Source organism: Curcuma longa, chromosome 2, assembly GCF_044706935.1.
Source record: "Curcuma longa cultivar G26 ecotype Majalengka, Jawa Barat chromosome 2, ITB_CL_G26_1.1, whole genome shotgun sequence".
NCBI classification, from domain to species: domain Eukaryota; kingdom Viridiplantae; phylum Streptophyta; class Magnoliopsida; order Zingiberales; family Zingiberaceae; genus Curcuma; species Curcuma longa.
Window position 1 is genome coordinate 9,360,122 of NC_133862.1, and position 220,896 is coordinate 9,581,017.

The window sequence follows — 220,896 nt, forward strand, 5'->3', positions numbered from 1 at the left end:
TTTTAAAAGTTTGTTTGGATTTTTATATTTTACAAATAAGGTTAGGGATTTTAGAAAAGTCTATTAGAGTTTTTATTTGAATAATTAGAGTTTTTATTGGGATAAACTGAGAATTTATTTTATGAAGATTAAGTCATGTTATCAATTTATAGAAAGCATTATCATCCCATGCATTTTACAATTTTGAGTTAATACAATCTTCAATTTTCTTTTCTTTGAGTAAGAAGCTAACTTTTCTCTAGTGAGAAGTGTTCGTCTGTTGTGCTACATCAAATAAACTAGTACACTGGATGTTATTTTGCTATTGGACTTCTTTCCAAAAAGTATAAACAATTTATATTTTGATCATCTTGAGCTTCTTATTTGGAAAATTTGGACATGTTTTCAAAATAAAAGTTTCCCAAATTACTTCTAAAAACAAGGAAGAAGAGTTCATTGGAAGCTCATATGGGAACTTTAGTTGCACATCTAATTTAACTAAAAAAAGTTGGAGGCATTTACATGTAACTATGCCCATACAGTAAGGTCATGTAAAAAGCGATTTTGGAGGAGACAATATGGTGGAAGCATGTTCAAAGAACATGATGAGTTAGCACATCACAACACACACATGACAAGTATAAATAAATAGGTGTTGACATGGCCACCCATATGACAAACAAAGTTTATGTGGCATAAGTGAGGCGCTTCATTGGCGAACTTAACACACATGCATGTTGAGATGTGTATTTATTATTATGACAGCATGCTTCATACATGTGTGATGATTGGTCCATTGGATTACCTACCAATGATTGAGGTATGGTTAAAATGGTGCAGCCCAACAGTTTTGGGTGAACTAGTGTGATGTAACCAGAGGTCTATGTAAGGGATAAGAGTAGGCTTGACAAATTCATTCAAATTCAATTAGGAGTTTATAGCAAGTAACCTCCTCCTTCCTGCAGTAGCAATGCCTTCTTCATCCCTGTAGACATCTCCAGTCATTAGATTGCATATTGCGACAAGTGGCATAAGGGCACTAAATCATCAGTGCTTTTGGATTTAAACTCAATCACAACTCACCAAGAGGAAAAAGTTCTTAAGTTGAAGATATCTCAATACATGAGATCCTAATATCTTTTATACATTCAAAATAAGATTTGTTCTAGGACTTATTTATCTTAAAAATTCTAATAAACAACCATTTTATTTAATAAAAAAAAATACTTGTCACCTTTTTTTCTATTTATCTTAAAAAAGAGTGAGCATGAAGAGAGTGAACAAATGTTTGAGAGTGGTTTGAAGCAGATTGGTTTCCTCATTTTGGTGGATGGTCCTTAAATTTGATGGCCAATAAATTTGCTGCATTGAATTTTTATTACTACTCTTGTAGAAGGGTTGAATATTTTTACTTGTGTAGGTGGTGTGACAAAATTTACATACACAGCAAGGAGCATGCTTTGGATTTTTCTTTATATATGGATTTTTCCATTGATATGTTTAAAAAAATGGTAATACTGCTTCCTGTTCCTGCAGCAAGCTTTGGTGGGTGAAGAAACCAGGGAGGAAAAACTAATTTCTAAGGTTAGCATGTCAAAGGATAATATAACCACTGAACTTAGTGGATACCTGCAAAAGCTCAAGGTGATGTCATCTCAACTTGAACCTCCGATTTAGTGGACCTCAGCAATTTTAAAGATTTGTTTGGTTATTAATTTCTTCTTGTTTGTTTACTTAAATGCTTCTCAGTGTCTCTAGTTGGTACCATGATATATTGCATTCTTTGCTGATGGTATTTTATATTTCTATTCCTCTGGGAGATGTTTCTATGAAAGATGTTACTGGATTAGATGGGTGTCAATGCCAGTATTTTTTTCTGGTGGAGCAGTCGTTCAATGCGTAGTAGTTCTATTCCTACTTCAATATGTTGAAACAATTTAATAGTTTGTTTATTCATGATAGCTAAATTAGACTTGTATTCTACTTTAGAGAACACTTAGCTAAAGAAGCACAGGTGGAACTGCATTGAATGAACTCTTTGAAGGATCTGTACTTCTATGGTTTGCAATGCATATACTGTTGATAGACTTTGTGCTTGTGTTATATGACTGCTTTGTAATCCCACTGAGATACCTCCAGTCCAATCCAAACATTTGTTGTATCAGGTTCCTTTTTATCCACCAGGTGTTATAAGATGTGAAGGCAAATATTTGGTTGAGTTTTCAACTCCAGATACCCTCCCTCCCTCTCTCTCTCTCTCTCTCTCTCTCTCTCTCTCTCTCTCTCTCTCTCTCTCACACACACACACACACACACACACACGAGTACATGCACACACATTGCAATAATTAAGTACCTACAATATCCCTCCTATATAACTATACAATATTACAATATATTGATTGTATTGGTTTTAGCTTGCTTTGAGATGATCATCTTGAACCATCAGGATGAAGTTAATATGCACTCTGCTGCATCATTTACTAAGGCTTTAAACTACTTGCAGAATTTGTGATATTTTATTTGTTTAGCTTCTCAGGATAAATATGGTTGCCATCCCAAAAGTGAAATAAATTCAAAAATACATACATATCAGGTATACTATATCTCTTGCTTTCCTTCTGCTTTCCTCTTATGTTTCATTGGGTTATACTTATTAGTTATTACTTACCTTTCCTGCTGCCTTTTCTTGAATAACTATGATTATTTGCTAATTTCATGTCTAAAGATATTTATTGAACTAACTGTGCAATGTACAACTAGTAATCTTCCAGGATCAGCCATCTAGCAATAACTATTCTAGTTTGGATTGAGAATGAAAGTTGAATGATTTAACCAGGCCAATGGATGGAAACACTCTTCATTTAATTAAGGGAAGGGAGGGTAGAATTTGGAAATCTACTTGCTAATGTATTGCTATAAATAATTACACCACAGTATGTATACTACACATTTATAGTTTCAGATGTGCACAAAGAGGCAGGATGATAGTTAGCAGTATTATTTCACAACTGATGATGTATGGATCACCCAATTGAAGAACTTTCTTAGTCAAATTCCGTCTTTTGAAAAAAATAGAACTCAGACAAAATTGTTTTGAGTACTGTTTATAATTGGTTCCTTAAATATGATTTTAGTTTGTTTAATTAAGAATGATTACTGTTAATTTTGTTGATATCATTGTTGTAGGTGTTCAATGCATTGCTACATCTTCTCTGCAGGACCAACATATCTGCAGATATATTATGGCTTGGTGGTTGGATTATGAAACAGCTCCTTCCTTATCATGAGGAAGATTGTTCTCCATTTGATCTTCAACAACTAGAGGTACAACTGATCTTTTGTTTTTTCTTTGAGTCATTTTATTTGAAATTCCATGTTGCAAGATGAAATCTTAATACTGTCTATTGAGATAATGCATGAACTTTTATAGGATCTCTTCCCAAATTTACTTGGTGACTAGAAAGTATAATTGACTTATTTATTGCATCTTTCTTGGTTGCTGTTGCTAGGTCCTAGTAGCATGAACATATGTTTTGATTGCCAATCAAAATAGATATTGTATCAGCATGCATAAATGCCACTGTGCCACCCGTATCAGCAGAATTTTAGTGGTACTGAAAATGGATTAAAAAATCATTCTCCTACCGGCATACAAAATCTGTTTGAGACGATGAAACACACTCAACGTTAGGAGAACCTGCCTGAACAGCACGATGAGGTCAACTTTTGTGATGTTCATGACTTTGGAAACTACAACAACGATTTCGAATAGTTCATGCAAGGTTTCCATGCACCTGTGCCAATTACATTGGTGCTAGAGAGTCCGCACGAGGGCCTGAAACCCTTGTTCTAAATGAGAATTCAAACCTTAGTATTGATTGAGATAAGGCCTGTCTTGGTTGGTATTGCTTGAAGATGTGGAGAAATTAATTTCAATGCTAGATATCTTGGGAGTACTATTTAATATTTGCTTTGGAAGATTATTGTTTAATGTTAGTAGGATGCTACAAGAATCAATGCTCTCATTCGATGCATGTTATTCATTTTGGTATTGGCAAGGTAGTATCATTAGTTGAGAGGCTTTATATATTTTCGTTATTTATTACTGGTAAATTTTATTTCAGTAGAATTTATAATTGCTATAGACATATAGTTGGGCTGCTAGATAAATAGATGGACATTATAGGATAAAATTCATTCAAGTTAATCACGAAATGCTTTGAAGCATTGCCGAAACGCATTGAGTGTCAACATGATATGGCACTAAAATTATACCCTTTAGGCCGGAGACTAGAACTCTTTCATGGAATAATATTTTAAACCTTCATAATAGTGGTTTCATATATCACAAGTAGTACTAAACGAGTATCTTACCATGATGCATAAGAGTCAGTGAAGGTATGGGATGAATCATCTTTGTTTCATGTTTCATTTTCACCTACTGGTTTATTTTGTATAAGGTTGGTATTTGAAATATTGCTGCTTTGGACTTAAGATGTCAGAATATGTGTAAGTCCTTTTGCAAGTTGCTGTCTAAGATTCGTAATTCTGCATGAAATCTGTTTTAGGACAGTTGTCTTAGAATGCTAACTAAAGTTGTTTTCCCTTTCCTCAGAAAAAATTTGGATTTCTTTTCTTATTTGGTCTGTCTGTTCTTTTATCTCTTCATACATAAAGTTGCTGCCTTTTCTCCAAGGACTAGATCCACCATTCCTAATCAATTTGTTAAGATAGATTATTAGAGTATCTTACTCATTTTCTACTGTAGCTGATTTGCAGATCTGTGCTCATGTAGTTGTGCAACTCATTTGTATTTTCATCATAAAATTCAATATCCTGTCTATAGGACTCACACAAGTTATCTGCTGGCAACCTTTTGGAGGAAATCAATGGATATTGGTGTGATGTCCTGATACCTCTTCTTAAAGACAAATGGAATATCTGCAAGAAAGGTAATTGTGGATCATGTTGAGCGTTAGGCATTATTTTCAGGTTACAAATTGCAAGTTTGATACTTCACTTTATCGTCATTCTAATCAGTGATTGAGGCTTCATCACCTGCAAAAGATTCCAAGTCCATTTTATTTCCTTCTCATGCATTCTCTTCTGGAGGTTAGATTTACAAAGCATGCCTTTCAGTAGTATATATATAGTGATATACTATTCTATTATGAATAGCAAACCTCTTGTTCATTTTGAAGTTTACTTCAAAAAGATTTTCATTATGGTTATTAATATCAACGTAACATGTCAGGTGAATCCTCTTTTGCTGCTGCAGGAAAAATGTGTGAGACTATCAAGGTTGGTTTTTTTTCTCAATAATATCGGGCAGTATCTGATTGTTGGTTGTGAGCCTTGTGACCGTGAGAATCCAATAATGAAAACACTATAATAATGAGATGCATGCCTCTAAATAATTATTTGCTACTTTTTTCAGTTATTCAGTGTTAAACGCTTGTGAGTTTTTTCCATGTCTAGTCAACTGTAATTGGTAAAATATTTATCCTAAAAAAGTTATAAGATATGTTGGAAGTGTAATCTTCAATACTTTTTGAGGAAATACTAGTTATTTTGTTTTTGCCGATTCCATGACCTTTTGCTCAGATATCCTATCTAGTTTTCCTTGTGAATAGACTACGTTGTTAGTGATGGTTATTCATTGTTAAATGTTTGGTTGTAAAGGGATTTAGAAAGTAATAGGCACCACTCTAGAATCTTAGCGATAGAATTTTCTGAAACCTGAAACTCGAAACTCTCGAAACTTTAAAGCATTCTAAGGTATCGTACATACTGTTCATGCTATATTAATGGTTTTCCATATCTATTTCTCACCCTAACCCATTCATATTGCTATTCTAGGTTTTTGTTCTTCAGCGCCAACTACTTTTGGCATTAGGAGTAAACTTACCTGATCTACCCTATCTTTATACTCCAGTCAATTCTCCTGTTGTCTCCAGAACTAAAACCTCCTTCTTGGATGCTACTATGCCAAAACCTGGTTCTAAAATTAGCTTAGGTATGACATGGCCACTTCTCTTTTTCTTCATAGTTTTGATTATCACATGTATTTAACTTGTAATACTCAATATATTGCACTGAAGTGGCTTCAAATCTTATAGCATTATCCTTTTGATTGTCGCAGTCAATGCAATACCTTGTAGAATATCATTTGAAGTCGGCAAGGAGAACAATTACAGTTTTTTGGCAACATCTAGAGGCACATCTGGGTGGGTTATTCTAGCTGAAGAATTGCCTCAAGAGCAGCAACGCGGAGTTGTTCAGGCCATCGCACCATTGGCTGCTTCTAATGTATGTACATATACAAACTCTTTTCAGCTCAATTCTTTAATTCATACGGCATGCCGAAACCTGTTTAATTTACAAATTCAGCAACCTGGTTTCTCAACACTTCATCTTAAAAGGGTTTAGTCAAAAAATTTTGATTTTGCAAGTTGCATTTTGATTTTTTTTTCTCAAGGGAAGAAAAATGTAAATAACTATTGTATGTGTTACTTGGACCAGCCATTCATAGATGAAAAGCATCCTGCATGGTTACATTTACGCATTCGCTCATCGACTTTGCCGTTCATCGATCCCTCCAAGTTCGATATGTTCAACCAAGCGAAGGACTTCAGTGATGGGCGATGGACATTAGCTTTCCAGGATGAGCAAGCTTGCAAAGCGGCCGAGTCTGCACTAATTGAAGAGCTCAAGATGCAACGCAGTGAGGTGGAACAAAGATTAAAGCCTTTGCTTCAACTTGATGGAGCTGGTGTGAGTGCGGCTCCAGAACTCTGCACCCTTCATACGACTAATGATTGATTGATTGTTCTTTTACTTTGTTATTGCTTTCAAAGTTGAGTGTTTGTAATTGTGTAGATTTGGTTCTCAATTGTCTTTTTATAAGCAAAAGAAAAAGGTTTAGAGATGAATCTACCTACATTTTTTTGCTCTTTGATTTCTACGGTTGTTATTAGTGGATAAGTTGAGAATTATGCTTTGATAAATATTGACGTGGAAAGGGATTAAAAATAAAAGGAGAAAATGTGAAAGGACGTAATTATCCCTGTGAAATCGATCTCCCTTTGGTAAGTTTTGTTGTGATTTCTCACTATATATTAAAGATGTTTATTTAGCGATAAGAATTTTATTAATGAAAATGATTCATGAATATCATTCATAAATGTTAACATTCATTAATATTATTCAATATTAACTAGTTGAATATATATTATGCGTTTAATTTAATAAATTATATAAATTTATTTATTTAATTGATTGGTATGTAATGAAAGAATATAAATAAGTTGTATGTAATTAAAAAAATATAAATAAGTTCTATCATGAACATCAAATTTATTTATGAATGTTTGATTTATTCATAATTCTAACGACCATTGAATCAGGAAAGGTTTGGTCTTTTAGAGATCGTGTTTACTTCAATAAAAAGTGAAATTCGTTATCCCAGTAGTTCGGCTCCACAATTATCTGCTAGGAGATAAATCAGAAAGCTACAGTTGGTCGCTACATTTGAGAAGGACATTGTCTCGGCTTCATCGAGATTCGATCCTTGCCCACTTCAACAAGTCTGTCTCGTACTAACCAATTTAATAATACTCCAGGGGCTACTCATGACCATACAAATCAACCCTATTAAACTGATATTAGCCTTAATTACTTCTAAAACATTATAGCTGTATTTTTAGCATTATTGAAACATATAAAATGTTAAGAAAACAACAAATTTGTTCAAGATTAAGAGTACTTATTCTATTTGTTTAATATTAAAATATGTGATAGTTTATTTTAAAAAATTAAAGTTCGTAAGACAATTAATTAATTAATCCTTTTGAAATAAGAGTAATTTTCAAAATGTCCTTACCACTTATTAACTTTTTAAAATGCCCCTATTTAAAATGCTCCAAGATTTATATTTTGTTGTTAAAATTCCCCCTATTTAAAATCAAAATACCTATTTTTACCCTTTCAAATTGCCATCTAAATTTCTAAATTACCACTTAATTGACTTATTTATTGATGAAGAGGGATACTCGACAACAAAATAAAAATCTTAAAAAGGAATTTAACATTAATTAAACCTGAAAAGTTATGCTCATATCAAATGGTGAAACACACAAGGGCTTGAGAATTTCATTATCATCTCCCCTTTTAAGATACTAATGAACAAAAGTATGGAAGAATAAGCAAAAGAAAAGAAAAAAATGACCATAATAAACTGAAAAGACATGGATTATTATTTTAATTGAGCAAAATACGATACAAATCGATCAAATTCATCGTTTGGATATCTGTCTGTTTCTTTCAGTAAGATCTTAATCCTTGTCAATTCTTCTCAGCAGAAATGCCACATTAGCTCTCAATGACTTGTATCTTCCCTGGCCGCGTATATTTCGTCATGTAACAATCTTGATGATCATACAAATACAGATTTCTCGATAAGATGATTTAGGTGTTAACCACATCAGGCAAGGTCATGTCATGATTTCTCCCTTACTTCAGCAACTGGAACATAGATCACATTCTGTTCTAGGACACAGTTCTTGGTGGTCATTTCTTTCTCATCCAAGTATGACATCAATGCCTTCTTCAAGTCTTGAAGTTTATCCTGCAGTCTGCATAGCCTCTCAACCTCAGTTAAGTTCAGATGCTCAATGTTCTTCTTCTTGCCAATCTTGCGATCAGCTCCGCTCTTGCTGCCTGCCTTCTCTCGTCTCACCCTTTTTTGACCGCTCGGCTGTGCTAATGATTTCCTCATCTTCAAAAGAGAGACATGAAAACAGTCACAACCGTGAGATAATGGCAGTCAGGCTACGCTTGTATCCTGCAAAGTTTGTCTTACCTGATGATCTGGTAGGCCAAATGCCTTTGACAGGTTCTCATTCATGGACTCAGACGAACACTGATTCCCAACAGGATTGTTTATCAGATTCTGCAGCAACACCAGAACAGAAAGCAGTTGATGGTATTAGTGCTTGTATCTCTTGCTCTCCCGTTAAATGCAAGCATCATACTACGGTTCTCTTCAGTTTATTCATTACAACATGAAGGAAAGGTCCGATACAGCATGAGGATTCACAATGGAAGCCCTTGGAATGAAATATCCTTCTGCTGAGAAGCAGTGAATGACAAATGTCCCATGACAACTGTTTAATCCTTTGACACCAACAGTTTTTCTTTCTATACTAAACTTTGTCAGAAATACATATTTTGATTAGCCAAAGATTGAATATAATATAGTTGTTATCATTTGTGCAAGCAATCAATAGCTTGCACAATGATGTTCTTTGCATTTGTCACCCGTCCATCTTCATAAAAGGTCAACAGGGATACATATGAAAGTGTAAGAAAAAGTTTCTAGAATTACCAAATAAGAATAAAGAACCATCCCATGAATAATCAAGCATGTAGCATTTTCCAGGGGAAAAAAAATTCTTGCATTCTGATCAAGGTTTCACTAATTAGGTTAAATGAAGTAATTTTTAATTAGCAGATGCGAGATATTCAAAGCTATGTAGTAAAAAAGAGAGCAAAGTGACCTTTCTCATTTTAAGAGCAGCATATCTTGCATTCTTAAACCACTTGCTGACCTGCAAATGGAAGTTAAAAAGTTGGTTTAGATTAATCAAGATACTAAGTCTCCTAAAACGTAGTTTCAAGTTCCTATACGGCATGTTAGCATAATATAGGACACTATACTTACCTTTATCTAGTGTAAGATAGTGACGAGCTCTTGTGCCACACTAAGATGAGGCACTCTGAAAGAAAACTTAAGCCTTATGCAAAGTTCGTTTTGATGTGAGAAGAGACAGTGGACAGTGTGGATAATTTTAGATCAAAGGGAATAATTCTTCCCGGACCTTTTAAGACATGAAACTATAACACAAGGTCAAAGAATTGGCAAAGAGAAAAAAACTTTTTGCAGTAGAAAAGAGAGTAAACAGTGGCAAATGATCACTTGCAAAACCACAAACATAGATCCACAGGCTCATAGATATAGGCACACACATTTAATAACATAGAATCACGAATATGCATATACAAAAGCCACAAACATGGATCCACCCGGGACATATATATAGGCATGAATATTTAAATACACAGAAATACAATATATATCTATACAAAAAAAATTTATGCTCATGGGAACACCCATCTAAGGAGCATGGTAAGAGGCTGTGGTTTCCCAAATTAGTTTGTAACAAAGATGCAACTTTTAATAAAAATTCAGCCAGTGACTCAAAAATCTAACACATTATCAGGCTGTGACGTCCCAAATTACTTGGCTGGACCTTAAACATGCCTTTTTTCTCCTCTTTTTTGAACTAGAGACAAGTTGAATAGCATGCCGAGACATGCATCACAAGCCTAGAAAAGGAAAGGCTGAATATCATGTAAAGTTCGAGCAAAGATAAATTACAGAATTTGCAGTGTATGGATATGAAGAAATTCAAATATTCTCAAAGGGATCCTTTGGGAGCAATGCTCAATTCTTAGGGGTATATATTATTATAGAATGACTTGATTGTCCCATTCAAAAGATAGATATAACAAGGACAATGAAATACTGTACCTTTTCAGACGAAATGCCCAATTGTTTAGACAGGCTCTCTTTCACAGATCTTGAAGGAAGTTCATTTTCAGAAAAAGCTATGCGAAGTTTCTGTTGTAGCAAATAGAAAAATAATTATGCATGAAGCAAACAGAGTCTACTTTAGAGCAAATCTTAAAAATTTATCAATGAACATAAATTGAAATAAATTTATTAATGAAAATAAATTGGAAATACATGAACACTATGGCACCAGCAGCAGTCTTCACATTCTTGATGCTCTTCCCTCATCTTTTTTTTTATGGGTTTTTTGTAGTCTCTCAAATTGTAACCCCCCTTCAGTCCTACCTTATGCCATTCTCCAACAAACTATTTTGAAGCTGCCAATTTTGGTTCATGTCTCTAGGCTAATCCAAGTAGACAATTAGAAACTAATATTGTCATGGATAGTAAATAGTCAAAATTATACCTACTATTGAGTGTCTATGTCTACCAATACTAGTTTCCATACTTAACCACAGGACAAAAAATAAAACACAGGAGGTTACTTTAGATGCCAAGGCAAAATGATAATAAGTACCAACAAAGTGTGAATGAAAAAAGCAGTCAAACAAGGATAGACTTTTAACTGCATTTGTATTGTCAGAGTGGGACTCTAATTTTCCTGAATCAAGAAAATTCAGTCAATGTCTGATGCATCTTGGACTCTTAAAGCTAATTGCCACTTGACAATCAAATTTATGTTTCTACAACCATATATAGCTCCATTCTTCATTAGTCATCTATCTTCCTTGCCTTGTAAGACACTTTAATCCTTAAAGAATATTAATAGGGGCTTGAAGTGTGCAAGTTGCACCTGCATGAGAGAGCATTCTAAAACCAGTAAACAGAGATGTTTCCCCACTAGTTCCTTTCTTCCTTAGCATCTATCTTCCTTTCATTGCAAATCATTTTAATCCATAAAGAAGATTCATAGGGGCTTAAAATGTGCAAATTGCACCTACATGAGTGATCATTCCAATGCTCCCCCTGTTGTGCTTGTGTGGGATCAGAAAAGCACACACAACATGTTGGCAGATCTGAGGCATAGACTTCAATATTAGAGTAAGACATTTGAAGAGCTTGATCGTGATGATTCATCCTACGATAGTTAATGATTATGGGAATCATCAGCTGCTGACAAGAGCAAACACCCTACAATTATTTGCACCTAATTGTTTAGGTAACTGTCATTTGAGTGCATATCAAACTTAAGATAACAATAGAATAGGAAAAAAGTGATTATAGTTAGAAGCAACAGGAAATGCATCATTGTAATGCATAACATAGGTTTTAAGGTTTTATGTTTATCTCAAAATTTCACCATTCTCCTCAGTGATGATTGTTTCATGATAGATGAAGATTAAGGCAGTCAGATAAGGATGATGCTGAAACCACAGAATCACATAAATGCAATAGTGCATGAAACAACTGAAATTCTTGGGTATGAGATGCACATAGATTGAAGAAGTGCATCCATAATTGCTGTATACGAAATAAGATAGTCTTGTACCAAAGAAACATCTTCACTGTTGAACACCAGAAGCACCTTGCTTATATTTCCTATAGAACCTTTTGTCTTGGGACATGTAATACCAATATCAAACATCTTCATCAATGCAGCATTAAGAGTTGGAATAGCTACATATATCTAAGAAAAGTCTTCCTTTACAATACAAATCTATATTTATTTGCACCTTATTTTGTTTTATTGGTTTTAGGTCTCATTGTCTATAATGTTGGAGTCCATGGTTCATCTTATTACTTGAGGCAGTAACACCTACAAGGAATAATTCTTAGGTTTTTTTTATAGAAATAATTATTATGTTGGTATAATAGCATTTATTTCCAAAAAGATCCAGACTTGCAAAAGGAACAAAATACAAAATAAAAGATTTTTTTAAAAGCAATGCTGGTTACCTCAACTGCCTCGGGAGGTATCCGGAAAATTTGTCTCTTCTTGTTGCTTGATAATCTATTTATTGGCCCTAGATGTGAACACACATCCTCAGTCACAGAGTTGGTCATGCAGATGTCAGTTGATGTGTCAACCCTTCTCTTTCTCATCTTAGGGCCCCAGTCTTCGTCTTCACTTTGTGTCTCATCTTCAGGTGGTTCCCTCCCAAACATTTCCTGCAAATAGCAGCAGAGTAATGATGTGCAGTGACTTCAAATATCATCGCTAGAAGCTGTAACGAAGATATTCAATAAAGGAAAAATGTTTAGTAGATAGCGACAGAGGAAATGCCTGTATGTATTTGGTTTAATAAAAATCAGTATTTTTGCAAAAAAAAAAAAAAAGGACCAAAATATTGCAAATTTTTGAAAGAAATTTTAAACTCATAAAGCAGTAAAATACATTTTCAATATGGATTCCATGACTTCTTGCCTACAAATGTAATTTCCGAAGCAATCTAAAGGTCAAAACAAGAACTTTTTATACCTCATCGACAAGATGGTTCCAATTTATAGGAAAAGAACATTAGATAAATGCATATTTCAGTAAGCAAGTGAAAGGCACATATTAGTTCTGAATGTTAGTTATAGAACATAACATCTTATAAAGCAATTAACTCCTAAGGCCATTGTATTAGTAGAAAGCAGTAATGAATCAGATGATAGCTGAATAGAAACAACAATTATTTTATTCAAGAAAAAATTGTTGATGCTTGAAGTTCTCAATCTAAAAGTTGATAGGTGTATCTGTTTATTAGTGTTTCATCATGCATACAAGTATTTTCCCATGAGTGTCATTTAATTTCCTTGTTCCAGTCATGAAAGCTAGATCGCACGAAATGTGCTTCACATAGAATTCTACTAGGTCGTTCTACAAACAAAAATGTTAGCCAAATTAGATGTTGCAAAATAATTGCCTACTAGATTACTACTATAGGCAACTGAAAATCATGGTACGCACATCATGAAGCTTTATGTAGTCAACGTCTCTCCGCTGCCGACGGTAGTTGGCAATAATATCACACTCATTGCTTTGACCAGAATCAAAGTTGTCCAAGGAATCAAGTTGGTCAGCCTTGCTCTTGCTTCTCATTGCATAAAAAGGTTCTTCATGACAACTGTAGTATTCTAAATCAGAATGTGAAATAGCTCTATCAGACGAACAGAATAGGCTACTAAGAGAATCAGAATCATCAGAAGCATTTTCTTCAATGCCTGATCTGCTGTTACTATTTTCATTTATGTCAGGATTGTAGTCTTCATCTCCTGAATCATCTGAAGGCCACTCATGGCCAGGACTTGGACATATATTTTCAGCATCAGAGTATGCTGCTGCTTCCTTGAAAATGTCCTGTTATAGAATCAAAACATTACCCCTGCACTCTTAGTTTCTTAAAGTAGATTTTCATGAACACAACTTGAAAATATCATCACTGCTAGGCACCAACCTCCCAGCTACTGTTCACACTGAAGCAGGTATCAAGATGTGCATTAATAGCTTCTAGAATTTCCAGTTTACACGTGCAGAATTTGCAAAGCCATGCTTGATCTCCAGGAGGAACTGAAAGAAAGTAAAGTGAGTTAGACTATCAATTTGAAACTTGGGGTACAATGAAAAAGAAGTTGCTGCAAAACATGTGAGCTAGTCACAACGTGTAACCAACATGTGGTACAGTTCTAGTCAAATATCTTCTGAAAGAAACAATTCCTTTGGCAAAAGCACAACCATTTTTACAACTGTTTTTAACTAAACCAAACATGTGGAATTTGAGGATTACTCATTAATATTCTCAATTATACCATGAAAGACTACATCAATAAAAATCAGTATGTCACTAGTATAATTGGCCATAGCACTCGTGCAAAAAAATAGTTAAATTGTGTAGAATTTGAGATATAAATGAGATATAAGGCCTCTATGATTTATCAACTGTATAAGTAATGCCTTTATAAGTGAAAAATCATGATCCAAGATTGTCAAGCACGCAAATCTCTGAGAGGCCATTACCATCTCCTAACTCTATTTCTTAAAGTACATAATGAATCTTAGTTTATTAATCAACATTAGTGGTTCCATACAACTAGCACCTTCAGCTTATATCCTACATTTCTGTCACTACCAATAACTCAAATCATTTTTTACACAACTCCAACTCTTATCTCAAATTCTGACACATTTCTTTAACCAACAGTGAGATAAATCGAACTTGAAAATGAACACATCTTGATGAGCCCTCTCTAATTTCAGTATCGTAATAATTGACATCAATGACACGCTAAACCAACCATGATCTAAAATTATAGTATTAACTTTGATCTCAGATGGTCAAATTTGTTTTCTCCTATCAAATATGCATATTTACTCTCAAACCTGTGGTAGTCATGAGACAACACAAAATTGAGATTTCACAAGCAAATTGCCGTTATCATTAAGCAGTGTATGTTCCAACATTTTGGGGTTGGCATGGATTTTATACCTCTATTGAACTCAATGCAAGACTGTATCACTAGTAATAGAGTTAATTAAATCTCTTGTTATTACAGATTTCTTAAATAATCAACAAAATTAACTTGGAGAGAAGAAATTTAACGATATAACTTCATGACCAAAATAGGGCACAATCTAGAGCTAGGCTGCAGAAGAAGATTGCTGTAAATTGTCAAACTTGAATAAGGAGGATGTTTATGCAGTTATGTAATCATATTTGATTGCTTAGATAGGAAACAAATTCAAAAAGTTCACAAGCAGAAAATATAGTATAACATTTAACAGCTGGCTGAAGAAGCAAGAAAACATATAGTGTTGGGTTGCAAAGGTGCAAACATAGTCCCACATTTAAAACACATGGAAAAGATCATGGGTTTAAAAGGATGAAAGATATCTCTATTGGCATGAGGCCTTTTGGGGAGAGCCCAAGAGCAAAGCCATGAGGACTTAGGCCCAAAGTGAACAATATCATGCCATTGTGGAGATACGAACATCCTTTTAGACCCTACAATTGGTATCAGAGCGAAGCCGCTCTTCACCGGACTAACCGCTGGATGAGCCATGATCCGGATCTAACCATGTGGGTGAACCTTAAAAACAAAGGAAGTAGGGGCTCCCGTGTTTGAATCAAGAGGACCAGACACCGAGCAGGAAGTCCTAGTAGGTCGGGTAGACCGAGGGGCATGAAGTCCTGGTTACGGCTGGGCAGGAAGTCCTAGTAGGTCGGGTAGACCGAGGGGCATGAAGTCCTGGTTGCGGCTGGACAGGAAGTCCTAGAAGGTCGGGTAGACCGAGGGGCATGAAGTCCTGGTTGCGGCTGGGCAGGAAGTCCTAGTAGGTCGGGTGGACCGAGGGGCAGGAAGTCCTGGTTGCGACTGGGCAGGAAGTCCTAGTAGGTCAGGGTGGACCGAGGGGCAGGAAGTCCTGATGGGTCAAGGATTCAGACATCAAACAGAAGCTTTCCGTTTGAGGGGGGGTCTGTGGTCCTTTGTTTGAGGGGGGGATTGTTGGGTTGCAAAGGTGCAAACATAGTCCCATATCTAAAACACATGGAAAAGATCATGGGTTTAAAAGGATGAAAGATATCTCCATTGGCATGAGGCCTTTTGGGGAGAGCCCAAGAGCAAAGTCATGAGAGCTTAGGCCCAAAGTGGACAATATCATGCCATTGTGGAGATACGAACATCCTTTTAGACCCTACATATAGACAAAACTTAAGCTAAGTAAGGATGGACTACCATAAATTCTATGTCTGAGTTATTTGCATGGGCTGATAATATATCTACAAATTACAAGAGCTATAAAGATTAGAGATAGAGACAAACTTTTTACTAAAGGAGGCTCCAAGCATTTTTGGTGAAAACCGCAATTGCATGTTCCATCACAAAGAACGATGTCATTATCTCGAAAAGCTTCACTTGATCTGCATTTTGCACAGAAGATCTAGTGGAAAAACACAAATCTTTCAATATAAAATACCTTGGAATGTATTCAGTAACCAATATATTATGTTGTTGAGACATACAAAAACAAATTGATACTGCTTTTGCAAAGTACATACATGTTCATGAAAAACGGATCCATCTGGATGCATCAAAGAATTTGCAATGCTTCCTTCACAGCTAAGTGAATCCAGCTGGCGAATAGCTTCACGAATACCAAGTTTACACTTCACTATCTGCTTCTGAGCTCTTTGCAATTCCTTTTTGGGTTTAATTTTTTCTCGACTGCAAAATGATACCATGGAATCAAGGAAGAATTAAGTTACTGTGATTTGGATATTCATAGAAAATATTTTAAGAGAAAAAATGTTGCACAATAATTCATAAATCTACACTCTTATTGGTAAATCTAGGGTGACTATAGAATATGGCAACCTCTATGTCCCTACACCCGTAGGTATCCAAAGTATGAACGTGACCCTTGACATGACATTTTGCATGAGTATGGAACATAAGCAAAGAGCAGATGAAAATTCATTATTGACTCAAAAGGCTCAAAAAAATAATTACTACTCCAAAGATAGGGGGAGTTAACAAGTATTATGCTGGTTCAAGTAGAATACTATTGAAGCTGCAATTTGCTACGTGTTTATATAACTAAATACCAGGAAGTTTGAACCTAACAAATAAAAACCAACTTGAATTCAGTAGATGAGTTCTATTCATCTCATATAAGCATCTGACATGTTGAAAGTAGAATACGGTTTGATTCATCCATAAGTTTGCATGGGGCATGCTATTCACGAGGACAAGAATTTGAAAGACAATGACTATTTTATAGAAAATGTCTAATTGGGATGTCATGAAGGAAAACTCTATGGTTTGAGGCAAAATAATTTCAATAACAAACTGAAAGTCTAATGGTAAGTTTACATAGGATATCATCATCAACATTCTACATACCTCTGGCCGTTCCAACCATCTCCAGAATATGCATCAATAAGATTCTGCTCCAGTTTTATTTTAATTAGCAGATACTTTGTCCTTCTTTGGAGCCGAGAGGCTTCATCATGGTCTACATTTTTTCTCTTCCGTTTACGCCTCTTCCTTTTACATAATTTAATTGTTCCCTTGTTAGCTGCAACCTCCAGAGCCCCTTTATTATGAGCACAAAAAGATTCATCTGTTGACAGTTTTGAGGTACCTTGGTCTGAACCAGAGATATGATGAGTGATTCTCTGCATAGTTTTCGGGTATTTGCTGCTCAACTGTTTCCTCCTTATTCTTCTTTGCTTAGAAATCTTATTTGGCTTGGTTCTGCATCTTTTCTTGCAGGTAACTCTGTGAAAATTCTTCTTTACGGATTCTGAGTCCATCTTAGAATAGGCCTCCTTCTCAAGGACGGAAGACTTCCTAGATTGATAGCAAATCAGTTTCTTTCCAGGAGACTTCATTTCTTCCCCTAAATCCTCTTGATTAAAGCCCTATACATTTAAAAATACAAGAAAGATCAGAATCTGATTAGCGGACTGAACAGCAACGGGATCTTGTTTCTCAAAGTAATGTTCAATCGATAAAAACAATTGTAAATATAAAGTAATAATTTCAACAATCTGTCTTTGCTATGCTTCATAATTGCAAGTCCTAATCCCGATACATCATTGTAGCAGTTCAGACAATAAGAAAAATTATAGAACATTCTCAAGTATGTTAAAAAGACCATAAAACTGGAGCAATCGCTCTGAAAATGGAATTTATCAAAAGACGATTTAATGAAGAAAGACACGAAAAGTTTGGTGTAAAAGAGCACAAATATCCGAACCAAGTTTCCAATAAATCAAACCATCCTAATTCGTACACAAGGATCCGTTTTCTGATCAATAGTAAAGCACCGGATCGAGGAGCCCGATAAAACTTCGTCATTGTCCAACACGATCAGAAAACCGATCGAATTAGTCCTAATCAAAGAACGCACATTGGACGCCGATCATCCGTGTTTAGATTGCAAAGGAGGCGCCTTCGTACCTCTAGGAGACCCGACGAAGCAGCCCCACTCTCTCCGCCACCGCATCATCCCCCCAAATCCTTCCTTTAAAACTTCCAAGAAAACGATCTCGGCAAAAGAAATCTCTTGGACTTCTCCCCTTTAGCTCAAACACTCGAAACACACCGTGAATTCTTCTTTCCCCGTGGGATCACGATCTCGCGTAGCCGCTGACAAAATCGCGTCTGGAAGGGAATCTGAAGGTGGCGTGCCTGCCGGTGGGATTTAGGAATGAAGTAGGAACAGGAGAGAGAGAGAGAGAGAGAGAGAGAGAGACGGCAAAATGTTTGTATACTTCCAATGGCATAAACAAAAAGCCTCAAAATATTTCTTCTCAGAAAAGAAAATTCTAAAATATTTATAAAAAAATTTTAAAAATACTTGGATGAGATAGCAAAGATGTTGATTAGGACTCCTTAAAATATCATCTAATTAATACTTATCATTGTTAATTAATATTGGTAGATGTCATTTGTTAAAAATGAGATTTTTGTATTGTGTGCACATATTGTGATATTCTTTATCACAATATGAAATATAAGATTATGATGATTTCCATCATATTCATTCAATTATAATTCAACTAGTTAGGAAATAGCCCTCGAAGCATTGTTGCAACGGGCAGGCACTCCGACTATCTAGAAATTCATGATTTGATTCTCAACTAAGTCACACTATAAAAATTTTCTTTCAATGGGAAGACAAACTTAGGATGTTGAGGTTGTTATTGTAGCGGATCCAATCATTCCGTGTGGAAATGCACTATTTACTAAGCAACTAGCAATCGCTAGTTTCGTCTCTATAAGCAACTAGGGTTCAATTCTCATGTGGGACACACTTATAACAATTGAACTATTAGTGAAGCTGAGGTGCTACATCAAGAGTCATTGTGCTTTTTGGACTTAGTTGGTGGACAGAATGTTATAGGTCGAACATTTACCCTAGGATTAGTCAATTGTAAGATATGGATATCTAATATTTACAAAATGATAATTAGTAAATAACGCCCCCAAGGTATGGTATGGTGGTAAGAAGCCTCCCAAACAACTAAGATTCGAAATTCACGCAACGCATGTGGCATTCGAACAACTAGTGATGTTGTAACCGTACATCTCAAGATTAGTTGGCTCGTAAGATTTAGATACCTGATATAAAAAATAGTTAGTAAATAGTAATTGGGCAATAAAAATTGTGTTATGCTTATATGGTATGATTTTTTTATAATTCAAGTATCCAGTTCTTCAAACTATTAATCATAGAGGTGATTGATCCGATCCTATTAAAAAATTTTATCGATTATCAAGGTAAATCTGAAAGTGCAAACTACATGTTACTCCGTAGTCAATATTCCAGAATTATCTTCCCACTAGATGAATCGACCCCTAGATGTTTAATTAACTTTGTCGTCATGATTGTCGATATAAACATAGTAAACCACTTTGAATCTTCAATAGATTCGAATCTATCATACGTTGCTCGAGCATCAAGAGTTGTGCTGTGCTACAAGCAATCGAACCACTAAATATACACTTCTATAACTTGCAAATTAAAGAAGAATGAAGAATGTAATTACAATCGATCTTAATTACAAAATTTTCTTACATCTCTTGGAGCAAGTTGCTTATCTTCCGCAGTTCTTTCAAAGCTACGATAGCTCTTCCCTGACCTTTCACGATGTTGTTCGACAAGCTATCCAGCGAATCGAGTCTGCCTTTGTCTTGCTGGAAGACTGTCTCGATCACCTGCACGAGATAGCGAGATCATCATGCATGATTGCCAACTAAATTCAAGCTTTTTCTTTCAGAAAGTTGGGAGCAAGCTAAGCATAGTTTACCTGAATGTTGTCGAGCATGGACTGACCGAGATTTCGCAAACTGTCTATTACCTTTTTATCTCTGGCTTCTGAAATCTCAGAGTGTTGTGATTCTTGATTTCCTTCGCCATGGCCTCTACCGAAGCTCCAAAGCCACTTGAACTTACCGGGAGCTGGTTTCCGGCCCTCTGCACCGCCGGATGAAGCGGCTTCATCCATGGAAATTGTTTCTTCGCTGTTGTCGCCGGAGAATGAATTCGAAGTCACGCTGCTTTTCATTGATTCGTTTTCATGGTCATTATCGAGTTCATGAGGATTGGTAGAGCTGTCCCCATTTGAAAGCGTTTCTTCAGCCATGGAATTCTCTGCCAGTATTGCCGGAGAAGACGTCTCACTGTTCGCGTCGGATGAAATCGTAGAACTGTCATCAAAAAGTCTTCGTCTAACGGAAGACTTCTTTAGGCTTCCGCTTGCATTTGAGATGCTATTTTTTCGATCGAGTTCTTCATCCTTATTCAACACTCTCCATTGCTGTTCCCAGTAATTATCCGGCCTCAGATATGGCGATCTCTTAGACAAACTCGAAGTAGATTCAAGAGCAAGCACCTGCAACGATTTGGCCTTGTCTATGATCTTCTTCATGTCGGGATGCGCAGGAAAGTTCAGTAACCGCTGCAAGCAAGATGTTGTGATTTCTGCAGAGAGAAGCGAAGATCTCAGATAAAGAAGCATCGACACTGCGAAAGCGGCGATAAACGCCCCTCGAGCTGAGCGTAGAATATAAAATCTGCACTCTTCATCGTTTTCCATGCAACTATCATTCGAAGAAGAGAACAGTTCGTCCCAGATGATCAGAAGATTACTGAGGCAGAACTCTCTTCCGAACAGAACACGCAGCCATCGGAGAGCAAAGTACTGTGGTTCGACCCCGAGCTCGAGAAGGTGACTATGGAGAGACGAATCCACAATGGACAGCAAATGATACAATGCCAATGAAGCTTCAATGGTGGGAGAGACGGTTGTGTTCGATCCTACTACAGTCGAGTAGAAACTTGCGATGGCGACCACACCTCGAGCTCCATCCATCAGATTATCAAACATGCAATATGCATCATGTTCCATGAACCTTTCAGACAAGATGGCGCCCAACTCCCCTTCTGCTCCATAAGAATCACTCAGTAAAAGCATTTCTTTTGTATCAGGATCGAGTTTGCGAAGATTACTCTCTACCTCAATACCAGAGTCCCAATTTCTGACTCTTCGAATCCTGTCAGAAGAATGCAACTCACTTTCTGGCAGCGAGATCCCATTGAATTCATCAGTAAAGCAATCTTCATTGAGTTTTCTTATCCGAGATAGATTTTCCAAGTCGACATGAAGCACGTATAACAGGGGAGCCAATAACTCATGCATTCCTGCAACAAAAACGCAGAAGCAATGACAAATACTGAGAAAGTATAAGATCAACCAAGAAGTTAGCTTCAGCAATTCCAGAAAAGAAAATCAAACTAGGATAAATTTGTTAGAATTAGCCCTTAGTGTCAATTCGGATTGAGTTGGACTCGAATTGGACTCAAGTCAACTCAGATTGTGTAAGACTTGAGTTGGACTCAAGTCACACAAGTCAATTCGAATTTATCAAAAGATTATCATGCATGAGATGCATGATCTTCCTTAAAAGAAGAGAAAGATTATCATGCATGAGATGCATGATCTTTATTAAAAGAGGAGAAAATCTTCATGCATGAGATGCATGAGAGTTAATAAAATATTAATTCTTTATATCACTAAAAGTCAAAAAATCTTTCATCCTTCATATCCCATGGTGGGATATAAAAAGGGGTGAAAGGCTCTTGATGAAGGGTTGTTGGATGCTCTTGCTCTCTCTCTTCTTCTTCTCTTCCACCTTTGGTCGAACCTTCTCTTGTGGCTAGCACCACAGTTTGATTCTTCTCCATCTCAGTATTCGTGTGGATACCGTGAAGGCACGAACACACTGATCGTGCTGAGATCCGTGAACCTTTAAAGACAAGAGTTGCTGTCGGGATTGCGAAGGGCTCGCATCAAAGGTAACCTTGATTCTAGTAAGTAGAATCGTCAAACGAGTATGTTTTTCGCATGGATCTTCTGGAGGAATTCTGTTTTCCGCTGCGTATATGCTATTAAAATTGTTTGATGATGCATAAAGATCCCTACAAAATTGACATGAGATCAGCATGAACTTGCCTTGTCTATAACCATACTCTGGGTGTTGCAGACACCATAAGACCAGTACTTTCCTTAGCGTAGCCTGGCAACTGGGTGAGTGAAAGTAGTCACCATGCTCGGGGTACAACCTGCATAAATCTTGGTCGACCATCTTCCCTAACTCTGCATAACTGAAGAAGCGACCCCATGTGCTATCTGTTTGCAGTAAATTATCAAGATGTTATACAAGTCGATAGTTCATTGAACTCAAACCGAAGATTCTCAACCAAATACCACGATCATCTGATAACATCGTGGCTCTGGAAGCTAACGAGTGAAGAAAAGAAAGCATATGAAGCAACAAAGACCATGTGGACCATAGACATACCTGGATTTTGTGAAAGAGGATCATCGATGAAACGATTAGCAGATGCATCGCCTTCTTTTCGGGCATGATGACCTATCATAAGACGACGCCTCAGATTTACATATCTGTGAGCAAAGAAAACAGCTAGATTAAAGTCATAGACATGCAAACTTACAATTTAAAGCACGGCGATCAAATCTTCCTATAGCTACCTGAACATAACTAAAGCATAGAACTAGATCCAACAGCATCAAGAATTGAGCTAAACAAAGAAGGATTGCTAAACAAATACAGAATTATTGCCGTGAATCATCAGTTGCAACGTCACACATTCAGCTAAACAAGAAGGAATATAGACAATTCAAGATGGTCCAAATAATAAACTATCGTTATGTTCTAGAAAAGACAAATTATCAATCCAGCACTCAGATGGCGAGATCCGAAATTCTTTGAAGATCATCAATTCTTCATGATCAAAAGACAAAAAAAAATACACCTTTTCCTCTCCGAATGCAAATAATACTACAAGTAGTATATTAAATTAGCACGTATAGAAGAGAAGCAAAACGAATGAATTACCCATTGTTGCAGACAACAATCTTAACCTAGCAGTTACTATCGGATCTAATCTCACCTCCTTCGGGCATCCGCGGCGGCGCGCCGGAGATCGTCAATAGTGGCCAACGGCGAACTTGGCAGCACACGGAGATCGATTCTCCACCGGACGCTCCGCAGATTAGAGAATCTCTTCTGGGGCTTCGACTCGGCCACCGAAGCCGACGCTTCGAGCGGCTCAGACCTCATGCTAGAAAGCTGTCGCCTTTGGGTCGAAACAATACTTTACCTTATCAACAAACAAAAATTGCAGAACTGTGTCAACAAACAAGAAAAAAAAAAGGTTGAACTTTTGCAGCAAGACAGGATACAGAAACCGATACCTGGCTCCGACGGCGATGAAAGGCGAGACCTTGGACGAGATCAGGACGAGGAGAAGGGCAGCAATTGAAGCTTCGTCTTCATCATCCAGGGGAGGAAGAGGAGTGCGGTCGTCGATAAGAGAGCAGAGGAAGAGAAGAAAGAGGAGAGGAAAGGAAGATGAGACGTAAAATAAATATTCTAATAAAAATAAATTAATTTATTTTTTCCTCATAAAATAAAATAAAATAAAATAAATACGAGTTTAATTGCTTTAGTCTGAAGTCTGTGGCCGTCGCCATCGAAATTAGCTGTAATTTTTTGTTTCTTCCTGTGACATCATTAACCGAGCCAAAAAGAGAAGGGAGATGGGAGAAATTAATTTATTATTATTATTATTATTATTATTATTAAATTAGTGAATAATAAAAATAAATATATATATATATATATATATATTAGTTTCTAGAAAAACGTTTTACTTTATATTATTGTTAAGTATCTCTTTTGGAAAATTTTTAAAATTTATTAAAAATTGTTTTTTAAGGGCAGTTGCCTAAGAAGGCAAAATGAAATAATAAAATAAAACCGCCTTAAATGGATAAAAATAAAGATTACAATATTTTTGAAAAATATTGAAGGATGCAAGCAATAAAGTAACTTAATTCTTTAATATTTAAAATTCTAGAACAATTCTAATAGTTTTATTTGTTTATTGTTCAAACGTAGAGATTGGGCATCATTGACTTTGGTTTACTTGTCAACGTGGTTGTTTGAAACTTATGGGGATGTTCTACTCTTCCTTGATCCATTCGAGCTTTATTTTGTTTGTGATAAAATAAAATAAATTATATATAATTTTATAAATTAAAAATGTTTTGAGTAAATGAATTGAGAAAATAGATTAAATAAAAAGATAGATAGATAGCTTTGGTAAGAAATGAATTGATAGACGAAAAGACACAAAAAAGAAAGATGCAAACCTCGATCTTTAAAAATGAAAACTAAAAAAAATAGATTTAATTTGATCAAAATAGTGATAGGTAACTCTAATGCAAGATTTTTAAACAGGTTTATGAAATCAAAAAAGTTAACAAAAAAATTTCAAAATCATTATGGGCATAAGATTTGAGATTTTTATTTTAAGAGTGGTAGTGAAATTTTAAAATTTTCTTTTTATCTCTTCAGCATTTTCTTTTAAAGGTGAAATTTGACACAGTCTCATACGGTCGACCTCACGGTCGATCCCACATTACTCACTTTCTGTGAGGAGGTATTACGGAGGAGGATTTTCTTTTAAAGGTGAAATTTAACCCTCACGACCACCTGTGAGGAGGTAAATCGAGAAATTGCAGACCACACCCCGCCACCTTAACGGCCCCACACGGTCGTCCTCACGACCATCTGTGAGGAGGTAAATCGAGAAATTACAGTTAGTCACGACGGTGTTGTTGCCTGGCTTCGTCAGGATTTCGAACTCTTGTCCTCTTTTGCAACTCTATTACGTCATAACCAACTCAGCTATGCTCCGGGGCATAAAAAGATATTAAATTAAAAAATAATAAATAAAAATGTATGATTTAATAGTGTATGATCTAAAAAAGAGTATTAAGAGATTTTTTTTTGATAGCGAAGAAAGTAATAGATTTTTATACTTTTAATGTGCTATTAATGTAGGGTATTGTGGACCACAAGAAAGTTCATTTAGTAATTTACAACATATGGAATACATGTAAGATTTTTCCTCGACCCTAAAATAGCTCAAGGGACAGTTGGGCCAACCTCACGATGCCGGTTCCTTTTTTTAGGCCGAATTCCTTTGAAAAAACAAGCGAACAAATCGGTGCGCTAATTCTTTAATTCCCAACACGACAAAAAACACAGCCTACGCCACTGCGAACGCACACCGAACGGCGACAAAACTGACGGCGCAGTCACGCCAATAATTTTTTTGAAAGATCTCCGCCCCTCATATTGCGACGCTACGTGGCCCAATAAGATCCAAAGGGCATAAATTTCTAGAGGTCGGAGTGGCCCCACCGCAACGAGACGTGTCGCCGCCGTTGCTTTTTGGCCAGGATAAGACCGGTGACAAGGACTCCGTGAGGCGTGTTCGTGGAAATGGAGGAATTGGAAAATAAAAATAACAATAATAATAATAATAGTAAATAATTGATTTCCACTCGAATAATTAATAGCAGTTTTTTTAATAATTAATTTATTAAAAAATTTCAGCATTTTATCAAGGGCTCACATAAATCTTGATAATTAAAGAGCATTTATAAAATATATTTTCATTAAAAAATAAAAAAAATGGTTGATCGTAACCAGCGACCTAATCATGCAGTTAAGGCGATCGCCCCTTTGACAACTACTGAGTCATGCACTATATGCAGGGGCGGAGCCAGGATTTTTGTCGAGGGAGGGCCATTTTTAACATCGCATTATCACACTAATAAAATAAATTTTGAATTAACTAAGAAATAAGTTACATTCAACACAATCTAAGTTGCGCTCTTTGCTTTTTCATAAACTCAAATTCATCTATGACAGAATTGACATCAAAATTGTGCATCTAGTGCAGATGATCAAAATTCATTAAGATCAATATTACAATCTTCCTTCCTATTTTATAATTCATACTTTTGGTTGAAAACATTCTATTAAAGTAGGAACTAAATTTCCTTTAAGGATTTTTTGATTAAGGATCTGTATATGTACTAATTGACACCAAGAAAATGCCGGATTTGGAACGTCTGGAGTAGTACAAAGAACAACAAAATGATGTCGATTTGCCAAAAAAAAAAAAAAAGGAAGAAAAGAGAAATCTCTGAACAAAAAATTGCTTTTTGTTTCTGAAAACTGAGTAATTAAGATAGAGATTGCTAATTATTATTATTATTATTAAGGGTTTTATTGATTTCATCATAGATCAGCTTTTAAAATTAAGGAGCCTACCAGCTTACCTGGAGAAGACGCGGCCGCAGTCGCAGGAGTGGCCGCGGGTGCCGCAGGTCTTGAGGTGGGCCTTGTAGTCGGAGTGGACGGCGTAGGCCTTGCTGCACCGGGCGCAGGCCCACTGCCGGTGGCTGCTGTGCTTCCGCCGGAAGTGCTTCTTGATGCCGATGAGGTCGCCCAGCGCGTGACGCGGGTCGTGGTGCAGGCAGCTCACCTCAGGATACACAAGCACCCACTTGTTATTCCTCCCCGCATCCGCTCCCTGCTGCCGCCGCACTAGCTTCCACGGCACCTTGTGCCGCCGCCGGTGCATCTGCAGGTTCTGCTCCCGCTGGAAGTCAGGGGGGCGACCGCCCCCAGGCGCCCCCCCTGTAGCTAGGGATGGCAATTAGACCCGGACCCGATGGGGAATCCGTTCCCCGAACCCATTTTGACCGGGGAATCCCCGAATCCGAGAAAGCGGGGATGGGGATGGGGAATCCCCGAATCTCGGAAAACGGGGATGGGTCGGGGATGGTATTTCAAATATTCCCCGTCCCCATCCCCGAATCCGACCCATCTTATAGTTAACTCTTTTTATTTTTTTTTTCTTTTGTAGGATAAGTGGTGTCAAAATTTTGAAAAATTGAAGAATGGAAGAACTTCAAACTTATTGTATCGATTATGCATTAGTTGGATGTTGTTTTAGAGATAATGTTTTGTTTTAGAGTTTAATATTTGGTTTTATAATGTTATTTTGTAAGGATTTTATAATATATATATATATATATTTATTTATTTAAATTAATATTTAAAAAAAATAAGACGGGGATGGGGATGGGTATGGGGATACCCATGAAAATATCCGCGGGGAAAACCAACCCCGAAACCCGCGGGGATCCCCGAAACCCGCTGGATACCCGAAACCCGACGGGGATGGGGATGGTATTTAAATTATGATACCCGACGGGGATGGGGACGGGGATGGTATATGGGTTTGGGTTTCGGGGACGGGGATGGAGAAGGCTTCCCCGCGAATCCCCGAACCCGTTGCCATCCCTACCTGTAGCTCCGCCCCTGACTATATGATCGATTTAGCCAAACCGTAGATAGCATCAATGATATTTTTTTGGAAGCAATAATCGAAAGAGTGTCTATTTTTATTTAGAATCATTAAAAAAAAATTTTTATTTTTTATTATCAAAATGACGCCCCATTTTATCAGTTTTATGTAAAACTACATAATTATCCTCAGATACATTATTCAATATTATTATTTTTTTATCATACATATTAAATTTTGAACGGATCGGATAATTATATAAATATTATAAGTCTGCGTTGTAATAACTACGAAATCGTAACTACTATGATTTTATAATTATTATATGTTTAACTTGTTAAAAAATATTCACGTTTTAATAGTTACAATTTTATAACTATTATGATATAAATTTGACATATTACCTAACATTTACATTATAATAGTTACAAACTCTACATGTTACAATTTAGATCTTATTATAGTAGCTATTACAATTTGAATATATAATGTTCAATAATGTTTACATAGTAGTAGTTACAATTTATAATATTTATAATAGTTAAAATTTTATAATTATTACAATATAAACTTATCCTATTTATACAACTAGTAAATTGATTTAAGATTTAATAGAAGATAATAATATCAAATACTGTACTCGGGACAACTGTGTCATTTCAAAGGGAGCTAATGGCATAAGATGCCTTTTGATTAAAAAAAAATCTAAAAAGGAATGCTCATGTGATAATTTAAAAAAATTAGAACACTCTTTTGATTTTTATTCAAATTTTTTAATAGTCTTTCGTAAATACCAAAAATATGGTGTGCCTTTTTGATAATTTTCAAAACCTCCGCCCAGCGAATGTCATTAATCGCTGAGACGTCACATCACGAATATGATTTTTGTCATGTGTTTTTTATTGTGTGTTTTCTTTGGTTGATTCGTGATTACGCATGTTTCATGTCTCTTTGAAAATTTCAAGGATAAGAACAAAGTTTGATGCCGAGTCGGCGTGGACGACTCGCTTTGTAGAGAATCAATTAAGAGGCATCATCTTCTTGTCATTATTAAGTCATTTTGTCTCTCCAACATAAAAAATAAAATTTGCTATTCAACAAGATTAATCTTACAATTATATTGAGAAGATAAATTGAGAAATTATAATTGACTATTACAGAAAGAATATTACCTTAACTTCATCGAGATTCAATAATTATTCACTTTAATAAATCTATTTTTTAATAATCAACTTAATTATGTTCCAAAAAATAATCATTTTGTCCCCACTTATAGTAAGACTTGTTCACTACACAAAAGGGCAAATGGGCAATTTAACACAAAAGATAACCTTATGGTTTCTTTGATTAACTAAAAAAAATATTTTGCAAAAATAATAAACTCTATGATTTTTTTTCACTAGATTAAAATTTCATACGAATTTTTTTATATTAAATTTACCACATCATTGTCCACGTCTGCATCTAACAGCATAATTCCCCTACGACTAGATTCTTCTCCACACTAACACAGTTTAATTAGAGGCCGTTTCTCTATCACTGCATAATTTAATACATAAATTAGTCCATCACTAATTTAATTAGCGGTCGGTGCTCTTATCACCGCGTGATTTCATTACGTCATCCTAAATGAATAGGACAAAAATATGTTTCTTTTTTTAAAATAAATAAAAAATAAAAAATAAAAAAGCGTTGTTCTTGTGAAGTCACTGACATCGGTCGTCAGAAAGCATTGGTCGGTGTGCCTTAATTTGTTTTTTTTATTTGATAAAATATTTATTTCGTTATCAATTTTTAACACTGTAATATAATATTAAAAAATATTTTAAAAAACTATATTCTAATTTTTATTTATTTATTTAAAAAAACTTATAAGAAAAATCCTCGAGGCCCGCGGTACTCACCGACTAAGCCCACTACTCCCCAGCCCGTCAAGCCGCTTCCCTCGTCTTCTCCGAGCTCGCGATCGCCTCGATCCCCCGGCGTCCGCCCGTCTCCTCCAGCCTGATCGCGCGGAGGTCGCCTCCGAGCAGAACCTCTGCTCCATCTCCTCCGTCACTAGAGCTTGCTCCAGCCGAGATGCTGCCGTCGAGACAGATCTCACCATCGCCTGAGAGGACGAGGTAGCAATGACAATAACTAGAATTTATCTCATTTTCGCTGCTTTTATTTTGGTAGATCGGATTGTGAAAAAGAAAAACAGATCGCCTGCGAAGAGGATTTCGATTCCTCTCGGGATAATCAAACCAAAAAGAGCTCGCCATTAGAGCTTTCCTTTCTTTAGAAGAACCATCGAAAAGTTCCTTCGGCCAGCACCCAATGCCTTGCCTATCTCGCCTAGAATCAACCACCAGTTTCCAGTGTTGACGTCCTAAACACAGATAATCATCATTTTGGAAAAGAATATTGATAGTGGATCGAACAGAACCCAAAGATACATCGAATTAAACACCTTGTGCAGGAGCACAACCAAGTATTCTTGCTTGCCGCCGTACTGAGAAAGATTAGCGATGATACTGCCAGGAGCAAAGCTAGGCGAATGCTGCGCAAATCCTCAGCCAAGCAGGTTCAAGCAGCCTGAATCATGACGGCTCTGCACAATGTAGGTGATGATCGATTAACTCGCATTGATTAAGATACATATGCAGTGCATGAATGAATGTAAACAATCTTGTAGCAGAGCAGTGTCTCCGTATAGATCAGGGGAAACCTTCAACAGTTGACAAGATATTCCTCCTACTTTTGTCTCCTTCGTGGTTTTATAATTGCGAGTCATATTAATGACGTTTTCCATACACTTATTTAGGCTGATTTGTATGGGGCAAGTTGTTTGGGCTTACGTATTAATGGGCCGGTGAATAGCGGTTTTGAGGGATTTTAGGGTTTTTGACTGAGTCCTGGTTTGGTTGGCGGCGGAAAGTTGACCAGGTTCACATTGACAATGTCCAGTTGAGTCTTTTGGTTCGCTATTTAATCGAAGGCAGTGGTAGAAGAGGTTTAGGGTTTAAGGTAGAGTTTGCGGCGGCTTCCTTTCGTTTTTAGGGCTGCGATGTTTTACGGCAGAGGACGGCGGATCATGATTTCTTCTCAGGTTTTCTGGTTTCCAATCCAAATATGTTAGTGCTGTTAAATTTTGTATCTGTCTGCTATATGATCTTCTCCTTCTTCTTTTCCCTTATTTTGGTCTCTCTCTCGATTTTCTTTGTTGATTTTGGTTTAGCTTTTTGGGTTTCGCTGCTGCATCTCATCACCCTAAAGTTCAAATAACGTTCTATCACCATCTTCTTACCTGTTGAATCGTAGAAATTTGATTGTATATTTTATCTATTGATGAGCCTAATTTTAATAATAGTCCATTCGTGTAAGCTTTCCTTTTTAAATTGAGCTGTTAAATTTATACTTGTCATTTGAAAGATTTTTCTTCATCATCTTTAGATATTTGGGGCACATCCCATCATTAGTTTTCCTTTATTGTCTTTACTGATCTTCCTGCGATGGTCTTGTTTCTCAACACATTCGCAGTGGCCACCTAAGAGCTTTCCCCTTGCCAGGTTTGAGAGCTTGTGCTGCTCAATTCTTCCTTTGATGTATCAGAAAGTTGTGTTTCATTTTTAATAATCTTAATTCTGTGTTTGATCAATTCGGTGTTTGAAATTTTATGGCTTTATTGCCATTTATGTTTTTTTTCCAATGATGACAATTTCTAAGGCTTGTTTCTCAAAACATTCGCAGTAGCTGCCTGAGAGCTTTTGCCTTGCCAGGCTTGAGAGTTTGTGCTGCTCAATTTGGATCCCTGAGAAAGATGTATTTCATTTTTATGATCCTAATTGTGAGTTTGATCAATTGAATTTGTAAGATTTGGAATTCTATGGCTTTATTCCTATTTATTCTAATTTCCAATGATGACAAATCCTAAGGCCTGTTTCTCAAAACATTCGCAGTGGCCGCCTAAGAGCTTTCGCCTTGCCAGGCTTGAGAGCTTATGCTGCTCAATTCTTCCTTGGATGTCTGAGGATGGAAGTTGTATTTTATCCTAAATGTTATTGTGAACAATTGAAATGATTGGGATTGGAATTTATCGCTTTGTTGTTATTTTTGCTTATTTCCTATGATAACAAATTCTAGGCTTGTTTCTCAAAACATTTGCAGTTGCCACCTGAGAGCTTTTGCCTTGCCATGCTTGAGTGCTTGTGCTGCTCAATTCTTCCTTGGATTTCTGAGCAAGATGTATTTCATTTTTTATGATCCTAATTGTGAGTCACTTGAATTGTGAGATTTGGAAATCTATGGCTTTACTCCTATTTGTTCTTGTTTCTAATAATGACAAATCCTAAGGCCTGTTTCTCAAAACATTCGCAGTGGCTGCCTGAGAGCTTTTGCCTAGCCAGGCTTGAGAGATTGTGCTGCTCAATTCTTCCTTGAATGTCTGAGCAAGGAAGTTATATTTTATCCTAATCGTGATTTTGAACAATGAATTGATTGGGTTTGGAATTTCTATCTTTGATGTTATTTTTGCTTATTTCCTATGATGACAAACTCTAGGCTTGTTTCTCAAAACGTTTGCAGTTGCCACCTGAGAGCTTTTGCCTTGACAGGCTTGAGAGCTTGTGCTGCTCAATTCTTCCTTGGATGTCCAGAAAGGTGTATTTCATTTTTATGATCCTAATTGTGAGTCACTTGAATTGTGAAATTTGGAAATCTATGGCTTTATTTCTATTTGTTCTTGTTTCCAATGATGATAAATCCTAAGGCCTGTTTCTCAAAAACATTCGCAGTGGCTGCCTGAGAGCTTTCGCCTTGCCAGGCTTGAGAGCTTGTGTTGCTCAATTCTTCCTTGGATGTCTGAGGAAGAAAGTTATATTTTATCATAATTGTGATTTTGAACGATTGAATTCATTGGGTTTGGAATTTATAGCTTTGTTGTTATTTTTGCTTATTTTCTATGATGACAAATTCTAGGCTTGTTTCTCAAAACATTCGCAGTTGCCACCTGAGAGCTTTCGCCTTGCCAGGCTTGAGAGCTTGTGCTGCTCAATTCTTCCTTGGATGTCTGAGAAAGGTGTATTTCATTTTTTTATGATCCTAATTGTGAGTCAATTGACTTGTGAGATTTGGAAATCTATGGCTTTATTCCTATTTGTTCTTGTTTCCAATGATGACAAATCCTAAGGCCTGTTTCTCAAAACATTCGCAGTGGCCGCCTGAGAGCTTTCGCCTCGCCAGGCTTGAGAGCTTGTGCTGCACAATTCTTCCTTGGATGTCTGAGGAAAGAAGTTGTATTTTATCCTAATTGTGATTTTGAACAATAGAAATGATTTGGTTTGGAATTTATATCTTTGTTTTTATTTTTGCTTATTTCCTATGATGTCAAATTCTAGGCTTGTTTCTCAAAACATTTGCAGTTGCCACCTGAGAGCTTTTGCCTTGCCTTTCTTGAGAGCTTGTGCTGCTCAATTCTTCCTTGGATGTCCGAGAAAGGTGTATTTCATTTTTTATGATTTTAATTGTGAGTCAATTGAATTGTGAGATTTGGAAATCTATGGCTATATTCCTATTTGTTCTTGTTTCCAATGATGACAAATCCTAAGGCCTGTTTCTCAAAACATTCGCAGTGGCCGCCTGAGAGCCAGGCTCTGAGAGCTTGTGCTGCTCAATTCTTCCTTGGATGTCTGAGGAAAGAAGTTGTATTTTATCCTAATTGTGATTTTGAACAATAGAAATGATTGGGTTTGGAATTTATATTTTGTTATGTTTGCTTATTTCTTTTGATGTCAAATTCTAGGCTTGTTTCTCAAAACATTCGCAGTTGCTGCCTGAGAGCTTTCGCCTTGCCCGTCTTGAGAGGTTGTGCTGCTCAATTCTTCCTTGGATGTCCGAGAAAGGTGTATTTCATTTTTTATGATTTTAATTGTGAGTCAATTGAATTGTGAGATTTGGAAATCTATGGCTTTATTCCTATTTGTTCTTGTTTCCAATGATGACAAATCCTAAGGCCTGTTTCTCAAAACATTCGCAGTGGCCGCCTGAGAAGCCAGGCTTGAGAGCTTGTGCTGCTCAATTCTTCCTTGGATGTCTGAGGAAAGAAGTTGTATTTTATCCTAATTGTGATTTTGAACAATAGAAATGATTGGGTTTGGAATTTATATCTTTTTGTTATGTTTGCTTATTTCTTATGATGTCAAATTCTAGGTTTGTTTCTCAAAACATTCGCAGTTGCCACCTGAGAGCTTTTGCCTTGCCCGTCTTGAGAGGTTGTGCTGCTCAATTCTTCCTTGGATGTCCGAGAAAGGTGTATTTCATTTTTTATGATTTTAATTGTGAGTCAATTGAATTGTGAGATTTGGAAATCTATGGCTTTATTCCTATTTGTTCTTGTTTCCAATGATGACAAATCCTAAGGCCTGTTTCTCAAAACATTCGCAGTGGCCGCCTGAGAGCCAGGCTTGAGAGCTTGTGCTGCTCAATTCTTCCTTGGATGTCTGAGGAAAGAAGTTGTATTTTATCCTAATTGTGATTTTGAACAATAGAAATGATTGGGTTTGGAATTTATATCTTTGTTGTTATTTTTGCTTATTTCCTATGATGTCAAATTCTAGGCTTGTTTCTCAAAACATTCGCAGTTGCCACCTGAGAGCTTTCGCCTTGCCCGTCTTGAGAGCTTGTGCTGCTCAATTCTTCCTTGGATGTCCGAGAAAGGTGTATTTCATTTTTTATGATTTTAATTGTGAGTCAATTGAATTGTGAGATTTGGAAATCTATGGCTTTATTCCTATTTGTTCTTGTTTCCAATGATGACAAATCCTAAGGCCTGTTTCTCAAAACATTCGCAGTGGCCGCCTGAGAGCCAGGCTCTGAGAGCTTGTGCTGCTCAATTCTTCCTTGGATGTCTGAGGAAAGAAGTTGTATTTTATCCTAATTGTGATTTTGAACAATAGAAATGATTGGGTTTGGAATTTATATCTTTGTTGTTATTTTTGCTTATTTCCTATGATGTCAAATTCTAGGCTTGTTTCTCAAAACATTCGCAGTTGCCACCTGAGAGCTTTCGCCTTGCCCGTCTTGAGAGCTTGTGCTGCTCAATTCTTCCTTGGATGTCCGAGAAAGGTGTATTTCATTTTTTATGATTTTAATTGTGAGTCAATTGAATTGTGAGATTTGGAAATCTATGGCTTTATTCCTATTTGTTCTTGTTTCCAATGATGACAAATCCTAAGGCCTGTTTCTCAAAACATTCGCAGTGGCCGCCTGAGAGCTTTCGCCTTGCCAGGCTCTGAGAGCTTGTGCTGCTCAATTCTTCCTTGGATGTCTGAGGAAAGAAGTTGTATTTTATCCTAATTGTGATTTTGAACAATAGAAATGATTGGGTTTGGAATTTATATTTTTGTTGTTATTTTTGCTTATTTCTTTATGATGTCAAATTCTAGGCTTGTTTCTCAAAACATTCGCAGTTGCCACCTGAGAGCTTTCGCCTTGCCCGTCTTGAGAGCTTGTGCTGCTCAATTCTTCCTTGGATGTCCAAGAAAGGTGTATTTCGTTTTTTATGATTTTAATTGTGAGTCAATTGAATTGTGAGATTTGGAAATCTATGGCTTTATTCCTATTTGTTCTTGTTTCCAATGATGACAAATCCTAAGGCCTGTTTCTCAAAACATTCGCAGTGGCCGCCTAGAGCTTTCGCCTTGCCAGGCTCTGAGAGCTTGTGCTGCTCAATTCTTCCTTGGATGTCTGAGGAAAGAAGTTGTATTTTATCCTAATTGTGATTTTGAACAATAGAAATGATTGGGTTTGGAATTTCTATCTTTGTTGTTATTTTTGCTTATTTCCTATGATGTCAAATTCTAGGCTTGTTTCTCAAAACATTCGCAGTTGCTGCCTGAGAGCTTTTGCCTTGCCCGTCTTGAGAACTTGTGCTGCTCAATTCTTCCTTGGATGTCCGAGAAAGGTGTATTTCATTTTTTATGATTTTAATTGTGAGTCAATTGAATTGTGAGATTTGGAAATCTATGGCTATATTCCTATTTGTTCTTGATTCCAATTATGACAAATCCTAAGGCCTGTTTCTCAAAACATTTGCAGTGGCCGCCTGAGAACTTTCACCTAGCCAGGCTAGAGAGCTTGTGCTGCTTAATTCTTCCTTGGATGTCTGAGGAAGAAAGTTATATTTTATGATAATTGTGATTTTTGATCGATTATGTCAGAAATTATATGGGGTTGTTGCTATTTGTGCTTGTTTTCATATATGTCAAGATCTTTTGGCTTTCCAGGCTTTAGAGCTGGCGCTGAAAGTTGTTTCTCATAATATTTCCAGTGCATAAAGAACTTTTGATTTGCCTTTCTTGATGTTTTATGCTGTTAACTCTTTCTTGGATTTTCTAACTTAGTTATTTTGTTTTGTTGATTTTTTTTTGTTTTTAGATATTTTTGGTTATTGCTTATGTTCTTACTGATCCATGTCAATTATGGAGTTTTATGTGGGACTACACGTCTGCCTCTCTGGTATTTTCCCTTACCTTAGGGATGAAGTAGTCCCTAATATTTACTCTCCTTTTGCTTCACTAGTTGGCATTGCACTTCTTGTGCTAACAGTTTTTTTGAGGGGTATATTATTCTTCAATATCATTCTGCCTTTTATAAATATGTTTTCAGTTGATCTTTTGAACTGTGTGATTTACTTTTTTTTGTTTATCTTACAGGTACCTGAGTTGTTCCTAGTTGTACTTTGTTGATGCATCAAATATGTCGAATTCATTTAAAAGAATATATCCTGAAAAGTAATAGGTTGTTTTTATTTTGTTTATTTATACTTTGATCCATTTTATCGTCCATGTTGAATTCTATATAACTTGTTTTGCAGTTTTGTATATAAAGCCTCTTCCCTTTTGGACGACTTGGGTCTTGACTGCAATAATACTGCATTATTTGTGCTACGTGATACGTTCCCATCTGACATTGCAAAATCATCTTAACGTACCTGAAGTTGAAGTTTATGGTCTTTAAGCAGAGGATTGCCAAGTGCAGTTTGTGCATATATCAACACAATCAAAGGGTTCACCATGTCTCCTGACTGCATGAAATAGTAGTGGCATTTATTAACAAATCTAAGTGTTTGATCAATTGAATTGATTTGGCTTGAAATTTAATGGCTTTGTTGCTATTTGTGCTTCTTTCCGATGATGACAATTCCTAAGGCTTGTTTCTCAAAACATTCGCAGTAGCCGCCTGAGAGTTTTCGCCTTGCCAGGCTTGAGAGCTTGTGCTGCTCAATTCTTCCTTGGATGTCTGAGAAAGATGTATTTCGTTTTTGATGATCTTAATTTTGATTTTGATGAATTTTAGTATTTGAATTTAAATTTGTTGCTATATATGCTCAACTCTTCCTTGGATGCCCGAGGAAGATGCATTTCATCTTAATGGAAATTATGAACGATTGAATTGTTTTGAAATTTATGGCTCAGTTAGTTTGTGCTTGATTCCATTGATGTCCTTGGATTAGCCACAATATGCTGCTTACGATTTCTTGGATCTTCTAAGTGCCTTTGTTGTATATTTTTTAGTTTTATACATTTTTTGTTATTGCATCTTGCGGATCCATGCAAAAATTATGGAGTTTTTATGTGGGACTACACGTCTGCCTCTCTGGTATTTTTCATTACCTTAGGGATGAAGTAGTTCCTAATATTTACTTTCCCTGTTGCTTCACTAGTTGGCATTGCACTTCTTGTGCTAACAGTTTTTATAAGGGATATATTATTCTTGTAGATATGGTTGTTAAGTTGATCTTTTGTACTGTGGTTTTTCTTGTTTGTTTAATTTTGCAGGTACCGGAGTTGACACCAAGTTGTATTATGTTGGATTCACTTTAAAGAAAATACTTAGATTGTTGGCATCTTATTGTTTTTGTCAAATTCTAGATCAACATTTTGATAATTATTACTGATTTATCAAAGAAAAATTTTCTATTAGCTCCTCTTTGATTTGTGGGAGAATAATGCTTACGAAGAAAGCATAATGTCTGTGATTATCCATTAAAATAAGATGAAGATTGACCATGATCATGTCTCTACATCTCAATTAAAGATTTCAGATAATCTTTTTTTTCTTTAAATTTGTGCTTGTAAATCCAGGTTAAAGAACTCTGATGTGAATCAGTTAAAAAAGTTACCTTTCTCCTTCCAATTTGGAGCTCAAGAACATGAACTGAGCAATCGGTAGAGAACAACTTGTGATCAAAGCAGCTCAGTAATGAAAGCAGAGCCAGGCTCAGTGGAGCTGAAGCATTTCAGAGAGGATCTTTGATCCCTAGCTGATTTAATTCATTTTGATTCAGCAAGATTGTAATTTGTACAAGAATGGATTGGATAGGGAATTGTTCAGATTAATTGTTCTAAGTACGATAAAATTTGTTATATTTTGTTACTAGGAACTCAGATGCTTTTATTTCTAAAGTTGATCTATTTTATTCTATGAATTTTTACGGAATAAATACTCTCACATTTAGCAGAAAATTGATCTAGAATATCAATCCTTATCTTTTTATAATTTAAAAGAAATACAAAAGATTTTTAATTTAGAATATTAGTTATTTTAAAAATTGTTTTTATGAGACAAAGAAACATAAAAGAATTTATTAATGCAAATATTACCCCTATTTATTTTTCTCATCACATCTTTTATAATAAATTAAGAAAAAAAATTTTATATTTTTTAGATACCGTTAAAAAAATTTAAAAACAACTTTTTAATGTTATTAAAAATTATTAAAACATAAATATCGGCTTTCGAAATCCGCGCCCATCTTCCTTTGTAAACAATATCAAAAGGGAAACCCTCCGGCGATTAATCGGCGACGTATCCAAAGCGTACGGTCGTTGGTCCTCCCCGCCGCCTGCCGGAGAGGCTCGCCATTTCATCTCCCTCCTCCTGCTTCTCCTTCCTTGCCGTGGATCTGGAATTCGTAGTGCTCCTTGCTCTCGACCTCTCTGCTTGAGGAGCCGCTCTCTGATCTCCCCGCGGATCTTGCCGTCGCGGGCGACTACCGCCTTTCTCTCTGCGGTTGTTGTGGCTCCTCCTTCTCCTAGATTCTCCACTTCCTTAGTGCGTCTGCTATTTTGAAGCTGCGAGGTGTTTTGGGGAGAAAAAGAGGGGATCTTGTTGACGATCAGTCCGTCTTCTTGAGCGGATTCAATGGAATTCCTTAAATCAGTCACATTTTCCATTCTCGGTAAGCTTAAGGGGAGGAAAGATCCGGATCACGAGCGTGATCAGTCGTCGGGGCCCAAGGAAGAGACCTTGGACGCAACGAGGAAGCCCGCTGCTTCTGATCGCGTTTCCGAAGGGGGCGAGGATGAGGATGACGATGATTTCATCACGAATGAGGTGAAGAGGCGGCTGGAGCAGCTGAGGAAGAACAGCTTCTTGGTCCTTATACCGGAAGAAGAGTTCCTGGAGGGCGAGGAAGAAGAGGAGGAGAGTAGCTCGAGCGGGTCGAAGGAGTCGGACATGGGTGGTGCTTATCCAAGCTATGGGTTCGAAAAGATGTACGACGAGTACACTCAGAGGATGCTGTTCTTTGACCGGTGCATCACCAAACATCTCATAGAGCCTGGTATGGCATTCCCTAATGCTGAATTTACTTTGAATTCTTGCATTTTCTTGAGTAAACTTCGATGTTATTTTGAAGTATTTCCTTCTATCTCAGTAGTTGATCATGTAATGGCTAACTGTTAATTTCATTGCTCTTGTTCCAACAGCCATATTCACTGTTAGCATTCAATGTGGCACTTGATAAAACTTCGAATCTTAAACTCAGTTTTTCTATCAATCTTTCTTTTTTGCTATCAATTTTTGTGCACATACTTCATCTGATTGATCTTTTTAATAGTTCTTATTATTTTTATGTCACTTTGCCTTCAATGTAATCCCATATCATGATGGCACTTTGATGTTGTTGTGAATTGCTTCACATTTTTATTTGCCTAGAATTGCATGTTCTTCCAGCATGGTTGGGTACGCCAAGCCAGTCACTAAGACCTACGCCAAAGAAAATGGCTCTGGGCCTCAGCAACATCTCTTTAAAGAGACAAGATGAACACACCAAGGAATATGAGCACCTGCAGCAACTGGACCAAGATGATCCATGCCAAAATCTAGAAGTTGCTTATGTGGCACAAGTTTCTTTAACTTGGGAAGCACTTCATTGCCAGTATATGCAGCTGAACCAGAGGATTCTATCGCATCCTGAGCATTGCGGCTCCTATGGCTATGCTGCAGAAGCATTCCAGCAATTCCAGGTATTGTTGCAGAGATTTATTGAGAATGAGCCTTTTGACCAAGGATCCAGGGTGGAGATTTATGCCCATAGTCGGGGTTTGCACTCTAAGTTTCTTCAAGTCCCAAATTTTCTAGGTAACGCCTAACAGCTGAGTAAAGATTTTGTCTTTTTTCTATTGTAGTTATCATTTAGATTATTTGCTTTGGCTGTTCAGTGACAAATTGTAAGGTTTTTTTTGTTCTGCCATGCTTAGTTCAGTCAGGAAATGTAGATTGTCCTAAATTTATAATCATGCCACTGATTTGTGAGATTTAAGAATAATTCTAAGATACATCTGACTTGTTGGTTGTCATACAACTACTTTCCTTAGATTATAATTTACAGTTCTTTGTGACTAATGCAATTACTATTTCAATATTTGACTAATTTACAGTTCTTTGTGACTAATTCTAAGAAATCACTTACCAAACTGTAATTTTTTTTTTTTTGTATTTAGTGGTTTGTTCTTTCTTTTCTCGTTTCAGATTTGGAAAAGAAAGAAAGTTTGGATGATTATTTGGACGAGCCAGTTCCTGCTACTGAACTCATTAAGATAATGGGGGATTGTATCTTAACATTCCTCCATTTTCTGGAGATGGATAAGAAAAAACCCAGTAGTTTCTTCCGGACGCAAAGCGCCCGAGGCTCCCTTCAACAAGTTCAAGCCTCACTTGTGAAGGTATGCCAGGCATAGAAGATTTCATATGCCGTGCCCCCATCGTTAACAATAATTCGAGCTCGAGAATTTAGTATGAACCTGGGAATGATAGACTAGGAACCTGGTAATCAACTCTTTTGTCAATGCAGGATATGAAAGTGAAGGAACAGTTTAAGAAGAGGAAGAAAGCATGGAAGAAGAAAGCTTGGCCCTCGACCATGGAAGAAGTGGATTTTCTATTTGCACTAATCGACATCAGAGTCGTATCAAGGGTTCTGAGGATGGCCAATCTCAGCCAGGAGCAGCTGTTGTGGTGCGAAGAAAAGATGAGCAAGATCGATCATTCGAACAGCAAATTATGCAGGGATGGTTCCCCACTCTTATTCCCATGTTGATGCTGAACATTTCGACTCTTTTTCTTCTTCTTCTGTTGATCTCTTAAGAAGAGTATCCACGATTGCTACCTGATCTTTGTTTTGTACAGGTAGATGATTCTACTGCTGCAGTAACATCACATTCAATCGTCGATACTATACACGATATCTTGTTCATTCCTTTGTACTTGCTGACCCTGTATAAGATTAGCTCTTGACTGGAATTAGACTTGCTTCGATTTTTCTTCTATTATCCATGTCGATTAAATATATTTCCATGTTCTAAAACCCCTATTTTCTATTCTCATATATATCTTCTTCATTCCTATGTATTTTCTTCAATTATACCTGGGGCACAATTCATCGTATTTATTATTTCGTATTTATTATTGATAATTTAAATATTTAATTCTTATTATCTGATTAATTTTAAAAATAAATAATCCTAAATTGCTCACCAAACAAGTCAAAAACACATACTCCTTTCCTAATAATTAACATTTCAGATTTTTTTATATTAAATAAAATTATTTACAAGATATGAATTAATTATTTACAATCTCATATTCCACACATCAAATAAATTCAAAAAAATAAAATGACTCCTAATATAACATCCCAGTGCCACTAAAATCTCACACTCCACACATCCAATAAATTCAAAAAATAAAATGACTCTTAATATAACATCCCAATGCCACTAATTGTTTAAACACCGCATGTAATACTTACTGTGTGAATTTTAAATTTTGATTCGTTAAATAAAAAAAACTCGGTTCACTTACCATCACCACTTATCTTTTTCTTCTGCAAGGTGAAATCGGCTCTCACACGGTCAGTTCCACGACCATCTATGAAAAGGCAAAGAATATTGTCCACAATTCACCAGAATTCAAACTCTTATTCTCTTCTGCAACTCTGTTGCGTCATAACCATCTCAATCTATGCCCCGGGGCACCATCACCACTTATCTTGATTATTACACATGTTGCTAATGAGACAATCTCATTAAGTTCCATAGAAGTGAACCCAAGAAAATGAAACTAACAGTGAATTCGAACCTTTATTCTCTTCTGCAACTCTGTTGCGTCATAACCATCTCATCTATGCCCCGGGGCACCATCACCACTTATCTTGATTATTACACATGTTGCTAATGAGACAATCTCATTAAGTTCCATAGAAGTGAACCAAGAAAATGAAACTAACAGTTCTGCTGCAATTCTAATTTAGATTTTAACTTTACACAGGCGGTACCTGACGCAAAGTTAGTGTGTGCAACAACGTAGACATGGAACATGTCCTTCGCATACATGTTTACTCCATTAAAATTGCTGATTTAACAAACATACAGTAACCCGAAATAGTCCGACTAGATATTGTTGCTCGGTGTTCTTGAAAGAGTTTCCTCCACGAATCACAAGCAAATGGTGCCAGGTTAAAGAACCCTACAAAATTGTAAATTAGGATGTTAGTATAATCTCCAAAACACTATGGAGGCACAGGAAAGGGAAATTACAATGAGACAATGTGTAAACCCCATTGCACTATATGACTTCTCTGGCGAAAAGTAAAAACACTAAGGAGGCATAGAACACATGCAAGAGCAAATACTCTAATTGAACATGATCATATCAAAAGCAAAGAAGTACATGAAAATGAAATAGCATGTGGAAAAGCACCAGAAACAGAGATGCTGCATAAGATAACATTAACATCACTTAGCACATAATCATGAATAAATTGTTCAACAACAATCTGAGATGATAAAGAGAATCTACAAAAGCTCTTTTTAGGAGGCTCACCTGATTTTCAAGGTTAGTTTGAGCCTTGTGTAGGAGGTGCACACAATGCTTTCAGTTATTATGACAACTCCAAGCATACAGAGAGACGAACGTTCTCAGCTATACCAATATAATTTGAACATTTAACTTTGAACCATACAGTTGGCCAAGGAAGAAATAAAAAGAAATCTGTAGTTAGTCGACAAGAACAAATAATTTTTCCAAATCAGAGCATTGCAGGCACCTTAGCAAATATCAGGAGGCATCAAAGCTGAAAATATATCCAAAGCAAGTATGCCTGCTGTGCACAAAACATGTCTTTACTTGGAAATGAACCAATAACAATAACCAAATGAACACCCTAACAATTCTGAAAATGGTTTTAACATAAACGAAAAGGTAATTAGCCCAATCAATAATTATATCAATAAAAAAGTAAACAAATAAGTTTTCCATAGAGGAAAAAACTACAAATATTACTAATTAATATGACCAAATATAGAATGTACATAAACTATATGAGCACCTAATGCATAAAGTTTAAGGATTCATAAATATTATTGTCTATAATTATTAGGAAAGGCCAACTGAGAAAACAAGTTACAAACCTATACGACTACAAATCAGCAGCAACAAAGGCATATGCAAACTGGTCTAGGTATCATTCAGACAAACATTGCAAGCTCTGGTCGGCTATATAAATTGTTTCCATCATCTTCTAGTGTGGGATAACCAGCTACTAAAGCATCTTGGGATCCAATGTAAAGAGAATTGTAAATTTTCCAGTAGACCTCCCTAACTTTCCTTGCAGGGTGAAAAAGACCCTGAAGGCAGTAATTTAGAATGACAGCTGCACCAAGTGCAACCCTCATTCCTTCAATAGCTTCCATCACAGCATTAATAACATGAGGAGAAGTCTCGAAAATGTTGGGCCAGACATAATTAAGCAAGTGGACAAGTGCATCCTCACAACCTAAACCAGCAACTCCAAGAGCCATGTGCTTAACAGCAGAAGCAGCAGTCTGCCGATGAACCAGATCCCTGTCCATCAAAGCATCCTCCAACAGTGGGGTAACAGCATATATGTAGTCTTTACCCATCTCGCCAATGTACTCAAAGAGGAAAGACAGTGATTTAAGAACTCCATTCTGCACATTCAGCTCAGGAACACGATACTCATTCATGAGAGCCGGAAGAACAGTGAAAGGCGAGCATGTTTCAGCAACTATAGCAATAGCCACAGTAGTACAGACACGGTTTTGACGCTCTTGAACTTTCAAATTGTTCAAAAGTGTTGCAAGAACATCTTGTGGCCCGATTGCCTTTGCAATATAACCAAAAGTGTTGACTGTAGCTCTTCGGATCCCCTTCTTGTGAGCCTTCAACATCTCAAGAAGCTCAAAACAAATCCTCATCCACTCCCTAGCTGGCACAAATTCAGCTCCACGATCTGCAATTCTACCAACAAGATCAATGCAATTCTCCTGCACCTTCTCATGTCTGTTTTTCAAGATTGGTGTCAAACGAGGAAGTAGATCCTTAATAGGTGGTGTCATCTTAGTCATACCAATGACATTGACTATAGCTTTAAGTGCTCCCAAGATGGAACCTAAGACTTCAGGGTATTCTTCTCCCAGATACTCATACAGGACAACACCCAGATGGCCCATCAGCTGTTCTTCCTTGCACTGCTTCATGATGATGGCAATCCGTGAAATCAGGTCTGCAGCTTGCTGCCTAACTTTGGCACTCTTGTTGTTCAAACGCCACTTTATGGTACCACAAATCTGAGGAAGATAAGGCTTGACCTTCTGGCCTAAAGCATTCACCACTGCACCAAATCCATTAAGCATAACATTTGCATCATCACTTGTCTGCTCCTGGAAGGCATACAAAATCCCATCTATAAGAAGTTCTTCTAATCTAGCATCGATGTCTGATGCTCCCAAGTTAGCCACCACCTTCTCAATTGTCTCCATCACCATACGCCTATAAGGTTCACTCTCATCTTTGAGATCCTCCACTATTCTCCCTACAATATCTGCCACACCAACCTTATTTGCAATTTCTACAGTTGTCTCCACAAGCTGCTTGTAGTTTCTACGGTCCAGTGCCATCCTCCTAACCCAGAAATTCCTGAAAAACTCAGGAAGAATATCATTGCGGATGTAGTCAGCCTCAACCCCTTCTGTACTTACACACTGCTTGACAACTTTTAGCACAATCTTCTTCATTTCTTCATCAGGTGACTGGAACTCACGGATAAGGATAATCATAACTTCTTTAGTATAGTAACTTGCATAAACAGCATCCATCAGAGGGATAATAAAACCAATCGCCTTCAGGAAGGCAGCAAGAACCTTTCCACGATGAGACCTGATACCCTTCCAAAGAGGCTTCAACACTGAATCAAAGCTTTCAATTCCATAAGGAGCAGCTGCTTCTGCAAGTGCTGCAAGAGACAACGCAGTAATTGTTCTCACCTTTTGGTTCTCATCACTAAGACCATGCTCTATAATTTCCACCAGAGACCTAAGATGTGGCAGCACAGCACATCCCATGAGAATAGCAATCTGCTGGACAATCTTAATCCCAGTGTGCCGTGCTTGCCAAGATTTCTTACTCTGACAAACAGCCTTCAGAAATGGTAACAAAGCAGGAATACCCAAAGCAGAAGCCACAACACTGAAAGCTCGTGCTGTTGTATTCCTCACGTACTCATCTATATTATCAATATCTGGCCTCATGGCAGCAATCATAGTTGCAAGACCAGCTGCTTTGCTGAGGTTGGAGATTATCTCTCTTCCTTCGACACGGGCATAGTAATCCTCATCAATTAGAAGAGGCTCTATAACCACAAGGATCTTATGAACAAAAGGCCTGACCAACTCATCCAACTTATATAGAACCCTGTCGATAACTTTTACCAGAAGATGACGCTCTTGATCTTCAAGTGTCGGCTGCATGAGCAAAGGCAGAATTTTGTTGAACAGTGGGCCAGCTCCAAACTCTCTGGACTTATCTGTAAGTTGTCGCAGGGCTGTTTTCCTCTGTGGAGGAGTACCATTCTTCACCTTCAGCAATAGCTTCATGATCTTTCTTTCCTTCTGCTCTTCAGGAGACAGCTGTTCCTCCTCTTCTTCATTCAGTAGAGCTCCAAAGTATTGGTAGTCCTCTTGTTTCATGAACGGCAAGCCCCCAGGTGCCTCCTTTGGGACATCAAACTGTTGCCCACGGTTTTCCTCTGGTATTGAATAAAGTGGCGTACCCATTGGAGTAGGTGTAGCCAAGAGTTTCCTTGCAGGAGTCCTGATGGGAACATAGGATGCGGGAGGATTCAATATCTTGTACCCTTCCTGTGGGAACATAGCATCGAGCTCCTCATCTGTCAATGGCCTATTCCTCTCTTCAATGTCCCTCTCCCACCGCAACAGATTAAACTGTTCCGGAGTCATAGCACCTCGAAGGTTTATTGCACCAGGAGTCGGAGTCGCAAGATCAACACCACCAACAGGAGTGACACCAGGAGTGAATGCTGCAGCAGGAGTCACAGCGCCAGGTAATGGCGTGGCACTGCCCATGGTTGCAGGAGTCTCATCCCACCTTGATCTTTGGCGCTTAGGCGTTGGTGTTGCAAGCCCAGCAAGCTTGGGCGTAGCATCCCATGTCATACCAGCTGGCGTAGCACCAGGGGTGACACCACCTGCGGCAGGAGTAGCATCGGCGTCGGCAAGTCTCCCAGGGGTAGGAGTTTCATCCCATCTGTTTCTGCGTGAGACAGAGGGCGTCGCATCCGCAACCCTCCCCGGAGTCGGTGTTGCATCCCACCGCCCAATCCCAGGGGTGGAATCGGGAGCATCCCAGTCCGACGACACCGAGCTTGGCTTTGCCTTCTTGGCAGCACCTCCATCAGCCTCCTGGGATTGGTCCCACCTGTTCCTCCTCTTCTGCGCCGTAGGGGCTGGCTCAGCAGCAGCCTTCTCCTTCTCCTCCTCTTTCTTCTTAGCGATCTCCTTCAAAATGTCCTCTTTCTGTCGCTGCAAGGCCTGCTCCCTCATCACATCTGCATACGTCCTAACTGCGGGGTCTGGCGTAGCTTCCCCGGAGGCAAATGGATCGTTCCTATCAGGCGAAATGATCCTCTGAAGCCTCCGGCGCCGGTAGTCATCCTCCCGGTCGATGATCCGCTGCGGCTTCTTGAACCCCGAATCCTCGTCGCCATCCGACACCCTGGGGATCTCCTTGAGAGACTTAGGGCCGGTGTAGGAGGCCATCCGGCGGGCCAGCTCGCGGCTGTCCCCGTCCTGCTCCTCCTCCTCGTCGTTGACGGCGATGGAGCGCTCGTAGCCCTCGAAACGGTCGGGGCCCCCGCCGTAAAGGTCGGCGTCGAAGGTGACGGAGGTGAGCATAGCAACATCTTCCATCTTCCGTCGCTCCTCCTGCGCCTTGGCGATCTCCGCGTCCAAATTATCCATCGGCGTCGATCGATCGAAGACTGACACAGAGAAGAAGCTCGAAATCAAGATCGATATCGAGAGGAATCGAGGATTTGGGAAGCCATAGACGCACCTTTCTAGGGTTTTGGATAGATTAAAGCCAAGATTTTTTAAATTTCTTATTCAATTATTAAAATATTTTTTAAATATAATTTAATAGTATTTAAAAATTAAAAAATATCTTTAAAAGGTATTTTTTAATAACACACGAATGGATTTTGTGAAGCCCAAATCGTAGCCTTTAGGCCCATTTCAATAGCCCAAATCATCGGCGCTGTTCTGGAGAGTTCCAGAGAAGGCTCGAAGGACACGCGACAGATTCCCACCGTCGCGCTTATAAATCCATCAATGGCGTGGAGGCCGCAGCGCCACAACTCTCGTGGGCTTGAACAGAGGAGTAGGGTTCCAGTGGGATCTTGATTCGGTTGGATTTCGTTCCGGAAGATTACGAGATCGACGGAGACCGGTGGCATGGCGCAGCTCTGCCGCATGAAGATGAAGCGGAAGGACTTGGAGGAGGCGTGCGACGAGTTCATGGAGTTCTCGCTCTCGTCCCCGGCGAGAAAGATACGTAGATTGGTAGGCAACTCATCTTGAAATCGAATTTCGTGACTTATTTTTTTCATAGTCGAGCGTCGACGCTTGTTCCTTGATTTAGTACTTGAAATCTTCGCGATCTTTTGAGTTTGGGATGGTTGGAAGAATTTTGATGGGGATTTCGAAGAACCTTTGTGTGTTAAAGTCTCTATTTCCAGATTTGGTTTATTCGAAACAACGAAAGTTTGGAATAGAAGATAAAACATTGAAAATCAATTTCGATCCGTCCTAAGCTTTCCACGTTTTGTGTTGGGAGGAAAAACAGGAAGCAATTTCTCCGTAGCGCTGACGGCTCGATCAAATTACGAGCTAGATGGTGCCTTTTGCATAGTTTCTTTAACAGTTGATCCTGAAATCTTCGAAAATAACTGCGGATCTCAAGTTCGTGTTCTTATTTTGTTCTGAAGGATCCCGATGAGTTTTCACCGATCATGGAAGAGGTTGAAACAGCATCCGCTATGGCATGTGATGGCTCTGTTTCTGGTGTAAGCGACAATTTCCTGCCGAGTTCGGAATCCTTGCACAAGGAGGGCTCGCCTCCGTATCCTTCCAACGACGAGAGAGCCATCGTTCTCTACAAGCCCGTGGAGTCACCAATATTCTTGTCCCCTGGTTCATCTAATCCGTCTCTTCGCGTTACCTCGGACTTGATCCATGCTCTCAAGAGTAAGTGCTCCTTGCGATGGGGATTCCCTGCGATGCGTTTCCACATTTGATTCTTAACCGTGGTGGCATTCTTGCTTGCAGATCATGTTTCCAAGCCCGGGGATCAGAGGCTTCACGCGAAGGATGAGACGGAAGCCAACTCCAGCTCTTTGGCTCTTGTTCCATGGGAGGAGCCATCCGAAGCTTCCATGGTCATCAGTGGGGAGACAGCGGAGGCTGAAGAAGCTGAAGCTACATCCATGGAAGTTGAGGTGAGTCAAGTGGCCGGATATGGCGCAGGAGGTGAAGGACTCCGGCAGCTGCCTCAGCACTGCAAGATCTCTCAGTTCCTTCCAAAGGCCTCCTTCGATCCCATAATGTGGTCGTGGGTGAGGAAGGAGAAGAGATGCAGAGAGATAGTTTGAGTCTCAATTTGCAATGCCATTCTACTTCAAATTTGCTCTGGGTATTGCTCGTCGCTCATGAACAGAGGCCTAGATCTGTCGATTAGAGCTTTATCGGTCGCCTGCTTCACTTTCATAATATATAAATCTTATATTTCTGGAATGTTCCTTCACTCTCCTCTTTTTTATTTTTTTTGTGAAAATTTTATTAATGGATTTATGTTTTTGGATTCGAATTGGTAAATTAAGAATAGTTAATTTTTAAATTCTGGGATAATCATTTTTATTAATTAACATCATTAATGTTTTTTAAGATTTTTTTATTTAAAAAAATATTAAAATTTTGAATGGTGTAGAGTTATTGGTTAGTTTTAGAGAATTTTAAATTAAAATTAATGTATTTTTGGAAATTTTTTTAATATAAAGTTAATATATTTATGTTTGTTGATGTGAATTTAATAGTATAAATTGAGTTTTTAAGATAATAATATTCAATAATTAATATTATTAATGGATTTTAGGATTTTAAATATAAAAAAAATATCATTATTATTTCATGAATAAAAGAGGAGAGAAGACGTGATGTTTTAATAGGCAGAGTAAAAATATTGAAAAATATAGTGATTGTTTTCACAAATGAAAAGAGGGAGAGAGGCATGTTTTAAGAAAATATCGTATAAATATTTTTATAAATTTATTGTTTTTAATAGTTTAAATATATAATATATTATTATTTTATTTATAATTTATTTTAATAATTTAACGAGTTGATCGGGAGCTGAGTGGAGGTGGAATGTGACCGGCCTATACCTGACCGTTTCATCCAGCATGGCGGGATGAAGAAGGTGAGGCCGTGAGGGCATACATGCAATTTATAAATGGTATTTTTTTTTAAGTGGGTTGCAACACTATTTATAAAAATAAGAAATTTTATTTGACTCACTAGTGTTTGTGTAATATTTTGTAAAAAAAAATAGAAAATCCCCAAACAATATAAATATAGTATATCATTAATCACTGAAACAAAAGTCCTTTAAATTAATATAGAAGATCAACTAAATAAGTAATAGTTCTACTTCATTTTGGAAAATGAAAATTTGTAAATAAAATTTTAATTTATTGAGGAATACATGGAATGAAAACCTCCATCATTTAAAGAGATTCTATGTTGACTATTAATGATAAATCTCAATTAATCTTATTGACTATCCTTGAGGTGACTAGTCTAGTCCATAAAGTTTTTCATCGACTATCGAAGTAAATTGGGAAGTGCACGCAGCGGTCAGTTCAGACGTCCAATATTCTTTGATTGTGCTCCCCATTTGAAAGAAAAATTTATGCAAATACGCGTAGCTGAGGATCAAACCGCGGGTGTCTGAGTCATAATCTGAATGTCCTACCGTGGCACATGCCCTGGGGACTCCATGTTGACTATTAATGGTTAGCGGAATAGTTGCCTTCTTAAGTTGTTGTTTGGTCATAATTTCTAAAAAAGCTATTAATGTATGTCGACATAATTAAATACATATATGATCTACTCTTATAGTATGCTGCTAATTTACTTATTTACTTCTAAGGTATGCCTAACAATTACATAATCAATTAAAAATAAGCTAAAAAAAAACATTACACTTGAATTCTGCAGAGACATGTCAGGGTTTGATGATACTTTTCAGCACAAGCAACACTATTGAGATTATAGCCATCCTGATTATTATTTTATTTCGGTAATTACTAGAATAATTTTCAAAAAAACTTATTGTATATGTGATTTGAACTTACATATACAATAAACAATAACAGGCCAAATGCTATAGTGGTAACTGGTTTTTAATTTTATTTATTTCCTCATTATCTCCCTCACTCTTTCCTCTCTTCTATTGTTCTTTCATCTCATCTTCATGTTCTGTGACTTGCCTTATATGGAATTTTTTGGTATTTTTGCCCATATCCATATTGGTAGAGGCTTACCAAATGTGTAGTGTAGGCATTTTAACTTTGCTAAAAACAAAAACAAAAAAATGAATGAAAGAAAACAGTCATGGTGGTGTATGTGGTTAGCAGTATCAAATTCCAGATGGAATGGAGAAATATTTTTCAATTCTTTTGAAACCCTATTGATGGCATGTATGCTTTCATGTTCTCTATGGTACTTCAATTCTATGGTTCATTTTTACCTTCTCATTTTCAGAATTCTTGAGATTGTGGCAAGTAATCTCAGATACTACATTATGGTCTTTTTTCTGCAGTTAAGCCCTTGTCTTGTGCTGCTGCACCAGCTTCACCAAATACATTTCCTGAAAAACCATTTCCTTCTCCTCCAAGTGAATCAGAACCATCGACTGCCATGTCTCAGTCTGAACAAATGAAGCTGAAAGATGAGCATGCTGCTACAAATGCATCTTGTAATGCTTCAGTCCTGTGTTTTTGCTTTTATTTTCCCTTTACTTGCATGTCATGCACACAATGAGGGATACGGATAGTGTTCTTCATCTTTTACTTTGAAACACACTGACATGACATCAGCATATAAGATTTGAAGTAAGAAAATGATACAAAAGGAAAAAAAAACTATTGTTCATCCTTGCTTTTTCCCTTTTACACTATGGCAGATGCAAGAGAATTATAGTAGCCATAATGATGCTTGTTCTTTCTCATGTTAGATCCAAGTGGATGATTAGCATTATAACAGATACCTTTTTATGGCTTCCCAACTTTGAAATTGAATTGAGAAGTATCAAATGTTATGTTACTACACTGATTAGGTCTTCCTTATGCAGTTAATCCCTTTACATGGACTACTCTTCCTGCAAATAAAGAGCTAATTTTAGGTGGTGCACCAGCTCCACTAAATGCTTATTCTGAAAAACCAGTTAATTTCTTTTCCTGCAAACGAATCAACATTACCAACTTCTTTGCCTCCAGAAGAGTTTAATTGTTGTAAACATATATCAGATGCACATTTTCACACATGATTTGGGTCTTCTTCCTGCAGTTAGCCCCTGGTCTTGGGTTCATCTTCCTACATATAAAGAGCTAACTATAGGTGCACCTTCATCGCAAAGTATAACTCCTGAAGAACCAGTTTCTCCTCCAAATGAATCAACTCTACCAGTTTCCATGAAGCATCTTGCAAATGCATCTTCTTGCGAGTTGTGATGCTTTAGCTTGTTATCGCTATTTCATTTACTTGTACTTCATGCTCAGTGACAGTGAGATAGGAAAGATCAAATGCAGACACAAGGATGACTTTTCTTGAACTTTTATCTGTCTTCCCATTCTTCTTCCATTTATGCTAGTTCACATGCAAGAAGGTAATAGCCAAAGCAATTACTATTTTTGTAAGAAAAACAAATAAATTACTTTGGGGAATTGTTGTATTAAGTCCCTTAGTTTTATAAACACCTTAGAGAATGGAGATATTTCTTTTTGAGGGAAAAAAACTCATTTTATGTTATCTATATATTTTGGCTTATAACTTTGATGTAACGATAAAGTTATTATCGTGTGATCGTATGGTTATATGAATTTGAGTTGTAGAAATAATCTTTCCAATATTGTATAAAATTTGATTAAATTTTCAATTGTCAATATTTATTACTTCTAGTTTGCATCAAATTTATTTGTTTATAACTTTTACTAACTTTATAAATAGTAAAAATCTAACATAACCAATATAGATTCTATCAAATCTAACCTAAGATAAGAGGAGGAAGTTAAAGGAGAAGCAAATAATTATTCTAGTATTTTGAATACAATAAAAAATCTTTAATTATATAATTGTGACTGTTCCTGTTTGAGATTGTTTTCCGGATGAGTCGCTAGTCACTTGGCTTGTATGTTACGGTCAAAGCGACACTCACTAACAGCGGGGGAGTGAGATACTGGATCGGATCCTCTGCAAAAGAAAAGAAGAAGGTGAAAATAGAGGCCAAGGGTGCACTGGCTCAATCGCTCCAATGCTCAAGTCAAGTTGCTACCTCCTGATAGAAGAAGAAGTGCGGGAATGTAGAGAGAAGGATCTTCGTTGGTTCTATGTGTATACCTGCATCCGCGAGAGGCGAGGGAGTAATATAGACTTATGAAAAAGAAAAATATCTTATCTTAATTAAAGAGAATATCCCATCAATAAAGATTTTGTCAGAGGAGATGTCCTATCGTTGATAAGGAGAACATCCATCATCGTCGTAGTAGTAAGAGTTTTATCACCCATGCCATGATACGACATCAGATTGTGCTATCATGCCGCATTAATGGGGTAGATGAGCTATCTAATATCACCTTATTGCACGTGTTCTTCTAGCAATGGTCTGCTAAGCTAAATAAGGGAATGAAGATAGTAGAGTCAGTTGAGTGCGGCGTAGGGCACTGAGTAGGCAGAGCACGGGCGACAAAGAGAGCTCGGGCCGAGGTCAGTTGAGACGAGCCTTGAGGTTGAGACGTGGTTTGATACGGTCGGGAGGAGACTCGATGGGGTAGCTTGGACTCGGAGATCAGAGTCGAGTGTCGGGCTAGAGTTGAGCATTGAGAGAGGTTTAGTGTGGGATCCTAAGCTGAGCTGAATGCCAAGTCAGGTGTTGGATCCCGAGTGAATTCGAACTCGACATTTTTAATTAGGGTAAGGAGTTTAATTGTGGAGTTCAGTTGCGGAGGTAGGACGTGGGCCCTAGCTAGTTAACCCTAAAATCTAATCGTAAATCCAACACATCATCTTAATCTTAATCGGTCAGATTTTGACTTTCTTAACCTAGATAGATTAACCCATAATAGTGACTAATGTTTAAATGTTAATGCTCTTAGTAGATTATATTAAAAGTAATTTTTTGATATTTAATTAATCATCATATATATTTTTCTTCTTATAATCTAGATGTTGAGACTTTGCTGGATCTATTAGCACAATTTATATACACAATTGTTTTTAGAATATATGTTTCTATTGGGATACTTAAACATCACGTCTCTTATATAAAGAATAAGAAATATTAAAAATCATTGGAAAATAGTGAAATATAAGATTAAAGAAATTATCCTAATAAATTAGTCTTATTTATTTATGACTAATTTCTAAATATTAATGCTGTGAGTAAATTATATTAAAAGTAACTTTTTGGTATTTAATTACTCATCACGTCTCCAATATATAAATGAAAGTATTAACAAATATTGGAAAAAAAGTAAAAAATATATTATTAAAGAGATTATTATCTCAATAATTAGTCTTATTTATTTACTATTTTTTTATTTTATTAACAAATCGTGATTAAAATGGAGGCAAAAAAAAAAAATGAAGGGAAGCCCTTTCATCACTGCCAACCGCTCACCGCATTGAAGAACCTGCGACGTGTTTTGACCACACGACTCGACCTGCGACGACGACTCGGTCAACTCGGCAGTCGCCACCGTAACTCGCCCTCCTATTCTCGGCCTTCCACCGCCTGCTTCGGCGTCACCACCACCTCAAAAAACGCCTCCCCCTCAAAAAACTCCACCGGCCCCTCGTCAAATCTCTCGCGGCTTACGTCTCTCTCGATCAATCGCATCTCGTCCGCCTGCCCGACGCCCCGTCGGACGGTCGCCGAGCAGCATGGATGGTCGGCGGCCGCTCCCGCTACTCGTCGCCCTCCTACTCCTACTCGCCCGCCGCTCCGTCACTTCGCCGGACGCCGACGTCCTCTTCGCCTTCAAGGCCACCATCACCGACCACTCGGGCGCCCTCAGGAGCTGGGACCCGGAGTCCGAGCCCTGCGTCGGCAACGTCACCAAGTGGGCCGGCGTCCTCTGCGACGCCGACGGCAGCGTCTCCGGCCTCAGGCTCGCAAACATGGACCTCGCCGGCGTCATCGACGTCGGGCCGCTCGCCGCCCTGCCGCGCCTCCGCTCCTTCAGCATCGTGAACAACGGCTTCGACGGGATGATGCCGGAGTTCGGGAAGCTGAAGAGCATGAAGGCCGTGTACCTGTCGAGGAACAAATTCTCCGGCGAGCTTCCCGACTCGGCGTTCGCCGGCATGGGCTGGCTGAAGAAGCTGTACCTGTCGAACAACCAATTCACGGGCGCGATTCCGGCCTCCGTCGCCGCGCTTCCGAGATTGCTTGAGCTGGGGCTCGACGGCAACGGGTTCACCGGCCCGATCCCGGAGCTCCGATCCAAGGACCTGAAGATGGTGAACTTCTCCAACAACCACTTGGAGGGAAGCATTCCGGCGAGCCTCAACAAGATGGATGCCAATCTTTTTGCAGGTTTTTTTTGTTCAATTTCAAAATCTGATGCAAGTTTCGAAATTTTCAATCCTGTTTAACTTCTATAGCGAATTTGTTACAGGTAACAAAGGACTCTGCGGCGAACCTCTTCAAGTGTCATGTTCATCGTCGCCGCCGTCGCCGCCACCATCTTCCCCACCCAACCAAACCCTTCTCCACCTCATAGTAGCTCTGACTCTGTTCCTAGCCATCGTCGCCGTTCTGCTCTCACTTCGTCGCCGACCATCCGAGAACGATGCCAATCCTCCCCCTGCAATGATGAAATCGAAAGGCGCGCCGACCAAGGAAGAAGCGATGGAAGAGGGAACCGCCAAGTCCGACGCCGGAAGCACCGCCAGCAAGAAATCCGCCAAGGAGTCTGACCAGGGAAGACTGATCTTCGTGAAGGAGGGCATGGGGCGGTTCGAGCTGAAAGACTTGCTCAAGTCCTCCGCCGAGGTGCTGGCGACCAGCAACTTCGTCTCCTCGTACAAGGCCTCCTTGCCCGACGGCACGGCCATGGTGGTCAAGAGGTTCAGGAACATGAACAGAGTGGGGAAGGAGGACTTCGACGAGCACATGAGACGGCTGGGGAGGTTGTCCCACCCCAATCTGTTGCCGTTGGTGGCTTACTATTACAGGAAAGACGAGAAGCTGCTGGTCACCGGCTACGCCGCCAAGCGAAGCTTGGCCAACATTCTCCATGATCCTCAATCGTCAAAGCTCGACTGGTGCACTCGATTGAAGATCGTGAAAGGAGTCGCCAAAGCGCTGAATTACCTCTACGAAGAGCTCCAGATGCTAAGCGTGCCCCACGGCCACCTGAAATCCACCAACGTCCTTCTCGACGAGTCCTTCCAGCCACTGCTGACCGACTTCGCCTTGATCCCGGTGACGAACCCGGCGCACGCCGCCCAGTTCATGGCGGCGTTCCAGTGCCCGGAGTACAAGAAACAGGAGAGAACGAGCAAGAAGAGCGACGTCTGGAATCTGGGCATGCTGATCCTCGAAATCCTGACCGGCAAAGCGCCGGCGACGGAGAAGGGAGGCGCGGACTTGCTCGGTCTGGTGAGCTCCACCCCTCGGGGAGAGTGGGCCAGCAAGGTGCTCGACGGCGAGATGAAGGTGAAGGCGACGGCGACGGCGCAGGAAGAAATGCTCAAGCTGCTGCAGGTCGGATTGGATTGCTGCGAGGAAGATGTAGAGAAGAGGTGCGAGCTGGAAGAAGCCCTCGACAGGATCGAAGTGCTGAGGGAAGAGGGAGGAGCTGGAGGATCGACTCATTGACATCGATCTATCGATCGATCATAAACAAGTTTGGTGAGTTTCATATTCGAGGAGAGATGATGCATGGATTTGTAACGAACGCAGTAATGCAAGAGGCATGGCTGAAGAAATTTTCCTTGGTCGATCTTTCTCATGATGTTCTAGGATCCACAAACATATTACATTACATGTTTTTTTCCCTATAATATATTTAGCTATTTTCAAACAATAATAACATTTGATGAGATTTTAAAACGATTTAAATTTGTAAGCTTTGTGTTTAAAATTGGATGGTCATGTCATTGTACATGTGTGTGTATAATGTATATTGATATTTCGATTTAAAAATATATAATTCTATTATTGTCATTGTTTCATCTATGTATATGTATATTTTTGGATGTTTTAGTATGGATAAGTAAAACATTTGATTAAATTGAATAAATCAATCAATTGATCAAATTTAAAATTCGTTAAATTTTAAATATATAATTACAACAACAACACTGAAAGTAAGGATATTTTTGAAATAAATATATAAAAATTCGTATATTTCATAAACGTACGTAACGAAAATAAAATAATAATAATTAATATTAATTATTACAACACACGCATGCATAGTTAGAAAACAGCAAGTACAAGACATGGTAGGAATTTAAAATTGTACAGAATAAATTATTCTACGCGTACTTGACGTATGACGCTAAGCAGGAAGGGCATCAATCGCATGATCCTCGTCGGAGTCCCACCTCTGTTAGTGATCCATGCGAAGTGATCTTCAAGACGACTTCCAAAGTCTCAAGTCACGGGAATTAAATTTTGGACAATACAAAAATAAGAAAAAGGGACCAAAATAGTTTTCGAAGAATGGAAAACACCATAGGCACACGGCGAAACCCTAATGGCTACCCGTGATCTCGAAGACCACAACTCCTTTGTCCAACAAAGAACTCCGCGAAAGCTCCTTTGACGAACAATTCGGCGGCAGCAACAAGGCTGAACAAGGACTCCGGCAGTGGCAGAACGTATCCCTGGCGGAACCCTAATCCGGCGGTGGCAAAGGGGCAGTCCGGCAGTGGCGGTGGCAAAAGGAATCCAGCGGCAATCAGAAAGAAAGGGAAGAGAGAAATACCGATACTCGGCTTCTTCTCCGACAGATGACTTCTCCAGCGATCGACAGAGGGTGATTAAGCTCCGGCAGGCTTAATGGCGATGAGGAACAAAGGAGAGAAAACTTAGGGTTTCTGCTTCTATTCGCTTGGCTTCTGCTCGTGCCTTAGCCCTCCACCCCTTCTTATACTTGCGGTCGACGCGAGGAAGGCGGCAGCTGAGGCGGAATCGTAGTAAACTCATCTCTGTTCTGTTGGACACGGGCGCCGCACAAGAAGACGGAGTCACACGCGAGGGAATCACACGCGTGGCCCGGGCCGTGAGAAAAATTAGGTTTAGGGTTGAACCGGGTTTTAGCTGAACTGGGTTTGGGTTGAACCAGACTTGGCTACTGAACCAGACTGATTCGAGTTTGGTTCTCTTGGTTCAATGACCAAACTACTTCTAATTTGACTCAAATAAGTTTTGTTCGATTCATCTTCACAAGATAAATCTTCACATCCCTTTTATTTTTCCAAAATAATTTTTATTTTCAACCAAACCAAGATAGTTCAATTTGGTTCAACATTGAATTACTTGGTTCAATAACCAAGCCTTCTCTGATTTGAACCAAACTAATTTTTCTTGTTGTTTGGTCCAACCAAACTAACATTCTCTCGATCTGAGAATCAAATTGTCAAACTCATTTTAAATTCTTCAGAAAACTTTTAGTGCATGTGACCCAACAGGTTCTCAGTTATGTTGGTCATCTGTAATTAACCATTAATTTTGGAACGATCATGAGTGACACCTAGTAATACATCATAATCCCTAATTGACCAAAAATCAACGATTGATTTCAGAATGATTTCTAAACCTTTCAGCAGCTTTAATGAACATGCCTAGTTCCTTTCACTATCTTTATATCTTCTTAGTTCAGGACATGGTCTATTTGTGTCAGCCCCCACTAGGCTGACTATGTCACATCTAGCCCAAGCTCTTTTCTTGTCCTATGAATCTAAGTTACTTGTATATGTATCCAAGAGTGTCATACTCTTGACATGTGATGCTTTGGCCAAAAAGTTCCAATAACAATCTTAACAAGCGGTCGCAGGGTATAGTCTCTTTTTTACAAAGAGCGATGAATCTCTTGTGGGCTATTCAAACACCTTCGGACACTTCGACTTATACCCAATCTTCCCGGGTTACACCTCATCAGAGATGTCTGCTTCAGATGTCAAAGTATAGGTCTCCATGACCAATGTGACTTGAATACCGCAAGTCCAAGGAAACTCGCACTTAAGCTGCATTGAGATTTTCGTTGACATATTTATAAGAACCATATGAAGTCTCAAGGCAGGTCACTCCAATAAATTAATTACCTTTAACCAATATCCACGTTTAACTCTCAACATCCAATGTCTCCAGCTTGTGAGAACAACTGCTTGTTAAATTAAGGAGTTTAAACGTGATAATCTCGACAGAATCAATGATATTCGTGCTCATCAATTCCTCGACTAAGGATAATTTTAAAACATTCATAATTACACATGTAGAGATACTCACAAGTTGTGATATAATCACAAATTCTCTCATATTATGATCGTATTGCGGACATTCAATAGATAATTTTAAAATCCAATCAAACATAAAAAAATATGCACTTAAATAGTAAATTTTATTTATTATTAAATAAATTAATAATACAACTATAAAGCGATTATCTTAGGATACCTCTCAAACATAACAGTAACTACCTACTATCTTCTACATATTGTAAAAGAGTAAGGGTAATTTGAACAGATCAGGTTAGATAGGGCATCTGTTTCACCTTAATTGAAAATGAAACATTCATCTTACTTTAATTGAAAATTTGTAGAGTCATCTTAATTTTTGCCCTTATTTTTTTAAGTCTTGCATTTTGTAGCTTTTTTTTTTTTATAAATATCAAGTTTGATCCTATTTACCCTTTCTGGTTGCATCTCTAATTGGACGTAAAGGATTCAAATTTAAAAAAATAAATATGGATCAATTCTTCATATAAAATCTGTCACCTCAATGATTTCACATGATCGATCCCATCTGTAAGAAGGTAAATCAGGAAATTGTAATTGACCATGACGGAGGAAGGCATTATCTCGATTTCATCAAGATTCGATCCTTGCCCACTTCAACAACCTGTTATGTCGTAAGCAACTCAACTATATCTCAGAAACAATATGCACCAACTCAACAAGTCCTAAGAGTTTAATAATGCCAATTTGACATTAATTCAAAGCTTTAAGATTCATCAAACACTTTTGACTAAAAGTGCTCAACCATCCTATAAGATTTAAAATTAAGAAGAAAAAAAAATCAAGAGAACACATTAGGAGTGTAATAGTATCCCTTCAACATGAATTCAATATTTTTATCTTCATGAAATACTTTGTAAAGGATGTTTTGACGATAACTAATCAATTGAAACCATTTCTAATCAATTAGCCACTTGATCGATAATTTATATTTTGTAAAAGTGTTTGATGACACTGTATGACTCAAATTCAAAAATAAATAAATAAATAAATATGAATAGCCTCGACTCAGAAGTATAATGGTGTCGAATTCGAGACATCTATAATTGTCAAATACTTTTGAACAAACTATCAATTAGAATCACATCAAGTAATTAAAGTCACTTTTAATTGATTAACATCACTTTCAATTTACTGATGATTGTGAAAGAAGGATATTTTAGAAAACTGTCCCTTTGGATAACTTTCAAAAATATGACGCACTCTTTGAAAACTGTCCGTAGGGCACGGCTGGAAGCCCATGTAACGATGCATCTGCCCAGAAGCCCATGTAGCATTGTTTAATGAACAGCTCAGCCATCTCTATATAAATAAAAGGTTCCAGTACTTGTAAACCCTTATTTCATAATGGCCGGAAGCTTGATGAAGGCCACCGTGAGCGTGAGCTGATGGCGGCGCCTTCTTCTGATCCAGTAGTCATTTTTCTCTTTGATTCTACTTTGCATCTCTCCGATCTTTTACGACAGTCCATTGCTAACTTCACCCGTCGTTTAGCATTGCTTTTTTTGTTTTTCATGCATGTCTCTGGCAGCCTTTTCCGCTTGGGCGTGGGAGATAAGTAGAATCATCCTATGGTCCATAACTACATTGTTTCTTAAACACAGAATCATCCTGTCAACAGCATCATGTTCTAAATCACTTATTGTTCTTGCCTTTAGCTACTCTTTTTTTTTTTCAATTGTTCAAAAAGGGGATAGAAAGTGAGACATCTGATATCACATAAGTTGCATCAGGTGCAGTCACATGATATTTTGATTTCTTTCCCCATATCAAAAATAGAATTTTAATGCTTGCTTGCATCAAAATCATAATCGCTTGTGAGTTTAGCTGTTCTATTACATTCAATGCTAGTTGAGCAGAGAGCTTGTCCTAGAGGATTGTTTTTTTGTGATTTATTCCTTGCTAGACTATATTTGTTCTACCTTGCAAAGAAGGGAAAGAAAGTGAGGCATCTGATCTTTGGTAAGGTGTGTCAGATGTATTCACTTGATGTTCTGAATTTTAATGCTTGCTTGCCAGATGTCACAGTGGTTTCTGCGTTTAACTGTTCTGGAATAATCCAATGCTAATCCAGCATAGCGCGTGTTATTGAATATCACTCTTGTATGTTTCTTGGCTTTTGTTTTCTTTGATAGATAATAGAATGGTTACTGTCTTACCTGGTACTGTGACTTGTACTTTCTCCATGTTTGATTACCATTGGAATTGTCAAGTGTGATGTACTGTCATGTTTTGTTTAACTTATTTCGTGGTATTGCATAGTTTCATTCTTTGCAAGAATCTAAACACTGAATTAGATGACTGGCTCAATTACAAGATTTTAGGTAACTTCAAATTGCTTCTAGAGGCACAGCATATTCAAATCCTTTTTGATATTTTGGTTATCTTAGTTTGGATGTTGATTGTGTAATGAAGTCTACCTTTTGTGTTCTAGAAGGGGGGATATTTCTCTTTTTCCGATATTATCATGAATGACATTGATGTAGGTCTTCATTAATCCCAGATAAGCTCTCATTTAGCTACTTGTCTGATTCATAGGAGACCTATAACAAATGTTGGCAGTTTCGCTGATAGCACCTTCCCATTCTCATGAAGGTGTTTCATTAGTAACGTGCCATACACAATTGTTCCATCATATTTCTTATCAGCTCCCTGCAAAATGTGATCTTTCTCCGTATTCAATTTATTTTTAGAGGTTCAGGATTTTACATATGAAATTTATATAATCTTCATTATTCTTCTTTCTCCTTTGTGATTTAGAACTTGATTTTACTCTTAGATGAAGGCTGAATAGTGTTTGATCTATATATTAAATTCTTGAACTGTAAAATCCTTTGTTCTGTTGTTTATGTGAAAAATTCAGTGGTTTGTTCAACTGTGTCTGCCATTGTTTTTCTTTGCCAAAAAGAATGGGTCTGTGACACCAGAATTTTGAAAGAAATTACAAAGAAGCAATTTGTTAAAAACCCTTTTTTAGGTTTGTTTTCTCTGGAAATTAAATTTTTTGAAACCAAGTTTGGCATTTGGTCAATGTACGCCTGACCTTTAGGTGTCATGTATTGCATGACTGCTCAAGCTGTAAAATACCGAAAATCTAGAGAAAATTTATAAATTAAATTTAATTTAATATCAGGGGTTTAAGGAAGGATTAGAAAGGTTAACTAGATTAAAAATAAATTAGATTAGGTTTAACTAATTAAACCCTAATTTACTTAATAAGACAATTAGATTAAACTCGTAAATCATAAAAATAGAAATCTATTAGATTATTAAATATAAGATACAGATTCGCCTTGCAAAGACGAATTCAATGAAATCAAATTGGGTCAAATTAGAGATCGTTTGGTTAGTAAACCAAACGAAACAAGATTGAACCAAACTGATCCAACTTGATTTGGTTCGTGTTGGAAGAAGTTTTGATAAAAATAAACTAGATGAAAAGATTCACCTCACGAATATGAATCCAACAAAACTTGTTTGGATTCAATCGGAGATCGTTTGGTCACTAAACCAAGCGAACCGAACTTGAACCGATTTGTACTGGTTCAATCGCTATAGAAACTTAGGTTTTTTACCGGTTCAGCTAACCTAATTGCGCCGTTGATTAATCTAAAACCTTATAAAGCACTGTAGCTTTCCCTTTTGGTTATCATCGCGATTTTTGGGCACTCCTCTCGCGCGATGAAAACAGGGGTGGTGCCCTGTTCTTCTCCGACCGCCGCGCGCCGCTTCTCTTCTTTCTCGCCCAACCCCTGTTGCTGCCGCCGCCTCCTCTCCTCCCGCACTCCTCTGTTGCTGCCCTACCGTCGCCCGAAGCCAACAATCGCAGCCGCCACAGGGAGAAGACCAGGAGAGCCACCACCGCCTCAACCGCCGCGCGATCACCCTTCCCTCGCGGTTTCACCACTCTGGCTGCGCCGCACATCCCTTCCCCCTAATTCCCTGCCGCCGTAAACCAGCATCCTTCGCCGCCTCCCTAGCTCGACGCCGCCGTCTCGATTCGCAACCATCAGCTTCTCTGATCGGATACGCTGATGCCTTCTACGGATACTTCACCCACACAAGCAAGGTAACCTCTGCTGCAACAGCCTCATTTTCAACTGGATTCATTGAGCAGGTAGAATAAACCATCCATCCCTCCCTTGTCACATTGCAATAATGTTAGATGTTGTGTTTGGCCCTTCATTTACAATATTCCTTTTATGGATAACAGTAGCATTCTTTAAGGTTTAAGTTCTTTGTTGGTCCTTTAGTGGCCCTAATAATCGATTGTTGTTGTAGGGGTACGTGAGATCTCAGAATAATCATTAGAATGTCAAGGAATGCAAGGGAAAAGTTGTTAATTATTTAGATTAAAGATTAATTGATGAATTGGATTAAGGTTAGTTAATTAATTAAAGCTCGTGGGATTAGACAAAGGCTATTGGATTAATTATGATGATTAATCTAGTTTAATTAGATTTGTTTAATGGTTGGTTAATTAGTTAACAAGTAGTGATCAATTGCTTGATTAATTTGTTTAGGGTGTTTGATTTAAACTAATTAATGTGGGAATTGATTAGCTTAGATAATTAATGAGTAGTTAATTAATTAAGTTTAATCAAATTAAGGTTGAGGGTTAATCGGTTTAATTGAATAGGGAGATAATTGTGTTTTTGTTTAATTAATTAAGTTATCAATTGTGTAGTACAGTTTATTAGTTGATTTAATTACTGTAGTTAAGTAATTAATTTACGGATTTAATTATTAGTTGAATTGATTACCTAATTAATAGATGATTAAGATGTAATCAAAGAGGGATTTATTTAATTAGGTTAATTGAACTAAATGGGTTTGATTAACCTAAGGGTGGGGTTAGGTTATATTAGTTGAGTGGAATTAAAATATAGGATTTAATACTAAAAGTGCTACGGTACTGTTGTAATAAATATGGTTTTATTGTTTATTGCAGGACCTTGACTTTTATTGGTCCTATTACGTACGAGGTTCATATTTCTGGGGGTTCTAGTTGTCTTCGATTGTCAGATCAGGTGGGTACCCTGTACTTGGTCAATACAGGCTTCCTTCAGTGCATGGATTATTCTGTCGTTATTCATCATATTGATACCTTGATTCTGTTGCTATTATTCAGTTGATGCTTGTTGATATCTGCTTTTTGATATTTTCCTGTTGACCTTACGATGATCTGATGTTAAGTTGCTGTCACTTGTCATTCATGCTGGTACCTAGTTGATCCCTTATACCTTGTTGTTGACATATGCTGGTTGATCGTAGGATTTCCTACCTATTGTTAGATAACTCTTAACTGTTGTAACCCTGACTGATGATATCCTTTAGAGATCTATGTTGAACATGCTAAATGATTTTAGCTATTACATATTAGGATGATCACCATCCATTCATATCATTGTGGTTGTTGTTGTTGGTGGATCTTACCTGCATCATGTTGTGGTGCCACATAGGTAAGAGGTTGCACCACAGTGGGGTGCGACCAGGACTGGCTACATAGCCCTCCTGCCACACTGCCCCTCCCCACTTCTCTATAGTGGTTAGTTGTTGGAGCTGGCAGTATGTCATGTCTGGCCCCCAGTTCACTGAGCTCTGGGAGAGTGACTGAGACGACGAGTGCGGACAGTGACGGATATTTTGGTTGCTATGGTTGCTTTGTATTTACATGCACGTTGGTAGGTTGATAGATATATATTTAGTTTATCTTCATCATCTGTTTTTCGATTGTTGCATTTGGTTGCTATGACTGTTGCATTTGTATGACATTCCATACATGATACATATAGACCCTTTTTATCCATTGCATAGTATGATTTTGTTCCTGATATACCATGACTTATCCTTGATGCATGATACCTGTTGATTATTCTGTATCTGTTATATAGTAGGATTATGCCTATTCTATCTTGTGGATATATCATAACTATTACCATGATCCTTGCTGTTTCCTGTCATTTGTTGTTATTATCTTCTCAGTCTTTACCAGCTGATTCTTATGTTGTTCCTGCTATTGTACCTTACATGCACTTCTTTCTGTACCCACTAAGTATTTAATACTCACCACCCAGACCCTGGGGTTGTATTGATTTCTCCCCAGGTAACAGATAGGTACTTGGAGCTTGGAGATTCTGGCAGCTGGCTTTATCTCACATCAGTGGTTTTGGTATACAGTAGTCGTTGGGTTATCATTTTATTATGGTGTTTCTTCGGTTATGAAGTCTATTTCTTGTGGGATTTATAGTATTGACTTAGAGTATGGTGTCGGATTTATTCTTATCATTGGAGGTTGTTTCGGATTTTGATATTGTCGCTTAGTATGTGTTCTTCTATTGCATATCTAATATCTGTGCATGTGTGGTGGTAGTGTAGCCGTGTAGGCCTTATATAGTTGTGATGCATTGATGTGATGAGTTACAGGATGTGTAGTCCTTATTCCAGCCGCCTGTGGCTGAGTATATTTGCATTTATTCAGGGAATTTGTCGCGGTTACTGGGGAGATGTTACTGAAATTTTTCGGACGGCCTTCCCGGGGCGTGACACAAGCAACCTTTGGAATTTCTAACTAGAGGAGGTTTGTGCCTGTGAGGATGCTGGGATTGGTATGTACATTGCAAGTCCCCTAGAATCAGCCTAGCATGAGTGTAGTTGTGTGCTTTTTGGAGATGATCAGGCCCTCACAGCAGCACCCTGAGGAAGAACTGACTTAAACTTTTCGAAAGAAAAAGAACCTCTTCCATGTGGCACATCTTCATGATGAACATTGGCTCTTATCATGCTTGTGCTAGTGAAAAGTATAACAGGGCGAGAAGTGCAAAGGTTCTCATTTATGCTCTGTTTATGCCAAACTGCAGATGAAAGAATTAGTGGGTACTTTTTTAACAGAATTAGTAGGTGACTCTCGTGCAATCTATTGCAAAAGTTTACTTTTTATCTGATTGGAAGACTAGTTTTTTATGGAGAAAACTTTGCCTTTGTCTATGCTATTAGTGATTTACTAGATACAACTTTTATTAAAGAGAATTAGTAGGTAAGCAAGAACATGACATCTACTAGTAGTACACTGAAGAAAATTAGCGTTAAATGAAACTGAAGCATAACAAAAATGATTCCATTGTGAAAAATAACAGGGCAATTGTGCAGTGCCTGTTGGCACCTATTGGATCCTGGGGGCATGCATGAACACTGCGGGAAGGGCTACTTTCTGGCTTGCCTTTGAACTGTAAGCCAAAGATACTTGTCATTATATTATTATTATTTATTTGGTGCCCTAGACTTTGATTTTCTCAATGCTATAGTAATTGACAATCCAATAAAAGGAGTTCCTATGGTACTTTAGCTTAAATCTAAATACCTTTCAAAACTTGTGAAAAAAAATCTTAATATATAATCAATTTTGCTAAAATTTTAGTTTTCCTGTTTTTAAGACAATTATACATGATTGTAAGCTTCTATATTTTCATATAAGCAAAAAATCAAGTGCGTATTTAAAGGGCATCCCTCTTTCCAAAAATTATCAAAACAATGCATCACTTGTAATTTCATACTTGTAAATTTGTTCTTGGCGGAGCTAATAATAAGAATACGAACTGTCTTAGAGTAGCTTTGACAAAGTTGCACTATCTTAAAACAATTTTATCTAAAGTTGTATCATTTTAGAGTAACTTTGACCAAACAATATCATTAGATGATGTTTTGATCCCCCTCCTTCAAATTGTTACTTTCAATACTTTTCAAAAGCAAATGTTGCCAAACTTAAACTTCAAGGTCACTTTGAGACTCTTGCATTCCACTATGCCTACCTATGCATTTAGTCTCTAAATTGCCCATCTTATTGTTGGAAGCTTTACACGAAGTTTCTCAAAAATGAAAAAGCATTGGTCAAAATTACTTCACGCTACTCCAAAGTGCAAATAATTGTTATGGTTAATTTAACTGACCATGTCAGCTTGTTTTTGAGTATCTAATGTGTTTCTTTATGCTCTAACACTATACACATTTTAGACTATCATCATTGCGTAGATCAATTTTCAATTGACTAGTTGAAAATTTGATTCCACGTTGCTATCGCTAAACTTAAATAATGGCTTTGAGATGAATATTGTTGGGAAATAATTGCTTCTCGTGGCTGGGTTTAGTCATGTTATTTTATTCTATTAGCAATATGACTTGCGTTATCTGCATTTTATGGATTTAATAATATTTGCATTAAGTGTGCTAGCATTTGGTAGCATACATGGATCTAGAACTTGGCTTAGATTTGGTTGTTGCACTAGTGCTTGGGAGATTCGAGAGATGGAGGCTTGGATTGAGGTGTGGACGTGGAGATTATGGGGATCAAAGAGCTTGAGGAGTTTGTAAACTTGATGGTTGGAGGTCTGAATGGTGTGATCATGGAGCTTGGGAGGAGCTTAACAAATCTGATGGGGTAGAACTTATATTGAGGAGTTAAAATATTTAGAGGCATAAGAGTAGAGCTGTCAAATGCGTTAATTTATGATGAGACGGGTTAACTCGTTAGAAACTCATCATATGACAGGGCGGGAAGGATCGACCAATCAATTTGATGGGTTGAAAAATTTTCAATTTAATCCAACCCAAGGTGGTTGTTGGTTAGACGGGTGAATCCATGAACTTATTAAAAAATAAAAAATATTAAAAATTTTAAGTTTAAATTACAGTTTAAATGGATCAAGTTGAAAATTTTAAATTTGAATTGTAGTTTAGACGAGTGAAGTTCACTAGTCCATTAAATTTTCTATTTTAATTTTAAATTTAAAAAAAGTAAAATTTTTCAAACCACAGATCAATCTAAGTTTGTCACCGATCGATCTATACTGGTCACGGGCCTAGGGATTGATCCACTTAAATTCAAAAATAAATTGATAAAATTTTAATTTATTTTATTTAAAATTTTCATAGAGCAAGTCAATCCTATAGGGAGCCATGAAAGATTATATTAAATGTTGAATTATTTTTTATTTTTATCTTTGGATATATAACATTATTTATTAGTAAAAATCCTAGAGCCAATTATGTGATGATTGACTAGAAACTTTTGTATCATATTCTATTATTAATAAAGACATGATTTTTTGTTATTATACTTATTTTATGTTTGTGTCAAATAACTAAGTATAATAATGTCCTTAGGTAGCTAGTTTTAATTTACATCACATCGATTGTTTAAATTGACAATAAGATGATATAGAGAATATTACTTTTAATCATTCCTAATCAAGTATTAATATTCAGGGACGATATTAATGTATTGAGACTAGCATGTGGGTCAGCTGATTGACTTGAATATGAGATATTGAGTTGACACATTAGTATATATTAGAGAATGTATATTGAATTGACCCACTATGAGAAAGTTTCTTAGATCGTTATATGAGTGTCATAAACTTTCTCATGTGACTATTGGTATGAATAGTCCTTAGATTTGAAATCACTACGGTTCACTACATAAGGAGTTATGTACTTTGGTATCATCAAACGTCATCCGTAACAGGGTGGATTATAAAAGTAATCACTGGATATGTAACAAATTATGTGAAGGGATGTGAGTGATGTAGATGAAATCTATCTCTCCTATATAACGGGAATGATATCTTGCAGCCTCTTGATAAAGTAGGATTACGAAATGCATGGTCATGCTCAAATGAGTTCAATATATTTGCTTGAGTGAGTCTACTTAGGGATTAAGAAACACAAATATTGATAAGATGATGACACGGTCTATGCCTCATTGATCAATCTAGATATCGAGGATAGAAGGACATGATCATACATTATCATAGTCACGAAGGTTATATTGGATCTTGACATTTTTGTCACTTGAGTAGTAATGATGCATTGTTAGATGCCGTTTATTACTTATGTTTCTAAAATTGATTTTAGAGACATTGCCAACGTTACAAAAACCTATTGGGTCACACACAAATAACACTCTATTTGAAGATGAGTTCATTTTAGTTTAACTAAAGGAACAATTAAGCTCATTGGATAATCTAGACTTGAGTTAGACTCAAGTTGGTTGAATTTGAGTTACACTTAAATTAAATCAAGTTGATGAATGAATTTAATTCATCATGCATGATTAATATGGATTAATCATGCATTGAAGAAGAAAAAGTTATCATGCATGAAAGTTATCATACATGATTAATAAGATTAATCATGCATTGATGAAAGAATACCAAAAGTCTAAAAATCTTTGGAATTCATAGCAAGTATAAAAGAGGTTTCTTATAAAAACTCATAGATAGTGTATTTTTCTCCTCTCCTCTTCTTCTTGGCCGAGCTCTATATGAGAGATTGCTAGCACAACAAAAGCATTCTCTAAAAAGTGAGTGTTAGTGTGGATACGCATATAGACACAGACATTTGAATGTGTTAAAGATCTGACAACATTTGGACGATCGAGATAAACGAAGGGTGCAATAAAGATAAATCCTATTAGATAGGATTTCATAGATCTAAATTTATACGGATTTTTCACATGGATCGCTTGAAGAATTTTATTTTTCATTGTGAATTTTTATTTTATCATATAGGATTTTTAACATTATTATAATGAGGTAGTGAGTAGTGACTGTCTAAGCGGTGGCAAGTGAGGACTAGGAAGGGTAAATTCATTCATTTCAATTTTAGGTAGATGAAAAAATATTTAAAAAATAATTCATAGATAAATTTTTTAATCTGTCATGCTATTATCTTACAATGAATAAACAGAGAAAAATATATATATACAATCCATCTTTTTCTCATTAGCTTTTTCAACATAGTAGAGCAGTAGTCTCATCTTCTATAAAAAGGTAAAATCTATCATTCCAACGGTCTCATACAGTCGATCTGATCATGATTATCTATTAAGAGGTAAATTAAGAAACGACAATTGGTCATGATGGAGGAGGGTATTGCTCGACTTCGCCGATATTCGAATCCTTGTCCTCATTTGTAAGTTTGCTCCGTCGTAATCAATTCAACTATATCTCGGGAACAACATAATAGTAGTCTCATCTTTTCTTTTGTAAAAAGGTGGAATCTGCCACCTTAGCGGCCCTACATGGTCGACCCCACAACCATCTATGAAGAGATAAATCGAGAAACTGCAATTGGTCACAACATAGGATGGTATTGCCTAACTTCGTCAGGATTCGAACCCTTATCCTTTTCTGTAACTCTACTGTATCATAACCAATTCAGCTATGTTTCAGCTATGTCCCGAGAGCAACATAATAGTAGTCTCAACGTACATGGATACTGGTTATTTCAAATGAAATATCACATCATCTATATTCTTATTACTTGTGTTTGTGTGGTTAAGCATAATTGTATTTATTCATGTAGTGCTTAGAATATGAGATTACTAGTTACATACATATTTATAAATATTCATACAAGAGTATTTGTATATTATATTTAACTATCATTTTATTTTTCCAAAATATTATTTAAACAATTAATATATTTCCTTTTTCTCTTACAATATAACAAATACAATCAGCAAATTTAAGTTTGAAGGAAGCCAGGAATATGACTATCAGGTGCATTTCCTTGCCTTAATTTCTTTAGCAACCGTACAAAGACCAGCTCATCTCACTAAAATAATTGGAACAGACGACTCTCTCTCTCTATATGATCCATGGCAGTAGAGAAGGAAGAAGAAGAAGAAGAAGAGAAGAATAAGAAGAGAAGCAGTGATGGGAAACAGCCTGCGGTGTTGCTTGGCTTGCGTGCTCCCCTGCGGCGCCCTCGACGTCGTACGCATCGTCCACCTCGACGGCAACGTCGAAGAGTACAGCCGCCCGGTTCAAGCAGACAAGATCCTCTCCGCCAACCCTCACCACGTCCTGAGCACACCCTGCTCGCGAGGCGTGGCCGCCCGCAAGATACTGATCGTGTCGCCAGAGACCGAACTAAAACGGGGCCGAATCTACTTCCTCATCCCGGAGACAGCCGTGCTAGCGCTGGGGGAGAAGAAGAGGAAGGTATCGCGGAGGAAGCAGAAGCTGCAGAAGGAAGCGGAGAGAGAGATACACCTGGAGTCGAAGGCGGCGTGCCAACGCCGGTGGCGGAGCCGCCGCGTCGGCCTGTGGCGGCCGAACCTTGAGAGCATATCGGAGGACTGAAAAAAGACTGGCCTTTGTTTTTGTTCTTCTTCTTCTTTTGCATGGCTCAAAATGCTGATCAATTTCCAACCATGCGCATTCTTTCATTCATCCATGGCTTCTCACAAGATACAAAGAAGAGTGATTAGACGATACAAAGGCAGATCCTGCGTTTAGTTTTCAGGTTCATCTTCTCAAGTAAAATTAACAGTGAGAAGTGAAAGAAAACAAGAGACCACTTTTGATTCCTCAACTGTACATTTCAGAAGCTTTAAGAGAGGTGTGAATTTCAGTATCCAAATTTGTCATTTCATGCAGCTAATTTGGATCCTTCCTGGTTTATCCAAGTGATATTATAATTCTGAAGGTATCTGTCAGTTGATTACAAGCTAAATTCTCAGTATCATGGAGTGCCTACACTGTAAACTGACACTAGTAATCTTGTGTTTAGATAGAACATAGGGGACTTTACAGCAGGAATCAAGTAGTTAGAGAAGCCATGTTAATTTACTACTTTGCTACTGTAGTAATAAATAATAGGGTTAATTGCTACAGTTCTCATAGCCTGTACCACTTGCGACAAATTTGTTATGAGCTTTTGAAAATAACTAGTTTATGGTGGACGTGGACTATAAAATCATTTTATCAGACAAGTAAAAATCTTTTAAATATCTATTAACTGGAGAAGTGTGGGTATGCCTGATCATCTTTTATTTAGTTGCTCAGTTGTTTTCTCATTGGGAAGGGGAAGTGACAATGAACATGGCATAACGTTGTGTTGGATTGATGGTGGTGGTGGAAGCATTTGGACAATGAACATTACATGCTTTGGAACCTTTAGTTCCTACTTTATGATCTATATTTTGTCGATGAATCACTCTTAGAATCTCTTTATATTTTCTTTTTAAAATTTTTTGAAGGTGGAAAAATCTTTTATAACCTTACTTACAAGATAAGGTCAAGAAGATAAACAATAAGAATACTATAAGAAAATAATACAATCTTAAAGCTCTCTTTTGTACTTGCTTTCATTCGTATTCATTAGCTTTTTAGCGCTTATCTTGGTTGCTAAAACCTCCTTATTTTCCTTCTTATAGTCTTCGTATTTTGTTAGTAGTCTACTATTCTATGCCTCGCCGGTCAACTGAACACTTACGAAGTTAACTGATCTTGCAACTTCTTTAACCTTCTGTTTGTCAACAATATTTGAGTCGAGTGCACTTGCTCCCATTCAACTGTTTGGTCTCCCAATGGATACCAGAGTCAATTGATTTTGCTTTCACTCAGCAGTAGCTTGTAGACCATCTTGCTACGCCTGTTAATCTCTGTCAATCAACAATCTTCTTCTAATTTTCCTGCCAAACTATTAGTCGGTTGTTATTGTTCTTAATTGACTACTTAACCGAATCAATCACAAATAAAAATATTTTATTTGATAGCGAACCTACCTAAATTGACTAGCTAATCTAATCAACTAAATATTTAATTGAATGAATCATCACTAAAACTGAGTATAAGATTAAGTCCTCACCTAAGTCAAGTCTATCTAAAATTCAAAGTTAAAGTCACTTGTACACTTTTATCTCATGTAGACTTTTCTGCCAAGAGGTCATGCCTCCAAGACTTTCTTGTTTATTATCGGTTAGCCTTAATCTGTTAGGATTTTCGTTTGCCAATAGACTTTGCTACTATAACTTCCTTGTCTACTTGGTATCAATCAATTTTGACCTACCATGATTTTCATTTGTCTAACATCCAACAAATTTTGAATTGTGATCAGGACTTCCACTTGCTAAGCATGCACTATTGACTTGTTGAAACTTGTAATTGTCCAATATCTGATTAACTTAAACTTGTTGGAACTTCTACTTGCAAGCACTCAATCAATCTTGAATCGCTGAGACTTTTATTTGTCAAGCATCTGATCAACTTTGATATTTCAAAACTTTCACTTGCTAAGTATTCGATCAATCTTCACATATTGAAACTTCCACTTGTAAGCATTTAATCAATGTTGACTTGCCAAGACTTTCATGAAGACAACACTTGTTGAACTCTCCAATGTCAACACTATTGAACTTCTACCAATACCCATGGGATTTAATTCATTCTCAACACTTATTAAACATCATATATTGTCAACACTTGTTGCACTTCTCTGATATCCATACTATGATGATCTAACACTTCAACCAAATATGTCTTTAACCAAATATCAAAATACTTTGATCTAACGAGATCAAGCTGGAGTATTATTGCACCAACACGTGATAGATAAATGAAGAGGTTAAAAATATTGTCGAAGAATGCACCCCATATAATAATTTTTTAAAAAAATGCAATATAATTTTTTGAGTGGACAAGTAAAATACAACTAATTGGGATATAAAGCTAATAGATGAGAAAGATAAAAAGATGATTAGGCAAATGGACACGCTATCCTAATAAATCTATAAGAATCTAACCATCATAGACAAGGGACAAAAACTGGAATATAGGAATCTAACCATCACTCTCTAGATCTGCTCTCATCACAAACCATGTGAATAGGACACGTGTGGCCAGTTCTTGATAGCCACGTGTGCCCCATCATAAGGCAAACAATTTTAATTTGTAGAACAAACAGCTGGCAAGTGTGGCTTCAATTCATAATAAATAGCACATGCAATGAATGTATTATATATATAGCTGGGAGAATAATATAATCAATGCGAAAATAAATGTATATATGGACCACATTCAATTAAGAGTTCATATCCGTAGCATGCTTCAACCAGTACTGACTGTACTGATTGTAAGATACCAAGAGGAATAACAAAATACTTAATATCTTATTCGCCTTGGCTCATTGTCCTTTGCTACTTCTTAGTTGGCACAATGTATATTGCCAGCACTTATGTTTGTTTAGTTGGAGTGTTAGTAGATAGATAGAAGACAGGGTATTGGATATTAGTAGTCTGTCTCAAGCGATTAGTTGAATAGGAATATAGATAATAAAGGAAGTGTCCTATCTTAGAAGAGATAATAAAGGAAGAACCATTTGCTCGTACCTTCCAGACTGAGCAGAGCAAAGTCCCACCTCAAATGAGTCCTAAAGGTTCTAAACCACCTCAACCCATGTGACTTCCACCTCAGGCTAACGTGCATATACTTGCCTACCTCGGGTCGATCGGACTCCATGATCCAGTTTAAGCTGAACTACTACAGCATAGGCTGTAGATTACTGAACATTGCCAACCTCCAGATTAAGACTTGCACTCATCCAATTACGAGCTAACATTGTGGTCAAAACCTTATTATTAATAAAATTTTGTAAAATGATGTTATCTATGGTTTCCTGACAACAACAATAGTAATAATATTTATACTTAAATCCTTAGATCCATAATGATAACCAACTGATGACTGCTTCAAAAAGAGTTTCAATGGAAAGAAATTGTTCATTCTTTTATACTTCAACTTTAGTGAGCAAACAATACCTAGACACCATGTGGTTAGGAATTAGATAAACTGCAGTAGATAGATCAGAGGTGCAAAATTTACTAACAAGAGTTGACAGCTACAGCTAGTCTGGCTAGTTTCTAGTTAATTTAACATTTTAGAACTCCGAAGCTACGAGTTAGCACAGAATCTTTTTACCAACAGACAATAATTAGTTGATTATGATATAAAACTCCAATTAGCTGTCAGACTAAATTCTTTGTATGTGAACTAATAAAGAATACATGCCAACTAAAGCCCACTTTAAGCTGACAGTACTATATATCAATTAGTCTCGTAAGAATATAGTTAAGCATTATAGAAATATTTTACCAAAAAGATGACTCAGCTGGTAGGTACCATTTCCGTACTTGACTAGTTGGGTGAATCTTTTCCTCTTCCTCTTCTTCTTCCAAATGAATCATCTTCTTAATATTGTGGACTAATCCTGTGAGTTAGAAGAGAAACCATACAAGTACTTAATATCCATCCATAACATCTGCAGAAGCAAAAGATTACACGAAGGTGGCATAGGAGACATAAAGCTGAACTGCAAACATCAAGTGATTCCTCACAAATTCAATTTCGGCGAGTGGGATTAATAGAAGGCTTCATCTTCAAATAGCTAGACTTTGGCAAGAAAATAAAGGGCTACAAATATCATCACCATTGATCTATGCTACTTGATAAAAATAGTTTAATTGGTGATGCTTGATAAATTTATTAATGGCAGTCTGACAAACCTTCATACAACTGCCACCGCCTTTCAATCTTGAGCTGGACATGTTCTAGTTTTTATTAAACTATCAGATTTCTGCCACATAATAAACATATTAGTTTCTAATCCTAAGTGAAACTATGTAGGACAACTTATGTTTAGTGATATATGGAGTCTCAACATTGGAACAATTTCAGGAAATTTAAGAATGTGAAGGAACTAGTTAATTAGTTTGAACCTTTATATTCCAATAAACAATAGATGTGTGCTTCATAAACCAATTCACTTGAAAGAAATCATTCATTCTATTATGCTACATCTTTTGTGAACAAAAAATCCCATGAAAGTGAAGCTAGGGACAATGTGGTCCGAATATAGATAAACCACAATAAGAAAATTTGATTACAGGCATCATTTATTAAACAATGAGGGGGTCTCACAAAAGAAAATATCACAACTTTTCTACAGTGATACATAAAAGAAGATGCAATCACCTGACTACTGAACGCAGTTTATTTTTATAGCGTGGTCAGTCTAATATGTTTTTTGAAGAATCAATCAAGCTGAAATAGCTGCACCCTCTTTTTTGTTAAAACAAATAACTTCATCTGTTCAGGTACATCAATCAACAAGGAAAGAAAACAAGAAATTAGTTGACATGATGATTTATAGTAGTTCAGTAATTTGGATCTTTTTAACCCCTCATCTTAAATATCAATAAGATTATGTTACTTCACCAATAATCATTACAAGAACAGCAACCATCTTTAAAACAGTGGAACCTGTTATTGTCTCTAATTACTATCTCACGTTTGGTGATATCTGATATGAGTTTTATTGCCGCATGACAATCATTGCATATGCGAAGGTTTTTCACCACTCTGATTGTGTCTTCAGGTTCTGTGCTGATTAGACAAAAAGCAATTGCCAACTTTTCACTATGATGTCCAACTGAAAGCTCTTTCTCTTCCTCTTCTATGTCAAAGAGAACTACTTCTGTTGTTGGCATGTACCCCTTTTCTTTTAACTTCTTATCCAACTCATCAAGCTTAAAATAAACTTCTTTGGCCAGTGGATGCGATGTATCCCCTACATGGAACTCATGTATGATACCTTTCAACTCAACCCAACTACAACCAGGTGTCTTTTGTATTCCTTTTTCTTTCATGAGCAACCTCAACTTTGCAGAGTTATCCCATCTCCCATTTGCCGAATATATATTGGATAGCAGAACATAGTTCCCAGAGTTTTCAGGCTCTAAATAAATAAGTTTCTTCAACACATGCTCAGCCATTTTAGTGTCACGATGCAGCTTGCAGCCACCAAGCATGGCTCCCCAAACAACAGCATTAGCCTCCATAGGCATCTCATTGATCAACTGATATGCCACCTCTAGCAAACCTGCACGACAAAACAGATCAACCATACAACCATAGTGCTCAACTCTGGGTTTCAAAGAGTAGATGCTGCTTATGCTATTGAAAAATCGCTTGCCATCGTCCACTAGCCCAGTATGTGAACAACTGCAAAGCAGCCCAATGAAAGTGTTCTCATCAGGTTGAATTCCCATCTTCTCAAGTTGAGTGAAAAGACCAAATGACAGCTTCCCATGGCCAGTCATAGCAAGGCCGGAAATCATTGCATTCCAAACTATAAGGTCTTTTTCCACCATCCGCTTAAAGATACTCCAAGCTTGAGTAATACTTCCACATTTTGTATACATATCGATTAATGCTGTCCCTAATACAGGGTTCATAAGGAAGTCCTTTGCATCCATTAATTGACTTACTTGTTTGCCTAATTCAAGAGCTCCCAATTTGGCACAAGCTGAAAGCACCCCGACCATGGTATAGCAATCGGGTCTAACGTTGGCAGTTTGCATGTTAAAAAACAGGTCTAAGGCTTCTCGAGGAAGCCCATTAGATGAATACCCGCATATCATCGAACTCCAGCACACAACATCTTTTTCTTCCATCTCATCAAATACAACTTGAGCCTTGTTCATGCTTCCAAATTTAGCATACATGTTCACCAGTGAAGTGGCAACGAACAAATTCTTGTTCAATCCATGGTCTTCCACGAATCTATGTATCCATTCCCCAGTCTTTGAGTCCCCTAACTGTGAACAAGCTGTCAGTATCCTGACCAAAGTAAAACTATCCGGTGCTAAACCCGCAGACAACAACCTTCTGAACATGTTGATGGCCTCCTCCAGCCTCCCATCAGTAAGATATACGCTAATAATCGAAGTCCAAGAAACAACATTTCTAACAGGCATTTCCTCGAACAGCCTCTCGGCGTAATCCAGGAAGCCACATCTTCCGTAAAAGGAGATCAAACTCGTCTTGACGAAGACATCTTCCTCAAGCCCCGCTTTTAGAACATGGGCGTGTATCTGCATTCCAAGTCCAGTGTGCAGAAGCCTCGCGCAGGCCTTGAGGACTAAAGGCACCGTGAAGTTGTCGGGCGATGGACCTTCCTGCCTCATGAGGGCGAAGGAACGGGCGGCGTCTTCCATTTGTTCGACGGAGACGAGGCCTCGAATAATGGTGTTCCACAGAAAGATGTTGTGCAATTGATGGGCGGCGCGGAAGAGGAGGAGAGCATGGGAGGATTGATCAACATCGAAGTAGGAGGCGAGGAGAAGACAGAGGAGGTGTGAGTTATGGGCGAGGCCGAGGCGGAGGGCGCGGGCATGGATGGGCTTGGGAAGGTTGCGTCGTCGAGGTAGGAGGAGGAGACGCTCAAGGTCGGACGCAGGGGAGGCTAAAGATTCTGTGCGGGAGACGGCGGGGACGGCGGCGGCCATTTCCCGGCAAAAGTATAAATGACTTCTGCTTCGTATGCATGTGTATTAGTTTCGTCTAACGTTTGCTGCCTAATTATGGAATATACGGATCTCATTTTCTCAACTGGTTATAGATTTTTCGGCAATTTACAATTTACTGAATTGCGGAATCAGATTTTAATAATAACTATAGCCGTCAAGGTGGGTTAGACCCGCCGGATTGGCCCGCTCCGTTAAGTAATTTAGACGGATTGGATTGAAATTTTATCAGCTCATTTTAAGATGGGTTCAGATGAATTGACCCGTCTAGGCCCGCGACCCGCGTGGGTTGGTCCGCAGCGGGCTTGGGTTGACCCGCCGATTGAGAAAATTTATTTATTTATTTTAAATTTTAAAATTAAAATAGAAAACTCAATGAGTTAATGGGGTTGATCCATTTAAATTACAATTCAAACTTAAAAATTATAATTCAAACTTTAAAATTTCAACTTAATGAATTTAAATTATAATTCAAACTCTTAAAATTTTTAATATTTTTTTATTTTTAACAGGCCCGTCGGTTGGCTCGCCAAACCCACAATTCGCCTTGAGTTGGATTGGATCGAAGATTTCCCAATCCGTCAAGTTAGTGGGTCGGCCCGCCCCGCCCCGTCATATGATGGATCCGCCATGAGTTGCCCCGCCCCCCATAGGTTGACCCATTTGACAGCTCTAGTAATAACTAAAATATACGGCAATTTCTTGAACTGCATAGATAATTTTGCAAAATATCCAAATTCCGAAGGCGGTTTTCAAATTGTCAAAATGTGTAACCTCTACTCTGTGCATTTACCATTTTACCCTTTATAAAAATCTCATGCGTGATCACGTGATCGTCTGAAGCAAAAGATCCATCCAAATTGCATTTGCATTTTCTCGGAGAAAGTTGTGTTTGTCCGAATCAAAGGCGACGATTAGCGAATGGTACAATTTATTTTTTGACGAACAGCGTAAGAAATTTTTTGACGAATGGTCATCTTCTGCTGCTTGGAAAAGGGGAAGGAAGAGAAGTAGAGAAACATCGGATTGGTGCATAATATTTTCCAACGAACGGTGTAGGTTCTGTTAGATTTGAGAGGTATCCTAAAGTAATCGCTTTACGGTTATACTATTTATTGGATAAATAGCAAATTCACTGTTTGAGTGCATATTCCATATGTATTTGATTTGATCTTAAACTCAAATACTGAATGTCCGCAATACGATTCATAACATGAGAGAATTTATGATTGGATCACAACTAGTGAGCATCTCTATATGTGCAATTATGAATGTATTGAAACTATCCCTAGTCGAGGAATTGATGAGTACAGATGTCATAGATTCTGTTGAGACTAGCACGTTTAGACTCCTTGGTTAACCAAGCAGCCGATCTCACTGCTAGAGACATTGGATGTTGAGAGTTAAACGTGAATGCTGGTTAAAGGTAACCAGTTCATTGGAGTGACCTACCTTGAGGCTTCATATGATTCTATTCATATGTCAATGAAGATTTCAGTGCAGCTTAAGTGCGAGTTTCCTTTGACTTGAGATATTCAAGTCACCTTAGTCATGGAGGCTTATACTTTGACATCTTAAACAAACATCTCCGAGAAGGTGTGGATCCGAGATGATTGGGTATAAGTCAAAATATTCGAAGGTGTTTGAATAGCCCACAGAGGATTCACCGCTCCTTTAAAAAGGAGACGTATACTCTGCGGTCGCTTGTCAGGATTGTTATTAAAAGTCTTTGGTCAAAGCATTACATATCAAAAATATGGTACTCTTAGACACATGTACAAGTAACTTGAATCCACAAAATAAGAAAGTAGCTTGGGCTAGGTGTGACATAGTCAGCCTAGTGGGGACCGACACATAGATCATGTCCTGAATCAAGCGAGTATAAGACGGTGAAAGGAACGAGACACATTTAATTGGAGCTGCTGAAGGGTTTAAAAATATTTTGGAATTAATCATTGATTTTTCGGTCAATTGGGGATCATGATGTACTACTAGGTTCCACTCATGATCATTCCGTAATTAATAATTAATTACAGACGACCAACATAACCGAGAACCTATTGGGTCACACGCACTACAAGTTCTCCAAAGGACTTAAAACGAGTTTGAAATTAGATTCTCAGAATAAGAGAAATAAAGTCTGATTGGATCAGACAAAGAACAAAATGATGGAATTCGTCTTATGAAAACGAAATGAACGAAACTGATTTCGTTCAAATCGGAGGTCGTTTGATTATTGAACTAAGCAAACCAAGATTGAACCCGATTTGCTACAGTAGCAGTCCGGTTCGCTACAGTATTTGAGTTAATTCTGGTTCAGCCCAAACCCTAATCCTTCCCGTTCACTCTGTCAATGTCGATTAAACCCTAATCGCAATATAAGCTACTGTAGCTCCTCAAAACAAAGTGATCGCTATTTGGAACAGAGGCACGTGATCAGGAACCCAGTTTATCGTCTTCCCATGTCGTGTCGCTTCCCCCCCCTCCCCCGCACCGTGCCACTTTTCCCCGTGTCGTGACGCCTCCCTCCTCCACGCTGCTCGCAAGAGAAGACACGAGTGCGCGAAACCCTAGCACGCGTGAGGATCGCGAGCAAAATAGGGCAAATTGGGTGTGGCGCTGTGGCTGGCTGATCGTTAGCGTGATGGCGCCACTGGACTCTGCCGCCTGCTTCACCGATCGAGGCAGAAGAGAGGGAAACTCCTAGCAGAAAAGAGGGAAACTCCTAACTGCCGCTAGCCCTTCGCCTCTGTTGGGATGTATACCAGAATCCTAGCTATCTATGTAAATAAACATTCTGAAATAAGAATCACATTTGGTCAATGTTTGCATTTAGTTTTTATGCAAGTGTCCATTTAATCTATATTGTAGATAAACATGGTGTGCGGAGTCACACACAGAAGACCATGTTATCAGTTCCTTATAGATTACAAACAGTGTTCACAACCAAGATGAATTGGACAAACCATTGGATTGGTTGTAGTGTAATTTGGTCTTAGTCTGTCTTGACTATAGAATTACACTAGTACACTCAGTGTGTATTGAGCAGGACCATCTGAGGATTGTTCGATTTATACTGACTATATAATCGAACTAAACCTCTGTTGCTATGAATGTACATGCTCTTAATCCCTATATAATAACAAGCACATGTACTTAGTATATACTTCCTTGATTCATCAAAGGGTGAGATTTAGAGCGATAGATCAAAAGGCCCGATGAGTTGGGAAGTAGTATTATGTACATGGTGTGTTGTTGATTATAGAAGGAAACTGTGTCCTATAATCTAGGCTGATGATGTCCCCTTGAGGAGCTCATAAAGGATTATCATGTAAACCCTGCAGGTGGACTCAGATCCGCATGATAACAAAGGATGAGTGGTACTACTCTCGGAATCAGAAGTTAATTAAATTCGAGTTGTCAGTAACTCATTTAATTAACGGACATACGATATCTTAAACACAGGGAGATTAATGTACTTATAGTAAGAAGGAGTCCATACTATAATATGGGATTGGTGCGGTAGTGCAATAATAACTCTCTAGTGGAATGAGTTATTATTGATGGGCTTGAAGTTGGGTGTTCAGGGAGAACATAGGAAGCCCAAGTCCATCAGGAGGCCAAAACCAATTTCTCCTCTAGGTCCCTGCTGTAGCCTCTGGATAAAATCTCGTATCCACCTAAGAAAATTATATGAAATTTTGGATAGAAAATTTTAAGAATTTCTGAAATTATTTTTCCGGAGAAAAATTCTGTTAAGAAATTCTGATTAAAATTTCCGTTACGAAATTATTAATTTTCTTCCGCAGAGAAAATTAATTATGATTTTTCTAATCAAATCTGGATGAGATTTGATTTGATTAGAATCATAATTTTATTTCTTCCGCAGACAAAATTAATTATGATTTTTCTAATCAAATCTGGATGAGATTTGATTTGATTAGAATCATAATTTTATCTCTTCCGCAGACAAAATTGGTTATGATTTTTCTAATCAAATCTGGATAAGAAGATTTGATTTGATTATAATCATACCAAATTTTGTGAGATGGCTAAGCTATAAAAGAGGAGGCTTGCAAAGGAAAAAATCACAACTGAGCAAATTTTTCTCCCCTCCTTGTGCTAGGGCTGGCCACATACCTTCCCTCCTTGTGAAGGGTCGGCTTCCCTCCTCCTCTTCTATTCTTCTTCTCTTTAGAGCCGGCAGCCCCTAAGGAGTTCTTCTTCCCTTACTCCCCTAGGGCCGGCTCCTCTTCTCCTCTTCTAGCTCTTCTAGGGCCGGCGCCCTCTATTTTCCCCTTAGGGTCGGCGGCCAAGAAGAAGGAGGAAGGAGAAGCAAAAGAAAAAGAAAGAAAGGGTTGGTTCATTGCTTGCTTGCCATCGGAGTAAAGAGACTTGGTGGAATCATCTCGAAGGATCGTTGCCCACACAACGTTCGAGAAGAGGAGAGGAATACAGCAGAAGATCGAGAGGTCTTCAACTCCTTCTAGACATCTCGTAAAGAAGAGGTATAATTTAATATTTCCGCTATAATTAAGTTATCCCTTTTATCCCGGATCCTGTAAACCAAACACAAGAGCCCAATGATCTAAATGCGTTGATCAAACCTTGGTTTGATTAACTATGAGGGCAACTTGAAATCATTTCCGGAAAATTTTTGTTCTGCAAGAATTCATCGGAACGGTTTTTCAAGACTTTCCCATCAGCCTCTTCTTCACTGTTGTCGTTGCTCGCCACAGAGGAGGAGAAGATGCCAAAGATCGCCACCTATCTTTGCTACGCAAGCGTCTGCCGGAGAAGCGAGGTGCTGAAACCCTAGAATCTGGTTGCCTAGCACTCCCTGATCGCATCGTCGACCTGAGTTTCCTCCTCCCATCGCCGATCCTTGGATGTGAGCAGAACCGTGTGAGGTTCTATTTTGGTGGTGTGGGTGAGGTTCTTCTTCTGTTCGTGTTTGGCTACATGGGAGAAAAGGGAGAAGGTTGTTGATTGTTTTAGGGTTTTACTATCGGAATTCGTGGTTCGATTGTTCAAAATTATTTTCAACTATCGGATAAGTTTTTCGATCGTTGCCAATCAACTTCGATCATCTGACGATGGTCTGCCAATTTTTTGGGAGCTTGTGAAGCTTTCGAAGAACGTTCCATCAACGCCGAAAAGGTTCCTATAATTTATCCTAAATCGGCGGTCAATGGTTGACCACTAAAAACTACACCAAGAATACGATTTTCGGTGATAGTTAGAAAGTCCCAGAATAATCGCGACAAACGTTGTTGCGAGATTTCCAGAATAAAGCTTCTCTTGATTCGATTATCATTGATCATTGGCTAGTACCAAAGATGATGACGCGACTCGTAGCTTCCGAAGTCGTCCGGACGAGAGCTTGTCGTTGATCATCAGTTGAGGCGAGACTTCGACGAGTACCGCTCGATTGATGCCAACTCCGCTCAACGTCATCATCTGCAAGGTATGCGTTTAGAATAATTTATTATTCTATAAAAATTTTAATTTTCTGTCATGTCTTGTACGCTGTTTATTTCCTGCTTTGCATGCGTGTATTGTGTAATAATTAGCTTTAATTATCTATTTATTTCTGCTGTGCACATTTGTGAAACGTGTAAACATGCGCATTGTACCGGGACGATCCCAACAAATTCATCTCTGGTGAAAGTTCACAAGTTAAAATTGTCACTCTAGTAGTTTCATTTCTGATGAACTTTTGAACTTATTGTATATGGGAAAGGCAATCAGAGAAAACCTAACAAATGTAGCTTTGGTATAGCTTCTTCTCTAGCGAACAGTTCAGTTTATGTATTCGACAATCTTCAAGGTGTAGCTACTCTAGACCACACACCTCCCTCCTGACGTTTAAGTTGAAACTGACAAAACCTAGCTCCAGGCAGTAGCTTTGCCGGTTCTCTGTTATTGTATTAGAGCAAGGGGTGGGTGTAAGCAACTGTAACATTATCTTGAAATATTTCAAATAGTCGTTAAGTTTTGTGACCAATATTCCAGATAATCTGTAAACTGCTAGTACCTCAGTAGAATTTTGATATGTGGTCAAATAAGTCTAAAATTAGGTCAAAGTAATATTTAATGTGTGTGTCTAAGTGTACAGGATTTAAAAGAACACACGTGTTCCAAATGACAAACCTTGGCAGAAGATGAAAGTGAGCAAAAAGGATGACACGAGAAAGGAACCAATGGGCTCAGTGCATTCGAGGTACAAGGAGCTACGGAAGAGTACTTCGGCAGAGCGAGAAGGACACACAGGAGTGAACCGGAAGGGCTCAGTGCATCCGAGGGACGAGAAGTTGGAAGGAAGACTGTACAAGGTGACCAAGGTAGAACGGAGGAGGATAATGGTCAACACAAGGTTGACCATTCCAGGCGCTCAAATCCATTTCGAGTGCCTCAGAATCCAAGCGCCCAGATCCATTCCGAGCATCTGGATATCCAATCCAGCTCAGCGCGACCGTTGCCTACATGGATCAAGATAGAGTCCACGTTAGTAGAATCCAAGCGCTCAGATTGGAAAGTGTTAGTGAGAGCCCTAGAGCCAATCATGTGATGATTGATGTATGGACTCATTGTATCATATTTCTATATATTTATAAAATTATTTATTTATGGTTATTATACTTACTTGTATTGGTGCCAAATAACTAAGTATAATGACGTCCTTGAGTAGATGGTTCGTATCTATATCAATCGATTGGTTGAATCGATAGTGAGATGATATAGAGAACACTACTCTTAATAATTCCTAGTCAAGTATTAACATTCAGGGACAATGTTAATGCGATGAGACTAGCATGTAGGTCAACACGATGACTTGATCTCATAAGTCATGGATATGAGATATCAAGTTGACACATGGGTATGCATTGGAGAATGTATACTGAATGACCCGCCATGAGAAAGTATCATGGATCGTTATATGAGTGTCATATACTTTCTCATGTGGTTATTAGTATGACTATTAGTCCTTGGACCTGAAGTCACCATGGTTCCCAACATAAGGAGTTGCGTACTTTGGCTTCGTCAAACGTCACCCGTAAATGGGTGGACTATAAAGGCGATTACCGGGTATGTAACAAATTATGTGGAGGGATGTGAGTGATGTAGATGGGATCTATCCCTCCTATATAACGGGAGTGATATCATAGTTCTTGATAGAGTGAGACCACTAAAGTGCATGACCATGCCCAAATGAGTCAATATGAGATATTGAGCTCATTTGATTAGAGTGAGTCTACTTGGAGTTCAAGACATAGATTGATTAGAGGATGACACGGTCTATGCCTCGGTTTGATCAATCATGATATCAAGGATAGAAGGACATGGTCACATATTGTGAGAGTCACAATTAGTAGTCACAATGGTGATGTTGGATCTCAACATTCTTGTAACTTGGGTAGCAATGATGTGTTGCTAGATACCGCTCATTGTTTATGTTTCTAAATTGGTTTAGAAGCATTGCCAACGTTACAAGAACCTATAGGGTCACACACAAAGGGCAATTAGATGGAGATTAGGTTCATATGATGAACCAAGAGGATTAGATTCATGTGATGAATCAAATTGGATTAAGTGTAATCCAAACTAGACTAGTTGAGTTGATTTGATCAACCTTGGGAGATTAGGAAGTCAAGTTTGACTTGACTTGAGAAGGAAGACTTAATGGTCAAGTTTGACTTGACTTGATGATGGTCAAGTTTGACTTGACTTTATGCCACGTCATGGTCAAGTTTGACTTGACTTTATGCCATGTCATGGTCAAGGTTGACTTGACTTATGCCACCTCATGGTCAATGTTTGACTTGACCAAATGACTTCAAGGTGAGGTGGCATAAATGATGGCCAATGATGATGCTCCACATCATCAAGGGATGCCACCTCATGGGGGTTACAAATAGGTTGTAACTCATGGCATTAATGGAGTTTTTGTAACTTCCTCTCCTTGATAATGTGGTCGGCCACATTAGTGTGCATGAAGGAAATTCATTTTTCCATTCAAGTGTATTTAAGCCTTCTTCTTCCTCAAGCTCTTCTCTTCTCCCTCTCCCTCTCCCCTTGGCCGAAACTCCCTAAGGAGTGCTAGCACACTCAAGAGTTTTTGGTCTCCATCTACTTGTCCGTGTGGATACTTGTAGAGGGGAGTACACTTGACTCCCTCGAGATCCGACGATCGCAAGGACGAGCGGGATACGCGAAGGGCACGCATCGAGGGTAAAACTCTCTTCATGTAGATCTAAAGTAGATTTAGGATAAAAATGAGTATGTGAAATTTTTTGTTTTCGCACGGATCCTTTGGCATGGGTTTCCGGGGTTTCCGCAACACAAAAGTGATTTTTACGGCCGGAAAAACCCAACAGAAAGAAGTCATCTATAGCCGTTAGCGGACCATTGCTAGAGTGAATTGCGTTAAACGAATCTAGGCACTTAAAAGGTTTCTAGGCGCTTGGAAGTGTTACGTCAGCACAACAGTCAGATCGAGGTAAAGACTATAAATAGACTGAAGGTCGAAGAAGAAAGCATACACTTGATTTTAATTATCTTCTATTTGTTATAGTCTGTGCTCAACCGTTGTATAAGAGACTTCTCCACCTCCGAGTCATTTCCAAAGGAGATCTTAATAGAGTTGTTCATAGTCTTGGACTAACAACCCAAGGGTTGTAACCAAGTACATTCTATGCCTCTTCATTTTTATGTTTAAGTTAATTTCCAATTAATATGTGTACCCTTGTTAATTAATTGGCAAGAGAAATATATTGATTATTATTGCAGGTCATTATTCATGTCTCCCCTCTAGCAATCCATGAATCACTTTCGCTGCGCCATCAATTGGTATCAGAGTCGGACCGCTCAGAAGGACTAACCGCCAACTCAGCAACTAAATCAAGGAGGAATGGCCAGATCAAACATCCACCTACTGAAGTTCGAGGGTGAATTCACAATCTAAAAAAATAAAATGGAGGTATTTTTAAAATAGATTTTGAAATAATGATTTGTATTAAACATGGTTTCAAAGTGCCTAGGAATAAGGATGAAGAAGAAATCAATGAACAATGATGGACCAAAAAGCAATGAGATGATTCATAAGCTAATGGTAAGGCAGAGTCCCATCTTCTTAATGTGTTACTTGTATAGGAGCTTAACTGGATAGGCCACTATGACTCAACCAAAGACTTCTAGAAAAATTGCTAGAACTATACGAGGAGACCTCAAAAATAAAGCTAGTCAGAAGGGATTTGTTGAGGAAACAATTAACTCATCTTCGACTAAAAAAGGGAGAAACGGTGGCGCAACTACATGAGAAGCTAAAAGAGATAATCATCGGTCTCAATAACCTTAGAGAGATAGTTACAAATCGAGATACTCTCAGATATGCATTGAATACATTTCCAAGAATCCAAGAGTGGACATCAATAGTGGACTTATATTACATTTCGAAGAACTTGGAGGTAAGCATGTTAGAAGAATTATTTTTGACCTTGGAATGACATGAATCTCGATGTGCATGATTTAAAGACATAGAACAACCAAACAACAACGTCGCTCTGCAAGCTAAGAAGGGTGATCAAATTTTGACACATCCTTAAAGATGGATGAAGAAGCATACCTGGTAAGAAAAATGAACAAATTTTTTATATCTAACAAGTTTAATAAGAAACACGCCTCAAGATTGCTAAGAAAGGAGAAAAGAAAAGTAAGGTGCTTCAATTATAATGAAGAAGGTCACATCAAGGATAACTGCCCCAAACTCAAAAAAATAATCAAAGAAAAGGGGAAAGAAAAGACAAAGCCCAAACATAAAAAATTAAAAGCAACTTGGGATGACTCTTCATAAGATTCGGAGTTCGAATAAATAGTGGGGCTTGCATTGATGGTACCACATCAAGAAGAGTCAGAAAGCTCGGCATGAAGCGACGAAAGCAATAGAGCAAGGGAGCTTCAATTGAAAAATCCAAAACGGTAAGTGAGATACATAACCTGCCTTCTTATCAACTTTACGACACAATTAAAATGTTATCTAGATCATTTTATAAAGTTAGGAAGAAATACATGAATTTAAAATGAATGAATCTTGAGCTAAAAAATAAATTAGCTAGTACATGCCCTAAGGAAGAATATAAAAAATTAACAACTGAAAATTTAAGACTAAGGGACCAGGTAGATTCCTTAAAAACATCCATAAGAAAATTTTCAACTGGTTTAAATAAGTTGTATAAAGGATCAAAATATAATTATAAAAATTTTAGAGGCCAAATTAAAAAATATCAAAATTATTTATTTTAGAAAAATATTTCATAAATCTAGTATGTTGAAATTGATTTTTGATTTCAAAATCAATTTTAACTACTTAAAAATTTTATAGGATAGTCAATCAAGAAAATTTTGCCCCCTTTTTCTAATGGTTGACTCAATATGTAAAATAATTCTTCAGAATATTCTGTATGGAATTTTCATGAAAATTATTTTTTTATAAAATTATGACATGTTCTCTATCAATATATAAAATTTTAAAATTTTTGAATGATTGATTTTTTTCAATAATTATCAAATTAAATCATATTTTTTGAAATTAAAAAATTAATTAAAATAAATTTTCAATGAAAAATTAATTTTCCATGATTAAAGATATTATGTTCTATATCTAGTAAAAATTTTAGAAATTTTTATAATCTAAATAATTTTTTTTATATAGCCCTAATTTTTTTTGCTATTTTCAACAAGAGGAGAAATAGAAATTTAGAAATAAATAAAGGGGGAGATAAAATATTTAATTTTTAACTTATTTGCATTTTACTTGCTTTATTTTTATTTATTCATCTATCCTAATTTTAGAGGCCAAATTAAAAAAATATCAAAATTATTTATTTTAGAAAAATATTTCATAAATCTAGTATGTTGAAATTGATTTTGGATTTCAAAATCAATTTTAACTACGTAAAAATTTTATAGGATAGTCCATCAAGAAAATTTTGCCCCCTTTTTCTAATGGTTGACTCAATATGTAAAATAATTCTTCAGAATATTCTGTATGGAATTTTCATGAAAATTATTTTTTTATAATGATATGTTCTCTATCAACATATAAAATTTTAAAATTTTTGAATGATTGAATTTTTTTTCAATAATTATCAAATTAAATCATATTTTTTGAAATTAAAAAATTAATTAAAATAAATTTTCAATGAAAAATTAATTTTTCATGATTAAAGATATTATGTTCTATATCTAGTAAAAATTTTAGAAATTTTTATAATCTGAATAATTAGTATCAATTTTTTTTATATAGCACTATTTTTTTTGCTATTGTCATCAGGAGGAGAAATAGAAATTTAGACATAAATATAGGGGGAGATAAAATATTTAATTTTTAACTTATTTGCATTTTACTTGCTTTATTTTTATTTATTCATCTATCCTAATTTTAAAGGCCAAATTAAAAAAATATCATAAATCTAGTATGTTGAAATTGATTTTGGATTTCAAAATCAATTTTAATTACTTAAAAATTTTTTAGGATAGTCAATCAAGAAAATTTTGCCCCCTTTTTCTAATGGTTGACTGAATATGTAAAATAATTCTTCAGAATATTCTGTATAAAATTTTTATGAAAATTATTTTTTTATAAAAATATGACATGTTCTCTATCAACATATAAAATTTTAAAATTTTTAAATGATTGATTTTTTTTTCAATAATTATCAAATTAAATCATATTTTTTGAAATTAAAAAATTAATTAAAATAAATTTTCAATGAAAAATTAATTTTCCATGATTAAAGATATTATGTTCTATATCTAGTAAAAATTTTAGAAATTTTTATAATCTGAATAATTAGTATCATTTTTTTTATATAGCCCTAATTTTTTTGCTATTGTCAACAGGAGGAGAAATAGAAATTTAGACATAAATAAAGGGGAGATAAAATATTTAATTTTTTAACTTATTTGCATTTTACTTGCTTTATTTTTATTTATTCATTTATCCTAATTTTAAACTTAGTTTGACCAACATAAAAAAGAACGAGATTATTAGTATCCTAGTGGAATTTTAATGTGTGGTCAAATAAATTTGAAATTAGGTCAAAGTCATGTTTAATGCATGTGTCTAAGTGTACAAGGACTTAAGAGAACACACATATTCTAGATGGTGAACTTGTAGGGATCTATATGCACGTAAAATAAATTTTAACCACATAAACACAGCAAAAAAAGGATCCCTCCAGAGATCCAAGTGAAAACCATACTCGTTTTATGGATTCTATCTACTGGAATCGAGGTTATACCTTCGATACGAGCCCTTTGCAATCCCGACAGCAACTATTGCCTTCAAAGGTTGGTGGATCTCAGCGCGATCAGTGCGTTCGTGCCTCCACGGTATCCACACGAACACCGAGATGGAGAGGAACAAAATTATGGTGCTAGCCACAAATGAGGTTCAATCAAGGAGGTAGAAGGGAAGAGGAAGAAGATCACGTTGAGCAGCAATGCAGCAGCCCCTCTCATAAAAGCCTCTTAGTAGCAGCACCGATCACAAAAGCCTCTCACCCCCTTTTATATACAATCATTGAATATGAAGGGTTTTGGCTTTTGGTATTCCATGGAATTAATACCTCATTAATCTCATCTTAAATGATCATACAACCCTCTTAATGATGAGTCTCATGATGTGCGTAGGATGTATACTATGTATTTATGCTTTATTTGCACATCTTTCTGAGTTTATTGCTTAATTCTTGTGTACATTGCATCCCATATTCATGCATTTAGGCACATATCTTACATTTCCTAGTTCGGAGATCTGCTCGTGTTTTTATATGTTTCAGGGTGGAAAATGGAGCAAAAACGGGTAAAAACGGAGTACCCATTGAAGACAAGGCAAGACAGGGCCGTGCCTCATAGGCACGGCCGTGTCTCTCAGCCTCCTGGCCGTGTTTCAAAGGGCACGGGCGTGTGCCCAAACAGAAGACCATCAAGTCCAGGCCGTGCCTCACAGGCACGGCCGTGCCAACACTTCCCCTCAGCAGCAGCCAGAGGCCGTGTCTCACAGACACGGCCGTGCTTCAAAACAGAATCCAGCCAAGTCATGGCCGTGCCTCACAGGCACGGCCGTGTCTCCATCCAGAAGGAAGCCACTGCTGTTGGCCGTGCCTACCAGGCACGGCCGTGTGCCAAAACAGAAGGGTCCAAGCAGCTGGCCGTGTCTCAAACACACGGCCGTGTCCAGCAAATGAGGAGAAGACAGGCTTAGGCCGTGCCTCACAGGCACGGCCGTGCCTTCAAACAGAAGGGAGACAAGTCTGGACCGTGCCCCAGAGGCACGGCCGTGCCCCAGAACAGAGGCTTGACTGCCTTCGGCCGTGCCCCCAAAGCACGGCCGTGCCTCCTCCTGTGCCCGACGCCCACACGGGGCCGTGCCTCCCAGGCACGGCCGTGTGCACGGGGGCGTGCTGCATTCGTGACCTGCACTATAAATAGGTCCTTATTGAGACCTAGGAAAGGGGGGAGACCTTGGAGAGCCACCGGAGCTGTTCTAGAGCCACCGACGCCTGTTTCGGAGCGAGATTCGACGATCCATCCACCGATCCGACTGCTCCAGTCCATCCTCATCCCATCTACGCCGAGATTGCAGTCCAAGGAGGAAGATAAGTCTCATTTCTGCATTTCTTTGTTTTATCTTTGGATTGAGATGTACTCTTTCCTTCCTTTGGTTTGTAACCTCCACGCTATGGAGTAGATTCCCTAGATTCTAGGATGTAGGATGAATCAGATGTAATGGATGATTGTATTTGGATTTGATTAATCTACCATTTTCTATGATATAACTGTTTATTGCTTTGTGGATTTGTGCTTGTGCTTGATGATAAATTGTGTGTGTGTGAATCCATGAGGGTAGGAATTGATTATGTATTGAGGAATCATTAGGCCGTACACCGGGGCGCTTCGTAACACGGGGAATGCCTTGAACCGGGCGAGTTCCGAGGGGTTTCTTAATGCGTAGTTAAATTCTTATGAGGGATAGTTAGCGGTCATTCGTTGTTGGGGAGAGATCCGTCAAAAGATATCCTGTGACAGGGGATAGGGTTCTTTTAGTACTCCGGGGCGCCTGAGTGACACGGGAATGCCTTGAACCGGGCTTCTAGAACCATTTCAAACCGACAACGAGTGACGTAAGAACACCAATGCATTAATTCGAGGATACCTGACGAGGTTGAATTGGATAAATTGGTTAACATCCCTACAATTGAACAATTATTGAGGAAAGGTAGAGGATCCAAGTCAATCAATCCATACTCTGAGGAGTCCGAAGTCCTAGGATCGTTTCACCACAAGTGTCACAGTCGATCCCTTTCTCCGATTTCTAGGATAAAGTACTTTAGAACACTCCCATCTCCCCCACACAACTCATGCTCAATATTCTCTCCACCTTATTGTGCTAGATCTAGTAAGTAATTCCACGGTCCCTGTGGATTCGATCTTTTTATTACTTGACGACATTCCGTATACTTGCGGAACGCTATCAAGTTTTTGGCGCCGTTGCCGGGGATCGTGCGCAATTATTTACTAATTTAGCACATTAAGTTTTTCTTTTATTTTCACGGCCATGGTGGTCAAGAGGTTCAGGAACATGAACAGAGTGGGGAAGGAGGACTTCGACGAGCACATGAGACGGCTGGGGAGGTTGTCCCACCCCAATCTGTTGCCGTTGGTGGCTTACTATTACAGGAAAGACGAGAAGCTGCTGGTCACCGGCTACGCCGCCAAGCGAAGCTTGGCCAACATTCTCCATGATCCTCAATCGTCAAAGCTCGACTGGTGCACTCGATTGAGATCGTGAAAGGAGTCGCCAAAGCGCTGAATTACCTCTACGAAGAGCTCCAGATGCTGAAGCGTGCCCCACGGCCACCTGAAATCCACCAACGTCCTTCTCGACGAGTCCTTCCAGCCACTGCTGACCGACTTCGCCTTTATCCCTGTGACGAACCCGGCGCACGCCGCCCAGTTCATGGCGGCGTTCCAGTGCCCGGAGTACAAGAACAGGAGAGAACGAGCAAGAAGAGCGACGTCTGGAACCTGGGCATGCTGATCCTGGAAATCCTGACGGGCAAAGCGCCGGCGACGGAGAAGGGCGGCGCGGACTCGGCCTGGTGAGCTCCACCCCTCGGGGAGAGTGGGCCAGCAAGGTGCTCGACGGCGAGATGAAGGTGAAGGCGACGGCGACGGCGCAGGAAGAAATGGTCAAGCTGCTGCAGGTCGGATTGGATTGCTGCGAGGAAGATGTAGAGAAGAGGTGCGAGCTGGAAGAAGCCCTCGACAGGATCGAAGTGCTGAGGGAAGAGGGAGGAGCTGGAGGATCGACTCATTGACATCGATCGATCGACTGAGATCATAAACAAGTTTGGTGAGTTTCAAATTCGAGGAGAGATGATGCATGGATTTGTAACGAACGCAGTAATGCAAGAGGCATGGCTGAAGAAATTTTCCTTGATCTTTCTCGTGATGTTCTAGGATCCACAAACATATTACATTACATGTTTTTTTTCCCCTAATATATTTAGCTATTTTCAAACAATAATAATATTTGATGAGATTTTAAAACGATTTAAATTTGTAAGCTTTGTGTTTAAAATTGGATGGTCATGTCATTGTACATGTGTGTGTATAATGTATATTGATATTTCGATTTAAAAATATATAATTCTATTATTGTCATTGTTTCATCTCATGTTTTTGGATGTTTTAGTAGGGATAAGTAAAAATTTAGTTAAATTGAATAAATCAATCAAATCGAATCGAATTTAAAATTTTAATTTATTTATTTTAAAATTTTGATTATTTTTCTAAAAAATTTATCGATTAATTTGGTTCTATTTTGATTTTAAAATTTCTTATTTAATTAAATCAAATAAATCGAAATCGAAATAAACAAATAATTTATAAATTCCTAAATAAGTAAACTTATAAATTCTTAACTAGTTGGTAATTTTTTATAATATTTAAAAAATTTGATTAATTAATTGATATTTTAGTGGATTGGTTTGTTTTATTTTTATTTAAAAATTTGGTCGATTTTATTAGCTTAAAAAAATTTGATTTGATTCGATTTTGATTAATTTAGTTAGATTCGATTCAATTTTTCAAAATTAAAAATCAAGACACTTTTTTTTAAAAAAAAAACTCTTAATGATGTCCCACCATATATTTTCTATAAAAAATATCTTTTTTTTTTACAATATCATCTTTAGTAGCTATGACAATAACGGCTACTAAAAATTATATATTTTATTTTAATCAAAATTATTATTTATTATAAATGAGGAAGTATATAAGGGTTACATTTGATATTTATTTGACTCGAGCAATATAGACTTTGTGTGGCAGGTTCTTAACCCAATCAACGTAGATTCGAGTCACTTAAAATTTTGACTACATCCAGATTGGGTCAAGATGACCTTAGATTAGATCAACTATATCATTTTAAAACAGTTACAACAATTACCTAATAAGTTGCTACACAATTGTAACTGAATTCTAAATAATAAAAATTTAAATACTAAATCTTAAAATCTTAAATATTACTATATTAAAATACTTACTATTAACTCGATTAAAATTATTTAAATTTCATCTAAATCATTTTAAATCATTAAAATCACTTTAATACAATAATATTAGATTATCTATTACATGATGTAAGACCTAATTGTAATTACTACAACAACACTAAACATAAGGATATTTTTAAAATGGAATATATAAAAATTCATTAAATATGAGACCTCTTTTAATTTTTGTCCTATTTTTAATGAAGTTTATGAAAGTCTAAATTAAAGAGTAAACAAATATAGTAAATTATAAAGACGTTTCCAAAAAAGAAGTTGAAGTTTAGGGTAAAATGAAAATTTCTTATTCTTTTTATTAATATTAAAACCCAAACGGATATGCTTTCACCGCTAAATCGATATCGGCTGCATTTTCTTATCGCTCATTCGCTTTCACTCTTCTGCTAGGGTTTCTGAATCGTCAGGTAAAAGTTCGTAAGCCACAATCTCGTACTTTTCCCTGCCATTTTACAGCATTCAATTTTTATTTTTTTGGTTAGAGAATAAGGAATTTTAATGCTATTCCGCCTGATGACGATGAGTTAAACCGCATTCAATTCCGTTGTGTTTATGGTTGTTTCTTCTTTGGATGCTTGGTATGAGGATCTGTGGCTTTGTCTTGTTTTGTTTGTTCATCACTTGGCATATCACTTGTTTGTTAGTTTGCCTCAATGGCCTCGTCGTCGTAAATACTCTCGCGGTTGGAGCTCTTTGATTGAATTGCACTTGCTGATGAGGTCGTCAGATTATGGCGTTCATCTGTGAAGATTTATGGACTAAATTAATACCTGTTACTTTAATGCTTAATGTTGGTGGCTATTGTTCGAATGATTTTCAACATTTACAGTGCTAATACTTTGAATCAATATTTACGATGAATGTGTTCGAATTGTTGGAGTTGAATCAGCTAGTTCACTTTTTGATACTTTTGTTACTAATACTTTTTGTTCTTTGAGGAAAATTTTACAAGGGTACTTCTTAATTGCAAGTTCTACTGCTGTACTGACTCTAAAATCACCAATGCTTTGTCGTCAATTTGTTCACTAGTTATGTCGTAGGATATTACACTAATTGGTGCTTATTGATTTGTCATCTCTTGTTACCTTTTGCGAATGAATCCTTATTTTTGGCATGCCATCAAATTCATTTTCTTGGCTGAATACCTTTGAGGATTAATTGCTAAATCTATTACATACTTTCTGTAACTTTTAACAAATGAATCATGTCTCTTAAAAAAATAATTGATTACTTACCTTATAATTTTTAACAAATCTATCACATTGTAAAAAATGACTAATTTATCATGTCAATATAAAGACGTAACAAATCTATTAAAATTCCATTAAAAATAAGATAATCAATGATATAAACTAATTGAGATATAATATGAAAGATCATGTAGATCAAAAATAATGAGTTAATGGAATTTGCCTATGTGTTTACATTTTATATAGTACATGATAGATTAATTATTTTTAAAGTACACAATATATTTGTTAAAAGTTATCAAATATTTAATAGATTTGTTATTTTTTGAAAATTTATGTTCAAATTTGTTTGAATTTACAAAGTACATGATAGATTTAGCAATTAACCGTAACTCTAACATAACAATGTTTTGGTGTACCATCGCTGAAGATTATAATAGGAGATCAAACTGGATGCAAGTGTTACCATGACTGAATAGCATTTTAGGCATGCCATCAATACTGCAGTTGTTGATGCTTTTCTATTTTTCAAGGTAAAATATTTTAGATTTCAAGTTTGATGGTTTCGCTATTCTGTCAATGAACTCCACCTTCCTCATATCATCCCTCATCATTTTTTTGACTTTAGCTACTAATTTTAATTTTATCATATTCAAATGAAAAAAGCTGCTGGAATTCCAGGTATTGCAGCCCTTGTTGCTCAATATAAATTAATGCTTTTATGCTTGTTGCTGATTACCAAATCCCACTAGGTGCAAATTAAGATTTGTATGCAGGCCTCCATAATTTTCTACTTCCGCATCCGAGTTTCTTGTTTTCAGCTCGTCAATTAAGAAGTTTGCTGCATTTCAGGAAATATTATAGTTCATATAGTTTTCTTTTTGGCTTTCCTTATGAGTATTCAATCTCAATTTAACATGTTAATCTTCCGATGTGTTTTTGGTGTTCCCTAGATTTTTTCATTGATTGTTATGAAATTTCCAGTAACTACTGAGTGTGCTGTGTATGGTAAAATAGTAATGAACGAGCCTATGAAATCGTCTCATTGCTTTTTTGATTGTAAAACAATAATTGATTTGCTGTGTGTTTGTTCTCCATCAAATGCACTTCTAACCTTTATTTTAATGTAACAGTTAACAGACTGAAGCTTATGGAAGCAAATGAGGATGAAATCTCAGTGCTACTTACAGAAATCAATGAGTCTCAGGAGAGCTCATTTGAGTTCTCAGACGATATTATCTCTTTACCGCCCGAGATGCTCAAATCGAACGAGAAGACAATTGTACTCACACCAGAAGAGGCGACATGGGTAGATTCCTGCTTTGCATTCGGTCCAGAATCATCGGACGATAAATGGATGGTACTTCGAGATGCCTTCCTTGATGCTCTAAACTCCTATCCAATTTATCATGAAACTCCATCTTCCGTCGTAGAGAGCAACGATGATAGCGTTCATGTTGAGGCAAGCAAGGTAATAGAACAACACGATGCCATGGATGATGACTTGCCTGAGGAGATGCAAACAGAACATGCTACCTCTGTCGATAAGAGTTCACATCTTACTGATATCAAGGCGCAAGACGATCATATCATACACCAAGATCCATCTACAGATACAGAAAACTCTAGTGACCGAGTTTCACCGCTGAAGAAGCTACTGAATCGCGCGAGAGTGTCTTCAAGGTTTGGGACCTTGAAACATCAGCTGAAGAAGAGGAAGACGAACTCATCACACAACTAAACAAGCTTCTAAGTGGAAGTAGGCTTCAGCAACCACCCAGGGATACCAGCTTATATTTGAGTGAAGAGAATGTGGATGAACTTATCGCGAACTTCTTCGATTTGTCTCTGAAGCCTTATGAGGATGAATGAACTATGCCATTGTATTACATAAGTTAGAGTCCCTGAATGGAAACACTAAGCTATTGTATTACATATGAGTTAGGCAGAGACCCTGAATGGAATAGGAGATGATACCATGTAGTGAGAGAGCAGTGGGGATGAACATGGTAGAGACTTTGTTCACTGCCCTTCATTTGCTAGCATCATCGAATCAAATTCGGCGAGTAGTCTATCGATATCGAAATCGTGACTTAGCAAACATATGTTTGGTGGCTTTCAAAAGTTCTCGGAGTATAATTGAGTTAGTTACGACGGAGCAGAGTTGTTGAAGTCAGTAAGGGTTGAATATCGGCGAGGTTGAGAGTAATATCTCCTTCGTCGTGGTCAATTGTAACTTCTCGATTTACTTCTTTATAGATGGTCATCGGATCGATCGTGTGGAGTCGTTGTGGTGGATAGATTTCCCTTTTATGTTGAAGGTGATGGCTTTCAAAAATTTAAAAATCACAATAACTAATGATAATGTGCGAGTTGAGTTCATTTGAAAATGAGTAATGATAGGGCATATAAATTCTTCGACAAGGCATGACATACACATAGGGCTAGGTCTTATCTGTATGCAGGTGGGTCCCATTTTCATGCCTGTGTCTATCATGCTGACTTTTCATGTTGGCTTTTCATGGAGCATATCATTTATGGAGGACATAGATATTCTTCGGCAAATTATACTATTTTATTTTTTTAAAAAAGTAGAATCCGTTTCCTAGCGGTTTCAATGATCGATTCCATGATCATCTATGAAAAGGTAAATCATAAAATTGCATTGACCACTACAAGAAAGGGTATTATCTTGACTTCGTTAAAATTTTATATTTTATCTTCAATTATGATCTTTTGTGTTCTCTTCCTTTTTGAGGAAGTGATACATTTTTGGTGTAGTTTAGGAAATTTGGGATGAGAGGACCTGCCTGGAGTTTCTGCAAATGGGTAGAGTATTTTAGAAAATTACCTTTGAAGGGCTCGGCTAAGATAATAAATTTAATAGAATTAAGAAAATTATAAGACTATATATGAAATTGACCGTTCGCAATGATATAACAGACGTGTTGTTCGGCGTTGAACGCGAGGTGAAACCCTGCTTAAACCCTATTCTTCGCCGCCTCGCCGTTCTCCACCTCGCTCGTCGGAGTTTGGTGGCGAAAGGAAGCGTCTTGTCTCCTTCTCGTCGGGATCTTTCTCTGGGTTCTTCGTAGGCGCCCTTTGAGTCGTCCCGAGTCGACGAGGTGCTTGTACGGCGGTTCCTGGATCCTCTTTCTCCCGCTTAGATTTGTGGTCGGAGCTGAGCTGAAGCATTCTGAATTTGAATGCTAAGATTCGAGGTTTTTACTATCAGTACTAGCAGATTGTACTAAAAAAAAAAGGAGAAAACAATCACGTTCTGTTAGAAGATCCTGTTTCTCTGCTAAGTCGTCGGAGTTTTCTCGTGCTTTGTTTATTCAGAGATCCTTACTTCCTCTTTCTTTAGAGCGCATTTTTATTCAGGGGAGAATTTAGACTGTTTTGATTCCAAAAATGCCGCTTGGGCAGAGACCAGGAGACAAAAGTGAGTCACGATATTGTGGAATTGAGACGGAATTCCATGATGATATGCCTCATCTGCTCACTTATAGTCTTTCTGGTGGCTTCGACTTTGTAGTGGCTCCTCTGGTTAGTAACCGTCACTGCTCTATTCTTTTCTTCTCATTTTATTGCTGATAAATAAACCTTATGCTTGCGTTTTGTGCATGGTATCCTTTTTCACCTTATTTAAAAGATTTGATTTTTCTTTGAGTCTTATTAATTTGTAATTCTAGCTAAATCGCCAGTAGAAAAAATAGTCAGATTAATGAGTTGCATTGTAGTTGGATGTTGGTTTATATTAGTAATTATCAAGCACATACGTAGTTAAAATTTTGGCATCCAACTTGGAGAATGAGAATTGAGCCTCTCTATTACTTTGACAATCATGACTGTCTTTAGTAATGAGTGAATTGTCTAGTTGGAGAATATTGGATGCTAAGGATTGTAGGATTGCATGGATGAATAATTAAAATCAACAAATTAACTAAATAGTTATCATTTAAAATACAAGCTTTTGTTCAAATCCAGAACCGGTGGTATATGATTCAACTTCTTCTATGTTTGTCTTCTATTATATGTACTTCACTATCTCGTTGAATGCTCCATAAGTTATATTAAGTCTTCTAATTTTACAATGCATTCCTGATAAGTCAGAACTCAGTGTTGCATTCATTCAAATATTACATTTTTTGGCATTTGCAATGAGATACAATTTAGATTGCCATAGGCGCTTCAAGATAGTTCACTGAATAAGTGAACCACTAGTTTATGTATTGGTTAACTGTTGAAGCTTTTTTGTCTCAGCATATATCAATATGCTTCTTTCATGGCTAGACTTCTAAAGAGTTAAAAGATTCACAAAAATCATTTAATGTTTAGGACATTGAGAAATGCAGTTGCTAATGTTAGTTTCTGAATTTCATAGGTCCACCCGTTTTAAAGTTTTATCAAGTTAATATGGTTGGCTTTTATATACAGAATGTGTTTTTCCCCCTTTGCCCTGCCCTGTTTAGTTCTTACTTTTAACTACTTGTTCAGGTTGACCCTAGCTATAGGCCTTCCATCAGAAATAACAATGGGGGCGCTACCATTTTACCTGTTTCAGCATCTGATTTAGTGCTTAACCCTTCGCAGTGGAGCAGTCATGTTGTTGGTATGTTTCGCTTGCAATTATTGCTCTGCTTGTGCTGTTGATATGTATTTACGTAATTTCTTTCTATTTATTTTGATATGCTTCTAGTTTTGATACAATTGGTGTTTAGACTAGTTTAAGAAGCCTTCATTTTGCTCACCTTAAGTGAGCACTCTTTAGTTTGTAAATTTGAAATTTTTGTACTTTTCCTTTGCTTTGTCTTCTTCCTCCCCCTTCATTTCCGGTATTGCAATAGGCCAACACTGGTAACTATGTTTCAGCAGAGGTTATTATGGCTTCAAAACCATTCCAATTAGTGGCCTAAACTAGTTCTGGAATTGGTATTTTGCACCTTGCTTGTTTGTTAAGTTTGCAAGAAAAGTTAACTAATCATGGATTGCATATTTTGTTCCACTTTGCAACTCTTTTGGCTTGTTAAGTATTATGTTATTGACTATTGCATGTTAGCACTTGACAATTGATATGCTGACTATATTTATTTGTTTCTGATATAACTGAACATTTTTTGCTAGGTAAAATTAGTTCATGGATTGATTTAGATTCAGACAATGAAGAAGTTCGATTAGATTCTGAAATTACATTGAAGCAAGAAATTGCATGGGCTTCACATCTGTCGTTGCAGGTTTTCTATTGACTCCCAAATTCTATTTCTTGGTGTAGGCTTTTTACATGCTCAGATGTGCAACATTGTGCCTAATGTTCCTTATGTGTGTTTATTCTTTTTATTATTTGCTTAGTACCACATGGAATTCAAATATGTTGTTGTGGGGTTAATTGACTTAGTTTGTCTCTGCTGCTTTATCCTATGGTTCCTTAATAATAGTAAACATTTGTGAGCTATGTCATTTGAGTTCTTTTTTAGTACTCCCATCTTTTCACACAGAATGCACATTAATTTGCTTCAATTTTAGCAAACCTTTTGAGGATGTTTTGTTAATGAGATGTATGAAGAGATTGTATTTGTCGAAGTGCCTCCCTGCAAATTTTTTGTTTTTGTTATCCTTTATTCTGGTGTTTTTTTGGATCCTTGTTTTGGAATCTCCTAAAATATGTTTATATAGGAATACATTTTTTATACTCTGAGAAGTTTCTTTAATTGTATCATCTAGCTGCAAATTTTAGCACTCTAAAATAATAGAGATAGCTTGACTTAATTAACATTTCAATGCTCCTAATGTTCTCAAACATGCCATTTTACCCTTCATAGCCATTAACAGTGTTATTCTTTCATATGGAATGATGATGTGGCAAACTTCTGCGTTGCTTGCGAATGCTTACGATGGGTCTGAAGATATTTTTTGTTGGGAGGAGGGTAGGGGGTGGGAGGAAATAAAATAAAATTTCCCAATATTTATAATTCAGAAGGTTCTCGAATTCCAATTTTTTCTTTTGCAAACCTTGTTAAGCATGCTGCATGATGCCCAATATAATTAGCTCTACTTTTATTTATGCTTTTAAAAGGAAAGATGTCCTTAGAATTGTACTTTTTTTTTTTTTTACAAAAAACCAATTTTAGCCCTTGGTGGAGAATAAATTTGAGGGACAGCTAGATTGCTTGAACTTTTTGTTGGAGGCTCGTAAATTATTTGATCTGATAAGATATGGAAATAAGGACTAAATGGTGTTAGGAGTGAAAAATGACAATTTTACTGGGACAACAAAAGGAGATGTTGCTGCTCTTCGTTGAACTACTGGTATCAATTATTGCCATCCACAAAGCTCAAATGACAGAAAAATACCTTCATAAAAAATTAAATGTCTGAGACTCTACCAATTTGATCTGTGTTCTTCAAACAATAGTTTGATGATACACTTCCAAATCTTTGTAACAGGCTTGCATTTTACCCACTCCTAGGGGAGGTTCCTGTGGTAATTACGCAAGATGTGTGAATCAGATCTTACAAGGAAACAACATGCAGGTTTGTTGCTTCAGATTAATGTCTTATTTTGTTATGGGTAATTTGGTGGCTTTTAATCTTTTTTTATTATTCTCTTACTTTTTTTTCTTTCTTTAATAAGTTGTGGCTTAGAGTACCATTGGAAAAATCTGAGCTCATGGATGGATCTACAGATGCAAATTGTGACCTTCCTGTAAGTAGAGTTTCAGACACTGCCTGACTTCTACTGCTCTTTTATAGGTTGAACTATTAATGCCTATATTTCAATTCTGAATATTCATTTCCTCCAGTGAATTACTATTCATGGGATAAGTTTAGTGTTTGCAGCCAATGCAGTCGTTTGTTTAGTCACTACAACCACAACTTTGTCAAAGCCATATATGCCTATCTGGTTGTGGTGGTTTCACATCTGGTCTTGTAGGAAATGTGATATCTCTGCCATCTGCTATGGTCATAAGCTCTTTTATTTCACAGGGTGGAAGAATGCTTGATTCATGGGAATGCTGGAATACATTTAGACTGCTCTGTGAGCATCATAGTCAGCTAGGTGTAGCTCTTGATGTTTTGTAAGTTGGGCTAGTTTCTTTATGTTTTTTCATACTCTATAAATTAATTCTTGATGGTTCTCAAACTTGGATGTGATGTTGGAAATCATGGATCAGGAGTTCTCTGCCATGTAACAACTCTGTCTGGCGTTGGTTTGGAGAGCCTGTTAGAGCAGCTATTGTTCATACCAATGTGCATTCTCTCAACTTTGAAGATTTAATTTGGATGCTACCTGATCTGTTCTGTTTTGATTCAAGTTCTCACTGTTTTTTTTTTAAAATTTTTTTATTTAAAATTAGTCCTTCTTGACAAATGCTAGAGGATACCCCTGTTTATCTAAGCGGCATCAGAAATTGATAACAGGATTTTATAATCATTCTGTTCAGGTGAATTTTTCTTTGTAATTTTTTACTTTCTTACTAAGAGACTTTCACTATTTCTTAATCCATGATTTTCTTCTGTTTTATGTTAATTGTATTTATCAAAATTTTAGTCTACACTTCCCATCTTGCTTTTAATTTCTCTGATTACTGTTGCTTGTCTGCATTTGTCAACACATTATTCATGCAATCTTCTTATTTCTTATTGTTCTTATGATCCTTGATTCATTGTTTTTTCAGATAGTAATTTCTGGAAGCTTACTTCACAATATTGCTGGTGATAGTGATGAAGTTTTGCCCGCTACCGATGATGATAGTCCCATAGAAGGTCTGGTTTTAGTCATGGCTAATTGAAGTTGTATACTGCTAAATTTGTCTGTATACTTGATTACCTGTATTTGTTCAGCTTTACCTGCCCAGCATGAATTGAAGCCTTATCTGGACTATGTTGCATACCTCTACCAAAGATTGGATCCTCTCCCTGAGCAAGAGAGGTTTGAGGTACTAATGATGGCATGGTTTTTTTTAATGGCTGCTTTATCATTGTTTGACTTATTAAGTTGCTCATACAGCTTGGTTATAGGGACTTTTTGCAATCGCCATTGCAGGTTAGTTTTGTTAGACTTGTTTACCAATCTGTTAGTTATTCTCTTTGTTAAGGGCAGTCTTATATGTTCATGGCTATATTTTATTGCAGCCTCTCATGGATAATCTGGAGGCTCAAACTTATGAGACATTCGAGAAAGATGTAGTCAAGTATAGTCAGGTTTGTTTTCTGAAACCATTAGCTATGTTGTGAGAAGTTGCAATGACAACTGAATTTATTGCATGCATCTTCTTCAATATGACTTTAAGTCTCCTGTAATGCAGCAGAATTTAGTAATTTATTTTTACCAAACTGTATTCTCGTTGGAAACTTGTACGGGCAAGTATAAGGCTGTAAAAATATGCACTAGATGATGTGCTAGTTGCTCATTTGTGAAATATCGGTGAAAAAAATGTATGCCTATGAATAAGTTATAGGATAAACTGAGAAAGCACTTTTTTTTCTCTTTTTTTTCCCCGTAAATTCTCAATCATTTTTTCTCATCTCTTTTTGTTACTTTTAGCACGTGCATGATGCTAATATCGTGTTATAGCATTGCAGTATCAGAGAGCAGTTTGTAAAGCATTGATTAACAGGGTCCCAGATGAGAAAGCATCAACAACAATAACGGTTAACATCTTTAATTTCCCTTTGTTACATCTGTGTCCTTGGAGGTTTTTGCTAGTTAATGGTCATGTCAATGCCAAAAAATCTTCCATCCCCCTTTTTATAAGCAGCTAACATGTTTTTCTCCTTCTATAAAAGGTACTAATGGTTGTAGGAGCTGGACGAGGACCACTTGTAAGAGCATCTTTGCAGGTAATTTCTTTTTCCTTGCTGTTGTAGGTATTGGGCTAATTGAGTTTTTAGGCAAAATGAGTTTAGTCCCTATTATTAGTTGCAGGTTTAGGGTCTGATACTGTGTCCTATATATACCCACATATACTGGTTATTTTATATAAATAAGGCAATCTATTTTCTTTTCTTCAAACATAACATAATATCAAAGATTCAAAGTTAACCATTTAAGGTTAGGGTTTTCCAAAAGAGGTATTACGTTTAGGGGGAGGTGGTCTCCATCATCATCGCCGCATGTGGCCTCCCCTCATTGCTTTCTTCCCCTTTCCTTACTCAAGCCCTTACTGCACAAAATTATGCTTCTTCATTCAATGCTTATCTTGTTCATGTTCTCTTTTTTGCTCGACCAACAATGTGTCAAAGTCCCTCCGCATCCAGCAATGCATCGGGCTCCCGTCACAACATCTTTGCGCACTTCTTTTTGCCTCAAGCAAGCAATATCCAACTACCTGTCTAGCTGTTCCTTCACCATGTGAAGTCCAGCTGCTGCCACCACTTTAGGTCATCTTTGGCTTTCTTCGCCTGTTACTCCTCCAAGCAGGCTGATCTAGTCTTATCTCCATGAGCCCTGAGAAATCATGCGCTTCCTCTCAATGACATCTAGTGCATGCAAGTGACAACCATGCAACTGTCACCTAGCAATTCTCCTCGCTGATCTCTCTGCTTGTGGATCTCGTGCAGCAGCTGCAAATGCAATGATTCATCACCATAACATGTGCACCTTACCCAGTGGTAGATCTGGCCATACCTCCACTGCCACTACTGCTCTTCCACTTCCTTGATCCCTTGACAACTGCCTGCCAAATTCACCTCTCTCTCATCAGTTAGATCAAACATCTCATGTGGTTTTGGCGGTCCAAAGGTTTCTGATTCAACCTGACAGTCAATTCCTTTTTCTTTGATTTTAAGGTATCCACATTCTGACATTTATATGCTTATCCTTTGTATGTTTCTGCCTGTGCATAAATGGCTTTTCCAATTACATGATTGTTGTAAGTTGTGCAGTGAACACCTTTCTTCTCCCAAACTTCATCTACTTTCTCATCTCTTTCACTTCTCCTTCTATGCCCTTTTTGTCTTTGCTACTCCTCACATCTCACTCCTTGTGCCTTCTCAACTGTTATCTTATGCTGCCTATTTCTTTGCTTATTGTTCTTCCAGATCTGGTTTGCTTGCATATTCTTCTTCAACTGGCAGCCTTTGAGAGGATTTTTGCAGATTACAGACTCTTTGCTAGAATCTCTTCATTTTGCTTGCTTCTTTCTAGCAACTACATTTACTTTATGTCTAGAATATGCAAAGTGGGTGTTTTTCCCTTGCTGCTTCTTTCCAGCAATTACATCTTTGCTTCTATGATATGCAAGGGCAGAACTTTCTTCTATGAGTCTAGATGTTATCCTCTCTATCATGTCTCCGCTTGTGTCGATGAGGAGGGGGCTATGACATTTGGCTTCTTTAAGATGCTTCTTGTGCTTTTGTACTCTTGTCTCTTTTGCCCCTTCTTGGAACTGTTTTTTTCTCCTTTTTTTTAAAACATGCTATCCATTTCCAAGGAATACAAAAATAGAGAAAAACATCATATTTTTTGTTTGTTGATTCCAAGTTCCAACCAAGGGTCGAGCTGTTCTATTCATTTCTAATGAAATTTGGAACAAAGAAAACGTCTTGTTTTATCAATTTACTACTTTCAGCAAAAGTTTGGGCTGTGGTATTCATCTTTCCTCTAGGATTCTCAAATGCTTTTTTTCTTTCAGTCTATTGCATGCTACAATACATTGTAGCATGCACAGATTCTATTTTAGAGATTCGTTTTTGAGATCCCTTGTAATCCTCATTTCACTTCATTTCTCTCTTTTATTCTTTCTTTATCTAGTGTTGACCTGAGGTAGATATCATTTGACCATGTGCTTATTTGAGATTGAAGGAATCATTGGTATAATTCTTTGTTAACTTCTTAAGTTTTATTTCAGCTAACTTTAACTGCCATTGTAAGTTATTTTTGCTTCCTTCTAGTTTTTGCGTCTCATTGCAATGATATATTAACTTCATTTTTTAATTAATTTCCCCCTTTTCGTATAATTAAGGTGATTAACATTCTTTTTTTTATTTGCTATTCCTTATTTATGCCCCCAAAACAATATTAGACTTGTTTTCACATGACCATTTTATCAAATTTTTAATGCTAATAAATTATATGTCAGTTCATGAAACTCCTCTTAGCCATATGTTTTTGGAATATATCATGGAACATTTACTAGCTAAAATCTTTCTGTAAAATTTACCTTGCCATTTGGTTTAATAACAACGACCTTTCTTAGTGTTAGGTAGTTATGAATGTTGTTATTAGTATTGACTAGTTTATTGGTTCAGATTTTTAAGATGGCATAAAACTTGAAGCAAGTCTCTTCTTACTCTTTCTCATTCAGGAGTATCATAGGCCAAGAGTAATGTATCCACAAATGCCATAAAACTTAAAGCAAGTCTTTTCTTGCTCTATGTCATTCAGGAGTAAAAGACCAAGAGCGGTCTATTCTTACTGATTTTACTGTATATATATACCTGTCAGGAATTTTTTTTGTTTGGATATTTGTGTTTTAAACAAGTTTTATGCATTATTCATATCATAGGCTGCAGAAGAAACAGGTCGGAGATTGAAAGTTTATGCAGTAGAGAAAAATCCCAATGCTGTCATCACACTCCATGTGAGTCCTTTCCTTTTTCTAATTCTAGGTGCAATAACTTCTCCGGAATATCATTCTCTTCGTGCTAATTATTCTTAACATGATGGCTACTTGATTACTTCTCCTTTGTCAAAGCTCATAAAATCTGTAGGCCCTTCGAATTTCATGATTTATATAAAAATATGAGTTTTTACTATTTGGGCAACAATTTTTTTCTTTATTTTGACCAAATATTTTTTACCTAAAGGAGAGGTTTTCATTCTCACTAATATGCTCATTATGAAACGGTGTGGTAGTTGTTGGTCGCTAAATGATCTACCTATGGATTGTAATTCTCTGACCTAGTCATGCACCTGGGATGCAGAAGTTAAATTGGATGCTATTTCTGTTATATCATTATGGGGAAAGGGCCTAGTTGTAAATTCTGAAACTGGTTGGACCTTTTTGAAAAAATGGCAATTAAAAAGCAGTAGCCGAATCCTTTTTTCCCGTGGTAGACCCGTTCTTCTTCCTCCCCTTTTTATCCTTTCCTTAACCATAGTTTTTTTCGGAATCGACATTCGCCACCCTCAAACCCTCCGTCGCACATCGTGGTTGTTGAATGCCCTTGCAGCCAGCACTGTCATCATCACACTACCATCGTTGTGTCACCGACGTCCCACGGCGAAGACCCTTCAATTTGAGATTCGCAGACTTGAGGCAATTTTCGAGGTTTGGTCAATAAAGTTGGACGATTGTTCAAAGATACTTAGCGATAGTTATGGAGACGTTTACAGAGTCCATTCAGTTTATTTCATTTGCATAGTTGGCTGCTCATACATTTTGTTATCTTGGCATTGTTCATTTCATTGTCTGTGCGAGATCAGTTGTCAGTCATGTCATAGTATGGTAGAGTCAAGTTTTGGGGTCGAACATTATCTTCATCATTAAATAAAATATTGCATATTTATATTCGTACAATCTGTGTACCCTTGTTGGGGTATTATTTATGGATTTTGATGCAGGAATGAATATTGTTCGATTAGGGAGGTTAACCTCCATATTGAGATGGAAGTCTTCGGATCGTGACAATTTCTACTAGCATTGGATTTGTTTTGTAATTTGTAGTACTAACTTTGGTAAATAAGGTGATAGTTCTGAATTGTGTGGGGCTCTCTTATTATCTAACAGAGCTTGGTAAAGCTGGAAGGTTGGGAAGATGTAGTCACCATAGTTTCTAGTGACATGCGTTGTTGGAATGCCCCAGAAAAAGCTGATATATTGGTAAACATTTTGGTCATTTCAGTGCTATAATAGACTCGATAGTGATAATGTGATCCAACTATATTCTAATAGGTGAGTGAGTTATTGGGATCATTTGGCGATAATGAACTCTCCCCTGAATGCCTTGATGGAGCACAGAGGTTCTTGAAGCCTGATGGCATTTCTATTCCATCATCGTGAGTTCTTATTTACTCAGCCGATGAGAATTTCTTGGTTCTAGTAGTTCTGGTATTGCATTTGATACGAAGATATTAATTCTGGTTGATCTCTCCAGGTATACAAGTTTTCTACAACCAGTGACAGCAACAAAACTGTATAACGATGTAAGTCTTAACAAAGCCGAAAAGGATTCATCTCTAATTTTGGTCGTGTGTATGCTTATGTAAATTTTGTTTATGCAGGTGAAGTCCCATAAAGACCTTTCACATTTTGAGACTGCATATGTTGTAAAACTGCACCGTGTAGCTAGGCTTGCTCCTACTCTGCCTGTGAGAACTTGCCTGCATACAACTTTTCGAACTAACAACTTTATTTCATAAAGCAGTTGGCTGATCATTACTTGATCATTCTTTTGGTCGTTACTGTTATTTATGGTGCATAACTTGGTATTGAATCATATGTTCCTCTTGCTTCTATTTAACTTCTTCTCTAAGAAACTAGTTATACTTAATCAGGTATTTACATTTACTCACCCGGAATACTCCAATAAAGGCAATGAAAGGTATAAGAAGCTTCGATTTGAGATACCGTTGGACACTGGATCTGCTGTGGTGCACGGTAAGCTGCTAAGTTGGCTTCTCTGTAGCAGCCACATTTACTTTTATTCCTTATAATTTATGGAACTTTTTCTTTTGACATTCGTTCGGATAGGTTTTGCTGGTTATTTTGACGCAACTCTCTATAAAGACGTTCATCTTGGCATTGAACCATCCACTCTGACACCTAATATGTTTAGCTGGTACACGCGATCTCTGATCCATCCCTTATGAATTTGCTAATAACATACATATGCATAGGCTACTGATGCATAAATTTTCTTCTTCGCTTCTAGGTTCCCCATATTCTTTCCTCTTCGGGAACCTCTCTATGTTCCTAGAGGGTCTACAATAGAAGTTCACTTTTGGCGGCGCTCTGGTGCTACCAAGGTTCTTCATCTTTTAGTTACTGTACTGGATTTGGCACATCCCATCCCATTTTCTGTTTTCCTTGAGGTACCATTTTGCACTTTCATGCAGGTTTGGTACGAGTGGTGTGTGACTTCACCCTCCACTTCTCCGATCCATAACAGCAACGGTCGTTCGTACTGGGTCGGGCTATGAGTTCTGCACACACCGCTATTATCGTGCTCAAGTGTGGGCTGGTTGAATGCAAAGGAGCATCCCAACCCACAATATCCTCAGTCTCACATCCACACTTGTGCCTGAAACCAATATTGGAAGATCAAAACCAGCAACGCATTACTGAAATCTGTTAATCAAATTTTTGCAAAGTTTTTTTTTTTTGCCAGTGCTTCATTATTGCTATTAATGCCATGAGTTTGGATAGTGAGCAATCTGCTGGACATGTTCTTCAAAAATAGTGGTAATTGCTTTGCCATTTGTATTTTGGTTGATTTCTGGTTGAATTTTCAAGTGAAATGCTATGAGTTGGGATAGTTAGCAATCTGCTGGACATGTTTTTGCAGCCAGAGAGAATCAAGAGTTGGCTTACACTTTTTGCATTGCAAGAAATAAGAATTTTAGTTTTTCACATTGTTTATTTATTCATACTTTGAATACATTCTCCTTCTTGGATCAATAAACTTTTCAGAAGCATGTTCTGTGTGCATCATCATGTTTATTTATAGCAAATGAAGAAACAGGAGGTGGAAAAGGTCAGAGATTGTGGCATAAACCTCACATGATCATGCAGTCAAAGATCAATCACATGTGTTTGAAAACAGTGGTGTATAAAGAATTGAAAGAGAGTGCAGAAAACACAGGAGAATCCGATGATCTGAGAGGAGGAGCATCAACTTGATGGAGAAGCTCAGGTGTTTGTTATCCGCACTGCTCCTACTGGTGATAGGCCTTCTTTGCATCAGTGATTTCAGCAACTTCAGTCGAGCAAGGAAGCTGCTGTTTGCCGGAGAAGACCTTGTCGCCGTGAAAGTAGACCGGACGGCGAAGCTCGGAAGGCAAGCAGGGGTGAGTTTCAGGAGGATTCCGCCCTCGGCTTCAAACCCGACACACAACAAGTAAGCTTTGGCACACAAGTAAGCTCCACGTCCCTGGATTGCTCTGGTTGATGATCTTAAAACTTAAGTTTACTTGCATATGGATAATGGATCACTTGTTCGTAAATCTAGTTTATCATTCTCGTTCCAGGTCGCGACCGAGACGTAGAAGACACTTGTTGAGGGGAAGAAAAGTTGATTGAGATAGAAGATATGGTGTTGAATCTGTTTAGAGGTTTAACATTAGTTATGCCTTAACATTTTGTGTCTCCAATTTGTACTTGGACATTTTGTAGAGAAACAATCTTAAGACATGTTTTAGACTAGCACAAAGCATAACTATTTCCTATCCAATAAGTCTTCCTTCTTATTGTGGGTTGATATATCCTGGTCAATAAAATCAAGATCCAGTCTAGATGGAAATAACACGTTGGACGGAAGAAGTGAGAGCGACCGCGTGATCAACTCCATGTCCGACCGATTCCACGGTCTTTTCGATGGAAACTGACTTCCCAATCGGCTCGACTTCGCTGAGTCAACACTCTTGCCCAAATAGCTCTGCTCTGTCAACACGACATCCCTTACTTAGCCTGTTTGACAGCCACTTGAGTGATACGTGAGATGATATAATACATAGAGTAGTAAGTAACTTAATACTTCATTAATATAATATGGTCTTCTACCGTACTAGGCATGAGTGATGTGATCCTCCTCTCTAGCGATGAGATATTTTCTTTACTGTCGATGTGACATTCTCTCCGATGACCCCATATAAAATGAATTTGTTTTCACAGGCTTAGGTAAGCACGTACACACAATGGCGGAGCCAGTCCGGGTAATTTACCTGGGCTGATTCGAACTATTGGACTACGCCGACAGGATACCCCGGGCTAATTCTTAAGTTTTTTTCTTCTCCTCCCTAAATCTAAGATTTTTTTCTTATCGTCGCCGTTGAACCACCTGGGCTACAGCCCGGGTACAACTATGCCTGGTTCCGCCCTTGCGTACACAGACACAGATTACTCTCCATACTTCACTTCATTGTCATTGCTTGTTCTTCTTCCTCATCTTCAGGCGACATATTGACTTGGACGTCGGGGTGATTGAGGTAGGACACTTCTGATTCCCATTCTAACCTTTGTTTTCTTTGTGAAGCTATGTAGGATCTCCCATTGGCTCAGTTGCCCGTGGATTTTGAGCGACATCATTAATCTTAAAGTTAGTTATTTGGTAATTTATCTTGAGGCGATCTCAGGCAAGGAACATGTATTATTTTATAAGTCCATTAATATTTAAAATCTCATTCCATACAGACGGTCATTATAAGTTTTTTAAACTCTTCAAGTAATATGCCCGGAGTAAGATTTAAATCCTTGTTACTTAAAGAGTCAATTTTACTTTTTATCGCCGCACTATAATTTTGGGGTAGAATCTTGTTTTATATTGAATAAAGGTATAGTGTATTGCATTGATATGTGATGATTGATGAGAGAGAAAATAGTAGATGAAAGATATGTCTTCACTAGAAAGAAAATTAAATATAAAAAATTTATTTTAATACAAGTATCCTTAGAGCAACCAAGTTGAGCTAAACTTAATGTTCTTTAAGATTATTTGATAAAGTAATCGAACTTGAGGTTAAAATGAATTAAATTTTTGAGATGATTATTCTATTTTGAATTTAATTTCAGTTTGTCTTTTAAAATTTTTATATTTTAAAATTTATTTAATTGGTTGATGAGTTTGATTTTAAGAATTTGATTATTTATTTACCATATTAATAAAAATTTTATTGATAAATATAATTTATAAATTTGAATACTTCCTAATTTTTATTCATGAAATTAACAAATTATAATTAGCATATTCAAACTTATTTATTTAATTAATAAATTATTTAAATTTATTTATTTAATTAATGTTATAATATATTAAATGAAAATAATTATTATTAAATTAAAAAAAATCAAATTTATTCATAAATATTTATTTTTTATATTACTGTATAAAAAATACCCACCCAAGGGACCGAACCAGGCCTCGTCGTCTCCGCCAGGCGAGCCGACGTGGCAAGCCGGACCCACTCTTTTTTTTTTCCGGATCTACTACAAAGCCGTGCACAAATATCACGTCACAATCCTGTCCCATGAGCGACACAGCGGCTAGGCACCGCTTGCTCTCCCCACGGGTCGAGGTGCCATTTTGCATCGGTTGCTAAATTGGGCAAAATTGAAATGGCATCTAACCCTTCGGCTCGGCTTTCCGTACTCGGGCGAAGTGGCGTCACCGGGAGGTGATCGATAGCTTCGCTTCAACCGCGCCCTTCTGGAGTCACCGCCCCTCTCTCTCTCACCTCTTGGAGGAAGAGGTGAGATTTTTAGGTCCACTCGCAGGGTTTTTCCCCTCTCCCTCTCGTCGTTTCAGCGTTTCTGCGGGTTCGAGGTTTAATTAGAAAGAGCATCTCTGTCTCCCTCGACAGACAGGAGGCGGAGAAACGGCGACGGATTAGGGTTTGGCGTCCTGCACTCTCACGTTTTCCCCTCCTTTTCCCTTTGTTTTCTTCAGTCGCGGAAGAGAAGAGGAAAGGCGTCGAGAAGCCTCAATTCGCCGGCATTTCAATCATTCGCGTTTCGGCTAGCGGAGATCTGGTATCACATTTTCTGTATTATCATCCACTGAGAGCTTCCTTTTTTGTTGACTAAAAGCTTCGAGTTGTCGGGCCTAATACAGACAGTAGTGTTGCTGCTGCGTTATCAAATCCAATGCATTAGCAAAAGGTCTATATTGAACTTGCATGCCATGGGTTATTTAGTTGCTGATGCATTCTAATGTACGATTGTTGTCTACAGATGGTTGCATTTTGTTTATTTTGCTTCTTGACTGTTCTTGCTTCGTGCTTGCCTTTTATTATTTCTCGTCTTAAAATAATTAGGACCATTTGTTTAACAGGGTTCTAATTTCTAAATAATTATTGCACGAAGCTACATTTTAGGCAGCACCAGGAGAGCACCTCATTAGTTGGTAGATCAAACTGGCCGAAAGTTTGTTTTGTTAAGTTGTCTACCTAGTTTTTTGTTGCCAGGACATGTAACTATATTTGACTTGCCATCTACTCAATGCATTCTTACTATCAACCAGTCAATGAAGAAATTAAGACTTTATTCCTTCAAGAATTGGATGGATAATGCCTGAGTATGTAGCGGACCAAACTGCTGATGTTTCTTTTAGTTGCCTACTTTGGTTCTATTTAAATCTCTGTAGACAAAGGAGGCTTTCCACCTACTTATCCACCGTTAAAGAGACAATTTGATCTAGAAGGTAAGGTGTTTTCCTTTATTTAAGACCTCCTTCAACTATTGATCCCTTCTATTTGGCTCTTAAATTAGTGGGATCGATGATTTTTGTTTGATTGTTCTCCATCCATTCCAACACAACTTTAAATCTGGCTGTCTTCAAATTGCTTGTGGAAATTGGTGCTTCAACTATGTGATTGGTTCAATGACTCGTTGATACAAGAGATTCTTGTAGTTTCTCTACTAATTTAAGATGAGACTTTTGGAGTTATAAGAGAAAATCAGATAATTATTATACGTAAATGTTTCAATGATCCCACATTAGAGATTAAATTAGTAAGTGCATGTCAAGATAATGTAAATATCAATGTAATCTTCTCTTTCATTATCTAAATACAACACACTGTTTTTCTCTCAACCTGATATCAGACTTGACCGTCAACTACAGTTGATGTCAGAGGGGCTGTGAGTTTCATATGATGATTGAACTTCCTTTCTCTCTATTATGAAAATATACAGTGTCTTTTGTTCCTCTAATGTGATGTCCCTCTCACACTTTGTTCCAGATTTTGTTTTCAACTTTCCCTTTTCTGTCTGTATCTTGTCGGTCCTAATGTTTCCCTTTTCACACTCTATTTATAGGCACTCTTCTAATTTTGTTATCCTCTCCATCAACATCTATCGCCGTTGTTCTTCATTCACTAGTGACACACCATGACATCAATCACCAATTTGAGAAGGTTCCATGGACTGATTTGGTTGATTGTGGTGTGGGGACCAGTGCTTTTGTGAAGCAGTTTTAGGTGATATACTATGTTGGTTGTGTGGTGAGTGTCTCCAATCCAAGTAGAGGCTTGGCTATCAACTGAAATAATTCATTATTAGTGCCATGCTAGGCATGCTGACCCATTGGGCCAAAGGCATCGAGGAGGTGATGGAATTGAGGAGGAGGAGAAGGAAGAGAAGAGGAAGAAGACCTGGAGGAGGAGAAGAGGTAGAAGATCCATCTTTGGTTCTTTGTAAAGTCCCATCACAGAAGCCTTGTTGCAAAACAATAAGACTCTAGTCCTCACTCTTTTGAATTCTTGGTACTCGGTTTCTGGTGGAACTTTTTTCACATGCCCATCAGCAGGTAGTATTGTCTTTAAAACCATGTTCTAAATCTTCCTTGAACGACATCCTGATGCCTCTAGATCTCACGTTGACATTAATCCTTGCATCGCTAGATGCTCCCGTCATTTGCTTCCTCCTGATAGGTCACATGTGGGTGCTCATCTTCTTGGTTGTACTTATCATTTGTACTCCTGCATGCTGTTGGGGTTTCTCCTACACCAAGATCATCCTTGTTACTGTTCTTTGCTGGTTTCAGAGAGAATGCAATAAAATGAAAATGCTAACATATATTATATTTTACAATTTTAATTTCAACAAAATTTTTGTCATAAATTGTATTAGTTAGACATATTCTTTATCTTGCTTCATGAATTAAGATGAGATTACTATTATTTTGTTTCTTCCAACATCTCTCTTATGTTGGAATCAGTGTCTTTCTTGACATCTTCTCACTTCTCTCAGAGTAAAACAACTAAAGACAGTCTCCTCCAAGCATTTCTTCTTTTGGTTGATGTGGAAACAATAATATTACTGATTTCTTCAACACCCACCCTTATTGAGTCATTTGCAAGTTCAAAAGATAGGTTAATTTTTTTCTCTTTTCCAGTTTTCAGTAGAAGGGGAGCCTTGGAGCAACGGTAAGGTTGCTGCCATGTGACCTAGAGGTCACGGATTCAAATCCTGGAAACAGCCTCTTGCCAAAGGCAAGGTAAGGCTGCGTACAATGGATCCTTTCCCCGGACCCCGCATGGCGGGAGCTTCGTGCACCGGGCTGCCCCCAGTTTTCAGTATTTTTCGTCTGCGCAAATGTACCTTAGAACTTTAGTCAATCTCATCTGTGCTCTCTGACATCTTCTCCTCATTTTCTCATGATATTGGCCTGTCACTTCTTTTTTGCAAACCTTCTAATCTTGGCGTGCATACCTTTAGCATGAGGAAGAGTTAAGGTATGTGATTATTTTACTCATTGAACACTAAATTAGCTCATGTCTTCATCAATTCAATCGTCAACTCCTTTGTAAATCAATCCAGAATGTTTCTTCATCAATGTCTTTTAACTTGCACAAGTATTGGGTTGACATTTTTTTTCTTTGTCAAATGCCTAATAACTGTTACATTTATTTTTGTTTGTAAACTTTCTATTTTATGAAAGGGAGTCTTGGCGCATCGGTAAAGTTGCTGTCATATGACCTTGAGGTTATAGGTTTGAGTCGCGGATCAGCCTTTTGCAAAATGCAAGATAAGATTGCGTACAATAGATCCAATGTGGTTTGACCCATTCGCAAGACCCTGCGTTGATAGGAGCTTTGTGCATCAAACTGCCCTTTTAAACTTTCTATTTTAATAAAATAACATTGATTAAGATTTGTGCTACAACTCGAATGGGGAGCATTAGAGTTATTAGAGGTAATATTTATATGTGTTGTGATTTTATCCAACATGAAGTATGATGTTGTTAATTATATCAGAGCCTCAAAAGTATGTTTTATTTAACTATATAAAAACTGTTTAATATTCTGGCGCTTCAATTTTAGACAAACCTAGCCAATGAATTAGAATTCACTCCAGTTGATTATTGGAGGTAATAACTATGTGTTATGATTTGATTCTACATGGAATATTATATTATTAAATGTTTTATGAGAGCCTGAAAAATCTGTGTTCTTAACTATATATTATCCCTTTAAACTTTACACAAACCTGGCCGATGAATTCAAATTTACAACATCTCATCTTGACGCAGCTTGTTTTTGGTTGCTAAGCTGACTTCTAGAGTCAAAGATCTAGGTGGAGTCCAATTTTGGTTATCCATGTGACAACTCTGTGCAAAGCAATATTTGCAATACCATCTGAGGTTCTACAACCCGTTATTGTAAGTCTATGCTAAGATATTACTTGTTCTGGTTATGTAATTTATTTAAATGAACTGCTTTTCTGTTTGCCTGGCTGTGATATTTGCTTGTGAATTTGATGCTGTCACAGGAATCATTAGCAAAATGGAGAATAAATTATCCTCTCCGCTTGTGCTAGATGGATCTGTCTGCAACATCAAATTCAGCATATCAACGACAGAGGAGATTGTAAGTAATTATGTGCTATGTTGTCTCTTGTTATCTGTTGCAAAATCTGTCTATAATTTTCTCCAGCATCAAAAAATATAGTTGCATAAATTGGGCTTATCTTTATATGCTTACCCCTCACCACCTTTGCCAGTGCCAATGCTACACCATAACATCATTCTCTTTTTTCCCCTTTTGGTACAATGACAACCAAGGTCCTGAGCATTATATTTATAGTTAACAGTTTCTTTTGGAACATTGAAGCTCTTGCACAAACTTATTCATTTTCATCCAGTTTTGCACAGAAGTATCTTTCTAGATCTAGCATATCGTTCTATACTTGATGTCACACATGCCTTATTGTTGTATTAGTTCGTTCTTTATACATTCCTTAATAAATGTATCTTGTATCACATCTAGCCAGTTAATGAAGACCTCAGTTGCATTGAAGGGCCAAGTCTTTGTTTAGAAACCGCCACCACCATCATCACCAACTATATGGGATTGGTTTCATACCTTATCCCTTGTTGATCTATGCAAGGCTATATCAGTAATAATGTTTAAGTCCATTAATCGGTATTTGTTTGATCGACTGGAGATACCTTTGATCTCCCTTCTCTTGATCCATAGCTTATGGCAATTATGACACAAGATACCAGAAGGTCCTCTTCGGTCTCAGACACACTTTTCCTTATTAGTGATATTTTTAGTTCCTCTTTTTGTTGAAGGATAGACCAAGAAATCTTAACTAGAAATTTCATGTCTGTCAATCTTAATCATTCTTTTGTTTCTTTCCATATGAAACCACATTTTATGGGTTCAGTTTTAGTTTTACTTAACCTACAATTCTGTTATGATGTCATTTTTAAAAAATTTGTTTTCACAATTCAAGGTTTGAATTTAATCTCTTCAGACTCTCATTATTTGGCACAATAATGTTTGCAAATATCATGCACTTGTATTTGATCAGTGAGTTTATCTCATACTAATGCAAAAGAGAGAGAGAGAGAGAGACTTTGAGCTTACTTGTTGCAAACCTAGAGTTTTTGTTTAGAAATAAATTTTAAATATTTAGAAGAAACAAAATTGAGAAAGAGAAGTTTATATGTCAACATTCACTGATACTTGTTTAAGAAACTAGTAGAGAACTTTTTCGATCATTCACTATTACTAACCAGAAATATATTTATCAAAATAATTAATTTTACCATTTCATTGATTGACAAATCATTGGTAAGCTACCAATCATTTAAGCTATTTATTTTGAAAATTTAACTTGGGATTTTATTTAGATTATGCTTTCTCTAAATTCTTTCTTTCTTCTTCCTAATTACAAATTTAATCTTGGAAAGAAATGTTTTTCTTTAAAAAAAAAGGAAAAAAAACGAAAGGAGGAGGCTGAAGGTTAGGACCCGTATACTTTTTATTCAAGAGCAAGCCCCCATTTGGTGGAGGAGGATGACCTTTAAAATGAACTACAACCATAACAAAAATTGAATTCCTATTTTCATATTACAATCCCAATGCATCACATTTCAATGAAACTTTCTCTTATCCTGTTCTATGAGAGATAAGGCTTCTGTGGTCATGTTAACTGGCATTGTTTTTCTTTTCATTTTAGCTATATGTTCCTTAATTCAGTTATACAGGGAAATCCTTTGCTTTCCTGTTAATTATGCGGTCTTTTATGGCGTGCATATACCTAGACGTGCTTCAAAAATTTCATGAATTTTATCTAATTATGTTAGTGGAATTGAATATAGTATGCTATCAATTGAAGGCTACAATTATCATACAATTTTAACATTCTTCTTTTAGTTCTTGTTGACAGTAGCACCTTAATGACTATGGTAAGTTCATGTATCCTTGTGGATATCTTTGTTGATATATTTGATTATCTTATGTTGATACAACTACCAAACTAGAATGTTATTTACGTGACTCAGAATGTTTGTAAAATATAATGGTCGATGAATTGCCATGTTCTTTTTCTTGAGAAGGTTCAATCCGTTAACTAAGCTAACTGTTCATAAGTTAATTTTTGTACCTTTTGGATTCCTAATATAAACTAATTCTGTTCTTACTAGTACTTATGATCTCTGTTTGCTTGTATTGTCATTATACGTATATCATGTGTTAGATAGAATTTTGTGGGTTGATATATTTCAGGATCTTAGATACTGTTGTAACTTGTAAAACATTTGATACATAATATCTCTCTTGCATGGCAGATGACATATTCCATAAACGAGTGTCCCATTTCACATCCATCTCAGCTTGCAAATCCTTTTCTTGGCTTGCCATTGGAATCTGGTAGATGTGAATCATGTGGAACGGCTGAAATTGGAAATTGTGAAGGTCTACATTTGCAATCTATTTCTTTTTCCTATTGTTGATTAACACAGGTAGCTTTGATAGTAATGATATTCTTTTTGTTAGGTCATTTTGGCCACATTGAATTGCCTGTACCTATATATCATCCTTCTCATGTGAGTGAATTAAAAGATATTTTAAGCATGATCTGCTTGAAGTGCCTGCGGGTGAAGAAGGTACCCAAGTCAATCCTAGAACTTTCAATTGTCTAACTAATTGTTTTTTGGTAATTTTACTTGCTTGTTACCTACAGTATGCCAGTTCTCAAACCTTGTGGTTTTCCCATTTCTTTGAATTGCACTTGCACGTCTGCTCACATAGAATGGTAGGGCAAAAAAATCTTGAGGAACATTTGTTACCTACTTAGATCATCATTTGTTGTCAGTTCATAATGGTTGTGATTTTCATTTTAGTTGATTGTAGAAGATGGTGGAACAGACAATGTAATAAGGATAAAGAATACCTTAGTAGACAATGTAATAAGGAAAAAAGTACCTTAGTTATTCAATCTAACGTTGTATGCTAGGTGGAAAGTGGGTGGACCCATATAATGTCATAATGACATGAAACTAAAATACCATATAACTCAGGAGAATCACAAGGGCACCCCTTATGCAGACTAGAATATCAAGAAATATATATTCAGTAGACTTTGGTGACAAGTTTTCTTGCTTTAGGATAACATAAAATTTTTACATTACAAAGAAAGAAAATAGAAAGGTGAAGTTGACCAAGAGGGCATGTAGTTTATTGATAAATTGACATGAAAACTATATCTTAAAATTGTTGAGGATTTTTCATATGATGCAATGTTTTTCATGCAGTCTTAACCAAGTGTCTATTTTTCGTTTTCAAAGCACCTTTGTTGTGCTTTATGAGAAGGATATAAATAATGGAGATTATCTTCAGTAGAGAAAGATGGAAAGATTGGACTAAGTACTATATTTTTTGTTTTTTTTACTTCTTATGTGGATGTTGACATTAAACAGATATTTTGTACTGTTCTTTTATTGAGTAAAGCACGCCATGGAATAATAATCATCCATAATTATGACAAACACTTGAAATTCTTGAAGTGGAATGAATTAGACCCCAAATATCAAAGTGAACTAATGGAAAAGGTGTGGATGCACAAATATTGACTCGTATTGGAACAAGGATCAAAAGTATGTCACTGGTTGGTATGGCACTCAACAAATCAAGAACCATCTTTTCTAGATTCTTCAAACTTAACTTGAAGTTCCAAGCTACTATATATTCGAGAGGAAAGGACTTAGCTATTCAAGTGAATGAATGTGCGCCACAATTAATTAGAATATTCTATGAGGTATGCTTTGTACTATTCATCTTTCTAGTCCATAAATCCTATATAGACGTACAGTAAATACTGGTGATAATGAAGCAATTCATGGACCTACATTTGCTTACAGATATACATTTAAATTCAAAAGAAACTCAATATATGAAGGAAAGAAGAAAATGATAAAAATATAGTAGGAATAGCATGGCCAATGCCCTTTGTCGATGATAGCGACTCGTCAGCTAAGACGTTATTGTAAGATTATAGAGAAAGGGTAAATGTTACTAGATATATGCTTGGAAGCTCCTTTATATTGAATCTAAGATTTGATGCTGTGGTATGCCTCTTTCAAACAAGCGATATAATATCTACATGAACTAAGAATAGAATGAAGCACTTTGTGGAGCTTGCAATCAGAATAAGCATAGGCATGCTACTAGTGGCTCTATTACTTGAAGGCTCATTGCCACGATCATTCTTATAACTTTGCTTAAACTGGGTCATTCTTCTCTAGTATTGGCCGAGAGCAGAGAGCATTGCAGACGTTGCAATGGAACATAGAAGGAGCAGGTTTCGAGAAGGGTGTAAACCTCTGCTACTATGTCTACAGCATCTCATCAAGCAACATTAGAGATTACTTTAGATCTGTTGATAAATTTGGGCAAGATCAGAAAAGTCACTGAAGCAAGTTTCTGCAGCGGAAGATGTGGTATTTGTGGGAATAATGATGGGGAAAAGGCCTCAAGGTTGGACCACCCTTTATAGATGCCACTGGTGAAGGTGCCTGGGAAGAACCAGATAAAGGAAAATAATTCTAGAGAGGAAGAGATTGCTGAGAAAAATTACAAACACATTCATGTTTAGAAGATGATGCAAACATAGTGTTGAAAGTTGTGTTTGTGACTCTCAAATGCAACAAAACACAAGATTGGGACAAGGAGATGATCCGAGTTGGAAAATGATGTGGGAGTGAAGATATAGTTGAGTTTGGGATGCCTTATATCTTTTAGCAGTGAAGAAACAACTACAAGAATATGTGTATTTTGGTCCTCTGAACGCTAGTTACCCACAACCAATAAACATGACATCTTTTCATAATTGTGAGATGGAGATAACTGTCTCATGTGGAGATAGACTGTGCCCAAGGCATCAAAACCATGTTACAAATGAGGGGAAAACGTCAAAAATCTCTAGATAGACTTATTTTCTGATCTGGACAGTATTGTCAATCTGATAAGAAAATGTTTAAAGAGGCTACTTGCTCATTCCTATAGATATCTGCTTCAATATTTTATGTAGCCATTTTTTTGGAACAACACCTGATTTAAATATTAACGTTTGCACCTTTAGAAATTGTTAGAATTCATGATATCTGATTGAACTCATCATTCCTTGTTTGTTTTGATGATCCATGCATACTGAACCATATCATTTACTTTTATAGCACTGCACTATATTTTGGAAGTGATTCTTTTGAAGAAGCATTTAAAACCATTTTGTCTTAAATTCTAAGTTTGTAATAACATCTCAAGTAAATGTGCAAACAAAAGATTGACAAATGTTATGTAAATATTTTTTGTTACTAGCTGAAAGTAGAGTATCATAATATCCTATCCTATCCAAACTAAATATTAGGTGTCATCTTTTGTTCCTATACCTGAAAGTAGCATCCATTGACATAACTAAATATCTTTGTCTAGTTAATTTGGTGCCCTGATTCATCAACACTATTTTGACTTTTATGACATCTTTTACCTTTTTGGCTTGAATAATCTGTGATTTTCCTTGATCCATATTTTCTTTATCTACTCATGAATGTTCAGGTCCGGCAAGGTGTAGTGAAGGGCAAAGTCTCTAGCATCTCCTGCTTTTATTGCCGGGTAATATTGGAAATTGCTTTCATATGTTGTGTTTCTTATTTATTGTTCTTTCTTTTAAAATTCTTTAAACTGACTAATTATAGATTTAATTCAACCTCAAATTTTCGTTATAGACTCTCAACTTTTTGTCTGAATTTATGTTGTTTTTTGAGCCTCTGTATTTATTTCACTCTTGAATCTGATGTTCTATGCAATTATTCTGCTTTTTTTACTGCAATACTTCAATTGATTGATTTGCAAACACGCTAGCTAACTGCTCTACCATGGTTTATGTAACCTCTTTCCAAAGCAAAATGCTTTAAGGATGGGTACTTCAAGAATGGCAATAATAACCTAGATGTTAATCCATGATTATCAAATGTTGAAATGCGACGAAAGTTGGGGAGATGATGAGTTAGATGCCCATTTTCTAGCATCCTAGCAATAGATACATTCTAAAAATATAAATTTGAACAGAAAGGAACTAATATCAAAAACCAAATAATTTAAGTCATTCCAAACAATATTTTACTTTTTTTTATTTGTTATTTCAAGAAAATAAATTTAATAATTCTGTTGAGATTTCAATCATATGGTACATTGAGTTGACAGGTTTAATCTGTTTTGGTTCTATCAGATTTCAAACTCTGATATGGATATTTGTTTGACTTATGAACCTAATGTTACCTTGGTATATTTGAAATATTTTGTATATTAATCAATATGTTGATATATTTATTCTGTTTTGATTGCACTAGATTTCAAATTCTGATACAAAGATCTGTTTACATTATGAGCCAAATGTTACCTTGGTATATATGCAATATTATGTAAATATTTTAGCTGTTTGTTTATAGTTCTGAAAAAGATGCATAGGCTATCTTGTTGTTGTCAATGTAAGGTTTTTATGGTTGATTGTTGTTAATGTACGTATCTGTTATCTCTACTGAGATTATTATTTCCTTGCCTTGAATTTTGAGATGCTTGACGTCATTGCAACTCCTGGCTGGTTTAGTTGCTAACTAATAGTAAAGTGTTTTTTAATGTGACTTTTTTTGTTATAATATGCTTGCAGTGATTGTTTTCTATTTGCTTTTCACATCTAAGAAAGACACAAAATACACTGTTTTTTTGCTGAAATATTTACATGCCAGATTACTTATTCCTCATCATGGTAGTGATTTTTTCTTTCAGGATCTACCTCTTATTTCTGTCAAAGAAGCAAAGACGAGAGATGGTGCCATTTTCTTACAACTGACAGTATCATCTAGGACAAACATGCGAGAAACTTTCTGGAATTTTTTAGACAGATTTGGTTGTCATTATGGTGGGACCTTCTGTCGACCATTGCTTCCATATGAGGTGAAAGAGTTTATGTTTTTTGCACATATTAAATGTACCGGCATATTTTGATGAAGGTTCTTGGTGCCAGTTTTCTGAAGTCTCACTTATGTTCAACAACTTTATTTAGCTTGATTCTAGTCCGGCTGAAACAGCACGTGTACAGATACATGTATGCAAATGTATTCTGTGCCACCATCATCATCATCATTGTGATCATTTTCATTATCATCAAGCCGTTTTAGACCCACTTGTGTATGTGCGCATGCAAACATTTGTTGATCATGTGAAATGCATATGCTTTTGTCTGAGGTCACTATGGCTATCATCAGTATCTAAATCACATGTATATTGCTGATGGGTTTTGGTTGATCATATTTTGGGCCCATCTATAACTTTTTTATATCATATGAAAAGATTAAAACTTTAAACTTTCTGAATTTCTCAAAGTGAAAAGAAAATTAGAATACTGAAGTTATGCTAGGCCTATAGTTTAAAAGAAGCTTAAGAAAATAATTTCCATTTTCATGACTGATCTTGTCGTGCTTGCTTCATTAACACATAATTTTCCTTACATATTCAAAAAATATTTAAAGTGCGTCTTTTCCTTATAGAAAAATGCTGAAAAATCCTTCTTTTTTAAAGAGAACTGAATGTTATCTTTCTTCTTTTTTTTCTTTTGGATACATTATCATCCTTTGTCACTGTGGAATGTGGAAGTTGTGCGTAGTTGCTATAGATCATGAGGAGTCACTAGTAATGTACTGAAGAAAAAAAATATTAATTATATTTTTACTGTTTTCCAGGTCCTTAATATTTTGAAACAGATTCCAGAAGAAACCAAAAAGGCACTGGCTGGAAAGGGATACTTCCTTCAAAGAGGTTTTATTATGCAACATCTTCCAGTCCCTCCAAATTGCCTCTGTGTTCCTGAAATTACTGATGGGAAATGTGTTATGTCCTCTGTAAGTTTTTCTTTATAAGACATTTGTGAAAATAATTTAGTTGTTATTCTTGGATAATATCATTTTTCTTTCTCTCTTGTAGGACATATCTAAGTCCCTTCTTAAGAAGGTTCTCAATAAGATTGAGCTCATCAAAAGGTCAAGATCTGGGCCCCCAAATTTTGAATCACATGAAGTTGAGTCAAATGATTTACAATTGTCGATTACACAGTATATTCATCTCAGAGGGACTACCAAGGTGAGCTGTAGTTGTAAAAAAAACTTGCCTCTAGTTCTAGGTTTATCACATATGCGCATTTTACTGTTATCACAGTTACTTTACTGTTGGTATTTTATAGGCACCTAACGACATCAAAAGCAGATTTGTCCAAAGCAATGAGTCAACCCAATTGCCCCCAAAGCAATGGCTGGAGAAGATAAGAACATTGTTTATAAGTAAAGGGTCAGGCTTTTCTTCGCGCTGTGTGATTACAGGAGATCCATATATTGGAGTTGATGTGATTGGTTTGCCGTCTGAAATAGCGAAAAGGATTACATTTGAGGAACGGGTAACGGAATACAATATTAATCATTTGCAAAACATAGTTGACAAGAGATTATGTATAACTTACAAAGATGGTTCCTCAACTTATGCAATTTCTTTAGGATCAAAGGGGCATACAAGTCTTAAGGTTGGTCAGATTATAAATCGCCAAATTGTAGATGGGGATATAGTTTTTATTAATCGACCGCCTAGCACTCATAAACACTCATTACAGGCTTTTCATGTTTATGTTCATGAGGATCATACTGTTAAGATTAATCCCCTTATATGTGCTCCTCTTGGAGCAGATTTTGATGGCGATTGCATTCATATTTTCTACCCACAGTCCCTTTCTGCAAAAGCTGAAGTTGCAGAACTGTTTAGCGTGGAAAAACAACTGTTGAGTTCACATTCTGGAAATATGAACTTGCAGTTGGTTCATGATTCTCTGTTGGCTCTGAAGTTGGTATCGAACTTGAGTTTCATACAGAAGGCAGTGGCACAGCAGTTGGCTATGTTTGAACCACCCGTACTGCCATCACCTGCAGTAATCAAAGCTAATAATCATGGCCCATGTTGGACATTTCTTCAAATTTTACAGAATGTTTTGCCATCTCACCTGAACAGTTGTGGGGATAACTATACCATATATCAAAGTGAATTTTTGAAATTTGATTCTAGTAGGGACATTGTGCAGTCACTGCTAACTGATATTCCAACTTCAATCTATCGCTCAAAGGGCCCTAAGGATGTACTCAATTTCTTCAATTATATACAGCCATTACTGATGGAGGTTTTGTTTATGGAAGGCTTTAGCATTAGTTTGAAAGATTTTTATTTTCAGACAGCCATTATTGAAGAGATTAGAGGAAGCATACAGAAAAATTGCTTCATACTTGGTCAGTTAAGATCAGGATACAATGAGCTAGTGCATTTACAATTTGAAAAATACCTCAAAAGCTTGAAATCTCCAGTAGTAGATTTTCTATTAAAGTTTTCAGCCTTGGGTAGTTTGATCGATGCAAAGAGTGACTCAGCAATTGTCAAAGTGGTCGAACAAATTGGATTTTTAGGGCTTCAGCTTTTTGATCAAGGAAAATATTATTCGAAGGCTTTGGTTGATGATTGCTTTGCAACTTTTGTGAGTAAACATTCCTTTAGCGAACTTGATTGTCCATCTGAAGCATATGGCCTAGTTAAAAGTTCCTTTTTTCATGGTTTATATCCTTTTGAAGAGTTGGTCCATGCAATATCCACGAGAGAAATCATTGTTCGTTCATCTAGAGGATTGACAGAACCTGGAACCTTGTTTAAGAACCTTATGGCGATTCTTCGAGATGTCATCATTTGCTATGATGGCACTATTAGAAATGTATGCACTGGTTCCATTGTCCAAATCAAGTATTTGGATGATGAAGTTGTTGATTCTTTGACTACAGCACCCCCTGGTGAACCAGTTGGAGTCTTGGCTGCTACAGCTATATCAAACCCTGCATACAAGGCTGTTCTTGATTCATCTCAAAGTAACAACTCTTCATGGGAACTTATGAAGGTACAAGTCAGATGTGTTTTTCATGTAACAAAGGTCATTTTTATCTGTGGGCCAGATGCTCGTTCCGGAAATAATATATATAATTTTCAATAAATTTTATCTCCTTTTTGGCATCATACAGGAAATTCTTCTTTGTAAGACTGGCTATAAAAACGCTGATTCAGATCGCCGAGTGGTCTTGTACTTGAATGATTGTTACTGCCGGAAGAGATTCTGCAAGGAAAAGGCAGTATATGCTGTTTTCAATTGCTTGAAAAAGGTCTGTTTAAAGGATTGGGCTCGCGACTTCTCTATTGAGTATGTACTCATGCTTGGCCACAGATTTTTCATCCTTCTCAGTTCCTTACATTTCGTTGTCTAATTATTATGAATTCTTTCAATTCTCGCTTTCACTCTTCAGTTGCATGCTGATAAATTTAATGGTTTATAATTGTGAATCGGGCAAATAAACTATTTTGTACTATTCCTTTAGCATTTAGTTGCATTTTTTTATTGATTTATATAAAATGGTTTTCCTTTTGTTATTAACTTCAGCTTTGTTGTTCAGATATAGAAAGCAAATAGATTTGCCTAATAGTTCAGGGACAACTTCAGGCCTTATTGGTCATGTTCATCTTGACAAGGTTTGTTAAAGTTGTTCATGTATCTTTTGATTCTAGCTGATTTGTAAGTAGTATGATAAAATGATTGTTCTAAGGATATGTTTGCTTCTCTTTGACAGACGCAATTAAAACTGTTCAACCAAAATACTGATGATATACTTGGGAAGTGCCAAGATGTTTTGTTTAAATATGCAAAAAAGAAAGGACAGCTCTCCCAATTCATTAAGAGGGTTGTTCTGTCGGTTTGGTGAGAAGTTCTCCTTTACAGAAGTAATTTTGTTTCAAACTCTTTACAACACCAGACCACTGGGCAGTTTTGTTTAAGATTTATTTTACTCAACTATGACAGAAAGCTCAAGTAATTTGACTCAAATGCTCAATTCTTATCTGTTTTGTGCTTAGTATCCATATTTGTTTTAATTTTTAGGTATCACTTTTGTTCATGTGTGTCTTAATGGATACATTTTTTTAATTGAATCTTCAGAAGATGCTATTTCTTGTCATTGTTAATTGCTGCACCACTTTTGCGAAGCAATTGTTGGAATATTCATTCTTATGTTTCTGTTTACTTCGACATGATGCAAAAGATTCCTTTTTTGTCAAGTATGTACTGTAAATAAACACGTCTACTACTTACAAGTCTCAACTGCTAAAGGACATTCTCACTACACATTTAATTTGTCCTCAAGTCCTTTTGAAAATTTGGAAAAACCACTTTATAATGAATTTTTTAAATGCTTGTTTGTATAGATGCTTGTAAATAATTATACTATTAACATTTCCAACGATCTTGACATGCCAAGAATGTCATAGAATCTGGCTTTGCTCAATTGTTTTGTTATATACATTTCCAATGATCTTGACATGTCAATAATGTCATACAATCTGGCTTTGCTCAATCATTTTGTTATATAAACATGTTTCCTCTAGCCTTATGTTGCCCAATAGAAATCTTAACTCCAGCAAGCATTATTGTTATTTTTTAATATAAAATTAAGCCTTCAGTTGTCATTACAGAATTGTATTTCCGTGATTGAGATATTGTTGATTTTTTTAGTGTGCACAATTTAAACCAAATGTAAAGGTGAAGATATAAGCAGTTATACATCTAATTAACTGTTCATTAAATAGTAAAAGATCTTTCTTTGTAATCTCAAGTTCCTTAATTTTTTTCATACTTCTGCTTTGATGTAGTGAATGTTGCAGCTTCAAGCAGCCACATGATGGGGACCTTTGTCATTTTTCTTGCTTGCAGTTCACTTTCTCTGATACTAATGCTGCTCAAAATGATGAATCTCTTGAGTGTGCAATACATGTCATGGCCAAGGTTATATGTCCTATATTGTTGGATACAATTGTTAAAGGTGTGCAGACTTCATTCTAATGAACCACTAATTATGACATCAACTATATTTTGTAAATATTGTGTGGTTGAATATACTTCCATTACTAAATACATTTCCTCTTTGATATCTTTCATTTAGAGCCTAAATCCAATGCTTAATTGTTGATGCTTCTTGAGCTTTAGTTATCATTCTTTGTTGAAACTCATATGCATAGAACTAATAGATCGAGTGAAGTATCCATAAGAAATCTACTGCTGAATTCTATTCTTTTAATGTGAATACATGAAAAACAACTGATCCTTTGATTTATTGTTCTACACTTATTAAATAAGAGGAAAATTCAGGAATTTGGAGTTTCTAACATCTGTGTTTGTGTGCATTGTTTCTGTTGACTATAAATTTCTACAATTCTAGAATTACAACATTAAAAAGTTACTGTAGCAAATCAGTTTGTAACTGTATTTGGGGGATTTTAGAAAAAAGGAAGTAAACATTTGAATCTAATTGAAATTGCCAATGTTGAAGCTTAATTTAGCTTTCTTGTTCACTATTTTTCTTCTAAGAACAGAGAACTTGCAATGAAGTTCATCTCCCATTTAATTCGAAACACTTAATAAGTGTATTTTTTTCTTACCTTTTCCAAAATTTTCACATGCCTATTCAGAGTGTGTTTCTGAGAATTAAATGAAGAACACACTAATTGTCAATGCAAGGAATACAATGTGACATTATTTTTCATATTCCATTAAACTAGGCACATCTTTCTTTATTTAAATAGAACCTTCTGAGTAAATATTGCATCAAGAATTCTGCAATATTTCTATTCATCAAGTTTAAGCTCTTTTGTTGGACTATGTTATTCAAGTAATTTGTGGCTTCTTGCATAAGCCTTTTAATTGATGTGATTAATGATGTTTAGAGTTCTATCAATAGCTTGTTGGTGGTGTGATGCGAGAGATCCGTGTCAATGTAATTTTACTGCTAGTGTTTTCTTGCTAAAGAGTAAAGACAGACAGAGTAATTGGCCCATGGAGTTGATAGTTGTTTTTTTTATTCATGATGGAAAGTGATAGGAAGTATCCATATAAAAATCATGTTAATACCATGTAGATGGTAGAGAGTTGTGTGTATGCTTGGATTTATAATTGTCCAGTCATGTTAAGCCAGAAGTGGTATCATTTCATGAGCTTCTTAAGGTTAAAATATATTTAATGTGAAAAAGTTGTATGTGCAGGGTTATTTGCTTCACCTTTTGGAAAGATTTTTGAGTTACTGATAATTCATGGCGTCGTTAAGATTTGCATCAGAATAATTTTTTGTGTGACAGAATTGCCTATGCATTATATGTGTCCATGGGTCATTATGTGGAGTTAAAAATAGTTTTTACATTGAAGGTTTGTTTGGTAGCTGTTATTTTTTGATTCATGATATCAGTTGTTTCAAGTTGTGGTTCGTGGAGGCAGTAACTAAAATTGGATGTATCTGTTAGTCAATCGTCATGGAGTTACATATGATTGAAGTTGAAAGATGGTGTGTTGATGATAATTCTTAATATACGATGTTGACCATATGTGATAGTTGTGTTGGTAGTTGAAAAATGACCGCTGAACATGTCTGAGCCATCTGTGGTGTGATATCCATATGGTTTTGTACTGAAGCATGAGTGCATGACTAGTTTTTGATGAATGAATGTGTCGGTAGAGTATTTGATACTTGCAAGAGTTGGTGGTGTTCTGCAAGTGGGCTTGACCATTTGTTGCCCTGGACATCTGGGCAGTGTAAAAGATGTTTCCTCTGGGTAAAGTTTATTACATATCTAGCCTAGTTTAATTGTAGCTAGCTGCAAAATCAACCTATTTTAACTGGTAATATATTTCTAATGCTTTTATATTTCTTTGCTTTTAACTTCTCTTTTATATCAGGTGATCCTAGAGTTTTTGAAGCAAAGATTGTATGGATAGAACCAGATGCAACTTCTTGGGCGGCTAACTCATGTAAAACCTTAAAGGGTGAATTAGGCCTTGAAATTGTTCTCGAGAAAGAAGCAGTTCGAGAAAATGGTGATGCATGGAGGATGTTAATGGATGCTTGCCTACCTGTGATGCATCTTATAGATACAAGTCGATCTTGTCCTTACGGAATTCAGCAAAATCGGGAGCTTCTTGGCATTTCTTGTGCTTTTGACCAAGCAGTTAAGGTATAATATTGTTCTTGATCTTAGTTACATATAAGGGCTTAGGCTTCAATATATATATTATGGATTTGGACTAAGTACATTATAGAAAACATTATCTAAAATTAGTTAATAATTCATTTATTATTATACTGCCTATCTGTTGCCACTTATTCATATTACCAAAGTCTACCTGGCCTTAATGTTATATTCACACAATTTACAAGAAGTTAAATGAGATCAGGTGTGATGTGATGATATTCATTGAAAATAGGTGGTGGGAAAAGGATGAAGAGGATATTCATTAGTAGTTTGAAATCTTGTACTGTGCCGAGTGAAACAGTCAAAACGTACCATTCTGATAAATCATCAAAACTCTATACCACTCGACATCAAGGCTTAAAATCTGTGCTGTGTCATTTCAATCTTTAACATTGTGTCGATGCTCCAATGCATGGTGTCAGTGATAGATTAAAGGTTGGTGGAGGAAGGAGATAAAGTAAAGGATACATTGTCTCTGTTGAATGGTATCAAGTTCTAATAATTTATCGAAATGATATATTTCGACTGTTTCGTCTTGCATGGTACAAAATTTAAAATTATACTTGGCATAGACAATATTTTCTTCCTGTGCTTCATCTCCTTCCTTCTTCAAACTCCAATCTATTACCGGCATCATACATCGAAATATCGGCACGATACTAAAAATAGTATCGTTTCAGTTAAAGATCGAAATTTCAGCACGGCTTGTGATTTTAAACCTTACTTTGTAGCTTGTTTCAGTGGTTGTTGCTAAACTTGGTCATGTTATAAGTCATTTCTTAACATTCCTTATCAATCTCAGCCACACATACTGTGGAAGCTATTGTTTTACAAAGAATGAAAAAGGAAACTAATTGTGATTCCCAATTTACTGATGTGATGGGTAGGCTATCTCAATAATGAATCCAAAAGATCTTAAAAGGTCCTGGGGAAGAGGTAAACAATAGTCTGTTGAACCACCTATTTCAGATTCTCTGTAAAGAAGCTGCATTTTTGCAGATGTTTTCATTCTGAGGAAGAGGTAAACAATAAGACTGTTGAATGTTATCAGTGAATGAGTGTCACCCTATTTCCTGGATCATAGCACATATTTTAAGGATATGAATTATTATCAGGATTAAATTGATAATTCAGTATTATGGTTCAGTCTACAGATAGTTGGGCAAAGTGGAATTGACTGGTGCTGTACCATATATGCAGGCATTTATATCTCCTTGTCAGCATTTTTCAATCGAATTTAGCCAAGATAGATAAAGGGAACTGATTGTGTCAAGCTAAAAGTTTAAGGATGAGAATGCTATAAAAAATGTTGAAGGACATACCAGATAGTTTATTTGCTATTAATGAATTTACCCAATTATATTGGTTTGCATGTCTTTACATGATTCTTCCTTGAGAATTTGCTGACGATATAGGTGCAGACTTCTATCAGTTCCATTTCTAATTTTCTTAAATTTAGTGATATTCCTTTTCATCATTGATATTGGTTAATGCTTCTAGTGGAATTGCAGAATTAATGATGATTGACCATTTGTACAGCGGTTGTCAAGATCAATTAGGATGGTTTCAAAAGGTGTGATGAAAGAACACCTACTTCTGGTAGCAAACAGCATAACATGCACTGGAAATCTTGTTGGATTCAACACTGGTGGTTATAAAGCACTCTTTCGTTCTTTCAAAGTTCAAATACCATTCACTGCTGCCACTTTATTTGTAAGTACCTTTTTGGTATATCGAACTCTTGGTTTGTTAAGTACACCAAATTTTGCCAATTTTACCACATTATGACATTGAATTTCCTTTTTTGTCTTGCAGACACCTATGAAATGCTTTGAAACAGCTGCTGAAAAATGTCAGACTGATTCTTTAACCAGTGTGGTTTCATCTTGTTCATGGGGCAAAAAGGTGGCTATTGGTACTGGTGCACCATTCCAGATACTATGGGATAAAAATCAGGTTATTTTTTCCATTCACATAATTATGTTGACCTAATTAAGTTACAAGTATCTATTGACCTATGACTGCACAAATTCATGCTTTCCTTTTATTTTAGATGATACAACATATTTCTTGATTTATGACTGCACAAACTCATACTTTCCTGTTGTTATAGACGGCAATGCATAAGGATATTGGTAAAGGAGTATACGACTTCCTTGAGATGTTAAATCCCACATTAAGTGGAGAGGCAACTGGCGTATGTCTTGCGGATGTTGATGACATCATCGAAGACCAGGAAATGGAAGACGTTTGTTTATCACCTGCAGCTAATGGCCATATGACTTTTGAGGAAAATTATGAGGTTGAATACAGCTTTAAGAAAAATCTAAACCAGGAAAATAGGAAAATTGAGAACTCTTGTCGAGACTTTGCTTCAGATTTTGGAGAAAAATCAGGCAATTGGCAAGGATGGGAAAGTAGGCAAGACAGTGGCAAATTGGCAGAAACAAATGCCTGGTCTAGTTGGGATTCCAATCACATGGGACAAGTCACTGTGGGATCTTGGGGAAATAAGGATTCACAATCAGTTGAGCCTAATGCATGGGGGAAAGGTACAGACAAAAATATTGCTTCATGGGAAACTCAATCTGTTAAATCAAGTGGTGGAGATATTTGGAATGAAAAGGTGACCAAAAATTCGGAAGAGAAAGAAGGAACATCTGTTTGGAAGAATAGTAGCGGGAGGCCCAAAGGCAATTCTAATGAAGATGCATTCTCTTTGCCTGGGACTTTGGACTCCAAAAGTTCTAAAGAACCACAGGTTGTGGGTGCTAGAGATAATAACTCTTGGAAAAATGGCCGGGATGCTGCTAAACGTCCAAAAGCAACTACTTGGGGCTCTGAAACCAAATTTGATAAGGATTTGAACAGTGTGCAGAATGGAAAATTTTATAATGAGAGGGACAAATCATGGAACTCTAATGCAACCCAAGATTTTAACAACCAGCAGAGTGGCAATTCAACCGGGAACTTGGAGAACCCATGGACTTGCAAGCCAACTGAAGATTTGAACAACCAGTTGAATAACAATCCATGGAACTCCAATGCAACCCAAGATTTTGACCAGCAGAGTGGCAGTTCAGCCAGGAATGCGGAGATTCCATGGACTTGCAAACTAACTGAAGATTCGAACAACCAGTGGAATAACAACCCATGGAACTCAAATGCAACTCAAGACTGTAACAACCACCAGAGTGGCAATTTAATCAAGGAAATGGAAAACCCATGGACTTGCAACAGCCAGTCAAATAACAACACATGGGACTCCAAGGCAAACCAAGATTTTGACAAGCCGCAGAGTGGCAATCTAACCCGGGATATGGAAAACCCATGGATTCACAAGCCTATTGAAGATTCAAACAGCCAGAGAAATAACAATGCCAGTTCCACATTAAACAATTTTGATAGTGGAAATCAAACTTGGAATTCTGGTGGTTGGGGTTCTGCAACTGCTGCTGGCAGAAGAAACCAGAAAAAATATGGTGGAAAACCACCAGGAACTCCAGATTCCAGAAAAGTCTGGAACCCAAATAAGCCATCCACTTCAAGACGAGCATTCGAATCTCTTTCAACCGAGGAGGAAAAGATTCTCGTCGAAGTGGAACCAATTATGCAGATAATAAAGAGAATTTTGCGAGATTCCAGGTAAATAGAGTATTATATATATTTGTCTTTTGGTGTCTGAGTCAATTGAGTGGTTTCATATCTTTACAACTTGATAAAATCAAAGTATATTATTCTCCCTGCCTGTGGCCTGTCCCTGGTCTCATGGTTTTGTGTTTGTACTGCTATGTTATAGTAAATGCATAAAAGTGAGAGCTGTTGAATGATATATCTAAGTGCCTATAAAAGAAAATATAATAAATAAATGAGCCTTTCTGGCATTCTTAGGAGTCTTTGCATTGGTGAACTTCTTTACTCAATTAGAAAAAGAGACACTAGCGAAATTACATTTGCTATAACAACCTTTTTATGTACCAATGTGTGTGTAGACATGTCGATGGATCAGCAGCCGAAATGACAAAATTGAATTTGCACCCTAAGTTAATTGATGACCATGATTGTGGCCATTCACAAGTCACCTCTTGTTGCCCATGATCTAACAACAAACAGATTCATGACTTGCTTTCACCATTTCTCACAACATAATTCTACACTTAATCACACAAGTAGTTGAGCTCTGTTTCATGGACATTGATTGCTTATATATTCCATGAGTCTTAAGGTCCTCTCTTAGTTCATTATTGCACTGTGGTCTGAATTGTGTCTGGTTCTGCATTTTCGTTTTTACCTCTCTCTCTTCATGCATGTTGAATGGCAAGAAAAAACAAAATCTTTTGCATAATATATAATGTAAATATTTTGTTGTTTTCTGTTCAATGAAGTCTAAATATATGGAACATAAAGACATCATTTTCGATATGGTCTTAGATTTATTAGCAGGTGTATTTTTATTATTGCTTGAAAGTAGTCTTCCCTTAAATTTATTGCTCCCTCATTTTTTGACATTTTCAATATTGTGGATAGAGACTTTTGGTTCTTATTTTCTAATTTTCTCTTGTCTATTATCCATGAGTTCAGTGATGGTGATCGACTGTCTGATGATGACCAGAAGTTCATTTTGGAGAGTGTTTTTTCATATCATCCTGATAAGCAATCAAAGGTCGCTGATCAACTCGACTATATCATGGTAAGTAATGCTGACTCTAGGATTCTAATAAAAAGCTACAGGGTACTATTTGTTGCCAATTTAACTAGATGCATGGTCATTAAAAGTGTGCTTTGCCATTGATAGGTCGACAAACATGGTACATATCAAGACACAAGGTGTTTATTTGCCGTGTCACGCGATGGTACTAAAGCCGACTTCTCCTATATTAAATGCATGGAGAATTATGTCAAGCTAACCTTCTCCGAGCACGGAGAGTCGTTCTGCCAGAAGTATTTTAAGCGGCCCAAGCAGAAGACAACAGTCAGCAGCTGCCCTAGCAATTGAATTTCTCAAGCCTCGTGCTGCTCTAAATTCCTTGTATATATAGTGCTCTGCCGTGTTCCTAACAAGTTCAGATCTTTGTTAAACATCTAACTAGAGAATGTAAATTATTGCAAATAGACTATAGGATCATATCGTCATCTGCCCATTCTGAATGCCAGTTTTAATGCAGGTTGCATGGATCATAATAGCAGGCATCTTTTTTGCGAATAGTTCATTCATTCTTCATTATTGACAAAGGTGCAATCGATTTTCTTCTGGAGCCAAGCCACAGCCAAACACCCACACAGGTCCTGTATCTGTTGAATACCACTCGGGCACTTTTGCAACAAGGTGTTTTCATATGATTCCCGTCGCTATTTGACTGGGCTCTGGGGGATGTTTGCTAGCACTTCTCACCTTGTAAACAACACCTCTTTTAATTAGTATTGTAAAGCTAATTTAAGTCAATATTCTATTTTATTTTATTTTAATTTAATGTTATCAACGTCGCCGAGGGCAATTACATCCTTAAATGTGTAATCCTACGCTACGCTGTCTGGAAACGGCGACAACATTACCGTCTCCATTTCTGAAACGTTTTCATCCGTGGAAATTTACAAGAAATGACTAGTTCATGTCCGGCCCGCTCCCCTTTGTCGACTTATCCTCATCCGCCTCTTCCGCCTCCTTGTACTCATCCTCGTCCGTCTCCTCCTCTCTCTCATGCCTCATATATGGCCTCTCTGTCGGCGCCACTGAGAAAAGCTTCCTCCTTTACGACCACCCCTTGCCGCCGTTGACGTTGCTGCTGCCAATGAAGAAGTACAAACCGAAGAAGCGCTGTCGGAAGCCTAAATCCCTGTCATCTTCCTCTGGCCCCTCCGGCGAGCGGCGCTGGGTCTTCAACGTTTTCAAAAATTGAAAACTTTAACTATTGTCGCTTTTTGTTTTCGTGTTTTTGCGTTTCTCGTCTCCAAATTTTCAGACAGCGTAGGTGTAACCAGTAGGACGTTTCCAAATTTAGAAAGAATTATTAATAATGTTGTTTTTTATAATTTTCTTCTTTTTATATATAAAAAGACAAACGACAGTGTTGGTTTGCTTGCTTCTCTCTCGCTTTGGTTCCGACGCTGTTCGAATCCATGGAGGGGCTTGTCTGCGACCTGGAATCTTAACCCTAAAATGGCAAAAAAGCAAAGGCCGCACGTCGACGAAAGGTGCGCGATAGAAGCGGAGCAGCAGCGGCGAGAGAAGGGCGTGGTTTGGGCCTCTTTAATCGGAGTTCTTTCCCCTTCGCGCCTTCGATTTCTTGTTCTCAAATCTTTTGATCTCCAGGATTGATACGGTTTCTTGATCCGGTTTGCTGCATTTATTCTCCTGTAGGTTTGTAAGATTGCTTGTGGTTTATTCTCGTTGGCGGTATCATCTGATTCAAAGGTGATGTTTTCAGTCTTATGTATATTTATGGAATGTGGCAATCGGCATGTTAAAGCGAGAATCTGCGACCGTGCTTTTCTGTTTTTCGATTCCTTCGAAGTGATTACTCTTCCTCGATGGCTTTGAATAAGCCTCTCCGTTTGTCCGCGTCCCTGTGGGCTCGGATTTGTTGAGGAACCGAACATCCATAAGATTAAAATCAGTGGTTTCAAACATGTTTTGAGCCGCTGAAGAGTAGAATCTAGGTTCTAGGGTGGTCTCAAAATGTGATGGGTTTGGATGTTGTGGTGCATTTTCACTCCTATGAGGAATTAGTCTCCTAGAAGGTTTGTGTGCTACATGCTTTTGCCTAACTCTAAGAGTAATGCAATGCATGATGCAAAGACAAGGAAACATAAGAAAATTAGTCCACAAACTAATTTTTAAGAGAGTAGAACCAAAAAGGATTGATTTTTAGAATTTTACCTCCTTTGACTTAGTTGGTTCTCCATGAAAAAACCCTAGCTTTGCTTAAAGATGGAGAATAGAGGATGTAGGAAGTGAGAAATAGGGAGTATTTGGTCTCTAGGAGGCTGGAGGAAGCTTGGAGAGGAAGATCACGGCTGGATCGGCGTAACCCTAGGGTTAGTAGTCGACCGCCGTTTAAGATTGCTTTTATAGAAATTGCACCATCAGTCGACTACTGGATTGCCAGTCGACTGCGATCAGTCGACTGGGTCATTTGCAGTCGACTCAAGCCTTTTGTAAAAACTCACAGAAAGATTAGTCGAGTGAAGCAGTCGACTGATCAATCGATTGATTTTTTTGTGCTTGTTTGACGAATAGCTGATGGGAAAGTCTTGAAAAACCGTTCCGGTAGATTCTTGTAGAATAAAAATTTTTCGGAAACGATCTCAAATTGCCTGATCGTTGGGCTCTTGTGTTTGGTTTACAGGATCCAATATAAAAGCATAATTTAATTAAAGCGAAAACATTAAATTATACCTTTCATCCGACGTTTCGGAAGGACGAAGTTTGTACCCGAAGACCTCTTGATCTTCTGCTGTATTCCTCTCCTCTTCTCGAACGTTGTGTGGGCAACGATCCTTCGAGAATATCTCCACCGGAATTCTCCCTCCGATGGCTAGCAAGACTTCCTCGTTGTGAGAAGGGAAGAAGAAGAGGCTGCCGAGAGATCTCTTGGCCACCAAGGCTTATTTTCGTGTGTCGTTCAAAGCCAAGCCTTGCCCTTCTTTTATAGCCTAGCCATCCCTTATTTATGGTATAATTAAGCCATAAATATGGTATAATTGATCCATAAATATGGTATAATTTAATCAATCAAATCGGAGATTTTTGGAATGATTTCGGAAGTTTCCTATTCGAACCCGCGACCTTTAATCGATCAAGAAATCGATTAACTCACGTAATCTTTTTCTCATTAAGGCTGGTAATCGATCACCCGATCGATTACCTGCCTTTGTATGAGAAAACCTGGTAATCGATCAGGTGATCGATTACCAAGGTGTGTAATCGATCACCTGATCGATTACACTCCTTGTATTGGTTCGAAAGACTGGTTTCTTCACGAATTCTTCCAAGGTGGACTTGAGGATTCCTAGAGGCTACAACAGGGACCTAGAGGAGGAATTGGTTTTGGCCTTCTGATGAGCTAAGGCTTCCCGTGTTCGCCCCGAACACACAACCTTAGTTCATTAATAATAACTCATACCACTAAAGAGTTATTATCGAACTACCGCACCAATCCCATATTATAATATGGGCTCCTTCTTACTATCAGTACATTAGTCTCCCTGTGTTTAAGATATCGTATGTCCGTCAATTAAATGAGTTACTGACAACTCATATTTAATCGACATCTAATACAAGAGTAGTACCACTCAACCTTATTATCATGCGGACAAGGTCCACCTGCAGGGTTTATATGATAATCCTTATGAGCTCCTCAAGGGACATCATCAACCTAGATTATAGGACACAGTTTCCTTCTATAATCAATAACACACCATGTACATAATATTACTGCCCAACTCATCGGGCCTATTGATCTATCGATCTAAACCTCACCCTTTGATGAATTAAAGAAGTACATATTAAGCACACGTGTTTGTTATTATATCGGGATTAAGAGCATGTACATCTATAGTAACAGAGGTTCAGTTCGATTATATAGTCAGTATAAATCGAACAATCCTCAGATGGTCCAGCTCAATACACACTAAGTATACTAGTGTAATTCTATAGTCAAGACAGACTAAGACCAAATTACACTACAACCACTCCAATGGTTTGTCCAATCCATCTTAGTTGTGAACACTATTTATAATCTATAAGGGACTGATAACATGGTCTTCTGTGTGTGACTCCGCACACTATGTGTTAGTGAGAGCCCTAAAGCCAATCATGAGATGGTAAGGATGTAAGGACTCTATGTATCATATTGTTATTTATTTACTTGTATTAGTGCCAAATAAACTAAGTATAATAGCGTCCTTGTGTAGTAGGTTCGTATCTATATCAATCGATTGGTTGAATCGATAGTGAGATGATATAGAGAACACTGCACTAAACTATTCCTAGTCAAGTTTTAACATTCAGGGACAATGTTAATGCGTAGAGACTAGCATGTAGGTCAACATGATGACTTGATCTCACAAGTCATGGATATGAGATATCAAGTTGACACATGGGTATGCATTGAAGAATGTATACTGAATGACCCGCCATGAGAAAGTATCATGGATCGTTATATGAGTGTCATATACTTTCTCATGTGGCTATTGGTATGACTATTAGTCCTTAGACTTGAAGTCACCATGGTTCCCAACATAAGGAGTTACATACTTTGGCTTCGTCAAACGTCACCCGTAACTGGGTGGACTATAAAGGCGATTACTGGGTATGTAATAAATTATGTAGTGGGATGTGAGTGATGTAGATGGGATCTATCCCTCCTATATGACGGGAGTGATATCTTAGTTCTTGATAGAGTGAGACCACTAAAGTGCATGGCCATGCCCAAATGAGTCAACATGAGATGTTGAGCTCGTTTGATTGAGTGAGTCTACTTGGAGTTCAAGACATAGATTGATTAGAGGATGACACGGTCTATGCCTCGGTTTAATCAATCTTGATATCAAGGATAGAAGGACATGGTCACATATTGTGAGAGTCACAATTAGTAGTCACAAGGTGATGTTGGATCTCAACATTCTTGTAACTTGGGTAGCAATGATGTGTTGCTAGATACCTCTCATTGCTTATGTCCCTAAATGGGTTTAGGGGCATTGCCAACGTTACAAGAACCTATAGGGTCACACTCAAAGGGCAATTGGGTGGAGATTAGGTTCATATGATGAACCAAGAGGATTAGATTCATGTGATGAATCAAATTGGGTTAAGTGTAATCCAAATTAGACTAGAGAAGTTGATTTGATTAACCTTGGAGATTAGAAGTCAAGTTTGACTTGACTTGAGAAGGAAGACATTATGATCAAGTTTGACTTGACTTGAGGGTCAAGTTTGACTTGACTTTGTGCCATGTCATCATCCATGTTGACTTGACTTTATGTCATGTCATCATCCATGTTGACTTGACTTATGCCACCTTGTGGTCAATTATTGACTTGACCATTTGACCTTGAGTTGAGGTGGCAAAAGTGATGGCCAATCTTAAGCCTACTTCAATGAAATCATATCATATTTATAAATATTGTATGTCAAATTGTAATAGTAATTTATGATAATTTTATTTTAGAATATCAAAATAAAATGTACATGTATTTATAAACCTTAGTGCATATAATAACTAGAATATATATGTGTTATCAATATAAAACATAAAATATCAAATACAGATTCCACTAAATAGATACTTCATCTAAAAAAAGAATCTCATATAGTTCACATGCTCAACGAAATATCTTGAATACAAGTATTTGATGAGTGGATCCACCGATAAAGAATTTATGATGCTAATATACTCAATCGACTTTATTGCTATGAATTCTTTATTTAATCATCAAAAATTTAATATTGATATACTTTTGACAAATTAAAACATATAACTTAATGACATAATTTTATCCAAATTTAATTTATATCCACTAATGGAATTTCATTTTCATCTTCTTCTCCTCTCTTATTTTTGCTAATCCTAATCCTCTTCGATTGGAGGGGAAAAGCATACAGCAATTAGCATTATCATTTCAAATTGCATTCTATTAACCAAAACAAGTTACAACAAAACAGAATAGATGGCAATATCTTAGAGGTGATAAATTTGCCTAATTATGACATCGTAAGGACACACATTAACCTCAATCAATAAGTTTATCTATATATTTCCTATGACGATTATCCATTTCACAGCTTAGGGATGCAAGTTGGCAATCATTTAGAATAAACAAGTGATCAGAATTTGCTTCTTTAGTTCTCAAGCTCATCGCATAAGGTGGTCCGGAACATGTAATCCTCGTCCTCCAGTTCTTCGTGTAATAAGTTGATAGATGGAACACCCGACCTTTCATTTTTGCAATCATCACTTTTCAATATCCTCCTCCCCTGGAAAATGTCAATGCATATGAGAAATTCATTTTGATTACACACAATAAACACTAAGAATAAATGCCTTTTTGGTACAAAAATAATATATGATGAAAACTTCTAAGACGATCGTCAAATAAGGAGCATCTGAAAAAAAAAAAACCTTCTTTAGGATGTAGAAGAAATAATGGAAACCTTCACCAAAGGTCTTCCACTCTACAGACCAGGTAAAGTCGACTCTTTCAAATAGTGGCCGCCGGAAATGTGGCTGCAAGTTAAACTAACATGTGAGAAATGGTAAAATAGAGAGATGTAGTAGGAAACTAAGTGAATGTATCGTATTCAGCCGACTACCTGTCCGAAAGAAATTGAAATAAAGATGCCTTCTGGGTTTAGAACACTATGAACGCCTTCAAGCATTTTCATCACCTTATTTAGTGTTTCGGGATGGGGATTCCATGGATCACCGCTGTTCACAAACAATACATCCTTTAAAAAGGATGTTTAATGCCAGAGAATTAAAAAATATATTAAAGGACTAATGTCAGCTCACAAAAACTAACTAATTAGATTAATGATACAAACTCATGAACATTCCTAGCAGTGATAAAAACAAAAGCTTGAATTATGAACCAAGGAATAAGATTTAAAAGGTTTCCATGAGGAAGATAAAATATCCGCGGTATGTCTAAATCATCATAGTGAAAAATAAATAATTTTTGTTGTGATAATTAAAAGCAGATAATCCTTCCACCCAGTCCAATTCTCGAATACTATAGTACAATTTCATATTTAATAAAAAAATCAGTCCTTAAACCAAAAATATATAGTTCACATATATCAAGACTAAATCTAAGTTCTTGGAGACATTAAAAAACCAGGTAAGTACATCAGTAACTTTTGAATTTTTTCTATGGATGCAATTACATGGGTATCTTTTGCACATTCTTTCCATAAGTCACCCATATCTTGTCCAGTATAAACATGCATGAAATCGTAAACACCGATTATTCTATGCAACATTTATGAAAGTATTTGAGTATAAATATTACTACAATATTTCCATAAAGTAAATTAAGAGACAAATGAGAGGATAGACAGAAAAATGAGCATAAGGAAATTGATATGGGATGAGTAATAACATTTAGTTTGATGTGAAAACTACTTATCTGGAAAGATTAAAATGTGGAAAAGACCAGACCTAGACTTACACATTTTAGCATCACCCTCCCTTGTAGCTGGGTGGATTGGAGTAGATTACACTTGCTGAATTCAAAGGTGGAACAACTCGACTTAACCAGAGACATTTTTCAAAAAATTGATAAAAAGCATGCAAAGCCAAGATCTTTTGCTCGGATACAAATATGATTGATTGGTGACCACTTGCCCCTTATGTTGTTAGCAAAGAACCTAGTCAAGACTTATATGTTAGTAATAGCTACATAGAAAAAGATATCCAGTGGATATTAAGTGGTACATTGCTCTCCTTAAAATGAGCTATCCAAGCAAAGGAATGCATGTGTTTGGATTTTTTTTTTTGTAGAGTAAAAAAGAATACTAGGGTTAATTGAGGCTCATAGTCATTCAAACTAGCATTATTTGGTTAATTTGACAACTTAAGTAGACTAAAATTCACTGCATAATGCTAGGAAATCTAACTAATATTACAGCCACTAAAGAACAAGCATAAACTGATTCTTCGGTAGATTTCATTGGCAGTAAGCAAGTTGATATAATGAGACATCAATATCACCAATCAACCAGGATGGAAGAAAAAGGAAAATGCATTTATGATACAGATTGCAAAAGGGAATTATACCTCTCGAATGCGCAGAAATCGGCATCAGAGTGCTACTCTTTGATCTCGACAACTCGTATCCTTGGTGCAAGTCGGGTTTGGCGAATTCACATCCATTGGTGATGAAGGTCCACAACTGGCAAGAAGTAGAGTTGCAGCTACTCTCATGGGTGCCCAGGTAGCACCCATGAGAGTAGCAACTACCACCATTCCTAAGGATATGAACAAGTACATGAATTTTGATTTGTAGGAAGCTCATTTCTTCTTCTTCTTCTTCTAGATTTAGCTATATTTGGAAAAACTAAAGTGAAGATGAATGGAAGAATTGTAGATCAATAGCAATTTGCTGAATTTTCAGTTGTGTTGCTCCTCAACCTTAAATTCTTTATAGCATGATCATGATTTGCTAAAGAACAATTGTTTATTGACAAGATGCACAGGTAATGCAGTTGGATTACGAATCGAATTAGCACAAGCGATGGATTCAGAGAGCTCGTGAGCTAGAGCCATGAAGGAGATTGGTGATGGCAATGGCGATGCTGCAGATCTTGAAGAAGTAGCTGTTCCTCTCCGTCAACGGCGACCGCAGCCCGGGCTTGTCGGCGAACGCGCTCTCGCAGGTGTCGGAGTTGGTCATGGCGCCGGAGACGAGGTCGTTGACGTCGTCGTAGGCGCTGCGGCGGAGGGCGGCGGCGGACTTCCGGAGGCCGTCCACGGCCTCGCTGTACTCCTCGACGCAGTCGCTGAGGCACCCCGCGGCGTAGGCGGCGGCGGCGGCGTGGCGCTTGGAGAGGGCCTTGGCGAGCGAGACGGTGGCCCTGGCGTGGGCGAGGCCGACGTCTAGGGAGATGGACGCGAGGCCGCGGAGGTCGGCGCGGCGGCTGCCGGGGCGGGAAGCGAGCGAGGCGACGCAGACGTCGTAATACAGCGTACGGTTGCATGCGGAGGCGATGAGGCCGCCGGCGGAGACGGCGGAGGGAGGACCTGCGCCGTCGGAGACGGCGACCACGCCCACCGACGACGCGGCGAAGAATGCGAGCAAGACGAGAAGAGGAGACGCAGCCATGGCGATGGGAATCGGACGCTCTCTCTCTCTTTGAACTCTGTGATGGGTAATTTTCAAAACACCCCAACTACAATACTTATTTTAAAAACCTCCCCTCACATGATCGTCAAAAAACACATATTTTAACAGTAAACCAAAATTACTAAAACAATCAGGATGTATTTCAATAATGCCCCCAATTAAATCTAACAGGTCGGAGTTGGCATCTTTTGTCGCCGGAAAAGCACAAAAAGGTTGGCGCCCTTTCCACTTTCCTCACGTGAAGAGATGAATTATTTCCTCTGCTCAAGAAGATGGATCACGAGAAAATACGAACATCTTCATCTCGCTCAACAAACAAAAGAGTCAAAAGACACCGTGCAATAATTGGATCGATTGGAAGTCAGGTAGCTTTCAGAATCTCCCTCTCTTCCAATGCCCCAGCAATTATTCGCACGCTTATGGAAGTAAACTATCAAGAATCTCTATCCAGAACACACACACACAGTGCTGAATAATTCATGGCATGCTTCTCCACTTTCAAGGATCTCCCCTCGTGCTCCATATCCAACAAGGTCCCCGATCGATCACAATGATGAATTCCATCTGATTTTGTTGGATTATAGTTAGTTAATCTAGATGGTGAGAAAGATGGGTAGATTTGAGTCTTTGTCTAGGTTAGCATTTTTAATGGTCATTGAGTCACCATCTACTTTGAAAAGTAGGAGATTATCCAATGGCATTTGCTAAGCTAAGCTTTAGTTGTAATGGAGTTAGATCCATCCATTCTTAGTTTATTGCCACACGAGAAGGCAATTGGTAGATCATAGAATGTTCCTAGTTTTAGGTTTCTTTCAATGAGAAGCTGTTCACAGATTGGATTGAGTCGCTGAGCTTCATCCAGTCGCTAATGGTGGCACAGTCTCTGTCACCATTGGCCACTCACGACGAAGCTTTTGATGCTTCGCAGGCTGCCAGCCAACCAACCCAAGGCCTCACATCGTAGTGCTCAGAGCCTTTAACTCTTCCTCCAACTTTTGTCGCACCATCTTCCTCCATTAACTCTCTCTTGCCCGTGAACGATCTCATCATTCTCCACTGAATTCGCATCAGGTGATTAATTTATGGTGTACTACGATCGGCATGGCTTCTTCCTGAGCATATCAGCCACAATTCTCGAGTGGAAGACTGCGTGGTCGGCGATGGCACCAGATGGGCGGTGGATCGTGCATTCCTTTTTGTATCTTCTTCTTCCTCGCTATTTATAGGCCCGCCGATCGATCGGAGTGGAGCAGGGTTTAGCCTTTTTGTGGTGTTACACGTGTAGCAATGTTGTCGAAGGGAGCAGCTGCTCTTCTCTTGGTGATGTGCTCTGTGATTCCTTTGGTCGCCGCCGCCGCCGCCGCGGCGGTGTCGCCGGCGGCGGCCTGCAGGTCGTCTTTCTATCCGAAGCTTTGCGTGGCCATGCTGTCGCCGCTGCGGTCCAGGTCGGCGACGAGCCAGTACGAGTACGGGAAGTACTCGGTGCGGCAGGCGCTGCGCCAGGTGCGGCGCACCGCCGCGCTGCTCGACGGGTATCTCGCCGGCAGGCTGGGCGGCGCGAGGGCGCATCGCGGGGTCGGCGGCGGCGGGGCGTTGGGGGATTGTCGGGAGCTGGCTGGGCTGAGCGCGGAGTACCTGGCGGAGGCGCAGGCGGAGCTGGGACGTAGGGCGGCGCGGCCGGACGCGGCCGCCGCCGGGCGGGTGCGCGCGCTCATGAGCGCCGTGGTGACCAACCAGCAGACGTGCTACGACGGGCTGCTGGCGTCCCGGGACGGCAGCTTTCCCGAGCTGCAGAGCTCCCTCGCCAACGGGACGCAGCTCTACGGCGTCTCCCTCGGGCTCGTCAACACCGCGCTAGGTCGGAGCTCCGCCGCCGGCAACGCAGGTGATCATCTTCTACTCGCCTTGTAAATTTGGAATGCCGCGCGGCCTCTGTTTCGCGGCCCAACTTTCCAAAAAAAAGGCGACCTTGACGCCATGAAAGGCCTCATCTGATGATCTCACGGTTTAACTGCTTTCGTCTCTTTTACAGTTTACTGAGAGAATTTTCAACTTTCCTCTTTGTGTCCAGGGCCGTCGTCGTCTTCCGGTGGTCAAACTTCACCGTCGACCGCCGGGCGGAGCCTCGTCGAAGAGCTCAGCCAGATCGTGCCGGTAAAGCTATCGCAGTCAGGGCTGAGGGTAGCCCAAGATGGGACCGGCGACTTCACTTCGATCTCCGAAGCCGTCGCCTTCGCCCCCAACGACACCGCCGCCGCCACCGCAGGGTACTTCGTCGTCTACGTAAGCGAAGGCGTTTACCGCGAGAACGTGGTCGTCCCGATGAACAAGAGGAATCTAATCTTGATCGGGGCGGGCATAAATCGAACAGTGATCACGTCGAATCACAGCGTCGGCGATGGGTGGACAACCTTCAACTCGGCTACATTCGGTGAGAATCTTCTTCGATTACGAGTTGAAATCTGGAGGATTGATTGAAATGCTACTTTGCAGCGGTTAACGGGGAGCGGTTCATCGCCGTCGGCATCACCTTCGAGAACACGGCGGGGGCGGCGAAGTACCAGGCGGTGGCGGTACGGAACAGCGCCGACCTCACGATCTTCTACCGCTGCAGCTTCCTCGGTTACCAGGACACTCTCTACGTGCACACCCTTCGCCAGTTCTACCGCGACTGCGACGTCTACGGCACCGTCGACTTCATCTTCGGCAACGCCGCCGCCGTCTTCCAGAACTGCAACCTCTACGCGCGCCTCCCTCTCCCGGGCCAATCGAACGTCGTCACGGCGCAGGGCCGCACCATGCCGGAGCAGGCCACCGGGATCTCCATCCACAACTGCACGGTGCGCGCCGTTCCCGAACTCGGCCGCGCCGCCAGGACCTTCCTCGGCCGCCCGTGGAAGGCCTACTCGCGCACGGTGTTCATGCAGTCGTTCATCGATGGCGCGGTGGACCCGGCGGGCTGGCTCGAGTGGAACGGCGCCCCGGCGCCCAGCACCATCTACTACGGCGAGTTCCAGAACTACGGCGCCGGCGCCGACACAGTCGGGCGGGTGAAGTGGCCCGGCTTCAGCCTCATGAACTCCGGCGACGCCTTCAACTTTACTCTCTTTAACTTCACCGCCACCGACGCATGGCTGTCGTCTACGTCAATTCCTTACAACAGTGGCCTCTTGTAGAACAATCGATCAATTCCTGTAATCGATGAAGAAATTAGAAATCTTGGAATCCCCATTGACCGCCCAATGTGACACGGGCGGCGATTAAATGTCTGTAAATCTCTGGATAATTCGAGCTCTGTTCTCGATTCATCTTTGCTCTTGTTTCTACTGAGCTGATTAGTTGTTCATTAGATGGACGGCGCCGCCGTCTAGCGATCGATGCCAAGAGGTGCACGCTCGCTGTCGCAGCGCCCGACGCAGGCGCGCGAGCTCAAGAACTGGCTGAGCACCACCGCCGAGTGCTAGCAGACGTGCATCGATGGCTTCCCCGCCGACGAGCGCCGGGACAAGATGAAAGCGGGTCTGGAGGCGGAGATAGTCCGTGCGAGCAAAAACTTCGTAGATGGAACGAAGGGTCTTCTCCATAATATTATCACTAAAATTATTACTAATCACTCGTATAACAATTGTGGCTGTAGTTTAGTGGTGAGAATTCTACGTTGTGGCCGTAGAGACCTGGGCTCGAATCCCAGCAGCCACAATCCTTTTTCATTTTATAGAGTTTTCTTTTTTTTGTAGAAATTTCGTAGAGGATTCATTTTGATGGTTTGGACTCTAAATAATTTAAATAGGGTGGATTAATCTATAAATTGAGAAAAGTTAATTTTTTTTAATTTAAAATTAAAGTAAAAAAATTTCAATGGATTAATATATTTGACCTAATTTAAATTTAAAAATTTTAATATATTTTTTATAGGAAAATGATACTTAGCATGAAAAATCCAACATGAACGAAGCATGACACTCACAACTGCATGCAGTGAGTCCCATTACATGCCAGTGGAACCCACTGTCAATGTGAATATCATGCTCCATTCATGCTAAGTATCATTTTTCATGCTAAGTATCATTTTTCTTTTATATATTTTTTATTTTTTAAGATGCTTGTGGATTGATCTGTCTTAGATTGACTTACATTAGAGATTTTTTAATCTATCAAGTTGATGGATCAGTCCATTCCATCCAATCATACGATGAGTTTTTAATAGATTGCACTACTCCGTTATGAATGATACTAACCATAAAATTATACATGAATTTGCCCTCTTTTGTTAGACATAATTGAGTTGTTTATGATGGGAGATCTTAGAGTTGTTGAAAAAGGTAAGAGTTTAAATCTCGACGAAGTCGAGAAAATACAAAAATATACAATATTTCAAAAATAGTAAAAATTACCTCATTGCAGTCGATATAGTTGATATTTTTTTATTATAATATTTTATTTTTGTTTCCCGTAATATATAAATTTAATTTATTAAAATAAATTATTTTCTCACGAACCACACTTGGCTCGGTTCGGCCGCGTAGATGGTAGCCCCGTTGTCAATCTGTTCCACATTCAACGCGGCCGGGATTCTCTCTCCCCATCGCTATCTCGATCCTTCTCGATCACATCGATCTCGTCGTCGTCTCGTTGGATTGCAGCGGCACGCCGGGGCGACTATTCTCGCACGAACTTTCTACGGCGGATTTGCACAGGTCTCCGTCGATCTCATTGTTTCGCTCTTCCTTTTGATCTGAATTTGGCGGTCTGGGGCTTGCCTTATGGCGGCCATTTGGTTTCGATCTGTCTAGTGCACGATCGATCTGCTAATTAGGGTTCGTAAATTTTTTGGTTCTGTTTTTTTAGCGGATTAGGGGGATTACGGGTTTGGTGTTTTCTGAAACATAAAGATGTAAATTTTGAATTGATTATCGAGGCATATTTGAATTCTACATGTGTTTTAGCTTCCTATGTTCGATTTGAATTTTCCTATCATTTGCCAAGTCTTTGTAAGCTTTTGCAGGTTCAATTATGGTTGTATTTTCACTCGGATGCTTTTATATTTGAAAAAACCTTGAAGTTAGCCTTTTTTTTCTACACGTTTAGTTTGATTATCCAATTAGTAATACTTGACGTTTATTTCAAGGTATTATCACATGTTATCGACTGATTATAGGCCTGCAATTGTATCTTCTAAACCTATCTAATACTGGCCATATTGCAGAAGCTGACATCAAATCAACCTAACTTTACAATTGGGGATTGACGAGGGTTTGAAGGCACTGGTTTATCAACTTAGTTGAGTTATAGAAAATGACAGATAAGGCCTGTGTAAGACGCCTTCAGAAGGAATATCAAGCTCTTTGTAGGGTATGCCAGTTTAAGTTTGATTTTGTTCATGGGCTGTTGGTTTCTTGCTTCACTTCCTTAGAAAATACTTACGCTCTAAATTCCAAACTTGCTTCACTTTTGCATCATTTATGCCTTCTGTATCAACTACATGTTTCTATGATAATTGTCATACTAGGCACATTACTTGCAGAGTTTCTTGATGCAGAACAATCTGAGAAATTTATTCAAGAATTTTCCTGTTTATCTCTTAGAATACATTAGGACTTGTGGACGATCATTAAGGTGCGACTTCGTAAAAAGTAATCTAAGAGAAGATTAAAGAAAATGAAAAGCATATGGAGGTCATTACAGAAGACATTGTTCTGTTTCGTGCTTTGCTGGAAGTGGTATAGAAGATGAAAATGAGTAGAAAAAATAATGCTTTGACTCTAATTAAGTCACCAATTCCCTACTTAACCATAAGCTTTAAGTTAGAACTAGACCAAACAAACTCAATTTCATTCTCAAAAAGGAGAAATCAAACCAACTGCCCCGCTCCATGGATCAATGAACAAGAGGGACACCTGTTCCAGCTAGTAGGTCAGAGTAGGATGATACACTTACCTTTCCTTGCAGCAAACGTAAGCCGAACAGCACATGCTGCAGCAAGCATTGCCCTGACATCGTGCTATGTGGATGGAGGCAATTTCATCATTAGTTCCAACAGTGGCAGCTGCAGAATCTGCTACTGAATCAGCCATTTTCATTGTGACTTTTTGAGTTCTGAGGGACTATTGTGGTTGAATCTACAAATTGCATTCAAGGTTAAACATAATTTAGCTACTGAATCAGCCATTTTCGTTGTGACTTTTTGAGTTTGGAGGGACTATTGTGGTTGAATCTACAAATTGCATTTAAGGTTAAACATAATTTGCATATGAGTGAGAACAAAGTGCTCCTCCGTTCATTCTCATCTTTTCTTTTGTCCTTTTGGACTTGGCTGCTGAGTATTGAGTATCTTACACAACTTCCCGTGCCATTGCTCAGGACAGTATTAATTGTGATGATTCCTTTTGAAGCTGTAGGTTAATGAATTTAGTGGAAGGATGATTTTAGCTTTCTTCAATTTTTTTCTGTCATTTTAGTTTTTTATTTTTTTTTCAAAATTTACTCTGTGGGATTCATATTTCTTGATAATGTAACTCTGATATTGTTAATTTTCAGGAACCACCTCCACAGATTGTCGCTCGACCTTCCCCCAGTGATATTTTAGATTGGCGTGAGTTGTTTTATCTAAACTAATTTGGTTATGATGCAACTTGCTAGTGGATTCTCTTTCTCATCTTTTTATTCTCCTTTATTGTGCAATGATAATTATGGCATCTTTAAGAGTTTAAAAAAGAGCTGTAAAACCTAATGGTATATTGATTTTTGCCCGTTATACTGACCATCCAAAATTAGATCAGCAAGCTGATCCTGACCTTGGCTGGTACTTGACAACTATGTGAATGATCTAGGGTTTTCTCTAGTAGTACCTAATGCATTTTGCTCTTATGTGGATCTAGATTGCCCATTTTAATACCATAAATAATTTCTTTTCTACATTCTTTATATTAATAAATTGGTGTTGGACAAGTTTTCAGTTTGTTTGAAAGCTTTGGCATCTCTCGTGTAATAATATTTAGATGCATAAAAGCGTGCCACTAGAGATGTAGTTTTAGACATTGAGTTCATTTATGAGTTTCAGCTGAAGATAGTTGAGGAATAAAAACTGACATCCTATTTGGTTTATAATACTTGTCTTTTTGGATTGAAGATATTTGGAGTGTATTTGATTTTATAATTGCTTGTTTTTGACTATTCTTTAGCAAGCCTCATGTAAGGAGGGAATAGAAAGAGAAAATATACCGCTGAACTTGAACTATGGTTCATACTCCCAGCTCCATTTGACACTATGATATGTTTGAAATGTTAGTATTACTAGGTTAAGAGAAAAAAAACTACAAAATTGATATACAAAATACGAAGCAATATGACTATACAGTGTCACGATCACATATATGCGAGGATTCACCTATTAACTTGTTAAACTCCACAAATGTCTAAAATTCTAAAATGTTTAAATCAACAGTAGGTCAGCCATTTAAACTCATAAATCCCCTTTACTTGCTCACAACTAACCATGTGAGTTCCAAATTACAGTATCACAATCTCCCTCATTTAAACTTGACGTCTTGTCAAAATAAAAAATCCAACTCATAGTGCAAAGTCTTTCTTAATCAGCAGCATGCAAGATCCAATGGTGGTTCACCATCTCACCCATTTGTGGCAAGTGCATTACAATATTCATGCAACATGCCACAACTTGAAACTAATCATCAGTTTAGAGCATTTGATATCATAGCAGAAAAGTAGTAGTTGAACTAGAGCATTTCATTATGGAAACCAAATCATCTGACAGTGCATATTGACTAATAGAATACTGAAGAGATTAGTAATAGGAAAATGAAACTAAAGACAAAAATGCACAGCTTCATGTATTGTCCTCTTTTCTTTGATGAAGAGACCTTGAGCATCCATCCCATGGAGAATGGAGATAATGAACTCTGATGTAGACATTGGATGGATGTGGAAAATTGATCCTTAAATCGAACTGCTTCAACAATACTATTGGTGTTGCTTCACGATAGGGTATTTCTTTGTTTTTCCTGATACTTGAGTCAGTAGTCTCCAGGAGACCATGTAACAATCAGACACCAGAAATATTTGTCTAGTTTTCCTAGTTGATTTCGTGGCTTTAGCTATTTTCTTGCACAAGCATATTTGTGCTTTGTCCCTTAGTGACGGTGCAGATGTCTTCAGTGCAATAAGTCAAAGGAACTACAGTCAGTTTTGGTTCAATACAATCTTCTTGGTATTTTACATCCATAGCTCTTACTTTCATGTTGCATTACGATTCTAGAGGCTTTAGCTTTGCATTGTTCTTTATTATCAGTTTTTGGAATACACATGAGCCATGGAATTATGGATGTTTAACAAGTCATCCTATACTTTCTCTGATTATTCTTTGTCACCAATCATTATTTTAAATTAGTTGGATGTGGTTTTCTTTCAGATTTTGTACTTGAAGGAAGTAAAGGCACACCGTTTCAAGGTACTTCTTTTGCAAATATTGTCATATGTTGATTGTATAAGATAGCTAGCTCTAGCTCGTTTACCTGGGTATTACTAGATTTGTTTCCTTGTATAGTTCATTCAACTAGGTACTCAATCGTCTTGATTCTAAAATTGTATGCTAATTCTTATTCGCATTCAATTATTTGTTTATGCATCTAAGCTAAATCTCTTTTTTTTTCTTCATGTAGGTGGATATTACCATGGGAAACTGAAATTTCAACCTGATTATCCATTCAAGCCTCCTAGTATTAGGTATGCCGTATACAAATGTTTCAACTAGTCAACAAGTAGATAACCATGGTGTGTTTATTTCCATTTAAGTAAAGTTATACCAATTTCATTTTATACAGCCTGATAACACCCAATGGACGATTTTCTACTAACACGAAGATTTGTTTGTCAATGAGTGACTGTAAGTTCTCAAAGAAGTGGATAGTTCGTTAGTCCTCTATGGTGATTAGATGAACATAATTTATCTTTGTTTTTTTTTTTCAGTCCATCCCGAGTCTTGGAATCCTATGTGGTCGGTATCAAGGTAATATATGACCTATAGGAGGAAATTTTCCTTGTTATAATGTATTTATAATGTATTTTTAATCACAAAGATTTCTGTTTTCTAATATCTTACCTATGGTTGCAGCATACTGACTGGACTTCTTTCCTTCATGGTGAGTTTTTTGTATTGATTTGCATTCTAATTTTCTTTCCAATTTGAACAAATTTATTGTCCTGAGAGCAACAAAAAAACAGAAGAAAAGAATTCCACATTTATTGCGTAATCAGCTTGGATTGTAAATATGGATCCACAAAAACCACTTTAAAAAGGGAATATGCTGATGAATATTTTCATGAAGATTCATAATTATGAAGAAGTCCCTTTGTTAGGTTAAATATCAATCAACTTTTAGAACTTCTTGGAAGTATTTGGCTTGTTCCAGATATACAGATATGTTTGCACACATCATGCAAAGAAAAAATATAACTATATTGAAGATGTTCATCATCACAGATATGTTCTTAAACCTTTTTCCATTGTTTATCCATATCAACTTTGTTGATGCAGATGGATGATCACCAAACCACTGGTAGCATCAAGACGTCTGATGCCGAAAAGAGACAATTGGCGAAGGCTTCGCTCGCATATAATTGCGAGAGGTAAATGTTTTAAAACTTTACCTCAAGGGTTATCATATTACGATGCCTCTTATCATCTTTCATTTCGAGCAGTAAAAAAAGCACGAGCTTTAGGAAGCTATTTCCAGAGTATGTCGAGAAGTACCAACAACAGCAAGCTCTCATACAATCAATCTCGGAACCTCAGACAAAGGACGAAGTGAGCCCTCCTTCCGCGACAGTAGCACCTACAAAACTAGAAGACCAAGACAAGGAGGCTGCAGACGGAGAAGCGAAAAGAAGGCAATCAAAACCAGTTCCATTTTGGCTACTACTCCTGTTGCTCTCCATCTTTGGCGCTGTGATGGCCTTGCCATTGCTGCAAATGTGATATTTGCGTCGCGACCGACAATCTGGCACTCGCAGAACCTTCCAAAGTTGAGCTATGCACAATCTTTAGATCATTCTCTCTACTTCATAAAAAAAAATGAATCGAATGTGCATATGATTAAAATTTTGCACAGGCATGCATTCATCATCATCATCATCTACTAGGATTTTTATTTGGGTATTTGTGCTCATTCTCAACTGTTTTGATGTCCAGCATGCACTCACCACACTCTGATATCCCTAAATAGATTGGACCATCTTGTTGACTTGTTCAGTTGGACTTCATTAGTAATTGTGTTTTGAGATCTAGTCAAATGCTGGTAATCTTTTATCAAGTTAGCCTAGATCCTTATTAGTTGATTGCCATGACCCATCCTTGTTTTTCTTTTATATATATTTTTAATGAAGCTTATAAAAACCACATGCTTGAGGTTCTAATCTTCATTATCATGTGTGAAAGGTATAGTTGGTGCTGCACTTTTCTTCAAATCTGTCTTTAATTTTGGAAGTAATTGGTAACTTACTCTTTGGAATCGTAAAGTAAATGAGATTTTGCACAACATGATATTGGCGTGTATGTTGAAAGTGTTATCTTAAACTCTAGATGGATTAAACATAAAGCACTATTATGCACATTTTTTGTTACTTTTTTTTTCCATTTTATCCTTTGTTTTCACTCCCCTTAAAGTTTTATTTTGCCCTCACAATTTATTTCTTTCTGTGAGAATTAAATGCTCTCCAACAATTAATTAGTGCCAAAATAGCTATCACAAAAGAAAAAGAATAAATTGGCATTTTGCAAAGATAAATTCCAAGTGTATTTTTAAACAAAGTAAGAATTTCACAAGAAATTAAAGATCATGAGAAATAGTTGGAATATAATTCAACTAAAAGCATTTTGGAAGATATTTATATATGTGTATTGATAATACAAGCAGGCATTAGACTGTAACTGCTCTCTTGTTTCAAGCGGTTATGCGTTTCTCTGAATGCTTTAACCGCAGCCTTATTTTAAGGGACGTTGAGCTTTGAAGAACATATCTCTTTTATTTGATAATCTAGCTGTCCAATTTTATTCGATTAATTTTGAAGATGGGTCTCATAAATCATCCATCAGGCAAATTCTAAAACTCACGGTTTCTTGTAAAACCGAGATAATATTCTTCATGGTCAATTGTAATTTTTCAATTTTTCTTTCATAAATAATTTTTGTATAGAACTATTAGAGTGACAAATTCTACCTTTTATATAAAAAAATTCATACGATTTCTTATTTAGAAATTAAATTTTTCATCCTATTAAAAAAATATTTTATAATACATCGTAATTGAAATTCAAACTATAAATATTTAAATAACTCATTATCTCAAAGAAATCCTCAACCCAAAAAATTACATATAAAATTGTGTAAAAATTAAGTATTAATATCTATTTTAAATAAAGTATTAATATCTTCACAAATAGAATTTTTTAAAAAAAATCATTTTACACCTTAAACACGCTTTCTTTGTGTGAATTACAAATAACCCTAATAATTTATTTATATTATCACCTTACCAATCTTTAGCATTTCTTTTATCTTAAAAAAAGGTAAAATCTTTTACTATACAAATGGAAAATTGTCCTTATTCCATCCTTATCATTGGTCAATTTAATCTTTTTGAAATTATTTATTATTATTATTAAAAGTCAATGACCTTAAAAGATCACTTTGACCCGTAAGAATCATTTTTCAACTATCCAAAAAAATTTCCCACTATCAATGACTAAAATACTTAATTATACTCTATTATGACTCATCTTGTTGACCTTTTACCACCTTATTGTTCTAATTCATTACTCAAAGATTTGAAATAAAACTCTAATTTTTTATTTATTTTTTAAAAATATTTTATTACTACATCACATTCATAGAGATTAATCCTAGAGATAAACAATCTCACCCAATAAAAAAATAAATTCGAGAAGAAGTACTCACATTGAGACCATCGACAATACATCATTATAGAATATTATATTTTATTTGAATATTAGAACTATGAATTATGTATAATCGCTTAGATAATCATACTTTATACTACTTCTTATAATTTTTTTCATTAAATAAAGTATATATATATTTCAATCGAGAATCGAATAATGACATTCTAAAAAATTCATTGACTACTCTATCATTAAAGCTTTATTTGGGAGGAGGTGAGGAAAGGGGAAGAAAAGGTAAATAAGGGGAAGGGAACTTTTAACCTTTTTGGAAAGAAGTGAGGGAAGAGGAGGAAAAGGGTAAATTTTAACTTTTCTTATCCATGAAAGAGAGATTTTCTTACACTTCAATTTGAGATGTAAGGAAAGGAAAAACAACTTTAAATATTATTTATTTCAATTTTATTTTTTTAAAATATTAATTCTCAAATAACTTATTTAATTTATTTAATTTAAATTTTTTAAATTTCTATCGCTGAGCATGATCTTTTCGCTCCTTTTTTTATATCAATAAATTTTTATAGAAATATATGTAAAAATATTGATTTATCCGTTGTCGTATTAAAGTGTACAAATTTTATATTTCACATGCTTATTGTATGTCTATTCATTATTTTTTAATTTTTTTATTTATTTAAGTAGTAAATATTAATTTTAGTTGGTCTCACAATGTGATTTTGATAAGAAAAATCTTACATCCATAGATTTAATAAGCTATAGATATTTTTTTCACATGTAAAATTATTTTAAGAAGTAAATATATTTTTATAATTTTATATATTTAACATTCATTCCATTTCCTTAATTTTCTTTCAATCAAGATAACACATGTTACGTTAATGAACCCTTCCGTTCTTCTCAAACAAAGAGAATATAAATAATTTTCTTCTCCTCTCTGTTGCTCTCTTCCCTTTCCTTCTCTTTCTGTTAATGAACCTTCTTCCACCCCATCCAAGCAGAGGATAAGGTGGAGGGGCGAAGATGAAGTCTAAAATTAGGTGTTTTATTATATTTTGTAAGAGGAGAAAATACGAGGGGTTTATTGAAAAATGTTTTTTTCCATCAATATTTTGTAAATCATTTTTTAAAACGTTAATTAGTCTCACCTACCATTCGATGCACTAAAATAAGTGCCCTGCCACCTTCCTTCATTGTTTCTCTAACCATTTCGAAGCCTCTCCAAAGAGGCGATCGAAGAAGGAAAAAAGAGGGTTGGCGATCGAAGATGTGCGGAGGGGCGATCATCTCCGACTTCATTCCGGCGGGTAGGCCCAACTGGCGGCTGACTTCCGACTACCTGTGGCCGGATCTGAAGGAGGGCGGAGGTACCAAGGCGGGGAAGAAGAAGAAGAAGAATGGCGGGCGGCGTCTGGCTATGGAGGATGACTTCGAGGCGGACTTCGAGGAGTTCGAGGAGGAGCTGATGGACTCTGATGTGGAGGTACTCAAGCACAAGCCACTCGCTTTCGCATCCAAAGGTATCGTTCTGTGGAGAAAAGGGCGAAATTTTTTAATTAATGCTAAGGTTTGATTTCTTGGAGTATTTCTTTCGTCGAGTAGGATTTTTCTTTTTTCCTTCGTTCTTGTGTTATTAGGAACTGAAATATTAAATAATCGTCAGTTTTTCTTCTTATTTGGAGAGATTTATTCCCCATGTTGCCAAGATAAGATTTTTTTTGTGTTTTTTTTTTTTTTTTTGCAACTTTCGGGGTCGAGTATCATTTTTGGACAGCAAATAATTTCGAATTTCCTCCCATCATTCTTATTTTCCAGTTCTTGTTTGGTGAAAGCAACTTTTCAATTGTTCCTTTTCTGCAGGGAAGATTGTGGGGCTTACTTAACTTGGGGTTTGTGACAACAGAATTTGAGCTTGGCTAATTTCTTTCTGTTTGTATTAACACTTCTAGAGGAGAATTTTTCCGTTTATAATTCTTGTGGCTAAAAAGGGGAAATACTTCCATATCTTAGGAGATGTTTTGGAGAATGGAAATTGTTTATCCTTTGAAGTTTTCCTTCTCATGCGTATTTCTTATTTTCTTCTAACGCGGCTATTCTTCCTATTCACAAAGTGTTGCTTCTTAGGAATGCTTTTGCTTCTCATCCTTAGTAATGGATTTTCTTTATTAATTGATCATTGTCTTTTTGTGACAATGTCTTCACGCAGATTTTAAGGTGCTTTTAGTGGCTTGCACTCTATCGTCCAATTCCAATTGGGTGCACTGAATCAATACTAAAGAAGTATATAATATTTGTACACAATCATCCATACATGGTAGTCACAAAATAAGATCAATATAAAAATTATGATGTAATAAAAACATAGGAAAATAACATCTATGTGAATTGAGTAAGTACCAGAGGTGGATCGATGCATTTCAGAGGAGGATATAGTCTCTTTATTGGACACTAACTTCTTAAGAGTGCGTGGTGTGGGACAAGAATACCAAGATGTATGCATGATGAGATGAATAAAATTAAGACTCTTATCTTAGAACATTTAGGCATATCTCCAGTATGCAATAAAACCGAGAAATAAATTAAGATGATTCTACATGTTCAAAGAAATTTTATAATCAGATAAGTTGTGATTAGGATTGAAAATTTGACAGGTAGAATAATACCAAATGAACTTATGCTTAAGAAAAAGATGATGTATTAGCATTATGGCTTTAAATGGAGTTCAATGGCTGGATAGGATGTGTATAGACTACCAAAAATAGATGTGATTTGTGTTTGTTTTATTATTATTGCCTCTCTTGGGCAAATATAGATGTTGAAATGATTATAGAAGACATTAAGATATTCCTTAGAAATGAAAGTGTCACATGCTTATTCATGTTTCCCCCATTTTTCTTTTCTGAAGCAGGAACATCTGCTTTGAAATCTGGTTCCTAGTGAGGTCTCCTTTTGTAGGCTCGATTCTTTTGGTTTTGTCAGTCTATTGTGGTTTTCATTAATTTCTGCAAAATCATAATGTCACACTGCAAACAATCTAAATTTGTTACTCCTATTCTACTGAGTGCAGCAGATTCACCAAATGCACTGAAACCAGTTGAATTCACTGGACCTGCAGCTAAGTGTGCTAAAAGGAAGAGAAAGACCCAATACAGGGGAATCCGACAACGCCCCTGGGGGAAATGGGCAGCTGAAATTAGAGATCCTCGTAAGGGGGTTCGTGTTTGGCTCGGGACTTTCAACACTGCTGAAGAAGCTGCAAGAGCCTATGATGCTGAAGCCCATCGTATCCGGGGCAAGAAAGCTAAAGTGAATTTCTCTGATGAGATTGTACCAGCTGTTCAAAATCATCCTCTGAAACTAAATACGGCAAAAGTGTCCAGGCCACACCAACCTCAGAAGTTCAGCTTCAATAATCTTACCAATTTCCTGATTGAACCAGAGCAGGATTTCTCATCTTTTGACTTCCTTGAAGAGAAAGTACACATTAAGAAATCTGTCAGCATGAATTCCTTCACCAACATGAAACAATCTATGCCAACTGAGGCACCTGAAATTCATTTACAATCTGATCAAGGAAGCAACTCTTTTGATGGTTCTGACTATAGCAGTGTTCCTGAGGGTAAAAATCCTGAGATCACAACATTTCTTACTCCAATCATGACTGAAACAATACCTTCTGATGACTCTGTCAAACCCTCTGAAGAACTGCCTGTTTTTGAGAATCTTCTAAGTTGTGATGGGATTCAGAATATGTTCGATGTTGATCTCTGGAGCTTCGAAGATCTACTGTCAATGTCTGAGAATGGTGCCGAGGGACCTTTTACTATATAAATAAGAAGCAATTGTAAGTGTTCTACTTCTATTTGAATGCCTAAGCCATTTGTTTTGTCTTCACGTCATGAAAGAGTGATACTTTCCATTTCTCCTTTTTGCTTCAGGAATCAGTGCTGAAGGAGAAGAGGAGATAAACCAGGTGCGTCTGCTAGATTAGCTGATCAAAGATTTGGAATATCCTATTATCTTAGGCACTTGATATATTGCATATGTTGCTACCATGCTAAGTACTTGTCAGGAGATGTAATTGTTACTATTAAAACATGCTGCATGTGATGATGCATGACTCTCGCAGTTACTGTCTATGAACTTTCTCTTGTTACTGTTATGCTTGGTTGGGTCTCTTCTCGTGCTTGGGATGTCATAACTGAGCATTTATCAGATCAAGGTTTAGTCTTGATAAGATGTTATTGCTGAGGACATGTTGATTTCTCGATAGATAAGATTCATCGTCGTTTCCTTAGATTGTGAGAGTATTAACAACCATAAGATTTTGTGCTTGTTGCTCCATTTTAGCGACAACACTGGATAAGTTCATTAGTATACTTTGCTCGATACTGAGTTCATTTTAGTGTTTGCTGTTTCAGTTTGTGTTTGTGCTAACTATCAGACGTAAAGGGGTAGAATATAAATCCAGTTAGTCTCATTGACTATCTCTGGGTGACCGATTCGATCCTACGGAAGTTTTCCACCGGCTATCAGGGTAAATCGGGAAGTGCATGCAAAAATTGTAGTGGGTAATCGGGAAGTGCATGCAAAAATATATGTTGCTAAGAGTATATTGCCGAAATAATACCTCAGCCAAGAAATATATGTTGTTAAGACTTGAATTAGACAACATCTCAGCCAACAAATATATGTTGCTAAGAGGATTTAAATCTGAAATTTCAGACAATACATGTCTCCATGCTTGCCACTTGGGATAAGACACTTCAACTAAAATTGTAGTGGATAAATTTTTTATAATGATCGGTCTCATCGTCGAAACGGTTCCATATCAGAAAATCCTCTAAGGGATTTTTTGAAGGTACGGTATCACTATGTTGATAAGAAACAGTATCTCAGTCAACAAATACATGTTGCTAAGATTTGAATTGTATAACACCTCAGTCAATAAATACATGTTGTTAAGATGATTCAAATTCGAAATCTCAGACAATACATGTTTTTATGCTCACTTGAGACAAGACACTTCAACTAAAGGGGTAGAATAAAATTTTGAAAAACAATTTAATTTATGTACTGTTCTTAATTTATTTAAATTAAATTTAAAGATATTTGAGAGGTATATTAATTTTGATTTGAAGTGATTCAGAATAATTATTTTGATTTGGTAAAATGTCATACAATTAATGCCAATTTATTTGGCGTCTAATTTGGTGCTGGCGTTGTCAAATGCATCTATCGGTGGATTCAAACTGTACTATATGTGGAAGAACTATGAAAATTCCAATACGCATCTTCTAGAATTGTGGAATAACACATGAAATGAATAAGTTCATTCCTTAAACATCAACTCGATCGATCAATTTAAGTTTCACAAATCGCCAAAAGAGTGGATACAATGCATGTAATAGTCCAATCAAAATCCTTATCGATAGCTATAGACCACCGAATTGAAATCGATCCCTATCTACATCCTTCTACTTAGTTTTCACGTAGTTGACTCATGTGGTTAGTATTCTTGGAGTTAGGTAGGATGCATTATTATTATTATTATTATTATTATTATTATTATTATTATTGAAAGGGGTTTCACATGGAAAATGATTAAATAAATTATTAAAAAAAATGCATTTCATATTTAAATTTAAAGATGTAAATTAGTTGGTGGCGCGGTAAAGATACCGGTCGCCAATCCCTTTCTACATCTCACATCACGGCTGACTAAGCTTGACTTGTATTATACCGGAACTACCCTTCCCAATGTCTAAAATAACGAATTTACCTGATTCATCACGCTATTGTGTGCGACTCCGACTGGGGGTATTTTCGTCCTTTTAGCCACTCGATCTGCGCCGTCAAATTAAGCATTGACGGCGGATGATCGACTCGAACGCTGGTAATTTTGATTTTTTTTTTTTGTTTTGTTTATTTATTTGGAAAAAAAAAGCAGGTTTCGATTACAGTAATGGCGGAGGGAGGTCGAATTAAGAAGACGAGAAGAGAAGATTGATTGATTGATTGAGGAAAAGGTGTAGGAATCGAGGACGATCGAGGAAGGGAGGGAGAGTGGCGGGCCGGGGAGATGGGGAGGACGCCGTCGTTTGGCGGCGGAGGCGACCGGAAGTCCAGGCACCGGCGGATTGCCGACATCCTCGCCGAGGGTGAGGAATCCAGCGACGAATCTGTCGTGCAGGGATATGGAGGCAGCCGTTACGGTGGCGGAGGGGGAATGCTGCCGGTTTTCCTCAACGACCAGAGCGATCTGGTGGAGGTGATGCTGGAGCTGGATGAGGAGTCGATGGTGGTGCGGAGCGTCACGCCGACATCGGCGGCCGCCGCAGCAGCAGCAGCCGTGGCTGCCCCGGTGCCGGCTCGGGAATCGTCTGGGAGTTTGAGCCGGAGCTCCTCGACGGCGTCGCGGATCCGGCGCAAGTTTGCGTGGCTGCTGTCGCCGACGCGTCGACGGACCCTGGCCGAGATGCTGGAGGAGGAGGAGGAGGCGGCGTCGGCGTCGGCATCGGGTCCTCTGCCGCCGCCCGTCGCAGCGATGTCGTCGCGCGACGCGCGGCGGATCCGGGCGCGCCTGGAGCGGACGCGATCAGGCTCGCAGCGGGCGCTCAAGGGGCTCCGATTCATCAGCCGAGCGACTGTGGGAGCCGCGGCGGGGGATGCTGGTGAGCTCTGGCGACGGGTGGAGGCTCGCTTCGCCGCTCTCGCCAAGGATGGCCTGCTTTCCCGTGAGGACTTCGGCGAATGCATCGGTCCCTTTCTATCTCCCGCACGCTTTTCGTATTTCGAGTCGGAATCGGGTTATTTATCTCGCCGCCGGCGAGGTTTCATTTTTCCGATTCAATCTGTTCACAGGAATGGTGGATTCGAAGGAGTTCGCGGTGGGCATCTTCGACGCCTTGGCGAGGCGGCGGCGACAGAACTTGGAGCGGATCACCAAAGAAGAACTCTACGATTTCTGGCTCCAAATTTCCGATCAAAGCTTCGACGCTCGCCTCCAAATCTTCTTCGACATGTATGTATCCTGTATCGATATTACTTTTCTTCTTAAGAATTTGTAGCTAGTCGACATTGTTTCTCTTCTTTAATTTGTTCTGCTTGTGATTGCTGGTAGACTTTGTTCATCTTCTTTAATTTGTTCTGTTTGTGATAGGGTCGATACCAATGTGGATGGGAGGATAACGAGACAGGAGGTACAAGAGGTGAGTAGCTTTCTTCGATTATCAGTGTTCCGATGCGATTGTAAAGGGGAAAAAAAAACAAATCCTTTCTTTGTGTTCGACTGCAGCTGATAGTTCTAAGCGCTTCAGCTAACAAGCTCGCGAAGCTCAAAGAACAGGCAGAGGAGTACGCGGCGCTCATCATGGAAGAACTGGATCCTGAAAACCTTGGTTACATCGAGGTGAAAGTGAAAACCACACCATAATTTATTTTTGTAACCACACACTATCGATTGGGAGTCGAGCGCCATCTTAACTACTGTTGATTGCAGCTATGGCAGCTGGAGGCTCTGCTGCTGCAACGGGACACCTACATGAACTACAGCCGGCCGCTGAGCTCCGCAAGCGCAGCAGCATGGAGCCAGAACATCACCGCCGCCGGCGGAAGTGGGCCGAAACAGCAGCATCAGCGGCGGCGGCCCCGGTTCAGCATCCGCCGGACCGCGGAGCGGCTGCGGATGGCGGCAAGGGAGAACTGGCAGCGGGCGTGGGTGGTGGCGCTGTGGATGATCACCATGGCGGCCCTGTTCTCCTGGAAGTTCGTGCAGTACCGGAACCGGGCGGCGTTTAGGGTGATGGGTTACTGCCTCCCCGTCGCCAAGGGCGCCGCCGAGACGCTCAAGCTCAACATGGCCCTCGTCCTTCTCCCTGTCTGCCGGAACACCCTGACCTGGCTCCGCTCAACCCGCGCTCGTCTCTTCGTCCCCTTCGACGACAATATCACCTTCCACAAGGTAGGCAACTCCCTCAAACGTCTCTTCTGCCCTCTTTCTCTTCATCTCCGCTTGTTACCCTACTACGTTTTGAGCTGTCAGAATATCGCAAAGCTTCCACCTTTTAACGTTTTCGTTTTACCTGCACACCCCCGCTGCATCATGCGCCCATCTCTCTCGGCGCCATGGCCTCCTGTGCCAAGGGACCACGGCTCGCATGCAACGTGTCGGTTCCTATACGCCCATCATGACCACCCCCACCGAAGTTCTTCTTTTCCCGGCCCAAAGTCAATTGTGCCAATTGATTTCTTATTGTTACAGTAATGTGCCTCACCGGAAGAATTTTCATATTTGCAGACGATTGCGACGGCAATTGTGTTCGGGATTCTGCTGCACGCGGGGAATCACTTGGCGTGCGACTTCCCACGGCTGGCAAACTCGTCGCCGGCACACTACCAGGCGGTGGAAAGGTACTTCGGATCTGAGAGGCCGACATACGGGAGCTTGGTGGTGGGGGTGGAGGGGTTGACGGGGATCGCAATGGTGGTGCTGATGTGCGTCTCGTTTACCCTTGCGACGCATCGCTTCAGGAAAAACGGCGTCCACCTCCCCTTCCCTCTCAATCGCCTCACCGGCTTCAACGCCTTCTGGTACTCCCACCACCTCCTCGCCGTCGTCTACCTCCTCCTCCTCCTCCACGGCTACTTCGTCTACCTCATCCACGAGTGGTACCAGCGAACGGTATGCATTATTTGTTGCCTTCTCATTTAGTTTTTTTAGTTGGACTTCGGAAAACACCTTAGATCGGTTTAAGTGAACAGGATACTTAAGAAATGCAGTTAATGATATGAAATGTACACTTGATTCCACCAAAAAAAAAACTCAAACTTTGCACACCTCTTCTTTTTTTTGTCTTCAAATTCCTACTTTCTCCACATGCATGACCATCAAACTGCTAATTTCTATTGTCAAACCGACAGTTCACCGTAGAATATCTTGTACAAGAGTTTGAAGTAACTGAGGCAATAAAATGTATATATTTTGTTGGTATTGCCGTATTGGACTCGGCAAAGGCTTGGGATTTGCGCAACACCTCACATGAAAGGATATAATTGTTGTTTTCCTTACTAAATTCCAAAGTTAGGTAGCAATCGCAGCTTGCAATTATTGAAATGAGGAACTTATGAGACGACTTTATCATTACATATCTTAATATTTAAGAAACTCTCGCTATCTCATCAGAGAGCAAGTTGTAGTCATGCTTGTCAGTGTAAACGTGACTAAGATTGGTTGTTGTAAACTGACTAAATTGTTTCAGCATTTTAACAAAACTTAAATTCTGATCTGCATTTTGTTAAAAAAAAAAAGGAGGAAAAATCAGGGTAGGAAATATTTTGCAAGATTGCAAACTCATGGGCAAATGAGCTTTTCCTTCTTATTTAATTTGACGTACCTGCCTAGCATTAAGGATAGTGTGATGGAATAGCAGTTCACCTTCTACTTGTTAATGTAATAGTTAGTTTGCCACCGTATGTCTATTGCATAATCTTTTTTTTATTCCTGTTTTATCTAATCTATCTATTTTGGAATCTGCCGAACCTTAATTTAATCAGCTCTCTATTAGATTAATTCTCTGAGCATCATCTTTACATCTGTTGGCATTTCACAACAGACCACGTGGTGATCTATTAATGTGAGCTTAACTACTCAAATAACCTCCATTGTTTTATGGATTTTTAACATATTAGTTCGAAACTATCCCTTCTGATTTTTTAGGCACTAGTCAATCCAATTTCTTGTTTTTTCCAGTTCTTCAATCTGTATGGAGTCTGGTTTGTTGTGGTAATTTTCTTGCCAGAACGACTGGTCTTATCCATTTTTAGGTTAATTATTCAGGCAGGTCATAATCCTTCAACTGGAGGTTGGTCTGTCACATGGGATTTGTCTTTTTTCTTTTCTCCTTTGGACATCATGTACCAAAGAAGACCCTACCACGATGCCAAGTCTGGCAATTACTGCACTCTTTTTTTTATTATTTGTAAAATATGTCTTAACTAATCCTGTCAAACTATTAATTATGTTTACAAACTGTACCTGAACAATTTTATGGTACATCTCCCCTTAAAAACATTACCTCAACTAAAAAGGTTGACCATTTTCTCAGATCAGGCATACATGTTCAGTTACTGTCATTTACCCTCGATGAATCTTTGTAGCCTTCCTCACGGCAGATTTGCCACATCAAGTGTACATGGCTATTGTAGTTCTAAAGGACTTTAAACTAACTAGTTAGGCTAATTTATTTAGTGATTTAAACAGACGTGGATGTACATTTGCATTCCATTGCTTCTCTACGCGGGGGAGCGAAATCTAAGAGCCTTCCGCTCCAAAGCTTATTATGTCAAGATCTTAAAGGTAAATGTTTCTTTCATCACTGGACACATTAGTTTCTTGTGTATGTTTTCTCTAATGATGACATAATATATGAACATTGTCCTTCAAACTTACCAAACTTTTACTTTTCATCAAGAACATTGAACTATTTCAATCAATTTCCTATGAGGCTTAATGTGATGAAGTAATATCACATTATTAGCTATAACCAATTCCTTTATGCAGGTCTCATTGCTACCTGGTAACGTGCTGACTGTGACAATGTCCAAGCCTAATGGATTTCGGTATCGAAGTGGACAGTACATATTTCTGCAGTGCCCTACCATTTCCCCATTTGAATGGTTGGAATTCAAACTCATTCTCCATAGCCAATTATTGAAGTTTGTTTTGTAAAAAATGCTGATAATTGTAAAAAAAATCATGCTAACAGGCATCCTTTCTCTATTACATCGGCGCCTGGTGATGACTACCTCAGTGTCCACATTCGAACCAATGGTGACTGGACCCAGGAGCTCAAACGCATATTTATAGAGAACTACTTCACACCACACTCAGTAGGAAAAGCTACATTTGATGGATTAGGTTCTCTAGGACAGAAGAGGTGATCAAGCTTACAAAGTTAGCAAAAGGCATCTCTAAAGCTACTCAGAAGGGGATAAACACTAACTTTAATTCAACTATTGCACAGGCTGCCACGGTTGTTCGTTGACGGCCCTTATGGTGCCCCAGCACAAGACTTCAGAAATTATGATGTTCTACTTTTGGTTGGACTTGGCATAGGAGCCACACCTTTTATCAGCATTCTCAGGGACCTACTCAACAACATAAAGTTAGCTGATGAACTAATGGTAAAGTTTTGTCTACATGATTTATTGAATCAATTTATGTTTCTTGGGTTTTTATTGAACAGTCTGTTGCCTGGAATTTTATCTTTTTGTCCTGCTGGAAAATTTGTAGGATCTAGCAATGGAAACTAGCAGGTCTGAAGTTAGCAGTAATAGCTACAGCCTTTCCACATCCAGTAGCATCAACAAGAAGAGATCCCACAGAACTAGTAGTGCTCATTTCTACTGGGTTACTAGAGAGGCAGGATCCTTTGAATGGTTTAAGGGAGTGATGAATGATGTTGCTGACATGGACAAAAAGGTTAGTTTGTTCTTGAAAACAAAATTTATTTAATTAAAGAATTTTTAAAAAAATAATTAAACTTCTTTTTATTTGGGACAGGGTATTATAGAGATGCACAATTACTTGACAAGTGTCTACGAGGAGCGAGATGCCAGGACTACTCTCCTCTCAATGGTACAGGCTCTGAATCATGCAAAGCATGGAGTTGATATTGTCTCAGGCATCCGAGTAAGTATTAATTAGAGAAACTTAATCACATCATTTCCTAAATAATTAAGCAAATCATGTTGCATATTGTGTTAACCTCAACTGTTATCACTGAAATGCTTTAGAATGGTTCAAGTAGATCAAATGTTGCATTAATGGTCGATGTTATTAATCTCTCAGGTGAGAACTCACTTTGCGAGGCCGAATTGGAAAGAAGTCTTCACTAAGTTAGCTTCCAAGCATCCTGGTGCCACTGTTGGTAAATACTTCACATATAAAAGCATTCCCTGTTCAAAAACCTCACGATCATGAATTTAGTTTCCTAATTTTAGAACTTCCTACCTTGTTAAGACTAGGCATGTTTTTAAATCAATGTTGTTAATAGTTCTACTGTTTGACACAGGTGTATTCTACTGTGGAGCACCAACCCTAGCAAAAGAACTAAGGAATTTGTCACTTGAGATGAGCCACAAAACCTCAACACGCTTCCACTTCCACAAAGAATACTTCTAATCGTGGATACTAGATATAGATTCTGACAAAGTTGATAAGATCTAATAATTATTATTATATTGATTAATGTATATAACCTGCATAATTCACATAAGCAAAATTATCACATAGGCGTACACTAGATGAATTTATTAACGAGCAGAAATAACACAATTTTCCTTTGTTTTCTCCATATTTTTGTGTTTGAGATCTCAAACTTATTCAGAAGCAGATTTTCATTACATTGCTGTATACATAAGCTGTGCTATATGTTCTATACAATTTGGTATGTGAACTAATTTGCTACAACCAAGACTTTTTATCATGATACAGTTTCATTATTTCTTGAAAAAAGCACTCATCCATCACTATGATTTTTTTTTTCTTGAGATTGTTGTGGTTGCTATCTCAGTGGAATATATTCGTCTTTAGGTTTTCCTTTACAGGCTTCAAAGCTTGATGATACTTTTGGAGTTTAAAGGCACTAAAGCTGCTGGTGAGATTACTGTTTCATTTTTTTTTTATTGATTCGTATTCTCTTTAGATATTTGGATTTGGAAATATTATTCGGCATTTTACTGAACCACGCAGATAGATTTTAGAATTTTTATTTTGGATATCTAACTTTTATCGTACATGGCATATTTTTAATATACTTCTCCATTTTCTGTAGGTCTATCCATCAATTTTATCATATGAAATTAATTTAGAGAACTCTAAATCATTTTAAATCAAAATTAATATATTTCTACCCTTTTTCTTAACGTATTTATATTATTGGATTTAAATTCGATAGTATAAATTAAAATTCATGAATTAAATTGATAGCACGTCTTAAAATTTTTATCCTATCCAATCAAAAATTTATTATTCTCAATTACATTATCAAATTCATATTTGAGAATATAATTTAGATTTGAGAACATAAATATATTAAAATAATTTTAAAAAATATATTGATTTTTATTTATCACAATTAAGTCCTTAAAAATTTACTAATTTCAATTTACACTATTGAATCAAATGATATAAATATATTATGTACGTTTGTAGAAGTATATTGATTTTAATTTGAATTGATTTATAATTTTCTATGTTCATCAATTGACGACTAAAGAGAAATTGGTTGATGGACTAGAGAGAAATAGGAGGGGGTATTTTAAAAATATACTATATGATTTAAAAATTATAAAATTTAGATATGAAATCTTGAAATCTATAGAGTAAAAAGTTAAACATTATTTTTTACTAGACAAAAGTCAAAATGATATTTGATCAAAAGGACATTCCATATAAATTTTTTATTAATTGCATTATCACTATGCAGTTGTGTATAATTATTCAATTATCTTTAAATATTATTTAATATTATTATCTTCTATTTAAATTCTAAATTAGTCGTATGTGTAGCCACTATAATTTTATATTTACTATAATGTATAATTTATTTAAAAATATTTATATTTTAATAATTACGATTTTATAATTGTTATAATATAAATTTACATATCATTTATATCATAATAATTAAGAAATCGTAACTAATATAATATGAATTCGACCTGTTCATTTAACATTTATATTATAGTAGTTATAAAATCTTAATAATTATAATATATGTAATCATTATAATTTTATAGTTAATAATATTTGAAAATAATTGAGTAATTATATACGAGTTCTCTTTTATAAAAAAAAATTAAAATGGAGCGTTGATTTGGAAAAGGAGGCGTCGTTGATTTTTGCCCTTTCTTATTCTGCTTTTGAGACAGTGACTGAATGATTGAAACGCACTAAAAAAAGAATGCCGTTTAATTTTACTTTTGGCAAGGCGAGGAAGGAATAAAGGGAAAGGATTGATCATCAGTCTTGTCACGTTGATGGATTCCATAGGTACATGAACTGGCGCTTGAACAATTATTTATTTAACACGTCAAATTATAAAAATTAAATGGATGTCCTTTATTTTTTATATCATATCGTTAAAAATATATATTTTATTTTTAAAAAATAAAAAAAATCATCCTATTTTATTTTTTCATTTTAAAAGTAATTTTAATTAAAATAAAATATTTTTGCCTAAATTAAAATAAAGATATTTTGATATCATTTATCATTTAATTAAATTAGAGTAATTTAACAAACCCATACTTCTTAATATTCAATATTAGTCTCCGGGGCCACGGTGCCACGGTAGGATATTCAGGTGGTCACCCACGCACCCACGGTTCGATCCCCAGCTATGGCGTATTTGTAGAAATTTTCTTCCAAATGGGGATCGCAATCAAAGGATGCTGGACATCTGGGTTTGCCGTTGCGTGCGCTTCCTGATTTATCTTGGTGGCCGGTGGGAAACTTCCGTAGGGCCGGGCCAGTCACCCCAGGGATTGAGTCAATGCGACTGACTGGGATTTATCATTTTTTTAAATATTCAATATTAAAATATATTTATAAAAGTCAGAGTTTTTTTTATCTCCTACAATGATCAATAATAACTTTCTAATTTACCTCTTCATATATAAGCATGGAATCGACTATATGAAATCGTTGAATGGCGGATTCTGAACATATTTTTTTAAATTTTTTATAAAATAATTGAAATTAAGTGTCTGGCATGTCTTAATTTTTTTTAATGGGAGATAATTTTGGGAGGAATTGTGAAGCGATGAGTCATTTTCAATTCCTGATCGATAAAAAAATTTTATAGAAAATTAATAAAAAAAATTAAATACTTATATTTTTAAAAAAAAACTAAAGGGCATGTCATGCCGAATTGGATTAGACTAAAGGACATGTAGTCATGCCTAGCTGGACCGCAGCAAAGCCCATTTAAGAACAATAAAGTTGTAAACGACTCTATATTTTGTATTGTTCAAACTTTTGATAAAATAATCAAAACAAGCTTTTGATAAAATAATCAAGTTGAGCCTGAATGAACTAATTCGTTGAAACAGATGTTGAAATTTAATTTATTTTCTTTTTTACAATTTTTTTATTTATTTACAAGTTTGAGTTTTGTTAATTTAGACATCAAATTTGCTCATGATCGTTTACTTTATTTACAGCTCTAGAGAACAATAGAACAATTTGCATACAGTTTCAGGAGAATGATGAAGTAGAGGAGCCAAAATCCATAGTGTTCCTTTAAAAAATAATGATACAGCCAAAATATATGATACCATCTGATAGAACATGATCTCCTCATGATCACTAAACCTTATCCCAGCAGAATTTGGCTACACATACAAAATATATGAAAAACCTTTTAAAAAGGAAAAAAGAAATGATTCTCTCTTCCATCATGCCAATTGCAGAGAATCATAGTGGAAGTCACAAACAACAAATAGCACATCAAGCTGTTGCTCCACATGTTTAAAGTTCAAGCACTCCTAAAATGAGGAAACTGGAGACCAGTGTTCCATGTCCATATCAGATCAGCTTCTACATTACATCACATTCATTCCTGTGTTATTTGCTATTGTTTGAACTGTGATCTGGATGAGAGATTTCCCTGCCTAGGTTGAGCCAAGGCTGGCTGGATTCTGGCTTCGCCTCTTTCATGGATGAAGAAGAATTACCTTGATACGGTGCCTTGGAATGGATTCTGAAAAATTTAAGCAAAGGGTGCCATTTAGTTTTGTCATGTTCTAACACCAGTTCTTAGTCTCAAGATCCATAAGGAAGAAACTTATTATCACAAACCTATCTTTCCTCTTCTCGAGGAACCGATGCAGCGAATGCCTTCTTGCTATAGGCATATCTGCAATCCATAAAGGCTGAAGTTACGACCGGCAAATTGTTCGAGAACTCGTATCGCATCAAATGACAATTACTATTACTACTTCATATCACTTGCAAACAGAAATTGTTTGTTTTCCATAATTTGAAAGCTTAAACTATTGAATTGTGCAATTTGAATTAGTTACCAGAGGAATTAGGCTTTGGCAGGCTATCAGGTGGCGGTGCGGCGGCTGTGGACAGCTTGGGTTCAGGACTGGAAGTGCACTCAGCTCCAGCACTTACAACACTCGCCTTGCTTGCCATCCCCATCAGATCCCTGGCTTTGTGGGCGGGGTAATTGTTGAAAACAAGAACCTTTCCAGCATAAAAGATCGTTAGCTGGTGTGTCTCCTTCTGCCTGAAATGTTCATCAAAGCATCAGGTTAGATTAGCACTGTACATGAGAAAAACATGCATGCTCAAATTTGCTGCTTCTTACTTTGTTTCTAGGGCTTTGACACGCTCTTTTTCTGTTGATTCTTGGGGGAAAAGATCCATGGATTTCTGAGAGGTTTTGTCTTGATTGATCTGTGTTTGGACCTCTCCTGACACATCTACCCCCGGAAACAAGCTCATGGTCGTGGGTGCCCTAGATTTACCTGATCACAAGTACAAGAAATTAATTGAGGAAGCTATGGACCACTGTCCTGCTTCTGAACCTGAAGAGCGAGCAAATTAGGAAAGAAAAAACTGACAGAGAATTATTTGGACAAGATCAACTGCCCAAAGTCAAATTTTTTGCAGGGTAGAACTATAAAAGGGGGAAGAAACAGTAACTCATTGAGAAGCTCGTATAAATATACACTTTTTTTATTCAGATAAACTTTCGTGAATAAATGGTTTCTTGACAAGAATAAATGCAACTCAATTTCATAAGCTCGCGTACAAAAAAGGAAACAAGAAGCTCATTTCGGTAAGCTTTTGTGAATTAATTGTTTCCAAGAATTAAACTAGAAAGTCCGATGAGCACTAAGATTTGCGATTTGGTTGTCGAAAGTCGAAACTTTAAAGATAAAACTGCGCAATCAATCACACCGACAAATCGCTTTACGCTTTGGCGAAGGATTCCAATCTTCCCCAATTTGAAAAAAAAAAAAGCCAAATCTGCGACAAAAATCTCACCTTGGGGTCCTTGATCAAGAGGAGCAAGGCCTCCCAAGCTGCCATTCTCCTTCAAGTACTGGCTCAAGAACCTCCACGTCCTGGAGAAGCTGGACTCCTCTTTGCTTCCCATCTTCTCGTCCACCATCTCACTCAACTCTTCACCTCTCCTCTCCTCCCTGAGTCGGAGCTTGGCTCTCTCTCTCTCTTCTCGATCTTGTTTGGTTGAACTCGATGCCTAATTCTGCCCGATTTCTGCTTGCTCGATCTCTTCAAAAGCTGCTAGGGTTTTGTTTCGTAGCAGCAGTGAACTGGATCCGGTTGGCAACTTGACCTTGGGGCAGAGAGAGGTGGGTGAGATAAGCACGTGCTTTATTTGCGGAAGTGGACGAAAACGTGGCCATCGCTTTTGCCGACAAAACCTCGGGCGGCAGCTCATTTTGACCGTGATAAAAGGATGCGATTTCTTTTTTTTTCCACATTAAATTTTCGAAAAACATTAAAAAAAAAGAATGTCACATTTTGTTTTTTATCTTAATTTTTTTTTCAATTGGAATCCATCTTTTAATCAACAAATATTGTAACAGCAGTTTTTTTTATATATCAAATAAGATAATTATTTTCTATCCTATATCTTAACAAGAAAATTGTGATTTTATTTACTTATTATTTTATCTTTTATAATAAATCTAGGAAAGGTATTAAATATTTTATTTACTTATTATTTTATCTTTTTTATTATAATAATTTTTCTTTGTTTTTTTCTTTCTTCTTTATGGTGTGTCGGCAGCCATGATCTATTTTGATACGGTCCTATATTATATATTATTATTTTAAAATTTTATGTCTTAAATTTTAATTTTTGAAATGTTAAATGATTGTTTTTTCAGCTTGATATTTTTGGGAAGGTCTGAGTTAAGGTTTTTATTTTCTGTTTTATTTTAAGATGTGGTCTGAAGTACTTGTTGAATTTGAATGCATTATTCAAATTTGATTAATAATTATTCTGGACAAAAATAAAAAGTGTCCTTTACTTTCAAATCATCAAAGATTCCATTTTAATTTTTTTATCAAAAGGACCATCCATTCTGTTGTATATATTTATTCAAATATTTTTTAATACTGTTATCTCTGTCTAAATCTCTCGTCTAATTTCTGAACTAGTTGAACACATTGTAATAGTTTTGTAGCTACTACAACACGTCTAACATACTTAACGTTTAAAATATTTACATTGTAATAACTACGATTTCGTAACTACAACAGCATGAATGTTAGATGAGTAGGTCGAATCTAAATTGTAGCAGTTATAATTTCATAGCTACTATAATAATTATAATAACTATAGTTTCATAGCTATTACAACATAAATGATAGATGAACAAAGTTGAATCTACATTGTAACAGCTATAAAATCATACCTACTACGATGTGAATATTTTTAAATAAATTAACGTTAAGTATGTCGAGACACAATATAGCAGCTATCAAACCGTAGTTGTTATAACATATGTAGCAACTACAAACCCGTAGCTATTACGTCCATTCGATTTAGAAATTAGGATCTAGAGTTTAGACTGAAGATTACAATACAGAACAATATTGGAGGATATTTGGATAAATATACACGGTAAAATAGTGAGGTGAGGAACTCTTTTGATTAAAAATCAAAGTGGAGTGCTTCTTTGAGGATTTGGAAATAAAAAAAAAAAGGTCGCTTTTGACTTTTGCCCTTTGTTCTTTAACTTTGACACAAAAAAATAATTTCATAAAACAATTTGGACTCAATAAATTGAATTCATGATATACCTTAAAATATAATTTGAGTTCATAAATATAAACTATTTTTTATATTGTACAAGTAATAATTAAAGGGGAACTTGCTTTTAAATACCCAAACCCAAACTCACCTTTGTGATCAGTCCCCACCCATGATTTTCTTTGCATGCAGTACCCAAAAATTTGTTTCAACTCCCCAATACATGAAATTACAAAATTACCCCTTCCCTATCTCTTCTTCTCCCTTGTTCATGAGACACGCATCTCATTTCACTCCTTCTCTCCCTACGTTCACAAGCCACGACCCGCCTGCCTTCTTCCTTTTTCTTCCTGGCGAGACCTTCTTCAAAACCCTAACCAACATTTTTCTTCTTCTCGACGACACCATCCTCAAAACCCTAATTGGTTTTCCACCATTTCCTTTTCCTCCATTTGTTGACGGCACAATCTCCGTTTCCTTGTCCAAACCCTGAACGGTGACACCATCTCACACCGACGATGAGATTGAAGCAAGAGCATACGCGCCCAAACTGAAGCAAGCGTCGAAATCCATTGATCGAGAGCTTCACCTCAAAAATTAGTAAATTTCTTAATTTTTCTGTGCAGGTCAAATTGGGGAACCACATGAGGAAAATCGAGGTCTAGTTGCTTCGCCCAGGAACGTAGATCCTTCCTGTAGAAACGCCTCCAATCCATTCCATCAATGTGCTGACTACTGCTGGACAAGAACCCCCAGGGCGAAAGAACAAAGGGAAGAGAATCGAGCAAGTCTGTTGCTTTCTCCTGTTCCTCCTTTTCGCTAGAACTGATGCTTGAAGAAAAGGCCGAATTTTTTTCGGTTTGCATCTAAGAATCTCACAGTTGAACTTCAAAATATTTCAAATTTTGATAATAGAAATGCAACATCTTTTTCCCAAGCTATTCCTCATTTATTTTGCTTATGAAACTGCAGCATTGTTCTGCTCTTAGTTTCTTCCTTTCAACAAGGAGCGAAGCATGAAGAAGAAACTGATAAAGCAATTGCAGGAAGAAATCTCGCTCCTAATTGCAGAAATGCATCTAATCCATACCACCAATCTTCAGAATATTGCTCTTCAAGGAAATTGCACTTGCAAACAATTTACTTTCTCCTTTCTTATTTTCTGAAAATTGCAAACTGAACCTGAACATTCATTTTCATGTTCATGCTAAATCTAGTGTGGTTTTTCTTGTCATGCTTTGTCTTATTTTGTTTTGGTTCTTCTCATAAGATACAAACACTGATCTAGTTAATATTGAGAGGAAGGAGGACAAGAAGGCAGAGAAAGTAGGCATGGAGATCATCAACCCCAATTGTGCAAATGCATCAAATCCATACCACAAATGTGCTGACTACTGCTTCAACAAGTAAAACAATTTTTGTAGCTCACTTCGAAGGACAAACATGTGACATTGTTTGTGGTTTCCCTGTTTCTGTACTGCATCCTTTTAGCTTTTATTGACTGTTTATAGCCCTTATTTTTCATTGTCATCCAATGCACTTTCTGTAAAAGAGAACAGTCAACTGATATCTCTGACTCTTTCATGTATTATCAATCTATTGAAGCTTGAACTCCAAAAAAGAGAGTATTATCATATGATAAACAAAAAAAGGAATCCAACTTCCTACTTAAACAGAAGAAGATGAAAAAGGAAAACACAGCAACAAAGAAGAATATAAATTGCTATATATGATTAAATGGAGAAACATCCCCAAATCCCTTGCATTAAGTATTTTTCAGCAAGTCTCTCAATTTTATTATAATTTTTCTAGATTAATGTTAGAAATTATTTCCATTAGTATAGCAATGGAGTCATGGAGGCTGTGGACTAATACTATAAGATAGAGTTATATTGGTGCAGGAATAGAGTCAAAATCTTTAGCATTATATGATTTTTGTGACTAATACTATAAGATAGAGTTATATTGGTGCAGGAAGCATGGAACCCGGAGGACCAAGTCATGGAGGCTGTGGAGCAAGCGATGAAGCAGATCAAGGAAAAGCCCAACCTTCAGGCAACCACCCGGTTGGCAGGCCTTATGAACTCCTTAGTGAATACGAGGAACTGGGCCAAGAATCCAACGGAAGGACCATCTTACACCTTGAAGACCACAACATCAGAAAAAGAATGACCCAAATTGAAGTAGAAGCAGTGGAGCAAGTCTTCCACAGTATCAGAGAACTGGAACAGATCTGCCAACTCAAGGAATATGACTTTCAACATCATGCCCATCGAGAAGGAACAAAGAAAGACAATTATTGGAGACAACATCTTCCAACTGTCATCAGCACAAGAAAAGAACTCTGGAATGCCCTTCTCCTACTAGAGCGTGATAAAAGAAGTGCTGGAGCATCCACCATAGTAACACATTTTTCAATATACAGGAAAAGGAGGAGGATAGAACAAAGAAGAGACATGGATACAACTACAAGAAGGTGTACTCAATCCAGCGGCAGCATTCATGGCTTGTTGTTGCTTTAAGAATCTTTTTCTGTTAAGTCATTGACTTTAATGTAGATTTTATGTAATATGAGCTCGATACTAGTTCATGTGATGTTTAAAACTTGTGTGATATCTATAGATAATCATTTTGGTTAGTGACTTGAAGATCTTATTATGTATTTGCTCTACCTTATATCATTGAATGATATGTTTTGTTCAATACATAATGTTTATTTCTATCAAATTTGTGGGAGGAGATGCTGCCAGAATTTTATACTCAAATTTCGTCAAATTATACTCAATATAAACAAAATCATACTTTAATTTCCATAATATATACTCAAATTTTGCATATATTTTCAGCAAATAAACTGTTTGCTCTTGACATTTTAGTTCACCTATGAAATTAAATGAAATCGTACTCGATCTCTGTCGATTTGAACTGAAATTCCAACAATGTGTACCAAAATTTCTCTGTTTTGTACCGAGAGTATACTTACTCTTGGCATGACTTTCCTTGTGGTACTAATAGTGGCACTCTCACCAAGTGACATGCTTCCCTACTTGGCTACTAAGTCATGTATATGTGTGGTTGCCTCAAGAGTAAGTTTTTATAAGGTAGTGAAATAATAATGGTGGAACTTTATACTCAAAATCTCTAAATTTGTACTTGATAACAGTCGAATTATACTGGATTTCTCAAAATGTAGACTAAAATTTTTTTATTTTCTACCGAGAGTACACTTGCCCTTGGCAGGTTGACTCAACATCATGGTGGAACTATATACTCAAATTTTCTAAATTTGTACACGATATCAGTCGAATTGTACTGGATTTCTCACTACACATGGTGGTCGACCACGTGGTCAACCACCACATGGTGTGGTGACCACGTGGTCGACCATCACATGCCAACCAATTTCAGCAATTTTAACGGTTAATAATAGACCATACAGCACAAATGCAACTAAAGGGTCAATTGATGGAATTAAGGATATAGTTGTTGTTGCTTCAGGCAAGGGCGGAGTTGGGAAGTCCACCACTGTAGGTCTAGTTCTTTCACTTCACCAGATTTAACTCTTTTTTCTTCCTGCTGATTGAATCAGTTTAGCAGTTTAGGAAAATATAACTACATAGTTCTTAATGCTATATTCTTGTTAAACTAAGGTACTGAGTGTCTTTTGTATTTGAGGACAAAGTTCATCTTTTCATTAGGAGGTTGCAGGTGGTTTTGCTTCTTGCTAAGAATTTAGTGCAAGAATTCAGAATAACTTTGTCAGTTAAGTTCTAACCTCTGAAGGCTATGATTATTATCTCTGATATATTTAGCTCATTGTAACAACATAATGCCGAAGCCATGCTCTGGTGACGGCTTTGAGTTCTTTCCCGGGTTTTTTCTACTGCCTTTGAAACTCCTTTGCACTATCGACTTTACCATCATTAATCTTGATAGCTTTCTTCTTTTTGAATTAAAGGGTACTTCGGGTAGGGTGAGGTGATGAGCATCTCTGTGCAGCATAAGGGAAGAGCAAAATGGAAGGAGTAAGATTCATGTTGCCCAGCTTTGCTTGACAATGAATGTGATAATATTACGGAGTGTCAATATATATAAGCTAGAATGCAGAAAAGTGATTCATTGTTGCACAATAAAGCTTATGTGTGCACTCGGTGACTAGTCCATTTCGCAATTGAGGTAGTTGATGATGTGCAAACACCAACCATGATCCATGAATGGATCATCAGAATCCAGTATGGTAACTGAGGTAGGGATAAAGCTGAGTTATTTTTAAAATTCTTACTTCAAATTTCAAGATCATCTCTGATCTCACTAAAAGAAACAAGTTGCAGAATCATGCAAGTGGAAACCTTTAGAGGGGTTAGGACAATGTCAGTTAACAGTCTAGTTGTGATCGCTACATTGGAGGGTGTATGTTGTCTTGCATCTGCTGGGTGAAGGAAGATTTTCTGAGCAGGAAGATTTGGCCATGCTCACGACCATAGGGAATGAAGACAATTTAAAAGTAGAAATGCAAGATATGGCTGCCTGATGTACCTCCTTTGATGAACACTACAATGAAGATCTGGGGATGGCGAACATTGATGATGAATTGCACCTGGGACCACAAGCCAGTGCTTGACTGATAAATATCAACTAAAATCCAATTAAAAATGAAACTAGAAAAAATTGCTGTTTTTATTGTAGCCGGGAAAAAGATGTACATGTAGAGGTGAAGAAATGTACATGTCATGTGAAGCAAAGTAAGTAGGTGGAGATGGAGAAGACAGAGTAGATGGAGGTGGAGAAAAATCATTGTAGCAAACATAAATCACATTCTATTTGGTGTCAGCAGGAGCTGTGGAGCAGACAAATTATGCCGTACTTCTGTTTGGTGAGAGCAGGAGTTGTGGAGAACAGAAAAATAGCGAGAGGAGTACTTCCCGCCGCCTTCGACGCCTTCGCCGTCCGCCGCCGCAGCACCACCCGCTCCGGTTACGCCGCCGACTGTCCCTTCTCTTCCGAACCACTGATCACTGCCCCACGCCAACTTTGAAGGTTGAAAGTGGGTCCCACACCATCGCCGAGACAGGAGACAGGCAGGACAAGTGTGCGCGCCACGTCAGCCGGCGCGCACAGATCGTGTAGGAAGAGTTGAAAGTTGAAAGGGTAACTTGGTAATTTTGTGGTATTGGGGAGTTGAAACAAACTTTTGGGTACTGCATGTAAATAAAATCATGGATGGGGACTGAGCGCAAAGGTATGTTTCGGTTTGGGGAGTTTTCTCCAATTTACCGATAATTAAACTAGACTGTATTTAAAAATCTATGATTTTCAAAATAGATTCTGAAAACCTGTATTTTTTAAACAATTTTTTTGTAAACATGGCTTTTTTTTAGTAAAATATGTGTTTTTTTTTTATCAAATATCTATATCAGATATCTATATGTTTTTATACTATTTTATATAATTTTACTTTTATTACTCAAAAGTTATATAACATTCAACTGAATCTGAAAGCTCAATATTCATCTAAATATTATTTAACTTTAACAAACATAACATTAGACTGAATTTTGGAATTGCAATGATTCATTTAGATAGTCATTATTTTTAAATCTCATCCAAAACTGAGATGCATTGATATAAACACTCTTATTTCTATTTTCTTGTATAAAATGATCTACTTACATGAAGAATTCAACCATATTTGGTTGCTTTTCTTGGAGAACAATGAAAAATAGATCAAGAATTACAGTGTTTTCGTCTTCTTTGGTGGTCCAATCCTCTTTCCCCGCCTTCCTCGCCTTCTTCTAACATTAAAATGATCGAGATCTTTGCATGGTGGTGAAAATGTAGTTCCTTCAACGTGGCCTTCTGCGAAAGAGCACCAGAAGACATTCTTTTTCTTGTTGCTCAAACCAATTGACACTTCGCGAAAGGTAACATTCTTCAAAGGGATCTCTTGGCTTCCGTAAATTCGAACAGGAAGGCGAACATCCTCGCCATGGATTCCACTGAAGTGTATGTTTTCAAGGGCAGGAATAGCATTTGGGTTGAAGAATCCATCAGGGTGCTCATTGTAGTCAGTCCTTACCACAATGCCAGTGGTAACCTTGTTAAGGAACACATTTCGGTAGGAAATGTTGCGAATGTACCCTCCTCTGCCGGCAGCTGTTTTGATCCTTATACCTCTCCTGGACTCCCAGACGTAAAGATTGTCCACTGTTACATTTGAAACTCCACCAGACATTTCACTGCCTATCGATACTCCTGCGCTGTGAAGCCACAAAGTGAATTGTCCTTGTTAAACTTTAAGCAAATCCAAAACAACACAATTGTGTAGAGGAAACAACAACACTGTGTATACTGACTGTTTATTTATCAGTTAGTGATCAGCTACGTGAATCTTATCATGTTACCAAGCTCTAAAAGTTGTTAATATAGAAAAGTAACATGTAACATCATATAGCTTGGTGCAGCAGCATTGACATCTGGAATTACAACATTGTTGTTTGCTCATAGTAGTTGATTGTTGTTGTAGCAAAAAATGGTTTCTTTATTGCAGCAAAACAGAAGCATCATACATAGCAGTGATAGTATTAACAAGAGAGAATCTGTAGAAAATCATACCTAACCACAGAACGAACAATGACATTTCTAATCAAAATGTTTGTAGAGGGACGCCCATATGCAATGCCATACTGATCCCAACCGCTCTTAATTGCTATGCCATCGTCGCCGGTGCATATGTAGCAGTTTTCTATCACCACATTCTCACAAGAATCTGTGAGCATATAAACAAACTTTCAGAAACTCAAGTTATGGTGCTATTGATAACTTACAGGACACCATGCTGAGTATGTGCCAACTAGTAAGGGGAAACAGGAAGAGACTACACCTAAACTATGGCAACAAAATCCAATGATTATGAAATTAGATACAGGTTAGCCAATATATTTGGCTGTTTCATTTTTAGCTAGAGGATAATACATCCTATGATATCAAGTTTACCTGGATCTATGCCGTCAGTGTTTGGTGCCCCAGAAATAGGAGCCAAAATAGTAACATTTGAGATGGTAACATTCTTGCAGTCATACGGATGCAATGTCCAGAAAGGAGAGTCTCGCAGTGTTATGTTAGAAATGACAACATCCTTAGACCACATAAGCTGCAAAAGAGGTCCTCTGGTGTGGTTGAGAAGTCTCTGCTGAAACTTTGTCCACCATGTTTGGCCTTGTCCATTGATCGTGCCATTATGTCCTGTTCGAAAGGAACTGGCATATGAGCAATGAAACATACAAGGTAATTCATAAAAGTCATGGCATTAGCAAACAGGAGATACTATAAAAACATACACTGACCTGTAATAACCACATCCTTCAGCTTTTGACCATGTATCAGGCTTCCGTATCTAGGTCCTTTATGTTCCCTTCCATAGCCGTATGATGGTAATGGAGGCAGTAGTGGCCAGTATCTCTCATCCTGAAAAATAAATTTGATATTCTCACTTGTAAATATATGGAATAATGGAAACGATGCTAAACTTTCTTCATCTTCATTAATTATCATGTGATTGTTTTACAAGATGGGAATGCATACACCATTAAGGTATTAATTTTCATATAGAATGTTAAAGTAGAAAAAAAAACTTATATTTCATGAAAGAAAAATACGACTGATATAACAACGTTTGTCATAGGAAATGGTGGAGACAAGAATAATGCAAGAGAAGATACATAAGATACAAAATAAGTATAATTGAGAGCCAGTCATAGATTTGTATTTGGTAAAAGTTCCTAGCCAATTGTTTCTGAGATTATCATCTTTTCTGGGCCAAAGAATTAAGCGAGGTAAACTACATCTTGTACCAATGGTGCTGGCAAAAATAAGTTCTATATCCAAAGGTCATCTTCTGTTCTGTACTGTTGTATTATAAGGATGGGTCTAAATTCTCACTTGGTTGCAACGTGAAGAATGCATCTCTTCCTCTAATTCATCAGCTAATGTAATTCCACAAAGTCGAAACTAAGTAACAAAATTTTGTGCAGTATTCAAGGATGTTAACTGGAAAAGGATTTGATGTGTTTAAAATAACCCAATCCTTTTCTACTAAGACAAACGTAAAATGTTATTGGCATGAGAAAAGATAAAACCGTGAGGTAACTATGTTAGTTATATAATTTTCCAGATGAAAGAACACGCCACCGTTCAGAACAAAAACAAAGGCTTGTATTCTCCTTCCTCCAATATGGGCATTGCTTCTCTCAAATTAATTCAATGATAAACAAATTCTGGTTATTGGTTGGAAAAGTTCCACAAGAAAAAAGCTTATCTTCTAATGGTGATTTTGTTAAATAATTCTGCACAAGCAATTGCTTTAGAGTTTTCACCTTAACATTTCTACTGCATTTATCACATTCAGTAAATGAGACAAAGGAAAAATAGTAAATTAAAGCCTTTTGTTCCTAGTGAAAGTCATTACCTATATGAACATGCCTCATCTTTCACAGATGCACAAAATCATTGCTCCAGAGAACTTGCAGGTAAACTGCATCATGAAGACTTTGGGACACAGTTGGTTATATTTTAGGATTTTTCTAATGGTTTTCATCATGATTTTGCATGGTGGCATCTGCTGCTGCGTTTTTTTTCTTCCATGAGTATAGCATTCCAGGGCTCAGAGATGCTTTAGAGAGTATGCAAATGTTATGAAAGACTAAGAGAGTTCATGAGAGGAGCGCTTGTACCTCCACGGCAAGAATAACGGCACCTTCGGCAAGGAAAAGAGTCATATGGCTTGTCAGATTGAACGGAGCAGTGAGCCATACCCCAGCCGGCACGTCGAGCTGCCCACCTCCCCTCTCCCCAAGCTCCGCTATCGCCGCCACAGCACGCTCAAAAGCTTTCGTATTCAGGGTCCTCCCATTTCCCACCGCGCCGAAATCGCACAAATTGAACACCGCCGGACGAAACACGGGGCCGGACCTTGCTTGCGACGGCGGCGGTATTGACAAATCGGACGAATTAACCACCGCCGGCGGAGGCGCGGAGTCGATCTTTACTTGAGGCAGCCTCGACGCGAAGGAATCGGACGAATTAGAGAGATACGGCTGGGGAACGGACAACCCGCTGTCAACTACGCAGCTCGTCCTCCACCGTAGCAGGTAAAAGAACACCAAGCTCCAGATGACCACAAATAGGGTTTTGTGGGACAGGAAAAACGCCGCCAGCCATCGGCGACACTGAAAAACTTGAACTTTCCCCGAGGAGGAGCAGTTCTCCCACATCTCTCACATTAAAACCTATGAAATTGGGGGAAATGCCTCAAAATCCAACCTTTTCTCCACCAGAAAAAACGAAACCATGATCGATCAGTAGGTCTTCGCCAGGAGAACCACGCGCTGACAGAAGAAGAAGATGTCGATGAAACAGGCGAACTGTGAAGCCGATCTGGAGGTTACGACTTCGGATTTCCGCCATTGAAGGACTGCTCCTGATTTAAAATGAGCGGGAGTCAGTGGAACGCGTCAACGTCGATGACTTCGCACTGCAGCCGTAGGATCTTGATCAAACGGCAACGAGAAGCACAAAGCCGGTAGCTCAGCAGTCGAAGACGGCTTTAGTTATTTTCTTTACTTTGGTCATCAGTCTGATGTCTGACGTGACAACTTGTTCTCCATGAACACAAGCAAATTTAGGGAAAAAAAAATATTCTTTATATAAAATTTTAATTGACCCTAATTTTTTTTAAAAAATTATCATTTACCCCTTATAGTTTCAATCAATTATAAACATTCTATCAAATTCTAACCCACGACATCATCTGCATCATAGTTCCAATCATTTGGCATGTGTCTGACTCCTAGGGTATAGTTGAGTTTGTTACTGTAGGAAAGATTTTTGAAGTTTGCAAGGATCAAATCTCGACGAAACCGAAACAATGTCTTTCCCTGTAGTAATCAATTGTAACTTTTCGATTTTTCTTCTTACAAATGCTTGTGTGATTGACCGTGCGGGACCATTAGAATGGCAGATTTCATTTTTTTATTGAAGTAGAATCGTAATTCAAATCGTAAGATTGTATAATATGGAAGCACCAAATTGCTATTGTAACGTGTAGAATTATTGTTTACAATGGAATAAATCTGAACATGATCATTGATACAATCCAACGTTATAAATGATTATACGTTTTTTTGTTAAGTGTTACTTTGTTGACTTTTAAATTAAGTCGTCAAGAGAATATTTGTGAAACCAAGAGAATATTTTTGAAGTTGAATGTGATTATTATTATTCTATTAGTAAAAATTTTATAGTATTTTATTTTATAATATAAAAATATAAATATTATTAAGTACTATGATGCTATAATGATAGTTAAATTATTAATTAATTTAAAATTATACATTTAGGCAATACTCTCCTGCGTCGTAACCAACTGCACTTTCTCGATTTACCTCATCACAGATGGTCGTGGGGCCGACCGTGTGGGGCCGCTAAGGTGGCGGATCCACCTTTTTGCAGAAGAGAGGTAATGAAGGAAAGAACAGTGACCTTCATCTCTTCATCGAACGGGATTGTAAGCCCGCCGCGATTTTGGGACGGGGAGGCAATTTTGGGGGTTTTAGGGTTAGCAAACCCTAAAACCCAGATGAAGGCGACGGCGGCGATCAGGACGGGGAGGCGACGCCGCGACGAGCCCTCTCAGGACGAGGAGAGGCGACGGCGTCGTCAGTTGTCTCGCAGAGCTCGGAGATCGGCGGTGACGGTGGCGACGAGCGGGAGAGGCGACGACGGTGGCGACGAGAGGGAGAGGGGACGGGGACGCAGAGGGAGAGGTGATGAGAGGGAGAGGCGATCTGGAACAGCCCCGCGGCGCAGAGCAGGGGAGAGGAAACCCTAGAGAAGGCTAAGGGGAGCTTCGACGAGCTGGGGAAGTGGACGTGTGAAGAAGAGGGGAGAGAAAAAGCTAGATCTAAAGCTGCAGGTTGCCGTGGTCGAGCGAAGCTGGATTGCGAGCGCTTAATTAAGCGCTGACGTGGAAAATCCAGCTTGGCAGGCGCTCACAGAAGCGCAGCGGGAGGCGCTCAGGATAGCACCTCTGTATATATATATATATATATATATATAATCTTTTTAATTATTAATTCTGTACTATAAAATTTTAAACATTTTAATATGTTCATATGATTTTATGATTCGATCCTGATCGATTCTATGCTGATCCTAAATCAATCTTGTATAGGATGACGATCCTACAAACTATGATCTGAATTGATCGAATCATCATTGAATGAGCAAGAGAGAGGTAAACTCGTGATTTGAAAACTATAGGGATGTAATAGAAAAGGACAATAAACGAAAGGGGCAAAATAAAATTTCCTCTAATCTTTAATATCATTTTATTTTATGGGGGGACAAACATTTTGGAGGTATGTGACAAAAAATATGCTTAGTTTGGTGATCAAATACATTTGCAAAGTTGACTTCGAATTCGATTTTTTTTTTAAATGAAACAAAACGAAATAAAACAAAAACAAAATCACGCGGTGGGCCAGCAGGAACATTTACGGTTGGCATGAAGTTTCATTGATTAGGTATCAGACACAACGTTCCCTTCAAGTCCGCCACGTTATCCCTGAAGTATGTATGATTGAGTTTTAAATTTATTACAGTGAATAAAGATCGAATTTTGATGAAATTAAAATAATATCTGTTTTGTAATGATCAATTATAATTTTTTAATTTATATTTTTATAATAAAAATTATTAACCGAGTAATCATGTAAAATCATTGAGACAACAGATTTTAGAATAAAAGTCGCTACGTTGAATGGTATAGTTGTATGTTCTTCGAGACCTGTGGACGTGAAAGTGGATGCGATAGCATAAGATTGTGAAATTTCTTAAGAATTATTTTCCTACCGCCAGGACCGCGATGACATCACGTTCGAGGAAGGATCCAGAAAGTAAAGATGAGCGACGTTCAGACGTGGACGATCAGATCTTTAATGGATTAAATATACTTCTTTAATTGTACTGTTAAAGAAGTACAATTGAGTATTGATATGGAAAGTCTATAGTTGCTATTTGTCCTACAAGATCTAGAATAAATATAGGGTTAGCAGTCAAAATCAAGGATTAGTAAATTGACAACTTTAGTCTCGGAGGGCAACCTTAATCTCTGTTCGATCTCATGTGACGACTTCATCTCAACCTAGGGTTACGGATCTCAACCTTGACCTTTATTCAATCTTGAATCTTGATCTCAACCTCTGCTCGATTTTGGACACCAATCTCAACATCTACTCGACCTTCATATGTCGATCTCATCTCAATTTCAAACCTCGAGTTTCAACCTCGACCTCTGCTCGATCTTGAGTCTCGAACTGACCTTGGCCTCTACTTGACGTCACGTGTCGATCTTATCTCAGTCTCAAACTTTGGTCTCGACCTCGACCTTTTCTTAATTTCGAGTCCCGACCTTGACCTTTGCTCGGTCTCGGATCTTGACCTCAACCTCTGCTCAATTTCAAATCTCGACCTCGATTTTATTCGATCTCGGATCCTGATTTTCATCTCAAGTCTCGGGTCCCAATCTCAACTTAGGGATCACGTATCTAATCTCATCTCATCCTATGGTCTTGGATCTATTTTTAATTGATTCTGGATTGAGCTCATAAAGTCGGTTCGCTCGTAAAATCATAAAACTGTAAAACTATTTATTAGGAAAATAAAGAAAATATCCTGAAAGATATGATAACGGAGTGCATATATCGAAGTATACCATAAACGATAATACACATTTCAGAATAAATCTTAAACAGATATTTATGTTTCAGATATTGGACATATTATAATTTTATAAATGGATACGGATGTCCCTATTTAGGAGCACATGTATATATACAAAATCTTAATTTTCTTAAATTTTAATTTTTCTTTTTTACGTAAAACTCTAACTTAAATATTGAACTAACGTATTAAAATTATCCTAATATCTTTTTAACTCTTTTTTAAAATGATTTACAAGTCTTTTCACTTCTTCTGATGACTATATTTGGGAGAACGTATATGTCAATCTATTTGTTGACTGATGATTTAATTATATATGATATTTAACCAAAATAAATATCATAAGCAAAGTTGGACGAGCCTAAAAACAGCCAGTATATGACTCTGTCCTTGATCATGCGGCTGCGACGGTAAGTTTAAGGTTTTACAACGACAGCTCAGTTAGTTTATGCCCGCCAATTTTTCAAAATTAGTGAAAATTTTATTCTGTCCAATTTTCAATGGGATGAAACGATAGTCAAATTTAGAATCTATCCTCTCTATCTGTATAGTCTTGATTTGATGCATCTTCTAACCGTGCCAGTGTGATCTGATCATGGTCGACAACCTAAACTCTTCATCTTCAAAGGAGGTGTGACCCCCGGTCCTATAATAAATCTACCCATGTCAGTGCTCAAACTAGGACAGTAAATAACTTGAGCCGAGTCGAGTCAAGCTTAATCGTATTCAAACTTATTTGATAAAATAATAGAACCGAGTCTAAAATGAATTAAACTCTTAAAAGGATTGATCAAGATTTGGGTTGATTTCTTTACATGAGCTTAAACTTGATTTGGATAGATGTCAGGACCGCTTGAGCTAATTGGACCTAAATCTAAACGGAATACTCGGTCACTTTCTCATAAAACGCATGATCAGGCTTATCCGCCGTTCAAAGTTGAAAGCAAGGCCAGAGACAAATCCTTTTCTTTGAAACTATAAACTTCAACTTGATGCCAATTTTTGTAATTTCTTTCTTATTTTTTGCGTTGAATTTATTAATTCTAATAAAAAATTAAAAAAAATCTCACTTTTTAAAAATTGTTTTAGGGTTTAATTAAGATCTGAGAATTAATCCCTTCTTATTTGTGAAATGTGCCTGCGGCGCATCCTAGCAACGAGGCCATGCCAGTTAATCACCGCCTCAGCTGAACCCTCAACTTATCATCTCCCTAGCTACACCCAAGCGCATGGGACCAACTCGTCAGCCAATCAAAAAAGAGTAGCGCAGCAGTGTGGGTTCCGTCGGTGAGGCCCGTCACGTGTCTCGTACCCGGGGGACAGCCAGAGACCCACTTCTGTGGTCATGTCGATCCAACGGATGGGATTTGATCGCGGTTCGAGTGGACAGCTGGCTCATTATTGGCGGCCTGATGATGAACGGAAAGTCGTCGTCCGTTAGATTTGGCGAGGGGATTACAGCCTCTCGTTACGGTGTGGCGTCGGACCTCCGTAATATTAATATTCTGTACCGTCACGGGAGGTCAAAGTCATGGAGCTTTCTCTCTCCGCATCGAGATTAAAGAAGAAGTCTTGTGGGGGAAGACGGAAGGAAGCAGCAGCGGCGGCCGCCATACACGAACGACGATCGCTTCGTTGAAATTGCCCTGGGGATATGATGGACGGATCTGTCGGATCGTCGGTAGCTTCTGATCTGGTGGTGGAGGCCGACTTGGAGGCGTCGGAGAGGCTGATCTTGCGGTGGGATTCCACGGCGAGTTCGGCCGGGGAGGAGCGGATGCTGTTTGACGGAAGGGACCGCTCCGATGTGGAGAGGTATCTCCACGCTGTGGACGAGATCCGACGCTCCATCAAGGAGCCGATCGCGGCGGGGAGCCCGCGGCGGTCGTCCTCGTCGTCGTCGGAGAACGCGATCCAGATCGCGATGGTGCGGCTGGAGGACGAGTTCAGGAACTTGTTGCTGTCCCGGGCGACCGAGATTGATGTCGAAGCGCTGGTCGATCTGAGCTCGCTCTCGATGAACTCCGCTTCGGGGGAAGGGATCGGCGATCTGTCTGATGTTGAGGGCGGCGGGGATGCGAGTGGCGAGTCGGAATCCGTGAGCGGGAGCAGAAGAATCCGCCGGAGCAGCATCGGGTCGATGACAAGTATCCGGGAGATCGATCTGCTGCCGGCCGACGCGGTAGATGACCTCCGGAGCATCGCGGAGCGTATGATTGACGCCGGGTTCGGCCGGGAGTGCATCCAGGCGTACGCCGGCGTTCGGAAGACAGCGGTGGACGTTTGGTTGAGGCTGCTAGGGGTGGAGAAGCTTAGCATCGGGGAAGTCCAGCGTCTTGAGTGGGACGCTCTCGAGGCAAAGATACGACGCTGGATCCGCGCTGCCCGGATCTGCGTTTGGATCGTCTTTGCTAGCGAGCGTCGCCTTTGTGAACGCATCTTTGAAGGCCGTGGGATCGCTGATGACGCCCCTTTCACCGAAACAGTCAAAGGCGCTGCTATCCAACTCTTTGGATTCGCCGAAGCCATCAGCATCGGCCGTAGGTCACCGGAGAAGCTCTTCAAGATTATCGACCTCCATGACACGATCTCTGATCTCCTCCCGGATGTTGGGGCTGTGTTCCAATCCAAGTCCTCCGAATCCATCTATACCCAAGCCGCCGAGATCCTCTCCCGGCTTGCGGAGGCTATCAGGGGAATCCTTTCTGAGTTCGAGAACGCAGTGCTTCGGGATCCACCCAAGACCCCGGTTCCTGGTGGCACCCTCCATCCACTCACTCGGTATGTGATGAACTACATCAATCTCATCTCCGAGTACAAGCACACTCTCACGGAGCTCATAGTAACAAGGCCATCAGCTAGTGCCAGGTTATCTGGTGATGACTTTGCTGCAGCCGGCGCTGCACCATTGGAGCTTGATTTCCCGGAGTCTGAGAATCAGACGCCACTCTCTGCTCACTTGACTTGGATAATAGTTGTACTGCAGCACAATCTTGAGAACAAGGCGTCTCTTTACAAGGATAACGCTCTTTCCCACCTCTTCTTGATGAACAATATCCACTATATAGTACACAAGGTGAAGGGTTCATCCGAGCTCCGCGAGATGATTGGTGATGACTACTTGAGAAAGCTCACGGGGAAGTTCCGACAGTCTGCAACTAACTATCAGAGAGCTACATGGGTCAAAATTCTCCACTGTTTGAGAGATGAGGGGCTTCATGTTAGTGGTAGCTTCTCATCGGGAGTCTCCAAGTCCACTTTGAGAGAGAGGTTTAAGGCTTTCAATGCTTCTTTTGACGAAGTTCATAAAACCCAAGCGAGTTGGTTTGTGTCAGACACCCAGCTGAGGGAGGAGCTCAGGATTTCGATCTCAGAGACGTTGTTGCCTGCATACAGGGCCTTTCTTGGGCGGTTCCGACAACATATAGAGAGTGGTAGACACCCAGAGTTGTACATCAAGTACTCTGTTGAGGATCTTGAAATGGCTTTATCTGATTTTTTTGAGGGGTGTACTCCTTCTCAACACAACAGAAGAAGACCTCACTAATCATGTGATGCTTAGAGACTGTTGATTGTGGAAGTCGAGATTCTTTAGATTCTTAGGAGGGAAACATCATCTCAAATATTAGCAGCTCAGCTGATTGGAAGTTTTCAACAATGTTGTGTAATTGGGAAATCGGAGGTGCCACATACTATCTGTATCTGATATGAAGACCTTGCTGATTGATTTCTCTTAGGCATATGCCAGTTAAAGTTTCCCTCTGTAAGAAAATTTGTTTCTTTTCTTTTCTTTTTTCATTTCAGTATTTGTGTAGCATGTTCATACAGTGTCTGCTACTGGTGTCCTTTTGAGAATCATCAAATATAACATACGTTATAGGACACTTTTTTCATGTAAATTTTGCTTGCTATGGAGCTTATTGAGATGTGATGGGGCAACATTAGCCAAGTAACTCCAGATGCTTTACAATTTTGATCACAGATCTTATCAGTTATTTATTTATCTTCTTTAAAATATCTGATTCCTCTTTAGATGTTTGCAGATCAAAGAAAGCACTTATCACAAATCCAAGCATGTTTGCTCTATCTCTTTTTCTTTTGTCTTAAATGACTTATAACATAGCAATGTCTTGGATTGTCACTTTGTGAGAACTTTAGAATGGATAACTATTTTAACTGAGGATTTTAATTATTGTGTGCATTCACTTCTGTACAAAACAGATAATTTGAATTTACTGCAGTCAAATCTTGACTACAATAAACTTCAGATATGTACAAAAAAAACAAAGGCATGATAATCTTAATTGTCATTTCAAATGGTCGAGAATGTCTTAGGAAACCAGGGATGATAAATGGTAGTTTCCTATTAGAATAATGATTGCTGATTGGTGCACTTTGGAACCAAGAGATTCAACAGGCATTGACATTTCCTTTGATAGATGTAGTGATTCATTTTTTTCATAGGTTATGCTCTAAATCAAGGATAACTTCATAGTATTCTTTGCACTACTTGAGCTTGTTTATGGGAAATTCTTCTGCACAGTGTCACTCTGTTCCTGTTACATTATTCATGTATTATAATGGAATCATCTCGGCACGCCAACCTTTAGGAATCAATATTATTTGTTGGGCATCTTCAGGATAGGGTGAAATAAGGTCAGAGATTCTTGAAAGGAGAAGATGATCCACTTATTTAAAAATAATTGAACATGGAGACATGAGGAGAAACAGTGATAATAATGGTGACTTATGAGACAATTTTCCCATTATCCCCCTCCTCCCTGCTAATTGGCATTCAATTTTGCATATAAGTTAGAATACTTGACAAAGTTATTCATACCTACTAAAAACAAAGTAAGAGCATTTGTTTTAATGAAAAATGATCATCTAATCATTTTAGCTGTTGGTTTTTACGGCGCTTGTTTGATTCTCTGGCTTCTGAATGTTTTTGCATTACGCTTATCAACATTGCAAGCAAGCTAACGCTGATAAGTTCTTGGCAATAATTATGTTATGTCATAAAGGCTTAGAAATGTGAACGACACTATTGATTTATGGACTCCATGATAGCATGATATTTCAGATATCTGGATATCAACTTGTTGAATATTTCCCCATTTTGTTTATCATCATGCATTACTTTATACTCCTGATCTATCATACCTGGAGCTTAGTTCTCTTATTTGGATAAATTTACTTCCCTTTTGCTACAGTACTGTGCTTGTGATGTCAATATGTAACCCTGTCTATTTTTATTTCTAATCCTGATAAAAATGCAAGCTTTTTCTTCGTTCCTTCACTTTCTATAAAATATTAAAATGAGCAAGACGTAGCACAGACGGTGGGCGTATGGTATTACTGGCGTAATGGTCAGGGGTTGATTCCAGGAGTTGATGACTTGGGGTCAATCCCACCATGTGCCTAACGCCTGTGTACATGAATAAACCTCCCTCCATATCCGTGGGGTCGGCTCTAGGGAGGTCGTTGGGGTAGCGGATCTACCTTTTTAAAATGAGCAAGACCTTCTGTCTCTTGAATAATTATTCTATGATCATTACTCTTGAATTTTTGCACAGACTTTTTTCATGCTTGTTTTGTTTTCCTTGTTTGCTTAATCCCTTTAAATAGCCTTAAATACATGTATGCATGACAGAATCAGGGTTAGACTCCATGATGAGGTGGAAAACCATTGCTATCCAACCAGAATATTGTTGATTTTGAATTAGTAGTTGCTCGTTGAAGAACGTATCTTATACTCTTTATGTATGCTACATTGTATCTTATACTCTTCATGTCTGCTACATCGATTGCAGTCTATTGGTCTAATATCACTAGCACTTTTATGAAATTTTTATTTCCATTGATCCACTTGAAGAAGCATGCCTTGAAGACTTCATGATACCATATATCGTAAAAGGTTTCCTAAACTTTCATACATGTAGTTTTTGCATCATAATCCAAACCATGTACTGTCGTGTGATCATTTGAATAATAATATCGTTCTGATTCCACTTATTTTTGAGCCGATGATGTTTATTGAATTGGATTCTTTAACACATTAGTTATGTTTCTATAGAACAAAGTGAAGAGGGAAAACTATTCAGGTTTTGGCCAAGTTTCTCAGCTTCCTCTATTTGCATAATTCTAGCATTAGAGTTTTTTAATTTATTTTGCACTTACTTGCAACAACAATGAACCTCATCTTATCTCATTTCATTGCATGCTTTGTCTATTAGTATGTTCAGGGTACCAGCTTTTTTCTCTACTCTTTTCTTTTGTGGTAAAAAACAAATTGTATCGTATCACACTGTTTGAAATATTTAATACATCTGATGTGGTTGCTGATTCTGTTCCAGATAGTTGATTCTCTACGCTTGTAGACGCTATACTGCAGGTCTGACTTTTGCACAACGCTGTGATCGAGTTGGATGCTTGTGGAATATCAAATACTAGGACAGCGATGGCTTATGGCTTTTGGTAACTCATTGCGAACGAGCTGGATGGACCTGTCTGTTCACGTAAGTAGTTTTCGATCCTCCATCAAACTAGGCCATAGGAATGATGTGGATGGCTCGCGCCAGCTCTTCCATAGATTGTTTTATCGTTTTGTGATAAGTTTTTTTTTATGAACGATGAGTGTTCCATTATGGCAACATTAGCTGGAAACTGTTTTTTCCTTGATGATTCCTACACAATTCATTGCTTAGAGCCCCACCTCTTGGACTTGACATTTTCGTAGAACTCACATCCAGCATGAGCTTAAAAATTGACCCGACAGGCTGATGGATCAATTAGTCCAAGCTCTTTATGCACATCGTCTTCAATACAGCTCTCCTTTTATTGTCTTCTCCAAATACTTCTTTGTTTCTGTATCGATCTTTATTTTTATTTTTGTAAGTGTTTTTAAGAATTGTATTATGTTTAACACGGAGCTTACGGCGAGCAAATTATACATGCGCCGTGAGCTCATGGCTAAGCCGCAGCCTCAAACTCGCTTTCGGACTTGCCACAAGCAGCGACCCATGGAGCCCTATGCTGAGGGGAAAACACGTCTTTATTCTCAGATCATCCAATAATGTCTCACTTTAATTTTTTTTTATGAAAAAGATATTTCACTTTATTATTCAATGGTGCATATTTATTCAAATGTCCTCTCTTCAATATTATTATCTTTCGTCTAAATTTTTTATCTACTTTCTAAATCGATGAGATGTATTGTAATAGTTATAAAAATCGTAGTTGTTATATATATTATAATAATTACGATTTTATAGTTACTATAATATGAATATTAGATGAGTAAATTGAGTTCCTGGGGTCATAGTGCCGCGGTAGAACATCTGAGTTGTCACTCAGGCACCCGCGGTTCAATCTTCATCTACGGCATATTTGTAGGTATTTTCTTTCAAATGGAAATCGCAATCAAGGGAAATTTCTGTAGGACCGGATCGGTCACTCCTAGGGATTGAATCAATGCGACTGATTGAGATTATTATTTTTTTTAATGAGTAAATTGAATCTACTTTGTAAAGTTACAGTTTCATAACTATTACAATGTGAATGATAGATGAATATGATTAATTTTATATTGTAGCAATTACGAAATTATAACTGTTACAATATAAATATTTTTATACTAATTATTAAATCGTAGTTGTTACTATGATTGATTCATATGCTAAACAGTATTAAAGAATATTAGATAATTATAAACAATGAGATAAGATTTTTTTAAAAATTAAAATAGAATATCTCTTACACGATTTGCTTTTGTCCAATCTTATTTGAATTATGAATTTGTTTTTTTTTTAATTTTACATTAATTTCTAACTGTAGTGTAATCCACCCCATTAGCCTTTTGCAGACAGACCATCAGTCTAGCGCCTTCAGGAGCCCAACACGAACACGCTGGCATTAACCAGATTTGGTTCGCGTTAATAGATTCAATGACAGTTCATCGTGGCATGTGCATTTACCTACCGTAAGGGGAAAGAAACGTCATCGCAGGTAAAACGGGCGTCGGGAGCTTCGACAAATCACCCTTGGAAGAAGATCGCATCGATACCACCGTCGCCCTCATCCTGCATCTTCTCTGGTAGAATAAGGGCACAAGATGCCGTGTTTTCGATCTTCCACGGCGCCACGGAGGCGCCTCTTCGTGCTGCTTTTGCTTCTATCCGCGTCGTCCGCCCCGGCGGCCGGTTTTGGGTCCGCCAAGAGGATGAACATGAGAGAGAAGGTCCGTAACATGTGAGTGCACTTGCCGATTTGACTTTTCTTCTTTATCGTCTCACAAATTTGGGGAATTATTTTGGTTGGATTACAGTTGTGCTATTTGCTTGAATTCGTCCCGCGAGATTACTCTGTGTAGGATTAACTGATAAAAGAGGGTAGCTTTATGCAATAAGGAAATACCTACATTAAATTCATGAAACTGTTGGGCGCCCAGCTTGGAAGAAGAAACCGGTCAAATGGTGGGCATAGCTCACTGAAATTGATAAATCCGTGTGTTTTAGGGCTAATTTGAGTATGACGCTACCTTTTTTTCCTTTGAATGAATGTTTTTTTTTTAAAAAAAAAAGAACTTGGTTGTGCAATAGGCTACATAGAAATGCCCTTGTGATTTGCAGGGCTAATACCTCTGTTACAAGGTATCCATAATAAGTGAATTAATAGTGCCACAGATATCTCAAACCTTTCTTTCGCTCACAGTTGTGTATGATTTCGGTTTGGCTAAATTGTCTCTTTGGGATCATAGTATATTTAAATGTTCTTAATCCTCGGCTGAGTATGTTTCAGCTGTATGTTAATTGTTATCTCCCTCATCTTTTTCATTGTATTACTTTGGAGCTACTGGAATGATTACTGAAGCTTTGTTTATGATTAATTAAAACAAATCCTGTCACTAATGATGTGATTTTGTGCATTTTCAGGTTTTACCATGCATATGAGAACTATATGGCTTATGCTTTTCCAGTGAGTTTGACAACCATATGATGGTTTATATTGTTATCTACTTTTGCTTTCTGAAATATCTCAAATTACATTTCTCTTTGTTTTTCAGCATGATGAGCTAAAACCTCTCACAAAGACTTACACAGACTCCCTCAGTGAACTTGGAAATTTAAAGGTGTTGATTTTTGAAATATTAACATTCTTTTTCAGGTGTTATGTCCCCCAAATAGATTTTTATGCTGCAATATCTCTATGTCTTGTTTCAGCTGGAACACTTGCCTCAATATTACAACGGTTCAGCATTGACTCTTGTCGAGTCATTGTCGAGGTATTAATTAATTATAACTTTATATAACTCTCTTTTATTCTTGAACTGTGACTTTTACATTTGGGAGCATGCCAAGTTTTTCTACTGTTATATTTGATTTTTGAATTGATTGAATATATAACCCTCTTGTATTCTGGAGGATTCTTCTTTGGAAGCAAGCCAAGTTTTTTTACTGTTGCATATTTTTTCAATTAATTTGGTATATGCCTATATGACCTTTCTGTACTCTGTAGCCTTCTTGTCTTAGGTAACTACACTGAGTTCGAAAAAGGAGTTCTTTGGCTTTCTGACAACCTTACTTTTGATGTGGATGCTCGTGTTAACCTTTTTGAGGTACATGTTCAATTTGGTTTGGCTAATCTATAATAGTGAGTGAAGTATATTTTGTAGGTAAATGTAATGCATGCCATGGAAACTGTAAAAGAAATGGTTCTCTGCTAATCTAATAACTCTTGGAGCTATTATTCTAATGATTTTCCTCTGTATCTTTCTTTTACTTCTGTAGTGCAACATAAGACTTCTTGGGGGGCTTGTCTCAGCTCATATTCTTGCATCTGATTCTAAAAGCAGGTTAGAAAATGGTTTATATAAGAATCAGCTACTTGACTTAGCTGAAGACTTAGGTCAGAGATTCTTGCCTGCATTTGAGACTCCCACTGGATTGCCTTACGCATGGATTAACTTAAAGGTAATCCGTGTTTTTATCCTTTTGCAACTAAGTTCACACCATACTACCCAAGATCAATTTTTTTTGCTCTGTCAATATTGTATCCCAAATAAATTAGAGTTGGATATTTAAGAAGGCTTCCATACACATTATGACCTTGCTTTTTTATTTCTTCAGTATACTTTGTGTTCTTTTTGATAATACATTGGTTTGATGATGTGAAATCAATTTAAATAATTTGAGATCGGTAGGTGCAATTGAATGAGAGCAATTATATGGTGAACAACTTTCAGAGATTATTTAGGCGAGAACGAAGGATACGAGATAAGAGCAAATCATTCAGTCTGATACAGTAGATGGAGAACGTGAAACTGAAGAGACTAGCCTAAAAGATGAAGAACAATAACTGTTTCTGAATCCATTAGATCCACTGATCAACTGAGGTGGTCTTAACTTTCTGGGAATTTATCTTTATATCTTTGGACATGCAAGAATTGTGGGATTTACTCTGGTGGATTTAGTAAGATTCCATTTTCCCCAGATCTGTTGTGACAGTTGATCACCCATTTCCTAGGGATGTTGATTGTGTTTAGAGTTGATAAATCAAGACTAAGATTAACCTATTTCCCTCATCTTGGAGATTCTCTTTTCTTCATTGAATGAACTTCTAAATATGCTGTCATGTGTCATCATTGCATCATATCAATGAACTCATAGATATCAGCAGGCAGTCCAACATCCTTACAAGCTAGCAGGACTACAGTCTATGAAAGTAATTTAGTAAGTTGAGTCAGTTGATATCTTGCTTATTTTACATAAACTAGGAAGTCTTTGAGTCCTTTTTGTTATAAATGGGATTTGGAGATAACATAATTGACTAAATTGACTATATGCCTTAGTCCTGGCATGATGTGTAAGCTGAGTTTGTTTCTGTTTCAAATTTCCATCAACTGATATTCAAATTACCTTTTCTACCAACTCCTGTTTGATCAATTTGACAAACTGATCAAGTTTTCAGACTCATATTTTCTCTAAATGAATTGCTTGGCAGAATTATGGTTGGAATCAAATGATGAAGATACAAAAATTCAAAATCGCCCTTGCTAATCTACTATGACAACCTTTTCTAGTTTTTGTTTCTTAAAAGATATACTTAGCCTAACCCTTGTTGATAATAGGGACAAGGGAACATTACAAATGTAAGATTGTTTGACATGTCTAAGTTCACCATTTCTCCGTTGGCATCACAAAAGCTTTCATTTTGACAGTATGGAGTGATGGAGGAGGAGACAACAGAAACAAGTACATCAGGGTGCGGTGAGGGAGCTGGCATTTTAGGATCTTTATGATCAACTTTTTCATCTTCAAGTTCTGAGAAGTAAATAACTATCCTAAGTTTCAGGTTCTCTTATTCTTGAAATGGGGGCATTATCACGACTAACTGGCAATCCTAGATTTGAAGTTGTTGCTCTTCGTGCTCTCCGCAAATTATGGAGCATGAGAAGTTCTTTGAATCTTTTGGGCACTACACTTGATGTGGTTACTGGAGAGTGGATAGAGTATTCCACTGGAATCGGTGCTGGTATTTTTTTCTTCCTTCTGGGTTCCTTATTGACTTTTCTATTTATCCTAAACTCTACAGATTGTTAAGATGTAACTAATTTAATCTTGGTCTGTTTGGTTTGTAATTTATTACTTAATTGCTTTGCCTTCAAAAATTATGTGTTGAATTCTCATGCTTCAAAAAATTCTGATCTTTTCTTCTTATAACCTTTCGTAGGAGTTGATTCTTTTTATGAATATTTAATGAAAGCCTATGTTATTTTTGGAAATGATGAGTTCTGGGATATGTTTCACTCAGCTTATCTTGCTGTGCAGAAGTATTTCCGGCATGGACCATGGTGATGTACCCACATCTCTCCATTTTGAATTTGCAATTTCAATTTGTATTTTATAGCATACAATATCTTGCCAAAAGGAAATTCTTAATACCTTAAATTGTTTAAATGAATTTAATTTGCTTATCCAATCTAGAACTGCAAATTCAAAGTTGCCATGGAACATTTAATTTTATCTTATGGATTGATTCATTGGGACAAATATCTATTTAACTTTCAACAAACCATATAAAGATGGATCCAGCATAAGTATTCTTACTCTGTAGACAAGTGTTGTTGTTGTCCCTGAATGCCACACCATTTATTTTATTCTATTTTATGTTTTTTTGTATGACACGTTCCTCAGCTCCTAGTTTTTCATCCCTCTAATGACTGAGTTTGCATCAGAACACTGTTTGTTTCTTCCATTTTGATGTGAACCTTGTAGCATCAACCACTATTCTACTGGTACATATCTTGAGTTCGTGTTTTATCACCAAAGCCTAGTAAGTTTAAGGCTTTAGGCAGGCTGGATAGTTGTTATGTATGCTCATATTGTCAATCTATTGTCTCTGTAAATATTAAATAGTCAGGGTAAATAATTTGCTAACTGAAGTTTTGAAGACATGAATTCTAGTATTTATGAGTTAAGTAATTTTCGACCAATGTTAGAAAGAGAAGCTAACTATTTACCTTTAGAATTTGTCTTCAAAACTATGAATTAGTAACTTGAGAAATGTTAGAAAGAGAAGCCAGCCAGGTATGTAGGGATATTTGGTCTACATACTTCATAATAGAGTAACTAATTGCTTTATAGTCTTCATGATGTATTCATAAATTGATTAACAGACCAAAATAATAAAAGTGGGGATACTCAAAATGCTCAATACTAACAACTTACCAATTTAAGTAAATTTCCAAATTCCTCTAGGTGTATTTTTATCCAGAAGCTCCTTTTTTGTTCAATGTACTTTAGCAAAATTTGTCGTCACATGATGCTTGCGTATTTAAATGATAAAATATGTTAAACCAATCACTGGGTTCTGATATTCCTACCCAAAAATTCCTGATCATTTCCAGAGATTTCATGAATGAACTATTCTGTAGTTCTATGTGGCTTGCCACCTACTTTTTCTCCTTAAACTGTTCACAACTTTTACTGCTTTTTTATGGTTCCTTTGCTAAGCTTCTATCAGCAAGGCAAAACATCTAGAAGAGACAAAAAGATACTAATTTAATAAATGAACTTTTTAAGGGAAAAAATGAAATCTAAGTGACTTGCAGACTTGAAGTTATAGTTTGGTGATTCCTAGGCCAACTGTCTGTTCCATGTTCCCTTTTCCAGTTTGGTGTCACCTTCACATATAATGTTCCACTTTTTTACTGTCAGGTATCATGAAGCTGATATGAGGACTGGGAAAGCAACATATTGGCAACTAACAAGTCTTCAAGCCTTTTGGCCTGGCCTTCAGGTTTTTATTGTCTTGAAATTTATTTGATTATTGTAACCTTGAATTTTCATACCATTTCTTCCCCATTAGATTCTTGTGGGAGATATTTCTGCTGCTAATTCATCACATCGTGAATTCTTCCATGTATGGGAGAAGTTTGGCGTGTTACCAGAGAGGTAATCTTTGATTAAGTTTTAAATCATACCATATTCCAAATTAAATAGATTTGATGATAACAACTGAAGAGGAATGGCATTCCCCCTTTTTCATTAGCCGTGAATATTTTGCTTCTGAAGTTAATTTTCATGCAAATCGTAATGTCTTTCCTTCTACAGGTATCTTCTGGACCATAACATGTTGCATCCTACCGAGAAATATTACCCGTTGCGCCCAGAACTTGCAGAGTCTACTTTTTATCTTTATCAAGCAACTAAAGGTTAATCTAATGCATTATCATCAGTATTTGTTGTGTTATGTTGAACGCATACTTGCATTTTCTTGGTGGAAGGGGCAGGTTAATTTAAAGATTGTGGCTGCATTGTCATAGTCCATTTTCCACTTGAATGAGAGAATTGATCCATCAATTTGTTAGGTCTAACTACTAATACAAAATGCTTAAGCCTGTCTTATGGTACTTCACTTATTTAAGCATATAAAAACTTATTTATTAGCCAACAACTCACAATGCTAAGATTAAATGAGGGTGTCAAAATCTCCTCCACTTAAGGATTGATGTTTCATTAAGACCTAAAGTCCGACTCATCCCAAATTCATCAATTATTGATAGCATGTGAGGCCCAATGAAGTTACACTATTACACAAGCAACATTTTCCAACTAACATCTTTGAGAGTAGGGCCACTCTATTAACAACGACTCACTTATATGAGAAAATTAATCCATTTAGTCCACTCTAACACCAATGACTCACTTAGATTAGAAAACTAATCTATTAACTTGTGAGGTCCAACCACTAGTTCAAACTACTCAAGTCCAAATTAAATAGTAGCTCGCTCATCTAAACTTATGAAGCTTATTTATTAGTCAATAACTTACCATGTGAGATTAAATTAACGTGGTGCATCAAACCATTATTGTGTTTCAAGAAAATAGTTTATTTAAATTTTGTTTAATTTAGTGTAATGCTAATCATAAGTATTTTTCCCAATCTAAATTTCAGAACATCATTTTTTGAAATCTTTGTATAGTCACGATGCATCGACTTAATAGATTTGTGTGATTTCATGTGCCTCCCATGGCTTAAAATTTTGTTCCGTGCCAAGTGAAACGGGCAAAATTTGTCATTCCGTCACCTCCCTGCACCAACATTGCATGCCGCCGCAAGGTCACGGAGGCACTGTAATCTCGCGGCGACCTTTGTGGGTCGCAACAGGGACACCCGTGGGCGGCGGGTGCAATGATGTGATGATGCGAAGAAACCTTTTGTTAATAATTAACCGTAGGTTAATAATTTCAATCAACTCTTAGCTATAATAGAATAATTTGAACAGGCTTAATCAAAGTCTAATAAAATTCTCATTAATTTAATATATATTTTTATTTATTTTAATTTCATTTACCATATGAAGGCACCGTGATCCCTTTTTTATTTTTTTAAAAATTATTTTATTATTTTATTATTTTGTATGTTTGATTTTTTGTTTTTAATTAATATATTTTATATTTAAAAAATATCGAAACTATATCGGCATGATACAGCATCGAAACTATATCATTTCGATCATAAATTGAAACTCCGATATGGCTCGAGATTTTAAACCATGATGCCTCCTAAGGCTAAAAGAAAAAAAGAGTGAGTTTGGGGAAGTTAAGTAATACTCATAAGCTTATATATGAGACTACTAGAAAAAAAGTAGAATAATTAGGTCTATTTTCAATAGATGATAAAAATGATTTTAGATTATAGGTTAAAATAAGATGAACATCAACAATGATCAATCAATTCTGTAGTTAGACAAATTAAGCCTTTTACAATTGAAACACAAAACGGTGGAGAAATTCAAAAGAAAACAATGATAAAACATTCTTTGGAAGATGAATTTTACTAGTGAATAGCCAAGCATAGAGCTCGTTGGAGGGTTAAATTCATGTAGCCAACCCCCAAATAGTTGGAATTGACACTACTTGATGGCGGGTCTTTTAAACTCTTACAGTTCTTTTTTATTGATCTTAAGTTATCTAAAATTTCAACAAGAGGGCCATGATGACTAGATCATTACTATAATAATCTTGTTTTTGAGAAAATGATTACTTCAGGCATTTGATACTTCAATCACAATAACGTTTGTTTGATAGTTTGAGATTTCATTATGTGTTGGTTGGCATGAGTGATGCATTCCATTCTACTTAAACCAACCATCACGGCAAAAATTATGTTTTGCCTGTGCCATCATGTCGATCATATTGCTCCCATTCTTTATGGTTTAATTGAAGGCTTAAAATTGTGATAATTACACATGTAAGTATTACATCGATTAATTGAATCCATGACTATTCATTTTAAACCCAGAAGTTGTCATCTTAAATCCATTGTTTATGTTCGTCATCATATGGCCATTAATGAAATCAGTGCTCGGAGACCAGCTTATATCCATATCCTATGGTTGTTGTAGTTGTAGTTCTAGATGTTCTAGTTCAACTTTTAATGGATAATTAAGAAAATTGATAGACATTGATTAACCAATTCAAATTCTGAATGCACTGAGAACAATATTTAATCTGGATGATGGAAATTATGATGTTGATCTTATTTGGATATTGAAGAATACTGATGCAAGACACTAATTTAGATATTTTGGTATTTGTAGAGACTAACATTGATAGAGATATTTCTCTACTTACTATTAGGGTATGTGTAATTGATATTTTGTTATACTTCTTTAGTTATTTCTATACATTTTTATCTCAATTAACCATGAAACTGTCGTATTCCTGATTTTGAAAGTACAAGCCAAGTAAGGGGGATCAAAAGGTTGAGGCCAAATGAAAACTTTTTTTTAAAGAATTTTTTAGTGTACTTGCTGTTCGATTAAAAAGTTTTTATTTATCAAGTAGTAACATGGGTGAAGGGGAGTCTTGATGCAATGGTAAAATTGTTGCCATGTGACTTTGAGGTCACGGGTTTGAGTCGCAGAAACAGTCTTTTGTTAAATGCAAGATAAGATTACGTACAATAGATTCAATGTGATCCAACGTTTCCCCAAGACCCTACACGGGCGAGAGTTTGTGCACCAGGATGCCCTTTAAGTAATAACAAGGGTACAGAAGTCAAAATGACAACAAGAACTAGGCTACTAAGACCCAGAAAGCAAAAGTGCAACTAGGAGCAAGTCCAAAGAACTGAAACAAAATGGAGTTAAGGAGCTTCTGGAGCCTTACCAACCATAACGAGTAATCTGCTTGAGCAGTCCTGTGTAATCAGTCATTCCACATCCAAAAAATCTCAATCAAAAACTATGTTGGCATGGTCTTAACCATGAGGACTTGTGCCAACGGTCGGCTTGACATTGAGATGGTACCTTGTTGATTGATGTCAAATCTCACACCAATTCTGTAATTTAAATCTTGGTTTTGTCTAATATTATTATTTTCCCAGTAATAAAGGACACCTAAAACTCAAAACGTTGGCCTGTAATTCATTAATATTTTAAACCTTGATAGAGGATTTTTCTAAATCTTCAACCATGTAATTCATTTATGTCAGTGCAATTTTTTTCACTTATTGCTAAGCTTATCAGGATTTGCTAATGATCTAATCTCAGTTTTTGCCTTTGTGTTGCAACAGATCCTTGGTATATGGAAGTGGGTGAGAAAATGATTGATTCTCTCAATTTTTATGCTAGAGTTGATGGTGGTTTTGCAAGCATCAGAGATGTTACAACTATGCAACTAGAAGATCATCAGCATAGCTTTTTTCTTTCTGAGACGTGAGTCATCAAATGATCCATTAGTCTTTCATTTAGAGACTGAACTGTCTTACGCGTGGTTTTCCCCCCATTTTTTCCAGGTGTAAATATCTGTATCTTCTTTATGACGATTCATTCTTAGCCGATCAGAACTATGTCTTTACTACTGAAGGTCACCCCCTTCCAATCAGAAGTTCTTGGCATGATAGACTACCAGAGGCCTTCATCCCTATGAACTGGACTTCAGTGAAGGTAATCAAAAATCGTGCTTGTGTTTCATTTAAAACTTTGTGGCACACTTTGATCTCTATCTCCAGTGTGGAATTGATTTAGTTATAAATGTTATAATTACACAAGTTAAAGTTCCAGTATGTGATCTGTTATTTGCTTGATAGAGATTCAGGGCCACAATCATAAGAAACCACATGAAAGAATGCACACCCAAAAAGACTTTGTTCAACTCAATGAGTGACCCCTTCATTGTTTTGCAATGCAGGTTGGAAACCAAGCAACTCGAGCAAGCGCATTGTCTCAACAAGTTTGTCCCGCAACAACCACTGGCTTAAGAGATTCACAACAGATAGAGAGTGCTTGTCACGTCCCCGACTTGCATGTCGATCACAGATGTAGAATGGATGATGAATGTGGCATCGATTCGACGACGTGTAGGAATCGGGTTTGCAGTATGGCTGGCTATTGCGGATTGTGGTCGTTCATGCGATAATTCTCGACTCGTACACTATTTAACATTCTTTTTTGTTAGAGAAATAAAGACATTTTGAAAATCTTGATTTAATTGTTCACTGGATGTGGTTGATTTTAGTGCATTTAATCTGTAGTAGCTCCCTTAATCGGGGTGTGTTACACTGTGTTTATAGCTGTATTCTTAATTTCAAGCACCACAAATCGGACATTAACATTGAGATATGGCATTGTTCAGTGTTGTTTGCTATTTGCTCTCGGGACATAATAGTTGAGTTGGTTACGGTGGGACAGACTTATTGAAGTGGATAAGAGTCAAATTTCGATGAAGTCGAGGTAATGTTTTCTTTCATCATGGTTAATTGTAGATTTTTGATTTATCTTTTTACAGATGATCGTGAGATTGATCGTGTAGGACGGTTGGAATGATAGATTTTATTTTATTTTACTTAAGTATTGTTTGCTACTTACATATTGTGTCTACTTAAATGGTTTCATTTTATTTTAATTAAATTGGAACATCTTGATCGTAAATTCGTAAGAGCATCCCCAATGCTCTGTTAATGGGGATGTTAACACCCCTGGGTATTAATGACTATAACAATCTTCCACATGAACGCGTTCATGTGGTAATGGGGTGGGCCAACCAGGGAGCTGGCCCACCCCACATGCAATTTTTTTAAATTATATTTATTAAACGGTTAGTTTTAACGGTTATTAATGGTTAGTTTTAATTTTTATTAAAAAATTATAAATTTTAAAATTAAAAATTAAATAAAAAGATTAAAATTTTATAACAATAATAATTTTAATATTTTAAAATATATTTATTTAATATATATAATTTTAAAATGATCGAGTGGACGGTAGGACTCATAAATAATGAGTGTTAATATTATAAGGAATATAGGTGATAGAGATATATTGTTATAATGAGTATGTGACAGTGAATCATATGCTTTTTAGTGAGATAGAGGATGTTATAATGAAGATATGTCGTGAATGTCGTAATCTCAATAGATACTTTTATTTATAAAAAATAATATACTTTCAATCTTTAAAAGGTTTTTTTAGTTTGGAGTTTTGGAGTAATGATTAGAAAAGGGATGAGTTCTATATCTAGGAAATTTAAAAATTTTTGAATCGTAAAAATTAAATATTTAAATTATATATAATGAAGGAAAGGATAATAAGAAAAGCGCATCCTTTTTATTTTATTATCAAAATATCTGTTCGTAAATAAATAATTTAAATCGTAATTTATAAAGAAAATTAATATTTTAAGTTGATCTCCAGATTGGATTTTCAAACATCGATAATGCGATCCGTACCGTACACTCCGCACTCATCGCGCTCGGCTCCTGTTCCATCTCCCTCCCTCGTCGCCGGCTTCCTAACACTCGCCGGATCGGCGACGCCGCGTCGCCAGGCTTCTTATTCTTAAGCTAATGTTCCTTGATCCAGAGTCGAGCGACGGTTTCGTCGCCAGTTAACTATGTCGCTCGGTGTGGGTATCGCATCGGCCTCGGAGCTCGAGAGAAGGCGGTGGGCTGGCCATTCGATCTTTGATTATCCTCTGATTGATCTGTTTAATTTTCGTGATTTGTGGATACATGGGAATCTTTTTAGCGGTTTTGCTGTTTCGCTTTATTCGATCGAGGAAAAGGCTAAGCGTTTTCTCTGAATGGTTTTGGTGGAAGGGAATTACTTTACGGTCGATAGTAAGGTTTTTGGAGGTCTGGTTAACATAAGGTTTTTGGTGGAAAGAGCAGTTGCTTGGGAAATGGGCATACTATCATACTGTTAGTTTCCTGCGATTTGGAATGGTCATCTGTTACTGTTACTTTCTAAGATCACTCTTTCTTATCATAACTTAATATGCATCATTTACGAAGTGTTATTGCGGTCAAATTCCAAGATTTATTTACATAGGGTTTAATTACTTAGATGGAAGGAGAGGAGGTATCACATGGAGCTCAATCATTGATGTACGTATTTTTTTTCACTTTCCCTCTTCTCCCTCATATCTTCCTTCCGAGTAATCTAACCCTTAGACCCACTGCCTAGCCTAATCCTTGTTCAAGGAACTATGGACCATTCTCGCAAAGTAGATCCTCTCCAATAATTTACTGGACAGGAATATTACAAAAAAAAAAATGAAACAAATAAGATTTGACAGTGGAGAGATTATGCCACTTGCAACTTGTTAGCCACTCTAGTTGGCTACCGATGATAGCCTGTCAAGAGAAATTGGATGCTATCTCCGTTGTGAATATATTCTAAGATGAATGTCCTAAAGCTCATATTTCAAATGATATTTTTAGATTCTTTCTGATAGCAACCTAGGTGAAAAACCATAATGAAAAAGAATAGTGAATCAGTTTGAAATTTTCTGTGGCTTAAGATAGGAGATATAAAAAATAGAGAATATTGAAGAAATGGAACTCAGATGTAGAAGGAATTTAAATGCTTTCCAAGGTCACCACATTTCTGTTTTTAGTGGATCTTCATGATTTGAGTCTATGTTTTCATGTTCATATCTAAGTATTGTGTAAGTTGTTGTGAGCTGCCTTCTTCTTTTTGCAATTTTAATCGAGTGGTAATTTCAATCATTGCAGCTCTTGGAAGAAGATACTGCATTCAGATCATACAAAAATAACCTGAAGAAGGTGTCAAGGGTCGGGGATATCCTTACAATTCTTGTGGTTGCTATTTTTTTGTTATTGAACATTTGTAGTTTAGCACTTTCAGTTACATGTATGACACTCATTTACTAGCACAGCTATTTGATAAATAGCTAATTATTAAAGATACAAATTTGGTCCTGATTAATATATTTCGTCAAAGAAGTGAACACTTTTCCAAATGATCACCTGCTTGAATTACATGGTAATTGACATGGATTCTACTAGTGAGAAAGATTAATGCTAAGCATACAACTACACTATTTGAATGTGTTTTTTTTTTCCATTAGGTCTTTTGTTTCTAGTTTCCATCCTAAAAACTTTATCATGTTTGGTCCTTTTTTAGAATGTTATGAGCAGCTCAAGGGTTAGGTCTCACCTAAGAGCCTCACATTCATGGTCATTAGAGTCGTATAAGAAAAGAGTCCTCTAACAGAGCTTTATTGCAAAGTTTTGGTCTGTGAACAAAATCAAGTTAAATAAAATAATTTCTATTTGAGGACAACTTATATGTGCATATTGATAAGAAATACTGATTTTAAATGTGGATATCATCATACTACAAGAAGTTGGTTCTCAATCAACAAAAGTTTATTTTATATATACTTTCTTTCTTTGAATGATATTATAATGTTCTGTTTCCTTTGTATTTGCATTTTCATTTCTTGCATAAATTCAAAAAACAAAAGGCAGTTCAGTGCATGAAGCTCCCGCTAATGTGGGGTTCTGGGGAAAGGTCTATTGTACGGAGTCTTACCTTGCTTTACAAGAGGTTATTTTCGAGATTTGAACTCGTGACCTCTAGGTCACATGGTAGCAACTTTACTGTTGCACCAAGGCTCCCCTTCATTTCTTGCATAACTTCAATTTAAAGATGAACCTGTATTCAATTCTCATCCATAATTCCTTATTTTGATTTCCAAGTCAACACAAAGGCATTCTTCATGTTCCACCAAATTCAAATGATTGAAGTGTTTTCATTTCATTACTTCATGGTTTTGCCCATTTGCAGGAGGACTTGATATTTCCTTCATTAATTGTTTGATGAATAACGAATATATTCATTGATCCCTTGCTTTGCAACAAATTAATTCTTAATGCATAAGCTCACATGCCTAAGTAGGATCCTTTAAATGAGTGGGAGATATAGGAGTATAGGAGCACTTGTTGTTCTGGCTTTCCAAAACTTGTGGTCATATGATTCAGTTAACAAGCAATTTTTTTCCTTGTGTTCATATGATATTACATAGGAGCCATAGATTTTTTTACTCTTTTTTTAAAATGATATGATTTTTGATGGATTTCTATTTGCTCCAAACTTATCGACATTATTTTGATGTGAAGAATTCTGGCAAGAGAAAGCGAAAGAATTTGAAAAATTTTGCCAAGAGACAGAGAAAGAACTAGAATGAAGAATTTCTCAAATTTTTGATATTGAATCTGTACATGAGGATCATTGCTCATTTATACACTTCTTCCCTACTTATTTATGGAATGAAATACAATCAAATCATATCTGATTTGCCTAAATTAAACTATCCATATTAAAATATATTCTATACTCCCTCTTAAGTTGGGTTGTACATATTCTACATGCCCAACTTGTCACATAGTTTTTCGAAGTTGATCCTTGGGATAGCTTTTGTAAGTATGTCTGTGATTTGATGTCGTGTAGGAATATACGAGAGTTCCACAGCTTTGTTCGTCATGTTTTCTAAAATGAAGTGTCTTGTCAATTTCCATGTGTTTCGTTCTGTCATGGTGAATAGGATTCTTTGCAATCTTGATGGCTAGTAAATTGTCACATTATAGATTGACATCTATATTTGTGATTGTTCTGAGTTCTTTTAGGATTATGTGAATCCATATGCCATCATAAATTTCGAGTGCAAGAGCTTTAAATTCTGCTTCATCACCGCTTCTTGCAACTATAGACTACTTTTTACTTCTCCATGTTACCAAATTACCCCAGACATACGTACAATAGCCTGAGGTTGATCGTCTATCTGTAAGATCCCTAGTCCGTCTGCATCTGAGTACACCTGTATGCCTCGATCTTTATTATTTTGAAATAGTAACCCTTTGCCTGGGGTACACTTGAGGTATCTCAAGATTCTGTGGACAACATGCATGTGTTCTTCTGTAGGACTATTCATAAATTGGCTTACTACACTGACGGGAAATCCGATATCAAGTCGTGTGTGGGATAGATAGATGAGGCATCCTATAAGTCAGTTGATATCTCCCTCTGTCTACTAGTGCATGGTCCTTTCCAGAGCTAATTTTGTTGGAAGCATCCATCGGAGTATCCATAGGCTTGCACCCTAGCATGCCTGTTTCTTTTAGTAGGTCCAACGTATATTTTCACTGTGATAGGAATATTCCGTGTTTAGATCGGGCCAGTTCCATGCCAAGGATTTGGATTCCCAAGATCTTTTATATCAAATTCCTGAGTGAGGAGCCACTTTAGATTTATGATTTCTTTCTTATTATCACCGGTGACGATGATGTCATCGACATAGACAATAAGAATGGTGATTTGCCTTTCAAGAGAGATATTCACAAATAAAGTGATTTGCTTGATATTGAGTGCATTCATGCTTTGTCACAGAAGTAGTATGGTTGTTATTCAAAGAAAGCGACATCCATGGTGTTGTAGATTTTCTTGGTGACAAGTGAGTAACATTTGTGGCCTTTTTAAAATGGTGAGTAATCGAAGAAAATGCATTTGGTGGATTTTGAATCAAATTTACTACGATTGTGATGGTGGATGTGAACAAATGATGTACAACCAAATACTTTTGCAAGAATATTTTGAGAGATTATCTTGGTGTGGGGGAATGATTTGAGAAGTTGAATCGGACTATGGAAATTGAGAACTCGAGATGGCATTCGATTGACAAGATAAGTGGCTGTGAAGACAACATCACCCTAAAAATTTTTAGTACATTAGAAGAGAACACGAGTGAGTGAGCTACCTCAAAAAGATGCCTGTTCTTGTGTTCGACAATCCTATTTTGTTGAGGAGTGTCAATGTAGGAACTGAGGTGGATGATGCCTTTTGAGGATAGAAAAGTGTCAAGATTCGAGGCAAACTATTCCTTGGCATTGTCAGTTTTAAGTGTCTGAATAGTTGTCTGAAATTGAGTTTGAATCATAGTATAGAATTGTTCAAATATATGATTCACTGCAAATTTATCTTCATTAGAAACAATCAAGTCAGGTGAGTATGATCATCAACAAATGAAACAAACCAACGATTTCTTGTAAGAGTTTTAATACGAGATGGTCCTCAAACGTCACTATGAATGAGTGAAAAGGGTTTAGATGGTTTGTAACTTAAGCTTGGAAAGGATACTCGTGTATGTTTAGTAAGTTGAGAAAACTCACATTGAAAGGAACTGACATTTTTATTAAAAAATAAGTTTGAAAATAATTTTACAAGATAAGTAAAGTTTGGATGACCAAGACGATAGTACCATAACACGATTTCGACATATTTATTGTTGGAAGAGGTAGAGTGGTAGCTAGCTAAATTTTCATAGTAAGGCGAAGTCCCCGTGAATAACGTAGAGTCTAGAGCATGATTCAGCACTGCTAATCGTCTTCCCCGTTTTTGTATCCCAAAATTCACACAGTTTAGGAGAAAATTTAAAAAGACACTTTAAATCATGAGTCAATTTTCCTATGGATAATAAACTGCAGTCTAATGTGGGAACATGAAGGACTGTTTTCCAGTATATATTTGGCGTTATCGTTACGGAACCAACGCCGATAATTTTTACAACAAACCCATTTGCAACACGAATAGTGAAATTGTCTTGGCATGGAACATAATTATGAAGGAGGGATATATCACCCGTCATGTGATCTGATGCACTCGAGTCAATAATCCATTGTCCGAGAGACCTATTTATATATAAGGTATTAGGGAAAATACCTTCATTGTGGGTTGAGTAACTAGTGGGCTCCAGATGGGCTAAGACAGTAGTGGGCCTTTTTTGGCTTGAGTGAGCTAAAATTTCAGATTGGGCTTGATTTCAGTGGTTGACATGACTTTCGATTTTTTTTTGTTGCAACTAATGGGCGAGAACAAGACTGTGATCACCGAGAGTTTGTTGCGCTTTGAAGAAAGAGATGGTTGATGACTTTCTATACCGGAAATAGCCTTTGTGACAGAATAAATTCAATGACAAATCAATGTTTGATACCATGAAGCATTATGCCGAGAGAAAGAAAAAGAACTTGAAGAATTCTGCCGAAAAGAAAGAGGAAGAACTAGAATGAAGAATTTCTCAAATTCTTGATATTGAATCTGTACATGAGGATTATTGCTTATTTATACACTTCTTCCCTATTTATTTATAGAATGAAATACAATCAAATCAAATCAAATATGATCTGCCTAAATTAACCTATTCATATTTACAATATATTCTACATGATGTATGCTTATATAATTTAGAAATTTGTTTATTTTCTTCTCTTTTCAGCATGTAGCTATGACCTTTACTCAGTGACAACTGTGAGAAAGGAATAAAGGCAACATTGAGAAACTTGACCAAATTGACTTGGATATGGATGTTCTTAATATGATGTTTGCATGTAGCTATGAACTTTACTCAGCATGTAGCATGTAGATATTTGCTTGATTATATTTCATAAGACCTCTCTTTCTTGTAATGCAGAATGAATTGGCCACAAAGCTGAAAACATTTTTTCCTCTATGGGACTTGATATGATTTAAAGCTGATGCTAGACTATTAAATTGATAATATCTTGTCAGAAATTAATTCCCTTATTGTTTGTAATTTATTTTTCTTACATTTCTCATGTTCTACTCTCAGCATTAGAGTAAGTTTATACCAAATCTTGTGATTCAGTGTTCCCTACTCCAAAGTAATTATTATTGGAGAATATATAGACTCAAAACTGTGATCGTAAATGCTAGTGCTTCAATTGTATTATTTTTCTATTATGTGTGCAAGACAGTGAGTTTATAGGAAAAACAATAATTCTAACATTTGCCTTTGAATAAACAACCTCTAATTTAAAACATGTTAACGCAAATGACTTGCACTGTTCCAGTGGGTCCTATACTCAATTTGTGTAAATTGAATGGGAGTGTTTATCAATCAAATTCAGATAATAGAAAACAATATCTAACTTAAAGCTAATGTAGTAACTGATGTGAGATTAATAGTGACTGACTTGAGCAAATATAATACACAAAGGGGATTAGATATCGGTTAATCTAGTTTTGGGTGATTTGAGATTATAAAAGCTGGTTAACAATCATAAGCTGTTGAATCTTTTTAATCCTAGAAGGGTGTAGGTTTTCTAAAGTATATCGAACTTTAAGTTGAGCATTTGGTTAAATGCTGCAGAATTGATTTTGCTTACATACTGCATAATTGACTTTGGTTGTAAAAGGACAGTCTAGCGAATGAAGCTCCTGCCAATATGGGATCTTGAGGAAAAGTCAAACTGCATTGGGTCTATCATACACAACCTTACCCTACATTGTAAGAAATTGTTTTCGCGACTCAAACCCGTGACCTTCAGGTCACACGGCATCAATTTTACCATTGCGTCAAGGCTCCTCTTCATAATTGACTTTGGTTATATACTACAGATTTGACTTTGGTTAAATACTACAAATTGACTTTTTGTTTCATGAAGTTCTTTTTGTATTAATTAAAGGAAGCAACATAGTTTTTATTTGAATTTGCATTTTAACTTGGGAGATCTCGTCACTTGGTTCATGTGGGTGGAGAATACATCATTTCTTTGTATTCTTGATGTATCTTACAGACCTTTTGTAATATTTATTTTGTGAGTTGAAATCAGAGATGTCCTGGTTTGTATGGCATTAGTTTAGTAGTACCTTTTGTAATATTTATTTTGTGAATCAAATCAAAGGAGATGTCCTGGTTTGTATGACATTATTTAACTTGGGAGATCAAGTCACCTGGTTCATGTGGGTGGAGAATACATTTCTTTGTATGCATATGTTCTTGATGTATCTTACAGACCTTTTGTAATATGTATTTTGTGAGTTGAAATCAGAGATGTCCTGCTTTGTATGACATTAGTTTAGTTGTACCTTTTTTAATATTTATTTTGTGAATCAAATCAAAGGAGATGTCCTGGTTTGTATGACATTATTTTAACTTGGGAGATCTAGTCACTTGGTTCATGTGGGTGGAGAATACATCATTTCTTTGTATGCATTTGTGTTCTTGATGTATCTTACAGACATTTTGTAATATTTATTTTGTGAGTTGAAATCAGAGATGTCCTGGTTTGTATGGCATTAGTTTAGTAGTACCTTTTGTAATATTTATTTTGTGAATCAAATCAAAGGAGATCGATGTCCTGGTTTGTATGGCATTATTAAACTACTATAATTTTCCTACATGGCCTTGGTGTTCTTCTTGTGATCAATGCCCAGCTTTTGTAACTTTTGTATATTTTCATTTGGCACGCTTGTTTTAATCTTCTCTCTTGTGATTCTTATTGGCAAAAACATACCATTGGAAATATTGTGATAGCTAGATATAAATGTTTGATCTTGTTAGCTTGTGATAATGTGTTCATGATCATATAGTGATATTTACTTTAAGCATCAGTAACAGAACATACTATCGTCACGTATGGTTTTGTTGCTTGGATCCCATGACCCTTTTGCCAGACCTTTTGCCCAGTATTTATTTTGCGTGCTTGATCTCCATCTTCTAATTGTCATACTAACTGTTTTATCATCTATTCTCTATGTAATGTACTTCAGGTATAGTCTAATCTTTTTATGTGATCTGGACTGTTAGATAATGCAGAAGCTTAACTTTATTCCCATGAATTTGGTAAATTGTGGGATTTTGTTGGAGAAAAAAATGTTTCATTATAAGGTAGTTTCTAAAAGTCCTATGCATTTCTCGTGTCTAATCCATGTTCTAGCTAAGAATGTCTTCTCCAATTCAGTAGCAGCTTCAGCAATGTACTTGGATATTTTCAACATTATAACGAAACTTTTATTTCTGCTGAACTGAACTTGAACATCTTCCTTCTCTTAGTGGAGAGCAAGTACAATTAAATAGCTGTAACATAGCATATTCTTGGTAGCCTCCCATGTGAGTTATGCAGGGTCTAACCTTTCTTCTGGCCTTGCTTGTTATCATTCCCTGTTTAAATATGGTATCACTCGTGTAGCTTTGAAGAAAAACAAGTCCTCGATTAGATAAGCTGTCACCATTCTCCTGTTCAAAAACATGGTTGGCCACTATATCCCACTGTATCTACCTAGTTCATTGTAGCTTTGCCCAATGATATATGGCTTTTTTTAGTACAATGTGCGTTTAGATCTTATAAAAAATTGCTCAGGTTCATGGAACTGGCTTTGTGGTGACATTTTCTTGCTCAACTAGTTGGCATTGGATCATACTTGCTATGACAATCTTACATTATTCTTGGGAGGCCCCTCCTATTCTTGGGATCATACAAACAATTGTTGTGCTGTTCATTTCCTTGCTTCATAGCAGCATTCATTCTCTCCCTTTATAATTGTCCTTCATAGTACATTTGGTATTCTATGAAGGATTTGACTAAAAATTGAGATAGTAAACTGTTCAGAAATCCCCTTCTTTTTTTGTTTTTGGGCATTAGTTGCTCAAACTTTCTTATGCTTTGATATCATATTTGACATATTGTTCTTGCCGAATGATTATGCTCTTCTTGATAATGGCATAAGATCCTCCACCTGCACCTCTTACTTTCATCAACCTACGTCTAATTAGTGTTGTCAGTTTGATTCTGACATCTTCTTATTTTTAATCTATCTATGACAACTTTGCTTTGCTAGTATTGATCGTTTACTTATTTGCTTTAATCATAATTAACTATTATATGTTTGCAGAAACTTTTCCTCACACAGCAATGCTGCATTCTCAATCATTGTTGATGATAGATGATGCTTGAGATTGAAGGGAAAATAGTTTTGGATTCCTTGGATGCTCCCATATGCTGATGAACTAATTAGAACCACTGTAAACTTTAATTTTTTATTTTGTTCCATGCTTCCAAAGACTGATAGATATAGGATGAAATAAAATGTAACAGTTGTATTGGTACTATTTATAATTTTCTTGATTACCTCATGTTTGGATATTCTATTGATATATCATGTTTAACTTTATTTATTGTATGGTAATCCATGTTCAATGTGAATGGAACGGAAGAAACTAGAAAGAAATAAATATTTTGTAAATTCTTTAGCAAGATTATGAGTTGAACTTCTACCAAAGCCTTTCTTTTTCATTCAGGTATGTGATATAGTTAAGGTGAAGCATGTAGTCACACCAACACTTATTATCCAGATAATTCTTTTACGAAGATATAGCATATGAGAGATAACTTTACTTTGGAATATACCATTATTTACATAGAGCACAGTTGCCATGGGAATAGTAAATATGCAATCTGCAGAAAACCAATGCTTGTTGACTTAGTTTAGGAGAAATATTGTGCTTGCAAATAGCTATTAATGTGTTAGTTATTGTGAATTTATGAGATAGAGTTTAATTACTTGTCTCTTCACTTTAACCTTTGTTGCATAGTCTCACTTCCCCTTCATGTTCCACTGAGCTCCTTCACCTAGTGGCACTTTGAAGGACAACCTGGTCACTTACATGCCATTTGAAAAATTAGGTAAATATCAACTCTAATCCTACTGTCTTCTCTTTTCTAATGATGTAAGCTTGAGACCACAACCCATCCATTGGATCGGAATAAAATCCTTTGGAGGGTCCACTAGACAAGCTACTGGAGTTGTTAGTGTGAGCAATAATTGTAGATCCATCAATAACTCCTGATACACCATCATCATCAATTAGAGGCTCTCAATGTTCTACTCCTGACAGACTGCAGGAGAATGGTCCATGATTGCTATTTGGTGATATTATGAGGATGATTCACTTGCTTTATTTCAACAAATTTCACTCGGTCTCATTCAACAAAGCAGTGGACTCCACTTCCTTGCTGTTTGATGAGGAATCCATCAATCAGTGTGCCTAAGAAAGAGAGAACCTACAAGAGTCCATCTTTGGTGCCATAATAATTATTTTTCCACCCATGTGACATCCATTCTGTAAAGAGGTGAAACCAAAAAGATGTGGGTTGACATTAATTGGGTTCCAAGAACAACACTAGGTTACGATACTAAGAAAGGCCAATGGATAAGAAATGTCACTAGAATGGTTAGGTTAAGGTAGAAGGTGAATGGAGCTGTTAGCTGTCCATGAAGTGGGCCACGCCTTTGATTGATTTTGCGAATCCTCTTTTTGGAGGGTCCGTACAGATTAGAAAAGCTAGCTTCATCTTGGATCAACCCCAAGCTATGATATGAGGCTTTATTGCTCACGGGTTAGAATCTTATTTGGGTTTATTTTTATATCATTATTGATCAGGTAGTATTCATGGGATCTGAAGCAGAATTAAGTCTTAGTACACTAGCAAATTGTTTTCAGAACTTAGCTAAATTTTGCATAGGAGAAAATTTCAAGTTGCCTTATAAAACGACATGTTTTGAGGCATTTTTCCTAGTATCGTACTTGCCATAGTACTAATGCATTCTCGTCATCAATAAATGCTAATTTATGTTTTTTATGATACCGTTCCTTTAGAAGTTATGTTTGAGATTAGTTTGCCTGTCAAATTATGATCCAATAACTACATTTCTCCATAAAATAATCAAATGATATTCCTAGTTTGCTTGCCTTGAGGAGCTGTATGATCTTGTACTAACATATACTATCTTCATTATTAGGGGTTTGGTGGGGAACTCTTATATCTCCTTATCTATCTTATCACAAGTTTAATCAGTTCTATCATGAATGAAAAATGCACCTAAAGATATTATGTACCGAGTTGTGCTTGGTTTCAGAGAGCTAAAAAAATTAACAAGAAAGGTTAATTGTATACACTGTTTCTGTTTCATGTGTATACATTTGAGATTTTGAGCCATTTTTGCTTCTTTGTTTTCACTTCGGCTGATAACTTTTTTATATTCCAGATAAATTCATAGGCACTTATCATAGCACATAGCTCCAACAAACCTAAACGTAAATCCAATAACAAAGGTTTTCATTTTAAACCTATGAGAGAATCCCCATAGGAGGGAAGAGTTTTCTGTAGGGATCTTTGATGTGTTAATCTAGAGTTAGTTAAATTTTCTTATAATTAGATGCTTAAAACAAAAAACTGCTACCTCATTGCCACTTTGAAGGTTGTACCATGGTGCTGATAACATGATCTACAATCACAGTTGAGATGCTAATTTCATCTAATTTCCTTTCATGCTTTTACTGCCCAAATAAAAGGTTGTGGAGAGCAGAAGACCACTTCTTAATATATTGGCAATGCTGGCCATACAAAACCATACTAACTGGATGTAGCTGCCACTCTAAGCCTATGCTTAGTCTAATCGACCATGAAACATTCGAGCATGAATATATTATTGAGATATCAAATCTCCTGGAAGAACAAACTTCCTCATATTATGTTCATGAGTAATTTTATTGATTCTGGTTCAATAGTTGCAAAGGTTTGTTGGAGTTGTAAACATCAACAAGGGGCCAAGGACACAGTAGTTGTAGTACAGTGCCCAGTCTATCTTTCCAAACAAGCGAATTCAAAACATTTATCCAGCATTTAATCATCCTTGTTCTCCTCCTCCTTGTTTTTTTTCACAATTAATTGATTGCAGGAAGCATACAATCCGGTCCCCGTCAAGTTCCAAAGGTGCTTGGCATAGTGGACCAAGAAACTGCCAAATGAGAAGCTGTCTACAATTACTGTTAACTTATTATTAGGATCAGCAGCACCCCCTAAGACTCCAGATCAGCCTATATGGCCTATCCACAGCAGCCTATACGCTAGGGTACGCTAAGCTCACATTATGTTTTTTGCAGCTTTATATTTTGGTCATGCACAGGAGCAATAATTATTCTGTCAAAGTATACGTTGTGTACAATGATCTTCATATGAAGTTTCTGTACTAGTGTACTTCAATCAGAACATAGATGTCTAACTTTCGCGCTCTTAAGTGCAAATACTTCTTTATTAGAAAAAAATGCCACAGACACGAAGAAAATAAAA

General features: G+C 37.3%; 22 protein-coding genes, 4 long non-coding RNA genes, 20 other non-coding genes and 7 pseudogenes across 50 annotated transcripts in view; 44 read left to right on the forward strand and 9 right to left on the reverse strand.

The window, feature by feature from the left end:
• Nucleotides 1-7,001, forward strand: part of LOC141821340 (protein TRANSPARENT TESTA 9-like) — a 23,483-nt gene extending 16,482 nt beyond the window's left edge. Inside the window, exons 13-21 of the mRNA XM_074708755.1 lie at nucleotides 1,516-1,623; nucleotides 2,519-2,575; nucleotides 3,169-3,306; nucleotides 4,829-4,934; nucleotides 5,023-5,094; nucleotides 5,237-5,283; nucleotides 5,842-5,998; nucleotides 6,125-6,291; nucleotides 6,505-7,001. Of these exons, the coding sequence (XP_074564856.1) occupies nucleotides 1,516-1,623; nucleotides 2,519-2,575; nucleotides 3,169-3,306; nucleotides 4,829-4,934; nucleotides 5,023-5,094; nucleotides 5,237-5,283; nucleotides 5,842-5,998; nucleotides 6,125-6,291; nucleotides 6,505-6,804 (1,152 nt within the window). The 3' untranslated portion in view covers nucleotides 6,805-7,001. The remainder of the gene's footprint in view (nucleotides 1-1,515; nucleotides 1,624-2,518; nucleotides 2,576-3,168; nucleotides 3,307-4,828; nucleotides 4,935-5,022; nucleotides 5,095-5,236; nucleotides 5,284-5,841; nucleotides 5,999-6,124; nucleotides 6,292-6,504) is intronic.
• Nucleotides 7,002-8,149: 1,148 nt separating this feature from the next.
• On the reverse strand, nucleotides 8,150-18,762 carry LOC141820236 (pathogenesis-related homeodomain protein). 2 transcript variants are annotated; one of them, XM_074707533.1, is made up of 12 exons: nucleotides 18,503-18,762; nucleotides 17,682-17,961; nucleotides 17,441-17,615; nucleotides 16,597-16,762; nucleotides 16,361-16,478; nucleotides 13,996-14,108; nucleotides 13,509-13,898; nucleotides 12,512-12,724; nucleotides 10,574-10,663; nucleotides 9,540-9,590; nucleotides 8,843-8,932; nucleotides 8,150-8,758 (listed from the first exon to the last, which is right to left on the reverse strand). In XM_074707533.1, the coding sequence occupies exons 2-12, from the start codon at nucleotides 17,929-17,931 to the stop codon at nucleotides 8,480-8,482; spliced, it is 1,935 nt and encodes a 644-aa protein (XP_074563634.1). In that variant the 5' UTR covers nucleotides 17,932-17,961; nucleotides 18,503-18,762; the 3' UTR covers nucleotides 8,150-8,479. The 2 variants fall into 2 exon arrangements, with proteins under 2 accessions (XP_074563634.1, XP_074563625.1); XM_074707524.1 differs by having other exon boundaries at nucleotides 8,151-8,758; nucleotides 17,441-17,961.
• Nucleotides 18,763-20,034: 1,272 nt separating this feature from the next.
• LOC141820251 (uncharacterized) lies at nucleotides 20,035-23,964 on the reverse strand. Its single transcript, XM_074707542.1, has 6 exons — nucleotides 23,827-23,964; nucleotides 23,523-23,732; nucleotides 22,910-23,013; nucleotides 22,561-22,737; nucleotides 20,356-21,749; nucleotides 20,035-20,263 (listed from the first exon to the last, which is right to left on the reverse strand). The coding sequence occupies exons 2-6, from the start codon at nucleotides 23,690-23,692 to the stop codon at nucleotides 20,120-20,122; spliced, it is 1,989 nt and encodes a 662-aa protein (XP_074563643.1). The 5' UTR covers nucleotides 23,693-23,732; nucleotides 23,827-23,964; the 3' UTR covers nucleotides 20,035-20,119.
• A 2,540-nt stretch (nucleotides 23,965-26,504) lies between these two features.
• LOC141821562 (protein indeterminate-domain 16-like) lies at nucleotides 26,505-27,074 on the reverse strand. The gene is made up of 2 exons (XM_074708949.1): nucleotides 26,770-27,074; nucleotides 26,505-26,559 (listed from the first exon to the last, which is right to left on the reverse strand). The coding sequence occupies exons 1-2, from the start codon at nucleotides 27,072-27,074 to the stop codon at nucleotides 26,505-26,507; spliced, it is 360 nt and encodes a 119-aa protein (XP_074565050.1).
• A 4,215-nt stretch (nucleotides 27,075-31,289) lies between these two features.
• On the forward strand, nucleotides 31,290-31,400 carry LOC141822542 (small nucleolar RNA SNORD14; annotated as a pseudogene).
• A 275-nt stretch (nucleotides 31,401-31,675) lies between these two features.
• Nucleotides 31,676-33,076, forward strand: LOC141822403 (uncharacterized). The gene is made up of 2 exons (XR_012601255.1): nucleotides 31,676-32,056; nucleotides 32,998-33,076. It is a non-coding gene; the product is annotated as an uncharacterized LOC141822403 (long non-coding RNA).
• On the forward strand, nucleotides 31,698-31,819 carry LOC141822607 (small nucleolar RNA SNORD14). Its single transcript, XR_012601334.1, has one exon. It is a non-coding gene; the product is annotated as a small nucleolar RNA SNORD14 (small nucleolar RNA).
• Nucleotides 31,907-32,027, forward strand: LOC141822538 (small nucleolar RNA SNORD14). Its single transcript, XR_012601278.1, has one exon. It is a non-coding gene; the product is annotated as a small nucleolar RNA SNORD14 (small nucleolar RNA).
• Nucleotides 32,116-32,237, forward strand: LOC141822544 (small nucleolar RNA SNORD14). The gene has a single exon (XR_012601279.1). It is a non-coding gene; the product is annotated as a small nucleolar RNA SNORD14 (small nucleolar RNA).
• On the forward strand, nucleotides 32,324-32,443 carry LOC141822536 (small nucleolar RNA SNORD14). Its single transcript, XR_012601276.1, has one exon. It is a non-coding gene; the product is annotated as a small nucleolar RNA SNORD14 (small nucleolar RNA).
• Nucleotides 32,531-32,653, forward strand: LOC141822608 (small nucleolar RNA SNORD14). The gene has a single exon (XR_012601335.1). It is a non-coding gene; the product is annotated as a small nucleolar RNA SNORD14 (small nucleolar RNA).
• LOC141822604 (small nucleolar RNA SNORD14) lies at nucleotides 32,741-32,861 on the forward strand. The gene has a single exon (XR_012601331.1). It is a non-coding gene; the product is annotated as a small nucleolar RNA SNORD14 (small nucleolar RNA).
• LOC141822606 (small nucleolar RNA SNORD14) lies at nucleotides 32,951-33,072 on the forward strand. The gene has a single exon (XR_012601333.1). It is a non-coding gene; the product is annotated as a small nucleolar RNA SNORD14 (small nucleolar RNA).
• Nucleotides 33,077-33,159: 83 nt separating the features above from the next.
• LOC141822532 (small nucleolar RNA SNORD14) lies at nucleotides 33,160-33,280 on the forward strand. The gene has a single exon (XR_012601272.1). It is a non-coding gene; the product is annotated as a small nucleolar RNA SNORD14 (small nucleolar RNA).
• Nucleotides 33,281-33,368: 88 nt separating this feature from the next.
• Nucleotides 33,369-33,480, forward strand: LOC141822540 (small nucleolar RNA SNORD14; annotated as a pseudogene).
• Nucleotides 33,481-33,563: 83 nt separating this feature from the next.
• LOC141822534 (small nucleolar RNA SNORD14) lies at nucleotides 33,564-33,684 on the forward strand. The gene has a single exon (XR_012601274.1). It is a non-coding gene; the product is annotated as a small nucleolar RNA SNORD14 (small nucleolar RNA).
• An 88-nt stretch (nucleotides 33,685-33,772) lies between these two features.
• On the forward strand, nucleotides 33,773-33,884 carry LOC141822543 (small nucleolar RNA SNORD14; annotated as a pseudogene).
• Nucleotides 33,885-33,970: 86 nt separating this feature from the next.
• Nucleotides 33,971-34,091, forward strand: LOC141822535 (small nucleolar RNA SNORD14). The gene has a single exon (XR_012601275.1). It is a non-coding gene; the product is annotated as a small nucleolar RNA SNORD14 (small nucleolar RNA).
• An 88-nt stretch (nucleotides 34,092-34,179) lies between these two features.
• LOC141822539 (small nucleolar RNA SNORD14) lies at nucleotides 34,180-34,290 on the forward strand (annotated as a pseudogene).
• Nucleotides 34,291-34,377: 87 nt separating this feature from the next.
• On the forward strand, nucleotides 34,378-34,498 carry LOC141822609 (small nucleolar RNA SNORD14). The gene has a single exon (XR_012601336.1). It is a non-coding gene; the product is annotated as a small nucleolar RNA SNORD14 (small nucleolar RNA).
• Nucleotides 34,499-34,586: 88 nt separating this feature from the next.
• On the forward strand, nucleotides 34,587-34,698 carry LOC141822541 (small nucleolar RNA SNORD14; annotated as a pseudogene).
• An 87-nt stretch (nucleotides 34,699-34,785) lies between these two features.
• LOC141822611 (small nucleolar RNA SNORD14) lies at nucleotides 34,786-34,906 on the forward strand. The gene has a single exon (XR_012601338.1). It is a non-coding gene; the product is annotated as a small nucleolar RNA SNORD14 (small nucleolar RNA).
• Nucleotides 34,907-34,994: 88 nt separating this feature from the next.
• LOC141822605 (small nucleolar RNA SNORD14) lies at nucleotides 34,995-35,117 on the forward strand. Its single transcript, XR_012601332.1, has one exon. It is a non-coding gene; the product is annotated as a small nucleolar RNA SNORD14 (small nucleolar RNA).
• An 88-nt stretch (nucleotides 35,118-35,205) lies between these two features.
• On the forward strand, nucleotides 35,206-35,326 carry LOC141822614 (small nucleolar RNA SNORD14). The gene has a single exon (XR_012601341.1). It is a non-coding gene; the product is annotated as a small nucleolar RNA SNORD14 (small nucleolar RNA).
• Nucleotides 35,327-35,414: 88 nt separating this feature from the next.
• Nucleotides 35,415-35,536, forward strand: LOC141822613 (small nucleolar RNA SNORD14). Its single transcript, XR_012601340.1, has one exon. It is a non-coding gene; the product is annotated as a small nucleolar RNA SNORD14 (small nucleolar RNA).
• On the forward strand, nucleotides 35,452-37,090 carry LOC141822508 (uncharacterized). Its single transcript, XR_012601269.1, has 2 exons — nucleotides 35,452-35,745; nucleotides 36,497-37,090. It is a non-coding gene; the product is annotated as an uncharacterized LOC141822508 (long non-coding RNA).
• LOC141822533 (small nucleolar RNA SNORD14) lies at nucleotides 35,624-35,744 on the forward strand. The gene has a single exon (XR_012601273.1). It is a non-coding gene; the product is annotated as a small nucleolar RNA SNORD14 (small nucleolar RNA).
• LOC141822615 (small nucleolar RNA SNORD14) lies at nucleotides 35,833-35,954 on the forward strand. Its single transcript, XR_012601342.1, has one exon. It is a non-coding gene; the product is annotated as a small nucleolar RNA SNORD14 (small nucleolar RNA).
• LOC141822612 (small nucleolar RNA SNORD14) lies at nucleotides 36,969-37,090 on the forward strand. Its single transcript, XR_012601339.1, has one exon. It is a non-coding gene; the product is annotated as a small nucleolar RNA SNORD14 (small nucleolar RNA).
• Nucleotides 37,091-38,987: 1,897 nt separating this feature from the next.
• Nucleotides 38,988-41,166, forward strand: LOC141822505 (uncharacterized). The gene is made up of 4 exons (XM_074709953.1): nucleotides 38,988-39,408; nucleotides 39,801-40,208; nucleotides 40,599-40,792; nucleotides 40,921-41,166. The coding sequence occupies exons 1-4, from the start codon at nucleotides 38,988-38,990 to the stop codon at nucleotides 41,164-41,166; spliced, it is 1,269 nt and encodes a 422-aa protein (XP_074566054.1).
• A 1,178-nt stretch (nucleotides 41,167-42,344) lies between these two features.
• Nucleotides 42,345-47,467, reverse strand: LOC141821159 (uncharacterized). Its single transcript, XM_074708540.1, has 2 exons — nucleotides 43,538-47,467; nucleotides 42,345-42,593 (listed from the first exon to the last, which is right to left on the reverse strand). Exon 1 carries the CDS (start codon nucleotides 47,402-47,404, stop codon nucleotides 43,595-43,597), a length of 3,810 nt encoding a protein of 1,269 aa, XP_074564641.1. The 5' UTR covers nucleotides 47,405-47,467; the 3' UTR covers nucleotides 42,345-42,593; nucleotides 43,538-43,594.
• Nucleotides 47,468-47,802: 335 nt separating this feature from the next.
• Nucleotides 47,803-49,244, forward strand: LOC141821962 (uncharacterized). The gene is made up of 3 exons (XM_074709361.1): nucleotides 47,803-48,004; nucleotides 48,430-48,688; nucleotides 48,770-49,244. Exons 1-3 carry the CDS (start codon nucleotides 47,897-47,899, stop codon nucleotides 49,090-49,092), a joined length of 690 nt encoding a protein of 229 aa, XP_074565462.1. The 5' UTR covers nucleotides 47,803-47,896; the 3' UTR covers nucleotides 49,093-49,244.
• A 5,414-nt stretch (nucleotides 49,245-54,658) lies between these two features.
• Nucleotides 54,659-56,637, forward strand: LOC141821563 (pollen receptor-like kinase 5; annotated as a pseudogene).
• Nucleotides 56,638-61,741: 5,104 nt separating this feature from the next.
• On the forward strand, nucleotides 61,742-61,869 carry LOC141822565 (small nucleolar RNA snoR83). Its single transcript, XR_012601297.1, has one exon. It is a non-coding gene; the product is annotated as a small nucleolar RNA snoR83 (small nucleolar RNA).
• A 921-nt stretch (nucleotides 61,870-62,790) lies between these two features.
• Nucleotides 62,791-66,417, forward strand: LOC141821935 (uncharacterized). Its single transcript, XR_012601228.1, has 3 exons — nucleotides 62,791-63,314; nucleotides 64,197-64,275; nucleotides 65,352-66,417. It is a non-coding gene; the product is annotated as an uncharacterized LOC141821935 (long non-coding RNA).
• A 4,524-nt stretch (nucleotides 66,418-70,941) lies between these two features.
• On the forward strand, nucleotides 70,942-71,653 carry LOC141822350 (uncharacterized). Its single transcript, XM_074709795.1, has one exon. The coding sequence runs from the start codon at nucleotides 70,960-70,962 to the stop codon at nucleotides 71,386-71,388; it is 429 nt and encodes a 142-aa protein (XP_074565896.1). The 5' UTR covers nucleotides 70,942-70,959; the 3' UTR covers nucleotides 71,389-71,653.
• A 4,634-nt stretch (nucleotides 71,654-76,287) lies between these two features.
• On the reverse strand, nucleotides 76,288-78,404 carry LOC141815396 (putative pentatricopeptide repeat-containing protein At3g08820). The gene has a single exon (XM_074703349.1). The coding sequence runs from the start codon at nucleotides 78,372-78,374 to the stop codon at nucleotides 76,299-76,301; it is 2,076 nt and encodes a 691-aa protein (XP_074559450.1). The 5' UTR covers nucleotides 78,375-78,404; the 3' UTR covers nucleotides 76,288-76,298.
• Nucleotides 78,405-93,012: 14,608 nt separating this feature from the next.
• LOC141821564 (putative LRR receptor-like serine/threonine-protein kinase At4g31250) lies at nucleotides 93,013-93,838 on the forward strand. The gene is given in 4 exon segments (XM_074708950.1): nucleotides 93,013-93,224; nucleotides 93,300-93,439; nucleotides 93,442-93,555; nucleotides 93,558-93,838. Coding segments are annotated over 4 exon segments (684 nt in total). The 3' UTR covers nucleotides 93,776-93,838.
• A 1,730-nt stretch (nucleotides 93,839-95,568) lies between these two features.
• LOC141822348 (uncharacterized) lies at nucleotides 95,569-98,150 on the forward strand (annotated as a pseudogene).
• Nucleotides 98,151-99,188: 1,038 nt separating this feature from the next.
• On the forward strand, nucleotides 99,189-110,744 carry LOC141821044 (protein arginine N-methyltransferase 5). Its single transcript, XM_074708399.1, has 23 exons — nucleotides 99,189-99,768; nucleotides 100,720-100,834; nucleotides 101,347-101,456; nucleotides 102,667-102,753; nucleotides 102,854-102,925; nucleotides 103,207-103,298; nucleotides 103,395-103,470; nucleotides 103,578-103,664; nucleotides 103,899-103,986; nucleotides 104,065-104,159; nucleotides 104,231-104,266; nucleotides 104,356-104,424; nucleotides 104,806-104,874; nucleotides 105,010-105,063; nucleotides 107,730-107,804; nucleotides 108,954-109,046; nucleotides 109,119-109,222; nucleotides 109,321-109,369; nucleotides 109,448-109,534; nucleotides 109,721-109,823; nucleotides 109,917-110,004; nucleotides 110,098-110,191; nucleotides 110,282-110,744. The coding sequence occupies exons 1-23, from the start codon at nucleotides 99,634-99,636 to the stop codon at nucleotides 110,363-110,365; spliced, it is 1,962 nt and encodes a 653-aa protein (XP_074564500.1). The 5' UTR covers nucleotides 99,189-99,633; the 3' UTR covers nucleotides 110,366-110,744.
• Nucleotides 110,745-113,754: 3,010 nt separating this feature from the next.
• On the forward strand, nucleotides 113,755-136,913 carry LOC141818512 (DNA-directed RNA polymerase V subunit 1). Its single transcript, XM_074706001.1, is given in 21 exon segments — nucleotides 113,755-113,909; nucleotides 117,412-117,540; nucleotides 117,651-117,748; nucleotides 119,959-120,085; nucleotides 120,167-120,276; nucleotides 123,224-123,280; nucleotides 124,454-124,621; nucleotides 125,407-125,565; nucleotides 125,648-125,803; nucleotides 125,904-127,640; nucleotides 127,762-127,937; nucleotides 128,188-128,263; nucleotides 128,362-128,489; nucleotides 129,437-129,606; nucleotides 131,511-131,785; nucleotides 133,343-133,516; nucleotides 133,619-133,759; nucleotides 133,917-135,448; nucleotides 136,385-136,493; nucleotides 136,599-136,755; nucleotides 136,758-136,913. Coding segments are annotated over 19 exon segments (5,571 nt in total). The 5' UTR covers nucleotides 113,755-113,909; nucleotides 117,412-117,540; nucleotides 117,651-117,664; the 3' UTR covers nucleotides 136,793-136,913.
• A 5,615-nt stretch (nucleotides 136,914-142,528) lies between these two features.
• On the reverse strand, nucleotides 142,529-143,674 carry LOC141818542 (uncharacterized). The gene is made up of 3 exons (XR_012600973.1): nucleotides 143,115-143,674; nucleotides 142,924-143,028; nucleotides 142,529-142,778 (listed from the first exon to the last, which is right to left on the reverse strand). It is a non-coding gene; the product is annotated as an uncharacterized LOC141818542 (long non-coding RNA).
• Nucleotides 143,675-145,042: 1,368 nt separating this feature from the next.
• On the reverse strand, nucleotides 145,043-145,624 carry LOC141818531 (pectinesterase inhibitor 28-like). The gene has a single exon (XM_074706019.1). It carries the CDS (start codon nucleotides 145,622-145,624, stop codon nucleotides 145,043-145,045), a length of 582 nt encoding a protein of 193 aa, XP_074562120.1.
• A 1,308-nt stretch (nucleotides 145,625-146,932) lies between these two features.
• LOC141818521 (pectinesterase-like) lies at nucleotides 146,933-148,912 on the forward strand. The gene is made up of 3 exons (XM_074706010.1): nucleotides 146,933-147,530; nucleotides 147,717-148,076; nucleotides 148,139-148,912. Exons 1-3 carry the CDS (start codon nucleotides 146,933-146,935, stop codon nucleotides 148,819-148,821), a joined length of 1,641 nt encoding a protein of 546 aa, XP_074562111.1. The 3' UTR covers nucleotides 148,822-148,912.
• Nucleotides 148,913-149,272: 360 nt separating this feature from the next.
• On the forward strand, nucleotides 149,273-149,344 carry TRNAH-GUG (transfer RNA histidin (anticodon GUG)). The gene has a single exon. It is a non-coding gene; the product is annotated as a tRNA-His (tRNA).
• Nucleotides 149,345-150,179: 835 nt separating this feature from the next.
• LOC141821216 (ubiquitin-conjugating enzyme E2 34-like) lies at nucleotides 150,180-155,947 on the forward strand. 2 transcript variants are annotated; one of them, XM_074708617.1, is made up of 10 exons: nucleotides 150,180-150,342; nucleotides 150,852-150,997; nucleotides 152,183-152,237; nucleotides 154,074-154,112; nucleotides 154,324-154,387; nucleotides 154,486-154,547; nucleotides 154,631-154,670; nucleotides 154,776-154,803; nucleotides 155,199-155,290; nucleotides 155,363-155,947. In XM_074708617.1, exons 2-10 carry the CDS (start codon nucleotides 150,941-150,943, stop codon nucleotides 155,637-155,639), a joined length of 714 nt encoding a protein of 237 aa, XP_074564718.1. In that variant the 5' UTR covers nucleotides 150,180-150,342; nucleotides 150,852-150,940; the 3' UTR covers nucleotides 155,640-155,947. The 2 variants fall into 2 exon arrangements, with proteins under 2 accessions (XP_074564718.1, XP_074564719.1); XM_074708618.1 differs by having other exon boundaries at nucleotides 150,184-150,462.
• A 2,815-nt stretch (nucleotides 155,948-158,762) lies between these two features.
• LOC141822462 (ethylene-responsive transcription factor RAP2-2-like) lies at nucleotides 158,763-161,742 on the forward strand. 2 transcript variants are annotated; one of them, XM_074709912.1, is made up of 3 exons: nucleotides 158,763-159,096; nucleotides 160,647-161,420; nucleotides 161,515-161,742. In XM_074709912.1, exons 1-2 carry the CDS (start codon nucleotides 158,844-158,846, stop codon nucleotides 161,405-161,407), a joined length of 1,014 nt encoding a protein of 337 aa, XP_074566013.1. In that variant the 5' UTR covers nucleotides 158,763-158,843; the 3' UTR covers nucleotides 161,408-161,420; nucleotides 161,515-161,742. The 2 variants fall into 2 exon arrangements, with proteins under 2 accessions (XP_074566013.1, XP_074566012.1); XM_074709911.1 differs by having other exon boundaries at nucleotides 158,764-159,096; nucleotides 160,644-161,420.
• A 1,840-nt stretch (nucleotides 161,743-163,582) lies between these two features.
• On the forward strand, nucleotides 163,583-170,116 carry LOC141816695 (respiratory burst oxidase homolog protein E-like). The gene is made up of 14 exons (XM_074704442.1): nucleotides 163,583-164,337; nucleotides 164,441-164,600; nucleotides 164,739-164,787; nucleotides 164,874-164,987; nucleotides 165,078-165,539; nucleotides 165,876-166,259; nucleotides 167,838-167,933; nucleotides 168,138-168,253; nucleotides 168,343-168,513; nucleotides 168,601-168,760; nucleotides 168,870-169,058; nucleotides 169,140-169,268; nucleotides 169,428-169,506; nucleotides 169,651-170,116. The coding sequence occupies exons 1-14, from the start codon at nucleotides 163,659-163,661 to the stop codon at nucleotides 169,758-169,760; spliced, it is 2,898 nt and encodes a 965-aa protein (XP_074560543.1). The 5' UTR covers nucleotides 163,583-163,658; the 3' UTR covers nucleotides 169,761-170,116.
• A 2,739-nt stretch (nucleotides 170,117-172,855) lies between these two features.
• LOC141822181 (protein TIFY 10a-like) lies at nucleotides 172,856-174,954 on the reverse strand. Its single transcript, XM_074709610.1, has 6 exons — nucleotides 174,861-174,954; nucleotides 174,642-174,775; nucleotides 173,959-174,118; nucleotides 173,666-173,877; nucleotides 173,442-173,499; nucleotides 172,856-173,343 (listed from the first exon to the last, which is right to left on the reverse strand). The coding sequence occupies exons 2-6, from the start codon at nucleotides 174,766-174,768 to the stop codon at nucleotides 173,208-173,210; spliced, it is 693 nt and encodes a 230-aa protein (XP_074565711.1). The 5' UTR covers nucleotides 174,769-174,775; nucleotides 174,861-174,954; the 3' UTR covers nucleotides 172,856-173,207.
• A 1,597-nt stretch (nucleotides 174,955-176,551) lies between these two features.
• Nucleotides 176,552-177,908, forward strand: LOC141821565 (uncharacterized). The gene is made up of 4 exons (XM_074708951.1): nucleotides 176,552-176,570; nucleotides 177,006-177,167; nucleotides 177,369-177,488; nucleotides 177,650-177,908. Exons 1-4 carry the CDS (start codon nucleotides 176,552-176,554, stop codon nucleotides 177,787-177,789), a joined length of 441 nt encoding a protein of 146 aa, XP_074565052.1. The 3' UTR covers nucleotides 177,790-177,908.
• A 4,100-nt stretch (nucleotides 177,909-182,008) lies between these two features.
• On the reverse strand, nucleotides 182,009-185,816 carry LOC141817193 (putative polygalacturonase). Its single transcript, XM_074704858.1, has 5 exons — nucleotides 185,109-185,816; nucleotides 183,723-183,843; nucleotides 183,373-183,621; nucleotides 182,992-183,145; nucleotides 182,009-182,636 (listed from the first exon to the last, which is right to left on the reverse strand). Exons 1-5 carry the CDS (start codon nucleotides 185,646-185,648, stop codon nucleotides 182,111-182,113), a joined length of 1,590 nt encoding a protein of 529 aa, XP_074560959.1. The 5' UTR covers nucleotides 185,649-185,816; the 3' UTR covers nucleotides 182,009-182,110.
• Nucleotides 185,817-190,715: 4,899 nt separating this feature from the next.
• LOC141817178 (exocyst complex component EXO70B1-like) lies at nucleotides 190,716-195,924 on the forward strand. 2 transcript variants are annotated; one of them, XR_012600792.1, is made up of 2 exons: nucleotides 190,716-192,919; nucleotides 195,513-195,924. XR_012600792.1 is itself a non-coding variant. In XM_074704849.1 (1 exon), the coding sequence occupies exon 1, from the start codon at nucleotides 190,811-190,813 to the stop codon at nucleotides 192,701-192,703; it is 1,893 nt and encodes a 630-aa protein (XP_074560950.1). In that variant the 5' UTR covers nucleotides 190,716-190,810; the 3' UTR covers nucleotides 192,704-193,049. The 2 variants fall into 2 exon arrangements, 1 of the variants encoding a protein (XP_074560950.1); XM_074704849.1 differs by lacking the exon at nucleotides 195,513-195,924 and having other exon boundaries at nucleotides 190,716-193,049.
• Nucleotides 195,925-197,150: 1,226 nt separating this feature from the next.
• Nucleotides 197,151-207,179, forward strand: LOC141821152 (alpha-mannosidase I MNS5). The gene is made up of 15 exons (XM_074708534.1): nucleotides 197,151-197,406; nucleotides 198,090-198,132; nucleotides 198,221-198,286; nucleotides 198,378-198,439; nucleotides 198,673-198,772; nucleotides 198,945-199,127; nucleotides 200,375-200,423; nucleotides 200,509-200,688; nucleotides 200,887-201,007; nucleotides 202,374-202,455; nucleotides 202,525-202,610; nucleotides 202,770-202,870; nucleotides 206,239-206,380; nucleotides 206,461-206,611; nucleotides 206,856-207,179. The coding sequence occupies exons 1-15, from the start codon at nucleotides 197,270-197,272 to the stop codon at nucleotides 207,081-207,083; spliced, it is 1,731 nt and encodes a 576-aa protein (XP_074564635.1). The 5' UTR covers nucleotides 197,151-197,269; the 3' UTR covers nucleotides 207,084-207,179.
• Nucleotides 207,180-220,896: the final 13,717 nt, after the last annotated feature.

Bases quoted from the DNA above. Each gene is read 5' to 3' on its own strand.
- LOC141821565 (XM_074708951.1), top strand. The intron at 177,168-177,368 runs GTCTGTTGCTTT...TTCTGCTCTTAG, and splicing joins AAGGGAAGAGAATCGAGCAA to TTTCTTCCTTTCAACAAGGA. The intron at 177,489-177,649 runs GCTCTTCAAGGA...TCTTCTCATAAG, and splicing joins CCACCAATCTTCAGAATATT to ATACAAACACTGATCTAGTT.
- LOC141820251 (XM_074707542.1), bottom strand. From the start codon at position 23,692: ATGAGGTCTGAGCCGCTCGAAGCGTCGGCTTCGGTGGCCGAGTCGAAG. The intron at 23,014-23,522 runs GTGAGATTAGAT...CTTTGCTCACAG, and splicing joins GCCGCGGATGCCCGAAGGAG to ATATGTAAATCTGAGGCGTC. The intron at 21,750-22,560 runs GCAAGTTCATGC...TTTTTGTTGCAG, and splicing joins AGAGTATGGTTATAGACAAG to GAATGCATGAGTTATTGGCT.
- LOC141822505 (XM_074709953.1), top strand. From the start codon at position 38,988: ATGGAATTCCTTAAATCAGTCACATTTTCCATTCTCGGTAAGCTTAAG. The intron at 39,409-39,800 runs GTATGGCATTCC...ATGTTCTTCCAG, and splicing joins CAAACATCTCATAGAGCCTG to CATGGTTGGGTACGCCAAGC. The intron at 40,209-40,598 runs GTAACGCCTAAC...TTCTCGTTTCAG, and splicing joins TCAAGTCCCAAATTTTCTAG to ATTTGGAAAAGAAAGAAAGT.
- LOC141817193 (XM_074704858.1), bottom strand. From the start codon at position 185,648: ATGTGGGAGAACTGCTCCTCCTCGGGGAAAGTTCAAGTTTTTCAGTGT. The intron at 183,146-183,372 runs GTAAACTTGATA...ATATGCTCACAG, and splicing joins CACTGACGGCATAGATCCAG to ATTCTTGTGAGAATGTGGTG. The intron at 182,637-182,991 runs GTATGATTTTCT...GTGGCTTCACAG, and splicing joins ATTGTTCGTTCTGTGGTTAG to CGCAGGAGTATCGATAGGCA.
- LOC141821152 (XM_074708534.1), top strand. From the start codon at position 197,270: ATGCCGTGTTTTCGATCTTCCACGGCGCCACGGAGGCGCCTCTTCGTG. The intron at 198,133-198,220 runs GTGAGTTTGACA...TTTGTTTTTCAG, and splicing joins ATATGGCTTATGCTTTTCCA to CATGATGAGCTAAAACCTCT. The intron at 199,128-200,374 runs GTAATCCGTGTT...TCATTTTGACAG, and splicing joins ACGCATGGATTAACTTAAAG to TATGGAGTGATGGAGGAGGA.
- LOC141822181 (XM_074709610.1), bottom strand. From the start codon at position 174,768: ATGGTGGACGAGAAGATGGGAAGCAAAGAGGAGTCCAGCTTCTCCAGG. The intron at 173,878-173,958 runs GTAAGAAGCAGC...TGAACATTTCAG, and splicing joins GTCAAAGCCCTAGAAACAAA to GCAGAAGGAGACACACCAGC. The intron at 173,500-173,665 runs GTAACTAATTCA...TATGGATTGCAG, and splicing joins GCCAAAGCCTAATTCCTCTG to ATATGCCTATAGCAAGAAGG.
- LOC141821044 (XM_074708399.1), top strand. From the start codon at position 99,634: ATGCCGCTTGGGCAGAGACCAGGAGACAAAAGTGAGTCACGATATTGT. The intron at 102,926-103,206 runs GTAAGTAGAGTT...TTTATTTCACAG, and splicing joins ATGCAAATTGTGACCTTCCT to GGTGGAAGAATGCTTGATTC. The intron at 105,064-107,729 runs GTAATTTCTTTT...TTCATATCATAG, and splicing joins TTGTAAGAGCATCTTTGCAG to GCTGCAGAAGAAACAGGTCG.
- LOC141822350 (XM_074709795.1), top strand. From the start codon at position 70,960: ATGGGAAACAGCCTGCGGTGTTGCTTGGCTTGCGTGCTCCCCTGCGGC.
- LOC141820236 (XM_074707524.1), bottom strand. From the start codon at position 17,931: ATGAAGTCTCCTGGAAAGAAACTGATTTGCTATCAATCTAGGAAGTCT. The intron at 14,109-16,360 runs GTTTGTCTCTAT...ACTTTCTTTCAG, and splicing joins GGAGCCTCCTTTAGTAAAAA to TTCCTCCTGGAGATCAAGCA. The intron at 10,664-12,511 runs GTAACCAGCATT...TTGCTACAACAG, and splicing joins TACCTCCCGAGGCAGTTGAG to AAACTTCGCATAGCTTTTTC.
- LOC141818531 (XM_074706019.1), bottom strand. From the start codon at position 145,624: ATGGCTGCGTCTCCTCTTCTCGTCTTGCTCGCATTCTTCGCCGCGTCG.
- LOC141817178 (XM_074704849.1), top strand. From the start codon at position 190,811: ATGATGGACGGATCTGTCGGATCGTCGGTAGCTTCTGATCTGGTGGTG.
- LOC141816695 (XM_074704442.1), top strand. From the start codon at position 163,659: ATGGGGAGGACGCCGTCGTTTGGCGGCGGAGGCGACCGGAAGTCCAGG. The intron at 164,988-165,077 runs GTGAAAGTGAAA...TGTTGATTGCAG, and splicing joins AAAACCTTGGTTACATCGAG to CTATGGCAGCTGGAGGCTCT. The intron at 169,507-169,650 runs GTAAATACTTCA...TGTTTGACACAG, and splicing joins GCATCCTGGTGCCACTGTTG to GTGTATTCTACTGTGGAGCA.
- LOC141821216 (XM_074708617.1), top strand. From the start codon at position 150,941: ATGACAGATAAGGCCTGTGTAAGACGCCTTCAGAAGGAATATCAAGCT. The intron at 154,113-154,323 runs GTACTTCTTTTG...TTCTTCATGTAG, and splicing joins TAAAGGCACACCGTTTCAAG to GTGGATATTACCATGGGAAA. The intron at 154,548-154,630 runs GTAAGTTCTCAA...TTTTTTTTTCAG, and splicing joins TTGTTTGTCAATGAGTGACT to TCCATCCCGAGTCTTGGAAT.
- LOC141821962 (XM_074709361.1), top strand. From the start codon at position 47,897: ATGGCGCAGCTCTGCCGCATGAAGATGAAGCGGAAGGACTTGGAGGAG. The intron at 48,005-48,429 runs GTAGGCAACTCA...TTTGTTCTGAAG, and splicing joins CGAGAAAGATACGTAGATTG to GATCCCGATGAGTTTTCACC. The intron at 48,689-48,769 runs GTAAGTGCTCCT...TCTTGCTTGCAG, and splicing joins CTTGATCCATGCTCTCAAGA to ATCATGTTTCCAAGCCCGGG.
- LOC141821159 (XM_074708540.1), bottom strand. From the start codon at position 47,404: ATGGATAATTTGGACGCGGAGATCGCCAAGGCGCAGGAGGAGCGACGG.
- LOC141815396 (XM_074703349.1), bottom strand. From the start codon at position 78,374: ATGGCCGCCGCCGTCCCCGCCGTCTCCCGCACAGAATCTTTAGCCTCC.
- LOC141821562 (XM_074708949.1), bottom strand. From the start codon at position 27,074: ATGCACCGGCGGCGGCACAAGGTGCCGTGGAAGCTAGTGCGGCGGCAG. The intron at 26,560-26,769 runs GTAAGCTGGTAG...GTACTACTCCAG, and splicing joins TGCGGCCGCGTCTTCTCCAG to ACGTTCCAAATCCGGCATTT.
- LOC141822462 (XM_074709911.1), top strand. From the start codon at position 158,844: ATGTGCGGAGGGGCGATCATCTCCGACTTCATTCCGGCGGGTAGGCCC. The intron at 159,097-160,643 runs GTATCGTTCTGT...TACTGAGTGCAG, and splicing joins ACTCGCTTTCGCATCCAAAG to CAGATTCACCAAATGCACTG.
- LOC141818521 (XM_074706010.1), top strand. From the start codon at position 146,933: ATGTTGTCGAAGGGAGCAGCTGCTCTTCTCTTGGTGATGTGCTCTGTG. The intron at 147,531-147,716 runs GTGATCATCTTC...CTTTGTGTCCAG, and splicing joins CTCCGCCGCCGGCAACGCAG to GGCCGTCGTCGTCTTCCGGT. The intron at 148,077-148,138 runs GTGAGAATCTTC...GCTACTTTGCAG, and splicing joins CTTCAACTCGGCTACATTCG to CGGTTAACGGGGAGCGGTTC.